Raw genomic sequence first — 288358 nt, 5'->3', positions numbered from 1 at the left:
TACAGAAGGGACCATCAACATAAGACCAACAACTATGGTCACTCTCTAACCAAATTTCCTTTCAGAAAATGATTAACCCTCCTGGTTGAGGGCACTTCAGTCTCACGGGAGGAGATGGGAATTCATGTAATTTTTCTTTCCTGAAAAGGTTGGGGTTTGGGAGAGGAAAGGTGACTTTCTTCACTGCGGCATCACGCAGAGCCAAGATTGTGATGCCAAACTAAACTGGACAATCTGTTTTAATACCTATTAAGGCAACTCGTGTTATTACAGGAAAGAATAAAGATTCACAGTACATTATTATTAACTCCAAAAAGCCCTTAAGCATCCAAATCAAGCTTGTGCCCTGCACAAGCAGCCACAGCCAGGAACAGTATCTCCCTTCTCTTTTGGGGCTTCCCTCTCTCCTGCCTCCTCCAGAACTCACTGCCCCCTGGAGATTCCTCTGAATTGGGTGGTAATCAGAGGAGGATCCAATCCTGCTGAGGTGTGTAACTGGACATAGTCAGGGACCACAGCAGCCACATGCCTGGTTTACCAGGGTCAAGAAAAGTTCTTACCATTTCCCATCAACGGCATATTGGATACAGAGATTCTCACACTTTGTTTTGCCCTTGGTGGTAAATAGAAGGGACTTTTTCCTGAGCACATCCCTCCAGTCAGTTTCCTGCAATACTCAGACAACTACAAAGTCCTGGGGAAGTGGTTTCTGAGCTTGAATTTGATTCTTTGATAAGAGAGATGAAGAGCAGTTTTATTGATAGCTTACAATATAGACTAAACAGTCACTTACTTACAAGTCTCCAAAAGCCCACAGCTATTTCCCCAAGCTATAAATGAGGTCTATGTGAGGAAAACAAAATGATAATCACTTTCTGAGATAAATATCCTGGGAAAAGAGGCAAATTCTCAGAGCTCTCAAATCTGTGGAATTAGCAACACTCCATGTCTTTTTTAAAGTTTCTTCTTTTTGATTATTCCTATTCAACGATTAAACCAAAGTATTTAATAAGGCTTTTTCCCTAGATCATCTGTTATTTTAAAACTAAATGTGAATTCATGCTCTGCAGATTACAAACTGTGCAAACTTGGGCAAGTTAGGTAACCTCTCTGGGCCTCAGTTTTACCAGAAGTAAAGTTATAGTGACAAGTATTTACTTCCAAGAGTTGTTTGGGGGATTAAATAAGTAAATATACATTATGCTCTTGGGAGTCTTAGCACATGCTGCGGGCCTTAGCACACATTTAATAAATATTTGCTGCTATCAATGGTGTTGGGAGTTGCCATATTTAGAAAGACATGTCAGACTGTATTTAGTAGCCCATAAATGGATCAATTCCTTTCGGGGGCCTGGCCACCACACAATTTAAAAATCACAAGAACCCCATTTCTAGAAATGACGCATAGATAATCAAAAATACTTTTCTCTCTCAGGCAGGATTTCCAACTAGAGTCACAAGTTCAAGTAAATACAACTGATGGCTATTTTTTAAAGACCCCCAAAATGTTTAACCTTCTAGCCATTAGAGAAATGCAGATTAAAACTACACCGAGATTTCCCCTCCCTCCAGTCAAAATGGCAACTATCAAGAACACAGGTAACAATGAATGTTGATGAGGATGTGGGGAAAAGGTACATTCCTACACTGCTGGTAGGACTGCAAATTGGTGCAACCATTCTGGAAAGCATTATGGAAATTCCTCAGAAAACTAAGAGTGGAACCACTATTTGACCCAGTTATCCTGTTCCTATGTATGTGTCCAAAGGATTTAAAACCAACATACTACAGTGACACAGCCACATAAATGTTTATAGCAGCTCAGTTCACAATAGCTAAGCTATGGAACCAACCTAGATGTTCATCAACAAATGAATGGATAAAGAAACTGTAGTGTGTGTGTGTGTGTGTGTGTGTGTGTGTGTAATGGAATATTACTCAGCCATAAATAAGAATGACTTTATGACATTTGCCAGTAAATGGAAGGATCTGGATACTATCATGCTAGGTGAAATAGCCAGTCCCAAAAAACCAAAGGTCAAATGTTTTTGCTGATATGAAGCTAAACCACAATAAGTGTGGATGAAGAACAGAAGTTCAGTAGATCAGACAAAAGGGAATCAAGGGAAGGGAGGGAAAATAGAAACAGGAAAGATAACAGAATGAATCTGACATAATTTTCCTACATGCATACATGAAAATACCACAATGAATTCCACTATTGTGTACATCCACAAGAATGGGGTCCTAATTAGAAGAAGATATAATTCATGCTTGTGTAATTTTATCAAAACAGGTATTGCTGTCATGTATAACTAAAAAGAACGAATAAATAAATAAATAAAAACCCAATGCTTTAAAAAAATGACTAAAAGAAAATACATCACATTTTTTAAATTGTGGTTAAAAAAAACATAAATAACATACAATTACTATCTTAACTATTTTATGTGTACAATAGAGTAGTAATTGTATGCACATTTGTTGTAAACCAATCTGGACATTTTTTATCTTGGAAAACTGAAACTCTACCCACTGAACAAGCCCCTGGCAATCACAATTCTCCTTTCCATTTCTAAAAGTTTTACTATTTCAGGGGCTGGGGCTGTAGCTCAGCAGCAGAGCGCTTGCCTAGCATGCATAAGGCACTGGTTTCAACCCTCATCACCACATAAAAATAAACAAATAAAATAAAGGCATTAAAAAAAGCTTTACCATTTTAGATACTCTATAAATGGGATCATGCAGTATTTGTGAGAATGTGAGAATGGCTTATTTTACACAGCACAATGTTCTCAATATTCAACCATGTTGTAGCCTATGACAGTATTTCACTTTTAAAGGTTGAATAATATTCCATTGTATGTATATACCAACATTTTCCTTATCCATTACTCTACCAATGGGTACATGCTTCTGACTCTTGGTTTTTGTGAATAATGTTCCAAAGGACATGGTGTGCAAATATCTCTTCAAAAGTCTGTCTTCACAATTTTGATTATATATAATCAATTATATATAATCAAAAGTAGGATTGCTGAATCTTATTTTTTTTAGGATCTGGACACTATCATGTTTTCCACAGTGACTGCCATCTTTTACATTCCTATCAAAAATGCACAAGTGTTCCACCTTCTCCACTGTTGAGAGCCACAGCCAAAGGGGCCCCAGCAAACTTCCAGCTGCCAGCAAACTTCCAGCTGCTGGCTGATGATTGGCTCACAGCGGCCCCAGCAACATCTAGCTGATTGGCTCCTCGGCCCCAGCAACATCTAGCTGATTGGCTCCTCTGCGGTGATGCTCATTGGGCTGTTTCCCTGCCCTTTCAGACCACGGAGCTGCTCATTGGGGGACTTTTTTGGCTCCGCCCACGTGACCCAGCCAATCGGCCTCAAGAGCAGGAGGATTGTGGGAGGTGGGGAGAAGCTTGTGTGGGAGAGAGAGGCTTGTGGAAAGCCGGTGGTGGCAGTTGAGGCTCTGAGGGTTTTTCCTGAGAGACTATTTTGTTTGTTGTGTGTGGTTCTAAAAATAAAGTTACTTTCTTTTGACAAGTGGCTCCTGATTGTGCCCAGCCAGACTGCGGCACTCCACATCCTCACTAACAGGTGTAAGTAATATCTCATGGTGGTTTTGATTTGCATTTCCCTCATTACTAGTTGAGCATCTTTTCATATCCTTTTTGGCCATTTATATGTCCTCTTGAAGAAATGTCTATTCCACTGTTTGGTCCATGTTTTAATTGGATTATTTGAGTTTTGTTGTTGAATAGTCAGCAGTTCTTTACATATTCTGGATATTAACCTCTTATCAGATGTATGGGATGCAAGTGTTTTCTCCCATTCTGCTGATTACCTTTTCACACTGTTGTTTTCTTTGCTGTGAAGATGGGTTTTAGCTTGATGCTGTCCTATTTGTCTGTTTTGCTTTATTTACATGTGCTTTTTTTCCCCCAAGAAATCATTGCCAAATCTAGTGTCATAATGTTTTCTCCCATATCTTCTAAGAATTTATAATTCCAGGTCTTTTATTTTGGTCTTTGACCATTTTGTTAGTTTTTGTATATGGTATAAGGTTGGGGCCTAATTTGTTCTTTTACCAGGTAAGTTTTTTAAATACCATTCATTGAAGACGATCCTTTCCCTTCTGCACCGTTGTCAAAGCTTATTTGATCATAAATTTGAGGACTGACTTCCAGCTGTCTATTTCATTGACCTACATGTCTGCTTTAATGTCAGCACGAGACTATTTTTATCACTGTAACTTTGTAATATGCTTTAAGATAAAAAAAAAATACGGAGTCTACAGCTTTATTTTTCTTTCTTGAGGTTGTTTTTTGGGAAATAAATCACATTTAATGTTGCTATCTTTGGCTGGTGGGACTACAGGGAACCTATCTGACTTTTGCAGATTATAGATCATATTTAATGATCCAACATTATAAATGAATATAAATTGGTGTAACTGGAGAGGGAGATGAAACATTCTTTATTTCATAAGTGCATAATCTTAATTCAAACCTCTTTCTGCTCGTGGTAAAAAACTTAACTCTGCTAATTTCAGATACCCAGTTAGTGTGATAAAATGATTTTCAGCTAAAAATGATGTTAACAATCCAGTTTTAGTCCCGTACCTAATACCATCTCCAGTCAGCCGGTCCTCCCCACCTTCTCCCCTGGACAACAGGTGATGGAGGTGAGGAGGTGACAGGTGGGAGGGAGAGAAGGGAGATTCTTTATCTGATATAGCTCCCGGGTGGCTGCTGGGGTCCACCCTAGACTGTTTCCTGGAGGCTGAGGCCTCTGTGTGCTCTGTTATCAATAAGGGTCTCACAATACCAAATAAGGCAAGAACCCCCAAAAAACTAGAAGGGAGGCAGAATTTAATGCCTTTAGATTACTTCACTATGCTCCCGCTTGACTCAGCTGGCAACAGATATGTCAGCAAGGCCTGATGCTCAAAGCCAAATCCTGCTGGGCAGCAAGACATCAGACTTCTCCCTATGAAATGAAATCGATAGATTGAGAAGACAGGAATGAAAAATAAAATATAAAAATTTATATATGAAGGTTTTGGCAAACTGAAAGAATTCACTTATAATCCTGATCTCATTGAAAGAAAACCCATTTTTAAGATTCTGATGGATGGTTCTTCTTAGCAAACCCTGGGGAGAAGACAGTCAGTAGGATGAGCTATAGCCACAGCCTGATCCTAGGACCATTGCCCTCATCGTTTCCATCCTCGATAACCCCCTCTGCTAGTCTCAATGGCTTACCTGGTGGCATGACCCAGAACCTCATTCCTAAGGTTTTGGAGTCTTGGGTCACTTGTGCGTCTCAAGCCAAGTTTGTTTCATCTATCCATTTACAACTAAAACGAGTAGAGAAAGTACCAAGAGTCACCAGCAGGATCACCTAGAGACCAATATGTCACTCCCCACCCCATTAAGTAACTGCAGTTTCCCAGCTCCTGATGGGTAGGGTCAATAGATTCTGCCAGAATGATAACTCTTCTTTTTTGCTTGCTGACACAAGACACCCAAAGGACCCTGGTAGGAGCTATAGCTTATAGTCCAGTGGAACTCTTCCTGGATCCCTGGGTGTGAATTTTCAGAATTTTCACCCCGCAGAACTATACGTGTGGCCATGAGAAGTATGAATTCCCCCAAGAGGGTTATTTAGAATGATGGTGAGATTTGCCACCATTCTGTCATTCCCAGAGCAATGCATTCTTCCTCCCAAGCACACAGAAACATAAAGGTCTTTGATTCCAGTGGAGCTGTATCCTAGAGGATGGCACCTCTCCTCCTTACAATTCCCCTGCAAAAGGGAAATTGAACACAAACACAGAGAGGAGACTGCCATGTGAAGATGGAGGCACCATGTGACAGCAGAGGTGGGGACCGAAGCGACGCATGTGCAAGCCCAAGAGCACAATGGATGTCTGGCAACCACTGGAAGCATGTAGAGAGAGGCACAGGTCAGATGCTCCCTCAGGGCCTCCACAAACCAGCAACTTTCCCAGTGCCTTGATTTTGGACTAGAACTGTAAGAGAAAAATTTCTGTTTTTTAAAGACACTCAGTTTCTGGTACTTTATTACAGCAATCCTGATGTGCCATCCTCCTTGATCTATTTTGATGGTCAGAGTAAGTTGTGCCCTTGCACTGCCCACCTTTTTGTCCCTAGGAATGCTGCCTTCTCTTACCCAGCCACAGCTTTGCAGACTAGCAACTCCACTCCACTCTAAACTTGCCATTCACTAGGGTCACTCTGAAAGTTAATCACCACCACCAGGCCTGTACATTTCATTGTCTGGGACTTCGCTACCAGCGTGCCTAGTTCTGCGGCCACATCTCCCTGGCCTCCAGAGGTGAGCCATCGCCAGACTGCTTGGTGACACTGATTCCCCATCCACCAGAGATTTTGTGCAGGCCTAGTAAATCATGTAGCCTTTGAAACGTTCCATGGAGCAGAATCATGGTGAGATTTCTGGCCTTTCATAGTATACCTATGTTGACCGCTCTGAGCCTGTAAGCCCCTCCTTCCACCCACTACCATGGCAATTCTGGCATTGCAACCTCACTTAGTGGAGGCCATCTCTGTTTTCATACTTCTGCCCACCATGCTAGAAGAGAGCTTGCATCATCTTCTGGAGTCTCTAGCAAGCTTTTAAATCCTATATGTTCTTGGGTCAAGCAACGTCAGAATCCAGTCCCAAGTTTCCTGGCACCTACCAGTACAGGATGGTGCATTTTACAACTCATTTGGGATGAAATCCCTCTTCTCCCATCAGGCCCAGCACATGCCTCATTGGATTTATGTTGTGATTTAACTCACTATCGACCCAGTGCATGGAATGGAAGGAGGCAGCAGATCATAGAGGGAGCACAACATGTGTCTCATGAGAGAGAAGCTTCTACGTCACCTCCAATCAATGGGGGTCAGGCTTGTCAGAACAGAGCAGTTAACCCTGAAGACATAAGGAGATCTAGATGTCTCCAGAGGGGACAGGGCACCCAGGGACCCATCTGGAGTGGTATTCAGCAGCTGGGACTAAGGCATTTAACATTTTAACTGCTGGAGTGAGTGTACTAGTGAGTCCTAGAATGGAAAATCCTTGAACATCAACATTTGATGGGAAGAGAAGCCCCTAGGAGGATTTGTTGAAAATGAAAATTTGAATCTCAGACGCCTCTCCAGAGATTCAGATTCAACCGGGACCAGAAATTTCTTTTTAGCATGACTTCAAGGAGAACATGATAGAAGAGGTCCACTGGATGTTCTAAGAAATACTATTACAGCAAAGGGGGAAAAACAGGAAAGGCAGGTGGCAGCAGGCAGAATAGAATGAGTTGGGTTGTGAGACTGTCCTTTCATGAGGACTCAGAAGGCCAAGTGTAGTAACCAGGCATGTTCATGTCTCGTGGGTAAAAAGGTTTTGTGGAACAGTGCCTTGAGAGGATGCACCTAATCAGGGATTATCGTGAGAGAAAAGCTCAAGGTATTCAATCAGCTAGTGTCTAGGTGAGGTAGGAAGGAAGAAGAGCTACTGGGGGTTGAAAGATGGGGAAAAAACTGAGGATTCAAGCAACTAAAAATTTCCATGAAATCAAAGGTCCAGTGTGGGGGAGGGGGAGCATGACTGAGATGACAGTGGTCAGCTTTCTATTTATTTATTTATTTATTTATTTATTTATTTCATACATACATGACAGTAGTGGAATGCATTACACTCATTATTCAGTGGTCAGCTTTCTCATGTTGAGCAAGTGTGGGTCATGGAAGTTCTCAGAGTACTAAATGGGGTGGTTGAACAGGAGCAGAGACAGAGGGAATTCTGGGAGTGGCATCCAGGAATTGCAACACAGGTGTGGTAGGCTGAAAAGTGTCTCTTCCTATCCCTGGAACCTGTGAATGTCACCTTATATGCAAAAAAGGACAATAAAAAAAAAGCCCTTGCATAGTGATTGCCAATAAGAGTTTTGAAATGGAGAGATTTATCCTGGCTTGTAAAGGTGGGCTCCAAATGCTACATATTTTTAAGGAGGCAGAAGACGGAAGGAGAGGCCATGTAACCAGAAAGGCAGTCTGGAGTGATTCTGCCACATACCAAGGGGCGAGGCGGGTGGGGGGGGGGGGCCAGCTAAGGGACTCTGACAGCCACCAGAAGCTAGAAGAGAAAGGCAAAGAACTTTCTCGTAGAGCCCCCAAGGGAGACTGCCCTGCCAAGAACCTGGATTTCAGCCCACTGGTGCTGATTTCCTACTTCTGGGCTTCAGAACTGTAAAATAATAAGTTCTGTTGTTTTAAGCACCAAATCTGTGGAAATCTATTACATTAGCCACGGAAACTGATAGAACTATCATTGGGTGCATCGCATGGAGGTTGAAATGTTCTAGCTTACACTGGGCTGGGCAGAGTCTGATGTTCAGAGGGGCAGAGAGAGCACACACCATTGATGGGAAGCAAATGCCTGCAGGATGGACCTCAGAAGAGGAGAGGCTGTTATACAAAGGCAGAAGGGTCATTGTCCAGAAATGGCCATAGGGAGCAAGATGAGTGCCAACCCTCCTCTGCTGCAGGAATGTGTGGAAAGAGTCTTCTCCCCAAAGACAGCTAGCGATGGAGGGAGATGGATCTAGAAACTTAACTGGATTCTGCAATTGATCTTTTTCAGGGTAGTAGGGATGTGGCTGTGTAGGAATAAGCTTTCCACTGTTCTTTACATAAGATGTTTACTTGATTAAAGTGTCATTTTGGATCTCCATTTTTCTGACTGACTGCTGAATCAGTGGCAGATTTGTGTGCCTTTTCACCTGGAACTACCAGATTTCAGAAGAATAATACCAATATAAAAATATACAAGAATGTGATGCTCATTTGAATAAGCTATGCTCCATGTGTGTATGATACGTCCAAATACACTCTACTGTCATGTACAATAAAAAGACATTTATTTAAAAAATAAAATTTTATTTAAAATACAATGTAACCTTTAAAGATGCATAAAACATACCATCTCACCTACAGACTCAGGCATTGTTGGTAGTACTGCTACAGGTTTTACCCCACCACAAAAAAATTCTGATAAAAAGGAAAATAAATGGTGCAATTGTAATTATACCCTGCACTATCAAGAATATTTTTGACAGAGGACAGTTCCGTTTTAACCAGGCTTTAGTGAAAACCAAACCTTCTATTCAAAAATGTTCACATCTGAATTTTTTTTAAGTTCTCTGTTCGTCCTCCATTGCCCACCCATGACTTGTGTCAGAAATTGTAGCACTTATTTAGATCATGACCCTACTTCTGGCTCTGCACATTCTCACCACCCTCCAAAGGTAGGTGTGCAGGCCAGTAGGCAGCAGGAGTATGTCTACAAGTCATTCTTTTACCAGAATGCCCAAAATAAAGCCCTCTAAACACCAGATGAATGTGTCCCCAATTCAATCCCCTTGTCAGAACCCCCTAATCCCTGTAACCACCTCAATACCACCCAATTCAAGAGGAGGTTCAATGGGGAGGAAGGAAGCAAGAATATAGAGACACAATATCACATCTTTCTGGAAGATTTTCAGAACTACAATCATATGAATATATTGTTCTGTTTTATTTGACTTCACAATAAATCTGCTCAAAACATGCTCAGAAAGGCTATCTTTTGGCCCATGGTCATTTTCAGAAAGCTTAGTTATGCAGATCTGACGTCTGACCTATTATAACAGTCCCCAAAACAATTCTACTTAGTCCAGTCCCATCCCAATAAACTCCATGGGACATCTACCTTCATTATCTGTCCTGACATTTGACAGTGTTGGATATACTGACATGAGTGGGTCTTTGAAGTAGAGCCTACCAATGTTTGTGGTTGTCAAGTCTTGTCACTGTGATGGCGTTGGGAAGGCAATCTGAGTTGCACTTTCCTTCCAAGTTCATTTTGCATCTTTATTTGAAGTTGGTATGTCATAAAAACAGAAATTGTATACTGAGTGAACATCAGCTTTTACAAAAATAGTTAATGTTTGTCAATAGAAATGAAGCGATTGTACTCAATCGTAGAACGCAGCATGTGTGAGCCAGATGTGGTACAAATAATTGGTAGGAACAGATCATAATGACTTCACCAATCATCCAGCTTTTGTCAATTCTGTTCTGTTATCTATCAGATGGGAGCGCCGACACGTGCTGATGACGCGCCTCTCCAGTGCTGGGAAAGCAGGAGAACCCAGAAATGCAGCTCTGCAGGTCTGCGTGAGCCACCCTGGGGGTGAGCTGAGCAACGTCCTCAGCCCATGAGGGCCAGAGACATATTTCCAGTCAGTTACACGCCCATGTCTTCTGCTTCAAAGTAAATTAAAACACTCTGGGTTCTGACAAAGAAAAGTGGCAGAAAAGGTTGGAATAGAAACACCACCTTACAGCAAATTCACCAGCTCCAGGGCCTCATTTACCTGCTCACTGCTCTTAACCTGGGGTCTAGGAAGTGGCAGTCACCCCTGCCCCCCTTTTCTAGTTATGATTTGTCCAGATCCTTGGATCAACCAGAGGCCGAAGGGGGAGACTCCAGAGTGTGAGCATCTGAAGGCCTCATGCCTGGTCAGAACCCTAAGCAGCTGCTTTGAGATAACCCCCATGAGCGAGTGGGCTCCTATCTCTGCTCTTAGGGTAAAAAATGCAGTCAGCCTAGTTAGCATTTGGCGCAGTAATTAATCTCCCAGAGGCTAAAAGACATGGCATTAAATCTGTGTTCAGGTTATAGAGCTACAATCATGTAGAAAAGTTCAATGTCCTTACCTTAACACTTACTCTAAAAGCTGTCCTGATACATCAAAAGATTTAATTAATTTTGGATCTCTTATTAGCTAAAGGGGAAAAATGAAGACAAAACAGAAATATGGTTTTAAAAAAAGTCCCAATTCAACTCAATTCAGCTACATTACCCAAATTATCCACATCCTATGAGAACATTGGAAGAATTCCCTCCATCAGGGGGTGGGCCGTTTAAAATGTTGCTATCAATTGTTCAGATTTAAGAAGGTTAAGTCTATGTTGGGGTTTTGGGAAAGATGCATTAATACCTACTCTTCTTTGTCAGAGGTGGGCATACATATGGAAAGAATGGGGACACATTTGACATGTGATTTCAGGAAAGCAATCTGCATTTACTAGGTGCTTTACTGTTTCCCCACTCCCCATGAAACTCCACCAGGAAGTTGATACATTTAGCCATTTTATGTATAAGAAAACTGTGGCCCAGAGAATTTAAGTAACTTGCCAAAGACCCCAAAGTTGACAAATGACTAAGCCAAAATTCAAACTGGGTGCCTGTGTCTGCTGTGCCTCATTCTACCATGTTACATTCCAGGAACTCCCAGCAGTCCCCAAAGTCCATCTCAATCTAAAGCATTAATTCTTATCTGCTGGGTCCAATTCTTGAACTGCTCTCTCATGAATAAAGCACTTTGCCCCATAAACAGAGGGAAGACTTAAAATTTTAAAATCTTGACAGACTATCTTCCATTTGCCTGAAATACACACATCTAATTATATATATATATATATATATATATATATATATATATATATATATATATATATATATATATATATATATATTGTATGTGTGTGTGTGAAGGAAAGTTTGAGTTGGATCCTATAGAAAGAGTACTTCATGTCTACCTTACACTCCCAAACATTCCCCCAACTCAAGTGATGAAATAAGTTAAGCAATTCCTTTGCCACATCAAGTGGCCCATGGGCTGGAACAATGTCAAATAGACTTTGAAGCCACATGCTGAAATGGTAACCGGGTCCCTTAATAACTGCATGAAGCAGAGCCACCTGCCCTTACCTGTCCCAAGCTATCTCCATCATCCTTAATACCCACTCTAGACTGTGCCTGGGTGAGGAAAAGCTTTCATTTCATTAGAGCCACTACATTTGGGGTCCGTTTATTGTAGAAGTTTAGCTTACACCCAATAATAACAGCCATGGAGAAGTGTTAATTTCATTCCTACATCCTCTTGTAGATTCTCTCCTTTAGAACACTTCAAAGTTTCTAGCAATTTTATCAGAGATTCTTTAAGAACATTATGAGTCTGTAGCTATAGTAGATATGTAAAAGTGGCCACTTTCATAAATAAAAAAATATAAATACCAAAAATATACACATTTACAAAAACACATAAACACTAAAAATATCTTCTTCCTTTTAACAAATTCCTTTCCAGGCGTCTGGGGTTATATTTACCCAAGAGTAACCTAACCTGGAAAAAAAAAATGAGTATTTTTCATTTGGTATTGACCCAATACCTGAGAAAAGAGATGAAAAATATTCCTCTTCTACACCACACAAGCCTACAAACAGTTATTTTTTTCTCCCATTTTTCCTTCTCCACCAAAGAAGTTGAAAAGCTAAGGCAGAGTCCAAATTCCCGAGGTTATGCATAATGAGTTTGGAAACTCTACTTTGACTTGTATTCAGTGATCTTGCCCATGTCCTCCCTTAGCTGTGTACTTCCCTGGGGAGTAACCCAGGATACCTGAAGCTAGTTACAGCACCTAATACCTCCTTGCAGGTAAAAGACACCTTGTGAATATCAGTACCTTGAAAATTGGACTGCTTTGGATTCTAGGATTGACCTGAAAAGTCCATTCTACCTTAGTGCAATGGGTTTCCAAATGTGTTTCCTGATTCAGCAGCATCCGCATTACCATCACCTGAGACTTCAGAGAGGTGCAAATCTCACACCCCTCTCTAGGCCTTCTGAATCAAGTTCCTGAGCTGCGGGGATACTGCATTGCTACAACACATCACAACAGCAGACCTTTGAGATCAGAGAAGCATACTTCATACGAGGTCTTGGTTTTAATCCCATTCCTAATAAAAGGAACCAAGGATTCTGGGGAAAATAGCTGATTCTAGGTCTGTGTTATGGTTTAGATCTTAAGTGTCCCCCAAAAGCTCATTCATGAGATAATGCAAGAAGGCTTAGAGGTGAAATGACTGGGTTATGAGTTATTAACACAATTAGTGAATTAATCCCTGATGGGATTAACTGAGTGGTAATTGAAAGCAGGTGGGTTGTGGCTGGAGGAAGTGATTCATTGAGGACATGGCTTTGGGTTTATATTTTGTATCTGGAGAGTGGACTCCGTCTCTACTTCCTGATCATCATGTGAGCTGCTTCCCTCGGCCACATCTTTTGCCTTGATGTTCTGCCTTACCTCAAGCCCCGAGGAATGTAGCCAGCCTTCTATGGACTGAGACCGTTGAAACCATGAGCCCCCAGATAAATTTTTTTTCTCTCTCTCTCTTACACACACACACACACACGCACGCACGCACGCACACACACACACACACACAATGGAAATATGTCCAAGGGACAGAGTAGCCAACATAAAGAGTTCCCAATGACCAAACCTGAAACAACTTGAGCAAGAAAATAAAGAAGTATCAGATTATAACCCCAAGTATAAAACAATTATCCATGAATTGATACTGGCATAAATAGATGTTTAAATAAATAAGCAAAGAGTAACCACTAATGAAAAACTTCTGGTGCAAAAGAGCTTTAAATAATTGATATTAGTGACAAAGCAGCCCATGCCAGGCAGTGCAACATAGTGTGTAAGGGCTTGAGCTTGATTCACACAAGTTGTGTGACTTTGGCAAATTTACTTCATGTCTCTCAACATTTGTTTTCTCAACTGTTATGTAAATAAAATCATAACTTTAAAGTCTCTAACATAGAGAAAACAGCTAAAAAAATAATAGACATATTGGATGTGTGGGGGGGGCGTGTGTGTGTGTATGTGTGTGCACGCGTGTGTACACTTGGGCTTAGTTTGCTGCTGCGCCACTACTAGAAATAACCACCAGAGGGAGCAATTTTGCCCCTGTTTGATGCTTTGACTCCAGTCACAATTTGGGTCTTCCCCTCCCACCCACATTAAAGAAAAATGAAGGGGAGCCAGGCCCAGTGGTCCGATCCATGAGACTGATTGTGCTGCAGATGGGGCATACAGCATCTCAGCATCCCCTGAGTGAAGTAGACTCCATGAAGGGCAGTTGATCTCCTCTCTGTTCAGCCCAATTCTGGGCTCCCCAGCTTCGCAACTCCTGGGAAAAAAATCCTTTTCACATCATTCAGGACCTCCAACACTTTTCCGTCTGGTTCCAGTCACTCCAGCTCTGCATCTTCAGACCATCCATCCACAGATGTAAGACTTAACTTTGAACCCTTTCTCTGCACTTGCCTGCTATAATTCTGGATTTGTCACTTAGTTTCTGGGACCCTGTCTTAAGATCTTAAGATCTGCAGAAGCATCAGTTTCAAAGGGTCACCAAGAGGACTAAAAACCCACATATATATATATATGCTTTGTAATTGGAAAGCACCGTGAGAATGTAATGCATTCAAGCCAGCTTAGTCAGCCCTTAGTGGGAGATCACAAGTTCAATTCCAGTGGTACCACACCCACCCGATACTTTGCTTGTTCTATGAACTCTCACCTACTTCTTGTTTCCCCAAGAAACCTCGAAAAACATTAAAGGTTCTTCTGCCTGGGTTTAGAACACTTAACCCAAGTTTGAGCGAGGAATGTTTAGAAGCATGCCAAAGCTCCATGTCCTTATATCTGTCCTCTTGTCTGGTGATTCTTCACAATTTCTCAGTGCACTGGGGAAGCTGAATTTTACTTACACTTAGGGAAAGGAAATTCTTGGGTTAGAAAATTGATCTTAGAAGACCTACTAGGAGTTTCCAAAGGATGAAAGGGAAAAGGGCCACTTTGGTTCTGGTTCCAATGTAAATCAGCCTGAAATAGAACTTAGAAGCTTTTGCTTCTAGAACTACCACAACCTTGAAGTGGGAGACAATCAGATTTCACTATGCCTCAGTTTCCTTGCCTGAATGATGAGATAACAAACTGCCCTTCCTACACTCCTCAGGGTTTTCTGGAGGATGATATAAAATAATAACAATAGCAAAACAAATGTTTAGCACTTACTATATGTCAGACACTGTTTTCAAGATTTTAAACCTAAATCCTCGAACAAACCCATTTGGTAGGTACTATTACCCCCAAATATTTAGAGATAGGGAAATGAAACCATGGGGAACCACAGCTTTTCAAAGTGCTTACTCATGGTTACCGTGATTGCATATAAATGTCCAATCCATGGACACTTCTGCCCCATTGCTGTCTCTTATGAAGATGTTGGCTGTCGCTAATCAGATGATAGAGATTGTCAACTGAGATAAGATTTTCTGGATTGCCCCAGAGTGGGACCCTTCGCAACAGCATCTCTAAGTGAAGTGACCTAGGGTCACACTCTCTTTGTGGTTCAAAGTTCAAATGAATTAAGTTATGAGAAGAGAATTCTGTTATGAGAAGATACAGGTAATTTGTAAATCAACAATATCTTTCGAAGTACCGACACCCCTCCTTATCTGAACTAACCTGCTCTGTGCCAGGAATTTTTTTTCAGTTCCTCTCTCGTCAGCTCCCAGCTGCAGATCCTAGAGTCAGCGGCTCTTTCATGTCAGTGTCTCCCTCCATTATTTGCCACAGCTGCATGCAGGATGCTGCAGGACATCAGCACACCAAGTGCTCTCCCTCAGGGGCAAAGGAGCCGGAGCTGGAGGCCCTGTGAGAGCTGGGACCTGGACCGCTTCCCCTCCACCTGTTATGCTGGACCAACATTACCACCCATAGATTCCTAGCCTGGAAGAAGTGTGAAGGTAAACACTTATTTGTGACAGTGGAAATTCTCAGTAATTATCAGGTCTTATTTTGCAGGATTAGCAGCTTTAAGTCCTAAAATATCAAGTACTGGGTTAAACACTGTGCTGAACAGGATTGGGTTGTTTTTATCTGTTTGTTTCTTTGTTTTTGTTTTTGGTACCAGGGATTGAACACAGGGGGTGCTTAACCACTGAGCCACATCCCCATCCCTTTTTCTATTTTTAAAATTTTGTTATTCGTTTTGGTTTTGGTTTGAGACAGGTTTTTGCTAAGTTGTTGAGACTGGTTTTGAACTTGCAATCCTCCTGCCTCAGCCTCCTAAGCCACTGCAATTATAGGCATACACCTCCACCGCACCGGCTTGTTGTTTTTAAGAGTCCTTTGAGATCCATGCTATTAATACTGCCATTTTACATCTAAGGCTTAAAAAGCTCAAGACTTTCTTTCTATAAATAAAGTTTTGTCGGGACACAACTATGCCCATTCAGTTACGTATTATTTATGGCTGCTTTTGTCCTGCATTGGCAAAATTGAGTAGTTGGAACAGAGACCATGTGTAGTTTTCAAAATAAAAAGATTTACTGTGAGACCTTTAGAGGAAAAGTTTGTCAATCCTGGCTTTGGAATCAAACTGCCTGTTTGTCTTGGCTCCACCTCTTACCAATTGAATTGACCTTGAACAAGTTATTTCACTTCTGTGGGCTTTAGCTTCCTCACCTGTAAGTTGGGATAATCATAGAATATACTCTTTAGTATTGTGGTGAGAACTAGCTTAAAATATGGCCCCACACAAGACAGCAACATCCTCATCACATGCAAACTGGTTTAAATGCAAATTCTGCTTCATCCCAAACCTACTGCCAGGCCCAGCAATCTGTGCTTTTTAACCAGCTCCCAGACACTTTTGATGCCTGCTAACGTCTGAGAATCACAAACACTATTTCAAGTAGGTGTCATAATAAGTTTTAGATAAAGGTTCTCAGTTATTATTACTTCAGATTGATACTTAATTTCTATGTGTTTTGTGGATTTGTCTTGAAAATCAGCCATAAAATCTTGAGCTCCTTAGTAAAAATAATAACATTTGACTTTTCTTTCGTATCCACCTAATACCAAGCACACCTTAGATGCTTATTTAACACTATTCAATTGGGTAAACAATTTCTAAAACTGGAGTCTTCGAGGGGAGGAGGAGAGCAGACCTGTGAAACAGGTGTGGCTCCAAACACAAGGATGAGTCTCAAGAGAATCCTTGAGTCACCCGAAGTTACAAGCACATTTTCACCTGTAAGGATTCTGAATTTTTTTTCTGTGTTCATCAGAAAGATTCCCCAGCATGTTAAACACAACTCCTCCAAAGTGCATACACCCATCAGTGAAGGACCTTAAGTGCCATAGTACTAGAATAGGGACCCATGGATGGGTCCTTGCCCCTTTCATGGAGTGGAGCAGAAGCCAGTTCCTAAGATGGCCTCCTCTGTGCTCAGATTTCCCCTTCTAGGCTGCTGCCTGGCTGTCTCTGCCTTCCTCTTCCCTAATTCTCTTCTTCCAGCTGCTAAAGAAAGTGGAGTAGACAAAACTCTGCATCGCATCATGAAGATGGCTGTTTAATTTGAGATGAGTGTTACATTACTCATTGCTCCGAGCCCCCTTTGATCCACCAGCATTCGCTTCTTTTATCCTCATGGAGTGCATACATTAGTGCCCTGAATGCTGTGCAGTCTTGTTGTCTTTTAGATGCTGTCAGAGATTATTTACTGGGGAAAGCAGATGGATATCTTGTTTAATGTCAAAATAATTACTATTTGGTTGGCCTGATAGTTTATTTACACTTTCAGTATTTTTATGTTTACATCAAAAGGACATTGCTAAAATTATATTTTGCCTGTTAAAATAAACAGGATATGACAACCTTTTTTTAAACCTAATTTTTTTCTATTTGATAAACTGGTTCATTAAAATGGTTAGAAGATAATAGAACCAAGTAGAAATGGTCACTGGAAATATACAGCTGTATGCTTTTTATTTGTATAAAAGTTGGAAAGAGGCAAGGAAACAATGCTTTAAACAGAGGGGGCCCAGGGCAGTAGTTAAGAACAAGACTTCAGCCCTAGTTTCAAGTCCCAGCTTTGCTGTTCTCTAGACACATGAATGTTAGTCTGGTTTTCCAACTTCTTTGAGCCTCAGTTTTCCCTTTGGCCAAATAGAGTGATTGTTGTAAGAGTTAAAGGAGTTCATATACTTAAGTGTCTGAGAATAAGTAAAGATTATTATTTAAATAAACCCAAGTTTTAAAGTAATTCAACAATCTTGAAATGGGGAGAGGGAGCAAGTTCTATAATTTTATGAGAAACCTAAAAACCTGAGCATCACCTTTCAAATTCTCTGGCCCTGTGGTCCCCTTGTCTGTTTTCTGAATGAGGATGTTTCTAAATTCCAAAGCCCAATCCTTACTCTGAACAGAGTGCTGTTTATCAGCTGAGCTTTCTTAGGAAAGGAGTAAAAAGGAATGTTTCCTTGGCACTAATGTGCCCAGTATCTGTGTTTTCAGGGACGTCCCCTGAGAGAGTTCACCTGCTCACAAGTCTCTCTAGCTGCAAGCTGTTATTCTTTTTCATTTAGCAACTTTTAATCCAGCTCTCTAGTTAACCACAGAAGCTCAAGGGAGGAAAGCTCTCCTGGCAGGTTACTACCAATGAGCCACTTGGAAAAAGTCAGAGGGGATGCATTCTACAACTCAACCTCCCCTGGGAGTGCTTCTGGTTATTGAGACTTTACTTTCATATGTCCAGTTATTTCATTAATCTTTATGTGACCGCAGCTTTATTATCAAAATAAATATATATTACTAGATATGAACTCATAATTAGGTCAAACCAAATTGTTTCTAGTTACTTTTCTGCAACTTAGCTAGATAGTAAAATAAATGTGTTGGTTTAGCCTGCTTTCTCAAACTCAAGTTCTGCTTTCTCAAACTCAAGTTCTCAAGTTTATGATGGAGATTCATCTTTCTGCTTGATGTTGTTTCTGAGAACATTTCTCTCTGTAACAGAATGGTTGCATTTGTGTGTTAGGTTCCCAGGTTCAGGGTTTGTTTTGTCTGTGGAACCTTTGAATTGCCTTCTTAGCTATGGAGATAGGTAAGGTGACAGAGCCAGAACTGGGGGAGAATGCTGCAAGGCACATTATACTCCCTGGAGGTAGGCCAGAGTGGTGCTGGCTCCTTAACTTCCCCACAGCCCCTGGAAGGAGTCCAGGGAGCCTCAAAAAAATATACATTCTATCCTGTACAGATTAGATGCCATGCACTATTTCTTGGCCCACAAGGCAGGAATTACACATTCCTGCTGTGTTGTAAATTCCTTATATGTTTCTGGCATTTAAAGATCTGGAAATAATAATTTTTTTTATTATTGCATAACCAAAAATTTCAGGAATACCAATATTCAAAAGACTGAGATGGAACCAATGCCAGGCTACAATTTAAGTCAAGCACTGTTGTAAACAACAATTTTATTAGGGTAGAATAGAAGTGTGATAGTGAAGCATAATTCTGTGTGTTGGGACTAGAACCTCAGGAGGCCATTTAGGCCTCTTCTGATATTAAGAACTTTAGAGAATTACATCAATTTAAAAAAAATTTAAGCACAGGATGTGGTAAAATGGAAATACCCTGCCAGTAGGAGTATAATGTAGTCCAAACGTTTTGGAGAGCAATTTGCCAAAATCTAGAAAACAAATACATGGAGGCCTTATGATTTGCATATTCCACTCTAGCAGGTAGACCTCAGGGAAGAATCTCATATAAATACCCAAGAAGACAAGCAGAAAGATGCTCTCTGCAGATTGGTTTTAAAAGCCAAATACTGAGAAACCACCTGAACATTCATCAGTAGGGAGATGGACATAAGCTATGATGTGTTCATACAATATAATCCTATGCAGCAGTTAAAATAAACTGAGCCTCATGTATCAACATGGATAAAGGTTGAAAACAATGCAGAGGGGAAAACACAAGCTGCTGAAGGATATGTGTCCAGTATGATGCCATTTATGTGAAACCAAATACTATATACAGATTCATATATATCCAGTAGGAGCATTAAATACAAAAAGGAAGAATCTACATTAATTTCACAAGAACTGTGTTTGTGAAGAATGGAACTAAATCAGGGAGGAACAAAAAGAGGTTTCAACTGCATCCGTAAGAACTTATAAGACAAATAGATCTAAAGATAATATAGTAACTACTACTAGTGGTTAGCACAGGAATTTCTTTTTTAATTTCCTGGATTTTTTTATGCATATACCCTCTTTTACAGTGTTCACGATGTAGCCAGCAGAGAAGCTGGACTTTCCCTCGAAACATTTCTGTATAGACTCCTTTATGGTCATTGACATTTTTAATTCTCTAATCCTACAGTAGCTTGGATTTCAGGAAAAGCATTTTATTTTCTCATAAGTTCTTTCTTCTTCAAGTCCACTCATCCAGAGAACTGAAAGTCATTTCTTAGTTAAACTAACTCATCTATGTCTGGATAGAATCGCTCCCCTGCCAATAGATCCTATTCCTCTTAGGTATTTCCTATCCTCAAGGGTATCATGACACCTCTCTTTCTAGTTTCATTAGCTAGTTTATGAAGGTACTATTTGTTCTTTCATCCAGACCATTAATAACTCTGTCATGTGTTTCCATATGATTCTCTAGTTTCCTGACTAAGCTTAGGGAGAGACCTCCCTCTCAGCAGAGACATTAAAGTTACCAAAATGGTTCCATAGAATTTCTATTCTCTCCTCCACCTATCTGCTCTGTCAAGCTAAAATGAAAACCTAAAGATTATGTTACATATGGGGTTGGAGGGGGAGCATCAGAGGATTAGATGAACTCTAGATAGAGCAAAGGAGAGGGAGGGGAAGAGAGGGGACATGGGGGTAGTAAAGATGGTGGAATGTGATGGACATCATTACCCTAAGTACATGTATGAATATGTGAATGGTGTAACTCTACTTTGTGTACAAACATAGATATGAAAAATTGTGTTCTATATGTGTAATATGAATCGTAATATATTCTTTCATGTATAACTAATTAGAAAAAAAAATTAAAAGATTATGTTACATAATGAAAACCAATGTATTGCCTTGATTTACATCAACTACACACTTTTATCTTTTTTTGGTAGTCAGTCCAAACTTGAATAAATTTATCTCTACTTTGAAACAGTAGGTAAAGATTAGCTAAGAGGCTGGGTACAGGGGTACACATATATAATCCCAGGTACACAGAAGGCTCAGGCAGGAGAATAGGCAGTGCAAGGGCAGCCTGGGCAACTTAGCAAGACCCTGTCTATCTCAAAAGTATGTTGAGGGTATAGCTCAGTAAGAGAGCACTTGCCTAGTGAAGCCCAGGGCTTAATCCCCAGTACCCACCCTCACCCCCCCAAAAAAAAATAGCTAAGTAGAAAAGCCAATATCCACATTTTCTTCAAGCTAAAAAAAAAAATCTTCAAGGACAATAAAAAAATAGATAAATTGCTACTGGGCTGCTAAATAGAATTTTTTTTTTAAATATTGCTTGAGATGTTTACAAGCCTCTGTCTTCTCCTACTTTCCATCTCCCCAAGTAGAATAAATGGAAATGCATCAGGCTTAGTATCATGCCCATAATCCCAGCTACTCCAGAGACTGAGACAGGAGGATCACAAGTTCAAGATCAGCCTCAGCAACTTAGCAAAAGTCTGTCTCAAATTAAAATATAAAAAGGGACAGGGATGTAACTCAGTGATAGAGCATCCCTGAGTTCAATCCCTAGTACCAATAAACAAAAACAAACAAAGAGAATTAATGGGGGGGGGGGCTGTAACTCAGTGGTAGAGTACTTTCCTCCCACGTGGAAGGCATTGGGTTTGATCCTCAGCACCACATAAAAATAAATAAATAAAGATATTGTATCCATCTACAACTTTAAAATTTTTTTTAAATAATTCATGGGAAAATTATGAAATGCAAGGAAGGGAAATCTTCGGTACAATGAATAACAAAAGATAGGATCAGTTCAGAAGGACCAAGGTCAAATTTTTGAATTAAGAAAAAAAAACAATTTCTGTTATGTGCCTCCATAATTTTATAAGCATGCTCATTCATGATAAATTATTATTATTGTGGAGCAGATGGATGAATCTCAATCATTATACTATAATGGAAGATTAAACATTTTCTTAACTTCTATTCATCAAATTAAGCCTTTATACTCACAACAAAGGACAATGCATCAATGTTATCATTAGGGATTTTTTAAATATAACTTTAGCGTGAAGCATAATAAAACATGATTAATGTACTGACAGAAGTAAATACTAAACAACGCACATTAGTATAGATTAGAATCACTTTTTCAGTCATCCTATTGTGGGGCTTCTCAGTCCATAATAAATGTGTCAAAGAGATATGGCCATAAAAATCATTTGCTCTTTTTTGCTTTGTCTTTCTTTTCAGTTACATCTTCACCTGTAAAATATTACCTACTCCCTAAAACTGTGAGGGCAGTCCTAGAAAAGGGGGAAAGAGAGTACTTGTTCAATCTCCAATAAAGAGACACTTGACTTATTTTAAGATTTGGAAATAGAGAGGGAATTTCAGGATCCACAGCCTCTCCTGTCCACTATTCCCCAAAATGCATGACTGTCCCAAACTGCTTCAGTTCCAAAAACAGATTTAGTCTTTACAGCATCTGTGAAGGCAGTTTCACAACTTCCCTAGAATGCATTTCAACACTTACCATCAATACCAAATACTCATTGTAAGATGGACTTAAAGAACTGACAGGGGCGGGGTGGGGGGGAGACTACAGAGGGGAACAAAGAATTAAAAGAGCACTAGCCTTGGAGTTACTTGGTGCACTTGACCTTGGGATCCAAGGTCAAGCCCCTAATCTTTCACTTTATGGACCAGAGTACATCCTGTTTAGTCTCTCTCTCTCTCTTTTTTTTTTATTCTTTTACTTACAACATTTATTGCCTTCTTTGACCAGACACACATTAAACTTTTTGCATACAACATCTCAGTTTATTCACTAGAAAACTCCTCCCCACTCCATAGGTCTAATCCTTTTTTACACCCGCTGCGTTTGTCCTTGCTAATTTATAAAGAACTGGAATACAGTAAACTATGAAAAATTCAAGAAAAAAAAATAAAAGAGTTAACAGACCTCCTGAATTGTTCAATAAAATATCAATAGTTAACTATTTGAAAACATAATAAAGAGCATCAAATATCAATTACTATGCATCAGCCCAGAGTTTATTTGGGCATGGTGATCCCCAGCTGGGTGTTGTGATTTTTTAAACATAACAAAAATTTTGCCATAACACATTTTCCCATAGACTCAACAAAATTTTAGAGGTGATTTTTTTCAATCAGTAAAGCCAAATGAAGCAAGGAAAAGGCTAAGGAAAATGATGCTCCAATATAAAGTATACCACCCAGCTAGATCAATGGTTCTGTATCTACTGCACCTTACAGAGAAAGCTTGCCCCACACAACAAGTAGCATAACTTCTTAGGAAGTGATGTAAGAAAGGAGCAGGAAGTTGTTTAAATACCTGCAATAAGGGGGTAATTACTCCTACTTCTTAACCCTAATGTAACCTTTCTCTCCATCTTTTTGGTAATTATCCAGAAGTCATGTCAGATCTTGAGGAGCCCTGCGTCATCCTTTCCCACGTTAATTATCGCTGAACAGAACTGTAACTTCAGAAACTATTTTTTAAAAAAAAGCTGAATGCTGATATCAGACCACTCATTTTTCATTTTTCTCTTTCTCATTAACATACGGTACATGCATGTGCATGAACACATTCAGTTTGGATACCAGATGAAAAATTCATGATGTCTCAATCTTCATCCTTGTTTAAATCCCATTGGCTTTTATGTTTATACTTGGAAGAGGAGATGAAAATTTTTGCTCACCAATAAGATGATATTGTGGAAAGAACATAACCAGATTCTGACCTTATAGGGAAGAAAGCAATCCTTGAGGTAGGGCCAAGGAACTGTGGGGATCATACACATGTTGTTTGGTGGGAAAGCTAGCAAGTAAATTTAAAGAAACGTGGTGCCTTGTAAGTTCATTACTAAAAGACGGTTACAGAACAGTTTATACAGTGTGGTCTCATTCTGCAAAAATACATACATATACCTGTAAACATGTTGTTCCTAGGAGCATCTGGACTAAGGTGTGAACGGGGGTAATCACTGTGTTTCCATTTTCTTATTTTTATACATATTTTCCAACTTTCCTCAATGTAAAAACACTAGTTTTGTAATAAAGGTTTTACTAAGGTGGGTTTCTTTTCTTTTTTTTAATGGATTATTCACAGTCTTGCTTCATTGTTCTGTCTTCTATCTTTTTAGCACAGTCTCAGCCACAGGGAAAAGCTAACACTCTCTCTTCAGTTGGGCTGTTAGAAAGAGACTGGTACTGAAGAATATACTGAGGTGGGAGCTGTGATTGCTATGTCTCTTCCCTGCCCTCCCCAAGCCAGAAAGACAGACAGACATGCATTTTATGAAACAAAGCATTTTATGAAAATTCAATCATTTGTAAACTACTTCTCCTACCACAAACACATACACACACACACACACACACACACACAGAATCCATGCGCAGCACATCTGTAACAGAGAACCAAGACTATTTCTAAGTTTTACCCTTTGTCACCTCTAGGATCCAGACAAACATGTTAACTTCTCTCCACCTCAGATTTTTCAACTGTTAAAAATGATTGATAGTACTTAACTGAAAATATGTTTGGGGAATTAAGTGAGAAAATATATGTGAAAACATGGTAGGCATTCATAAAGTGTAGGGCCCCTTAAACCTCAGTGTTCATGCAATTCCATTTGTAGCAGATGCATTTCTGCTATTTTATTTAAGCACTAAGGTGGCATTTGTGGGGAGAATTGTTGCCTATGGCTGCGGACAGTTTGAACCCTGAGTTTCCAGTCCTATTAGAACTGAAGCCTAAATATAATTTCTCACCTACAAGAACCACTGAAGCAGTGAAGAAGAGTCAACACCTTTTATGTAGAAAGTTATCCACTTTCTTATTGCCAGGAAACAGGGAATTGTTTTTCCAATATTCTGACAAGAATAGAGGTAGGGAAAAAAGATGAAAATAAAATGCTCTTATCTCAGTTCACAATTGGAGAGAAAAACACACAAAGGTCTCAGTATTACCCTATAAATATTGTGGTATGCTAAACATGCTATAGGAGATGATTGGAGAATTCATCTGATATCAAGAGTCAACTGCTGTCATCTACTGCCCCAACTCTCCTCTGTGCATTTCCAAAAGTGCCAACAATATCTGTGATAGATTTGCCAAGAACGTGGCTTACATTGAGTAAGTGAGGAAGGACACTGGTTTTGTGGTAACTGAGGGAGGGACACTGATTTTTGTGGATAGTGGCCAAATGAAAGTCTTGAGAGTAGAGATGAGTTTAAAGATTTTATTAGTGAAATACTCTAGCATGCACTGTGTAAATCCCATCTTCAGTAACTCCTAGGAAACTCAGTTTTGCATTATTTTCAAGTGCTTTAATACAAATAGATCCTTTATGATGAATTTAAGGAAGTACCCTGTGCTAACTATGGAGGCTGCCATTCGGGCCAGCCAGTATGTGTGTCACTTGACTATTGGTGAGTTTAAAGGCCTATTCGGTGTCCCAGTCAAACCAACCTGGGCAAATCCCTACTGTTCACTGTGTGATGCACACAGTTTCCTCATAGGACTTTAATCGTTGAATTACACAGCAAGGTAAAATATTCAGTGATGCTACATAAAAAAGCATCAAACTGACCTCACCAACTTCAGCCCTCCCAGCCCTACCACCTTCCTTAAGACTATGACCTCCCGAGTTCTGTTCTTGCCCTTCTCTACTTAGAATAACCGACCCATAATTACCTTCAGAACATACCATTTCTAAAGGGTCCCATGAGCATTTTATGAAACATTCAATCATTTGTAAACTACTTCTCCTACCACATTTTTTTTTTAATTTTGAGAGCAAGAATCACTCACTATTCTACAAAGTACTTTTCGGTTTCAACAAACATATCTCTCTCTTCAAGAAAATTCTAACTGTTAATGTCACTCTTCAGAATCAGATTCAATCCCTGCTGTTACAAGTAGACTGACCTACCATAAGTGCCAGGATCTGATATGGTGGAAACTGCTCTAAGTTTTTCAATCAGGAAGATAATTAATTTAGGAAAGTGGATTCTTTCAAACAATGGAAAGGCTCAGGGGGTGAAAATCAGGGGTCTCCACTAGACTGGGTTACAAGGTCCTAATACAGTCATTGTGGTACAAAGGTGTTCATGCTACCCCCATTGCTATTGCTACAACTTCCTCAGTCTCAGAAGGTAGCATCCCAACTACAGAACATCAGGCATCTGCCAGCTTTGTTCCTCCACTGCAGGGAGAGAGCTAATTCCACACCACTGACCTCCAAAAAATTGCATATAAGTAAATTTAAAAGATAAGAACATGATTTACATGCAGACTCCTAGCTATAAGGCAATCTAAGAAATACAGATTTTAGCTTTCCAACTTCCAAATAAGAGGTTAAAATGGAGGTTGAGAGAGCCAGTCCTTCCACCATGACTAGTGTAAAATGTGCCCTTCATTAAGATTCAGTACAACAAACAGAAACCATTATTAACTCTCAGTAGGTGAGTGATTTAATGTAGGGAATCATATTCTTTCAAACAATGGCATATACAACGTACTTCTTTCCCAAAATATAAAATACTAATAATTATTTTAACATTTAATGATGAGTAGATGGAGGTTTATTGCTCTATTCTATACTTTCACATGTGTTTAAAGCTTCTTCTTCTTTGTGTCTGCTTATTTACCATTTGCTCCCAACCCAAGTCCACTATTCCCCTTTTCCACCCAGTTTTGTGCTTTGGGAAGCTGGCTTCTATAAACTCTTGGGTTCCCTTGCTAGCTGGCTTCAGGTTGAGTTTCACCGATCTGAGGTTCCTGGTGGTGGGGGAGGGAGGATTTCTATATCCTTCATTGTTATCCTAATCTCCATCCCCACTTCTGTAAATAGTCCTTTCATTAAAAAAAAAAAAAAAAATTTGAAGTTGGAGAATATTATGCTAAGTGAAGTAATCCAATCCAAAAAAACTAAAGGCTGAAAGTTTTCTCTGATTAGTGGATGCTGATCTATGATTGGGGCGGGGGGTGTAACCATGGGAGAATGGAGGAACTTTGGATTGGGCAAAGGGGAGGGTGGAGAGGGATTATGAGGATAGAAAATATGGTGGAATAAGATGGACGTCATTACCCTAGGTACATGTATGATTGCACGAATGGTGTGTCTCTATACTGTATACAACCAGAGAATTGAAATGTTGCACTCCATTTGTGTATGATGCATTGAAATGCATTCTGCTGTCATGTACAACTAAGCAGAACAAATAAAAATTTTTTTAAAAAATTTTTTAAAAACATTTGAACCATCCAACCAGAATTCTGTTTCTCACTGGGACCCTCGAGCAGCATTTACGATCCTCTTCTCAGATGCACCTCACCACACCCAGCAACCTTGGCAGCCCACAAGGTCCCTAAGTCCTCCTGCTTTTGACTTTTTCCTCCACTGCTTATTCCCTTACTACCCATTCTGCATGGCTTCCTTTCAGGATCTTGCATTGCATAAAATCATTTGTCAATTAATTAATAGCTTAAATTTTTCCAAGTATGATTTATCAGATTTAAAGAGAGATACATGGTATAATAATGTAGAGATATCAACAATATGAAAAACATTTCAGGTAAAAATTAGGAGCATATTTGAGGAAGATGAACTTGTAGGGCATAGAACCCATGAACAGGAATGTCAAATCATCTAGAGGCCAAGTTTTGAATAAGTGACACAATTTGATTTGTTTTTAGAAAAACAGAACCAGCTCCTGAACAAGACTTTGCCTTGTTCTTGGTTCCATCCCTAGCACCTGGTACAGCACCTACACACAATAGGAATTCTATAAATTTCTAAGTGAAGGAAGAAAACCGGGCTAGAGGCTGCTTCATTCTTTTTCTCATCACACTCCCACTTGTAACTTTGTGAGATATAATGTTTTCACCATCACTCAACACAAACCCACATTTGGCCCTTAAAATTGTGGATGCGATCTTGGGTAAGTCTTAGGATGGCGATCTTAGTGATCTCATTGACAGAGAGGTCAGGGTCAGAGGCTGTTGACTTCTAGACCTGAAAAAATATTTGTAAAAATGCATTCACTACAGTGTTGATTTAGTGAGTGTTCTTGCTTTGTTTGGTTTTATCTTGTTGATTGCTTTGGTAAATTATGTGTTTATTTTTGGCATGAACATGGCATTTTGAGACAGCATATGTTCCTAAGATATTTCTAACTTGTGTTGACATTAAACACTTTATAGGAATTGCCTGAGGCACCCTGCCCAAGCACAAGTTTATCTTTCAGAAAAGTTTACCAAAATGGGCATAAGAGTAGAGCAGGGAAAGACAGCCTGAATTCAAAGCAGTTTCTTAAAGTAGGGCATAAAATGCCTCACTAACAAAATGCTCTTACTGGTATCATGAACCAGAAATAGCAATTATCAAAAATCAAGAGGCAAAGTACATTCCATAACCATAAACATGCTGCTAGCACAAAGCAAAAATCTAAAACTTGAGCCTTACAGAGTAAGTTGCAATCTCTGAAAAGACGGGCCAAATTTGGGAAACTGTAAAGACCCAGATTAGAAGAATATCTCTCTTCTACTATCAATTTTTCAGAAGTAATAAAACTACTCTTTAGCTAGAATAATCCATTCTTGAGTAATAAAAAGATTGATGTGCAAACCAAAACTATTACAGATTGAGCTAAAAAAAAAAAAAAGGTTCTAGCTCTTAAGATACAGGCATAGCAGTACTAAAAGAATAAAGGTCATATCTTCATAACTACTTTCTTTCTGAGCCAAAAATAATTTGTGACTATAGGCTAATCTAATATATTTGGATAGTTGTGGCTTCATCTAAACCTTTCGAGTAGTGCCCATTAAGTTAGACAACAAACATAAATATAACCTCAGCTGAGAAGACTTCTTGCCTTCTTAATTTAAGAATTTATCTCAGAAGTTATTGCTGAATTGTGGCAAAATTAAATTAAGCATAGAAATGTTAAGTCAAAAATCACTCCTTCCTTAGAGGTACAAGGATTTCTTTTGGAGAGGAAGCCATCTTCATTGGGAAAAAATCTATTTGGGGTAAGAGGCAGAAATAATATATTCACTAAATATTCTACAGGTCCTTGCATCTCACAGCCCTTTAAAGTTAACAGAACCATATGGGGCATCTTCTGGCCAATATGCTATGAGAAATAACACCATGTGTCACTTTGAGACAAAAGTATAGAGGAGAACTTGATAAGTGAAAAGGTGGGGTTCCTGTCAATCTGAGTCCCTGAGTGACTCCATGGAGCAGAGCACCTTAATGACCCAGATTGGACATTTACCAAGATTAGGAAGTAAACTTTTGTTGTGATAGCCTCTAAGATTCTGGAGTTGATTTGTTATGGAAGCTTCATCTCACCTGTTCTAATACATATTAGAAGACCAGTCTGAAAAACCCTGGGTATTCATAGAACTGATATGTATGATGAATTTGGTCATTCAGAGAAAGAGAAAGAGTAATAATATAGGCAGAAAATAAAGGGAGACTGTAAATTATATGATAGAATCACTATCCTGTAATCTCCAGATCTTCATTACAAAAATTCACAACATACTTGTTGCCCTTGTGTTATCAGTAAAGCAGCTGATCTTTGCATCAGGACAACGCAGGGATGGAACAGAGACAGTGCACTTGCTTTCAGAAGCAGAATCAATACAACATCAAGGAGTAGCAGAAATCTTGGGCAGACTTATGAGATCCTCAACCTATGAAATAGAGGGTTTGACTTCTTTCTGTGTCCAATTCAGAGTGAAAGAAGCCTAAGCTTTCTTATTTTGTCTGGGCTACTGAAACATTTCTTTTAACCAAGGAAAAGGATTTTTACTTTTTAAAAAATGCACTTTCGGGCTAGGGCTGTGCCTCAGTGGTAGCATATTTGTCTGGCATATGTGAGGCATTGGGTTCGATTCTTAGCACCACATATAAATACATAAATAAAATAAAGGTCTATCAACAACTAAAAAAATTTTTTTAAATGTACTTTCACTTCATTTAATAAAATAAAACAACCATATGATCATAGAATCTCCGGGTTACAAAGAACACAAAGTTTACCTATTTTAACCCTTCCTTCTCCCTCTTTTGTACAATAATTCCACCAGATGGTTTCTGATCTCTGCTTAGATATGCCTATAGCTTTGATATCTAATAGTCTTTCTCCCTATACCTTCTACTCATTGACCCAAGTTCTACCTCTTGAATTATATAAAACAATTGTAGTCCTTCTGCCACAAAATAGGTTGTCAGATACTCGAAGACAGCAACAGTCATGTCCTCCTTCCTCTGGAAGTTACTTTAGGAACAGCACTACCCATATTCTTTTCACATAGACCTGGGGTCTGTCCCCTGTTTGTCTACTAATTACTCTGCCCTTCAGAACTTGGTTATACAGCAGGGAGGGGAAACACGGATCCTGTTAATACCATGTTAATAGCAACCCAAAGCCTAATTAAGCAAGATTTCTTGTCTTCTCATTACCTCCTTATGAATCTCACCTCCAGGGACCCATTAAGTGGGTGAGAACCAAAGTTGCCTTTTGAATAGATCAGGTAAGGACTATCCTCCTGGTATAATGGGAGACTATACCAGACAGATCTGTCTGCCTTAAAATCCTAAACCCAATAAAACATTCATTATCTCATTTTTGGATAACGGAAGTTTGCCTGATGCACCAGCACAATAGCAAATATAAAACAACATTTTTCTGGCTGTAGCCCATAAGTCCATCCATTCTCATTTACTAACAATACTCCAAAGACTCAAAGTCAAAACTGATATCACTCACCCTAAACATTTGAATGGTACCAAAATGAGGACCCATTTCTATTCCATAGTTTTCTGACCTTGTGTTTATGATGAAAACTCCCAATATATTATGTTCCCCATGTGTTACTGAGATTTCAAATAATTATTTCAGATTTTATTTTCAGGCCCTGATTTCTATCAGAAAACTGGGCTGAAGGATCTCTAAGAAACAGACTTCTTGCTGACTCTTCCCCTCCTATCTTTAGACATGTCTTTGAGCCAAATTTAGGGTTCTCCTTCTCCCTCATGAAAATGAATTCTTAAAGATTTTCTTATCCAATGCTTTAGAGATAGCCACAGAACCTGAATGCTAAGGTAAATATGGCTGAGGCTTAAGTTAAGAATCAGGATTGAATATATCTGGTTCTTAAAGGTTTTCAATTTGAAGAAGATGAAATGCAGGAATAAGACTAGGGAAGAAAGAGTTCCTAATAGGTGTGTTTTGGTGACAAAATACATTTCCTATATAGCCCAATGGTAAATGCCAATACATATTTTAAATAGGGCAAGGGAATTTGGAACACATTTGCACACCCCTAATATAAAACTGTTTGTTTGGGGGAAGGGGGGGCTGGGGTTATGGCTCAGCTGTAGAGCGCTTGCCTCACACGTGCAAGGCCCTGGGTTCGATCCTCAGCACCACATATAAATAAATAAAATAAAGTTATAAAATGGCTAACATGTACACACTTAAAAAAAAACTGTTTCATTCTATCTCTTATCTGCTGAGTGACCTTGGGCAAGTTGTTTAACCTTTCTGTGTCTTCATTTCCTCATCCCTAAAGTGGAGACAATATCAATCCTGGACCCATCACTCCCAACATCCTGAGATTTTTGGTAAGAATTACATGAGATAACCTACCCAGCACGTATAGTGTCTGAATCAAAATGAGGAATGAGTGATAAATCTCAAGCCTTCTTTCTCCACCATTCAGCTCCCCTCCTTTCCTGATCCGGGTACTATAGAAAAACGTGGGTAGCTATATAAGCTAGACTCACAACCTCAGAGGCAGCCCACCTGCAAATACCCAGGAGGGGTCATGTGCTTTCCTGCAGATAGACCCAGGATATGAACCTCCGCACGAAGTACAAAGACACAGGGCTCCATGAGGAGTAGCTGCTGTCACAACCCCGGGTCAGTGTTCACAGGTGCTCAGTAGGGAAGAGAGGGCAATCCATGATTTTTTTCCCCACCCAGATAGAAATAAGCATTAATAAAAGAACTTTTCCAAAAGAGCTAAGGAGTTTATGCCTGTGCATGTAGTATATCTGTTTGCCTTTTTTATCCAAAGGAAGCCAGTGTCTTTTACAAAGTAAAAGCAAAATGATAAAAATATCCAACAGAGGAGAGAGATGCAGCAGCAGCACAGCAGGGACTAATGCACAATATGATGTGAAATAAAAAGCTCTTTATCTAAACCTAGATAGAAGCCAAAAAAATAATTATCCAATATGGATAGAGACAGGAAAACATACCTCAGTGCCATCTTTATTACTTACCATTTTTCCCAATGTGTCTCAAAAAAATAAATAAAATAAAAAACAATGTTTTTAAATAAATAGGACTAGAACCCTTCCCCCTACTGTCTTATCCCCAAGCATCTTGCTAGTAACTACAAGGCATTAACTCAGAGGGCAGACTGCCACCTACTGGGCCACCAGTAACATCCCTGGACATTCTTTTGGCCTTTCAGGTCTCTCCTGAAAGTCCTGATTTGGACTGAGGCAGCTTTGTTAGTAACAGTGACAATATATCGTAACCCAAGCTATGACTGTACTGAAACTTACAAAAAAAAAAAAAAAACCATAAATTAATCATATGGCAACAGCTTGCAAAGTTTGCCACAAGACACTTTTGCTTTCAGCATAAGAGATGTTGCAAATTCAAAGGGAAAAAGAAACCTTTCTCTCTGACTTTCTCTATTGTTGTTTTCTAAGGACAAAGTGCTTTAATAGTCGGTAAGTGCTGCTAATTGCTCCCCCGACAGCCCTAATCTAGCCATTTCCTCCCTACCTTTTACTCCATAAATCCTTCAGAAGACTAATATATTGGTTAGCATTTCTCAAAAGTACCCATTGGATTCGATTGGTTTACATGTTACAAATAGTTTATTTACACCACCCATTGGAAAGAGTCTATTTTTAGTAAATCTTCAATTATTGATGTTCAGAACCACTTCAGGCTTATTGTGTCATCATCAAAATCCACCAACAAACTTCCTTTCATTTTCTTCTCTCTCTCTCACTCACTCGCTCACTCACTTTAAGAATGAGTCACTGTACTGAAATCACAATCAGAAAATCTCAGATTCCTACCTTCAACCACTTTTTGTGCTTTGGACCAGTTTTTATGCCTGAGGTTTTTCATTTATGAAACAGGAAAAAAATCCTGCCCTATAGCAGAGCTATAATAACAAGAATGACTGCACTTGCTAGGTGCACACTTCAGCTCCATTATGATGAAGCACTTTCTTTTTTGTGTGTGATAAAGCACTTTCTTATTCTCTGAATTCTCCTACAGTCCTTCCTATGGGGTAGGAATCATTACTGTAAAGAAGAGAGCAGAAATTATTCTGAAGTCAACCATGAAGTTAGTGCAGGAGGCAGAATTCACACTCAGAACTTCCAGTCCGGGTCAGGGCTAATTCTGCTACCTCTTCCTGCTGCTTTTGTACCAGAAAAGGACTAATATAAGTGAATGTACTGAATAAAGACAAAGTGATACACAAATTCACCTTCTTTAGAGAGCAAAGACTGCCTTTGAAATGACAACTGGGAAAAAAACTGGCTCCCTAAAAATATTTAGTATTCTGACATACAGAAATGTATGAGTAGACAATAGGCAGATAGGTACATAGATGAAAAATGATAGACAGCTCTTCTTTTTTTTTTAATGACTCCTCTTTAAGAACATTTCCAGTTAGTCAAAAGAAGCGTTTATTTTGGTTCTCTTTTATTTCAGGCTTTTTTTCTCCTGCATGTTTACAGATTGCTTAATTACTTCATTGGGCTTTGGAACCCATACATTACAGATACATGATTATCCAAGTCATTACCTGCATATTTTCCCATTAAGAATAATTATAGTTCTTACCACCACTGCCCACATACTTATGTCCTGCAGGCCTGGGCACACCGAAGTAATCATCTTTTGAAAATGATCTTGATGGGCAAGTGTTGTGTGCACAATCAGCAAAAGGCAACATGAGGTGGGAAGATTTCCATCTCTTCCATTATTGAGCGACTCAAACAGCACATTCCCATTATTTCGTCATAGGGCCATGCAGGACACTGAGGTCGTTTATGTTCTCCTGAAAAGCGAGTTAGCACTAAGTACAGAGACAAGACCCATGGGATGCTGGATTTTATCTGTCTCTCTGTGAATCACCTTTCCGAGCACATTCACATCACCCGTTTCCTGGCTAAATTTCATTGTCTACAAAATGGGATTTATAAGATGTTTTAAAAACCTCTCCTCATCAAACCAGTGATGAGACACTCTTATCGATGGTCACATAGCTTTCTATACTGATTAATTGCCCAGGTTCTGGAATCCTGGCTCCTCTACTTTTTGAACTCCATAATCTTGAGCATGGTACTTAACCTCTTGGATCCTCAGTCTCCACATTGATAAAGAGGCAAATTGAAATAGTTCACACTCCTTAGGGATTCAGTGAGATCTTACTCATAAGGCATTTGGCCCAGTGTCTGGTACAGGTAAACATCCAACCAACATTAGCTATTATTATTATTATCATTGAGGCTAACCTGAAAGAGTCTGGGGAACGTTCAGCAGGGCTCAGGCAACACATCTAAATTAAAAACATTAATTGTCTGCCAGATAATATTCTAAAGACGTTGTGAAAGGGTCACATGTTATTTTAATCAGTGGATCATGAATGGCTCAATTTCAAAGGTAGAAAGAAGACCAGCAAGCAGATGTTTTAAAAAAATATTAGACTGTACCCAAGAAAAAAAAAGCTATTAAATGACTGGTTAGCGAATGATCTGCAACTGGTTTTTCAAGAATTAACCAACTATTCTTAAGTTTTAAAAGAAATCTTTTGTTTTATGTTCAACATTGATTAAAGGCATTCATTATTGATTTTTTTAGATTTTAGGTAAGCAATAAAATGCCTCCAAAGGTCACTGAAGTTGCCTATTTCTACCTAGAAACAAGGATTAATATTTATTGCAAATCATTCTGCTAGCTCTCACCCAGGGTCTCTGTTATTATACTTCTCAAATAAGATAAACAATATTTTTTACGCATCCTTCTCTACATACTGCTGTTTTCACTTCGCCACATATAATAAACACCTTTCTGTATCATTTATTATTCTTTGTCATCTTCTAAATGGCTGCACAGTATACTCCTGAATTAATGTAATTTACTTAACCAAACCTCTATTGCTGTTTATTTAGATATGCTACAAAATGGTTGTCCTGAATATCCATGTAGCTAGCTAAGTCTTTTGATTAATTTCTAGAAGCAGATTTGCTATATCAATGAGAATGTACTTTTTCCCCCATATAGTTGATTTTTATACTAGTTTGTACATGTGGACATGTCCTCATCTTAACTGGGAATTGGAATCCCCCTGGACTCATGTGTCTCTTTCTTTTGGGATAGTCTATCTTTGAAGCTGGTTCTGCTGGCACTACTCGGTGATGCTTCAAGCAGCAAATGACCAAGGGCTCCGAGCACCGCATCTACCTGGGCCCCAGTAGATTAAACATGTCACATTTATAACCTTCTTGGCTGTGCTTCCCATAGCTGGGGACAGCACAAGCTCAAGGTGTCCTAACCAATCTATGCCCCACTGAATATGATTATCTAAGTGTATGGGCTTCTTGGTGTTCCAGGAAATATTTGGTGTCACTGGTTTGAGTAGACTAGTGTTTAAAACTGTCTGTTTAGAAAATTCAATCACAATTTTTTAAAGGTTTTTTTTAAGATGGATACAGTATCTTTATTTATTTTGTTTATTTTTATGTGATGCTGAAGATCAAACCCAGTGCCTCACATGTGTGAGGCAAGTGCTCTACCACTGAGCTATAACCCCAGCCCCTAAACCACTTTTTTAAAAAGTAATTTGAAATACAAGCTTGTATCTGCTCTATAGCATATCTCTAGGAGGATATGCAAGCAATTGGAACAAGGGTGTGGCTGTCTAGCGAGGTGAAAATAACAGATGTGGGTGAGAGACTTACTTTTAGTTGTATCTTTTGAAAAGTTTTAGTTTATTACATGCACAGTTTTAATTTCTTACCTTATGCAAAATAAAATTTTAAACAAAAGAGATTAAATCTAAAAGGATCAATGCATGCATGTAGATGCTTTCTCATGGCCAACTACTGGATTAGTAAAACAAGCAATAGCAAAGCAGTTGAATGATTTTATCAGTTTCCTCATCTATACAATGGGGTTAATAATAGTACCTACTTCACAGTTAATTGTAGTAAATGAGTAAATACTTAAAAGCCCTTTGAACAGTAATTCGCCTGCAGCACATATTATTGCATATTAGCTATCATTGTTATTATTACTCTTCATTCAATTTGTATAATGTTATCATTATAATAGCAAAGATGTACAGACTTTGAAGATTAAAAGAACATATTTACTGTAAGTGTCTGATTCTATGGTGTTATTTACAAATATACCAATTGTCAGTGGGAAGGAGGAGAAACTAGGAAATTGGGAAATTTCCCAATCTCCCTTCAGTAGCAATCCCAAATTTGAGAATGGCTATGAGCCTTTGCAAGAGTAGGTCCCTCAGATAGTAGAGGATAGGAAAGGTAGCAGAATACAACAGTTACTAATAGGGCATTATGTAAAAATATGGATGTGTAACCGACATGATTCTGCAATCTGTATTTGGGGTAAAATTGGGAGCTCAAAACCCACTTGAATCAAATGTATGAAATATGATATGTCAAGAGCTTTGTAATGTTTTGAACAACCAATAAAATATATATATATATATAAAAATAAAAGAGTAGGTCCCTCAATTTCACATCAATGTGGTCTATGAATAGATTTTTTAAAGGCATTTTATCCCGGGAGATTATTTTTATATTTTTGTGTATATTTGATGTAAATATTTGTTTTTTGGTTTTTTTGAGCATGAGAGGAGGTGGTTAAACAAATAGTAAAATGAAAGTTCCAGAACCTATTTCATTAGATTTCCTATTAAACAACCATAACTTTAAGAAGCATGCATTTTTAAATCAGTATTTGTGAAGGAAACCATTCATAAGATAGAAGGGCATTAAAGATTCCTGAAAACATTCTAATCCTATCTACTGTGAATAATGTGCTCAGTCATTGGAAATGTATTGCCGGCAAAGCAGATGATATGGTGACAGGGACAAGTAGACTCTGCTGTCACACAAGCCTAGATACATTCTTTTGCCCAACACCTTACTGAACAAGATAAACATAGAGCTGTTATGCCTGTTTTGTGGGTGACCCCTGCTTCCCTATTTCAATGTGACTCTTCCCAAGCTGCCAGCATCATCTCAATAGGATCTTCCCTACAGAACTTTAGGTGTAAGCCATTCCAAACTCAGATCCACATATTTAATTAGGTAATTAAATTATATTACATTATGTTAATATAATATTATATTAATATTAAATTACATTGATATTAGTTAATATTAACATTCATGAGGACTCTATCAGGAAGTCTGCAGATTTAACACCATGTCTTTCATAACAATAAATGTTCAACAAACATTTGTTGAATGAGGCTCCAAATTCATCACTGAATATCACACAGTATTTCCCCCATAAACACAGGGCAGTCCCAAATTCTCTGAGTATGCAATACCTTCAGGCATAAGAAGCCTGTGCTGTTTGGTCCAGAGGTCTCCTGCCCCCCTCCACCACCACCACCACTACTTCTTTGACTACTATAGGTGATCCAAACAGAGCAGAGCGTAAGACTTGTGTTTAAATGATGAAGTCTAGTTAGAAAACATTTTCATTGTGTAAATGTAGTTTATATTAAGCTTAGAATTCTAATTCCCAGTACTGCCTCAGAGAGCAAATTAAAAATGTTATTAAATTATTCAAAACCCAAGAAGTTTGAAAAAGTGGATTACAGGATGAACGATCTAATACAAAGTCTAAAACTAAAGTCAGACATCTATACTGCCCTCCTTCAATGACATAGGCAGCTTCTGGTTTGCCTGGACATTATATAAGGAAGAATAATCAAACAGTGTTCAATGTTTCTCCTGAGAATTATATATTTTCTTTGAATAGTAATATGAGTGCATAACATAATTTGTGTGGGGGGGGACATTTAGAATGTTTTATAAAAATTTGATTAAACTGTATTTAAGCCACCAAAATTACAATTTATCAAGATAGCCAATCCAGGCATTTCAAGAGAACTGTGGTAGTAAAACATTAAGATAGCAGCAGATGCAGATTACCTGGTAGAATAATGTGGGTTTTTGCCATTGGTCACAAGCTCTAAGGTTATTATCATTGTTAAATCTCTGATACACAGGGAACAGGATGCATTCCTGGGATGTGATCTATCTTGATAAAATTCAAGTTGATGGTCCTGACTCTTTGGGATTTGTGGACATTTTAATGCTTTATAATTTTAATCAAGGTTATTTTATAAACATTTTAACATATCATCATTATAGACTAAGAAAAGAAATCTATTTATGCCAACAGATAGGAGATAAATCTTCACTATCTTCTTGGTCCACTAGTTTATGTGTGGAACATCCACTTTTCTGAAAAGCTGTTGGAGACATATGCTCTTGTTATTGTCCTACAATGATTTATAACAACTCTGAAACACATAATATATCCAACTTACCCACTAACTGGGATCCTATTCCAATTATCATTAATTAACTCAAAATATGTTACTTTTACACAAAGTATTATTCTGAAATCTCATGAGTTAAATTCTAACTAATATTTATGTTTCTTTAGCCAACATTTATTGAAAATCTATTATGCGTCCAACACTTTGTTCCTAAGTGATATTTTTTGTTTCCCAAATACATCTGAACTTTCTAATATGAAAATTTATTCTCATAAAACTTTGGCAAGAATTTGTGAGAAGAACCTCAGTATCAGAGTATAAAAATATAACATTAGGGATTTTCAGGCTGGCTATGCCAACAATGCATAGTGGGGTACAGAAGTCATCATCTCTCTCGGTGTCTCCGTTTCTTCACCTGAAACAGAGTACAAAGTCATTTTCTTTGACCTGATTCCACTGCTAGGAGAAACATCTAATAAAAATTATCATGAAGTACCATGAATATTGAAAAGTACATGATCATCATGATTAATAATAATGTATAAAGCTCAAATATTGAAATGACTCTCTGGCATCATTCCAAATCAAGAAATATAAGCTCTGGTCTTGCATAGTAATGAGGAGAAACAGTGTGAGCTACTCTTTTTGTGCCAGTTTAAATGAACATAGTGATGAATATCTTTAATTATGGACTGTATTCAGTGTGTGTGTGTGTGTGTGTGTGTGTTAAACTAAATGCATTGCAATCTTCTCAACAATACAACTAGGATTCAAAAAGAACCATTCCCAAACCAGGTAGACATTTATGTCTGCTTCTAACCTTGGAATGCATTTTGATAGAGAATGTAAGCAACTAGCAGCCCTCAGTTAAAGAAAGCTGGCTCTGATTTCATAGATTTCAAAATTCTGTCATCTTCATGTTAGCCGACTGTCTGGCACCTAATGAGAAAAACAAATTGCTTTTACTTTCTACATAAGACATTTGCATTTAGAATTTTTTTTTGCTCGTAAAAGGTTTATAAAGCATCCACTCAAACCATTCTACCTGCATTTTTCACCTAAAAGGGTCTTTATGAAATCTTACAGTAAATTTAATAACCCTCTTCAATAAACATGAGCTTTTATGAGTGTGACATATCTAAATAGACTCAATGGTCTGGGAATAAAATCTGCATCAGTAATATTTTCAGTGCTGTAATATCCCACATTAAAAAAAAAGGCCAAGTACAGAGCAGAAACTGCATAAGGGGAAAAAAAATCCATCTCCAAGTTTAAGAAAGCAACTGGTCAATGAACACCTAGGTGACTCATTAACTTAAATGTGAAATGTCCTGATGTGTACAACATTGAGCTTCATAATATTCAAACATTAGCATCTGTCATTTTCTTCCACTTTCAGCAATTGTGCATTATAGAAATAACTTTAAAAACAGCCTTCAGTAATCATTCACACTGGAGTTTTCAGGAAAGGGACCTTCACAGGAAATATTCCCCCGTTTCAATCACCTCACAGGGGACTTCTGCTTGGGTGAACCTGCTGACATGAGCCCTATTGCTCCGGGTATCTCAGCTTCTTTAACCAGTTAAGCTACCAAATTAGGCATGAGACTGGGACTCTTATTTCTCCGATTGCTGGTATGTATCCATAAGGAAGACAGGAAAATACTAGTGACTTTTTTTATAGCTGCTATATAACAAGAGAATGAAATGTCAAAGCCCTTGAAAGTCCATCTTTCTCAGTCCCATCAAAGCTCATCTAGCCACTGAGACGTGCCACTCGCCTTCGACTTTGCCTTGCCAGCGACAGCAATTGAAAATTCAGCAATGCAGAGTAATCCCATGAGTCAAAACATCCTCACTATGGACTCAGCAGTTCAAGCACATGTACATGTGAGGTAGCTCACTATCCACAATTAGAAATACTCCTGAGAAGTTCTGTGTAAGCTGTTTCCTTAATTAATTCATATTTATAATGTACCAAGAAAGTATGTTTTATAGTGTGATGAACTGTTTTTACATAAATTTTTAAAATTCTTTAAATTTTACCTTTTTGATCAAGATTTACATATCTAAGACTTGCTTGAAATAGAATAGATATGGGTACAGAGATAAATTATACTCGAATAAAACCACATATTGCTGGGCACATATTACTTTTTCCATGGACAATCTCATGCAAAAACCAGCAGAATTGCTTGGTCAATAAGCCCCTCCTGCTTAGTCTCCTCACCCTCATCCCAAGGTCTTCCTCTGTCCTCCCAGTGGCTTGTGAGACTGAGGCAGGAGGATTGCAAGTTCAAAGACAGTCTCAGCAACAGTGAGGGCTAAGCAACTCAATGAGATGCTGTCTCTAAATAAAATACAAAATAGAGCTGAGGATGTGGGTCAGTGGTCAAGTGCCCCAGAGTTCAATCATCCCCAGTAGGAAAAAAAAAAAAAAAAAAAAACAAGTTCTCATTTAAGTCTTTATTTGTACCTGCCTCACCCCTTCATGTTTTTTACCAGAATTTCTGGCAAAACCTAATGAAGGAAAGATGTCCAGTGATCAAAAGAGCTCTGTTTCTTCTGTCTTTGACTTCAAACTCTTCAAATCCTTAGATGATAGAGAATCAAAAAGATTGTAAGAGCTATAGGTAAACCTAAGGCCTCAGGATGAAATGGTTCACCTGCATTTTGGCCTTCTACAACCCATGTCCATATCTTCTTATTGTTTTCAGCCCCACACAACTTGGTACAGCGGAGCACATGGAAACTGCACGTAGACTTCTTCTTCCATTCTAGTTTTTTTCCATGGACAATCTCATGCAAGAACCAGCAGAATTGCCTGGTCAATAATCCCCTCCTGTTTAGCCTCCCATCCTCATCCTCTGTCATCTTGGTGACCTGAGAAAGTCCAAGGTAGGAGAGTCTTCCATACTTTGTAGAATCTTCCATATATTGTAGAACCCTTAGGAAATGGATGGAGTTAGGCACCTCCAGAATGTGTAGGCCTTGCCCTGCAATCTGTCTGGCCTGCCCTTGAACAGCATTGCTGTATACAAGCATTGGTCCAAAGTCTGACAAAGAAAACAGAAGAGATGGGAAAGGACACGCATTAATCAGCAAAAATAGATCATTGTCCCTAAATAACCAAAATTGGCAAGTCAGTACATAAGCTTGGTTTTAAAACTTGTTTGCAGGGCCTTTAGACATGCTTGCTGCCCACAGAATAGTGGAAGAATATCTGTTGGGATCCTTGCCAACCTGACCAGAAGCCTCACCTTAGTGCCAAAGAGCCCCTGATGATCATAAAGAGTTTTCCTGAGGCCTACATAGCTGTGCCCACTGAATGTTCTATTCTCAGGAATCAATGAGGCCTGCTGCTCCAAATTAGTGCATTTTAAAGCGACCAAATAAAATGAATGAGGTGATGATACAGAGAAAAGAAAACATTTAAGGATAATGAGCACAGAGCACAGAGCTTCATTCTATACAGGGAGGAAAAAAGGTCAGTAAATTTAGCACACACATAATAGTCCTTGCAAATCATCTCCTAATTAATCCTCATCCAGCCAAAATGTACTGGTTTAACCTTTTCATTCTGTGCTTCTCACAATATTTACGAACTACAGCCTCTCAACAGGAGTGGGAAGTATACCCATTCCAGAAGCTTCAGGACTAAATATACCCCTAGCTAGATGTGTTCCCTAAGTGTGCATGAGACAGAGTGAGAGAGCCCTTTCTTATACTGGGAACAATTCAAAGCCTGACTATACAATCAGAACCACAATCCAATCATTTCAGGATGTTATCTACATTTTCAGTGCCAGCATTACCTGTACTTGGAGGCCATGGGGTTTTGGGTTAGGTTTGGTTTTAAAATAATAGTAATTGATTTCTTCTAAAACAATGGAGCTGACCTCAATAAAAAACAGGTCTCACTTGGATCCTCCCCAGGAGAGTGTAATTGGTGATTTACTAGAAAACCTTGTCCAAAGGCAATTTAATCTATAAGGAGAGCCCACAGCATGGAGGTGTGGAGAATAAAGAACATTCAAGAAGGCATTAGAGCAGAAACTCCAAAGGAATATTTCCAAATTCATAGTATCTCAAGATAAATATATTGACAACCAATTTAGAGCTTTGAAACTTTGTTTTGGGAACACCACAGGAAAGTGAAACACATCACCTACTGGATATAACTTTTTTAAAAAAATTAGATTAATTTATTAAAAAAAATTTTTTAGTTGTAGATGGACACAATACCTTTAGTTAATTTATTTTTATGTGGTACTAATACCCAGTGCCTCACACAAGGTAGGCAAGCGCTCTACCACTGAACTATAACCCTGGCAAATTTATTTTTTACTATTATATAAGCATACAAAATTATACATATTACTGGGGTATCTTGTGATGTTTTTATTTATATATGTATATATAAATATTTATTATTTCTTAAATATTTATCACTTCTTTACGATGAACAATTTACAATCCTTTTTTTCTAGTTTTTTAAAGAGTATGGTACATGACTGTAAAGTCATACTACCATGCAATAGCATACCAAATTCTAATTGCAATTTAGTATCCATTGCTCAACCTTGACAATAGTCATATTATTGAATACCTGTGATGCTGAACTAGCTCCACCGTGAACAAAAGTATAGAAAATGACACAGTAGGCTAAGCTTTTGCATTACTGCCTTTGTAATTCCAAGTCCATTCCAAACAGCACACAGCTGATCTACCCACAAGGGTCATTTTGTTCACTGTTACATGAAGAGTTAAGAGTTGGGGAAAACCAGAGCTGGGCTGAGAGTGAGAACAGGTTTTGGACAGTAGTCTGACTATAACTGCTCTGGTATCTGCCCAAGTAAATATCATATATAATATTTATTAAGTACTTTCTGTGTTACAGACCTGCTTTTAAATACTTTATACTTATTAATCATTTGGCCTCCAATGACAACCCCTCAGGGAGGTATTATTCCCATACCAGTATTATAGATGAGGAAATTGAGGCACAGAGAGATTACATAAGTTTCCCTAAAGTTGTGGTTAAGAATAGAAGGAGTCTGTAGATTATAAACTTTTCAAAGGCAAAGCTGATATTTTATTCCACTCTGTATTCCAATAACACCAAATCCTGTGGTTCTTGCCTGCATAGCTTGTTAGAAGGGGTGTTTCTTGAAAAAAGTTAGGCTGAATTGAATAGTTGAGGAGACTATCTTAAGCTGAAGAGAGAAAAGGAGACTTGCATAGGGCTCCATGGGCAAGAAGCATGGTTTACTAATCCTGGTCAATACGTAGGGTTTCTGCCTTCATTCAGCAGCATCTTTTCCAGACATACAACACATTGCGGGTGAACACAAGCCTCCACCACCCCTTGATACTACCCTTTCTAATATGGTGAATGCTGATTACAAAGGTTAGGAAGTATGTCTTACTGCTGTGTATTGAAATTTAATTCAACAAATATTTATTAAGCATTTGGACAAGGTGCTATTGTTGATGCCCAATAAGTGTTTAAAATATACAGGAAGAATAATGGACAGCTATCCATCCCAGACACTGATACTTGTCCCAGTGAACCCCTGAACTTGTTCTAACTATTCTTCCACACCCATTTCCCTTAAGAGAAAGCAATGATTACATGTGGCAAATCTTGGCAGTGGAGAAGGCATGTAGTTTAATATAAAGATGGCAAAAACTCTGGGTTAGAAACTTAAAAATGGTCACAATTACCAAAGTATTTATTCCAGGGCCAAAGACAGGCCACTGAATTCTCCCTTTTAGGAAAGCTAATTGCAGAAAAGAAAAAAAAGCAGAAGAAGAAGAAGAAGAAGGAAAGCAAGGTTACTGGATGTCCTTGGAGAACAAATCACAACATCAAAACTGGAATTGGAGAACTAGATTCTGGTTCACAGAGGCTTCAGCCTCCTGTGGTCAGATTCTCAAAAAGTAGAGTCCTGGGGAAAAGAAATAAGCAGGTTGTGCATCTCAGGTTAAAATGACACCCTAGAGGAAACCAGGGGATACTACTGCTCAGATACAAAGAGGAAAACCCACTAATTTGCCTTCAGTATAGGGTCAGGTTGCTGTGGAACACATGAGATTCTGTAAGAACAGGGTCCAGGTATTCTATGCAGAACCAGAAACATGGGAATTCCCAGGACTGAGTGATGTGAAAACTTTAATTTGTTTTGAGGGAAAAAGGCATATGGCTAAGTTCTAGGCCCTAATATTACTGTAGGGAAAAAGGCATATGGCTAAGTCCTAGGCCCTAATATTACTGTACAAAGATAATATTAGGGCCTAGGACTTAGCCATATGCCTTTTTCCCTCAAAACAAATTAAAGTTTTCACAAAGACTAATGATGCTGCCCAACCCTCTGTGAACACCAGGGACTTCTGCCAATGAAGAAAACTCAATGCTTGCATGTAATGAGGGAGGAAGCCCCTTATGTAGCACTCTCTCCAAATATATAAGGTGACAAAGCAAAACAGGAAGGACACCTCTAAAAGGGCCTCAGATTTTAAAAAGTCTTACCCAGTCCCTAGAATAATGAAGTATGAATGAGACTTGGATGCCACAAATAAATACAGGAAATGATATTCATTTTTTGTCTCCAATTTCTGGCACTCAGCTTCGAAAAATCTCCAAAGTGATAAGTTTCTGTATGCTAATGAGATGACTGGAGACTAGGATCCCTGGACAGCTCGAGGCAGGTCACAAGAAAGACCAAGACATGAACCGGGTGTGGTGGTGCTCGCCTGTAATCCCAGTGGCTTGAGAGGTGGAGACAGGACCACAAGTTCAAAGCCAGCTTTAGCAATGGTGAGGCACTAAGCAACTCAGTGAGACCTTGTCTCTAAATAAATACAAAAAATAGGACTGAGGATATGGCCCAGTGGTCAAGTACCCCTGAGTTCAACCCCCCACCTCCCCAAAAAAAGAATAGAAAGAAAGACCAAGACATGAGAAGAGAGTTCAAACTGTCAGCCTACCACCCAACCTCCAGAGAAGGGAGAGAAGCTGAAGATAGATTTCATCACCAATGGCCAATGAGTTAATCAATCATGGCAATGTAATGAAACCTCCATAAAACCCCCAAAATTATAGGATTCAGAGAGCTTCCAGGTTGATGAATATGTGCTAGGAGAATAACTCACCTGGAGAAGGTGTGGAAGCTCTGTGTACTCCATTCCCCAAACCTTATTCTATTGGTCTGTTCCTGAGTAATAGCCTTTATAATAAACCACTAACAGTAAATAAAGTGCTTTCCTTAGTTCTATGAATCATTTTAGCAAATTAGCAAGCTTGAAGGGGAAGTCTTGGCATATTATTCAGCTTTTCATTACTGTGACCAAAATATCTGAAATAAACAATTTAAAAGAAGAAAGATTTAGTTTGACTCATGATTTCAGATGTTTCTGTCTATGGTCAGCCAGCTCCATTGCTGTAGGACCTGAGGTGAGGCATCGCATTATAGCAGAAGGGCATGGAGGAGAAAAGGTTCTTAGCATATGATAGCCAGGAAGTAGAGAGAAGAAGAGAAGAGCCAGGGACATGATATAGTTCCCAACAGCATACCAGAGACCTACTTCCTCCAGCCATGTCCCACTTGCCTGCAGTTTCCACCACCTCCCAGTAGTCCATTCAAATTATTAATCCATTAAATGTATTAATCCACTAATGAGAACCAAGCCCTCATGATGCAGTCATTTCCTAAACGCTCCCACTTCTTAACATTGCTGCACCAGGACCAAGCCTTCAGCAATGAGCTTTTAAGGAGACATTCCAGATCCAAACTAAATCACAGGGGAACCTCTGATTTATAATCAGCTGGTGAGAAATATAGGAAGCTCTGGACTTGCAAGTGGAGTGAGGAACAGTCTTAAGGGTTTGAGTCCTCAAACTTGTGGGGTCTGTGCTAACTCCAGGTAGTTAATGTCAAAAGTATAAGTTTAAGACATCTAATTGGTGTCCACAGAGAATGGGAGAATTGTTTTGTGTTGAAAACCCCCTCATATTTGGTTTCAGAGTGTTCTGAGTAAAAACAGCTCAGGTTCTGTCTTCTTACATATGTCTTAGAAATTTGGCATATTTTGCATATTAGTAAAATAGCAAGAATGGAAATACTTTTTTCATGAGAGAATGCAAAAGATGTGAAAATTTTATTTGATTACCATAAGAATTCCCTTCTGGGAGAGAAGTACCTCTGCTATAAATTCCTTGAGATAAAGTTGCTTGGGGTAGAAGTTGCTGAATTCCCATGCTCCTGTCCCCTCCCTCCACCAACTGTTCTAAGACAGAGGAAATGAATGTTGTGCAAGAAATGAAGAAGAAAAATAAAAGAGAATAAACAATCCAGGCAGTAGCACAGTGGCAAATGGAAGGTAAATATACTGAAGTCACAAAAAAACATTGGGTATAGGAATTAAATGTCAACAAATTGGACTTCAAGTCCAGATTGTCATGACTGTGGAAATGGAGCAGCAGATACAATCATTTGGCAAAAGCCAGAGATAGAAAGAGCTAGAAAGGGACACAAGAGAAGCATTTTCTGAAACTCACAGAAATCTAAGGAGTGGGAAAAGGTAGGTGACCAAGATAAGGACACCTGATGCTCCCACAACCAGGGGGCCTCAGGTATTGTGGGTAACCCAGGCCTTTGTGGATCTTCTTTCTCCCAGGAATGTTGCATGTGTCTCACGGTCCACCATGCCCTAACCTTGGTACTTCCTGTCTTCACACTGTATCTTCTCATTATCCATCTCTTTTCCCCTGCCCAATGTTTGCTAGCTCACAGACCTCTCTTTCCCCAAACATTCTCCCTTTTTACATGAAGTCATTCAGAGAGTCATCCTGATTGCCACCTCTTGTTAGAGAATTTCTTCATAGGTACATGAACAAAGTCACTTTTTTTCTATTCTTGCCAACTGACAAAATCACACACCACACAAATAACCTGATCTGCAATTCAACAAGCCCACGCACATGGGGATGTCTCAGTTTTACAGTTAGCATACATACTGAGCAGAGTAATTTAAAATAAAGAATTGGATGACTACATATTATAATTTGTCATTGTTAAAGAATGAAGGTGATTGGATAAGTAGACAGGACAAATGCATTCGAGGTAATATCGACAGCATGTTGACTAATCAAACACCCAATCATCTTACCTGCCACAACTGAGAATTTGGTTAAACATTTTGATGATGTACAGAATAGCTTGCGGAGGGATTTGTTCCCAGGTAATTGGCAGAAACCGCAGCTCATTAAATTAGCTCTCATCTGACATGCCAAATGATACTCACAGTTGATCCGTTAGATCATCAGCAAGCAATTGTTTATCTCTTCCATGAGCCAGGATGACAAATAAGCAATTTTAGCCAAAAGGGTTAAGGCCAGTGCCAATCATTATTCATACTGCTATTTAACTGATTCTCTGGCAATCAATACCATGCGTTCAAAATGCAATACAGCAGTTTCTTCCACGTTGTGGGACCCTTTATGTGAACATGCTGCCAGGATATAACAAACAAAATACTAAGTAAAAGACAGGTCTCAAATGCAGTATTTATCATCTGATTTTAAGTGAGTGAGGAAATCTGTAGACCTGGAGGCATTTACATTGCAAAACAGAGCAGGTACACGAGAGATCTCCTACCCAGATTATCCGGCTAAACCAGTACAAAATCATGAAAGATGGCAGAAGAGAAATGGTGGAGACTGGTTTAATGCCTACCCCAAGCCTATCAATCTCATCGGGAAATCTGAGATAATGATGGGTACAAGAGCCCCAAATGCCTGCATTTTGCATTTCGTACCCATGCACTGGAAATCAAGGCATAAGGTTATCAAGAAAAAAGGGGGGGGGGGTGGCACTGCAATGTCTTATTAAATTTGCTCATTGACACGTTTTGCCTTTGTACAATAAGAGATGCTATTTCCTTTCCTGACTGACCTTTTCCCATCTTATCCAAGACTCCTGACATTATGGAAAGATTCTAAGCTGTTGAAACAGCATTTCCCTTCATTGTACAAATGACCAAAATATGAATTGTAAGAGGGAAAACTGCTACAGATGAGCAGTTTAAATCTTAGAACCATGGCCCTGAAACTCAGTCATCGCTATGCCACTTAGTGAGACAAGTACAAAGATAAAAGCAGCAAGATGGCTCTGGCTCGGGCCTTGGTTTTTCTTTACTGGAATGTGCAGATTCTCATCTACTTTGTGATTTAGTTGGGTGTTTTGCTTCCTCCTCCTTCCTTGACTGTGGGAATTGTGGTCTCTTGGCTACTTCACTGCTCCTTTGGTATGGAGAATTCAGGCGGCAGAAATTCAAATCAGGAATTTGTAAAATCTTGTCTATGATGATAAAATATTCAGAGGAAAAGAGGATCAAAGTTATTGCTGAACACATGACTTTGGGATCATTTCATTATTCCCATTCCTTGTGTTTTCATTGGCCTTCTAACCAAGATAATCAAAATTTGGCCATAAATCTCCTTGGTAAAGGACCTTTATTGTGATATGTCCCAGTAATCGTTGTGCTAATCCAAAGCCTTGTGGAAAAATAGGTACTTTAGGTCTTTAAAGCAATATATGTAATTAATATAAGCATAATATTTATAATCCCTATTCACAATTAAAATAATATTATGCACAAAGCTTTCTCTGTGGAATTGTATCAGATCCTAAAAAGTGAAGGCTTAAACTAAGTTAGCAGTAACAGGATTACATAAAATTTTAAAAAAAATGGTTACTGTTCATATTTTGATTGGGGAAGGAGTTAAAAGGGTGAGTCATGAAAAAACCAAGAATCATTCCCAAGTTGTTGACCTAAATAACTGGGTAAATGCAGCATTGAGGTGGTTTGAAAGGCACTAGGAAGTAAGTTTAGAACATACCAAGGTCAAGATGATGGTGGGATTTTTAAGTGGAAAATCTACTAAACAATTAAATCTTTAGGCCAATAGTTCAGGAGAGAGTTGGAAGCTCGAGACACAGACTTGGAAGCTGAGAACACATAGTTAATGCTGGGGCCATTAGGACTGAAAAAGATCTTTCCAGAGTGCACACAAAGAACAGGGCAAGCAGCAGAACCTTAGCAGCATCATATTTTAAAAGCCAGCCAAGCAAAAGCAGTCATCCAAGAGGCTGAAAGAGGAAAATAGAGTAGTGTTGGGAAAACCACCAGGTTCATAACCTTTGGATAAGAAATTTCCAGGCCCTTCATCTTCATAAATATGTATTGATATGAAATACAATCTGGCCCCACCTGTCTCATCCCATAAGCAGCTTCCCTCCCTACTCTTCCATCTATAAAAGCCAAAGTGTTTCAAAAAATGGATCATCATAGTTTCATGCTTTCATAAGTCAAATAAGAAAAATAAAATTTAAAAAAAATCCACTGACGTTAGCAAAAAGGGATGTTATTGGAAACTTCAAAGAATTAATTTCCAAGGAATAATGAAAGCAGATGTCAATTGCTGTGGGCTGGGAAGTAAGGAAGAAGGTTATGGAATCTGCCCTTTCTAGAAGTTGACTGTGATAGAACTTGGAAGAAAGCTGGAAGAAATAAGTTGGGGAAAGGAAAGTATGTTTTATTGCTGTTTGTTTTTGTTTTTCAGATCAAAGATTTGAGCATGTTTGTGGTTTGTGGGAAAGAAGCCAGGAAATTTTCTTTAAAAAGTAAATGACAAATAGATAAATGGATTGATGGATGGATCTATGGTTGGATGGGTGAATGGATGGGTGAGTGGGTGGGTAGATGGATGACAAATTGAAAAGGAAACAGTAGAAGGGAAACAAAAGCAAGGGGTTTTAAAGGCAAAGGGCTCCCTCTTCATTAAAGTCTCCAGTTGTACTCACAACTGACAGAACCATAGACCTATAGGAGAGGGGTTCTCTGCGTTGTGCACATTGAAAGAATGGATATGGGGACATAAAAACATTACCTGTGTTTCAGAGGTGCCTATTCAAATGGGAAATCATATACTCATAGTGACATCAATTCAAACAGCTATGCAAATCCCCCAGCAGTGTGGGATGTAGAAGCAGAGATGATGGACGTTGGAAGGTTCACAAAGTATATTTTGTAAAAACACATGGGAAACACAAACATTGAAAATACTAGCAAGAAAGCAGAAGTGAGCTATCAATATGTAACACTGCTATCATTCTTGCACCTGCTGTTTCTACTTTGACCCTGGCAGATCCATGAAATCTAGAAGTTAAGGAAGTTCCCTTCTGTATGCTGAGGCCAAAGATGCTTGCTGCCCCTTATCCAAAGGTGTAGCCCTTGTCTCTGCAGTTCCTTTCTGCATGCCATTAACTATCCTCTGTGTTCCAGTGGTGAGAGAGATCATATGGACCACCCTGGCTTTTTTGACAAGCTAGCAGGCTATGTACTACTGGAAAAAGTCTCCCCCACTGTGCAGAAATCATTGACTAGAACACTTCCTGTGTCACACCATTAAGCATCCCCTTTGGCTGCAGCCACCTGGGTTTTACTGTTGAACCGTTTCGTGCCCACTCTGTGTGGGCTAGTCCTTCAAACAGAAACAGGCTATCTATGAAGCCCTTAACAAATGTCTAGTGGGTTCTCAGCTTTATACTAAAGGTGGGATTAGTGAGGGAACCTACAGAGGTTTATTATTTCCTCTTAGGCATTGCTATAACACAGACTTTACCTTATTCTCTACTCACTCAGAAACCCTTTGAATACAAATCCAGTTTCACAAGTATCTTAATAAGAAAAAGAGAGTACGCTAGATAATGCACACAAAAATTAGTCACTCCAAGCACAGCCCCTATTGTAAGTTGTTAACTGTCATTCTAATTTATACATAGTTTTTTTTTTTTTTTTAGGAGTAGCAATCAGTCATTTACTAAAGCTACAACATGGCATTGGATATTGTGTTTCTCCCTTTTTTTCTTCCACAGTTAGACACTTGGTGGTCCAGCATCCTGGGCATAGTTTAGAAATGTATGTTCTAGAGCTCAAAGAAAAATGGGAAATTAATTAAACTCCCAAAGATAGTGATGACAACATGGAAGGAGACCAGAACTTGGATGGAACTGCCTGACCCAGGAATGGAGGCTGAGGTCCTGGGACGAAATGTGCAACATCCCCTCAGAGCAAGAGCTCCAGGTTGTTCATGGAATGGAAGACCAAGTCCTGGACCCAGAGTCTCCAGGAGACAGCTACAAAATCATTATTCAAGAAAGGTCGAGCTCAGGAAGAGAATAAATGCAAACAGAAGAAACAATTTCCACTCAAAATGGATTTGCAAATGAAAATTTCAAAGCACATAAAAGAAATTCACCCCCTGAAAGGCAGTCAACCACAGACTCAAAGCACAAAGAAATTCACTTGTATTCTGGAAATGGAAACAATAACGTAATCTAAAAAGAACATTTGTGAGATCCTCAGATATGTTTTATTTTAAAACAGCAGGAGGTTACGAATCAAGTACAGGGATGTTTTTCAAAGAGAATTCTGGAAATGAACATAATTCCTGCAATTTTATAAAAACCCTCAGCAGATGGGTACATTTTTAACTCATCAGTCAAAAGGAAAATTGGTGCATTTAAAGATAAAACTATTACAATAATTAAACCTAGCGACACAGGTGCCTGAAGAAAAGTAATAGCAGTAGAAATGTAAAAATAAAAACAAAAAAGTCAGAAACAGAAATGACTAGGCTATGTTGCTGTTTGGTGGTATTCATTAAAATGTAATTCTACCTAATGGAGCCAAAGGTCAACTGTGAAGATGACCATTTGAAATTCTTCTCTTCATGGAGCTCCATTAATACCATTGGAATGCAGGAGAGAAATGAAAAGATGAGAATTACACCTTCAGATCTGTCCATCACTGGCCAACAAAAATAAATGAACTTACAATGAAAATTCCTTATGGAAATCATTCATATCTGCAAAAAGAAATCTTTATTTAAGATCGAGTAAGTTAATCCAAACTCTCCTGATTGTCTGCTTGTTTTGCTTAAGTCTGATTCAATAAATTACAAATAGTTTTATCATAAAATATTTATGATGCATTATATATTTAATAAAGTGATATATTATTCCCTCATAAAATGTTTTAAAGTATGTCAATAAAGTGAATATGAAATGATGAATAATGAGGTGGTAAGAACTTAAAAAAAAAAAAACAGAGCAGCAGTTGAGTTGAAAGTTTAAAATTTTAAGTAAAGATGTAACAGAGAAATTTAAAGTCTATTAACCCAAACTTTTAAAATAATTTTGGGTGACTTTGGAAAGATAATATGACACATGACCTTGAAAAGAAATATTTTTCCAGTTGCATCATTAAAGATGTTCCAAGAGAAGCAGCAGCCCTTGTGCCTACTGCCAACTATCAAGTACATGCCCAGCCAGGGCACTGAGACTTTAGTCTCACATATCGTTCTTTACTACACACATCAGAGCTTCTTACAGCATAGATGATCTCATGTTTTAAATCAGGACATATTGGCACATCCTGTCATGCCCATCAATAATTGGGGATGTTCTCAGGGACAGTAGATATTCCTCATGCTGAAAGGATAAAGGAGAGGGCTGGGGATGTGGCTCAAGCGGTAGCGCGCTTGCCTGGCATGCGTGCGGCCCGGGTTCGATCCTCAGCACCACATACAAAAAAGATGTTGTGTCTGCCGATAAGTAAAAAATAAATATTAAAAATCTCTCTCTCTCTCTCTCTCCCTCTCTCACTCTCTCTTAAAAAAAAAAAAAAAAAAAAAAAAAAGGATAAAGGAGACAACCGGAAAAGGCCCCTGACGGGTCACCCCTTGCGACATCTACTGTGGGGCTGAGCAATCTGAGACAGATGAGCAGTCTAAGAGGAAGAAAAGAGGATGCAAGTCTCAAAGGGCTCTCAGACTCTTTCAGGGGATGTTTTAGGTGGAGGCGCCCATCAGCCTTCAGAAAAACTCCTGGAAGCACCCTCAGTACCCACACAAGGGACTGGCATTTGGATGGCGGATCCAACAGAGAGAGAGCAGAGATGAACAGAAAGATGTAAAATGTGCATGGGCTAAAACAGCAGCCACAAAGCAAAGACACTGAGCACTGGAGTCACAAGGAAATTATTTTATTCTCTTGTTCCTCCTTGCCCCTACAAAGGAGAGATAAGAGCAAGGCAGAGACAGGCTGTGTAGCAGAGCAAACTGTGCTTCACACACATACACACACAAAAAGTTGTAATAACCGAAACAAAGACTATTTTGATAATTAAAAGTGACTGCAAAGGTTGAAATTGGAGGGAGCTTTATTAAAGCATCTCCCTATGCAGAAAATGGGAAGCAAGAGTCCACCATGGCAGAGAGGGCAGTCCAGAGCTCTGTGATAGCAGTCCGAATATCAGTGAGAACACACACTCACTTTCTCTCTCTCTCTCTCTCTCACGCACACACACACACACTCCTTTGGTTAACACGAAATACACTTTTTAAAAATAGTTATTTTTAGTCACCCCTTCTTCTTTAAGAAAACTAATTGTGTCAACTTCCCTGTACTATCTGAAGTAGTTTGTCTACTGTGAAACCTGCAAATTTATTTTCAAAAAACATATACAGAGTATCTTCAACCACAGTGAAGATTGTAGGCAGAAACTGAAAGTGTATACATAAAGAATTAGCTTGTAGAATCTACCCCTAAAACTACCATCCGTTTTCCTATAACCATGTGTTAACATTCCACCCTCCCACTCCTAGGAGCAAAATTGTTAGGGCCAGAAAATTTATCTTAGAATGTTGTCTCGGACACATTCCATTCTAACGAGTGTTATGCTAGTCCATTTTCTTTTATGAACAATACATTAAACAGTTTGATAACCCTCTTTCACACATGTTCCTTAACAGTAGAACATGGATCACAGCGCCCTAGTTCTATTTTTACATTGCATAATACATAATTACATAATATTGCAACTAATATTATTCTTTGTCATTTGTTGCTTCCTTCCAAGGCACTTTGAGCTTTGGTAAATCATAATTGATGTAAATTAATCTCATGATTAATGCATATTTGCATAGAAATTAAATGCATAATTAGAATTTCTCTCCTAAACACAGAGTCACTTTGTAAGCTCTTTTGAAATACATTTTGAAATGCATATTGGCAGCAGAGTAGATTTTTGGATTTTACAAATATAACTGCATCCTTTAATGATAAGAACTGATTTGGAATTGTAAAGATTGAATATATAATTAATAAATGCACTTACTCTATTTAGAAAAAGAAATGTAATTCCTAGAGGGAAGAGGAGATGGAACTGTGAGTAGTAGGAAATCCTGAAAAGAATGAAACTTCCTAATTCAGTGCCTCCCTCTACCATGCTAGCAATGGGGTGCTTGGAGAGTCTGGTTTTAGTTTTAAGCACCCCATTTACAACATGCAAACCTGAGCAAGCCAGATAACCACCCCAAGCTTGGTTTCCTCGTGGATCAAGAAGCCTTCTTCCTAGTTCTGGAAAAATCAGTGGAGTATCTGCAGGCCAGAAAGTGTTATCATACTTGCTATATGGAATTCCTCCGATTTCTTGGCTACCAGACAGTCTCTCAAGATATAAAAACATAAACGTGAACTATAGCCACCATTTATTAATGATGACGCATCAAGTAGTGTGCTAAGTGCTTCACACATGACATGTCATTTATTTCTTATGACAACACTAGTATTAGCCTCATGTCATCACCGAGGAATCCAAAATTCAGAGGGGAAATAACAGCTCCACAATCACACAAGTGGTAATAGACGGAGCTGGGATTGAACTATCTCTAAAGCTGATGTTCTAAACAACCTGGGTAAACTCCCTCCTACTAAAATTGGTAAAGTTTTATTGGCCTCCTTCATTGCAGGCAGATTCCCTCCTCATTACTAAGGACAAACTACCCAGTGCATTCTAAACCCAGAAAGAATACAATCCCTTCAGGGCACAGTCAGGCTCTTTGCTATCCTATCACCCTAGCAATGATCATGGTATGCTGAAGCCAGTTATCCCACTAGCCCAACTCTCAGTCTAGGATGGTGAAATCCCAGGTTCATTGCACACATAAGCCTCCTGTTTATTTAGTAAATATATCTTTTTTGTGCCAAAGTCCTGAAAAAAAAATGTTCTGTTGTGACAATGCTTGTCAGGCAGTTCTTTTGCATCACTAACAGAAGTAAAATTTGGTAGATGAGACAGAATAGCATTTACTGGGTCACGTGCTGACCCTGGAGCATTAGGGTGAGTCACTCTTGCAGCTCTTTAGTCCAAGCAGCCTGCATTTTATGTGTGAAGACATCACAGGTGAGAGTCAATAAAAGGCTCTACCTATGGTAGGTGAGGATATGAACAAGAGGAGAATCCGAGGAACCATTTCTCTGCCTCGTCCTGAGTGACCAGCATGGCAATAAACCCTGCTTGTCGTGCACGCTGGGGTAAATATTCATAGTGGGACCCAGATGCCAAAGTGAAGAAGAAATAGAGTGCTTCCAGCAGTCACATCTGGCTTTTTGGCATGCACTGTACACTGTGGTATTGATTCTCCCTGCATATGCTCCTTCCTCGTTTCACTAGTTACCAGTGAACCAAGTTGTGCCCACTTTGACCACGTACTGCTTAAATTTAGATAGACATGCAGCCACTGTGATGTCTATTTTCAAATCACTGTGAGCTTTTCCAAAGGAATCAATATCAAAAAACTTCCAGATTTAAAGGGAAAAGAAAGGAAAGCTCTATTCTGGACCCCTAACAGCTAAGTATCCTGATCGTGTGCACATGTAATGATTTTGAAATCAAGAGAAAACTGTCCAATCCTAAATTAGGCATTGTCTTCCTGTAAATGAGTACAGTTTCAAAGGGTTAATCCAGTGGCTTGTATAGCTAGGTAGGCCCTTAGAAAATTTAATCTACAGGAGGCTTTGTTCAAACTCTCACCTTTAACAGAAATTTTTTTTTGTGCATCACAAAAGTGAGATGCACTTCACGGGTTTCCCTCTACACACTTTTATGCTATACCTTTCAGCAAAAGCTTTTACAATGATATTAAACATTAACTCTGGATGGGTTAATCCCAAGACACGGCAGCAGCCTTAAGGTTAATAGTCCTTTTAATTAAAGGATAAGTCAGTTATTGAACACAGAAGCTAATCACAAAAGGATTACCACTGAAAATGAACATAGTCTGTGCAATTAGTCTGATAATTAAGACTTAAGTACTGGACAGAGATCAAAGTGCTTGTAATATGCAATAAAGTTCCCAGAGTTGTAAGGATATTCAAAATGTTAGCTTGTGCTTTATTGCACCTTCCATTTATCGTGTACCCATGATAGCAGCAAACACATTTCCCCGATGGATGTCGGCATGGATAGCTGCAACAGCTGTTACTACATAAGCCTGGTGTTTCTCACAATATGATTACTCTGTCAACGACGGCCGTAAAAGGTGGCATCTGCATTCATCAAACAGAGTTATCAATAAATGTAAAACCATACAACAATTAGAGATCTCAAAGGAAGAACAAATTCAACTAGAAAAAAATGTCAACCACACTCTTTAATTACTAAGATTGTTAATCAATAAAATGCCTTCATAACTTTTAATTAAAATTTTATTTGAACTGGATGTTTGGAGAATCTGATTCTTTGTTTTCATTACACTGAACAGTCGCATTACAGAGATCCTGGTGGCATCTGTGAGCAGCTATACCCTGGGGAACACTTTATATCTGTAATTGCATATTTTCACCTACAGAGGGTGTTAAGAATCCTTGTTAAAAATAAAGGAAATAGTTAGGAGACATCTCACAGTAACCATTATTATGGAGCAAATTACTAGGTAGAGCAATCCAGAAGCTGTCAAGAAAGGTTAGCAAAAAGGAATGTGAGGAAATCAACCATTCAGCAATTCATCATGGGCCACAACTAGCTCTAAAATAAACCCAGGGAAAAAAGGTATTGGTTTTATGAAGTCAAGACACTGCCTTTGTTTATAGCAATGAATAAAGATGATGAGGTTACTGATGAAGGATAAAAAGATGAAATGATAAAGGAAAAATCAATCGCTTTAATCACACTGATGCTCAGGCAAGATATAATGAGAATAACTTGTTAGAATTCCCAAGCTCTATGCTGTATACATTATCATTACTTTATCTTTAATTTGTGTTCATAATAGTCCTCATAATTTATGTATCAGCAGCCCCAGAAGTTGACCGGCAAATTCCTCTCGGTCTCCTCAAACCAAATATATGCATCACTGTTACATTTTTAAATGGTCTCTTTTTGATTTCTAGAAAAAAAAGGAAGTAATTTGGAATTTCTTTCTCAACTGAGTTTCCATTAGAATCTCATTTGACTCTCAGTTCCAGCCTATGTGAGCAACCAGGTTGACATCACTGCTGAAATAATGAGCAAGTTCTCTTTTCATATTTTGGAATGCTGAGAGATGCAAAATTCAGTACTCACAGATTCACTCTTGAAGTTTTCCTTTCCTTAATCTCAGCTTGCTTTCCTAGATTCCCATACAAGTAATAATAATTGTGAACCAATCTACCCAGCATCCTAGTAAAAGCCATCTATAGGATTCAGGGCATGCAATCCAAAATATGGTGCCTTAACATTTGAGAAAACCACAGAAGCAGGAAGGTGTCTTTCCCCTGAAGCAGGTCACAAAAAAAAAAAAAAAAATGTTCTCTGACTTCCTGAATTGTATCATGAGATCCTCATTTCACTATGCCAGGAGGAAAGAAATATCTCCATCTAGGAAAACACGGGGACACAAGGAAGCATGTGAACAGTTTATTGCTGTCGAATCACACTTGCTTTGTTCAGTCACACTTCTCCACAACTGTCCACTTTTCATCACTTAGCATTGCCATACACAGGTCTCCCTGTCTCTTTGTTTCTTCATTTCCGAAGGCTCTTGTGTCATGTAAAACTTACATTAAATAAATTTGTATACTTTTCTCTTGTTAATCTGTCTTTCCTTATCTGGGCCTCAGTCATGAACCTGGTGATGGGTATAGAAAAGATATTATTTTTTCTCCCTACCCTGCTATCTCTAATTCATTGCCAATAGCAGGTAGAAAGTAATTTTCATGTTTTTCTCCTCTCAAGAATAGTTGATATGCCATCATCAGAGTGTGGCTTGGAAAATAGGTCAAGAAAGGCAACATGTCACCAACAGGTCTCGAGTTCAACTTTGCTTCAAGTACTTGGGAAACAAAGATACACCCATGAGACTAGCATCATATCTTAGAGGAAGGAAAGGAATATGATAGTAAATTATACTTAAATAATGCTTAACAGATGCCAGGCACTGTTCTAAGTGCTTTATAGATATTGACTCATTTAATCCACATACAAAGCCTATGAAGTAAATCATTATCAACCTAAGAGGTGAGGTGGCTCACCATGTCACACAGCTGGTGGAGCTGAACTGTGAACCCAGGCTGTCTGATTTTAGAGTTTGAGTCCCCAACCTCAGCTCTTTACTGTGCTTTTAAGAAAATAGCACTTCTTGAACAGCTACGTTGGGTCAGCCTTGTGCTAAATGTTTTCTTTCTCTTGCATAATTCTGCAAGTAGGTTTCACAGACAGGGAAACTGAGGCTTAATGAGGCCAATCGAACCTACCCCAAATCACACAGTTAGTAGCACCCAGAGCCAAATCTAGTTCTATCAGACCCTAAAAAACATTGTCAGGGTAAGAAATAAGCTTTGGGTTTTAATTTCACTAACATTTGGTGATGAAGGGGAGGGGGAAGACAAATGAGGCAAGAGGTAAATTTACCTTAAGACATAAAAAATAATCAGGAGAAATTGGGAAGTTTTCCCAAAGAGTTAGGGTAGTTGTTAAATGGAGTTCAAATAATATGGGGTGGGATTTTTAAGTGGAGGACAAGATATTGCAAGAATGAAAACTTTTGTTTGTGGGGAATCAAATCCAGGAAGGCAGAAGTCAGGTAAATGGCATAAGAGTTTGTGTGGAGTTGCTCTCAAGAGCATGAAGATTATATTTTTACCATTCTCTTTCTTGGGGGTGAATATTAGAGACATGATGCGCTGGTGCAACATACCTCTCTCTACTTAAGCAGAAATCAAGTTCAGATAAACACTGATGATGATCACTAAGCCCTAGTGATGGCCTCTGGACCTCTCCTCTCTACTTAGCTACTATCCAAGGTCAGGGGAATCCCAGACTCTCTAAAACCAGTCTCAGTAGGTATTTTCAACCTACCAATGACTGCATCTTCCCATCTTTTCCCTTTAACGTTCAACTATTTCTTGCTTTCTTTCACTCCTCTTATTTTTAGAAATTGTTAGATTTTTTACCCCTCATATAAGCAACAGTTTGGGATGGGCAACAATCCCACCTCATTCATCAAAATGCAGATTTCAGTGCCAAATGTCTTCTTTGATATAAGGAGAGCAACTAAAAACAGAGCAGGGAGGAAGAGCATGAGAAAAAGATTAACATTAAACAGGGACGAGAGGTGGGAGGGAAAGGGAGAGAGAAGGGAAATTGCATGGAAATGGAAGGAGACCCTCATTGTTATACAAAATTACATATAAGAGGATGTGAGGGGAAAGGGGAAAAAAATCAAGGGAGAGAAATGAATTACAGTAGATGGGGTAGAGAGAGAAGATGGGAGGGGAGAGGAGGGGGGATAGTAGAGGATAGGAAAGATAGCAGAATACAATAGTCACTAGTATGGCAATATGTAAAAACGTGGATGTATAACTGATGTGATTCTGCAATCTGTATACGGGGTAAAAATGGGAGTTCACAACCCACTTGAATCAAATGTATGAAATATGATATATCAAGAGCTTTGTAATGTTTTGAACAACCAATAAAATAAAATAAAAAAAGAAAAAAAATGCAGATTTCAGTAAGACCTCTGTTTTCTTCCTCATTACTTAGAGTGGACTGGTGTGTCACAGATAGAAATTAAAACATGGATGGAAATGGTGCATTTTCACAAAAAACGCTTAGTATTGTGTTCATAGCTATAAACGAGGCAGGGGCATGCCCAGCACAAGTAATTTTAACCACTTAATCTCATACATTGCATATAAATGATAGTCATATTTGAACATCAAAGAGATATTTCTAACCTGAAATGATATGTAAAAAGCACTGCATACCCCCACGTGTTATTCAGTTTCTACATTTTGAGATGATTGAAAATGAACACGATTGAAATATGGAAGTCATATTTTTTAAAACTTTCATTTTGCAAAGGTTAATTGACAAGCAGTTTGAGCAGAGGGAATGAGCTGCAAGTAAGTTTCCAATTACCAGAATATAGACTTGGGAGAATACATAGAATATATAAATCTTGAAACACTAACAGAACTTACACTTGCTAGGTTGAGGCAAGAGCAGCATGGCTGTGTAGACATTATGACCACTTTATAAAGCTATGACTATATAAAGATAAATAACAAAAACATTTCAATTTTAATTTCAGAAAAAAAAATCTGCAAAATTTTTTTCACAGGAAGCGTCAATAACTCATAAAGTGAAACTTCTTCCATTAACAAAATAGAAAAATTGCACATGAGTACAGTTGCAGGATTGTAGGAATCTCTATATATTCATATATAGACACAGATATGCAAATGTTCTGCCAAATAGATTAGCAAAATGCAAGTAGTATGGCAATCTGAGGGAGAGTCTATCTTGTTGTAATTTTTAAATTTCTCAATCCATCAGTTAAATGTGGATTCAGGGCACAGACTCATATTTCCTTGTCAAATAAATTATGTCTTACATCAAAGACCACACAGATTCCTACTTAACAAAACAGGAGAATGTCTGAATAGACCATAAATGTGAAATATGCAAGAGAGCAAAATGAGACAGCCAATAAAATAAAAGATTTGTTAGTCAGCTAAAAACTATCTGCAAAATGGTACTACTGACAATCAGAACCAGTGATTAAAGAAATATTCTTTTAAACTGATGCTAATTTTTTTCTATGACAAATGAGCTCTGGTGATAATGCAAAATGGTAACAAATTGCTGTACATAAAAAGTTTTTAATTAGACAACAAAGACTGAAATGGTGCATACTTTTGGGGGGGATTGATTATTGAAACATCATGTACACATAATATAATAGGAGAAAAGAATAAGAAATGTACTGGGTCTTTAAGAAATAAAACAGGTACTGAATTATATAGTTGTAAATCTATGTCAATAGTATTTGTTATATCAACTTGACATTTTCCCCTTTCCTAGTAATTTATAGCAATTAATTCTCATTTATAGGGTGTTTTCTAATCTGTCCCCCTCCCCAAAGATAACATGGAAAGATACAACTGCTCTGTCCAATAGCCACTATTAAAGATGTTGGTTAGTTTAACGATTTGGGTAAATTAAGTTGTTAATATTCTTAGATTAGTATTACTTTAAAATGTAACCAAATATAATAAATTATAAGATTTTAGAAAATCAGTTTCAGTTTTTCTTTAAAACAGTTTCACTCCAGTATTGAGATTCTGAGCTAAGTTTGAAAGTTCCAAAGAGTTTCAGAGGATTCAGCTTTAACAATTAAATGAGATAATGCTGGGAAAGTACTCAGCACAATGTCTAGCACATGGTAAGCACTCAGCAAGCAGGAATTCTATGTTAATTGGGATGAACTCAATAAAAACTCCAGAGAACTTTGAGCCTTGGGCTCTGTCAGGTATGTTGTAGTTTTCTAGGGCTGCCAAACAAGACACCACAGACTGGGTGGCTCAAAAAACAAAAATGTTTTTTCTCACAGTTCTGGAGGCTAGAAGTCTGAGATCAAGGGGCTGGTGGGGTTGGTTTCTCTTCAGGTCTTTCTTCTTGGCCACCTTCTACCAGTGTCCTCATGTGGTCTTTCTGCTGTAAGCACATGTCCCTGGTGTCTCTATGTGCATCCAAACGTCCTCCTCTTATAGAACACCAGTCAGATTGGTTTGGGACTCACCCTCGTGGCCTCTTTTTTTTTTTTTTTATTAACTCAATCTCCTCTTTACAGGCCTTGTCTCCAAATGCACATTCCAAGGCCCTGGGGTTAGGGTTTCACCATGGGGATTTGATAAGGACCCACAATTCAGGCCCTTGCAGTATAAAATCACAATGCAAACACCTCCCCACAGTGTAGGAGGGTGAGGGCCCAAAGAGCACATCTCAACGCGGAGGGTGGGTCAAGGCGGGATGCCAGCATTCCCGCATGCTTTCTTCCTGGGATGGTCCTGCTCACCTCTTTTTCCACACCAGCATCTCTGTATCTTTACATTTTTCTGCACCAGCATCCAGGCCTCTTTGCCCTAGTCAGGTGTTAATTTGCTTGGATTAATACTAGGGGAAAGAGAGTGTTGGGCCTAGGTCTCTGAAGACTACTCTGCATCTCATGGAGAATCTAGTTCTCCAAAAGGGGCTCTGGTTAATCAAGCAGTCGGAGTTTGGGGCAGTGGGCAGGGAGTTTCCCATGGGTACCAAGATGCTCACTCAGGACTCCATACTGAGAAATGGCTTTTATTCCCCAAACACCTCCCCTGTCCCCTTACTTTTGTCAGAGGCTCTGTGCTCCAATGGAGTGAAGGAAAACTAAGTCCTGGGATGAAGAGGGGCTGATTATTCTAAATAACAATGGGGGCAGTGGGGTCACAGTGAGGAAGGAGAAAGGGGCAGGGAGGGCAAGCAATGCTTTATATTTAAAGAGACCTGAAGAGACTGGGAAAACTTGTCTCAGTATAAACAAGGTGTCACTTTATCCTTGTTTCATCTTTAGTCTAACTGGAGTGCTACATTAATGTGCTAACCAGGAGGGAGTCCTCAGGGACCGACAGGGTGGTGGTGTCGAGAAGGACTATAAGATCATTTCGGCAGCCTATGTAATTAACTATAGTGTGAACTTCAAGGAAAGGGAAGAAGCAAACATCTCTTCCCTGTTTCCCTTCCTTCCAAGTTCCAGGAAGGAGAGGGTGTGAATTTGAGCAGCTGTGTAATTTAAGCCCTGGCATAATGCCTAGTACAGGGCTCTGTGCTGGGTTCAATAAATAGATGTTGTCAAGTGACAACACCATTGTAGAGTAACATTTGTTTCTTCAGCCAAATTCACCGTATCTGCATAGTTCCATTGTTCTTTGGGGCTCTCTCCTCCTTAAAATGATGGATTGCCAAGTAATAAAAATGCTTTCACCTTTATCTCCACCTATCTCACCCCCTTTAGTTCTCATTTTATTGCCTGGCTTGGTGTCAGGTGATCCATCCAACTGCCTTTCATTGGCTTCCTAGTACCCAACAGCTCAGAGTCATTCTGGTTTTAAAATATTGGAAGGTTTTTCATTATAATCATTGAGGTTTGTCAATTAGAGGAGATGTAGATTGTGTTTTAATTGTTCAGAAACAGCAGCATCATGACTGGCATTAGCCAAGAAAGCCTCCCATGAGCAAAAGTGACCCAGCTGGGGAAAATTAAGAGGCAGACTCAGCAATAAAATCAGGATGCTAAGAGTTGTGGGACAGCCTAGCAGAGGAGTTATCATCTTCCTCCCCTCACCCTGAGATAAATCTTCAAATGCAGAAACCCAAGATTAAAATGGGTTATTTATTCTTTAAGAATACTTATAAAATTAATGGTTTGGGCAAGTAACATTTTTATCGAAAGAGAACATTTGGTTTATCTTATCTCCATATACATCATCTATTATTGCAAAGGTCTCTGTGAACCAGGTTCCTCTCCATCTACAAGTCAGAACCCAAACACAGCCAGCCACTTAGAGGAAAAGGTACTCAAAGAAAAAGTTAATGTTTTTCTCCTTTGCCTAATCAGAAACTGTTGTGAACATTCTTCAAGATAGAACTAGAGAGATATTATGCACAAAGTTCATTGAAAGACTTTGCAGCTCAGGATCAGATCTAATCAATGAGCTGTGACCTGTGCAAATTCAATTTTCAAAGGGCACCTGTGAAGTTTAGACCTTCTAAATTAGAAATCTGAGTTCATGATTTTGTGGTTTTTCTCCCGCTTTTTATAACAATTACAATTTATGTGTCATTTACTTTTAAAGTTAGTTAACATTGACTTTGTTCTTTTGGCTTTCTGGCAAAGTATACCTGGTGATTGAGTTACTAGCAGACATTTTGAGTAAGGAATAACACAATTACCTTCATTCTTCTTTGTTGAACCACAAAGTTCTAAGTAGAATCTATCTGGGCCTGTCTTCCCTCCTCCACTCCAAAATAATCACTCATCCCTACTAGATAATACAGTGCAAAGAGTCCTAGAACAGGGCTTAAGAGACAGGGGTCCCAGTGCCTGGCTGCTCTTTGGATCTTGCTTCATTGGTAGATGAGCAAGGGCACATCTTGGATTGTAATAGCAATGTCATCCTATAAACAAAATCGTCCACAAAGAAATATAAATTAATCCTATCACCATACCCATTTTCCTCTCCTTCCTTCTACAGATCTACCTCCTTACATTCAAATTCACTGTGAACACTGCCACTTCCCCAGTCAGCATGATAATCATACTACTACTTCATTCTACATTGAAAAAATGAGTGAGGATTTGGAAGCCTTATGTATCAAAATATTCTGAAGCATCTACTTGGAAAGTCTGGGCATGTGCAATGTCTCAGTACATCAAGGATATTTAGCAATATTTAGTAATCCAGTGTACACATTTTTATTTCCTGTACAATGAGGAGGGTTTATGCTTTTATTTAACTAAAGAACAAGGTTACATATAATCTGTTTGGAGAATGAAGCTACATGTAAATAAAATATGGAGTACTAATATTCTTTTTCAAAATAGGTATCTGAATTTGCTTTGACAACATAATTTTTAACCTTTTTCCCTTTACAAATATTTTACTAAGAATTCTGAAAGGTGAGATTCATGTTCCTGACAATTTATCTAAGGACTTTCCAGCATTTCTTACAAAGAAAATCCACAAATACCCACTTTTTGTATGGAAAAAGTTTCATCTTTATGTCCTTGGCCTTTATTTTTCAATGGAATGAAAAGAAATGATTGACTTATTTAATTCTACCAAATCCAAATGATTTCTTAATTTGTAATAAGCTAACTCAAAAACAAACTCAAAGCTTTTATCTACCTGCAAAAACAAGCTGAATGACTACCATTATATGGTCATGGCAATATTTTTCTAATGAAGTGTGTAAGTAGGGTCTGTATGAAGGCCGGTCATCCTTAGAGTTTCAGAGCTGGAAGAGCTGGGAGGAGGTCTCTCCTCCCCTTCTCCTCCCTCAGGGCTCCATCAACAGTACACTCACACCTCTGTCAATGCACGCAGTACCCTGAAGCCCAGAGGTCTTTATTCTCCTACAAGGGGAGCTCCTTCAGGGGTGGAATTATATCTTACTTCTTTTGTTATCTCAGTGTCTAACTTGTCTTTTCAAACATGTTCAATAAATTGCAGGTGAATAACTCATGGCTCAATCCCCTCATGTTACAGCCAATAAAAAAGAAACCAATAGACACACAATGACTTCTGTTAAGTGATGCAGGTGGTTAGAAGCAGGATAGGACAGAGATGCAGATCTTTTGATTTTTCACACTGTGAAATCTCAGCCAACGAGTCGAACTTAGGTACCAAAGTGTCAAAATGGGTTGAATATAGTTTGTGATTCATGATGACTGATTTATACTCCTTTTTATGAAGATGTTGCCCTAAATACTATAAATGTAATGAATTATTACCCTAGTCCATGGAAATGTCTAGTATGGGAGCCCAGTGATTCAGAGCACAGTGGATTCAAATTCTATTTTGAATTCGAATCAAAAATTCACACCAGCTGTGTGGCCTTGATAAGTTCCTTGGTGTAATCCTCAGATTCTCCTCTATAAAGTAGGCATGATGGTAGTTACCTCCTAGGAGTTATAAGGACCAGACTAAATAATACACAGAGAACATAGCTCAGGGCTTGCCACATTGTCACCAGCATGGCAATAATTTAAACTCCTTTGTAGAGATTTGTTGAATGAATGAGGAAAACAGAACCTACTAAAAATATATTTAAAATATGCATGCACATATGTATATCTTTAAACATGTAATTTAATATGCATATGTATGCGTGTACACATACATACACGGAGGGAAATTTTCTGAAAAAAGTATAACAAAAAATTAAAAGAAGTAGAATTTGTTTTAATCTGCATATATTTTGTACAATAAGCATGAGTGATAATTTGCGTAAAATAGGTTTATTTAATTTTAAACATAAATATTGATTCCTATCAATCTGGTTTAAATCTTATTTATTTGGGGTAAATTCTAAAATCACTTTCATGTGTGAGCTCCCAATAATGCCAAACTTACCCAAATTTTCCCCCAATATGTTGTTGGGTTTCTATTTTTAATTAATTAAATTAATTTTTATATTTATTTATTTATTCTATTTCACACCATGTAATAGGCCTAGTTCCTGGCACTTTTATACATATTAATTAAGAAAGAGTACTAATACCCTATTTGGGGAGAAAAATAGTTAACTCAGGGTAAGATATATCCAGAATTTTCTAAAAACATAGTATCACTTTTGTCTTTTAAAACCAGACTAATGAAAACTACAGGGCAACTTCAAAATGCTTAAAACTTTCTTTTTTCACATATATGTAAGAGCCACCAAAATGATGTCACTTAAGTGTATTCTGTTAAGAAATTATTCGTTTTCTAAGTAATATAGGCATGGTTTTATGAGGCATAATTTTACAAGGAGATCATCAAAAAGTATGTAAACTACATCACAGGCTCCTAACTTATTATGTTATTTTCTTTCTAATCACAATTACCAATTGCTGTTACATCAGTGAAATTCAAGTACGTACTTGCAAATGTAATCATAAGTTTAAGAAACCTTTTTCATTATTTCCCCATCATACTCTGCACAAACAGGATTCCCACAATCCAGCAGGCTGACTCCATAGCTGTGGAGGTCACAGAGGGGGCACAGCAGTGGGTAAGACTGGAGCTGGCAGTCAATATGATATACCTCCAGAATCAGTATAATCACCCTGAATAACACGGGAACATCATGGTAATATATGACAGACTATCATTTTTCCTTGCTGTTCCTTACATGGCTATGATGACCATAACTCAACAACAAATTTGTCACAGAACCTTCCAAGAAGGGGGGAAAATATCAGTGGGCTTGCATACATCTGTTCTGGGATTATATGATTTTCTTCTAATATAAATCCAAATATATTCAGAACCATATTTGTTTCATGTATAGAAATGGCTACTCTTAAATATCAATGCTCCAAAGGCAAACCATGCCAAATTTGCCACTTCTGTTCCCTGAATGTTGGGTGATAGGAAGGAGGTCTTAGCATACTAAGGCTGAAACTTCTTAGAAACAAGAAGAATCACTAGTGTCCCTGAGCTCAATGCTACAGGACTATCACTGTGACAAAGTTCAGTGGCCAGAGCCTAAAGTGGAAGAGTAATTATTTTCCAACCTGCCCTAATGTGCATTTAGCACCAGAGGATGAGCTCACGTTTGAATTTTAAACTATAAATATTCTGATTAACAAAGCAACAGTCAGGCTTAGCTGACCTGATTCTCTCTTCTGACATACCTGGGCTGACTTCAGGAAGAACCAAATGTATCCAATAGCTCATGACTGCACTGGTAATTGTTTCCACACCAAGAAAGAAGAGAGTAGAAAATTATTAAACCTTCTCCCAGTAGGAGTAAATTAAAGAATGTTTTACAACTTCATAGAAAAAAAGAAGTCCTTAGAAAAATGTTCCTGTATATCTTTAGAAATCTCCTGTACACCTGCTAGTAGATATCCCAAAGTTTGAAACCCTCTGAGTCTAATCTCTAGAAATATAACAATGACAACAAATAGAAAATAGAAGTTGGAAGGGCATTTAGAATTCACTAGACTCCCACCCATGTATTACTGATGAGGAAAGAAAGATTCAGAAAAGTGTCTCAAGTTAGACAGTGAATTTCTGGCAAAACCAAGTATAGAAACCTATTTGGTTCTCTCTGCAGCTCACTGCACTTTCAGGACCCAGCCTGGAGGCTCCTGTGTTCTTCCTGCTACAACAGGTTACATAACAGTAGAGAATTGGGAGCCATGGAAGATTTTTGAGCAAAGGAATGATGTGATCATCTCTCTAATTCAGGAAGATCAACCTATAAACTGAATTTTAAAAAACAGTATAAGCACAATACCAATGAGTCCAGGGCATGGGAATGGAATTAGGGAGTAGACTAGAAGGGGCAAATAGCGTGGGATATTTCACAGGTGCTACCCTGCAGTCTTCACGAAGGTACAGCTGGGGGTCTCCCCAGTTCTTAGTATAATGCCTCATGTATTAAAGGGATGCAGCCACTACTTATTGAGTAAACAGATTCATTGAATAAGTAGAAAAGACAAGAATTGGTGATGGGTAAAATGAAGGGAAGGCAACAAAGTTCATGGGTTACCTGGCTGAGTGAATGATGTAGAAATTGATGGTTTGAGCACAGGGAGAAAATAGAATGTTGGGGGCATCTAGAGTGGGCCTGGAGAGAGCTTTTGAGAATCACTGATAAAAAGAGACCAGTGAATCCCTAGAACTGAAGACAATTCCACTGAATTACAGAAATGGTAGGGGGGCTGGAGACATCAATGGAGTTCTTCTGTACACCTGTAGCATGTATCTGGATATGTTTTTTAGAATCATAATTCTGCACATCTGATTGACTGATAGAACCACAGAATTGGCATTTGTTAAAAATAAGAGACAAAGCTTAAGACCCAAGCTCAATGTCAGTGTGAAGACCTAAATGTATGCTTATAATAGCTGGAAGAAAATTTCAGCTTTCTATAAATTTGTCCAGATTTTTACAATCAGGAAAATACAAAAACAAAAGAAAACAAACGCTGTGGTTCTCATTGTAGCATCTGCATAAATCTTGAGTTTCATGGAAAATAAATATTTTAATTTTTTAAGTATATACCAGGTTGGATAGGCATCAAAATCTTCCTTTTCAGTTACTGAGCCAGGTAGCAGACCTGACGCAGGAACTGTCCCATCCCCTAGAACTGGCAGCCAAAGCCTGCATCCTTTGTGTGGGAACCCTAGGGAGTATCACCTACTCGTGTCTATTACTAGCCCCAGTAACCTCCTCAGGGGTATCTTGTGACTTTTCTGTTCTTCTCTTTCACCTGAGCAATCAACTATCAGCCAGTCCTTAAAATGAACCTTTTATATTCCATGCTTACTTGTTAAAATCATAGAATCCTACAGCCATAAAAATCAAGATTCGGGCTGGGGTTGTGGCTCAGTGGTAGAGTGTTTGCCTAGTATGTGTGAGGCACTAGGTTTGACTCACAGCACCACATATAAGTAAATGAAGTCTATTGACATCTGAAAAAATATTTTTAAAAAAATATTTTTAAAAAAGCATATATCACTTGGAGAATGAACAATAGGTTACTGAATGATCAATGGGTTATAGAAGACATCAAGGAGGAAATTAAAAAATTCTTAGAGATAAATGAAAACACAGACACAACATATCGGAATCTATGGGACACATTGAAAGCAGCTCTAAGAGGAAAATTCATTGCTTGGAGTTCATTCCTTAAAAAAAGAAAAAACCAACAAATAAATGATCTCATACTTCATCTCAAAATCCTAGAAAAAGAAGAGCAAAACAACAGCAAAAGAAGTAGAAGGCAAGAAATAATTAAAATCAGAGCTGAAATTAATGAAATCGAAACAAAAGAAACAATTGAAAAAATTGACAAAACTAAAAGTTGGTTCTTTGAAAAAATAAACAAAATTGACAGACCCTTAGCGATGCTAGTGAAGAGAAGAAGAGAGAGAACTCAAATTACTAGCATACGGGATGAAAAAGGCAATATCACAACAGACACTTCAGAAATACAGAAGATAATCAAAAACTATTTTGAATCCTTATACTCCAATAAATTAGAAGATAGTGAAGGCATAGATAAATTTCTTAAGTCATATGATCTGCCCAGATTGAGTCAGGAGGATATAGAAAACCTAAACAGACCAATATCAATTGAGGAAATAGAAGAAACCATCAAAAGACTACCAACTAAGAAAAGCCCAGGTCCGGATGGGTATACAGCAGAATTTTACAAAACCTTTAAAGAAGAACTAATACCAATACTTTTCAAGCTACTTCAGGAAATAGAAAAGGAGGGAGAACTTCCAAATTCATTCTATGAGGCCAACATCACCCTGATACCTAAACCAGACAAAGACACTTCAAAGAAAGAAAACTACAGGCCAATATCTCTAATGAACCTAGATGCAAAAATCCTCAATAAAATTCTGGCGAATCGGATACAAAAACATATAAAAAAAATTGTACACCATGATCAAGTAGGATTCATCCCTGGGATGCAAGGCTGGTTCAATATATGGAAATCAATAAATGTTATTCACCACATCAATAGACTTAAAAATAAGAACCATATGATCATCTCGATAGATGCGGAAAAAGCATTCGACAAAGTACAGCATCCCTTTATGTTCAAAACTCTAGAAAAACTAGGGATAACAGGAACATACCTCAATATTGTAAAAGCAATCTATGCTAAGCCTCAGGCTAGCATCATTCTGAATGGAGAAAAACTGAAGGCATTCCCTCTAAAATCTGGAACAAGACAGGGATGCCCTCTCTCTCCACTTCTCTTCAACATAGTTCTCGAAACACTGGCCAGAGCAATTAGACAGACGAAAGAAATTAAAGGCATAAAAATAGGAAAAGAAGAACTTAAATTATCATATTTGCAGATGATATGATTCTATACCTAGCAGACCCAAAAGACTCTACAAAGAAACTATTAGAGCTAATAAATGAATTCAGCAAAGTGGCAGGATATAAAATCAACACGCATAAATCAAAGGCATTCCTGTATATCAGTGACAAATCCTCTGAAATGGAAATGAGGACAACCACTCCATTCATAATATCTTCAAAAAAAATAAAATACTTGGGAATCAACCTAACAAAAGAGGTGAAAGACTTATACAATGAAAATTACAGAACCCTAAAGAGAGAAATAGAAGAAGATCTTAGAAAATGGAAAAATATACCCTGTTCATGGATAGGCAGAACTAACATCATCCAAATGGCGATATTACCAAAAGTTCTCAATAGGTTTAATGCAATGCCAATCAAAATCCCAACGGCATTTCTTGTAGAAATAGAGAAAGCAATCATGAAATTCATATGGAAAAATAAAAGACCCAGAATAGCAAAAACAATGCTAAGCAGGAAGTGTGAATCAGGCGGTATAGCGATACCAGACTTCAAACTATACTACAGAGCAATAGTAACAAAAACAGCATGGTACTGGTACCAAAACAGGCGGGTGGACCAATGGTACAGAATAGAGGACACAGAAACCAATCCACAAAACTACAACTATCTTATATTTGATAAAGGGGCTAAAAGCATGCAATGGAGGAAGGATAGCATCTTCAACAAATGGTGCTGGGAAAACTGGAAATCCATATGCAACAAAATGAAACTGAATCCCTTTCTCTCGCCATGCACAAAAGTGAATTCAAAATGGATCAAGGAGCTTGATATCAAATCAGAGATGCGCCGTCTGATAGAAGAAAAAGTTGGCTACGATCTACAGTCGGTGGGGTCGGGCTCCAAATTCCTCAATAGGACACCCATAGCACAAAAGTTAATAACTAGAATCAACAAATGGGACTTACTCAAACTAAAAAGTTTTTTCTCAGCAAAAGAAACAATAAGAGAGGTAAATAGGGAGCCTACACCCTGGGAACAAATCTTTACTCCTCACACTTCAGATAGAGCCCTAATATCCAGAGTATACAAAGAACTCAAAAAATTAGACAATAAGATAACAAACAACCCAATCAACAAATGGGCCAAGGACCTGAACAGACACTTCTCAGAGGAGGACATACAGTCAATCAACAAGTACATGAAAAAATGCTCAACATCTCTAGCAGTCAGAGAAATGCAAATCAAAACCACCCTAAGATACCATCTCACTCCAGTAAGATTGGCAGCCATTATGAAGTCAAACAACAACAAGTGCTGGCGAGGATGTGGGGAAAAGGGTACACTTGTTCATTGCTGGTGGGACTGCAAATTGGTGCAGCCAATTTGGAAAGCAGTATGGAGATTTCTTGGAAAGCTGGGAATGGAGCCACCATTTGACCCAGCTATTCCCCTTCTTGGTCTATTCCCTAAAGACCTAAAAAGAGCATGCTACAGGGACACTGCTACATCGATGTTCATAGCAGCACAGTTCACAATAGCAAGACTGTGGAACCAACCTAGATGCCCTTCAATAGACGAATGGATAAAAAAAAATGTGGCATTTATACACAATGGAGTATTACTCTGCATTAAAAAATGACAAAATCATAGAATTTACAGGGAAATGGATGGCATTAGAGCAGATTATGCTAAGTGAAGCTAGCCAATCCCTAAAAAACAAATGCCAAATGTATTCTTTCATATAAGGAGAGTAACTAAGATCAGAGTAGGGACGAAGAGCAGGAGAAGAAGATTAACATTTAACAGGGATGAGAGGTGGGAGGGAAAGGGAGAGAGAAGGGAAATTGCATGGTAATGGAAGGAGACCCTCAGGGTTATACAGTGGAGGGGGTAGAGAGAGAGGAGGGGAGGGGAGGGGAGAGGTGGGGAGGGGGGAGGGGGGAGGATGGGAAAGGCAGCGGAGCACAACAGACACTAGTATGGCAATATGTAAATCAATGGATGTGTAACTGATGTGATTCTGCAATCTGTGTATGGGGTGAAGGTGGGAGTTCATAACCCACTTGAATCAAAGTGTGGAATATGATATGTCAAGAAATTTGTAATGTTTTGAACAACCCACAATAAAAAATTAAAAATAAAAAAAAAAATCAAGATTCACGTACTATTGCAATGACATAACCTCAGAGATGAGCTAGTTGAATCTCCTTGAGGGAGCTAGGAAACCAGTCTGAACTTCCCTCCGAGGACAGAAGGCTGAGTGTCTTAGCAAGGGTTGGTGTTCTACCATCTGCAACTGCAAGTGAGGCTGAGTGTGGATCAGGCCTTCCCTCAAAAAGATGTGCATTTGGAAGGATGGCACAGGGTCGTGGGTTTGAGAACCATAGTCTCACTGATTCAAGAGTAAACAGGACACACATAGGAAGTGGATGCTGAGGAAGTGATAGTAAGTGACTAGACAATCTATGAAGAGGTGGAACAGTAGGGTCTCCTGTAGAAACTTGGTCCTGCCAAGAATTGGGGCCACTCCCTGCCCCCAGAGAGCTTTCTCCAGCACTCTGTGGCTTTTAGAATTGACTCTCACCATTGGTGGAAGTAAGAAAGAATTTGGGGGTAAAAGGAAGGCTACCTTAGGATCACTAAGTCTTAACTAACGTGTGATGGAATCATGTGTTTATTTATCAAGAATGGTAATATTAATTTGTTAAAAAAAGTAAATCCATCAACTTGTATTGGACATGTATAAAAGATGGCATCTAGCCAAATTTCAAATCTTTTTTCTATTTGCTAACTGATCTGCCCACCCACCTACATTTCTTTAAGTCATTCATGCATTTACTTGTTCTCAATAAATATGTATGGTCTATGTAATGTGTTACAGTAGTCCTCCATATTACATGGAGTTTCAAATCACTACAATTTCCTAACAGGAATTCAGTTATTTTCAGCATTTGTTCTTTCTTTTTCTAAAATTAATTCTATTTTCATAGTAGAAACTGTTTCCTTTAAACTGAGATTATCTCCTTTTGGGAAAAGGAGAAAAAATTAAAAGTTTCTCTGTCACAGTAACACTGGTATTTCATGTACATTCATCCTCAAAATAAGCAAAGATTTATAATCTGTCCTTTAGGAATATTTGAAAATAATTTGAAAATCACCCTAGCTTATCTTTGCTTCTGACAGAAGTTTGTTTATAATATCTTTATTTGCCCAATACAGTGTGAATTGGATTTCAATATTTAGTGCAAACACTCTTCCCAGGCTTCATCCATGCCAGCTCCTCTCAACACTGAACTAACCAGTGGATGGTGGTGTTACATTAAATTATTCTCAGCTTTATCTTTAATACCATCGTCGGGCACTATTTTCTGCAAAAGGCATTTACTCCTAACTTAAAGGAGAAAAAAAAAAAAAGCTAACTCTAGTTTCCTGTGGGCCAAGTCCCTCGTGAATTCTGAGAAGGAGAAAAAGGTTAATTGTTAACAGTTCCATGCATGTGTCACTTACAACTCACCACTGGATTCCTTCAGTCTAACACCCTTTCAGCAGTAGCATTTAGCACATTGAGACCAGACCAGTTTTTTATTGCTTACTTCAATAAGATACAGGGTGAGTTTAAAGAAGGAGATTTTTAAGATTTATCTTTGTGTTCTGGAATAGAGTTCAATAATTCCTTTAATCCATGTTGTCATCTCCCTTGGCCTTTTGCTTTAGTTTAGTCTTTTAACATCACACCTTATTTTAATAGCAATTATCACAATACAGACACTAAAGCAACCTAACAAGATCTCTAGTATGAGCCTGGTATAAGAAAGGTACTGAAACACTCATATTATTCTTCATCATGATTCCATTTTTCTCAAGCAAACTGTTTTCCATAAACACAATTTGTCTACAGTTCATTTTAAAAAGATCTTTGACAATAAATTAAAGGGCTAATTGAATATATTTTTCTTAAGGGTTAATTGCATTCTTATAATATCCCTTAATACTAGTTGAAGTTGACGTAAACTTGCAAATGTATCATAAAATAATTTAAATTTAGTGAACAGGGTCTGTATAAGTAAAAGAATGCTTTAAATAGAATTCATGGATCCCAAGTTGTTTCTGGGAACTTTAAAACTGTATCTATCAATAGATCAATTGATTTGTCTGCCTATTTCTATATCTAACTGTATGTATGTACATGTGTATGTGTATGTTTTTATAAATTTGCAAGGTATGATGGCATACACCTAAACTCCCAGCAACTTGCAGGCTGAGGCAGGAAGATCACAAATTCTAGGCCAGCCTCAGCTACAAAGCAAGACTCTGTCTCAAAATAAAATTTAAAAGGGGTTGATGATATAATTTAGTGGTAAAATGCCCCTGGGTGGTTCAATCCCCAGTACCACCCACCACCAACTACCCAGTAAGAAAGTTGTCAGTAAGAATTGGCATTGATTTTCAAATTCAAAAACTACTACATAAATTCAATTTCTAGTACATTTGGGCTTGAACATCCTCATAACATTTCCTAAAATTTCACAAAATCTTCCATACCTATGATATTTCTAGATAGCCATCAAAAAGATCTAAGCATTTCAGTTATTGAAAACAATTTTTACCATCCTGGAAGTATATCACAGAATCATCTTCCTTTTCTTCTGAAGCTTGTCCAAAAACTGGGCTTCCCGAGCTTCATCCTGTGTCTGAAGTACTGATCATCTTGAGAATTTGTACTTATTATAATTTTGCAAAGATTTGTTAGAACTCCATTAGTCCATTATTTCTGAAGCTGCCATCCAAAGAATAGTCATGTACTTCAATGTGTTAATAGATGTTTGAAGGAACAATTTCTGTGTTCAGATAGTTGCAACCTCCCTGTTGGAGGTTCACGGTGCATATTAGCATATTAAAGACTGAGAGGATCTGCAGCTTGGAAAACCTACTGGTTTTCATTTTTACTCTCTATATTTATATTTCCTATTGTACAGATGTCATCTTATACAAACATATTGCATACTACTTGCATAATAAATGAAGAAATAGATTTCAGAGGAAGAAGAGGACGAGAATAGAGCAAGGGAAAGATTTGGTCCCAGTACGGAACAAAATTTTAAGAATTAATAGATGTGTCTGAAGGGCTTTTTTAAAAAAGTTTTGTAATGTGAGATGTTTTATACCTCTTCCTGGGCGTACTTAAGAATCAAATTTCTTATCAGGGCAAGAGAAAGAAGAAAGGATAGAAGGAGAGACAGAGGAAAGAAGGAAATGAAGAAGACAGGGAGGGAGGGAGGGAAAAAATGAGGGGAAGGGCTGTTTGTTTTGTCTATCCCTGTGCTTCCAAAACTTAGCTAATTCTGGAACTCTTCATTCAAAGAGTGTCCATGAACACTAGAAGTGTGTTTCACAAGCAGCTCTTAGGAATAGAGAGGGCCTGAATTGTAGCATTTTCCAATTTCCATGGTGTGAGTACTGCCACCATGGCCAACATCCAGCTGCTGATGTGACATCCACTGGCTCACAAGCTTCTAGCTGAGTACTTACTTATGTATCTTTCCCTCCTTTCCAATCCTCTCCTGCCCATTTTAAAGATGAACAAACTAAGGCCCACATAGCTAAGAGAAGTTATGACACTATCCAAATTACACAGATGCCTTTACTGGCATCTAAACTCTGACTTCCAAATTCAACAATGATTCTATACAAATTTAGCTAGCGAAAAACGAAGTACAGTAGTGTAGGGTCCTGTGACAAGGAAAACACCTCAGAAATATGACTCACATATTGACACTTTAAGCTGTTTAGCTCCACTGGCTAGAAATAACATCCTTTGGATAATGTGTATGCATTTCCAATATCTTCAAAGAGTGATAAATTCATGTTCGTTTGTTCATAAATATTTTCAAACTCTTAGTCAAAAAAGGCAGTGTGACAAGAGAGTATTATGAAGTCACTTAAGTCTTGAAATGTTTTGGATCTTGGTTTCAAACTCAAGGTAACTCTCTTAGGTTAAAGGAAGTACCTTGCTTAGAAACAAAGGGAAGTTAATTCTCATTTATTTTACTGTTTTATTGTTCAGACTTTTCCTCCCACACCATAATTCATCTTACATTTTTCACTTGCCTAATCATATTTTCAGATGAGGGTTTGTTGAGATACATATTTTTAAAACAATTATTTTTATATATTGCTACACATTTATATAAATAAACTTGATTCTCTTTATGGGAGGTTATCCTACTTCCTTAGGTTCAAAATGAGAATATAAATTTGTTTGTCATTATCCTGTGAGAGTCATTATCCTTTGTGGCAGAGAAGTCCCTGTGAACATTTCTATGAAAAGATTTGTCATATAAATCCAAGGTACTTCCCCAGCCAGCTTCCACTGATCTCAGATGAGTCCCTTAATCTGTTATAACCTTGATTTTCTTATTCATAAAAAAGAAAAGGATAACAGTAATCTACACTTCAGGGGAGTAGCATGTATCAAATGCAGAGATTTTGAAAAACTGATCATTAAGTTTGTGAGTTTCATCTAACTTTTAGCCATTTTAATCACAAACATTTTGACTCTTTCACCAAAATCTTGATGAGAAAAGGAGCTAGTGTTAAAATTGTTTTCTTTAAACTGTCCATGGGTGGAAACCATTCCAATTCTCCTTGTGTCCCATTAGTAATCACATTTTAGACTCGCTAGAGTTAAGTGTGAATGCCAAGAATTAATAATTTTGTAAATATAATAATGGATTTTGGTTGCCACTGTAATCGCTTCATGAACAGCATCAATAAAAGGACAGTCTTAGGAACAAAGACCTAACAAAATTCAATTAAAAAAGCCTTACAAAATTCACAGATAGAAGATGAAAAGAAAAGAAGCTTAATGAACGCGGAGGGACGAGGGGGAGAATGGAACTCCCTGCTGTCTGCGACACTTTGCTGGGTGCCTGTGGCTGAACCACTGGACTCCTCCAGGTGTGTGGTAACTAGCTCTCCTCTATAGCCCCTCTCTATGTGATGCAATCTGATTTTTCAGAAATTCTAATGAAACAATGCAAACTTCCAGATTTTGAAATTTCTCTCCATCAGTAGCTAGTTTATTTAACAGTGCATTTGCATAATTCAGTAAGACAAATTCCTGATAGTCACAGGAAAATTCCAAGTGAAACAGGTAAACCTAGGTACCAATGAGTCCTCTGAGGATTGAAATCCTGAATGCTTATTCACTGATCTATCAAAGTTTATTCGAGTAAGTTCGTCAAGTAGCTTGAGTGCAACTAATTTATAAGAGAGATTCTAGTGAAAATTCCAAATATGATTTTACATGAAGAAGTAAAAACATAACTAATATTTAGATAGCACTTAACTGTCTACCCAAGGTTTTTCTCCAGTTGTCTCATTTAATCCTACAATAACCCTTCCAAGACACCTTATCTCCATTTTATGGATAAAGAAATTAAGTTTTCAAGAAGTTGCCTTATTTAGGTCAATGGAAGTCTGTCAGGCAAGGCTTTGGAATCCAAATACCAAATTCTGTGCAGTGTACCTCCAACTATGCTCTTAGACATGAACTTGACTTGTTCCTACTATTCAACTAGTTGTTGATATCAGTTTGTCCTCCCAGTCCTGGGCAACTAGCAAAGGTCAAGCAACTATGGTGTCTGTGCACTTTTGCAATAAGGTTTTGACATACAAATTCAGTGGTAATAAGTCCATAAAACAGAAAAAAGACTTCCTTTATAATGAGACATACAAGATGTAAATCCTAACTCCATTGATTACTGGGTTGGACAAGTAAAGACCTAACATTTTAGAATCTCAGTTTCCTCATCCACACATCAGGGACAATGATTATACTACATTCTAATGTTGTTGTGAGGATTAAATGGGGATAAACACACACACATACACACACGCACACACATACATTTAGCATATAAGCAAAAGCACTCAGTAAATGTTAGCTTTACAACAGTATGAGTTGGGTGTGGTGATGCATGTCTGCAGTCCTAGCTAATCCAGAGACTGAGCTGGGAGGATCAGTTGAGCCCAGAAGTTTGAGGCCAGCCTGACCAAAGCAGCAAGACCACATTTTAGAAAACAAAAAAGAAAGAGAGAGAGAGGGAAGGAAAGAAAAGGAAAGAAAGAATGAAGGAGGGAGGGAGGGAAGAAGGAAGGAAGGGAAGAAAGAAGTAAGAAATAAATTGTGTAGTTATATGGTCTCTTATGTGGACTGAGGGAATCAGTCAGACTTAAACTCTGCAAATCCAGCTGAGGTAACAAATTAAATACAAATGAGAACTTCATAGTCCCTACCATCTCAAACAACAAAATCACTACTGGCCAATAGTGCTTAAGTATTGAACAGCATAGAGTATAGATAATATAAAAATAAAATATGAGGAAAATTCAGTACATGAGATTTGAATTTAAACATATGATCTCTAAGACTCCAATCCAAAAATTCTGTTCGATTCCAAACCTGAAATTTGGAATCCGCCGCAGGTATAATGAGTTTACAAAAGGCAATTACTCAGTTTAGTTATCTTGCTCTTTTATCTTAATGTAGACCTAGTCTAAATTAACTATTTTTGTATTCGACTCCAGGCACACACAGAATGTTCACATAAGTCCATCACTCGGACTTAACTGTTCAATCCTGTCTGCAGAAATCTAAAGGCCAAGTCAGGCCACCAACTTAATTATATCCAGGATGCGCACCAGAGGTGAAAAGCCTCCTCGTACTGTTTTTCAATCATCATCTCTCCAACTGAGCTGGACTAGTGACACTAAAACCAGCAATTAAAAGTCTCAAGTTTAGAAATACATTCAGTTTCCCAAGTCCCCAAATGGCAAAGGTTAAGTGAATTATGTGGAGATAATTCGCCCAGGTCCCACGAGAGAGTCCTGCTAACTTCAGATCGCTGGCTGTTTCAGTCTTGTTCTTTTTCTTCTCAACTGATACACTTTAGTAGTGGTGCTGCCAATGTAAACATCAAGAAAACAAGAAATGTTGCAGGTGGGGAAAATAAAAATCCTTCAATATGCTTTCTAGGGGCAAGCCATGGGATTAGCACATTCAGTGTTTCTGTAACACCAAGGGCTTTTTCCTCTAGCTGTTTTCAAGAATAATTGTGAGTAAATTTACACTCACCTCATATTAAAAAATATTTGAGATCTTTACTGTGTTGCTTTGCTACTTAAATTGGACTGCGTCGCCGGGTATCTTACTGTGTGAGACCATAATGGGACCCGCAACTCTCCTCCAGGCTGAATTAGAACCACCCATTACACCTCAAGTTGTGTGGTAACACCTCCACAGTGTTTCCAATTAACTTTGTAAGTTTTTAATCAGTGACAAATGCATCTTTGTAAATTCAATTTACCTTTTATTGCAGCGCCATAAACCGTCTTGCAGCATTCCGGTGCGTTGGGAACATTTTACTTGCTACTGACATAAGACAGCTGTTGGACCTACAACAAAGGCTAAGCTTTATGAGTTACCTGAATTAGGATGTAGGTGAAGTAATTAAACCCCAAAGAGAAAGAGGGGGGAAAGAGATAGCCCTCCACGATGCATGCTCACCCATAGGTAGGCAGGAACTCTTGAAGCAACTCTGAAAATTATAACCCCAGAAAACTCCCTTCTGGTTTAAACTGGCAATATGTTGAAAGACGTAGATAAGTGAAAAGGTCAGGAACATTTTATTAATAAATCCATACGGCTATTTGTTTTTCCTTTTAATCAGATTCAAATGCATCCTGTTAAAAAGCCAGGGGTGATTAGATCATAAATCTGAATGACCTTGAAGATGATGAAGGAAACACAGCTCTGTAAAGCGATCATCATGCTGCCTGCTCCATCATTTACACATCTTTACAGGTGCAAGGAAAAGGTTTAATTTCAAACTGCTTGCAAGAATCACTCAGAATAAAATATTACCGTGTAGGATCTCCAGATAATAAAGTGAGTTAATCACACTCCTTAAAAAATATTTTTAAATTTTTATTCCTACCTTTGCTCCTAAATAAAAACAGCAATAAATAAGAGGAAAGATAAGCATAAGTGTTTGACCTCACTCTACTTACTCTGGGATTCTAGCTGAGATTGTTTGGTTTGCATATTACTAATGACACATTATTAACTCCTTGCCCCTTGTCACAAATTATTAACTAATTATAAACAATATGGTCATGAGATCTGTCTTTTGTTACATATTTAATCAAAAGTCTGCATTTTTATATAGGCAGCAAATTTATGAATGACATTTATGGGTTTTTTTCCTAAAATACTGAGAAATTCTTTTGTCTTATTTTCAGATTTATCACTCAACCATGAGACATTTGACATTCAAAATGTAGAACTGAGTCTTGCTATTATCACATTGAAAATACGGCAAATGTTGTAATTTGTCAAGAGTTTTTAGGCCCTGAAATTAATCTAATTCATTAACTCATTCATTTATTCATCAAGCACAGTAAGCACTTAATATCTGCCAAGCAAAAATATTAAATAAAGCTGTAGCCCCCTCTCCTGAAGATCAAAGATTATATATGCAAGAAAAACATCAGACCTATATTTATTTACGTATTGTTTATTTCAGACCTTTATTTGGACTTTATGTGTATTTAAAAATCAGTCATGACCTAAAACTTTTCATTGAGTCTGTACGTTGTTACCATTTCTAAACAATAGATTTGGCTTTCTTTGACCTTTTCTGAAGGGCATATTCTGAATATTGTTGTAATTCTTCTGGATGTATCATAGATGCTTTTGATAGCTTATGAATTCTTTATAATAAATATACAAACTAGTCAAATGCAGCTTTGATTTCATTACCTTATTTTTCTCTATTCTTCATTACATATATTAAAGAAAATGCTTGACAAGTTACTATATAGCTATTTTAGAATGTAGGAATTAGACACGAAAAGCACTCTTTTAAATTGCTATAACTGATCATCAGTTTCTCACCAATTGCTCTGAGTACTCAGGAAAACGTGACCGGATGAAGGAGAGGAGTTTTGGCCAACAATACTGAGTATATGCTCTCTTCCCAGAGTATGATATTCACCCATGAGAAGAAATGCTCTGATGACAGTCCTATAACTTGGAGGACAATAGGACTTTGAGCCCTGCCAAGGCACAAAAATTAGACAGGGAGACCCCCAAGAGCTAAGCCTCCCCAGCCTCTGTCTCAGCCTAACCCTAACAAAACCAACCCAGGGTCATTCATTCCCAGAGGGACAGAGTGAGGTGTCCTTCCAGAACTCAGACATTCATGCTCATTTCTCAGGATCTCACCTGATGCCCCAATGTGACGCCAGAATGTGCCTAAAAGATGGGGCAAATCAGAGGTTAGAATCAAAAAAGTTTTGGAGCAGTGTTTTAGTAGCGTGACAAGGCTATATAAAGCCACCACTTATTAAGAGCTTGAAAGAGCAGGTATCAAGTTCTTCACAACCTCCCACATGATGAATGAGAAAGCTAAGGCTCAGATTACAAAATTTTGGATCTGAAACTCAAACCTGTGTTGGCTAGCTCCAGACCCACCCCCTAACTACCATACTACCTTGTCTCTCAAATGCCCAAGTATATTATCTCTGAAACCTAAATCCTTATTCTTTAAAAAATAAAATTTAGAATCTATGACTTCTCTCTCTAGTAGCAAAGTCTACACTCCCAGAAACCCATCCTTAAGTGGAAAATTAAATAGTTATTGTTGTATTTCAATGCTGTTTCTTGTTACTTTGTACTGCCAGCCTATTTGGGGTCAACTATTCCCACTATTGAAGTATACACTGGAGCTGAAGATCCCTTTTAGAACAGCAAAGAATCTGCCTTATTTTTTATTGCAAAACATGCCTCTATTTTAGAAAAGCAGGGTAATTTCCCTCCTACTGGATTGTTTCCATTTAAACCATCTTACAGCCAAAGTTACCTTACCATAATCAAGGCTTCTAATCATGTGTCCTGCATAGGAAGGATTTTATAGTGTTGTATGTGACATGCAAATTGCTTTCATTAAAACAAATCTCAAAGAAAGTTTGTTATTTAGCAATGTCAAGCTCTAGCTTTTAAAGTAATTAATTAGGGATCACTGGGAATTATCATTTTGGATCCTGGTCAGGGAACATTTTAAAAATCAATGAACATTGGCGTCTTCACATTCTCCACACCCAAAAGAAAAAGAAAAAAAAGATTAAAAACAAATTCCTCGGGTATTGTCAGGCATTCTCTGTACACTCACATCTGGTATTGTCTGCAACAGCTCAATCAATAGAGAAGAGTAATGTAATAATTGCGGCAACATTTTCTGTAATTCCTCATTGTGGTAGCAGCAGCATTTCAATAATATTCAGAGAGACTATTTATGGTGCTTAAGGTAAGAGGTTTCTGCCATGTGCAGAATAACAAAATTCCGCAGATATTTAACTGGAAGCTGAGAAACTCTTAGTGACAGTAAAGAAACAGGCACTTAGCTCAAACTCGGTTCATCAGATATTCTTATACCAAGCAGTAACCATAGCACACTGAACCACGGGGTATTTGGACAGAAAAATTAGCACTTGACTTGATGACCATTCATTAATAGGGAACCAGTCATATCAAATACAACATTTCCACACAATGGAAGATTATGACATTAAGACAAACCAAAGAACGAAAAAACTCTGCATGATAGGAAAAAAATCTCCAAGTTATTTTGTTGAGTGGACAAGGCAAAATCTAGGATACTCTGTGTAGTAGGCTATCTTTTCTGTATAAAAGGAGGAAAATTAAGAATTTGTAAATACATTTGTATTTACTTCTATATGAAAGAAACTGATCTATTTTTAATCTAAAATAATTGCAACATTGTTATCTGGGTGTATGAATGGTGGGTGGGGACAATGACCTGAATGGCACACATGAATGAGCACAAGATGGAATACTATGTGGTCATAAAGAAGAATAAGGAAGCTCTTTGTGTATAACTGATATAGAAAGATCTCCCACGTGTGTTAATATATTTAAAAGAAAATCTATATGCAGAATAAGGTCATTAATATGCTAACACTTAATAGAAGGAGGAGAAATATCATTTATTTGTGTTTGCTTGCATACAATTAATTATCTCTGAAAAGACACATTAAAAATGAGTTATGCCTGGTGCAGTAGAATACTCCTGTAATCCCAGCCGTTCAGGAGGCAGAGGCAGGAAGATCACAAATTCAAAACCAGCCTCAGCAAAAATAAGGCACTAAGCAATTCAGTGAGACCCTGTCTCTAAATAAAATCCAAAATAAGGCTGGGGATGTGGCTCAGTGGTCGAGTGCCCCTGAGTTCAACTCCTGGAACCATAAATAAATAAATAAATAAGTTGCAATGGTTGGTTCTTTAAGGGGAGCAGCTAGGAGTTGTGGCTTGGAAGTGGGAGGGTGACTTTTCATTAAATAGCTTTGAATTCTTTTTTCTTACCCACTTTAATGTATTATCTTTCTATAAGATAATTTTAAACAGTATTTAATTATAATTTCTTCCTTTTTCCTAAGGCAAAGAATGAATCAATAAATTGATCTCAGAATTAGAAAAAGGAAGAAAGCAAACCCTCTTGAAACTGAACCTGAATGAAACACTTTCACCATATCTAACTTCTCAAACTACTTACTCGTCTACAATCTAACTGCTAGTATTTCTTTTTACTTTTTTCTACACTGGTTTAACTACAGTATATCACCATTGACTCAAACTTAGCTTAGCAAAATTAACAGGATTCATTTCTTCCCAGATATATAAATAAATGTCATGCTGTTTCTCACCCACCCCAACCCCCCACTCTAGGAAGCAAAGACTAAGTGGTTTGGGACTGTGTAATTTAAATTTTACCTGGTTCATTATCACTTTCAAGTAATTTATGCATTTTAAACAGCTGCTTTTCTTCTCCTTATGTGTCAATCATGCAAATGAGCAAAACCTCAAAGAAACTAACCTATAATAAATCAATTTTTAAACCAAGTATTTCACAGGGTTATCTTTTCCTTGTGCAGATCTTAGCAGCTATAAAGCACCTGCACTTCCACATTGTAGTGGAGAGATCATGAGCTTTAGTGAAACACATCTAGGTTTAACCTTGTTTCTGCCACTTACAAGCCACATGTTTTTGAACAAACGTTGAATCCCGTTGAACCTCCATTTGCCTGATCTGTAAGATGGAATTGAGAATGGCCCTTCACAGGGCTGCCATGTTAATTAAATAAGGTATATTGAAGTGCTTATTAGAATGCTAGGGTGACCAATAATACCTGAGACTCTCACTTAGTACCATAAATCCTGTGTTCTGGGAAACCCCTCAGTCCCAGGCAGACCAGAGACAGCTAGTCACCCTCTCTGGTAGAAGGAATATTAAATATAATAAATGTAATGTAATTTACTTTCAAAGGAAAATCTTGAGTGCACAGACTAGGAAAGAGAGCAGTGTCCACAGTAGATGGCTTAATTCATGAGGGGCTTTAGTGAGACGGATACAAAAAAGTCTGTTCTGAAACTTTTAGGCAATAGAATCACTGGATAAGCAGGGAAAGATACACAACTTGATTTGGAAACCAGATGTCCTGAGTTCTAATTCTGGTTCTGTAGCATAACCAGCTGTGTGGCTGCTTCACTGTCATTGGCCTTGGTTTGGACAGACTCTTTCCATAAAATTCTATTTCAGAAATAGGATCCTCCCATGATGTAAGAAATTTCTAAACATCATCAAAAGAAATTGGAAAAGCTCAATGTCCTGGTCTTGTCAGCTACTCTTGTCACCTATGTGAACACAAAGGAAACTATCTACTGTGTGGAAACATTTCTGATAATGTAGGAATAAGATGAACAAGACCTACCTAGACCCAGCAGCCACACAGCCCAGAGTGACAGTTACTTTGTCCACCAGAATCTGAAAAAACTCTTACAATCAGTGAGTTACTATGGGCCTGGAGGTTAGATAAACTTCAGTAGGTAACTGAGTTACAAAGGGCAGATGCAACAGTCTCCGTGGAGGAGAGAGTGCTAGGCATCTAAAAGGCAACTTCAGAGACTACATAGTTTTGGTGAGAGCAGATAATAAATATTCTAGAGAGCTATTTGACTAGGGTCACCAATACCAACCAGATTGCCAACGGGTAAGAAAACCTTGGATAATGAGGAAGAGAAAAAAGAAGGTAAGAACATGAAGGAGAAGCAGAGAAGCAGGGCCCAAGAAAAGTTTCTTAGGAAAAGGGGGGATATTTGGACACGTGTGTACATATACCACAAATCAGCAGCAGGGGGAGAGTAGAAACAGCAAGGTTCCCTTGGGGAAGGAGCCAGAAACTTTTACTTTTCCAGCCTTTCAATAATGGGAAGATAATAAATTTGGAGAAGATTAAAAAAAAAAATTGGAAGAATTTGGGATTGATGATCTCAATCAACAGTTAAGATAACAATCTTCCTTTTTCAGATAATTGGAGCTTCCTTTTCCAGATAATTGAATTATCACCTTCATTTGGTGAATTATCTTTTGGTTTATATACCAAGGACAGTGGTGCTCGACAAATGAGGCAATTAATGCTTTGTTAACTGAAGGTTTATGGAAAATTTCAAACAGAAACTCTGTTTTGTTCCAACTCTGATTTTGAATGTTGTAAAACAAAATGTGTCTGTTTACTCTCCTTTCTTGGCAATTAAAATGTAAAATTGGACATATTTTAAAAACAGGATTTAATAATAGAGTATTTTAATTAAAAAACTATGAAAAATGAAGAAAAGTATGAAGAGAAAAATTTCTCACATAACTCACAACTCAAAACACTAGTATTTGGGGACCAGTATTTTCCTCTAGCTTTTTCTAGGCCATTTTTATGGTTATGGTATTAGGCAAACAGTATATATCACAGTTGGTGATTTATTTTTCAGTTAACCATAAAACACAGGAATTTTTTCATATTACTATAAACTCTTGCAAGAATTTGCTTACATGCATTGTTTTAATATCTGCATTCCATGATGAGGCCCTACCATAAATTATTCGATCACACTTCTATGAGACCATTTGGGTTGTTTTTAATTTTTCAGTATGATGCAAAATGGGACAATGTGCAACTTGTGAAAAAAAAAAGGTTTTTCTAATTTATTTAGGGTAATTTTCTTAACTTTGAATTTTTCCAGAAATGTAATCCTTTTTTAAACAGTGTCATTGGGAATAGTTCGTATCCCATATAATTCATCCACTTAAAGTATAGGATTCACTGGTTCTTAGTATATTTATGGATATGCATGGCCTCACCACAATCAATCTTGGAACATTTTCATTACCCCCAAAAGAAACCCAGTACTCCATAGTTATGATGCCCTTGCCCCTCACCTAGCACTCTTCTCCTACCAGACCTAAGCCACCAATGTCTACTTTCTGTCTGCATAAATTTCCCCATTCTGGGTGTTTCATACGAAGGGAACCATGTAATATGTAGTATTTTATAACTGGTTTCTTTCACTTAGCATAATATTTTCAAGGCTCATCTGTGTTGTGGTATGTATTAGTACTTTGTTGCTTTCTGTATATACCATACAATAGAATATAATTTTATTTATCCATTTGTCAGTTGAAGGATATTTGGATTGTTTCCACACTTTGGAAATTATGAATAATGCTGCTATAAACATCTGTGAGCAAGTTCTTATATGGATATATGTTTTCATTTCTTTGGGGTATATACCTAGAAATTGAATTGCTTTACAATTCTTGCTTTGTTTTATTTCTTTTGATTTTAGCTGTGCTGAGGATGGTACCGAGGGCCTTGTGCATGCTAGGCAAGCACTCTATCACTGATCTTCGTCCCCAGCCTGAGTTTTGACACTTGTAAGCCTCTTAATATGTATCTGCAATATTCTTCTCCGAAGTGTTTTAGATTGAGTTTTAATTCTGATGAAGGATTGTGCTGTTATTAGTGTCCAGTTGGCTCTCAGGGAGGAATGATGTCCCTAAGTAAAAGTCTAACACAAGTGCTATGCAGTAGAAATATAATGTGAGTCAGACATGTAATTTAAAATTTTTCTAGAAGCCACATTTTTTTTTTTAAATATTTATTTATTTATTTTAATTCTCGGCGGACACAACATCTTTGTTTGTATGTGGTGCTGAGGATCGAACCCGGGCCGCACGCATGCCAGGCGAGCGCGCTACCGCTTGAGCCACACCCCCAGCCCTAGAAGCCACATTTTTAAAAAGTAACAGAAAATAGGTGAAATTAATTTTAATGACATATTTTATTTAACTCAATTATCTAAAATATTATCTTTTCAATATGCAATTAATGTAAAATTTCAATGAGATATATTATTTTTATTCACATTCAGTTTCTGAAATCTAATATGTAATTTACACTTAAGCATATCTCAGTCCAGGCTCATTATCTTTCAAGTGCTCATTAGAGACATGTGGCTACTGACTACTATATTGGAGAGAACAAGTTCCAGGAGTTTGAGTACATCTTCTTTGGAAAGTAGCAGGAAGTCATTTCTTAAAACATATCCTCATATATACTTTTTCCATTGCTATCTTCTTCTTTTAATAAAAAATAAAAAAGAAACAAAATTTAGACAACTGAAACTTACTCCCAGGTAGAGAATGGTTAACTAAGTACTTATTGCTTTCACGTACTACTCCATACTTCTACTTAATAAAAAAACTATGTATTATGTTAAGGAAAGAAAGAAGGAAGGAAGGAAGGAAGGAAGGAAGGAAGGAAGGAAGGAAGGAAGGAAGGAAGGAAGGAAGGAAGGAAGGAAGGAAGGAAGGAGTCAGTGTTAAAATCCATCTTTAACCTAAGTTAATTTGGACAGACCCTGGAGTTGTTTGTGCTCTTGGATCTACATGATTGTGCTGAATACTAAACACCAATGCTAACATTCCCAGCATCGGTGAAAATTTTCTTTATTGGGTCTTTAATGATGAAGTAAACAGGAAAGAAAAAAAAGGCAAGAAATAGATTTCACTGTGCTGTGCTGGTGAAAACCATGTTTTCCAATTTATTCCTCACACAACAAAAAGTATTTGATTTGAAATCCTATGTAATCTCAGAACACAATGGCCCTTCTCTGCTGTATGGCAACTTCCTGCCATGCATAATTATTTTCCAAAAGCATATCAGGTCAGAGATGAAGCAGAGAATAGAGGAAAGAGTCCATGGTGACCTTAGGCAGATTTTTTTTTTTTACTAGTGCGAATCAGTTGGATAGTTATTACCACCTGGCGCTGCTAATGAGTCTAGTCGGGAAAACAAAGCTGCCAAACATTCCACAGCAGACTGCACTGCAGTCCAGGACGGGGGAGTCCTTGGGGGTCTGGTAAGCATTGGAAAATACATTTTAAGGTGTTCTGCTGATTACAGAAATCAAACTCCTTTGTTTGAAAGGAAATGTGTTGCTTAGAAAGCATTATCAATTGTTGATTATGTATACTTCTGTAAACTAAATATTTTCCTGTGTTCACAAAATAATTGTAAAGGCTTAAGTATATCTCGTGCATTAAAAACAATGTATTTATAATATTCTTGGAAGTAGACCCTCTCTTCCAAGAAAATATTTCCACTGCTAATTCAAATTGTCTCTAAGCAACCTAAATAGACAATATAGCGTAATCATTTAGAGCAGGAAGTTCTGGATTCAAATTTGAGATCTATCATTCACAAGCCTTGCTACCTAAAGCAAGTTATTTTTCTACAAATAAGATCCCTCTCCTGAAAATAGGAATGATGGGAGTTATTTTAAGAGTTAAATGAGATAATGGGTATATGGGGCTTAGCAGAATACCTATCATTACTGTTTTGTTGTGTTTCTTATTATTATATACACCTCATATATTCTAAGCTTTAGCAGGAAAGAGAATAGCAAATAAAAATTCCAGGGCATAGCAAATCATCAAGCATCAATTATTCCATGACCCAGATGCTATGCTGTATGAGAGGAAAGCATAGCCATCCACAGGTTGTGAGAAGAGGCAGAGGAGGATTAGAGTGGTGGAAAGAAGAAGTGGTAGGAAACATTAAAGGAACTTATTTTCCAAGAAGATGCTTTACTAACACATCCTACATGCTGCTAATTAATTAATTCAGTACTTATGTATTAAGCACCACGTATATGCAAAACATTGTGCTAAGTACTGGGGTTACAAAGACTAGCTAGGTACTTGCCTTCAATAATCTTAAAGTCCAGCAAATTGTTGCCTGTTACCACCTTACCTGCTCACCAGCCTCAGTCTCAACTAAGAGCAGGTATGCTATCTTTTGCACATTTGTATCTCTGTTCTTAGCACAGCGCCTGGCTCCTAAGAGGGACCCAATAAATGTTTGTGGGAGTGAATTTCCTAACATGAAGGAGGGAATCAATCACTGTTGGATTTCCAAGTGTACTACATAAGCTCCTAGAAAGCAAAGAGGCATGCTTTACATTACTTGATGCTGAGAGGGGTACTTTTATGTTAGGTTAGGAGTTACATTAATATTAAATATCTTTGTTGAAATGTGAGCCGCTCTGTAATATTAAAATGCAATTATGCAGTCTTAATTTTCAAGAGGTTTCTTTAGTTACAGGTGTATAATACATACAAACATTTCATAGCACTGTTGTATCTGATTAAGGGAAATAAAGCAATGAAAAATAATGAAATAAGGGAAATAAAGCAATGAAAAATAAGCTATTTTTCTTGATGTTTGGGAAAACTTCTATTTCTCAATGAGATATAAACAAGTTTTTGGTTGAGTCATTAATGCTGAGACACCATAATTTATTTTCCATTCATGTTATTTTAGTTTACCTGTTCTTCTACTAAAACAAATTATAAATTTTAGATAATTGTGCTTAAACCAATTATACAACATGAATGTTTCCAAATTTTCATATGAATGTAATAGAGTCAACAGAGAGCAATTCCTAAGACTATTACAGTATATTTGATAGAATTATGTTTTGAGGAATGTATCCTTTCGGATGTCCTGTGGAGTAAAGTGTGCATTGTTAAATCATTATTGGACTTTGTGAGACTGTGGAAATTTGCAGCTGATATTATGACAGGGTGGGTGGAGGCAGGCTATCTCTGTATCTATATATCTATATTCCTGCTCTATTGAAACTGATTATAATCAGTAGTCTGGAATCAACTGCTAATACACAGCCTAATCCAAGCATGATAACTTTCCATTAATCTGTGATGGGTTTTTATTTCTTATTATGAGCTAAATATGTAAACACAAAAGAATTAGCAAAGCCATTTTGGCACGATTTAATTCTCAGGGCTCCCTCTGCTGGTAGTAAAAGATGACAAATTTACAGAGAGCTCAAGAATGAGGATAATATCGTTATTACCACAATTTCGCCATTTATTTAGAACTAAATTTACTGTTGGACACTTATGCAATAAAACCAAATGTTTTGGTTTATAGATAGCCAGTTTTTCCACTAAAGATTAAGTGATATTTTTGTGGTTGAATTAATTAGTCTTTTCATCACAGAAAATTGAGCTATTTTGTATTTTAAATAAATATTTGCCAGAGTTATGCAGAGTAATTTATAACATTATTTATACAAATGATTACCAACAGCTTACATAAACAGAAGCAGAACACTTAGTAGAGACAGAGCAAAGATTTAGTAGCTACTCAAACTACTTTATCCTCTCCTACATAATTCCTATACAACATAAATATACACCCCACATACCATCCAATAAAAAATTACTGTCTGAGACCTAATTCTCATCTTAATATAATATGTATATTACATTAAAAATTGGAGAAAAATATATCAAAGTGGAAATCCTCTGAGACTGAGTACTTTGTGTACATACAGGGCTCTTTTTCGCTTTGAAAAGTTACTTATCACATTTATAATCTTATTTTATCTTAACAATCCTAGAAATAGAACAGAGACTACCGCCCCCATTTGACAAATACAGAAACAGAGGTCAGGTTAAATGAGTGGCTCAAAGTTGCACTGTAGTGAGTAGAAAAGAGCCTTGGGCTTACCCAACAAGCTCAAATGTCTCTGTTTAATAAAGCTATTCAAGAAAAAGGCATCAAGAGAATTATTGCTGAAAATGTGGCTTAGTAGTAGAGTGCTTGCCTAGCATGTGTTGAGGCCATGAGTTTAATCTCCATGGAAAGAAAGAAAACAAATTATGTAAGTTTTTATTAATCATGGTGTCTTGGATTGTCTCTTCTTATTTATAATTCACAATACTCTATTCAGACCAGCTATTAATGAACTCAAATCTTCTGAGAACTATGGACAATTTTTAACTAAGGATCCTTGCAATTAATGGGAAAAATAAAAGAAGAACTAGCCACATGCGGCTCCAGATAGGAGTTTGAGAGACCTCCAGCTAATCCTCAGCTAAAACTTTGTATCTAAAGGCATTGTTCTGGCTTGAGACTATTTTGATCCAAATGAGATGATTTTAGCATTATCCACTATGTTGCTGCTTAGAAGGTGGGCTATGTATGTTCACAAAACTCATTGAGTTTCAACTCATTCAAGAAGTGCTAAGACTTATATGATTGTATATAACTATAAAATGGGTTCTAATTGGGTCAGCCTTAAAATAAGAACAAATGAATACTCCAGTTTCCAAAAGTCTCCCTGACCTATAAGCAGAGAGCCTTTTGAAACCAAATCACGAACTTGGCTTTTTTTCCATGCATAAGTGAACAACCTTTTAGCAAAATTTAATGACAGAGTTGAAACCAAAAATTCTGGTCTAACTAACAATCCTCAGTGAAATAGGTTTGATGGTTTCAGTTCAGTGCATATCATGAAAGCACTCTGGCACAATTGATAGGATGTTCATGAGGAGGTAATATACAGATCCACAGATTAAATTACTTTTCACCCCAAGAGATATTTATAGGGCCGATCTATCAAGGTTACAGGGAAGTGCAATGACATGACAGTAAGAATGCTCAACCTAAGCTTATATGCTGGAACATAAAGACACCTGCAATTTTATCTTGTTACCTCTTATAATTGACAACTTTTCATTTAAAAATGTTTTAGTTCAGAAATCAATTCTTAAGATTTATACTTGTTTTTCACATTGAATAAAAATTCAAAAATACATCGATTTATTTTAGTACTGAAGAGATACAACCTATATCTTAAAATATATGTGAAATAACTTTTCATAATAAGAAAAAGGTCAATTTATTTTATTATAGAATAGATACCACTTATTTCTTAAAATAAGAGATAAAGACCAGAAATATGAAATCAGTATGTTTTTGCTACCATAATATTCATTCAATCGCAAATATATAAATAAGTGTGTGTTTAATTTTTCTGACCAGAAATTTTAGCAAATGTTTTACCTCTAAAAGCCTTCTATGAGATCAACTCAATTTCAACCACATTTCAATGTTATATAATACAGGTAGATGAATTGTCATGTTCTCTTCCACAAACTCTATTCCAATAACTCTTAATTGGAAAAAATCTGGTCCACTTGACCTTTAGACTTCTCCAAAAAAAAAAATGTATTATTGTCTTGATTTTGTCAACAATTGAGAAAATAGGCTAACTATGCCTTCGAAAGTATTATTTAACTATATCTCATGTATCTGATTACTTCATTCTTTAAAATACAACAACCAAAGAGCCAGAAGAAAACTGAAAAGGCATTTAAGAAATAAAAATAAGTCAGGCCAAAGCTCATCCACTTTATTCATGAGAAAGTTCCATGTTCTCTCATTTATAGTCTATTTACTCTTATTTTTATATACATTCCAACCAGCTCTGTTACCCTGGAAGAAAAGTGTTGCTAGAGGTGGGCATACCACCATTAAGAACAACATTTTATGTATGCCAGATGCAAATCAAATTACCACTTGGGTCTGGAGAAAGGGAGAATTGTAAAATACACACACACACACACACACACACACAAACACACACACAAATCCATCTTTAGTCTGGTCATAATATCAGAAAGTCAGATTAAAATGTGCATTTTTATAATCTCTTGATAAACTGAGGAGCCTGATATTGTTTGTTTACTGCACTAAAAGTTTTAAAACAACAGTTGCCTCAGACCAGGCTGTCACAGAGCCAGAGACAGACCCCTGAGGTTCACATTAGAAGGAGAAGGACAAGTCTCTTCCTCCATGCCTGAGTGCAACCTAGCTTCAGAGGCCCAAGAGGGGATCAGCAGAAAAAGGGAGAAGCCTGGGTTGGGAACAAATGTAACCCGTTTTTACTCATGCACAGAGGTCCACCTGAATAGGGCCTCCATGGCAGGATCACCTGCTCTGCTTATACAGAAACTCCGCAAAGCTGGGTCCCCTACCTCTCCTGGGCACCTTCCAACAGGGGTAGGGAGATGAAGGATGATTTTTTTTTCCTTTCACTGATGTAAAGTCTGATAAGAATAAGAAGTGGAGACTCACTCCGGACATAACCTATTGTCCTCACAAAGCAATAAACCATGGTTTAAACAGAAAGCCATATCAAATATATTCTGCCAACCTACCTTTCAAAACTGAATTGACATCCCACTTTTTTCTCTCCATAAATATAATCTTGACAAAGCTATGGTTCCTGTCAGAATTCCTGTGTTCTTTGGTTCTCTCCAAAAATGTTGAACCCAGCAAAAATGGGGTTATTCTACAAAGACAAAATCATGAAAGAATTTTCTAGTTTTGAATGGATATTTTTGAGAATCTTTACCTGAACATTTAAAAATTTCTAGTGATTACTTAGGAAACCTCAGAGTGATCTTTGGAAATAAGGTTCTCAATCTTTTTAAATATGATGATCCCTCACTGAAAGTTCTTGAACTTTTAGTGTCTGCTGATTAGGAAGATACAAAATTCTGAAAAGCTGCTGCCAAGTTAGCATTTAATTAATCCCAACATCTACATATATTTGGAAAATAACAGTACTTATATGTGGGAGACAAGTTTTTGTAACTTCAGGGATTCCTAGGAACTAAGATCCATTGATTAGAAACCATTTAGAATAACCAAACTGAGAAAATCATAAGTGACTAAAACACCTGACCATTTTGAATGTGAACATGCTTTAATTTGGCGGGAATCTGAAAACAAACCAGCTTAATGTGCCTCCCCTTTTTAGATCAAAGGCATTTTGGATATAAACAGAATAAAAAACTGAAAAATGAATACTTGGCTGGCATGGAGATAAGAGTTTAATATTTTACACAGGAAAGGAGGTCATAAAGAAGTGATACTTGTCTGAATTTTTTTTTCCTTTTTCTCTTCTATTCCGGAAAACAAAAGAAAAGGCAGAAACGTGAGATGATTAAATAGTAGAATCAAGTGGTGACTGAGAGCCCAGTTTTCAGTCAGACAAAGGTAGGTTTGAAAGCCGGTCTCAGCCCTAATTGACTAAGGATCTTGACAAATTTCTTCACATTTTCAAATATGAAGTAGGGGGCTGGTGTTATGGCTCTGTGGTAGAATACTTGCCTAGCACACGTGAGGCACTGGGTTCGATCCCCAGCTACGCACACACACACACACAAAAAAAAAAAAAACTAAACTAAATAATCAAATATGAAGTAGGAACAGTACCTCCTTCAGAAAATGGTAAGACATGTTGAATGAATTCTGCCAACCTACCTTTCAAAACTGAATTGACATCCCACTTTTCTCTCCCTAAATATAATCTTGTCGAAGCTCTGGTTCCTGTCAGAACTCCTGTGTTTCTTTGGTTCTCTCCAAAAATGTTGAACCCAGCAAAAATGCATAATAAGAGCTCAAAAAATGGCAGCCATCATTATTATTTGGGAAATATAAACATAAATGCAGATTCTAGAGAGGCTTTGGTTCAGAAAACTAATATTTTTAATACTCATAGAGAAAGGACAAATTGCAAACAGATCTAAATGTTAGATCTTCAAAATGTGAAGAGATTTCAGGGAGGGAAGGAGAGGGAAATCTCCTGCCTCTGCTCAAGTCAACTCCAGAAGGTGATAAAAAATACAGAATTTTTATCATTCTTTATTTTGTACTTGGACTTGGTTAAGGCCACAAATACTAAATAGTCCCTATACTCCTGGTACTATGGTACAAGTTACAGAAGAATTAAACCAATTCCTACCTAATGTTGGCAAAAAAAAAAAAAGCCTATATATCTAACAATGTCTGAGACAAATGTGGACTATGACAGAGACATACAGAGATATAACTTTTGGATGTCCTTATTGTTGAGTGAAACTTTATAGGTTTCACTTGTGAAAGGAAGCCAGATTTCCACATCTAAGTAGGCATTATACATGATACTGCTAGGTTGAGAGATTGCTTATTGTCAACAAGGATCTTAGAAGGGCTCATGTGCTGATGTTGTACTTTTTCTTTTCTTTATTTTTCTACCTCTCTTTAAGGAATAGTTGAAAAAAACACAAATCACAAATATGTTGTGACTTTAAGATGAAAAACCAAATTTCTACTCATCCTTGTATAATTCTGAATATTGTACATTTCTTTCACCCTGAAAATATGTAGGTATAAAACTCTATTTTTCCATTTTCATTGTTGGGAGGAGTGGGGAGGAAGAATTGTAAATTGGAATTTCCTTTTTCTTGAAACTTATTAAAATACTCAGGAGCCAAACATTTAGCTTCACTTGAAATAAGGATTGTAACACCAAGAAAGTGTCTTTGGCCCTTCAGGGATTCTCTTGAAGTCTGCAGAAAATCATGCTGATAGCACCTGAAGGATCAGGAGGGGATAGTTCAATTACAGATGGGAAAGAAGATCTGCACATAATTCTCACAGTGCTCATTACCTCTGGCTTTCTGCCTTAGCAACTGCCATGTACTACATCAAGCGTGTAAATGTTCTATGCAGAATGCTTTTTTGTCACAGCCTCTGGGCCCTTGGGGCACAGACAGGGCTAAGAGAAAGTTAGCATCAGACATTCGGGACCCAGTTCTCTAACTTTTCAAAGTGTTGAGATTTTAATCATGAAATTTATGAGGAATAAAAATATCTAGCTGTATTACAAAACAATTAGTTAGCTAAAATGTACAATAATCTGTGAGGGATATAAAGACTGTGACCATCTTCCTCTGGGTTTGGTTGGTTGTTTTCCAGAATAAAGTTTCAGAATTCATCCTGAGTCACACAGGTTCTGCTTACATATTCTAATTCCTCTAATCTGTTATGCTCTCCTAAAATAATATATTTATATTATCAAATTCTCATGTTCCTGTTCAATCTCCTGTCATTCACAAACCCATTTGTACATTCCACAGGCACCTATGGAGATTTACTGGGCACCAAGTATACCCAGGTGTGCACTCTCTGCCACTGTATCATTTACAATCTATGGGAGAGATCAATGATAAGTAAATATGCAAGTACAAATTGTAATATATGTTGTGAAGGTAATAAGGGGCATTGAAATTTAAATAGGGCCCCTTTGAGGTGCCATTTAAGCCATAGCCTGCAAGAAGAGTAGTTCTTAGAGCTTTCTGGGAAGAGAAAACAGTTGAAAAGTGCTCACAGATTCCTGAGTATTCATTCCCAGGACCCACAGAAAACCAGTGTGATTGTGGGACAGAGGCAGAGCAGATGAGGTGCAGTGTGGCTGTAAGTGTCTTGGAGAAGGGCTGGGGGCAGATCATGCAAGAACTTACAGAGGCTCATTAATCTGGGTTTTCCAAAGTGCAATGAGAAGACTAAAAGGTTTTAAGTAGGGGAATGAAGAGCTCTCACAACCACTGTGTGCTAAATGGATTGAAGGTCAGCAGCGCTGCAACAGGGAAGATAGATAAAGAGTTATCTGCAATGAGCCATGCCATTGGAATAGTTCTCTTCCTAGTGAGTTCAAGAGAAGCTATAAAAGCAGATGGAAGGTAAACACAAGTAAACACTGTGCTGCTAATAAAACTTTGTGTGGAATTTATAAAGTATAGTGTATCCCACTGCTTCATTTTCCTGAGCATCAGTCTCTGAGAAACTTGCCAACCTTAAAGAGTTATATTGAGGGCTACATGACAGAATGAATCTAGCATAGTGAATGGCACATATATGTAGGTTCTCAATAAATTATATTAATTATATTGTTGTTATTTTCCATAAAGTAGCATCTCCTTAGGCCCCTAGAAATCTCCTTTGTTTCCTTTTTTTGGGGGTCGGGGGTAACCAGGAATTGAACTCAGGGGCACTCTACCACTGAGCCACATCCCCAGCCCTATTTTGTATTTTATAGAGAAGGGGTCTCACTGAGTTGCTTACATCTTGATTTTTGCTGAGGCTGGCTTTGAACTCACAATCCTACTGCCTCTGCCTCCCTAACTGCTGGGATTACAGGCATGTGCCACAGTGCACAACAGAATAGTCAATGTCTTTATTTAGAAACTTGTGGAGACATGAATGGAAATTATCTCTTTGAAATAGGCCTCTATTTTCTTACTTGCATATTCTTTTATATCTTGAAATAGAGGCTGATTTTGCTGTAAAATTAACAACCTACTAAATGTATGAAAACAAAAGCTTAAAAATTCAAAGTATAGGGCTGGGCTCAGTAGTGCATGCCAATATTCCGGGTAACTTGAGAAGCTGAGTTGGGGGAATTTCTTGAACCCATGAGTTCAAGGGCAGCCTGGGCAACATAGGGAAACTCTGTCTCAAAAAAAAATTTTTTTTCAAAATATGTTCAATACCATTCTGCTAGTAGTTTTTCATTTATGGTTAATATGCAGGGCACATTTTATGTTTCCCTTTCTGCATGTGCATATATGCATACACAAAGAAAGAGAAATATATTTCAAATGTTAATTCTTATTGTATTCAAATTGTTTCCAATTTTAATCAATTGCTCACTAAATCTGAGTTATATTTCATGAGTCAATATTTGTCATTTAATAATAGTACATTTTGAATTTTATGTCATGAAATCATAGACAATAATAGAGGCCAAGTTCAATTAACATTTTCATTCACTAATATTTATAATTATTAATTATAAAGGTGTATCCTTGTTAAGAAATGACTAAACTTTACAATAGAAAAATGAACAGTATTCTGACTAATTTTCTACATTTTTTCCCTTAATTCCTATTCAGTTTTTAGCTATATGAACAGATCAGGAGTAGAACTGATCACAAACCCAAGAAAGGGAATGGGGAAGTGGGAAAGAGTAATGTTTAAGGCCAGAAATCCAGTGAGGTGTGTTCCAGGCCCTGGAAGGAAGTGGAGAGCCAAAAAACAAAACACACAAAAAAACGTGTTACAGGAATCACACAACTCAAACTAACGTGGGAAAAACTGGTGCCCATTGCATGTTTCATGTTGGTCTTTAAAAAAGAGATGCTCACTGTCCAGTTTCCATGGCTCAGAGGTTGCCATCAACATGGATAGAGCCTCACGGCTCAAAGGGATTTTCTAGACAAAAGGACCTTCAGGGCTGGGGATGTGGCTCAAGTGGTAATGCGCTTGCCTGGCATGCGCAGGGTGCTGGGTTCGATCCTCAGCACCACATAAAAGATGTTGTGTCCACCGAAAACTGAAAAATAAATATTTTAAAATTCTCTCTCTCTCTTCTCTCTCTCTTAAAAAAAAGGACCTTCATATGAAAGTCATATTTCCACCAGAGATATATGAATAATCTTTGAGAACTTTTAACATCTCTTTAAAAAATAGGGTGCAAGTTTGGGAAGCAAACTGTCTTGTAGAGTTCCATTACTGAAGGTCATCTGATGCTCTATTTGCCTTGACCTGAACTGTGTATCCCAGTCACTAGTGTAGACCTAGCATGTGGGATGCTCTCAATAAACAGCCACTGAGGAAGCAGTGACACATCTTAAATCTAACACCTCTTGAATACTTACAAACACAATAATCTTGCCAACACAGAGAACGAGAAACTTGAAAAACTTAATCTGACTACACCTATGACCACAAGACTATTGATCAGAAAGGAAACAGTTCATAAAAGAAAACATTTTTCCAATATCTTTAAGTTTTTAATACAGTTTATTTTTTGAAGCTGTTTTAAGTTCACAGTACAATTGAGCAGAATTCTCATTCATTGCTGGTGGCAATGCAAAATGGTACAGACGCTTTGATAGACAGTTTGTCTCTTACAAAATTAAACATATTCTTTTCCATAATCCCACAGTTACAACACCCTTTGTTATGTACCCAAATTAGTTGAAAACTTAAGACCACACAAAACTTGTGTACTGATGTTCATAACAACTTTATTAGTAATTGCCAAAACTTGGAAGCAACTAAGATATTCTTGAGCAGGTGAATGGACAATAAACTGTAATATGTCCCAAGAATGGAATAGAATTCATCACTAAAAAGAATGAACTATCTGGCTGGGGATGTGGCTCAAGCGGTAGCGCGTTCGCCTGGCATGCGGGCGGCTGGGGTTTGATCCTCAGCACAACATACAAACAAAGATGTTGTGTCCGCCGAAAGCTAAATAAATAAATAAAAACATTTAAAAAAAAGAATGAACTATCAATCCATGAGAAGACACACAGCAACCTTACTAAGTAAAATAACTCAATCTGAAGAGGCTATACTCTGTATAATTCCAATCATATGACATTCTGGACATAGGAAAAAGGGATTGCCAGAGATTAGGAAAGAGAGAGGGATTTATAAACAAAGCACACAGGATTTTTAGGGCACTGAATCTGCTCTGAATACAAAAACAATGCATACATGTAACTTTGCACCTGTCCAAACTCACAGAATGTATAGCACCAAGAGTGAATCCTGATGTAAACTATAGACTTCAGGTGATGATGAAGTGTTGATGTATGTCCATCAGTTGTAACCAGCATGCCATTCTGGTGGGGATCTTGATATTAGGGAAGACTATGCGTGTGTTGGGGCAGAGGATATATGGGAAATCTCTGTACCTTCTGCTCCATTTTGCTGAGAAAAGCATTTATAAGCAGCTCACTTGCTGTGTCTTATGATATAATAATAGCTAACTTGCTGAGTTCTTACCACGTGTCTAGCGCAGTTATACACCTCGTCACATTCAATCCTGGACACAATCCTATGAAGTAGGTACAATCATTACCATCATCCCCATCTTACTGAAGAGGAAATGAGACTTGGAGAGATTGAGTAACTTGCCAAAGGTCACTGTAATAATGGACAGAACCTAGGACGTCGGCATTATGCCATGCTGTCTCAGACCACCAATACAACTGAAGTCAGTGCTTTGTCACAGGGGCTTTGGAACATATGGTCATGACTAATAACTATGATGGGATAAGAAAGACTGTGGACTGAAATTTTGTTATGAGTTATTTATAAATAAGTTGTAAAGATCACACAGACTGCCACCAAGTGAGAGATCAAGGGAATATCTTTGCATGATTGACTCACTGAGCAACCACTGCCAGTGCATCAGGAAATTGTGTGTGTGTGTCTGTGTGTGTGTGTGTTGAAGTATCGTTTGCCAAGCTTTTCCAATTGAAAAAAGAAAAAACAACGATAAGTCTCCTGGTGGCAAAAATTTAAGTAGTTTATAATGATTTAATGCTCTGATTTTTAAAAAGTGTTCTTCATTATGCCTAAAATAAGATAAAATATGACTTCTTCACTTTTTAGTGATTTATAGATTGTACCCCACACTGTGCCCTCACAGGGCATGTACAAAGGGAAGAATGAAATCATTAATAATGTAAAGGACACCCACATCTGGTTGGTCCTCCCAGGTGAATCAAGCCAAAGCCTGATTTAACAGATGGACACTGCACTGTTTCCTGATGGTAAAATCACCAGATGTTTAGAGATTCCAGAAGTACAAAGGCAGAAGGAAATGCGCTAATGATGGGGTTTCTAGCATAGCTTTGAATTATTGGACTTTTTTAACACTGCATTTTCATACACATTGGGTATATGTGCATGAATTGTGCCATTATTTGAATTTTAATTAAAATAGTCTATTGCTCTAGAATACTTTATCCTAAAAATAAGAAACAAGATAAATGTTCTTATATGCCATCACAAAACCATATGAAGCATAATTCAAAGCTTGACATTTTTAGTTGTTTTATTTCCCATTGATTTTCTTCTGCAGAAGCCCCTGAAGTCACTCGGGCCAGGTCTCCCTGACTTTGTGATGATGATGTGCCAGGTCCTGTCTGGCTCTGTCTCCTTGGTTGTGCAGGGGAGCCTCTGCCTCCTGCTGAAACATTGTGGGGGGATGTCACACACCAGGTTTTCTCCAACTCTTTCCTGGGCTGTATCCATTATTTTTAATATTCTAATCCTAAAGAGAAGTGAGGCCCACTCTCCTTCAAAAATGGAATAACATGGAAGCCATTATGCTGGGGAGCTGGCATTGGGACTGTGGTGCCAGGAGAACCACAAGAAGGAGGTTATTCAATGGTGGGTAGGAGCCTGACAGCTGAAGTTGTAAAGAGAGAAAGACCTAATTTTGAATAGCAAGCCCAGCATTTTTTAACCATGTGAACATACCCTGGGATAACGGACTTCACTCTGTATCTTGGTTCTCCTTTTTCTCCTCTGTACAGTGGGGGTTTAATTGTATATTTCACTGGATTATATTAACAATTAAACAAGTTTAAATTGGGTAGTGGATAGAAACGCAATCTGCACTTGATCTAGAGAAAGTCCTTACATAAGAAGAAACCACAGAGATTGAGAAACCATGCATCATGGCTCCCCATAACACGCTTCCTTTCTGCAAGAAGTCTCCATGTTGATACCTGGGATGTACTAGCTTTAGTTCAGTTGTTCTAAACCTGTCTTGACCACTCCAGTTATCACAGTTAGGGCCCTGGATGTTCCCTGGGTAGAAATCCTTATCTCAGAACTGAGAGCAGGCTAATGGGCCCCCCCCAGCACAGCTATCCCAGCATGCTTCATCTTAGAGATATTGGGCAGGTTGGCCTCCGTGGTCCATCTGTATTCAGAAACAAGTTACAGTTTTGTTTTTTTTTTAAGTGACTTTCTCCAAGAATCTTTCATGTGTGCTTTTAACAGGGTGAGGTTGCCCCAGGCTTGAGCACTGTGCTATCAACTGATGGAAGACAGAGGCACACCCCCAAAAGAGTTAGGCTTGACTTCCCTTCTTTTGGTATTCTCTCTCAAACTGCCTGCTGGGAGACTGTTTAATTAGTGGGCAAACAGTGATTCCCAGAAATTATGGAGTCTTTAGTGTTCACAGGGATATAGTTCCTAAATGTTTTTCCCAGCAGTATATACAACCATTTCCTACTTTTAAATAGTAGGCTAATCTGAATATTAACTACCTGCCAATTTCAACACACCTCTCCTATAAACATTTCCTTCCTGGGCATGGAGGAAGCCCAAATGATGTGGTCCTGTGTAGTTCTTTAACTTTCTTTTTTTATGATTGGTGCAGAGCATCTGATTATTTCCAGGTGTTTCAGATTTTCTCATGGCCTCCTTGTTATTTTCCCCTCTTTGAGTTCCTTTGGCAATGAATGTGACCATGAGGTCCAAAGCTATAAAGGATGTGTTCACTACTTCCCTCTTATGTCTGTCTCTTTATTTAACCACAAGTTCACTGTCTTTATCCATGTTAATTCCCTGAGGTATTCACACAGCATTTGTGTTGACTGCCTTAATTTTGATCTTCTCTAATCATTCCCTGCCAGATGGTAGTTAAAGTTTAATGGCCCTTGTAAAAATAGTTGCCTTTCTTCTTTCATCAGTCATGTGTGTTTACTTAGCTAACTGCTGGATGTTCAGAACGAACACAAAGTGACCACCAACAAAACGAATTCAACAAACACATTGGTTAATACTTTTCATGGTAGCTAAAGATGTTGCCTGCCATTATTCACCCAGTCATTATCCTTACCTTTAATCATCTCTCTGTTTTGCTAGTTCCTTCCTTCCTTCCTTCCTTCCTTCCTTTCTCTCTCTCTCTCTCTCTCTCTCTCTCTCTCTCTCTCTCTTTCTTTCTTTCTTTCATCTCCCTTCTCAGGTGTCTGAGGCCTACCCATCCTCACTATGCAACCATTAAAGTGTGTGGATATGTCCATCTCCAATAGCTAGATAGATGACTTTGGGCATATCTGTAGAGCTTTCCTTGTCACACCCATAAGATGTGGGAAAGCGTCATTCTTCATGATTCAGATAAAGAAGCAAAGAACTCAGTAGGCCACACAAGAGGCTGGGATAGAAACTTGGCACTCTCAGGGAGCAAAATAAAGAAGCAGATCCATATAACAATGTCATCTCTAAATAAATAGTATGCCCTTTGTGTCTTTAGTGCATCCTGCCATCATTCCTGAGCTAGCTTGTACAAAAATAGAAATTAAATAAGGATAGTATATGCCATTTACAGATGATGTAACTGAGATGAGTCACAAAACCTGAACTCTTGCCAGGCCACACGCATATCTCTAGAAGTACCCTGTCACTTAGATTTACATTCAATGTATTAAAATATGTAGGGACTATTTAAAAGAAAAATAAAACTAAACAAAAGATTATCAGCATTTTTAAAACAATGCTTCCTTTCTGCAGGATATTTTCATTCTGGGTGACTTTATATATACATACCTCTTAAAGCCTATAAAGTATAGGGCTCTTAGTCAGGGGTCAGCAAGCTACAGCCTGAAGGCCAAATTCAGCTCCCTGTCTGTTTTTGTAAATAAAGTTTTAATGGAGCATAGTCATGCTCATTCTTTTGCATATTGTTTATGGCTGCTTTCACAATACAGTGGCATTTGTTGAATGGTTACAACAAATACTACAGACCTGCAAAGCCAAAAATATTTACAATCTGGCCCTTTACAGCAAAAGTTTGCCAACCTCTGCTCTAGGCCTCTGAATTATTACATCACATGTTATTTCTACTTAAATAATTAATTTTTTATGATTCAGGAATATTTACTAGGTATTGTTGCTGAATGTTGCTTAAAATGATGTTGATTTTAAACAGCATTTCAAATGCAAAAGGATTCTAAAATCATCTACTATGTCTGCCTCAATTATAGTGACCACCATGGACAGTGAAGAAACTATAAATGCTCAACAACTTTTTGATAATTTGGGAAACAACTTATAGCCAATGCACATTTTAATTTTTTAGTTAAAAATTTTTTATTGTATAATAAACAAGTTATAATTGTATATATTAAAGGGATAAAGCATGATGTTTTGATTTCTGAATACAATGTAGAATAATTAAATCAAGCTAATTAACATATTCATCATTTCAAATATTTATCATCTTTTTTTGTGCTCTGTATTTGACATTACTATTCTATTGCATATATGATTATATAACCAATGTAATTCTACATCATGTACAACCAGAAGAATGAGAAGTTATACTCCATATATGTATAACATGTCAAGATACATTCTACTATCATGTATAACTAATAAAAAAATATATAAAAAAATACCTGGCCAGGGCTGGGATTGTGGCTCAGTGGTAGACTGCTCACCTAGCCTGCATGAGGTGCTGGGTTCGATCCCCATCATCACATAAAAATAAATAAACAAAATAAAGGTATTGTGTCCAACTATAACTAAAAAAAAAAGAAAACTCTTTTCTTAAAAAAATACATGGCCAATGTACAATATGTAAATAGTAGTAATCTACAATGTGGTCGAGAGACATCTTAACTATTAATCAAGGGGGATGTTGATATTTGGCTAGTTTCATAATTGGAGGCAAGAATCATGCTCTATCTGGACTTTAGTTTCTTCTTCTATGAAGTGATGTTATGAATTAAATAATCTTTAGCATCCTCTCCAGCACTAAAATTCTATTGCCTGTATTCTTCCCAGCCAAGGTATAAGTGACCCCCTTTTCTCCCCTTACTCCCCCCAGATTTTTATTTTCTAGGTTCTCATGAATATATAGTTAGTCCCAGTTTTTAAAGAGACCCTGTAGAAATATTTGAACACTGGGCAATTTTTGACCTGAACCTCACCTCAGAGACATGAAGGAGAAATGATATTCTGCAACAAAAAGTATCAAGTAGTCTCCAGCTGGATAGTCTATCTATGACTATAAAAATGGAAGACTTGTGCCCTTGGGGATGTGAAAAAAGTGTACCTGGACACAAAACAAAGAAATCATCAATTTTCTACAGACTATTTATTTATATATCTATTTATGTATGTATTTATTTATTCATCAATCATAGTATTGAGGATCAATCCTAGGACCTTGAATATGCTAACAGGAGCTCTATCACCAAGCTGCATCTCCAGCCCTTTTTATCTTATTTTGAGACAGTGTTTAGCTATGAGGCTCAGCCCGGCCTTGAACTTGTTATTCTCCTGCCTCTGCTTCCCAAATAGCTGGGATTATAGGCCTGCATCACTACACAAAAGATTTCGAAGGGAGACAAATCACAATTAAGAAATGTAATTGATGAGGGCTGGGGTTGTAACTCAGTAAACATGTGTGAGGCCCTACATTTGATCCCCAGTACAGAAAGAAAAAAAAAAGTAACTGATGAGTTAAAAGATCTTTTTATAGTAAAATAAATGCATCCATGTTGTGGACCAGAATGCAAAAATCAGCATAAAACTTAAAAGTAAAATACAACTTTTCAAAGAAATTTTGCTCACAAGAGATTTGGTTTCTATTCCCAGAACCCTCGTCTTACCTCGTGCATGTGAATGAAGGGCTCTTCACTATTCTTGACCACGAGGAAACTTTAAGGGAAAATTGGAGAGGCATTGCCTTACTGAGAAATTAATTCTAAAATTCTAGGGTGAAAAATATCACTTGTACATTTGAGACAATATACCAAAATTAATGCAGAATTATATTGTATTTCTAACAAGCTTTAAGAAGCTATTCTTCCAATGTGTGTAAGTGAACACTCAGTGGCCCAGATTGATGAACTCCCGGGAGTATACATAACTGTCCTCATGTTCAGTAAATTACGGAGTATAGAATTTAAGCACTATATAGCTGCCAAATTATCTCTACACTCCTTTCCAAGGAAGGGCAGCAGTGGCAGGAGGTGAGACATGGGGTAGGAAATAAACCAGGACATTCTGCCACTAACTCACTGACTGATCTTAGCCAGTCCTGACTTTGGGGCGCGGTGGGTTTTTGTTTGTTTTTTGTTTTTATCTGGGAGTGAGAGTTTGGAACTAGAGGCAGGCCCACATGTGTCAAGTGCAAAATTCTTAGTAAATTGCAAGTACTATGAAAATGTTGCCAGTATTGTCTTCTACTCATTTCCCTATATCTGGCAGTTGTAAAAAAAAAAAAAAAATCATACCTTTTCCCTTCCCTAAATAGGAGTAAAAGCTACTATTATTTTATACATACTACTAATCTTTTACTTTAGTGAGCAGAATAATAAACACTGCTCATAGGAAGTAAATCACTGCTAATAAGTAACTAACTTTGAACACAGTAAGTGCAAAATAGAGAAGGAAATGTTTGCATGTCCAAAGGAGCTACTGTAATGAGATTCAGCAACAATGATGCTTAAGAAAAGGGATGTTGCTGGGTGCAGTGGTGCACGCCTGTAATCCCAGTGGCTCAGGAGGCTGAGGCAGGAGGATTGCAAGTTCAAAGCCAGCCTCAGCATCTTAGTGAGGCCCTAATCAACTCAGTGAGATACTGTCTCTAAATAAAATACCAAAAAAGGGATGGGGATATGGCTCAGTGGTTGAGTGCCCCTGGGTTCATTCCCAGTACCAAAAAAAAAAGGATGTCCATTTCTCTCTCAGATGATAGCTGCAGGTAGCATCTGTCCCACAGAAACTGAGACAGTTGGCAGAACTTCCTCTCTTTCACATAGCATATCTGGCTTCCAAGGTCTCTTTGGTTTGTGCCATTCCTATCACCAGAAGAACAGATGCCAGGACCAGGAATCTGTAAAGGTAAGTTACTCACATCATTTCCACCTACCTTCCATTGGCAAAGGTTTAGCCACACACCCACAGGATTAATCCTGCAACAGGGACTGGGAAATGGAACATCTGAACCCAGATAAATATCCTTTATCGTGGAAGAGAAGACTGAATTTGAGTGAGCAGATAAATGTGATCATTGTAATGAAAGGAGGCTGAAGAAACAGGTTAGCTGTTACTCTACATATAAGAGGACATATACATATAACTTTTAAAATATTTCATATTTTATACAAAATATTCAAATATATAAACTCTAATTATAATAAACCAAATTAGTGTTTACTCACTCCAGCTTTAATAAATGTTAGAATTTATATAGACCTCTGATGTACTCTCCTCTCTTAACAGAGAGACCCACTCTCATTAATTTAGTGTGAAGCTTTTGCTTTTGCTTTGTTAAGAATTTGGCTACATTTTTCAATTCAGCAAATAATATAAAGAATAACTTTGTGTTTTCTTCCACTTTATTTAAAGTGGTATTACATCATGTAATGATTAAACTTGCTTTTTTCTTCTGTCCCAAATTTTCCCTCCATAAGAGCAGCTTATGCTTTCTCTCCAAACTGTGTCTTTTAAACTTATTATGTTGATAATATACTGAGTTTAAGTAACATAAACTCAATTCTTTCATTTACAGTGCTTTATGATATTTATTTGTAGGAATACAGTTTTTTCTGATTTTTTATTATCACAAATATTGCTGCAATGAGTATTTGGTACCCAGAAGCAAGAATTTTGCTAGAGTTGCATTGTTCAACAAAGTATCCACTAACTACATGTGGCTGCTTAAATTTAAATTAATTAAAATCAACTTGAGCAATTAGTTGATTTAATTAAATTTTTAATTCCTCAGTTACCCTAGCCACACTACAAGTGTCTAGTAGCTACATGTAGCTAGTAGCTAGCACATTGTTGCCATTGCCATCATCAGAGAAATTTCTAGTGGACGATGCTGCTCTAAAGTATATATGCAACAGGGGAATTGCTAAGTTGTAAGATACACATATCTGCAATTTTAATAGATATTACCAAATTGCTTTCCACATCAGCAAGATTCTTAATACATATAATATATAAACAACAGAAAGCTATTATACATCACTTCAACAAGAAACATAGTGTTTAAATGATGTTATAGCTTACAGAATCTCAGAAAGGGCTTAAGAATCAACTCAGAAGGTGCACCAGCTGATACCATACTGTGGAATTGATCTAATGAGGATAATGCTGCATGGCTTACCAGCACAAATCCTGCAGCTTCTATTTCTGAAGTGGTATATGCTGAATGCTGCTGCTGTTTCTGGGGATATGGTTATTGCTACCTCCAGAAACTGTTCCCAAGTGCCTTCACTGCTGCCACCTGCACTGCAGGTGCTCGGCTTGTTCCTACTTTTTAATATCATCTTCAGATTCAAAGTTTGGAGTTGGTGCATCTGTTTGGCACACCAGGTTAAACACCTGCATCCCATCTTTACAGAAGGCAAGTGTCTTGAAATTTTTTATTGCAGAGAGCTATGCAAATTTTCAGACTTACTACATATTGCCAGTTTGTCTCCAAAGGGGATATGAAATGTTTAATTCCTACCACAGTGAAGGACAGTTCCCGTTTTTCTACAACATGTGTGTCATCAGTCATTTTTAATGTTTGGCAAAATAATAGTTAAACAAAGATATCTCAATGTGATTTTAATTCGAATACTCTTAAATGACATTAAAGCTGAATATCTTTTAATATATTTCATAATCATTAAAGCTTCTTCTAACAATTGCCTATTCCTATCCTTTTGCCCAATTTTTAAATTGGGTTTCTGGCCTTTTTCTTACTGATGTGAAGAACTTTCATATATATATACTTGATATTAACTTTTTTGGTTTAAGACATTGACTGTATCACACTTACCTGGCAGGGGTGAAGGTGTTTTTCCCAGTGGCTTATCCATTGCACTCCAGATGTGCTGATCCCTGCAATTTCCCCAAATGTGGGAAACTTGACCGCATAATTTGTGGTAGTAGGGGACTGCATTCAGCTTTCCCCTGGGGGGAAAAAAGACATTGGATATAGCTAGTATATCAAATGTCCCAAGTGGTATATTGTATTTTCACTTTAAAAAGTCTTATTATGGAAATACTCAAGCATATACAAAATAGAACAAATAATTTAATAAACCCCAATGTACCCATCATTCAGCTCATGTCAATCTTCTTTCATCTACTCTACCATTCTGTATCCCACTATATTATGTTATTTAGAGGAAAATTCTCAGTTACCATATCATTTCCTATGTAGATATTTTATTTTATTTTATTATTTTTTATATGTAACATCAAATATAATCAAGATAGGGAACTTAGAAACTTCTATCCCCAGAGGGAATAGTCTAGCCTCCTACAGTTTCATTGAACCAGCTAAAGATTCTAAGAAGGTAAAACATAGTACATTACAAGGAGTGGGTGGGGGATAAAGACAGTTTGTGCAGACTTCTAGAGTAAACTGATAGGTGTAGTTTATTTTTATGTTTCTGCTATTAAATTTTCAACACCATTTAACTGGTTAATACAATATTTATTTAGGCTATGGGTATATTTTTTTATCCTATGTAGATATTTTAGTATAATTCTCTGACCAAAAGAACTCTTCATAAAACTAGAACTGTAATACCATTACCAACCCAGTAATATGTTTAAAAACACACACACAATAATAATAATAATAATAATGGCTTAGTATCATCAAATTATCTATTCATTGTTCAAATTTCTCCAGTTGCTTTATAAATGCTTTTATAATTTGAGTCAATAATGCATGACCAATTATTATCAATATTCAATAATCAATATTCAATTATCACTAAAATTAGCTGATATATCTCTTAAGTACATTTTAATCTATAGGTCCTCTCATTTTCTCTCCCCTTCTTTTTTAATTTATTTATTTGTTTTGGTTAAATGTTTATTTAGTTGTAGATGAACGCACATCTCTTTATTTATTTTATGTGGTCCTGAGGATTGAACTCAGTACCTCACACATACAAGGCAAGCACTTTACCACCGAATTACAGCCTCAGCCCTCTTTTTTATTTTTTGAAATATTTTCTTTACTGTTAATGAAGCCAAGGTTTTGTCTTGTAGGGTCCCTAAAGTTGAAATTCTGCTATTTGATCTATGTGATATAGAATATCATGTTCCTCTGTTCCCCGTGTTTTCAATGAACTAGCAGTTAAATTGAAATGTTTGGATAGATTCAATGATAAATATCTTGGCAAGATTACTTCATTAATGGAGGAAATTGTAGGATGTGATGTTGGCCAAATTTTATTGTTATATTGTGTGCATGCATTAATATGAACAACAAATCCCATCATGTAAAACTATAATGCACCAATAAAAATGTGGAAAAAACAAATTCCACTGAACTAAAAATAAATAAATAAATATATATAACTTCATCAATGGTGTAGTATAGATCATCAAGAACACTCTGTTTTTAAATGCTAGCAACCATTAATGTTCACTGCCTGGGTCCATTCATTCATTAGGGCTCCAAGATGTTATCAGTTCACCTTCATTTGTCAGCTGGAATACTTCTATTAAAAAATCTTTACTTTGAGGGCTGGGGTTATAGCTCAGTGGTAGAGCACTTGCCTTATACGTATGAGGTATTGGGTTTGATCCTTAGCACTACATTAAATATATATATATATATATATATATATATATATATATATATATATATATATATATTAAAGTTATTGTGTCTATCTACAACTAAGAATATTTTTTTAAAAATCTTTACTTTGGGTGCAGTGGTGCATATCTATAATCCCAGTGGCTCAGGAGGCTAAGGCAGGAGGATCGAGAGTTCAAAGCCAGCCTCAGCAACTTATCAAAACCCTGTCTCAAAATAAAATAGGGGGAGGGAGGGGGAATAGAGGTAGGAATGATAGTAGAATGAATCGGACATTATTACCCCATGTACATGTATGATTACATGACCTATGTAATACTATATTACGAACAACCAGAAAAATGAGACGTTATACTCCATTTATGTATGATGCATCAAAATGTATTCTACTGTCATGTATAACTAATTAGAACAATTTTTTTCAAAGTTAAAAAAAAGAAAATTCAAGTACCTGATAAAAAGAAAAAATAAAATAAAATATTAAAAACAGGTTAGGGATGTGGCTCAGTGGTTTAGCATCCTTGGGTTCAATCCCTGGTACAAAAAAAAAAAAAAAAACTTTTTAAAAATACCTTCCTCAAAGCAATTCAAAACCCACACTGAAATTTCATCTTACACAAGTCAGAATGGCAGTCATCAAGACTAAAACAATAATAAATGCTGAGGAGGATATGGAGAAAAAGGAACACTTTTACATTGTTGGTGGGAATGTAAATTAGTATAACCACTATGAAAATCAGTAAGGATGTTCCTCAAAAGGCTAGGCATGGAACCACCATATGACTCAGCAATACCACTCTTCAATATTTATCCTAAAGAATTGAAGTCATCATACTATAATGATGCATGCATACCCATGTTTATAGCAGCACAATTCACAATAGCCAAACTGTGGAATCAGCCTATGTATTCATCAATGTATGAATGGATAAAGAAAATGTGATATATAAATATAATGGAGTTTTATTCAGCCATAAAGAAAATGAAATTATGTCCTTTGCAGGAAAATGGATGGAACTAGAGACCATTATGTTAAGTGAAATAAGCCAAACTCAGAAGTTCAAGGGTGACATGTTTTCTCTCGTATGCGGAAACTAGAGGGAAAAAAGGGAAAGTGGTAGGCAGGGAGGAATCTCATGAAAATCAAAGAGAGATCAGTAGAGAAGGACAAGGGGGTGGAAGGGAGGAAAGGAGGGGAAGAACTGGGAAGTGATATTAGCCAAATTATATTGTTTTTTTGTATTCATGTACAAATATGTAACAAAAATCCCATAATTATGTACAACTATAATGCACCAATAAAAAAAATGTGGAAAGAAAAAAAAAACATACCTTTCTCTGGTGAGCTATTGGGACCCCGAGGTACATTTCATACTGGAAAGTGAAATAAATGCCGCTTCCCTTTAACAGTTTTCAATATCATAAGTTGGTTCCCCACAATATTACAAAGGGAAACCAATTGTGGGCTTCAAATTCTACTTTTCACTAAACAAACCATGAATATTTGAATAAATGGCCAACTCTGGATCTGAAATAGGAAATATATGGGCTGAGTTTATAATGTCATAACAGGAAGTGAGAAAACTATAAAAATTGTTAGAATTGCATCAACGATGATCAAGAGCTAATTTGAAGGGATTTCTACTGACCAAGAGGGTAATTTGAAGATGCAGAAGAATAATTCAATAATTGATGCATATATTTGAATTCAAGCCAACAAGTAAAAAACTTTTTACATGTCTAATGCTATTTTTTACAGATGCTAACCTTAACATAATCAGATTCATTACTATTGTCCTCTACGTTATTTTATTATATTTTGTTCAAGAAATCCTTCCTAGTCCTGAAGTCATACAAATATTCTCCTTTATTTAAATTGCCTTTCATATTTAAGCCTTACTTCAATTATTTTTGGATATCATGTAATATGTGTCTCAGTATTTAATTGGAGTCCCGAGAAGAGATTAAAAGAGAAGTAGAGAGAATTTTTTGGAGAAATAGTGGCTAGAATTTTTCTGGAATTGAAGTAAAAATTTAAAAAAACTTCAGCTTGGACACATCATATATAAAATGCAAAATAGGAGAGACAAGAACCTTAAAATTAGTAAAAAGAAAATAGAAAATACAAAGGAATGACAAACTGATAGGTTTCTCAATACCAAAGATGAAAGCCAAATGATAATATTTCTCTCAAACACTGAGAAAGAAAACAATCTCAATTTAAATTGTGTACCCTGAAATATTTGTATCCTGAAAAATTGTCTTTCAAGAAAAAAACTGAAGTAATGAGAAGAGGCACTTCCACAGGAATAAAAATTACTCAAAAAGTATTAGCTGATATTTGAAAAGGACTATGAAGAAACAAAATGATAATGATGTCTAGAATTACTGTCTGTTTAAATAATAACAATAGTAATAATAATGTCTAAATTATAAGGATAGAAAATTAAAAAGACAAAACTATAATATTCTATAATTGCATGTTAGAAGGGAAGAGGATATGATACAAGTTAAATAGTTTAAATGACTGTGTTATTCAAAGGGAGATTAAGATAAGATACTGTGTAACTTTAGGCTTTGTTTATATATGTATAATAAAATCTATGATAACCAACAGAAATGGGTGAAACAATGGGCCAAAAGAAATATGCATAAGGATAAACACATAAGTCACAAAGAATAAAACTGAGAGTCCAGAGATTTGTAGTCACTTGATTTGGAAGAAGGAGGGATCAAACCCAACCCAATTTGGGCATGCTATGCAAACGCTCTAACCCTGACTTACCCATCTAGCCCAATTTTTTACTAGAATGCCAAGACAATTCATAGGGAAAGAACAGTCTTTTCAACAAATAGTCTAAGACAACTGGTAATCACATGCCAAAGAATGATTCTTTTCTCATTCTGTACACAAAAATTAACTCTTAAGTGGATCACGGAGCTAAGTGTAGGAACTAAAACAATTAGATCCTTGAAGAAAATGTAGAAATAAATCTTTGTGACCCAGGACTATATGGAAGTAAAAGCATAAACAACTATGGGGGAAAAAACAAATTTAACATCAGAATTTAAAATAATACTTCAAGAGAGAACATCAAGAAAGTGAGCAAAATAACCCACAACATGAGAGGAAATATTTGTAAATCATGACTAAATGGATAAGTTACTAGAATCTAGAATCTATAATTCTTACAACTCAATAATAGTAAAATGATTTTTAAAACTACTCTTTTCTTCTATAAATCTAAAACTGTTCTAAAGAGTATAATCTACTGATTTTAAAATGACCAGTTTAAATATAGGCAAATGATCTGAATAAATACTTTCTAAAAATGACATAAAACTGGCAAATAAACAACTGAAAAGATGTTCAACCAAAATGTGATAGCCCTTTACACTCACTAGGATGGCTAAATACAATCCAAAAACAGACAATGACAAGTGTTTAGGGGGATGAAATGTAAAAGGGTGCAGCCCCACTGGAAAAGAGTGTGACAGTACCTCAAAAAGTAAACGCTGGCAGCAATATGACCCTGCAATTCCACTGTGAGGTGTATCTCCAAGATAAATAAGAACACATCTCTGTAAAAACTTGTATACAGATGTTCACAAAAGCATATACAGAATAGCTAAAAAGTGATATCAATCCAACTGTCCTTCATATTATGACATATTAAGCCATAAAAAAGGAATACAGTACTGATACATGCTACATGATGGATGAATATTGAAACTATTATGCTACAGTGAAAGAAGCCAGTCATGAAAGATCAGATACAATGTTAAGGATAAGCAAATTTATACTGAAACAGAATGTAAATTTGTGGCTGCTGAGAGCTGGGGAGGTGAGGGAGAAGTGAGGACTACTAATTGAGAGTTCTTTGGGGGCCTGTGAAAATATCCTAAAACTGACTGCAGTGATGGTTCCATGATACTGTTCATATACTAAAAACTATTGAATTCTTCCCTTGTAATGAGTGCACTACATGATTAAGTGAATTGTATCCTAATAAAGCTGTTGAAAAATACAGAAAAAAGAAATGTAAATGAAGAATGGTTGAGCCCATGACAATTAGAGCTTTTCCTTAACTTCTGTTTGTCTACATCTGCGACAGATCTTTTTTTTTAATGTATTTTTTAGTTGTAGTTAAACACAATACATTTATTTATTTATTTATTTATTTATTTATTTATTTTTATGTGGTGCTGAGGATCGAACCCAGGGCCTCACACATGCTAGGCAAGTGCTCTACTGCTGAGCCCCAGCCCCAGCCCAGCAGACTTTGTTGGAAACAGTGGACATGCATGGCTACTCAGAGCTTCCAGACTTCTACCCATGTAACCTCACAACTAGAGAGGAATAGGGCTTATCTTTCCTGATACAGATTGAAAAGTCTCTGATTGGCCCTGCTGAAGTATTGTTCCAATTCTTCAAGCCAATTTTTGTGGCCAAAGACACAAAGGATTATGATTGGTCAATTTTGGCAGGTGGGGGAAGGCAGGAAAAGGCTATTACCAGAAGAGAAAATAAAGAACAAAAGGTAAAGAAGGAAGAAAAGGAAAAGGAAAAGGAAGAAGAAATTGTTTACCCCAAGTATAGAACTTACCTATAGTCCCATTCTTAATTTGTTTCTAAGTCACAGTCAAGAATCTTTTTTGTTTGTTTGTGTATTTTATACCTTTATTTTATTTATTTATTTTTATGTAGTGCTAAGGATTTGAACCCAGTGCCTCACACGTGTGAGGCAAGCGCTCCACCATTAAGCCACAACTCCAGCCCCCAAGAAACTTACTCAAAGTTTCCTAACTGAAAACATTTGAACCTGAGCAGTTCATAGGTCAACTTGTAGATTCCCAGCTTCAAATGAGTGTGACCAACTACCTTTTATACAACCTATTATAGCCATTGTGTCCAAATGGAGACTATTCCCGTTGAATATTACAAGATACAAAAAGGTTACACAATTGCATGATTTTCTCTAACTTTATGATGACATTTATATGATTGCTTCTTGGCAATGACCAAGAACACAGTCCCTCAGATAAATTAATTTCCTTTTATACCACCCTTAATCATTCCCTTCAGAGGCTCATGTACTTCAGAATTTACTTGTATTAATTCATCTCAATAAAAAAATCTTTTTTTTTCTTCTTTAGCTTCATATTTTTTGTGCTTCTTAAAGTCAATTTTATCAACGGAACTTCTGAAATTGCCAAAGTACAAGGATGAACGTCAGAATGTCAAGGGTTTTTAAATGAATTCTGACAAGACAGAAAAGGTCAAAGCAGATTTCTTCAACATGTTCAAATGTGGTCCTGATTATAAAGATTTTTATAAGGAGTATTTAGGTTATTCCTTAAAATGACTGCCATATTCTGCTATACTTGATGGATTAAATTTTTGCCTGGAATACTCTTCTCTCCAGGGCTTACCCGTCCTCATACTTCTGCTCTTAGTTTAGATGTCATCTCTTCCAAGTCTTTCCGGCTCCTGCAGGACATATTTCAAATATTCTCTCCATATTCAGTATGTACCTCTATTAAAGCATTTATTACACTGCATTGTAATTACCTGTTATTTTGCACATCTCTGTTCCTTTGCTCTTGGGAGCAAAGTCTGAGCTTAAACTAAAATTCTCCAGAGCTTAGCATAGTAACCACAAAGTTACTGGTATGCAATTTTTTAAATTGGGGAACATGCTTCAAAACAATTGTACTATGCTCCATAAAAGTGTCAAGGGCATGAAAGACAAACTGTTTCAGATTGAAAACTTAAAGAGTTCAAGAAGGCAAGACTCTTATCCTATATAGGATTCTGGACCAGAAAAAGAACATTAATGGAACAATTGGCAAAATTTAAATAAGGTCAGCAGATTATTTCATAATATTATATAAGTGTTAATTTTCTGGTTCTGATCATTGTTCTACAATTTTTGTAAGATATTAACATTTGAGGAACTGGGTGAAGGACATATGATAATTCTTTGATCTTTGTAATCTTTTTTATGAGCCTAAAATTATTTCAGAATGGAAGTGAAATTTCTTTTAAATAGGAAAAAATATGCATATGTTGACTAAGGAATAAAAAGAAGAGAAGGAAGGAAGAAAGGGATACAAAGTAGAAGGAATATAGGAATGAAAGCTAAAAGCTAGCTGGCTTTTGGAAGTACAACTAGGATAACAGGATAGATTTGAGAACTTTTATAACCATAGGTGCCTCAAATGCCATGTTGCCATTCTTTTTTTAGTTATCAATGGACCTTTATTTTATTTATGTATATGTGGTCCTGAGAATCGAGCCCAGTGCCTCACATATGCTAGGCAAGTGCTCTACCACTGAGCCATAACTCCAGCCCCATGAGCCACAACGCCAGCCCCCATGTTGCTATTCTTAATGTTCCAATTAGGAAATGCTGCTCATGACCACAACCTATATCCTTTCTTTTCTGATTATTCCTGTTTTGTTCCATATGCTTTCTAATTGTTCTATTCCACTTAGCAAGTACATACCAAGTGTTTGCTCTGTGCCAAACTCTAGGATGAGCACTGGAGATAGATCAAATGCAGTGAGATATAATCTTTGTGCTGAGGGGAGAATGCAATCTAGAAGAGACTAAAGCAAAAAGAAAACATGTGCAACTGTTTAAACAAGTCCCAAAGAAAGAGGCAACACAGATAAATGTCCAAGGAGGACAGAAGGCTCACAAATTGGGGGATGTATAAGCTGAGTTTTGAAGACTAAATGAGACTGAGCCAGGCAGACAAAAGTTGGGAAGAATACTCCAGGCAGAGTATGCATGGCTAAAATGAGAAGCACCCATAGAAAAATGGACTTTTTTTTTAGTAGCTTTATTGGAAAATAATTCACCGATCATAAAATTCACCCATTTAAAGTACACACATCAGTGGTTTTTAATATATTCACAGAGATGTACAATCATCATCACTGTCTAATTTTAGAACATTTTCATTACCCCTCCCAATGAAATCCCATACCCATTAGCAGTTATCCCCAATCCTCAACCCCAGCCCTAAGCAACCACTAACCTACTTTCTATCTCCACAGATTTATCTCTTCTGGATGTTTTATATTGTAGGAACCCTAAGCTATATGATCTTTTACAACTGCATTCTTTCATTCAGCCTAATATTTTCAAGATTCATCCATGTTATAACATGAATCAGTACTTTGTTCCTTTGTATTGCCAGACAATATTCCATTGTATCATTATTCCACATCTTAATTATCTGTGTATCCACTGATGAACCTTTGGGTTATACCCACATTGTAGATACTATTAATAATAGCATTGTGGAAACACATTTTTCACCTCTCTTGGATATATGCTTAGAATTTCTGGGTCATATGGTAACTCTCTGTTCACTTCTTGAGGAACTGTCAAACTGTGGCTGCACCATTTTACATTTCCACCAGCAATGTATGAGGATTCCAATTTCTCCAAGTCCCCACAAATGTTTGTTATTGTCTATATTTTTTATTATAACCATCATAATGGTAGAAATGGTGTAGTTGCATCCTAGGCTTTAAGTTTCCCATGATATGGGAAACTTAAAGCAATAGAAATTTATTCTCAGTGTTTCTGGGAGCTAAAAGTCTGAAATCAAGGTATCAGCCTGAAGGCTCTGAGTAAAAGCTGTGGTTTCTTTTGGTTTCTTCTGTCATCAAAAATCCTAACCATCTTTGGTTTATACAGGCATGTTTCCAATCTCTAACCCAATCAGCATGTAGTGTTCTCCTTTATGTCTCTGGGCTTATTCTCCAGTCATATTGGGTTATGGTCCACCCTAATCCAGTATCACCTCATCCTGACTTGGTTGTATCTGAAAAGACTCTATTTTTAAATAAGGTCATAATCACAGGTACAGAAATAAAGCCTTCAAAAATATTTATTTAGCACATAATTCAACTCAAGGCAAGAAGTATTATCTCACTGTGGCTTTAATTCACAATTCCCTACTAGCTAACACACATCTTTTCAAATAATTATTGGCTATTTGTATATCTTCTTTGGAGAAATGTCTATTTTTTTTAAAGAGAGAGAATTTTTTAATATTTATTTTTTAGTATTCGGCGGACACAACATCTTTGTTTGTATGTGGTGCTGAGGATCGAACCCGGGCCACAAGCATGCCAGGCAAGTGTGCTACTGCTTGAGCCACATCCCCAGCCCAAGAGAAATGTCTGTTTAAATGTTTTGCCTTTTGGTGGGGGCGCAGGGTACCAAGGATTGAATTCAGGGGCACTTGACCACTGAGCCACATCCCCAGCCCTATTTTGTATTTTTATTTAGAGACAGGGTCTCACTGAGTTGCTTAGTGCCTCACTTTTGCCGAGTTTGGCTTTGAGCTCTCGATCCTCCTGCCTCAGCCTCCGAAGCTGCTGGGATTACAGGCATGCACCACCGCACCCAGCTCCTTTGTCCATTTTTAATTGAGCTATTTATTTATCTTTTTATTCATGAATTGCAAGAATTCTTTATATAGTCTGGTCCTTTATCAGATATATGATTTGCAAATATGATCTGTTCTATGAGTTTATTTTTCACTTTCTGTTAGAGCATCGTGAAACACACATAAAAAAATTCATCCTTTATTTTCTTTTTGAAATGTACAGTGGTACATAGTTGTTATCTATAGTCACCCTACTGTGCAATAGCACACTGTACTTCTTGCTTTTATTATATTGTAACTTAGTTCTTGTCAATCAACCTTTTCCCATTGCTTCCTTCCCCATTATTTTCTAAGCCTCTGACAACCACCATCGTGTTCTCAATTTGTATGAGATCAATTGTTTTAGATTCTACATACAAGTGCGAACATGCAATACTTATCTTTCTGTGTCTCATTTCACTTCACAAAATTGTCTCTACTTCTTTCCATGTTGTTGCAAATGACAGGATTTTACTATTTTTGTGGCTGAATAGTATTCCATTGTGAATATGTACCACATTTTATCTAGTGATCCATCAGTGTACACTTAGATTACTCCCATTCCTTGACTATTGTGAATAGTGGTATTACCTGTGCTTTTGGTATCATACCTAAGAAACCATTGACTAATCCAAGATCACAAAGATTTAGTTCTATGTTTCCTTCTAATAATTGTCTTATCTCTTAAATGTGGATCTTTATTCTATTTTTTTTTTTTGGTTAAATTTTGTGTTTGGTGCGAGGTAGAATCCAAATTCATTCTTATGCATGTGAACATCCAATTTTCCCAGCACCATTTGTTGAAAATACTATTCCTCCATCTCTGAATTGTCTTGCACACTTACAAAAAAATGAATTGACTAAAAATGTAAATATTTTTTAGTTGTAGGTGGACACAATATCTTTATTTTATTTTTATGTGATACTGAGGATCAAATTCAGTACCTCACACTAGGCGAGTACCCTATCTCTAAGCCACAATCCCAGCCCCTAAATATCTGTATTTTTGTAGTATACTGTCTTGATTACTATAACTTTCAAATCAAGAAATGTGAAAACTCCAATTTTTCAAATTATTTTGGCTATTCTGAGTACCTTGAATTTTCATGAATTTTAGAATTCCCTGCAAAAAAAAAAAAAAAAAAAAAGCTCTTATTTTTCTAGGGATTGTATTGAATCTAAAGATCAATTTGAGGAATATTGTCATCTTAACACTACTGTCTTCCCATCTAGGTGCATGAATGACTGTTTATTTAAAACTTAAAAAAAAAATTTTCAACAGTGTTTTTCAATGCACAAATCTGACATCTCTTTTATTAAATTTATTTTGAGTATTTTTCATGTTATTATAAATGAAGTATTTCCTTAATATCAGATTGTTCATTGCTAGTGTATAGAAGTAAAATGATTTATGTATATCAATCTTGTATCCTGCAACTTCCTGAATATGTTTATTAGTTCTGATAGCTTTTTAGTGGATCTCTTAGGATTTTCTGTATATAAGATCATGTCAACTGCAAATTGAGATTCATTTACTTCTTATGTTTCAAACTGAATGTATTTTATTTCTTTGTCTTACCTAATTGCCTTAGCTAGAATCTCCATTACAATTTAAATGCAAATTGGTAAACAAATACATCTTTTTCTTCTTCCTAATCATAGAGGGAAAGCTTTTACCTCTAACTATGGCATGAATTGTGGAGTTTTCATAGATGCCCTTTCAGGTTGAAGTTGTTGAGTCTTTTTGTCATAAAAGGTTGTTGGATTTTGCCAAAATTTTTTCTCTCTCTTAAGAGATTAAGTGATTTTTGTCCTTTATTCTATTCCTACAGCATATCATATTCGTTCATTTTCATACATTGAACCAACCTTGCCATACTGGAATGAATTGCATTTAGTCATAGAGTATAATTATTTTTACATGCTGCTGCACTGAGTTTGCTAGTGTTTTGTTGGGGATTTTTGTCTAAATCTATAAAGGATATTGGCCGGTAGTTATCTTGTGATGTTCTTGTCTGGCTTTGGTATGTGGATAATACAGGGCTCTTAGAATGAGTTGGGAAACATGCCTTCCTCTTCTGTATATCTGATACTTTATCCTAGGCTATTCTTTGGAGGAGTTTTTTTGATCACTTGCTATAGGTCTATTCAGATTTTCTGTTTCTTCTTGAGTTTATATTGATTATATATCTTTCTAGAACTTAGTTTATTTCTTCATTTATAATATAGTTTATTAGCATATGATTATTCATAGTAAATCCTTTTAATTTTTTAAAATCAGTAGTGATGTTCCCTCTTTTTCCTCTGATTTTAGTAAGCTAAAGCATGCCCCTCCCACTCTCCACACCCCCCCCCCATTCTTGGTTATTTTAGCTAAAGATGTGTCAATTTTGTTGATTGTTTCAAAGAAACAACTTTCTGGTATATTGGTTTATTTTTCTATTGTTTTTCCATTCTCTGCAGCATTTTTTCCACTCTAAACTATGTCTTCTACTTGCTTTAGGTTTAACTTTCTCTTCTTTTTCAGTGTCATAAAGTGAAAAGTTAGATTATTGATGTGAAATCTTTCTCTTTTTAAAAAATATGCATTTACAGCTATACATTTCCGACTAAGCACTGTGTTAGCTATATCCCATGCATTTGGGTTTTTATGGTTTCATTTTCATTAGTCTCAAAGTATTTTCAAATTTCCCTTGTAATTTCTTCTTTGACATTAGCTGTTCAGGAGTGTGTGATTTGATTTCCATGTATTTGTGAATTTCCCAAATTTCCTTCTGTTATTGATTTTTCATTTACTTCCATTGGGGTCTGACAACCTATTTTATATGGTTTCAAACCTTTAAAATTTATTGAGGACTTTCAATATCAAAGGTCATGAAGAACTTTTGAAAGGTTTTAAGAAGGGAATGACATACAAATTATAGAAACATCACTCTGAGAGAAGTGCAAAGGGTGGATCCGAAAGTACGACATGGAAGAAGGGAAGCCAGTTAAGGGCCTACTGAAAAATATTCAAACAAGAGATGACAGGTTTTTTTTAACTAAGGTCATGACGTTGGATGAACAATCCAAAAATATATTCAGGAAGGAGTATCACAAATATAAGAATTTATCAGTTATAGTGAGGAAGTCTTGAAGAACTCAGAATTGAGTCACTGGGTACACACTGGGATGACTCGTGGAGATAAGATAAAAAGGCTAAACACTGCTGTGTATGGGGTGGGTGATGATGGTGGGTCATGTTTCAATTGAGTATATGGATTGCAAGCTCAGGAAAGTTGTCTTTGTTAGTAAATTAGCATACATGCCAGAGGAGCTAGTGATATGAATGGGACTCTTCAATGAGAAGTAGAGTGAAAAGAAAATAGGGCTGAGGAGGAAAAAAATGGGAGATAAGGGCATTTAAGGACAGGGCAAAGACAAGGAACCGGAAGGGCACTGAGAAAGGGAAATCATTATAGGAGACACCCACAAACCTGGTGTACAAAAAGCTCATTTCAAGAAGGAAGGAGAGGTCAATGTGTGAATGTCAAAAGGAAGTCAAATTACCCAACTATTTTGAAGATAACACACACGTGACTTTCTTCAAACATTTTTTAATAGCTTTCTGGCAAAGATTTTATTTTGATCAATATTATTCCAGCTGAACACCTCTTTTATTTTTCTTTCCTAATCTGTAATTGACACCTGCCACTTCCACCAATCAGGTTTCTTCTCCACCTGCTTTTGAAAAAATAAGTTCTGGCAAAACTGTTAAGCAAGGTGACCCTATCCCTACCTGCCAACAAGAGAAGGACAGGGCCTAGAACCCAAATGAGACAACTAGTACCTTGCCTCCTGGGATTTGAATCCTGAGCAATGGAACTCAAAGCAATGAGAGCTGACCAGAGCTTCTGCCACATACCAGAGAGCACACCGTTTTCTCTTACTTAGAATCCAGAGCCGCCCCAGTTTTTGTCTAGCAGAGCCAGGGCCAAGACCAGAACGTTGGCAAGTAAGACACTCACCTGAAGTACAAAGCTTGAGAGGGCTCCAAAACTCTCAGTAATCAAGTTAATACTATTTTTTTAAAAAATCAAATTTAATGTAAAAAATCCATGATGAAAAAAATATCAAAACTTTAAGGCTGGGTACAGTGACACATACCTATAATCTCAGTGACTCAGGAGGCTGAAGCAAAAGAATCACAAGTTTCACCAGCCTTAACAACTTAATGATACCCTGTCTCAAAAAAAAAAAAAAAAAAAAAAAATTTAAAGGGACTGGAGATGTAGCTTAGTGATAAATTGCCCTTGGGTTCAATTCTATATAACAAAAAGTATGTGCGTGCCTGTTCGTGTGTGCATGTGCATATCAAAAGTTTAAGGACAAGGTCAACGTTACTGATTTTCCCTTTTGCCTCAAACTCCAATATAGCTTGAAACTGCACTATAAAGTCCTGGTTGTTCACATTTTCTTTTGTTTCCATGAACCAGTTTCTATCCTTCCAGTAAATTCCTCCTTTCTATAAGTGTTTGCTTACAACTCAAACAACTGATGTGGTGGCCCTACATTACAAGTAAAGGTGATTGTCTGGTAGATCACTGGCTGCCATGAATTCCAATTTACAGTTCTAATTGATTGGACTTCTGCTTGCTGTTCTAATGCAAGTTATTTTATCTGAAGGTCTTGAAACCAAAGATAAAAAGCCACCGATTATGGGGGCTGGAATTGTGGCTCAGCGGTAGACTGCCATCAAGCACGTGCAAAGCCCTGGGTTCAATCCTCAGCACCACATAAAAATAAAATAAAGATATTGTGTCTAACTACAACTAAAATAAAATATTTTTTAAAAAGGCACCAATTGGGGATAAATCTTGTGCCAATTGAAAGATTCAGATAAAAATGAGTACACTGTGATTTCATTGATATAAAATTCCAGAAAATACGAAGAGGTATAGTTCGGTGGTAGAATGTTTGCCAAGCACCACGAGGCCCTGGGTTCAAACCCCAGTACCACATTAACATGAGCACGCATACACACACACACACACAGACACACACACACACAGAAAACTTCCAGGGATGATGGATATGTTCACTATCCTGCTTACAGTGATGGATTCAGGTGTATATTTCTGTCAAAACCCATCAAATAACACACTAGATATGTGTAACTTATCATGTCAATTATACCCCAATAAGTTTGTTTTTTGAAAAGCCACCATTAGTTTTTAGACCTTGCAACTGTCTTATCAGATAACTTCTGACTTTTGAAATTTTAAGCTGTATATTTCACTCTTGAGTCATATTTTCTCAAAGAAATAATGTGGTTGATGCGCATTAGCTGAGCCCATAGGCTGTTTCTCCAAATCCTATTCAAAATCTGACCTTGAAAATTTTAAAAAAAGAAAGAAAAATGTTCATGATAAATAATTTTATTTATAAAAATGTTAAACTATAAAAAGTTTTTAAATGTAACTTCAAAAATTGCCCTTGAAAAAATACTTATATGTAGAAGTCAGAAAGATGTCATCAGAGACATCTCTGAAAATTCTGATGGTGGCTTCTAGATAGTTTCAAGGGCTACAGAGACTAATAAGAATCTTAGCTGATACTCCATCATTTCTCTTTTTTTTTGGGGGGGGGAGGTGGTTAACGGAGATTGAACTCGGGGCATTCCGCCGCCAAGCCACATCCCCACCCCTATTTTGTATTTTATTTAGAGACAGGGTCTTACTGAGTTGCTTAGTGCCTCACTTTTGCTGAGGTTGGCTTTGAACTCGTGATCCTCCTGCCTCAGCCTCCCGAGCTACTAGGATTACACGCATGGCCACTGTGCCCAGCTTCTCTATCATTTCTTAATCCACTTTTAAGTATAACTTTTCTCATCCAATCAAGTAGCAATGATTGATAAAAATTATTTTCAATTACCTGGAATTGGGGGTATATAGAGTTTCAGATTTCTAACTCTCCTTTCAATCCCACTTAACTCAATATAAAATCCAACCATAGTTAAGGAAGAGGTCTGGCTCTTCTGGTTTCTCCTTGCCTATCCATTCTCTCAGCTCCAGCTTACTATGTACTGTCCCAGCATAATCAGTATGCTTTCATAAAGGAAAAGAGGGTTTTTTGTAAGTCTAATAAAGCAATAGGTTTCTTTGTAATTAATCAATGGATTTCTTTTGGAGGGGGTATGTTTTACTTTTATTTTATGTCGACAAAAACACCTGTACATGGATGTTTATAGCACCTTTATTTATTATTGCCAAAGTTTAAGAACAACTAATATGACCTTCAGTACATGGAGGATATATAAAGTGTGGTACATCCAGGTATATCCAAACAACCAAACAATGGAATATTATTCATCACTAAAAAAAATAAGATATCAAGCTATGAAGAGATATGGAAGAAACTAAAGTACATATTACTAAGTGAAAGCCATCATATTGTATCATTCCAACTGTATGGCATTGTGGAAAAGGCAAAACCATAAAGACAATACAGGAGAAGCAGGGAAAGGAAATATGAACAAAGCACAGATTTTTAGGATAGTGAAATTACTCTGCATGATACTATAATGATGAATATATTATTATGCATTTGTCCAAACTCATAGAATGTATAATATGAAAAGTATACCATTATGTAAACTTTGAACTTTGGGTGACAATAATGTATCAGTATAGGTACATGGATTGTAACAAATGTGCCACTGTGGTGGGGTTTGATGATGACAGAGAAGGTTATAAATGTGTAGGGACAAAGGAAATGTCTGTGCCTTCCACTGGTTTTCAACCTAAAACTTCTCTAAAATATATATGCATACATGTATGTATATATGTGTCAATGTTATATATATGTGTGTATATTTATATATGTATGTGTGTGTGTGTGTATAAATATAACTTTTTTTTGTACCAGGGATTGAACTAAAGGGCACTTAACCACTAGCCACACACCCAGCCCATTTTTTATTTTTTAATTTTGTGACAGGGTCTTACTATGTTGCTCAGGGCTTCACCAAATTTAAACCAATTTTTTTTTAAAAATCAAACAAATAAATACTTCAGAATACTAGTATTAAAATGGGGGATACAGGGGGAAATTAGCTCAGAAACAGAACAAAAGCCTAAGTAAAAATAAAAAAGCAAAAAACACTAACAACATCTTCAAAGGAACAAATACAACTGACCCAAATCTTGCCGCTTGAAAGCCCTGCAAGCGTATAGTCCTTTAGAATGGCTTCCAGTTCACTGAAGGGAGAGTGCTTCTCTACATGCCAAATTACAATGCAAAGGCAGACTGTAATTGTAAGGGAGAAATATAATCAACCATTTGTTGATTATTTATTTTTTAATCATGTCCTCAAGCATCTACAGATGTAAGGAAGCATGTGGCCTCAGACTGAAGCTGTTTGCAAACAGCAGGATTGCCTGGCCCAAGAAATGGCGCTTGCTGTGTGATGAAAGCCTCCCTTCTAAAACCGTGTTTGGTTAGCACCTATGCCTTGCTGAAATTGGCAGAGCACATCCTCTGTGGGCATACTGCCAGCCTAACAGATGGGCTTGAATGTAACCCTGCCAGAGAATCAGTGTGTGCAATGAGTTCACAACTGTGGTTAGATTCTTTTCCAAGGATGTTGCATCCACTTGGGCTGCCTGGCAAAAATTTATGACTTTCATGTCTTCAAGTGGCATTAATAACTACATAAATAATTATCCATATCAGTGCTTCTCAAAGTGTTGTTCCCTGAACCAGCAGCTCCAGCGTCATCTTGGAAATTGCTAGAAATGCAAATTCTGAGGCCCCACTGCTAAACTACTTGAATCAAAAACTCTGGAGGTGGGGCTCAGCAACATGTGGCTTAACAAGGCTGACAGGTGACTCTAATGATACTAAAGTTTGAAAACCTACCCTAAACCACTGGTTCCCAGACATTAGAATTTCACTAGAAATATTTTAAAATACTGATGCCTATGTCTCAATTCCAGAGATTCTGATTTTGTTGATATAGGATGCATCATTTAAAAATCTTTCCAAGTGAATCTAATGTGCGGCAAAGTTTGAGAAGCACTCTTCTCACTAATGAGAATGCTTAGCACAGGCTTCCAGGAGAACTGTTTAAACCTTCATAAACATAAGCAAGTTTAAGTAAAAGCACCATGAGAACTTTTCTTAAAAGATTCTTTGATTGATGGGTTATTTTAAGGCCTTAGATAAGATGAAATTCATGTCATTTTTTTTGCTCTCATCAAAGCCCTGTGTGCCTTGTGAATCATTTCTTTCAAGCTCACCCTTTCTCATAGCATCCTATTTGTTTGCTTCTGATTTTGGTATATTTGTTGTTGTTTGGTTTTGGTGGTACTGAGGATTGAACCCAGGGCCTTGCATATGCTAAGCAAGCACTCTACCACTGAGCTATATCCCCATCTTAGTGAGACTCAGTAAGTTGCCCAGACTGGCCTTGAACTCAAAATCCTCCTGCCTTAGTCTCCTGAGTAGCTGAAAAAACAGGCATGTGTCTCCACAACTCATGAAGCTCATCTTTCGTCTCATTGAACTGGTATCCCACTCCTCTGTCTCCCAGATATTGACCTTTGCCTTCTTCCCAGCCTGGAGACATTTGATATCAGAAACTTAAATTTTAAGCAATCTAAATTGAGATAATAAAAAGCGGGGGAAAAGTCTCATTTAAGCCATGAATATTTTGTATTCATAAGTATTTGACTAAGAAGGCAAGAGTGGGAAAACTTGAAATATCAACTAATTTGCTGGTCTGTCCCATCCTATTTTCATGTCACAGAACATGTAGAAATAATATCTGTACAACCCAGTGATGTAAACAGGAGAGGTTGTGGACCACCTGGCCACTTTGAGGGCAAAAGATCAAGAACTCATAAACCAATGTTGAGAATATCTGAATTGCTAAAAACTCAAGAAACACAGATGAATTTTTAACATGATTTTATGGAACATGAGACAATAAATATTTGTTTCCTTCAAGTTTTTCATCAACAAATCTATTATAATGACAATTATGGCCCTTCATAATACTATTGACACTACTGAGGTTCAACTTTTTAACACTGATTAGAAATAAAGTGAAATGACTGGACTCACCTTCTGGCAATGGGAGTCACTCAGATTATGTCACTTACCAGCCATGTGGCCTTTGGCAAGTAACTTGGTCATGTTTAACCTCAATTTCCCTGCCTACACAATGGAAAAATAATAGTATATATCCTGTAGGATAAATATGAAAATAAAATGAATGAATGTATAAAAGCACAATGTGAACCATAAACGGTCACTAAAATTCTTGTTAATAGCAATTACATTTAACCATGGCATAGAGTGGACCCATTATTAGCTCGTAGCCTCTCCCTTGTCTCTACCTCCCCTAACCTCCTGACTGATCTACTGAAGAACCGGACATTCAACCATTCTGACAGAGCAGGGCACAGTAAAGTTCAGGGAACTTTCAAGGCACCATTGGCTTCACCAATGAGGCTTTAGGCTGGGTTTAGCACAATGTCTCCAGGCCCTAAGGACCCAGTGGTGTTTAGTGAGGGCAGTACCATAGGATATAAGGTATTGGAAATATTCAGTGCCATTATGTATATTTTACCACAATTTTTTTAAAATCTCTGGAAACAGAGAGCAGTGATATTATTCCCTCAAATTATTCTTTTAGTTAGTTATTTGGGTTGGAAAGAAACAGATATTCACTCATTTCCACAAATATAGCTGTTTATTATAAGACTTACAATGGAAATGGGGGAGTAGCAGGAGTCAGGGGGCCTGGGATTGTGGATCAGTGGCTGAGCGCTTGCCTTGCACCTGTGAGGCACTGGGTTCGATCCTCAGCACCACATAAAATAAAAAGTAAAATAAATGTATTGTGTACATCTACAACTAAAAATATGTATTTTAAAAAAATATATGGAAACAGGGATTGCAGGGCAATCAATGAGCAGGGTCCAAAGTTGGAAGAGAAGCTGGGACTGCACTCATTTACCCTCAGGAGCCAAAGCTGACTCTTCTCTTAAGTGCTCCACCAGAAACAGCTCAGTCTCCTCTATCTCTGCTTCTCTTCACATCTTCTTGGTACGCCTCCCTCTAAGGACTGGAGTCCTCTTCTTCTCTATCTTTTTTCCTTCTCATAGCTTCTGCTTAATTGTTATCTTGCCTTCGTCAGAGCTTGGCTTCCTCATTACCTAGGTTTGCTCTTAGCCACATTCCCAGCCATTTTTTTTTTAAATATTTTATTTAGAGACAAATTTCCCTGAGCTGCTCAGGGCTTCCCTAAATTGCTTAGGCTGGCTTTGAACTTGCAATCCTCCTGCCTCAGCCTCCCAAGCCACAGGCATGTACCATCATGCCTGTCTCTTTATACCTTCTTTCATATCAGTGTCTACTATTCACTTCCTCATATTCTGTTTCCCAAATCAGATTCTCGTGAGTGAGATGATACTTATCCAACTTGTCCCTCTTTGAGTAGAGCCTTTTGAGTCAGAACAAACCAAAAATTGTTCTCTAATCTATATTTTGGTGCTCTTAACTCCAATCAACCATATGAAATGCAGATTTATATGGCAAAAAAACATGTAGCCTCTCCCTTGCCTCTTTAGCAGAGATCCTGTGATAGCCACATCCAATACAATACCATTTTCCATAGCTTCTGTTCTTATGCTCCAGAATAATAACCCTTTTCTAGGCAGAATCACAGCAACTATGTCTGGGCCAGTGTTAATTTTGACATGAGTATATTTCAGAAGAATCTCTACTATCAGATGGAGCTGAAGACAAATAATAACTAACCTAGGGATTTCCCTTGCTCTAGGAACCACCAACATATGCCCATACCAAGAACAATTTAAAATATTTGATTTTATGGTGCATTTCTTACCTGCACTGGTAAATTATGATGTTCCTAATTTGGGCATAGCATAATCCAAAATAATCTTGTGAATAAATATATCATTTTTAATCAGCATTTTTAAACATTTCTTAGTCATTAAATCCTAACAAACAATATATCTAGTACATTTGGACTGTAGCAAATGTACTAATTATTAATGTTTTAAACAGCACATAATAGTTTATTGTGAGGGCAACAAACTAAGATATTCCCCAGATTTGAAGATAGAAGGCAGCGATTCCTTGAGACATCAGATCTGGCTGTCTGAGTCCTACAGAGCAGACTGAACCTGTCAGCTGGCTCAACTCTAGCTCTGTGGGACTTGAAGCTTCTAGGCAGGAGAACAAGCAGAAAAGCTGCATTGTGGGTGCCCCCAAGTGGGTACACTTTGATGTGCATGCTGAGGATTTTCTGGCCAGTGCTTCAGCATTAGTCTGTAAAATGTCTGTAAGTCCTTTTAAAGATGAGAAAAGGCTAATAAGTGTAAATTCTTTCATATATCTTTGTATATCTAGATTATATATATATATATATATATATAAACTAAAGCAATATAATTTCAATTTACCTTTAGTCATTTATTTTCTAGTAAATACCTTATAAAAATTTTCAAGTTATGCTATCGTATAAAAGTGTAGACTATGAAAAGTATGGTCTTTGGTGTCATGCATAACTTGACTTTCAAAGCTTGACTTTCATAGCTTTGACTTTCAAACTGTCTCAGCCCTTGTTACTTGTGTGACTTTGGGCAATCCTCTGAACCTCCCTAAAATAGTTATCTCATTTTAAAAATTAATTTAGGGATGTCTGAAAAAGAATTTACCTCATGGGTTATGTGCTAGATAAGCAACGATTGTAATGTAATAAGGACAGTGTCCAACACATTATAAGTACTCAGTAATTACCACTTATCATATTTTTGTAAATAATATTTTATATATCACATTTCAAAATAAAATATATTCATTAAGATATATAGATATATTAAAGTTCCAGAAGCTCCCCTATATCTTTTCAATAAATTCTTATCCTATTTAAATTAGCCAGAGGCAATTTCTATTATTTATAACTGAGCAAGGTACCATGTATATGATTGTAGCAGTGAAGAAAAAAGATATTGACCTCTATTCTTTAAAAATGTCAATGCCATGAGATATAAAGAAAGGCTAAGGAAATGTTCTAGATTATAATTGACTAAAGAGACACAACTAAACCTAACATGTGATTTTGGATTGGATCCTCTATTAGCAAGGAAATTGTATATAAAAGAATTTAACTAGAATACTTGATAAAATTGCAATAAGGATTATAGTTGAGATAAATTTTATATCAATGTCAAATTTCCTGAATTTGATAAGTGTACCATAGTTGTATAACAAAATCTTCTTGTTCTTAGGAAATATGCACATAAATATTAAGGAGTATGATGCATGCAATCTTTCAAATGGTTAGAAATAATTTTTAAAATATGTATAATAAGATGATAGATGGACCCATAGATGACTATGTATATAAAAAATACTGTGTGTGTGTGTGTGTGTGTGTGTGAGAAAGAGAGAGAGAGAAAGAGAGAGGGGGTGGGGAGGGAGATTAGAGAAGGAGAATATTATAAAGTGCAGTAAACACTAAAAACTGGTGAAGGAAAAGGACAGGCAGGAGTTCCCTGTACTTTTCTTATAAACTTCTATTGTTTAAAACTTAAAGATTTAAAATTTTAAAATCTAAATTTAAAAAAATTTACACAAAATTTCAAAAACATAGTGAAGTAGTCCCTGAAGAAAACATTAGCTAACTATCCAGAACTATGAGTCACAGCACAAAATTATTACAAATTCTTTGTCAAATAAGGTATACTACATTTTAATGTAATGTCTGTCCTCTAAAGAACATTGGCTTTTATTAATATTCTTTTTGAAAATTGAGAATTAAAGCATAAATATTTTTCCATAGTGGAAAACACTCAGTTCATAAGAGATCTGATTTGTAAGATCTGACCTTGGAGAATACCTAGTCTAGGTTTCTGTTAAAGACAGAAAAATCATCCAAATTCCATTAAGAATATATTGCCCACTATTACTCTATGGATAAGTCATTTCTGACTCATTTCCTAAGGATTTAAAATTATATATGACTCATTCTGAAAACTGGTAAATAAGAGAAAGAACCAACAGTTTCTCACACCTTTTCTGTTCTAACTTAAATACAAGGTAATAAAAATTGTAACCAGCTGGGCTCAGTGGTGCATACCTATAATCCCAGCTCAGGAGACTGAGGCAAGAGAATTGAAAGTTCAAAGCCAGCCTGAGCAAAAGCAAGGCACTAAACAACTCAGTGAGACCCTGTCTCTAAATAAAATACAAAATAGGGCTGGGGACATGACTCAGAGGTCAAGTGCCCCCAAATTCAATCCCTGGTAACCACCCCCCCCCAAAAAAATGCTAATCAGGGAAAATTCTTCTTTGTGCAATAATTCCAGATAAAAAGGAAGAAATAATAAGATACTGACATATTCCAATTCTAATGAAATAATGAAGATAGGCAAAAACCATCAATGGCCACTCAAATCACTAAGTGAAAAACTGATAGGGAATTTTACAATTAATAAATTCGACTGAACTTCCTGATCAATTTTAATATCCAAAGAAAAAGAATCAAATATTATATATCCTAAATGGTGCATAGAGGAAATATCCACCACCACCTAAAAGACTATTATGACAAAGTAAAAACTCAAAGCTGATCACACCTATAGATATCACTACTAATGTACAGGAAGTATAGAGTTCAATGAACATGTTCAGTGACATCATAAGGATAAAAATGGCAAAATACAGAATATGGGAAACTACATGATGAAAATCCAATTTCCTCAACTGATAAATTTAAAAGATAAATTTAGTCTGTAGATTCTCTGTAGAGGGAGAATCTACAGACTAAAAGAGACCTAAAGACATAACTGGGGCAGACAATTTACTAGAATGCTTGAAGCCCTAGGTTTGATCCCTGGCACTGTCAAAAAGAAAAAGAAAAGTCATAAAAGTAATTACAACATGTATACTTGTTCAAATTCTTAATTTCAAAAACTTAAAAATATTAAGATACAATCAGGGGTATCTGAACACTAGCTGGATATTTTATCATTATCAAGAAATAGTTAAAACATACATTTAGGTGTGATAATGGTTATATGGTTATGTATTTCAGAGAAGAATCCTTATGGAGATTATAGTTAAACATTTACAATTTAAATATTATTATTTCTGGAATTTGCTTCAAAATAACAAGGGATAGTGGGTAAAGGGAGTGGAAGAGAGGGAGAATAGAACACACAAGATTGACCATGCACTGATAACCACTGAATATAGGTGATAGGTAAACATTTATTACTTTACTTTTGATTGTTTTTAAAGTTCCATTATAAAACTGAAAACATTATTTTAAAATATTTATTTAACTAGGTATTTCCTGAAATTGAAATATTACTAATATGTATTGTTGGAAACTCAAGGTAAAGCTTTTATTATGGTAAACATAAAATTTACTATTTTAACCATTTTTAAGTGTGAATTTCAGTGGCATTAAATACATTCATGTGTCATACAGCCATGACCACTGTACATTTCCAGAACATTTTCATCATCCCAGACAGAAACTTTACCCATTAAACAGTAACTCTCCATCTCCTCTAATTCTCCAGACCCTGATAATCTCTATTTTATTTTCTGTCTCTATGAATTACATCATACAAGCAGAATCATATGCTATTTAACGTTTTGTGTCTGGCTTATTTCACTTACCATAATGTTTTCAAGGTTATTTATATTGTAGCATGTATGAGAATTTCATTCCTTTTTAAGACTGAATAATATTCTACTGTATGTATATACCACATTTTAAAATCTATTCATTTGTTGATAGACATTTAGGTTGTTTCTATTTTTTGGCTATTGTAAATGATGCTATATATGAACATTGGCATGTAAGTATCCATGGAGTCCCTATTTCAATTCTTTTAAGTGGAATTGTTGAATCAGAGAAAATCTATGTCTAATCTTTTAAGGCACCACTATACCATTTTCTTTTCTTTTTTTTTTTTTTTGGTGGGGAGCCATTACCAGAGATTGAACTCAGGGGCACTCAACCACTGAGCCATATTCCCAGCTCTATTTTGTATTTTATTTAGAGACAGAGTCTCACTGAGTTGCTCAATGCCTCCCTTTTTCTGAGGTTGGCTTTGAACTCAGGATCCTCCTGTCTCAGCCTTCAGAGCCACTGGGATTGCCAGCATGCACCACTGCACCTGGCACCATTTTCTTTTCTTTTCTTTTCTTTTCTTTTTAGTTGTAGATAGAAGCAATAACTTTGTTTTTTTAATTTTTATTTTTATTTTTTTGCAATGCTAAGGATCGAACCCAGTGCTCACACATGCCAGGCAAGTGCTCCACTACTGAGTCACAACCCCAACTCCACCATTTTCTTTTTTAAAAAATATTTTTAGTTACAGATGGACACAATACCTTTATTTTATTTATTTATTTTTATGTGTTTCTGAGGATCAAACCCAGTGCCTTACCCATGCGAAGTAAGCACTCTACCACTGAGCCACAACCCCAGCCCCACAACCCCAGCCCACACTATACTACTTTCAAAACTGGCTGCACCATTTTACATTTCCACCATAAATGAACAAGAGTTCCAATTTCTCCAGTATTCATCAACACTATATATATATATATATATATATATATATATATATATATATATGTCATCCCAATGGATGTGAAGTAATATTTCATTGTTTTTTTATTTGCATTTCTCTAATGATAAGTAATGATTGGCATCCTATGTTTATTGGCCACTTATATATCTCTTTTAGAGAAACATCTATATAAGACCATGTACATTTTTAAATTGAGTTGTTTTGTTATTGTTATCATTGTCATTAAATTGTAGGAACTCTTTACATACCTAGATATTAATCCTTTATCCTCCATGCTGTGGATTGTCTTTTCATTCTCTGGATAGTATCCTTTGATGAACAAAAGTTTTAATTTGTTTAATTTTAATTTGTTTCAATTTATCTTCTTTTTGTTGTTGTTGTCAGTACTTTTAGTGTCATATCCAAGAAGTCATCAACAAATTCAATGCTACAAAGATTTATTTCTATGTTTTCTTCTAAGAGTCTTATAGTTTTTGATCCCACATTTAGATCTTTATTCATTTGGAATTAACTTTTTCATATTCTTATAATTTTGCATGTCCAATTTTGCATGTCTAATTTTAGACATCCAATTTTCCTAGCACCATTTGTTAAAAAGAAGGTATAATCTTTTATTTAAGAAAATTAAAACTTTATTCATGGCCAGGTGCTGGGGAACACACTTGTAATTCTAACGGTTAGGGTGGCAGAAGCAGGAGGATCACAAGTTCAAAGCCAGCCTCAGCAATTTAGCAAGGTGCTAAGCAATTCAGTGAGACCCTATCTCTAATAAAATAGGGCTGTGATTGTGGCTCAGTGGTCAAGTGCCCCTGAGTTCAGTTTCTTGTACCCCTCCCCCCAAAAAAAACTCTATTCATATGTTTCCATGTGAAATATACAGAAAGGAACATACTAAATGAATGTAAATAATCATGACTTTTAGAAAAAATAATAATAATGGGTAGTACACAAGAGCTGTGGTTTTGGTTTTTGTTTTTGGACATGTTTTGTTTTGGCTGGAGATTGAATACAGGGCCTATACAGGCTAAATACATATTATATCACTGATCTATATACTCCCAGCCAGAGCTCTGTTTTTTACTCTATGTAATTTCATATTTTTTTAAAATTGTTTCCAAGCATGTACTCATGCATTACTTATGCAATCTTAAAAAGTCTCTTTTGCTTGGCTTTAAAATAAAGTTGGTCAGATGTCAAAGTATGGGCCAACTAAGCTAAGAGTCAATATTTTGGCAGGCTAAAGATCCAAATTAAATAAAAACTCTGAGGCAGGAGAGCTGTAGTGTGGGAAAGAATTAGCAGATCTCGAGGGTAATGTTATTTATACAGATAATCTGCCAATATCAGTAGCAAATAGAAACAGTAAAGAAAACTTGATCTTAATTCTTAACCTTCCCCCTTCTGCCACCCCCTCTGACCCCATTTATTCTCTTTTTACTCATTAGCTGTATTTGGGTAGCATGTTTTACTGATTTTTGTAAAAGGAAACTGAAGAATCAGAGGTCCCTGTGAACTTTACTAGAGCAAAATAGCCAGAGTTACATAAAGTTTCTTTATGCTATGGTTGAATGGGTGGTTGGACAATGGGAAGTGGACCATTTCAGAGTGGCCAGATCTGAGAGTTCCAATAACAAAATAGCCATTGGAGTAGGGAGAGGGGCAGGATAGAAAAAGGAAAGCTCTTAAGTTACATCAATAAGTACACATTTTTTCCTTTTTTTCAATCAAAGGATTACCTTAGGAAAGCAGTCTTGTATTTGAATAAAATAAATGAATAAAATGCTTGTTTAATACATAAATGTCATATTAATCTAAAGGAGAATAGGACAAGACAAGTAAATTAAATAAGAGTAGAATGCTAGGTGTGGTGGCACATGCCTGTAATCCCAGTGGCTCAGGAGGCTGAGGCAGGAGGACTGCCAGTTCAAAGCCAGTCTCAGCAACTTAGTGAAGCCGTGAGCAACTCAGCAAAACCTTGTCTCTAAATAAAATAATTTTTTTTACAAAGGATTGGGGATGTACCTCGTAGTTAAGTGCCCCTGGGTTCAATCCTTGATATGTATAAATAGATAGATGATAGATGATAGGTAGATAGATAGATAGATAGATAGATTAAACCAATACCAGTAAAGTATTGTCCTAAATAGAATGGTTTCAGTAGGAGAAGAAAGAGATGTGTCTAGGCTTTCTCCCCAGGGCCACCTGGATAAGACCCCTTTATGGTCAAGAAGTGTAAATCCAGAAGCCATGAGTTTTACCCTCCAGTAAGCTATGAGTAGAACTGACTCATCATTAAAGTGACACCACTTCATATTTCCAGGCCCTCTTTCTATTACATTTCTGTTCAATACTATATCATTGATGACTCTCCTCTAGATGCCCCCCTTCTGCAGATTTGTCTAACCTAACAGCAACTTGGAACCACAGGAGCCCAACATGGAAATATTTTTCTAACTCTTCTTCTAACAATCAGTGTCATTCAGAAAGTGTTCTTTTACTTTAGTTCAAGAGCATTTTAGCCGCAAGCTTCCAAGTCTAGCTGCCTAGGGATATCCTGACAACTTTTTTTTTTTAATTTTTTATTGTGGGTTGCTCAAAACATTACAAATTTCTTGACATATCATATTCCACACTTTGATTCAAGTGGGTTATGAACTCCCACCTTCACCCCATACACAGATTGCAGAATCACATCAGTTACACATCCATTGATTTACAAATTGCCATACTAGTGTCTGTTGTGCTCCGCTGACTTTCCCATCCTCCCCCCTCCCCCCTCCCCACCTCTCCCCTCCCCTCCCCTCCTCTCTCTCTACCTCCTCCACTGTATAACCCTGAGGGTCTCCTTCCATTACCATGCAATTTCCCTTCTCTCTCCCTTTCCCTCCCACCTCTCATCCCTGTTAAATGTTAATCTTCTTCTCCTGCTCTTCGTCCCTACTCTGATCTTAGTTACTCTCCTTATATCAAAGAATACATTTGGCATTTGTTTTTTAGGGATTGGCTAGCTTCACTTAGCATAATCTGCTCTAATGCCATCCATTTCCCTGTAAATTCCATGATTTTGTCATTTTTTAATGCAGAGTAATACTCCATTGTGTATAAATGCCACATTTTTTTCATCCATTCGTCTATTGAAGGGCATCTAGGTTGGTTCCACAGTCTTGCTATTGTGAACTGTGCTGCTATGAACATCGATGTAGCAGTGTCCCTGTAGCATGCTCTTTTTAGGTCTTTAGGGAATAGACCAAGAAGGGGAATAGCTGGGTCAAATGGTGGCTCCATTCCCAGCTTTCCAAGAAATCTCCATACTGCTTTCCAAATTGGCTGCACCAATCTGCAGTCCCACCAGCAATGTACAAGTGTACCCTTTTCCCCACATCCTCGCCAGCACTTGTTGTTGTTTGACTTCCTAATGGCTGCCAATCTTACTGGAGTGAGATGGTATCTTAGGGTGGTTTTGATTTGCATTTCTCTGACAGCTAGAGATGTTGAGCATTTTTTCATGTACTTGTTGATTGACTGTATGTCCTCCTCTGAGAAGTGTCTGTTCAGGTCCTTGGCCCATTTGTTGATTGGGTTGTTTGTTCTCTTATTGTCTAATTTTTTGAGTTCTTTGTATACTCTGGATATTAGGGCTCTATCTGAAGTGTGAGGAGTAAAGATTTGTTCCCAGAGTGTAGGCTCCCTATTTACCTCTCTTATTGTTTCTTTTGCTGAGAAAAAACTTTTTAGTTTGAGTAAGTCCCATTTGTTGATTTTAGTTATTAAATTTTGTGCTATGGGTGTCCTATTGAGGAATTTGGAGCCCGACCCCACCGACTGTAGATCATAGCCAACTTTTTCTTCTACCAGACGGCGCGTCTCTGATTTGATATCAAGCTCCTTGATCCATTTTGAATTCACTTTTGTGCATGGCGAGAGAAAGGGATTCAGTTTCATTTTGTTGCATATGGATTTCCAGTTTTCCCAGCACCATTTGTTGAAGATGCTATCCTTCCTCCATTGCATGCTTTTAGCCCCTTTATCAAATATAAGGTAGTTGTAGTTTTGTGGATTGGTTTCTGTGTCCTCTATTCTGTACCATTGGTCCACCTGCCTGTTTTGGTACCAGTACCATGCTGTTTTTGTTACTATTGCTCTGTAGTATAGTTTGAAGTCTGGTATCGCTATACCGCCTGATTCACACTTCCTGCTTAGCATTGTTTTTGCTATTCTGGGTCTTTTATTTTTCCATATGAATTTCATGATTGCTTTCTCTATTTCTACAAGAAATGCCGTTGGGATTTTGATTGGCATTGCATTAAACCTATAGAGAACTTTTGGTAATATCGCCATTTTGATGATGTTAGTTCTGCCTATCCATGAACAGGGTATATTTTTCCATCTTCTAAGATCTTCTTCTATTTCTCTCTTTAGGGTTCTGTAATTTTCATTGTATAAGTCTTTCACCTCTTTTGTTAGGTTGATTCCCAAGTATTTTATTTTTTTTGAAGATATTTTGAATGGAGTGGTTGTCCTCACTTCCATTTCAGAGGATTTGTCGCTGATATACAGGAATGCCTTTGATTTATGCGTGTTGATTTTATATCCTGCCACTTTGCTGAATTCATTTATTAGCTCTAATAGTTTCTTTGTAGAGCCTTTTGGGTCTGCTAGGTATAGAATCATATCATCTGCAAATAGTGATAATTTAAGTTCTTCTTTTCCTATTTTTATGCCTTTAATTTCTTTCGTCTGTCTAATTGCTCTGGCCAGTGTTTCGAGAACTATGTTGAACAGAAGTGGAGAGAGAGGGCATCCCTGTCTTGTTCCAGATTTTAGAGGGAATGCCTTCAGTTTTTCTCCATTTCCTGACAACTTTTGTCCAGTTTCTTGGGTACCTTATCTTGTACCTAGCCTCCCAAATTTTGGGTACCCAGAATGGGACTAGTCCTATGATTCAGCCAACTTGCTGATATACCTTACCACACTCCTGAAGATCATGCCATCATTTGTCAGGGCATGGTATTGCTCATTGAATCCCTGACCTTGTGCTAAACTAAGATCCATGATGAATGAGCCATCCCACATGACATGAGACACACCAACTGCCTAAATTTCAAAATCAAGATCATATCCCATTTCCTTGATTTGTACTCCCAGATTAATGATCCATGCCTGGAATCAGACAAGAGTTTGATGACTATATTAGATTCCTGCTGTGGCTGTAAAAATACTAAATAAATAAATTCTGCAAATTTGGTCGTTTAAAACAACACAGATTTATTATCTTGTAGTTCTTGAGTCAGAAGTCTGCAATGGGTCTCAGCAGACTAAAATCAAGGTGTTGAAAACACTGTGCTCTTTCTATTTCGTTGCCTTTCCAGATTCTGGAGGCTGCCTGCAATCCTTGGGGGTAGGCTGCTTTTTTATTTTCAGAGCCAGTAACAGTTTCCAGTGTCTTTCTCAGGAGGCACCATTCTACTATGCTTCTATTGTCACATGCCTATAATCCCAGGAGCTGGGGAGGCTAAAGCAGGAGGATTGCAGGTTTGAAGCCAGCCTCAGTAACTTAGTAACCCTGTTTCTAAATAAAAATAGAAAAAGGGCTTGGGATATGGCTCAGTGGGTGAGTGTCCTGGATTCAGTCCCAGGTATCAAAAAAAAAAAAAAAATTTTGAATCTTAATTCAAAGAGTACATGACAATGTTACTGCCTAAAGTATAGGCAAGTCTATCACCAAGACCTGAAATTCAACATTTATTCATGTTTCCCTTTGGCTTAATTAGCGTAAGTACAACAGAGGGGAGAATATACATGCATCAATTTTATTATTAATTATTAAAACATTTCTAACATTCTTTTTTTATTTTTCAGAAATTGATGCTTACAATAACATATCAAATAATATAGAGATATGTAGAGAAAAGTTAATAGTTTCTTCCTTTTACAATAACATTTCTCAAAAATTCATTGAATGCCTATTTACAGGCCAAGTGTTTTCTAGACTGGTGGATACAAAAATGAACAAAAGAAAATCCCTGTCCTCTTGGACTAACAGTCTAATGCAAGAAATAAACAAATAACAAATTATGCCAGGTAGTACTAAGAGCTATGAAGAAAATTCAACATAGGTGATCCATGAAGGCTTCTCCGAAGACATGATGTTTGAGGAAAAAACTAAATAAACTGAAGGTGTGCAGCAAGCAAATATCTAAGCTGAAGGAACAAAAAGTACCGCTTTCTGAGGTGATGTTCAGTTGGCTTGTTTGAGAAACAGCAAGGAGGCCAGTGTGCAGGAAGCAGAGCAAATAATGAATGTCCTTTTATACCTTCAGTAAAACTCTTTGTGTTTTCCCAGTTTAGTTACACTACCAACTACATACAGTTAAATTAATTTGCTCCATTATTGTTATTTTCTATGGATTTAAAAAGTATTACTTTTGTAAATAAATTGTTTGCATGTTTCCAAATTCAAATCTACAAAGTATATTCAAAGAAGTCTAGCTTCTCTTTTTGTTTCCTCTGACGTATTCTTCCCCTCATAGACAGATAGCTACTTATAAACCTCCTATTTTTTTTTAAGTATAGGAAATAGTTTTGAAATTTTCTCTACTTCTTAGATACAATATATCTCTTCCTCTACTTCTGAGATAAATGATAGTATAGTATACAAATATGAATATTTTTTCTTTCGTCCTGGGGATTGAACCCAGGGGCTCTCCACCACTGAGCCACATCCCCAGTGATGTGTGTGTGTGTGTGTGTGTGTATACATACATATAACGTGTGTGTGTGTGTGTGTGTGTATATATATATATATATATATATATATATATATATATATATATATATATATATATTTTTAGAGACAGGGTCTTGCTAAATTGCTCATGTCTCAGCCTCCCAAGCCACTGGAAATACAGGGTGTGTGCCACCACACGTAGGCAAACAAGGAATATTTGATGAATCTGTGACATCCTTGCACAGGGACTATGCTAGTCTATAACACTACAATTTTGTTATATGTGTTGGTGACACAAGCACTAAGGCTAAAATTTTACATTAAAATTTCATATTGTCCAGATAAGGTGGCACATGCCTGTAATCCCAGCTTTTCAGGAAGCTGAGGCAGAAGGAGCCCAAGTTCAAGGCCAGTCTCAGCAAGTTAGGGAAATCCTATTTCAAGAAAATAAATTTTAAAAAGGACTGGGGATGTAGCTCAGTGGTAAAGTACCCCTGAATTCAATCCTGAGTACCTAAATAAATAAACAAACAAAAATAAAATTTTACATAGATAAGAATTCAGAAGCTGGACATGGCCTTCAATAGGTGCTACGTGAAGAGTCTTACATAGTCAGGAGACAACATGAAGATCCCAAGTACCTTTAGAGAGAGTAATTTACCTTGGGTGGATCAAAGACATTGTTGAAAAACATGAAAGGAAAATTGTAGCCAAACATGCAGGCCTAGGGCCTATATTTGGTTCAATTTATGTTTCATTCCTGCCAATATTCTATTGTATCATGGAATGTATCCACAAAAGACTTTAATATTGTTTTTAATAAATTCTTCAAGCACTTGAGAGTATAAACAAAGAATCCTTCATAGACACAAAAAAAGTCAAGCAGGCTGGTAAAGCACATGCTTAGCCTGTACAAGACCTTAAGTTGGATCTCCAGCATCACACATGATTTTTTTTTTCTTTTTAATGTTCAGGGGTTTTGTATAAACTCATCCCACAAATTTTTAAGTATTTATTGGGTTCTCTATGTTTAAATTTTGAAATACCCATTTAAAAAAAAAAGAAAATTCTAGAGGTCATCCTAATTTGCACCAAGAGACTGAATCTTAGTTCAAAGAGAACAAAATTATTGCAAATAACTTTGAACATATTATTTATTATTGAACAAATATTTGAGTGAATACTATGTTTAACATTTTTTATTAGCTGCCATGGAAGACACAAATATGAATCAGACATCATCCCTGCCTTTGAGAATTTTACCATTAATTTAGGTTATAAATCTACTCTTTTTGCCCTGCTTTGTTATTCTGGAGATGGATCCTGGAGGCATTTCCTGGTAAAATGTTATTTTTAAAAAATAAATACCGGGAGGGGCTGGGGATGTGGCTCAAGTGGTAGCGCGCTCGCCTGGCATTCGTGCGGCCCGGGTTTGATCCTCAGCACCACATACAAAGATGTTGTGCCCGCCGAAAACTAAAAAATAAATATTAAAAAATTCTCTCTCTCTTTAAAAAGAATAATAAATAAATAAATAAACAAATACTGGGAGACCAGAGCAGAAGGAAAGAGTTCTTCTTTCTTCTGGTATTCTGTTTTGTGTGTGCAGCTAGAGGACCAGTTTGTAAGGCATGCCTGGTGGTATTCACTTCAGCAGTCTTCATGATTCAGTCTGGTCCACACTTCCAGCAAGTTTCTTTACCACAGGTGGACCACACACGTTCCTTTGACAGACAAGCCCTCTTCTCTAAATTTCTGTTTCTTGCTTGCTGTTCACTCTCTGTCAGACATAGGTAGTAGGTGTACCTATACTATTACCACTGTATCCCATAGAGCCACTCTATGCCTTTTAGTAGTTAAACACCCCTCTCTCTTTAGCAACTTTTACACTAAATTTTCCCTCTTCAAATTACAAGTATGGTTTCTGTCTTGATGGTCCTAGCAGATACACCATTGAATAAGAAAGAAAAGACAGATGCAAATTAATGTGAATTCTGTGGGAAGAAGGCCACTTCAGCTATAATCACAGTACAAAGAACAAAGAGCTTCAGAGATGTAAATCTATAGAATTACATATTGGCTAGGGTTATATTCAGGTATACATAACAAAAACTAACCTCAGTGGCTTAACTGAATAAAGATTTATTTTTTCATGTAGTGTAAATTCATAAATATTTAGTTAAGAGCTATTGTAGCTATTTTTTTTTTTAAAGTAAGAACTCAGGTTCCTTTAGTTTTGAGATTCCCCATCTTTAATGTATGACTTTTATTGTCATTGTTGCAAGATTGCTGCTTCATCTCCCAATATTGCATCCATATTCCAAGCAGGAAAAAGAAAAGTTAATGGAACAAATAAATGATCCATTTGAATCTGTGTCTTGGGGGTGCTGTCAAAAAACTTCAATTCTCCTATCACTCCCTCCCTCAGCATTCCTAACTGTAAGGGAATCAGAGAAGTTTGTTACTTTTTAACCAGGAATAGGGATCTATCTGTAATTTATCTATTATTTTGTAACAAACTACCCTAAAACTTAATAACTTCAAACAATAACCCTTTTATTGCTCTTGACTCTGTGTCAGGAATTTGGGTAAAGTGCATTGGGGATGGCTCAGTTCTGTTCCCTGGGAAGGCTTGACTAGAGCTAGAGAATCAAGGATGGCCTCATTCACATGTCTTTGGTGCTTCAGTTCTCTCTCATGCAGTCTTCTTTTTTCTGTCCATATGGTGCCTTATCATTCAGCAGGCTAACCTGTGTTTCCTGTGCTGGCTTCACAGAGGAGCCAATGAAAGATATATCTATTAAGGCCCAGTAGGCCCCAAAGTAACAACAGTACACTCTCTAACTCAAAGCAAGAGCGACCCTAGATTTAAGGAGAAGAAAAACAGACTTTACTACCTGATAAGTGGCAATGTCACATTGCAAAAAGGGGTTAAGAATAGAACAGATTATTGGGGCTACATTTGGAAATAATCCATCATACTTCTCTTGATAGCCTCATTTCTTTTTTCCCTGTGACTGTTCCCACAGTCTAAGAAAAAAAAAATGAGAGGATTAGATACTTCTTGCTCATCTTTATGGCCTTACTTAGTCCTCCCAGAAGGTGCCTTTTTCTTCAAGCTTCCTCAGAGCAAACATTCACTCTCAAAATGTGGCACAATGTCACCCCAAATCCATTTCTCTCCTTCCATAATGGAAAACCAAGCACAGTCTGAGTCAACTGTATCTAGAATAGCACTATGGAGGCGTGACCATGGATAGGGCCCTCAACACAACAGGTGAGCTGAGCTTCAGAACTTACGTCTCTCCTTGCCATAGGTATCTAGTCCATAAGTAATCTGTAAGCAGCCCTGTTAGGGATCCAAGCTTCTCTCCTGCCCCTCTTCAAAAAAATTCCTGCTATTATTTTTGTGCTAAAGAGACAGGAATGGTACTTAATCCAACTTAGCACACAAATCTATCTAGAATAATTTATCCCATAGAGAATCTATTGTTGATGTATAGGGCCTTGCTGCTTTTTCTACTGTAGATAATACAGGACAACCCAATACTTCAGGTTAGAATTATATGAGCATCTATACTAATAATCACTTGTTGAACTGCACATGTGAATTATCTCTATTTTATGGGCAAAGACTGAGAATAAAATATTAGCATTCATGTTATTTTCAATAATTTGCGTCTGATGTTGGATCAGTAAAGACTTACTTATTTTTCATGTTTCAGTTCTAAGGGTTTCTCCCCAGTATTGCTGGTAGATGATATTGCATCTTTGTGCTAACTATATTGCTATAGGTTGATTTTCTTGATTCATGTTGTTTCATGCTAGGGCTCTAGACAAAGTTCAGTGTACTTTAGTTTAGCTGTACATCCTGAGTATTTTTTTGTTGTTCTACTTGTTGTTTTCTTTTGCAGTGCTGGGGGTAAAACTCAGGCCCTCACTCGTGGTAGGAAAGTATTTTACCACTGAACTACATTCTCAGAGCCTGGATGTGTAAACTTTCTTGTGGTCTTCCAGATGTCATTTATTAAAACTATGAAATTAAATTTACATAATTCAAAGATCTAATAGCAACACGAGAAATTCAGTAAAAGTCGTTTTTCTGAGATATCTGCATCCATCTGAAGAAAATTATTTGTCCAAAGTTACCAAAAGTAGATGGTAAAATAAGTGGCTTTAGTCTAAACTCTACATGCAATAACAATATAATCCCTGAATCCGTCCCTCTTTCAGCTAGAAGATTAACCATACTTATGGAACCCTTTTCCAGGTTCCTTGAAAGAAATAGCTTCACTAATTTCTTGTCAAGTAGTAAATGAACACCCCGCCCCACTCCCCTTCCCCTTTTCACAGAGAAGAATGATCGGGAAGGAGACCTTCTACTAAAGAGAAGTAGCAACTGGTAAAAGACCAAATCTCACAAAGTGTGAATGTGAAAAAAAAAAAAAAAAAAGCCCCACTATCATCCCGCCAGATCAAAAGTGAAACACCTGTTCGGTCCGCAATTTCAGCGCTAGTCTTCAATATCATTATCTCCCCAGCCCTTCACCGGAAGGCTAGGGTTGTCCTTCCCAGCTGGCTACGAATAAAGTTGTTACAAAGTGACCTTGAGCGTCTTCCTCTGTGCACCCGACACTCCGCCTTCTCCATCCGGGTGCTGTGGCGCGGATAAGAGCCGCCTCGCGCCTGCGCGCCCAGCCCCACTCCTTCGACCTCTGCCGCCGCGGCCGCCGCCACCTCCTGGGAAGGTAAGTGGAGGGCGCGGAAGTCGGGCCTGGCCAGGGTGGAGCAGCGCCCAGTAGGGACCCATTCATTCTGCTGTTGCCTAGCTGGGCACGAGGCCCAAGCTGACGGCGTGCATGGGGGCCCTCGGGGCCTGGGTGGGAAGGACAGGCCCCTGGAGAGCACATGACCTTAAGCCTATTTGCCTCCGCAGAGAGGAAGCGGGAGAGGAGCCCACGTCGCCTGTCACCTAGATCCTCCAACCCCGCCGCCCCAAGGAGTCTAAGATGTTCGCCTGCGCCAAGCTCGCCTGCACCCCCGCTCTGGTGTGTAGCCCAGGCTGGGCCGGGGGACCGAGGGCCAGGACTGCGGGCCAGGAGAGTCCACGGTTATTGAATGGGGCAACCTGCGGGAGGGGCACACCGCCTTCCCAGGAACAGCTGTCCCCGCACCCCTTAAACGGATGCCCTTTTCTTGCCTTCCTCCTAAATCCTGGGACATTTCAGACCTCAGCCTTCCTCCATTAGGGCGGGGAAGAGCAGCCCAGGCCTAGCAGTCAGGCCTCACTTTGTGTAGGTCAAATCCTCCTTGCTCTTCCACCTGTAATGCCCCTCCCCCACCACTTCGCTCTGTCGGGCTGTGGTGGACGCTATGGTTGGAAAACTGGGGGCAAAGGAGGGGGACCCTGAGGCCTAGTTCCCCGCAGCAGCGCTCTCCAGTGCCTGTCTGTAGGTCATACTTGCTGCTGCAGAGGGAGGGACTTTGCCTTACCATGCGTGGGTGGAGAAAGGTGGTGGGGGAACCCATAGTCTTTCTGTCACTGGGATGTTATTTCTATAACCATTTTGGAGGCATTAAGTGAAGTCTAAATCTGGAGGATTTGTCTTAGAGAGTCAAGTCTTGGTTTTGAAAGGGTTTTCTGTGACCTTAGTGTAGTGGACACTCAAGGGCAGAGAAGCCGGACTAGAGTATGCCCTTATGATGAGAGATTCACTGATTATTAAACTGATGTAAAATTGCTTAAATTCTTGTGTAATTTTATAATTAGTTGGCACCCTGGAAATAGTGGGAGTTCATAGTAACTGTTGTGCTATTTTAAATGATAACTTTATATTAGTGACTCTCCTAATACACCTGTTAATCCATGGAAACTTCACAAAGAGTGTGGGGTGTTCCCTGAATTGAGGCACTACAATAATTAAAATATTTGGCGCAGTACTCATTCTTTTAAACTAATTGTTCTTAGAATTTTTTTTTCAGAGAATTATAAACTATGGAGCAAGTCTGCAATTTTATTAGCATGAAACTTTATTAAAATTGCTTCATGTATTGAAAATGATCAAGCAGTCAAGATAAGAGTTAATACAGATAGATATGTATCTAATCCATTTTTAATACATGCTTTTTTAGAACTCATGGTACAAGAAAGGTCATTGAAGTATTGTCTGCATTTCTAATACTTGGAATCTTTTCATTAATAGATCCGAGCTGGATCCAGAATTGCTTACAGACCAATTTCTGTATCAGTGTTATCTCGACCAGAGACTAGACCTGGAAAGGTAAGAGTAGTAGTAATACAAATTAGATAACACTACCAAATAAATCTTAATAGTTTTGACTATAGTGAAGGTGGGCTGTAGGTCTCATTACTATTGGTTTGAGGGCAGTCTTTTTCTACTCTTCTATCCAAAAATATATGTAAACCTCTAGTTTTGAGTTACCAATATAGAAGATTGTAATAGTCACAGTTACTGAGAAACCTATTGTATTAAAAAGCATATTTAGCCCGGCTTGGTGGCACACACTTGAAATTCCAGTGGCTTGGAAGGCTGAGGCAGGAGGATCACAAGTTTGAGGCCAACTTCAGCAATTTAGGAAGACCTTGTCTCAAAAATAAAATATAAAAAGGACTAGGGGTTTAACTCAGAGGTAGGGTTCACCTGAATACACCCCTTTACCTCCCACACAAAGCATATTTATATCTGTTTCTTAATTTTTAACAACTTTATAATGTATAGATGTTATTTTCAGTATTCTACAAGTTTAGAATTATTCTAAGCTCTTATATTTCTGTTGTGCCATACCACTGTTCATACTCAGCTGCAATACAGTGAAGTAGTTATCATTTTGACAGTACAATAATTAAAATAATTGTGACTACTGATTTGACCTTTGCTTTTACTTCCTGTTCTCTAGGGCTCTACAGTTTTTAATGGGGCCCAGAATGGTGAACGTCAGCTAATTCGAAGGGAGTTTCAGACCAGTGTAATCAGCAGAGACATTGATACTGCTGCCAAATTTATTGGTGCAGGTGCTGCAACAGTAGGAGTGGCTGGTTCTGGTGCTGGTATTGGAACAGTCTTTGGCAGCCTTATCATTGGTTATGCCAGGTATCATTTCTATACTTTAATAAGTTAAAAGAAATAGTTGGAAACTTAGAAAGCTAGGGGGATAATAGTAACTCTTTATATTAAGTGCCCACTGTGTATCTAATGTTTTATTTTGTAGCTTTATATGCATTATCTCACTGAACCAGAGGGATAAGAAAAATGTCAGGACTCCTCAAAATGAATGTAAACTGACCTACAGAAGGACTAGGGTTGTGGTTCAGTGGTAGAGCACTTGCCTTGCTTGCCTATGCCATGGGTTTAATCCTTAGCATTGAAAAAAACAAATAATTTTATATGCAGATAGTTACCTACCTTTATGCCTTATGATTAGGATTGGGGCAAAAAGTAGAAAGAAGCAAAAGAGACCTAGGCAAATACTCTTTAGGTAGACTTTCCAGTTTATAAGATCACCACACTAGTAATTTGATTCTTTAACATTTACCAAGTATGTTAAAGTTAATATTTCAAAGTAACAGTCATATGTGTTGTATCTCTTTTAGAAATCCTTCGCTGAAGCAGCAGCTGTTCTCCTATGCTATCCTGGGATTTGCCTTGTCTGAAGCTATGGGTCTCTTTTGTTTGATGGTCGCTTTCTTGATCTTGTTTGCCATGTAACAGAAATTACTGCTTGAAATGTTGGCATTCATAGTAATTATGGATGTAATTCTGTGTATCTTACTGTGACTCCGGAAAAACTGTAGTGTTGGTGTCATGGAAATGTATGTTATTTCCAAAGTCATTTCATTAAAGATGAAAACTTTAATTTTTGCTGTGATTTGTACTTACCTAAATTTAGATCATCACAAAGAAGATGCATTCAGGCAGATGCCATCCAACTTGAAGGAAGCTATAGTAGTAGTCTCAGTGGTTAAAAAAAGAGCCTAATGTAATTATTAATGGGAATTCTTTTATATAGTGTTCTGCATATTATAATTCATGGACCTTTTGTTTATTCATATAAGTAGAAGTATTTTAGTCCTTTGAGTTTCTATGAAATGTGACTAATTAAAACAGGATAGTTAATTTCTTGAAGGTTTTCTTTTTAAAGGTTAACATGAATTGGAATACTTGGAAACAGAATCACTTTTCAAGTTGACTTGGCTGGTATCACACAGCTGGATCTAAAATAAATCAACTTTTTAGGACTTGAAAACAAACCAGAAAGGAATGTGATTTTTATTTTTTAGTAAATCTCACATTAAGTAATTGTATGTCTGTAATGAATCACCATCTGTTATCTAAGAAAGGGAGTCAATCAACTGGCAGCTAGTTTCTTACTTATTAAAAATAAATTATCAAAAAGTGAACTGAATTGGTTATATCTTTAAAAGCCAAAAGCTGCTAAAGCAATGTTTATCGCTGCTATTAGCATGTTAGTAGTGGGAGTCCTGGAAGTGACACTTGGTTTACCATTACCTTGCTTCTAACATTGCATGTCACTCCTTGGTCAGACTTTTAAGGAAGAAAGTGGTGCTATTATAGAAAGAATCTTTCCCCTAGCAAATAAAATGTACCATCATATTATTTATGATTGTCAGGGTTTGTTTGAAGGAAAGCTGCATTATACCCATTTACTTCTCTTTTCCTAATTTGATATCAACTGAGAAAGAATAGTCAGATATAAGAATTTCTGAAGCATGGTGGAAAGACTACCTAAGAAATCACCTAGGGTTCTTGTTTTTTTATTATTTTAAATATTTTTTTTTAGTTGTAGATGGACACATCTTTATTTATTTTTATGTGGTGCTGAGGATCGAACCCCAGGGCCTCACATGTACAAGGAAAGCACTCTCTACCACTGAGCTATAACCCCAGCCCCTAGGGTTCTTGTTTTAAAAGACATCCTAGGTAATTTTTGTGCATATTGTTTGAGAATCACTACCCTTCCATATATTGCTACTTTACAGAAAGGGAAGTGAGGGCTAGGATGAATGACATGCACCTCTAATCCCAGTGATTTAGAAGGAATCTCAAGTTCGACATCAGCCACTGCAATTTTGTGAAACCCTATCAAAATTTTAAAAAATGGAGAGGGGAGGTTGGTGGGGACATGTCAGTGCTAGAGCAACTCGGGTTGAATCCCCAGAACTGCCAAATAAAAAAGGTGAAGAATGCTAGAGCTACTACAACTACACATTTAGTTGAGTAATCATATAGCCTATATCAAATGCAAAATTCTTGAAGCCTAGACTATTTTCTTGAACAGCATTACCCAGTATTTGAACTCAACAATGTAAATAGAATTTTTAATAATTCTATGCCTGGATGTGTAACCAAAAGAATTGAATCTAGGTATTCAAACAAAAATTTCTCAACATTGGGCTTGGTGGCACCTGACTATAATCCCAGCAGCTTGGGAGGCTGAGGCCAGAGGATCAGGAATTTTAAGCCAGCCTCAGCAATTTAGCAAGGCCCTAAGTAGCTCAGAAAGACCCTGTATCTAAAATTTTTTTAAAAGGGCTGAGGATGTGGCTCAATGGTTGAGTGCCCCTGGGTTCAACTGATGATACCAATTAAAAAAAAAAAAAAATTCTACACAATGTTCATAGTACTATTCCTAATAGCCCCAAAGTAGAAACAACCAAATGTCCATCACCTGATGAATAGACATGCGGAATGTGGTATTTCCATATAGTAACAGTATTATACAACCATAAAAAAAAAATGAAGTACTAATAGAGGCTAAACCTAAGTGCAAGAAGCCAGAAACAAAAAAGCCATGGATGTATGACTTCATTTTTATAAAATACCCAGAAGAGACAAATCCATAGAGACAAAGCCTGTTAGTTGTTACTAGGGACTAGGGGGAAGGGAAAATGGGCATAACCACTCAAAGGACATGGGATTTCATTTTGGAGTGACAAAAATGTTAGGGCTAAACAGTGATGATTGCACAACAGTCACTTAGAAGGTTGCTGAAATGTACAATTAAATAAAAGCTAATATGACAAATTTTACGTGTATTTTACTACAATTAAAAAGTATTATGTAACAAAGTACATAGTAAAATCCACACATGTTGAAAATCATAGGGAAATACTTCGATTATCTAGTCCTTTGTTCCATGTTCATTTTAAATTAATCAATCAGTCTTGGTTAATGACCACTCTTGGTATTGGTTTGGTTATTCAGAAACCTTGAAACTGATTCTAGAACAGGTTTCTTGGAAGAGATCCCAAAGCTGAGGGAATCCCCAGTATATAAGTGAATAAATACCTAAGTTGTGGCTAAATGGTCCCAGGTTACTAGGCAGGGGCTGGGGATGAGGAGTAGAAAATAGTGTAACTTAGAAGTATAACTATAGGCTATTTATTTTACCTAGATGGAGAAACCAAATACTGCATTGAAGTTTCAATTATCCTGGCATATATCCTTTAACTTATATTTTATTTTTTCTTGTAACAGATTTCTGACATTGGAAGTATGTAACTGGAATATATCAATTGTGTCAGCAGAAACATTTATTCACTATTTTTATAGCAAATACTGCCTTCCTTAGTTTTTTGACCTTTGCTAATAAATACAAATGGGAAATGGTAAATGAAATGTTACTAACTAACTTGTTTCTGAACAGAGGCTGACAGAGATGTTACTTTCAACACCAACCAAACATGAAATACTTTTCCTTTGTAGTTGGCTTATTTAAAAACTCCAATGGGCAAGAGTACTCTAGGATGATAGGTTACCAATTCAACCATATTTACCCAGATTGTTGTTCCTTGAGGCATTTCAAATTTTCAGGCATGCTTTTTATTTGGTAATGATTGTCCCTTTTCCTTTATGCAGAAATTTGATATTTTTATGTCTTTGGGATTAATTCAAAATATAGATTTCAGCATGAAATCTGTCTTTGAACTAAAGAGAAAATCTTATTTAGCTAGGAACACTATACATGCATGCAAATTCAATAATATTTCAATAAAATGATCACATGAAAAAGTGCTATTTGTCTATAAGATAAACTTTGAGGAACTATATAAAGAGGACAAGCCAAGAGAAGAGAGTATCTTGGCTAGTGAATAGCATAAAGAAAGGTAGATCACGAAGACTAAATGACAGTAGAAAGCTTCTAGTACAGGAAATAGCACTCATCTAGTATAGGGAATGCACAAGTCCTCTTCTACTGACTCCTCCTGGAGATCTAAGCATTGAATTCTATTGACACTACTTTTGCAGTCCTCTTTACAATACTCAATGCCAACATCCTAGATAGGCCCTCTTTACCTCTCACACTGGTATGTGAGGGGGGAAAAAACAGCATTGCTTGGCATAGGAGGGAAGTAATGTGAGATTAAGACTAAAAGGTAGATTGGGGCCAAATTATGTATAGATTGTATTCATGTGACCCTAGGCAGCCATTGAAAGTTTAGAGCTGTGTCAGAAAAGTTAATTAGACCAATCTGAGAGCAATGACCAATGATTACTATAGTAGCTTTGCTGAGAGGTAAAGTGGGCCTAGGCCCATGCTTTGATTTGTAGTATGAATATGTTTAAGGTAACAAGGACAAAACTGATTTGGGGAAATGATGAATTTTGTATTTTTATATAATTTTAAACAAGAGGTAAAATTATACAAGTGGAATCTGCATTTTAACAAGCATTTCAGGAGATTTGTGTACATACTAACTTTGAGAAGCACTATACTGGAATACTGCAATTCCCGGTGCTGGTCTTATCTTTTAAAACTGTTAACTTATTCATTTGGGAGCTTTTTTCCTCTTGCATTGGAATGTTTGGCTAACTTGATGATTCACAAAGTGTGGTCTAATGACTTCTGAGGGGTCTCAAGACTCTTTCCTACATACATAGCTGTGAGTCTAGATTTTTGTTATGTACTTCAAAACTTCATACCACAACAGACATATGCAGAAACAAATACAAGAATGCAGCTGTCTTCTATTAAGCATGACTAGCAACTTACAAAAATGAAAAAAAAAAATGTCATTCTATTTTTGTTCTGCCATGTGCAGTTTTTTAAAAATACTATTTGTTATTTTAGGGCCCAGCATCCCCAAACCGAAATGTTTGAGAACAACTGGTTTAATCTTTCAGTGAGAAAGACAGGTTCTAATACATGTCATTGCACTTAAAACTCTGTAGAGGTCAATTTCATAAACTGAGGGTAAACCTATCTCTCGGTAGCTCACATTCTTTCAACTATAAACAGTTGACCTAATTCCCTGGCAAGAATTTATGTTTTTATTCTGATTGACAAAAATAATGTATCTATTCTGAGATGTTTAGTAACTTAAGATACTTTTTTCTCAAGGGAGCTTAAATAGTGAAGAGGAATTGACAGACCCCAAATCAAGAGGGACTCATAAACCCAAGGGCTTTGAGTTGTTCCTCTTATTAGTATGAGCTAGCATCCTACAATCTGATCTTGACAGAGACTCCTGGGAGGACCCATAGTTATTGGCAGTGGCTACTTTTCAACAACAGTTAACACTTCCCAGCTACGAAGATTCCAGGATCTCTTAGTGTGGGAAGCCATCCTCGCACGTGATTTGAGTTACCTCGCTGGCTGGGTGAGAGGCGCTTAGATGCAACTGTGTCAGAGCCTTCCCTACCCTGTCCCAGGTACAGGGCTTGTCCGTATGGAGGTGTGCCTGGCCACTGACCCGAAGACCAGTCACTGACCCTGACCTTGGAATGCTGCCCCCCTCAATCTTCATTGGATGGGATTTTCCCTTGAATTTTTTGTTCCCCAATAAAAGCTCACTCCCTGGCGTGCTCTCCCTCTCTTGCTAGCCTCTTCTGTAAACCTCACCACCGCATTAGGTGGCTGGAGGCGAGAGCTAGGAGAAGCCGACCCCGGAGCTGGGAATTAAAGGTAATGAGAGTATGTCTCTTTAATTTAAAAATTCACTAGTAAAATTCTATGCTTCGAACCTTCTTTCATGAAGCTCGCCGCTGGTCATGCAGCAGATCTTAAGAGTTGAGCCCCAAGGTTTGCTTCCTCAAACATCTATATAGATTGGCTGGGGTATCTCAACTGTTGGACACTTAGTATTATTCCTTCAAGATTTGTATGTAGGGCTGGGGATGTGGCTCAAGCGGTAGCGCGCTCGCCTGGCATGCGTGCGGCCCGGGTTCGATCCTCAGGACCACATACAAACAAAGACGTTGTGTCTGCCGAGAACTAAAAAAATAAATAAATAAATAAATATTAAAAAAAAAAAAAAAGATTTGTATGTAAAGAAGAGCTCACAGAATTTTTCCACCTCTTTAGAATTACCTAAAATGTCTGCTACTCTGAAGTTGTATAAAAAGAGCAAACTTATATTGCACATTATCACATCCCTGCTCTATTTCCACCATCATACTTCACATTATTTAAATTCTTATTGTTGATATACTCCCCGTAAGAGACTATTTAATTAAGGAACTTTGTCTTATTTAGTTGTAGCCTCAGAGCCAGGAGCAGTGCCTGGAATGCTCATGCTCAATAAACATTGATGCTTTATGAGTAAAGAGATATTCAGTTGACAGTTCATCTCAGAGGTTGTGTCCAACACAAGATAACTGAGTAGTGTGTTAGTCCAAGGAGGGTCTGACCCATATGACCAGAGAGACTCCCTTGGTTTCTGCAATAAGAATTCATGATTTTGTTATAATGGGCCTTACGGTGATAGACTTCTTATGGACAACCATGAAGGTAGACAGTGGAATGCCAGAACACACTATACTAGGAATGGTTCCATCTGCTTTTATTTTAATTTTTTAAATTTTTTTGTGGACACAATATATTTATTTATTTTTATGTGGTGCTGAGGATCAAACCCAGTGCCTCACACATGCAAGGAAAGCGCTTTTAACACTGAGCTACAGCCATCTGCTTTTATTGTCAACTTAAGAATGTGTGGGGAGCAGAATATAATGACAACCTCTCTTTCTGGTGAGTTATATGAGCAGTAAAAGGGGACACTGTTATCAAGGATGAAAACAAGACCCTTAAATTCCATTCTGGTCTTATAAGCTAACTGTTAAGATTTGAAGATAAACACAGTTCTTTATTTTTTTTTCTCCACAATGCCACACACCATTCATTATAAACTATTTTGAGAAACAATGATTTAGGTTGGAGAGTGGATATCCCTGTACTTGAAATGTTCTGAATAAAAAGCCACAGTAAGGCCAGGTGCTGAGAAGTAACTGAAACAGGCCACTTCAGCAATTTCAGCAATGTGCAAGAAAACACATTGGGCTGTTAGGGTAAGAAAAGAAAATCTGTTATGATGTAGAAGCCACCAAAAAATCAACTGAAATGTTTTGGACCACATAGTTCACATCTCATCTCTCCATTATCAAGTGAGGAGTCCAACTCTTTCATATCACATCACATACACTTGTCTTGATCCCACTGGTAAAATCCCAGCCAATCCACTGCATGGGATTACATCTTGAGGATACCATAAAAATGTGGAGATTCTTTCTCTGAACCTGAGACTAGTTTTACAAGGCAGACACAAGAGGCCCTGGAGTATTTTTGTTTTGTTTAGTTGCAGATTAACAGATACTGTGTTTTATAAATTAATGATTTCTCCTCCTATATGTACATTGGCAGGTTTTTAGTAGAATTTTAATGAGCAATAATAGATTAATGGATTGACAGCCCTGTCATACTTACAATTAAGGTTGAAATGCCCCGTTCCATGGTATTTGGAAGGTTCTGAGAGCATTTAGAAGCAACCATGAGCTCTTACGGTATTTAGAAGTGAACATTTTCATGATTGAAATGAGTTTTCTTCAAACAGCCTTCTTTGTATCTAAGGGATACTAGTTTTATCCATAAATCATGAATTTTACTTTTGTTACAAAACTTTTTGTTGTTTATATATACATTTTGCAATTACTAATAGATGTAAGCTCTGACATCTGGAACATCCATGAGAAAAACAATGTCCTGAGGCACTTACAAAAGAGGCTATCAATATACACTCACATAATTATATTTCAGAAAGATCAGTACACTTTTATCAGGACACCAAATAAGAAAAATAGGAAGCATGAACATAGAGGACATGACATAAAATGAAATACATATGTATACACTGAGCATCATTTCATGCCGGGTTCTTAAAGGAAATTCAACAGATCTTCACTAATTCTCCTAAAAATAAACTGGGTGGATGCATTTATGGAACCATTAGACAACCAAAGGAGCCCAGAAGTTTTCTGCATTTGTAAACAGAAGATTTCAGAGAACTTTAGGACTATTGGGGATATTGAAGATGAGGAACTAAGAAAGAAAATTTGAAAAGAAGAATTTTATGAGGATTTGGATTACTGAGCTGTACAGGTTAATGGGATCAGAAATGAGTACATTCATCTAGCTTTTCTCTTTGTAGAAAAACTATAGTAATTTAGCTAGAAGTATGTAGCTAAAGTGAGTCACTTTGCTAACTGCCAGGTTGCTAATTCATACAAATAACATTCTTGCATAGTTTCCATGTTTTTCCCTCAACACCTTTATTTCTTCTCACTTTAAGCATATTTCTCTTTAAAACATAGCTAAAACTGAATTTTCAAAATAGATCAGAGTACTATTCATATTAATAAATGATTCTTCTCCCAAAAGAATTTTTTTTTTTTTTTGGTACCAGATTGAACTCAGGGGCACAAAAAAACTGAACCACATTTCCAGCCCTATTGTGTATTTTATTGAGAGACAGGGTCTCACCTCAGTGATGTGAGTGCCTCACTTTTGCTGAGGCTCGCCTTGAATTTGTGATCCTCTTGCTTCAGCCTCGTGAGCTGCTGGGATCACAGGCATGCCAGCACAAAATAATTTTTTAAAACATGTTTCTTGAGGGCTTGGGATATATCGCAGAAGCAGTGTATTTGCCTTGGATGCATAGGCCATGGGTTCAATCCCCTGACTGCAAAAATATTAACTTTAAAAGTTATGTGCATGGTGGTGCACACCTGTAATCTCAGCAACTTGGAAGACTGAGGCTGGAGGATCGAAAGTTCAAGGCCAGCCTCAGCAACTCAGTGAGACCCTGTCTCAAAATAAAAAATAAAAAAAAAGGGCTGGAGATGTGGCTCAGTGATTGAGCACCTCTGGGTTCAATACCCAGTACCCAAAACAAACACAACAATATCTAGTGCATTGTGTGGATAATTAACTATTTGCAGACTGAAGAAGGAGGAATAAGGAGAAAAAGTTAAAGATAAGCAGTATTGCCAATTGAAAATGAAAATAAATCAAACTGGAAAAACTAGTTCAAAAATTTTAATATATACAAATGGAAAAATACTTTTATTTAAAAACTACTCTAATTGATTCAAAGCTTTTTTGAAATGCCTTAACATTTATAGTTCTTTTTCCTCAGATATTTTGTCAGATGGAGAGAAGCACCATTTGAGTGAATGTTTTCTATACCTAACTATTTGTGATCTGTCAATCACATATTTTTGTTTATCATTTTCACCATACGTAATCCGAGCAGATGATGTTTTGCTGATACAATTAGTGTTATACTACACTAACACTACTGCAATGTTACTGATATTATAGGATGGTGCTTTAATTTTAAGAACTAAACAGTGTTAATAATTTGGCTTCTTTCATATTTCCCGAGTAATTAAAATTGGTTTTAAAAGAAGATTGAATTGGCTCACATACATGTATACAAGCCAGAAACCTATTAAAAGGTCCAATGCCATTAGAATTTCACTTTCATGCCAGATATCATTATTGAACTACAGGTTCATTAACTCTTAAATACTCTTCCCCAAACTCTTCTAACAATTTGTTTCACTTTGATGTGGAAAGACTGAGAGTGCATTTTGTGACTAGGTAATAATAATTCTGTTATAAGCTAGAAATCAACTTTTAACAAATGGAAAAAACAAGGCATTGAAAAAAGCTTGGGTTTTTTTTTTAATCATTATTGCAAATTTTCAGTGTTCCCAATCACATTTTTCAATTTGTGCCTATTTGTTGAACAACCAATATCCCTACAATTAACTCTGAGATCTTTAATTTGTATAGAGAATCATAAAGCAATATTAAGAAATATTTTTCAACAGCATACTTTTTCTGTGCTTTTAGGAGTATACCTGTGTCAAATCGAGTTGTAAAGATGCTCTTTTGTCCTGTAACATTAATCAAATGATCTTTCTGGTCCATTTTTAAAAAAATCATTTTCAAATTTACCAGACATTTCTTAGGCATTGCAACAACCTACTAAGCAGGAGAATAATATGTTGGAAGAGTGCCATTTTTGTGCGATATTCTAATGTGGTGTTCTTTGGTTCTCTTTAAATCATCAATGAGATTACTTAAATTATAAAAGATTGACATGATCATTACTGAAATGGATATATTTTATCTATAACCAAATAAAAGATGATTGACAAAGTAGGACACACCATTATATAAAGTATTGTCTCAGAAATAGGTTGTTGCATTGTTTTAAATTATGGTACCAAGCCTAATCATATGCTAATATCATACACCGCACTTGGTGCTGGGAAAAACTCCTAAGAATCAGGACCAGTTTTAGCTTAGTAAAATTTGAGCAAAACCAATTTAGAACAACAGTTTTTTCTGTTCTACTTAGAACTGATCTTTTTTTCTTCTTTTTTTAGACGTGTCGGTTTCGGTTTTTCTTTTGTTGGGGTGTGGGGATTACTGGCAAAACCGGCCCTCCCAAACCAGTTTAACAGAAGCGTCCCATCTCAAGATTCCGGGTAGCCTGGGGTGGGTTTAGGGGCGCGCCCCCTTACATTTTACCCATATCCCTAGAAAAGGCTGGGAAGTGACAAGAAACGTTAATACCCAAGTCTCAGGGATGGGCTTGGAGGACACTTCGTGCCTTCACTGCAGTCACTTGCAGCCTTTCCAGAGTTCACCTTTCTTTCCCTCACCGCGAACTTCCTCCGGTGCCCTCCACAGCCACCTCCTCCCGCGCCCCGGCACCACGCAGCCTCTGGCTGGCTGCCAATCACAGTGTTCCGCAGCCCCCTGGCTTCAGACTATGCTCCTTCGGCCCTCTGTTCCCTCCCGCTTCAGAGCAGCTTCCCGCCCTTCAGGCTGCTTGTCCATTCAGCAGCGTCCAAGTATTCTTTGGTTCCCGCCCTCTCCATACCCGCCTTCCGGAGGACCCGCCCCCTTCCCTAAGCCTGACGGAATCACCTGACCCGGAGGCACTCCCTCTGAGGAAAGGCAAGAAGGGGCGTGTGCGTGGAGGGGAGGGGCGCGAGAAGAAAGGGGGGATGCCGGGAGTAGGGCGGAGAGACGGGTTGTCAGTCCGTTCTCGCGAGAGAGGACGGAAGCCTGTGGGAGCCCGTGGCCTTTAAAGTGTGGTTCAGCCCTTTCCTCCAGGGGTAGTTTGTAAACACGGCTGCGCTCTGGGCTCCCGGGTGACGGAAAGGATCATGAATAAGTGACCTGGAAAGGTGAGTAGTAATGGGGAGAGGGCCGCAGGACTGGAGACTGTAGGGATACGGAGAAAGAAGGCGCTAACATGGCGACGTCGCTCACCGTAGTCCCCACCCCCCGCTTCTCATCCCCTCGGGCGCTGCTGCAGCGATCCCACCCCTTAGGGCAGTGGTGAAAGTGCCGCTACCTCAGCGGCGCGAGTTGTCTGCTGTAGGAGCCTGAGCGGCGGGACCGGACCGCTAGGTAACTGGCTCTCGATGTTCCGGCCCCTCCCTCTCGCGCGCTTTCCTAACGAAGAGGAAAAAGGAATAACGGCTCCTCTTAAGACCCCTCCCTTCGATTTACCGTCTCCTCCTGTGGTCACTTTAGAGGTCCCTGGGTGCACAACGGATCCGTCCAGTACACAAGGAGATCCCCCTCCTCAATCCTTGGATTGGGCAGGCAAAGGGCCCACTGTGGTCTCCCCACCCAGGATTAAGGCGGTTGAAGGACCCTGTTGGTGATGGCTTGGGAAGATTGGGAGGCGCTGGTGGAAAAAGGTCTGGGTCCCAGATTTCGGGGGAAACTGGTGTCACGGATGGTATGGAGAACCTAGAAGCTGAAGCCCTCGGCCTTTTCTGTCCTTTCTGCCACCCTCACTCTCCCGCCATCCCCCACTTTTTCCAGGTGGGGCGGGGCTGAAGTGTGGGTGCAGATTGACTCTAGTATTTTCTCCTATTTTTTACCTGCAGGAGTGAACTGCCGAGCTTCTGTAGGGAAATTATCTGTGCTTTTTATCAATGCCTTATGGACCAGGACCCAGGGATTGTGTGTACGTGTGTGTGTGTGTGTGTGTGTGTGTATGTATATATGTTTTCCATGCTTGCTCGTTGAACCGAAGCTAGGAAGAGGAGGAGGAGCTGAGTATTTTGTGCCTCTAGGTAGTATAACATTGTCTTTCCTTACTGGCGAGTCTTGAAACTGATGAGGTCAATAGCAAAACTATCATGAATACATTGAAATAAAAGGAAATACTCCTGATGAACCTTAGGCCTTATTGACTAATCCCTAATTATAATGTGAAAGCTAATAATTTCTTAGGGATTATACATTATGGAGACAGTGATAATACATGCGTGTTATGTATACTTGAAATCAGAACACACACTGACTTCTTCTGAGCACACTTTTTGTTGTATTTGAAGACTTTAACCATCAGCGTTGCCATTACCAGTAATGATCATTTTTAAACAAGTTTGTTTTTTTAAAAAATGGTCACCATTCACGTCAAGAATTAAGACAGTTCATGTATCTTTAAGGCTATTGATAATCGTGTAATAGTTTTTGTAAAATAACTCCTAAGACTCTTCCGGATTTACAAGTGATGTGTTATGCTGTCCTCCTAAGACATGTTTCTTCTTGCTTTGAGGATGTTACTGCTGTTGAGTTTTTTAAAATTATTTTTAATATAATATTGTGGTAGTTTAGAACTTAGGTGTTTTGTATTTTAATTATCAGTTAAGGATCTTCAGGAACTTTTGTGTATATTTAAGGTACATAATACCTTCTGTAGATCTGATTGCATTTCCTGTCATTCTTGTTTAAATACCTTATGAAAAAAGTTCATTTTGTATTAAGGGCATTATATTATTCTCTTATTAAATATGTAACCCAGAAATTCCTGTAACTTTTTTTGTTTGGAGTATTTTCTATTTTCGTATTTTTAAACTAAATTAATGGTAGAAAAGGTTATGTCACTCTTTAACAAATAATTGGAAGGGCGCTTTTATTAGTATTCAGAATTTGGAAACTATGTAAGTATTGTTTAAAAAATACATTCTATCCATCAAATACCTTCTACTTATAACTAGCATTTACTCTCAAGAAATCATCTACATTTTTTTACCTGAATTTTTGTATTTTAAATAACAATAGTTTCAATGATTTATGTTGTTTGCTACTAAATTGAATTGCTAGATCAGGTAAACAATTCCACTATAAATGCTATTTCCACTCATTTTTTTCTTCACGCTCTTCCTCCTACTGTGAAATATGTCTATAAGCTGGTATTTCTTTCTCTTTGTTTTTCTTATTAAAATATCCCTTGAAAACAAAGTAGTAAAGTCTTCCTTACTTAAATGCAATTTTGGGGGGCTGGATATGACATTTTGGCAAAGGTAGTAAAGTGATTTAAAAACTTAAGAATTTTTGTTCAACAAAAAGGGATGTAAACAAAATTTCCTCTAAGGAGAACAACACTTAATTGAAAGCCAGTTGTAAGCATTCAAATAATATTTATACAATGATTACAATAGTGTCAGGAATTTAATGAGAACTCAGTATATAGTGTGATAATTATTATTGTTGAATAAAGTGTGAGAATTGTAATTGGCAAAATACCAAATGAACTTTAGTTATTTGGTGTTGCATAATTATCTTCATCTCTTAACATTGGCCTTAAATTTATAAATATTTTTGAAATTTTTTTACTATGTGGAACCTAATCTTTTGTATTCCAATTTATACCTTTGTTCTTCCAATTTTAGCTTTGTTTTTTTTCTTAATTTTACTCCTTACACTAATGTTTCCTTTTGTTTATTGAACATTTATTGGAATACTGTTATTAGAGATCAACTCCAGTTTAACCATACTAACAAATAATTGTTTTCATTATTACTGTTTTCTTCTAATTTGCATATACATACTATATGGTTTTTGCAGAATTTAGAATATCATAAATATTGTTTATTTTACTTTTCTAACCTTTGTAATATTTGATGATTATGTGACAGCCAGATTACTGTTAAAATTTCCTCAATTCTAAGGACCCCAAAGGGAAATAATTGTTTGTACTTTATTCCTCTCAATAACATTAAATTGAACAGCTCTGTTCATGTAGCTTTCTCTTCTTTTGAACTGTTTCCATAGGATACTAATCTCAAATGGGATTACTGCTGAAAGGATATAAATGTTTCTACAGTTGCTAAATTTTTGCTTCTCCCCAAGTAGAGTTGACCAAGTTTACACTGTCATCAGACTATGAATGCAGTAGCTTTGCTATAATTTTGCTGACTTTGGAATTGTGCTTATTAAATAAAATGTGATTGCTTAATTGGGAATTATTAATGGCACTAAGTTATATTATTTAGTAGTTTTGAAATTATTTAGTCAACCATATGTTTTTGTAGTTTGACAAATATTTTTCATTTTTTTTCTGCTTTTTGAACTATAGATTTCAGACAAGATCGGGCATATTCAGGGTATTAAGATTATAGACTTTTAACTATAGGTTCCATAGGGTTTCTGTCTTAACGAATTTGTCATTTTGAATCTTAATAATTCATGATTAATAATTATTGATAATTATTAAGATTCAAAATGACAAATTCATTTTCCTATAGGTAATCCTTCAAATAAAGTCTGTTTGTGTTGTAGCCAAATTGACTAAGGTTTTGTTTCTTTGATATCTTCTTCTGGCACATAGTAAGTATGTAGTCAGGATTTGGGGATAATTTTTTTTTAGGAGCCAGATTGTCATGAGTCTACTACTTAGGAGCTGTATTATGTTGTGGGACAAATTATGTCTTTTTTTGGTGCCTCATTTTCCTTTAAGGAGAATAACACTTAACTGTAAACCTTGTAAGTATTCAGATAATGTTTATAGAATGCTTAAAACTGTGTCAGGAACTTAATGAGAACTCAACATATAATATAATAATTATTGATGAAGTTTATTCAGAAATACTAATGTAGTACAGCCACTTGAAGGATGTTTATGATGTTGCTTGAAAATAATACACCATCCATCTATTTGGTAGTTTTGACAACAAAGTTGGGTTTTCCCTAGGAACTTATTTGTACTGGGATTTACTAATTTAGAATTTTCATAAATCCATTTAAGAGAGTATCATGTATTTTTTGTTCCATGTGTGACCCTTCTCCCAAATCAGACTTTTTCTATATCAAATTTTTAGTATTTTAGCATGCACATGTTTGAGGTGATAAAATTATACTGTAATTTCCATAAAATCCATTTTTTTTTCTTCTAGGCCAATTTCACCATAAACAATCTAGTGAGACCTTTTATTTCTTCCTCATAGGAGATTATGATGAATTAAAATAACAGTCCTGATGGTTGTTCTTTTAAAGTCCTTAGTAATTATTCAAGTAATATAACTACATTATCAATTCTCATCCACAGTGTTGAGAGTTACTGATGTCTTTTGTTGTTTGTAAAGCAGATTTTAATGATTGTTGAAATATAGATTAGGATTAAGGGTTTTTCCTATTAGTAATATCACTTTCACTTACTTGAACTTGGACATACTTTGAGGAAGGGAGAGAGGTGAGCTTATTAGTGTTTTGATGCAAATTATATATAAAGTGTAGTTTATCTTGTTTGTGCTCTCTTTGTAAATGAGAAATTTTAATTGATGTATTATCAGTAGTGGTGATGACTATAAATTGTTGTAGCTCTTAGTGAATTATGAATTTCTATTTTCTTTTTACTTTTTAAAATTTTTTTATTAATTTTTGAGGGGTACCAGGGATTGAACTCGGGCACTTGACCACTGAGCCACTTCTCTAGCCCTATTTTGCATTTTGTTTAGAGACAGGGTCTCATTGAGTTGCTTAGGGCCTTGCTTTGGCTGGCTTTGAGCTTGCAATCCTCCTGCCTCAGCCTCCCAAGCCACTGGGATTACAGGTGTATGCCACTGCACCCAGCTTCTTTCTACTTTTACCAAAAAAGCTAAGTTTTTAGTGAGGGAGGGCAAAACACAACAAAGATATATATTTTATTCATCTACCTTTAGGTAAAAGTATGCTGTGAACATTATGAGACTGATTCCATTACCAAATCTAAAGTGATATAGTAAGACTTGCACTCATACTTTATATTCATAACTCTTAATCTGTAAGTTCTTTGTATTTATATGCTTTTAATGTTATTCTGTTGTAATTTTAAACTGTAAAGCAAGAACTTGCTTACCTTCCATAAAACAGGGATTAGAGATCTGAAAATAATCAACTCACTTTAAAAATGAAGTTAAAAATTGGACTACTGTTATTTTTATTAAAGAAAGTTTTTGAGATATTGGGATATTCACATACTCAAATATAGTCTCAGGAAGTCTGACATGATTTTTGTGTGTCCCATCAGCTTTGAAAAATTTCATCAAAACTTTAGTATACTCTTAAGGATTGTGATATATGTGAAAGAAATCTGTCATGTCTTCTGTGAGTGAAGAAAAAGTGGAAACTGCTTTCCTCATTAAAATGAGCTTTAACTTTTTCTAACATTTGTATTTTTTCTCTCTATTAATGAAATAAACATCAATTTTATGAATAAATCAATGTGTTAAAGATTAGTTTAATTTTCACAGAGGATTTTGATATATAGTTTTAAAAATATTCTTCATTTTTTTAATTGACATATTATGGCTATAATATGTAGTTACTAGTTTCTGGCTTTAAAAATGAAAAGAGAGTAAGATTAGGTATTAGTTAGGCATTAGGAGAATGTACATTTGAAGTTAAAGTAAGCTTGGTGTAGTGGTTTGTGCCTGTGATCCCATTTACCCAGGAGGCAGAGGCAGGGAGGATTGAAAAGCTCAAGGCCAGCCTCCAAATTTAGGGAGACCAGCCAGGTATGGTAGCAAATGCCTAAAATCCCAGTGACTCATGAGACTGAGACAGGAGGATTGCAAATTCAAGACTTGCCTCAGCAACGTGGCAAGATCCTGTCTCAAAATAAAAAGACTGGGGATGTGATTCAGTGGTTAAGTGCCTCTAGATTCAATCCCTGGTACCAAAAACAGAGCAGGAAGGAGGGAGCAGGGGGTACAGTTCAGTTTTAGAGGACCCAATAATGAAAGAAAGAAGAAAGGAAACTAAAATAAAAATATTGCAGAAAAACTTAATATAAACCAATAATTGCATATATTGTTTTCCTTAATTCTGTTTGACAACCTTGAAAGGCATGTTGTTTCTTACTGAAGAGGATCACAGTGTAATTATGCTATTTAGATTGCCCTAGTGTAGGAAGTCCAAGATAATTGAAAGGAAGAGTGAAATGTTTCTAGGTCATGACTATAGGTTTTCAAACTCCTGGGTTTAGATTTGCTATTATGACCATATTGCTGTTCCCAAGGTGAGCTCTGGGATTATTTCTTGCATTTTTTGGCATTCAACCAAGATAAAAGAAGTTGTAGTATAGCTCATTTATATAGTGCTTGCCCAGTATGTGTGAGGCCCTAGCTTCAATCCCCAGCACCACAATAAATAAATACATACATGCATACATACATACATATATACATACAAGCACAGAGCCTCTCTGGTGCTGCTGTCCTTGAAGTTGTGGAGTACAAGTCCATCTTCCTACATTAATTTTCTATTCCTGCCTCACAAATTACCACACACTGAGCATCTTAAAATAATACAAACATATTATAGCTACTGGAGGTCAGAAGCCTTGGTAAGGTCAATTGAGTCATCTGCTTGGGATCTTTTTATTTTTTTCTGATATCTAAAAAAAAAATGTGCATAATAATGGGGTACCATGTGTTATTTTGATATATGCATACACTGTGTAGCATTCAAGTCAGGTTGAGCATTTCTGTCTCCTTGGTCATCTATCTTTTCTTCCTGGTGAAAACATTCAAAATCCTTTCTTGAGATACATAATTATTACCTGTAGTCATTCTACTGTGCAGTATCACACAAAGAGTTTCCTATCACTAACTGTAACTAGTACCCATTGATCAACTTTTCACCCTGCACTACAGGCTTTGGTAACCACCATTTTGTTCCCAACTTCTATGAGATTGGTTTGGAGATTTTGGGGGTTTTGTTTGTTTGTTTGTTTGTTTACACAAAAGCATGATCACATGGTACTTGTAAATTTTTTTTTTTTTTTTTTTTTTAGTTTGTCTTATTTTACTCTCCTAATGATCTGTAATTCCATCCATGTTGTCATGAATGACAGAATTTCATTCTGTGCTTAGGGTCTTACAAAACCAAAATCAATGTGTTGACAGTGCTATGTTCCTTTTTGGAGTCTCTAGGGAAGAATTCGCTTCCAAGTTCATTCAGGTTGTTGACTAAATTCCAATGCTTGCAGTTGTAGGACTGTCATCCCCCTTCCCTTCCTTGTTATCAGCCAAGGCCTGCTCTTTACTTCTAGAAGCTGAAATACTGTTCATGTGCCCTCCTCAAATAGTGGCAGATCAAGTCCTCTCATGCATCTCACTTGTCTGATTTCTTTTTCTGCTTGTATGTCCAACTCCAGATCAACAAAGTTCTGTGCTCTAGACCAGGTCCACCTAGATAACTGAGAATATTCTCTCTATTTTAGAATCTGTAATCTTGTACATCTACAAAGTTCTTTTTGCCATGTAATATAATCTGTTCAGAGGTTCCTGGAATTAGAGCATGGACATCATGGGAGCTATTCTACCTCTACTATACACATATTCTGCAAAGAAATTCCATAAACTATACCTGTACATTTCTAAATTGCTTCCTAAAATTTTTCATCTGAGTTTGGATAGTTGAAAAGTATTCTGGTTGTGCACAGTGGTCCACACTTGCATTCCTGGATACTTGAGAAACAGAGGTAAGAAGATTGCAAGTTCAAGGCTAGCCTGGGCAATTTGTTGAGGATCTGTCCCCCAAAATAACAAAAGGATTGGGGATATAACTCAGAGGTAGCAAATGTGGGGCCCTAGATTCAATCTCAATACTGCAAAAAGAAAACTCTAATGCATTTTATTATTTTTTTCCTCCACATTTTTATTGGTGCGTTATAGTTGTACATAAATATGAGATTTGTTGTTATATGCATACAAAACAACATAATTTGGCCAATATCCCTAGCTTTTCTAGATATAGACACCACTCTTATAATATCAGTTGCCATAATGATTTGATACAATTGTTTTTTTAAAATGTGAATTAATTAACAGTTGGAAATTTTCATTGTTCCTTTTTTCTTATTAAAATGTTATTTTTTCCATTCCTTCAATGTAATTTTATTTGAATCCAATGTATTTTAATGTTTTAAATAAAAATATCTTATTGATCACTTTTATCATACTTTATAACAAATACATATTCAAATTTTCATAATTTCTCATTGATTTCTTTTTTCCATATTTTTATTAGTGAATTATAATTATATAATAGCAAATCATTTTTACATATTTTTATGCACTTAGGCACATGGTGTAACTATATAATTTAATTGTTCTCAAGATATCCCCTTTCCCTCCCCCGGTCCTTTTCCTCTACTCTACTGGTCTTCTTTTAATTTTCATGAGACACCACCACCACCTCTTTCTTTTCTTTTTCCTCTCTAGCTTCCACATGAGAAAATTTATGACCCTTGACTTTCTGAATGGTTTATTTTGTTTAACATAATGCTCTGAGGTTCCATCGATTTTCCTGCAGATAACATAATTTCATTCTTCTTTACGGCTAAATAAAATACCATTTTGTATGTATACCACATTTTCTTTATCCATTCAACTGTTGATAGACACCTAGACTGGTTCCATAATTTGGCTATTATGAATTGTACTGTATATGGGTATGCATGTGTCACTATAGTATGCTAACTTTAATTCTTTAGAATTAATATTGAAGTGTGGTATACTTGGGGCATATGGTGGGTCCATTCCTAGTATTTTTGAGGAACCCCCTACTGATTTCCATAGTGGTTGTACTAATTTATAATCTCACCAACAGTGTTAAAAGTGTTTCTTTTTCCCCACATCTTATTTGGAATTTAATTATTGTTGTACTTTTTTGATGGTTGCCATTCTAACTGAAGTAAAATGAAATCTTAGTGTAGATTTGATTTGCTTTTTCCTAATTGCTAAAGATGTTGAACTTTTTTTTTTTTCCATATATTTGTTGACTGTTTGTATTTCCTCTTTTGAGAAATATGTGTAGTTCATTTACCCTTTTTTTGGTTAACCAGGGATCGAATTCAGGTACTCAACCACTGAGCCACATCCCCAGCCCTATTTTGCATTTTGTTATTTAGAGACAGGGCCTCACTAAGTTGCTTTAGTGCCTCTCTGTTGCTGAGGCTGGCTTTGTACTTGAAATCCTCCTGTCTCAGCCTCCCAAGCCACAGGGATTACAGGCATGTGCTACCACACCCAGCTGCCCATTTATTAATTGGGGTTTTTGATTCTTCATATATTCTGGATATTAATCCTCTGTCAGAGGAGTACCTAGCAAAGATTTTCTCCCATTCTGTAGCTTCTCTCTTTAAATTTTTCCTTTGCTGTGCAGAAGTTTTTAAATTTGATATCATCCTGTTTATTAATCCTTGATATTATTTCCTGTGCTTTGGAGTTCCATTAAGTTGTGAGCCTGCTCCCACATGTTTTAGTGTTGACTCTATGTCTTCTTTAAGGAGTTGCAAAGTTTCTGGTATAATTTTTAGGTCTTTGATCCATTTTGAGGTGACTTTGATGCCGATGAGAGAGAAGAATCTAGATTCATTCTTCTACATATTGATAACCATTTTTCCCAGTACCGTTTGTTAAAAAGGCACTTTTCTCCAACAAGTTTTTGGCACTTTTGTCAAGGATCAGGTGACTGTCTCTGTGGGTTTGTCTGTGTCTTCTGTACCATTGGTCTATGTGTCTGTTTTTATGCCAGTACCATACTGTTTTTGTTACTATAGCTCTGTAGAAAAATTTGAAGTCAGGTGTTGTAATGCCTCCAGCATTGCTTTTTTGTCCTAAAATTGCTTTGGTATGTATTCTGAGTCTTTTAGTCTTCCAGGTGAATTTTAGGACTTGCTTTTTTCTAGTTCTAGAAAGAATATCTTTGGTAATTTGAAGGATAGTGCATTGAATCTGTGTATGACTTTTGGTAATATAGCCATTTTAACTACATTATTTTTGCCGATGTATGAATATGAGAGGGCTTACCATATTCTAGTGTCTTCTTCAATTTCTTTCTTTAGCATTCTTTAGTTTTTCATTGTAGAGTTCTTTTGCCTATTTCTAGGTTTTTCCTCTCTTTTTTTTTAACCCCCTGAGGCTATTGTGAATGGGATTATTTTTCTGCTTTCTTTCTCAGCAGGTTCATTATTGGTGTATAGGAAAACTTGATATTTATATATTGATTTGTATCCTATAATTTCTTCTTTTCTTCATTCTTATGGAACTCCCTCTCAAGGCTGTATTTTTGGATAATATTTCAAGAATGAAAGAAACAGTCATTAAAGATTATTGTTAGTCATCACAGTATTCAGTATATCTGAAATTCAGAACATTTCTAAACACAGGACAAGCACCATTGTTAACTAGTGCTTTGCATTTATCTGAAATGGGAAAAAGCATGAGCCTGAGGCTTAATGGTGCCTTCATCAATAGAGGCTTTAAGACATTCTTATTTTAAATTATCCATTTGTTTTGTTTAATGGAAGTTTTTACAACCCAGGGCAATACATTCCAATAAGATTTGAGGTGGGGGAGCTGGGGCTGTGGTTTAAAGGTATAGTGCTCGCCTAGCAAGTGGGAGGTGCTGGGTTTGATCCTCAGTGCCACATAAAAAAATAAATAAATAAAATAAAAATAATGTGTCCAAGTACAACTAATAAAAAAAAAAGGATTTGAGGTGGATGAGAAGTATTGGTTTTTTGTTTGTTTACTTTACAGTACTGGATATGGAACCATGGGCATTGCACATGGTAGGCAAGTGCTCTAACATAAAACTACCGTCCTAGCCCTCCTTTTGGCTTTTTTGAAATGTATGAGATTGAGGATTCAGGGAAAATAGGCACATCAGTTTTAGGGAAGCAAAGAGAGGTTGAAGATGTGCTTGCCCAGGTACCCTTGGAAAACAATCATGACCCTTTAATAATACATTACTTAGTTTGAACACTGCCTCTTTAAGACTTTTTCACTACTGTCTAGATCCTCTTCTCCCAAAGGACAGATGCCACCCTCCTCTACCACACAGGATTGTACTTGGGTATGTTAGACTCTTCTGATTTCTTGTACAGGATTGATTTCTTTTAACACTAATACATATCTTTTAGGCCTGTTTGCAGGCACAATACTTGTCTCTTACCATGACAATTAGCAGTATTTGAACCTTTTGGTAGAGATTCTACCCTCAGGTTAGTTATATCTAATTGTAAGAAATGCCTGTACCTTAGGTAGGATATTTTGTGGAAAAGGAGAGATTCCTACATCTGTGCCTTTCAAGGTAAGAAAGAAAAAAGTAGTTTTAATCTTCAAATTATCATTTCTATATGATTATACAAATAGGAAAACTTAGAGACTAATTTACCAAATAAACATTTCTCTGAAAGAAAACAATTGGAAAAAAATTTATCTCCCCCTAAAATAGGTAAACATTTATGTTATCCCACAGAGCCATTTGTCCTTTGAATTGCTGTTCCATGTATAGTCCCATTTTACATTTGTATAACTAAATATCCTATTTGTATAACTAAATATCCTATTTAAAGCAGAATTGCCACCTTTGAATTGAGTCTTCCCAGTTTTCCATCCAAGCATAATAGAATGTTTTAGACAATCTGATAAGCTAATAAGCTAAAGTGTAGTAGTCCTTCTTTTTCTTTATTCTCATAGCTTTGTCTTTGTTGTTTTAATTACTTATAGCCCTTCTTCACAACAGTATGCAATAGAAAAATCTCCCAAATTCTTTCTTGGCCTGATAGTGGGACCATAGTCCTGTGATAATGGTAGAAGAAAATACTTCTCCTTTGACCATCATGCTTCCAACTTCATTACCTTTTCTTAATGCAGTTAGGAGCTGAGCTTTCTGCAGAGTGTTTCTCCAGTCTCACCTTGGGCACTCCATTATTTACATAATGGTTCTGTCTAATAATTTTTGTGTTTTGTGAATTTATGTGAATTTAGTCTCCCAAACAATGATTCCGGTTGTTTCTTTGCATGGGGCTTTGTCATCCTGGTCTTCAGATTTTTTCCCTTCTTCCTTTGTCACATGCAAATTGACCTTTTATTGGTAGAATGTTGGTCTTTGTCACTGGCGAGACCTACTTTTAAAAGCTCCCTTTAGTAGACTGCCAACTCATTTCTATGAGGTATCTAACCATCTTACATTGTAGTATGAAATGGGTGTGAGGGCATAAATAACTAATTGTCTATCAGTATTCATTCCCTTCTTTCTGGTTAGTGGTAGATATTGAAATTTCTAATTAATAAGTTTGTGGTGAAATAAATATGTCGGAGACTCTCTGCCAGCTTTGGCTGTGTGACCAAGTTCTGGTCCATGGAATGTGAGCAGAAGTTTCCTATGAGAGTTCTGAAAATTTTCCTTAAAGGGAAGCTGCTGCTCAACTTTTCTTCTCTTGTTTTCTAATCAGTAGAGGTTATGGTTAGAGCTTGAGCAATCATTTTTAAAACAATGAAGGGGAAGCCATGCATTGAAGGCAGAGAAACAAAACAGAACAATGATGGGTTCCTTAGGATTCTGGACTGCCTACATTTCCATTGAATGTATTTCTGAATAATTTAAGCCATTGTTTAAGTTTTCTGTCATTAACAGCAGAATCTAATCCTAACAGAGATATTAAAAAGTCATGCTGGCTGGGTGAGGTGGTGCATGCCTATAATTCTAGTAGTGGCTCAGGAAGCTGAGGCAGGAGAATCATGAGTTCAAAGCCAACTTCAGCAATTTAGCAAGGCCCTAAGCCACTTAGTGAGACCTTATCTCTAAATTAAAAAAGAAAAGAAAAAAGGGCTAGAGATGTGGCTCAGTAGTTGAGCACCCTTGGGTTTAATTCCCTGTAACAAAACAAAACAAAAAGTCAAGCTATTTTTCAAATAAGAAGCACACAAACTGGATCCCTTGGATGTTATGGTGTAGCACTGACGCACACAAAAACTATTAATCTCCACTATGAAGAATTTTGATGCTTAGATTTCATGCCATGTCACCTGTTATCCATGATTCCCTCCCCACCTCAGGTTTATTATGGTAAAAATCATTTTCTCTTTTCATCATGGGTCCATTGTCCTACTTTTATCCTTGGAACTGTTATACCTCTAGTGGGTGATAATGTACCAAAAATTATTGGAGACTACAGGATAAATGTCTTCCTGAATCACTGAGGATTTTGGACGGAGCTTTAATTTTCTATTAAAACATATAGATAGATGGAAAGCAAAATTCAGATGCGTGTTTTCGATATGAAAGAAACATTTGAAGTGTTTATCATTATGGAGAAGTACATGAGGCTATTCTTCAGATCACGCAGGGTAATGAGTTCACGCTTCTCTGCCTCTTCTTTTCCTAGGGATACTAGATGGAAACTTAAGTTGTGCTTATTGGTAAGAGCTGAAGGATTCCTGACTATAGAGTGAATAAAACTCATGGCCTACCAGCTAGAAAGGTAAGAAATCTTAATTAAGCTTTTATTGCAAAAGCATTCTTTTTATTTTTGACTGTCTCCAAATATTATTGAATTTAACTGATGTTTCTATACAATATTACTTAGAACGCTACCATATTGATAATGCTTAGTTTTAAAAAAAAAGATTCTGAGTGTCAGCAAAGTTGGAAATGTCCTTTTGGAGATAGAACATGTATCAGCATATTAAAGTGCATCTAAGACTGATTTTAAAGTGTTAGATTTTGTTTAATTCAGAGGCTCCTAAACTTATTTGACTGGAGACAAGTAGGCCCAACATAAACATCCCAATTCTCCTAGGATTTTATAAGACTAGTAACAGTAGTAAATCTATGAAGTACTTTCTATGTTTCAGAAATATTTGTGGCAAAAAGTTTACATACTCTATATACAAGCAAATTAAACATTAGATTTATTTGCTTTTGTATTGATTTGTTTCAGCCAAGTAAATTACCATTATTATTTCATACTGATCAGAAATATTAATTTGACATTATAAGGTCCTTGAATTATACCATTTTTGAGCATCTATGTGCTAGCCATATGGTATTGATATTAGAGATATGAAATACAGTGGGTTTTGATCTCAAGCCATTTATAGTTTCTAAATACAGCTTTTTTAAATGGAAAGCAATCCCAACAACTCAACTCTGGAGGCCAGGATAGAAGGTTTACAAGTTCAAGGCCAGACTCAGCAACTTAGGGAGACCCTATCTCAAAATTTAAAAAATAAATAAATAAAAAGGGCTGGGGATGTAGCTAAGTGGTAAAGTGCCCCTGAGTATAATCCCTAGTACTCCCCCTCCCCATTAAAATTTAAAAATTCGGGCTGGGGATGTGGCTCAAGCAGTAGCGCGCTCGCCTGGCATGCGTGCGGCCCGGGTTCGATCCTCAGCACCACATACAAACAAAGATGTTGTGCCCGCCGAAAACTAAAAAATAAATATTAAAAAAAAAAAATTCTCTCTCACTATCTCTCTCTGTCTCTCACTCTCTCTTTAAAAAAATAAAATAAAATGGAAGGAAAAATATCAGTTTAATAAAGTGATCTGGCATGCAGAATCTTTCAAAACATGGCAGTCTAATGGTAGACTTTGCAAATATATCAAGATGTGTGAGCAAATTGGCCTGTGCTTTTGTACCTAAACCCAGAGGTCCAAATCAAAAGAAAAAAACATGCATAAATGGAGTTACTCTAATTTTGTCAAAAATTTGGAAAATAATTGAAATGTGGGGCTAAGGCTGTAGCTCAGTGGTTAAGTGCTTGCCTTGCATATGTGAGGCACTGGGTTTAATCCTAGCACCACATAAAAATAAATAAAGATACTGTGTGTTCATTTACACTAAATAAATATTTAAAAAATAATTGAAATGTGTATGTATTTAAAAGGTGAAAAAAATTTAAAGCAAATACAAGGAAGAAAGGGTGGTAACACTTGATAATTTTTTCTTATATACTAATCCTTAAATAGTAAAAGGATTAAATAGTTTTAAGCTACTTAACTAACTTGAATGTTCAAGTTGATGATCTGGTTAGAAGTATTCTTCATAACCTTTAAGTTCCATGAAGGCAAGGTACCATGTCTGAATCATCGTACCCTGGAGTACGATGGGCTGAAAGGCTGCCATCAGTTCATGAAGCTTTGTCCTAAGAGCATTTTTCTTCATAACTGATCTTTCCTTTCCTCTCATTTTGACTAGCACTACTTGAGTTAATACCATCATTCCTTCTTCAATCTCACAGTATCTTCTAGTTTTCTTGGGTAGTGAGCTCTCTCTTATCCATCCTCCACATTTCTATTAGTGATCTTACCAAATTAAAAATTTTCAATTTCTTAACAGCATGGCTAGGGAAACTTTTCTTAATTTGAAGAGGACCAAAAGAAAATATTTTAGGCTTTGTAGGAACCACCTGTGATCTCTGTTGCCTACTCTCTATACCATTGTTTAAAAATGTGAGAAACTTTTTTATTTCAAGAGTTTGGCCTACCCGGGCGTAGTGGTGCATGCCTGTAATCCCAGCAGCTTGGGAGGCCAAGGCAAGAGGATTGAAAGTTCAAAGCCAGCCTCAGCAATGATGAGGCACTAAGCAACTCAGTGAGACCCTGTCTCTAAATAAAATACAAAAAAGGGCTGGGGATGTGGCTTGGTGGTTGAGTGCCCCTGAGTTCAATCCCCAGTACCCTGGCAAAAAAAAGCCAAAAAAAAAAAAAAAAAAAAATCCTCATTCTAAGAATACTAGAAACTTCCAGTAAATCCAAAAATCCAATCGTAGAAATTACTTTCCTTTCTCTTGACTTTATTCTTCTGTATCTTCTCCATTCTTTTTATTAAATGTGTCGCTGTAAATATGACCAAAAATGTCCACTAGTCTCAAATATGATTCTGAATGTCTTGTTCCCACTTCTGTTTGACTATTCCTTTTTACCAATTTCCTAAAGAGGTAGTCTGATTGACTTACCTTGGTCAGGTGTCTCCCCTGATTTATCTGAGACAGCTATGTCAGGATCATGGATAATAGGATTGCCTTTTATTGCACTGTTGGAAAATCAGGCACTCTAGTGGGATCATGCAGGTGTTTAGGAGAGATGACCAAGTCCAGCATACTCATGTTCCCATAGCATCTGTGTTTATATAAAAGAAAGATTAATCATGTACATAAATAAATTATCATTTTCACTTGTTAATCCTCCTTTTTAATCCAATTTTAAGTGCAGAATCCATACCTTTTGTATTTAATATGGTTGCAAAATAAGCAGTCAATGTTTTCCAAATAAATTTCATAAAAATAAATGATTTTTATTAGAAATGTTTGAGAATGCTCTGTATTATATGTAACACTATTATCCATATTTTAGAAATTTGCTTTTAAATTTGAGTGCATTCTAAGAGTTTACAAAATTTTATAGTTCTGTAACCAACTAAGTAGATTGTCAGTTAAATTCACATTTTAAAGTATAGAAATTTCTAGAGTCACCAGAAATTGATCCACCGCTTCTGTTTTTAGAAATTCATTCACCAGCACTGTTTTTTTATGAAATGAATTATTTTCCTTCTTAATCTGTTTTTGATCAAGATGTATGAAAATAAATATTTTCCCTGCTAATTCATCTGAATGGTAGACTTTAAAATGGCATAGGAATATTGATACTACAGCCTGAAGGATTTTTTTATTTGTGCAATAGATTTGGCCCACATTTCATATTTTTAAAAAGGGAACTAATAAGATAAATAATTATCTAGTATCCTCTATAAGTTCATTCAGATTGGTAAATTCTTTTACTATAGTATAATTTCATTTTCTATTTAACCTTGCAATATAGAATATGCTTTTCAATTCCTTGATGTATTTTATAACTTGAAATTATAAGCCAGAAAAAGGAGAGAATTGTTAGAGAATCAGTACAATTTATTATTACTATTTATTAGTATTTTTAGTATTATTATTTATTATTAGTATTTTTCTCATGACTACTGCTAAAAACGTTAGTTATATAATAATGCTTATGTAGTGAATTATTTTAGCACATATTATATATGCATTACTTAAGCTTCTCTTGTTAGTTTTTTTCCTTATTTTTAAAAAAATGTTTATTTATTTATTTTTTGTTGTAGTTACATATAATAATTTTATTTATATGTGGTGCTGAGGATCGGACCTAGGACCTCACACGTGCTAGGCAAGCGCTCTACCACTCAGCCCCAGCCCCAGCCCCTTCCTTATTTTTTTTAAATTCAAGACTAAATTGCCAATGTGATGCCTTATTATTACCAAATTTTATATTTCTCTACAAGACATTCTCCTGCAAAACCACAGTATAACTATGAGAATCAGGAAATCAACACAGGTCTGTTTCTACCCTCTGTATTAGACCTGAATATTGCAGATCACATTGAAATTTTTGCCAGTCTTCTCAGTAATATTTTTTATAGCAAAAAGATTCCATCTAATATCTCATGTTGCAGTTATTTGTTGTATCTTATTGATCTTTTTGATCACAAACAGTTCCTCAGTCTTCCCTTGACATCAATAACTTGAACATTTTCAAAGATTATTTTACAGAATTTACCTCAGTTTGGGGTTCTCTGATATTTCTTCATGATTTGATCCTCAGAATTATTGTAGTAGAAGTGATGACATGTCTTTCTCATTGCATTCCAAAAAGGGCACACAACTTTGCTTTTTATTTCTAACATTGTTAACTTGGATCACTTGATTAAGGTGATGTTTACTAGATTTTTGTACTGTAAATTACTCTTTGTCCTTAGTTATTACATTTTATTTTATAGAAGGGTACTTCGAGATGAAATAAATATTTTATTCCTGTTCAAACTTTTAATTTATTCTTGTGTATCAGTATGGATTTGTGAACTCTATTTATTTAGGGTTTACTTTACTATCATTATTTGTTTTGATCCTTCACTGTCATTATTTGCTTTGATTCTCAAATTGTCCCACATTTGGTCACTTTCAGGGCTAAATCTGCAAGATTTTCGTTTTGTTTTTACTTTCTACCTAAGATATTTAAGGTCTGCCCTGTACTTTTCTCTGCCCATCCCTGAAATCAACGAGTATTTCAAGGAGCCGAGGAACCATTTGGTGGAAAATAGTATTTACACAATAAAATATGGAATGCTATATGTGCTTTTTTTTTCCTTTTAAATATATATATATATATTTTAGTTGCAGATGGACACAGTACTTTTATTTTTAATGTGATGCCAGGGATCGAACCCAGCGCGTCATGCATGCTAGGCAAGCATTCTACCACTGAGCTACAGTCCTGGCCCCAATATATGTGCTTTTTATCCGGGTTCCTGGCCCTCTCAGTGGACATAACTAGATAAATTTTATGAACATATATGCATACATGTATAGACATTAACATCTTTATTTCTGTATCTTTATATTTATTTTGAAAGTCATGAGTTCGTGTCATTTAACACAAAGGTTCACCCCATATTTATAGTTCATTTGATCTATAGTCACCTATAATGTGAATTTACTTTCACTTATCATATCCTTCATGTATTTACTTAATTTGATCAATCCCTGGGTATGTATGTAATGAATTGCCTTTCACCACCAGACTTTTCCCCATCAAGCAGATATTGTACTAGTTGGTCCTGACATTCTATACTAGAATAGTGCCATCCTGTCTCTTATCTCATGTGGATGCCTCTTTAGCCCACTTGGGCATTAACATCTCCTATCAGGCTACATAGGTGCTATGGGAACATGAGTGTGCCCGACTTGGTCATCTTTCCTCATTTATTTTATGAACTTCATTTGGAAAACATTTGGTTGGCTATCTCATATCCATGTTAAAAATAAGAGATGGATTCTGTGCTTAAAATTAGACTAAAAAGGAAGATAAACAAGTGAAAATAATAACAATGATATTAATTCAGTTATACAGACATACATATATAATCTTTATAAAAGATAAAACACAGATGCTGTGGGAACATGAGTGTGCTGGCATTAGTCATCTCTCCTCAGCACACACACACTCACTCACCTCTTAGAGAGCCCACCACCAGTGCAATAGAGAACAATCCTATATCCATGACCCTGACATAGCTGTTTCGGGTAAATTAGGGGAGATACCTGAACAAGTTAAGCCAATTGGACCACCTCTTCGATACAAAATGTACTGATTCTCTAACAAGTCTATTCTTGTTTCTGTGTATAATTTTCATGTTATTAGATATATCAAGAAATTGAGCTGGGCGTGGTGGCACACGCCTGTAATCCCAGTGGCTTGGGAGGCTGAGGCAGGAGGATCACAAATTCAAAGACAGCCTTAGCAATTTATCAAGGCCTTAAGAAAGTCAGTGAGACCCTGTCTCTAAATAAAATATAAAAAAGGGCTGGGGATGTGGCTCAGTGATTAAGCACCCCTGGGTTCAATTTCTGGTACCAAAAAAAAGAAAAAGAAAAGAAATTGAAAAACTACATTCTGTATTATGAAGTTAAAAACAAACAGAATCATACAGCTTGTGGCAAATAAAACAGAAAATAGGAGGAACAAATACATGCTTATATGTAGAATTGTCAGGCTACACTTCCCTCCACACAGAGACCTTTCCTCATTCAACTCAGACTGCAGTATCCCATGTAGGGCTGACCTCCTTCCTTCTAGCCTAACCCTCATTTCCTTTCTCCTCACTAGAGACATCTTTCTCACCCTACCCCACCCAGGTTCTGCACTATGCTGAACCCTAATAGCCTGCCTGAGCTTTGTTATGCAGATACTCTTACACTTAATTTATTCCATTTTCATCTATTTTGACTTTTTTCTTTTTTTTTTTTTTTTGGTCCTCTTACTGGCATTTCATTTTTATATGATTTCCATTTGGTAATGGATCTGATTACTCTGGAAGTTCCAAAGAATCTTTCTGTAATACCAGTTTTCGTATATGATTTATATAAAATTTCTCTGTAGTTGGTAGGTATAAAATAAAGATATCAGAGCTTGGTAGGCACAGTATAAGTTGCTTGTTTTGTTTTGGGTACCAGGGATTGAACTCAGGAGCACTCAACTACTGAGCCACATCCCCAGCCCTATTTTGAATTTTATTTAGAGACAGGGTCTCACTGAGTTGATTAGTGCCTTGCCATTGCTGAGACTGGCTTTGAACTTGCAGTCTCCTGCCTCAGCCTCCTGAGCCAGTGGGGAATATCTTGTGCTACTGTGCTGGGCCTTACCCTGGTTTTTGACCTTGAGTAAGTAATTTCACACTTTTCAACTTCAGTCTTCTCATTTGTAGGGTGAATACTTAGGTCTACACTGGGAACACAGTGAGGTACGTGGTCAGAAGTCCCATGTCATAATAAAAACCCCGTGGGCTGTGAGTATAGCTCAGTGGTAGAGTACTTATTCAGGAGAGAGAATTTTGAGCTAACATTTTATTTTTTAAAAATAGGCAAAAGAAGGCAATTCACAGAGATGTATAAATGACTGTTATGTATATGAAGAAAGTTCACCATATTAGGATGTCAAGATACCCAGCTTTTAAATTTTTTTATTAATTGGACATTTAAAAAAAAAAAAGTACCACTGTTGGTGTAGGTGTTGAGAGACATGAGTTATTTTTATATAGGGAAAGTAGAAATAAATAATGCTTCTTGGAGGACAGTTTAACACAATATAATTTCAAAGCCTTCAAAATATGTCTTCATTTTGACATTGCAGTTTCACTTCTAGAAATTCATCCTTTGGAAATTATTATAGATATTGCACAAAGTTGTTTCCCAAAAGTATTCATTGATAATGGTGTAATATCATATAGCTATATTTAAATATAGCTATTTAAAATGACATCTATGACTGGGATTGTGGCTTAGTGACAGAGTGCTTGCCTAGCATGTGTGAGGCACTGGGTTCAATTCTCAGCACCGCATATCAATAAATAAGATAAAGGTCCATTGACAACTAAAAACTATTTTTAAAAAATGACATCTAATCTTTTTTTTAAAATATATTTTTTAGTTGTTGATGGACACAATATCTTTACTTTTATTTATTTATTTTTATGTGGTGCTGAGGATCGAACCCAGGGCCTCGTGCATGCGAGGCAAGTGCTCTACCACTGAGCTACAACCCCAGCCCAGACATCTAATCTTTAATGACATTATTATTTAATGATGTGGCAGAATGTAGATAATTACAATTTTTTTGTTTTTTTGGTACCTGGGATTGAACCCTGGGTACTTAACCACTGAACCACATCCCCAGCCCTTTTTGGTATTTTATTTAGAGACAGGGTCTCCCCAAGTTGCTAAGTGCTTTACTAAGTTGCTGAGGCTGGCTTTGAACTTGTGATCCTCCTGCCTCAACTTCCCATATAGGTGTATGCCACAGCACCCTGCTAGATAATTGTATTTTAAAGTCAGTTTTCATGCTGTTTTTACATTTCTTAAAGTTATATAAATGTGTATATGCTCAGTGGTAGAGCACTTGCCTAGCACATGTGAGGCACTGGGTTCAATCCTCAGCACCACATAAAAATAAATAAATAAAAATAAAGGTATTAAAAAATACACACTGACAAAACTGGAATATGTACTTCAGAATATTAATAGTAGTTAACTCTGAGTGGTAGTATTCCAGATGATTCTTTTTTTACTTCTGTGTTTTTGTGGGAGCAAATTTAAAGTTCCTTACAGTGTCTTAGTTGACTAAAAGTAATTTAGTTAATATTTTCAGGAGGGAATTTTTTTGGAACTCCAATTAAAACTTTAATTTTAAGGGTTGTTTTAGAATTATGTAAAATTGGTCATTTGTGCAGGATACCAAATAATAGAAATTGCTGGCTGTGTTGTCATAAATAAAATTTAAAGTATAATTTTAACAAGTTTGGGTTCTAATAAAACTTTGTGACAATAAAATATGGAAAATATGAAGAGTGGATACATATTTATAGGTAGAATTATCATAGAAAACCAGAAAGTGAAAACTTGACTTTTATACTGGTCTGTTTCTGCAGCAGAGCACCAAACATATATCTTCAGTTCATAGGAAGTTTATTATGCCTGTATCAAAATGACTAAGTCTATTATCTTATAATATATAGATTTTCTTTCATGTACATATTTTAGAAATTTACTATTCCTGTTTTTCTGCACCACCTCTTTGTCTAATCTTAGGAGCAATTGTTATTGCTCTTGAACTTAGAGCAGTTTTGGTCATGTTTTTCATTTGAAGTTTGAGATACTAGTTCATATGGATGAATACTCATTTTTTCTGAACTAGCATATATGACATACATATTAAGACTTTTTTTGTGGATTCATACCAGAAAATGTTTTCAAAGTACTATACTGCTATTACAAGAACCCTGAAGTAAGTGTAATTTTAAAGTGTTGAAAGTAAAGCTTCATTGGATTTAATTTGGAGAAAGGTTTTGAGGCACTTTATTTATCTACTGCATAGGGGAGACAAGAGAGCAAGTTGCCATTTCAAACCTTGAAGTTGATTCTTAGTTTTTTTGGTACCCGGAAGTGAACCCGGGGGTGCTTAACCACTGAGCCACATCCCCAGCCCTTTTTTTAATATTTTATTTAGAAGCAGGGTCTCACTGAGTTGCTTAAGTTGCTGAGGCTGGCTTTGAACTTGAGATCCTCCTGCTTCAGCCTCCTGAGCTGCTGGGATTATAGGCATGAGCCACTGCACCTGGTGTTTCTTAGTTTTTTTAGGGTATGAAATGAAGAACCTAGCTCATGATGAGATAAGAGGAAGGGAAAAAAGTAGAGTGAATTTCACTTATATAAGAGATACTATTTGTGATTGGTCATTAGCCATTGGTATTAAGTTCATGTAACTATGATAGGTTATTTCATAAATCTTAAAAAAAAAAAGTCAATGGCTTTTTGGGATATTATTGACTTAGTAGTAAACCACACATATTTTAAGTATGCAATTCGATAACTTTTGACTTATATGTATACATCCATCAAACCATCACCACCATCAAGATGATTTATTCATCACAAGCTCCCTTGTGACCTCTTTGTAATCTTCCACTCCTGTTCCTAGGCAACCACTAGTCTGCTCTCTGTCACTATAGTTTGCCTTTTCTAGAATTTGTATAAATGGAATCATACTCTGTGATATTTTTTATATTGTCCTCTTTGACATAGCATAATGATTTTTAGATTAATCTGTGTTGTAATATGTATCAGTAGTTTTCAGGACAGGTTCTGTGTACATTTAAGAATACTTTCATCATTTTGGGCCAAGTTCTTATTTAAATCAAGCATAGCAAGATAATCTGATTTGGGACTTTTAATTTTCAACATTTTACTCTAGCTAATACTTTTTAATCCACAAGGCATTTTAAACATTCCAGGACTAAGACATTTTACTGTAGTGTGTGATTGCTTCATAGTTACCCATGAAGTTAAAGATAATTTCTTTCTTAAATAGACTTAATTCCGATTTCTTGTGGTTTATTATTTATTCTCAAAGGAGGGGGTTATGTTATTTAATTTCTCTTTCTGAATAGTTATTTCTGGGCAATTAGAGCCTGTGTTAAATAGTAGTAATGATGAATCAGAAAACTGAGGTAATATATCACTGTTATCATCTAAGCCATTTTTATTGCATATCATTTGTATTTTAAAAAGTAACAGCAGCTGCTATTTGAATGCTCACTATGAGAAAGTTATTGAGCTTACTTTTTAATACAATATTTTCATTTTACTATCAAAAAACTGTGGTGTAAATATTATTATTCCCATTTACCAAATGTCACAGTGATAGAGTGAAAGTGTAGGCTATGACAACAGTGCACTGTCAGATGTGAACTCTGCTTTTAAAAATATTACCATGCAGGGTGCAGAGGCTTGTGCTTGTAATCCTAGCAACTCAGGAGGCTGAGGCCAGAGGATCACAAGTTCAATGCCAGCCTCGACATAGTAAGACTCTATCTCAAAAAGAAAAGAGAAGAGAGAAAAGAGAAAAGAAAGAAAAGTTTGGAGATGTAAGATATAGCTCAGTGGTAGAGTGCCCCTGCATTCAATCCCCATTACCACAGAAACAAAAATGTCACCATGTTTCTTCCAGTGCTGCTGCTATACAGATGGCATTTTACTTCATTTTTAGAATCTGCAGAACTAAAGTTTTCTTTTCTAACTCACCACGCCTCAACCCTTATAAACATTAAAAGAATCTTGGAATAGTCTGTAACAGATGCTTCTTGTAGCTCATCTCTAATCTCTACTGCAAATACTAGGCACTTATGTCTTAACTAGTAGTAAATCATTGGATTTGAAGCATTTATAATTTTCTGAGAAATGGAAAAGTATGTTTAAATTCTTCATAATATTTGAATTTCCGGTTAGCCAAATTTAGTTTTCTTTCATAAAAATCATCTGATTGTCCTTTCCCAGTTAAAAAGATGAAAGTATTTAATATTATCCATTCCTTTAAAATTTTAGAGCATTTGAGATGAAGTATAGAATTTTCCCTTGTGCAAGAAGTAAATGTATATCTATTCATTTTACAAGTTGTATGTGTTTTGGGGGGTGATTAAGAATTGAACATTTACTCCGTGCTTGCTATAAATAAGATGCTATGCAGACATAAGGATACATAGAATAGCCTTGCAATATTAACAACAAAAATCGAAATAGAATTACCACTGCCATTTTTATCAGGAGTTCATAAGTGCCATGCATTGTGTGAAGCACTTCACCTGTACTATTTTTAATACTTAACAATTTTGTGAAGTAGATAGTATTACCCCTACTTTATAGGTGGGGAAAATGCATCTCAAAGGAGTTTAGAACTTTGACCAAGATTGCCTCTCTTAGAGTGGCACAACTAGTCTTTGAGCCAATATTTTTCTCCTTGTGGTGCTAGGGATGCGTGTAACCGCTAAGCCATATCCTAGCACCCCCTTCCCCCTTTTAATTTTATTTTGAGACAAGGCCTAAATTGCCCAGGCTGACCTTGAACTTGGGATTCTTCTGCCTCACCCTCTCCAGTGGATGGGATTACAGGTGTGTGCCAAGTGCCTGGGTTTAAGCCAGTTTTGATTGGTTTTGCTACAGTATATTATGATTCTTCAAGGCATAGTTGGGGTGGAGTGAAAGAAGCATACAGATTATATAATCTGTTATTTTCCAAAATCTAATATGGGTGCTGTAAGCAGAGGATAAACAATACAAAAAGCTTAGTTGAAGAAAATTTCAGTTTGGATTATAGGGAAGGAATTGCAATGAAAGTATCATTTGAACTGGGCCTTGATTGTCTAATAGCAGAGAAGTCAGGCATTCATCTGGGAGGATATGTTTTAGATATAGTGAAAATGATATGCAAATTGAGTGTCATCTTCAATGGATAGCAGGCAGTATGATACTGTTAAATGGGCCATGGTGTATTAGAAATATCTCTGGCAGGAGGTGAGATTAGAAATAAAAGACAGTTCAGGTTGTATCTCTACGAGTGTAGATAAAACCCTAAAGGGTTGAAGCTCTTAGTTTTGTTAGGTGCATTCAGAGGTAGTTTTTGATTCTTAGTTTAGGTTGTCTGAGTCGGATGCAAGTATAAACTCCATTACTATTCTTGAAGCTTCATGAAGGCAGGAATTATATTTTAATTCATCATTTCATTCGTAGCATCCAGGAGAGTGCCAAGCACAAAGTATACTCATTTTTTGATAGAAGGGGGAATTTGATAGCTCTAGATCATGAGATCGAGAAAAATAAAGAAGTGTGGGAAGAGTTAGAGGTGATAAAAACCAAAGAAATGCGAATTTTTAAAATTTTGCCTAGAACCCTCTTGGGTACCCCAAAGACAGTGATTTTTCATGACAGTGGTTTTTCTGGAATAGAAATATAGGTTTTTAGACACTTGCCAGAGAATGCAATGTGAACAATTAACAATCTTCCTTTCTTTTTTTTTCTTTTTGGTACTGGGGGTTGAACACAGGGGTGCTTTATATTCCTAGCCCTTTTTAATGTTTTGAGAAAGGGTCTCATTAAATTGCTTTGTGCCTCACTAAGTTGCTGAGATTGGTCTTCAATTTGCCATCCTCCTGCCCCAGCCTCCTGAGCCACTGGATTACAGACATGTGCTCCTGGCACAATTTACTTTTTTTTTTTTTTTTAAATCAGAAATCATGCACTTCTCCAACAATATATTGTGTAACAAAGCCTCACTTGCAAACCTTCTGTCTTGAGCATATTTCCATTCTTGCTGAAAAAAGGAGATAAGCCTGGATTTACCAGCTTGAGATTCATTTAGATGAACAAAAAGATACCATTTGTATCTTCAGACTTGAACTGTTTGTTTACAGCTACTTCACCTAGGTATTAGAAAATGGTAGTAAAGGAATGTGAATTTGTATCGACTCTAGAAAATAGGCTTGTATAGGTAAAAAGGAAAGTTATGATAAAAGGGTAGAAAAGATTATATAGAGAGGTATCAAGGGTTAACTCCCTTAGAAACTTTTCTAGAACTATCAGATTGATCCTTGGTCTGCCTTTACATTATCATAGTTGTTTGTTTGTTTTTGTTGGTTTTTGTTTTTTGTTTTTCAGTTGGGTCTCTCTGTGTTGCCTAGGCTGGCCTTATTCCTGGGCTCAAGCGATCCTCCTACCTCAGCCTCCTGAGCGCTGGGACTACAGGCATGTGCCACCGTGCCCATCTTATACTCTCATAGTATTTTAACTTTCCTATATTCTTTTTTTTTATGGCTTTATTTTATTCATTTATGTGTTGCTGCCTCTCACATGCTAGGCAGGTGCTCTACCACTGAGCCACAACCCAGCCCCAACTTTCCTATATTCTTATGAATTAATTGAAATCATACCAATGTATTCCTCTTTCTTCTGCTAGTTTTTTAAGTGCAAGGAAACAACTGTTTGTTGTTTTTCATGGTTGCATTTAGTTATGTTTAGATGTTTCTTGAACTTAATTTACTGAGACATCGTTTTAGATAGCCCAAAGATAAGTTCCTTGCTCTTCCTGAGCTCACATTTGCTGGTAATGACAGAAGCATGACTACTGTATGTTTCCTTTGGATTGTTCTAGTATTCTTTTTCCTTTCCTCACCATTGGATATGAATGGAAAAATGCAACCCTACCAGATTAAGTTTTGCCTGCAGCCAGGGAAGAAGATCCTTTGTCTTAATTCATATCAGGGTGACCTTTACTTCAGGACTGGGAACTGCATCTCTAGTTACACATTTCTGCTCAGGGATTATCCAGTTTTTCTGAGCAAGATTTATAAGCAAAATTATGAAAAATATAATTTTCCTCTATATATCATGGTTTTATTTGGATAATAATATAGTACACTATGTTTACCAGTAGATGGAGTTTCGGTGAATATAAATTAAAGTTTTGGCAGAGTTTTAAAATGACCTTATTTGTTTCAATATGCTGCATTTAAGTTGATATCACATAAGCAAGTTACAAAATTATGGAAAGGGGAGCTGCTTATGTGGATCATTTACACTGTGGGACAAATACATTTTGAAAAAACAGACTTATATTGTTACCACCATTAAGTATATCTTAAGTTAGAAGCTTCTTGAGTAGAAATTTTGAAATGCCAGATCTTTTTTTTTTTTTGTCAGACTTATAAAGTAAGAACTTTTACTATTTTAATGACTGTCCTTCAACCATAGCCCTAAGGGCTGAATTAAATATTTCTTGTTCATTAAACCCCTATGGTAGAGTTGGATATGTTAATGCCTACAGTTAAGGCATTTACATGGTGGTTCATATTTCAGGAGCAGTGCTCTGTCATTTATAAAGTTTGTTAATAGTGATTGGAGTTTTGAATATTCCTAGTGTTACAGAGTATAATTTGAGTGCTTTCACTTTCTGTGTTTCGAGAAGTGTTTCAAAACTATTTTTAATAGTGTGAAATCACTTTTTTTTCAGTATCCTTGCCATGAAAAAGAGAACGTGATAAGTTGTTCAACTTATGAAATTCAAGTTACATGTGAATTCTGCCAGGTATGTGCACAAATTTGGTATTTTTAGTCATTTTTTTAATATCTTAGTTTGTAAATTTTTCATACATTGTTTCTATTAGATAAATATTTCGTTTTGGCAGACGTGGTGCACACCTGTAATCCCAGCAACTTGGGAGGCTGAGATGTAGGATTACTAATTAGAGACTAGAGAAGCACAGCCTCTAGGACAGAGTCCCCTATGTTTCTCCTTGAATAGCAAAGCAATGAAACGTCTTTTTCCTTTTTCTCAAAATCATATCCTCATTATTAGATAGGCATCAGGGACAAAGACTGAGCTTTCTATAACAAATTTGGCACCCCAGATGGGGCCTGAGAGCAGCCCCCACTCCAGCTTTCTTGGGTAGGCCTGGCTCTCCAAGGAACCCACATCCATGCTGAGGATGCAGGGTGGCTGGGAACTTGTTGAGAGCCAAATGCAGGAGATTTAGGAGACTGGTGAGTTTGCCTTGGCTTAAACTAGAGTAGCTATTCCTATGAGTAAAGGGATTCTCCCAGCAGCTGCTGAAGCTCCTTTTGCTTTCAGGAACTCCTGCTTTCTCTCCTTGAAGGGTATAGATTGCTCCATTGTAGTTCACTTTGAGAAAAAGGAAACTGAACTCAGTAAAGTCATGACACCTTTAGCCATCTGGTAAGTTCCTCTGTGTGCACACTGAGACCCTTGATTCCACACATCTGGTTCCTCTTCATGGGAACATCTGGTCACTCTTTGTGGAGACATCTGTGACACCACTGGTAGAGGAATCATGGATTACGTGGGTTTTCAGAACCTACGGATATTTACTCCCTTCTGTTATATTCTAGGTTTTCATCTGTTTGTTGTCCTTGGGTTTGGGAATTCCCTCTGGTTGTCTGTTTTTGTTTTGTTTGTATCATGTGGCCAATACTGCATTGACTTGTATTTAGTCTCTTGAGAAAGATCTTGGCCGGTCAATTTAAAGGTTCCTGTCTGTGGGCCATGGTTTTGGGGCTCTTCTCTGGTTGTCTCTCTCTCTGTTTCTTTTTAGTACAATCTTGCAATTGTTGTTGGTCTGTCAGAGGTAAAGTAAGTTAAAGAAAGGGCCACCTAGATGTAAGCCTATCTAAGATAATGTTTTACTGTAATGAGCTGGCTTTTGAATAAATAACTTTCTGAATTATTATACAATTTTGCAATTGGAGTTGGTCTGTCAAAGGTAAAGTAAGTAGAAACAATTTGTACATGTTTTAAAGGTTTCTATCTGTTAGCCCTGATTTCAGTGATCCTCTCTTTGTCTGTCTGTATTTTTATGTCTGTTACTGGTCCTTTAAGACATGAGCCATGTTGTGTTGATCTTACCTGTAGTCTCTTAAGCAAGAGATCTTTTTTTTTTTTTTTTTCTAAATTTTACATCATGTTTTTATTTTGTTTTTATTTATTTTCTTTTATTTTTTTTAATTTATTTTTTTATTGGTTGTTCAAAACATTACAAAGCTCTTGACATATCATATTTCATACATTAGATTCAAGTGGGTTATGAACTCCCATTTTTACCCCAAATACAGATTGAAAATCACATCGGTTACACATCCACATTTTTTACAAAATGCCATACTAGTAACTGTTATATTCTGCTACCTTTCCTATCCTTTACTATCCCCCCTCCACTCCCCTCCCATCTTCTCTCTCTACCCCATCTACTGTAATTCATTTCTCTCCTTGATTTTTTCCCATTCCCCTCAGATCCTCTTATATGTAATTTTGTATAACAATGAGGGTCTCCTTCCATTTCCATGCAATTTCCTTTTTCTCTCCCTTTCCCTCCCACCTCATGTCTCTGTTTAATGTTAATCTTTTCCTGCTGCTCTTCCTCCCTGCTCTGTTCTTAGTTGCTCTCATTATATCAAAGAAGACATTTGGCATTTGTTTTTTAGGGATTGGCTAGCTTCACTTAGCATAATCTGCTCTAGCGCCATCCATTTCCCTGCAAATTCCATGATTTTGTCATTTTTTAGTGCTGCATAATACTCCATGGTGTATAAATACCACATTGTTTTTTATCCATTCATCTATTGAAGGGCATCTGGGTTGGTTCCACAGTCTAGCTATTGTGAATTGTGCTGCTATGAACATTGATGTGGCAGTATCCCTGTAGTACGCTCTTTTAAGGTCTTCAGGGAATAGTCCGAGACGGGCAATAGCTGGGTCAAATGGTGGTTCCATTCCCAGTTTTCCCAGGAATCTCCATACTGCTTTCCAAATTGGCCGCACCAATTTGCAGTCCCACCAGCAATGTACAAGAGTACCCTTTTCCCCACATCCTCGCCAGTACTTGTTGTTTGACTTCAGAATGGCTGCCAATTTTACTGGAGTGAGATGGTATCTTAGGGTGGTTTTGATTTGCATTTCTCTGACTGCTAGAGATGGTGAGCATTTTTTCATGTACTTGTTGATGGATCATATGTCCTCTGAGAAGTGTCTGTTCAGGTCCTTGGCCCATTTGTTGATTGGGTTATTTGTTATCTTATTGTCTAGTTTTTTGAGTTCTTTGTATACTCTGGATATTAGGGCTCTATCTGAAGTGTGAGGAGTAAAAATTTGTTCCCATGATGTAGGCTCCCTATTTACCTCTCTTATTGTTTCTCTTGCTGAGAAAAAACTTTTTAGTTTAAGTAAGTCCCATTTGTTGATTCTTGTTATTAACTCTTGTGCTATGGGTGTCCTATTAAGGAATTTGGAGCCCGACCCCACAATATGTAGATCGAAGCCAACTTTTTTCTATCAGACGGCGCGTCTCTGATTTGATATCAAGCTCCTTGATCCATTTTGAGTTAACTTTTGTGCATGGCGAGAGGAGGGGATTCAGTTTCATTTTGTTGCATATGGATTTCCAGTTTTCCCAGCACTATTTGTTGAAGATGCTATCCTTCCTCCATTGCATGCTTTTAGCCCCTTTATCAAATATAAGATAGTTGTAACTTTGTGTATTTGTCTCTGTGTCCTCTATTCTGTACCACTGGTCCACACACCTGTTTTGGTACCAGTACTATGCTGTTTTTGTTACTATTGCTCTGTAATATAGTTTGAAATCTGGTATCGCTATACTGCCTGATTCACACTTCCTGTTTAGAGTTGCTTTTGCTATTCTGGGTCTTTTATTTTTCCATATGAACTTCATGATTGCTTTCTCTATTTCTACAAGAAATGCCGTTGGGATTTTGATTGGCATTGCATTAAACCTATAGAGAACTTTTGGTAATATCGCCATTTTGATGATGTTAGTTCTGCCTATCCAAGAACAGGGTATATTTTTCCATCTTCTAAGATCTTCTTCTATTTCTCTCTTTAGGGTTCTGTAGTTTTCATTATATAAATCTTTCACCTCTTTTGTTAGGTTGATTCCCAAGTATTTTATTTTTTTTTTGAGGATATTGTGAATGGAGTGTTTTTCCTCATTTCTTTTTTTTTTTTTTTTAATATTTATTTATTTAGTTTTCGGCGGACACAACATCTTTGTTTTTGTATGTGGTGCTGAGGATCGAACCCGGGCCGCACACATGCCAGGCGAGCGCGCTACCGCTTGAGCCACATCCCCAGCTCCTGTTTTTCCTCATTTCCGTTTCAGAAGTTTTGTCGCTGATATACAGAAATGCCTTTGATTTATGCCTGTTGATTTTATATCCTGCCACTTTGCTGAATTCATTTATTAGTTCTAGTAGTTTTTTTGTAGACCTTTTTGGGTCTTCTAGGTTAGAATCATGTCAACCGCAAATAGTGATAATTTAAGTTCTTCTTTTCCTATTTTTATGCCTTTAATTTCTTTCGTCTGTCTAATTGCTCTGGCCAGTGTTTCGAGAACTATATTGAACAGAAGTGGTGAGAGAGGGCATCCCTGTCTTGTTCCAGATTTTAGAGGGAATGCCTTCAATTTTTCTCCATTCAGAATGATGCTAGCCTGAGGCTTAGCATAGATAGCTTTTACAATGTTGAGGTAAGTTCCTGTTATCCCTAGTTTTTCTAATGTTTTGAACATAAAGGGATGCTGTACTTTGTTGAATGCTTTTTCAGCATCTATCGAGATGATCATATGGTTCTTATCTTTAAGTCTATTGATGTGGTGAATAACATTTATTGATTTCCGTATATTGAAACATCCTTGCATCCCAGGGATGAATCCTACTTGATCATGGTGCACAATTTTTTTGATGTGTTTTTGTATCCGATTCGCCAGAATTTTATTGAGGATTTTTGCATCTAGGTTCATTAGGGATATTGGTCTGCAGTTTTATTTCTTTGAGGTGTCTTTGTCTGGTTTCGGAATCAGGGTGATGTTGGCCTCATAGAATGAATTTGGAAGAGCTCCCTCTTTTTCTATTTCCTGAAATAACTTGAAAAGTATTGGTATTAATTCCTCTTTAAAGGTTTTGTAAAACTCCGCTGTATACCCATCCGGTCCTGGGCTTTTCTTGGTTGGTAGTCTTTTGATTGCTTCTTCTATTTCATCCATTGATATTGGTCTGTTCAAATTGTGTGTATCCTCCTGACTCAATCTGGGCAAATCATATGACTTAAGAAATTTATCGATGTCTTCACTATCTTCTATTTTATTGGAATATAGGTTTTCAAAATAATTTCTAATTGTCTTCTGTATTTCTGTAGCATCTGTTGTGATATTGCCTTTTTCATCCTATATGTTAGTAATTTGAGTTCTCTCTTCTTCTCTTCGTTAGCATGGCTAAGGGTCTGTCGATCTTATTTATTTTTTCGAAGAACCAACTTTTAGTTTTGTCAATTTTTTCAATAGTTTCTTTTGTTTCAATTTTGTTAATTTCCGCTCTGATTTTAATTATTTCTTGCCTTCTGCTACATTTGCTGTTGTTTTGCTCTTCCTTTTCTAGGGCTTTGAGATGAAGTGTGAGCTCATTTATTTGTTGGTTTTTTCTTTTTTTGAGGAATGTCTTCCAGGCGATGAATTTCCCTCTTAAAACTGCTTTCATTGTGTCCCATAGATTCTGATATGTTGTGTCTGTATTTTCATTTATCTCTAAGAATTTTTTGATTTCCTCCTTTATGTCTTCTGTAACCCATTGATCATTCAGTAACATATTGTTCATTTTCCATGTGATGTAGGATTTTTCCTTCCTTCTTTTTTATCATTGATTTCCAGTTTCATTCCATTATGATCAGATAAAATGCATGGTATTATCTCCACCCCTTTATATTTACTGAGGGTTGCCCTATGGCATAATATATGGTCTATTTTTGAGAAGGATCCATGTGCTGCTGAGAAAAAAGTATATCCATTTGATGATGGTTGATTCTATATATGTCAGTTAAGTCTAGGTTATTGATTGTGATATTGAGTTCTATAGTTTCTTTATTCAACTTTTGTTTGGAGGATCTGTCCAATGGTGAGAGAGGTGTGTTGAAGTCACCCATAATTATTGTGTTGTGGTCTATTTGATTCTTGAACTTGAGGAGAATTTGTTTTATGAACTTTGCAGCACCATTATTTGGTGCATAAATATTGATAATTGTTATGTCTTGTTGGTGAATGGTTCCTTTTAACAGTATATAATGTCCTTCCTTGTCCCTTTTGATTAACTTAGTCTTGAAGTCGATTTTATTCGATATGAGGATGGCCACCCCTGCTTGCTTACGAGGACCGTGTGTGTGGTATATTTTTTCCCAACCTTTCACCTTCAGCCTGTGTATGTCTTTTCCAATCAGATGTGTCTCCTGGAGGCAGCATATTGTTGGATTTGTTTTTTTAATCCATGTTACCAGCCTATGTTGCTTTATTAGAGAGTTTAAGCCATTAACGTTTAGAGTTACTATTGATATATAGTTTGTACTTCCAGCCATGTTTGATTATTTATCTTTTTTTTTTTTTAATTTAGTTTGTTTCTCCATGGTTAGCTTTCCCCCTGCCCTCTGTCTTTACTGAGGCACTTCCCACTGATGGTTTTGGTTATTGTTTTTCATTTCTTCCTCATGTAGTATTTTACTCAAGATGCTTTGCAATGCTGGTATTCTGGCTGCAGATTCTTTTAACTTTTGTTTATCATGAAAGATTTTTATTTCATTGTCGTACCTGAAGCTTAATTTTGCTGGATACAGAATTCTTGGTTGGCATCCATTGTCTTTCAGTGTTTGAAATACATTGTTCCAGGATCTTCTCACTTTCAGCGTCTGTGATGAAAAATCCGTTGTTAACCTTATTGGTTTACCCCTGAATGTAATCTGCCTCCTTTCTCTTGTATCTTTTAATATTTTCTCTTTGTTCTGTATATTGGATATCTTCATAACAATGTGTCTTGGCGTTGGTCTACTGTGATTTTGTATGCTCGGTGTCCTGTATGCATCTACAATTTGTATATCCGTTTCATTTTTTATTTCTGGAAAGTTTTCTGTAATTATTTCATTCAGCAGGTTACTCATTCCCTTGGTTTGAACCTCTATACCTTCCTCTATCCCGATGACTCTTAAGTTTGTTTTTTTATGTTATCCCATATCTCTTGGATGTTTTTCTCGTGATTTTTTACCAGCCTTTCTGAGTTGGCTAGACTCTTTTCAAGATGATATATTTTGTCTTCATTATCTGACGTTCTGGCTTGTACTTGCTCCACTCTGTTAGTGATACTCTCATTTGAGTTTTTAATTTGGTTTATAGTTTCCTACATTTCTAGAATTATTGTTTGATTTTTTTTTTATAATCTCTATCTCCTGATAAAGATGCTTAACTTCTTCTTTTATCTGTTTATGTAATTCATTTTCAATGTGTTCTTTCACTGTTTGAATTTGCTGTCTCATATCCTCTTTAAGGTTCCATTCCATCTGTCTAAGGTATTCCTTGAGTTCTTTATATGACCGTTTTTCTGATGCCTCTAGGTCCTCCTGAATATTTAGGCTGTTCTGCATTGTTTGTACTCCTTTTCTTCCTTGCTTTTTCATGCTGCTCATGTTACTTCTTGTTCTGTTTGACTGCTGAGTTACTGTTTACTCCTATAAATTTATTTGATGCTTGGGAGGAAAGGTATTAGAAGGAAGGGACGAAGTCACTAAAGAGAATGAGAGTAAGCAGGTAGAATTCAAGGAAGGGGGAATAAGAAAATTGAAAAGACAAAAGAAAAAAATAAAAAAGAAAAAAAAATTTTTTAAAAAAATTAAAATTTAAATTAAAAAAAATTTAAAAAACAACAACATTAAAATGAAAAAAAAACCAAATTTAAAAAAATAATTAATAAATGCAGTATTAGAGTTTGATTAACTTCTCTTCCAGTAGGTGGAGCTGTGCCCACCGGGCCAAGCTTCTCCTCTCAATACATGGGAACCAATCACTGTGCCGCAGCTCCTCCTCCCAGACTGGGCGGGTCTCCAATCCTGAGTGCCTAGGGCATTCTCTTGTGTCTAGTCACTTCCCCACTTTTCCTCAAGCCAGGCCCCGCTCACCGGTGACGCTCACCACAATACTGGCTACATGCCAGGTCTGCTGCTCCCGGGAGCCCTGTTTTCATGAATGACTGGGCACACTCTCCCTGTTTGCCATTCCCTCAGACCCTAAGTTTGTAGAGCTTGGGGCTGAGAACCCTCAGCGAATTTTGCTAGCCCTCTGGTAGCCACGCCCCCGGTAGCTGGTGCAAGAGACCTCAGTTGTCAGCACTGGTGGGAGCGGTAGCAGGGAGTTCCGCGCCGCGGGTCCCGCACCACTCCTGATTCCCTTGGTCTGGCTATCACGCTCACGGGAGAGCTGGGAGGGGTCCTTAAGGTTTCCCCGCTGTGTGGAGAGGGAAGGCTAGGGTGTTACACACCTGTCGCAGCTGGTTTCAATGAAGTTATCTCCTCCGCCGCATTCTGGTGACATCAGTTCTCTGCCATGGTGGTATCCCATGCAAATGGTGACCGTTCATTCCCTTTTCCGGGTGACCAATGCAACGGGTGGGTCCTGAGTGTCTCTCCCAAGCCCCGTTTCAATCCTGTGGCCACTGCCTATGAAGGCTCAGGTGGCATTAACCTCCGTAGGATCAGAAGGTCCGACCAGTTGTTTCAGCGGATCGTTTAGTGCTGAGTCACAACAGTTTGTCTGTGAGAAGCAGGCGAACGGGAGCTTGAATTCAGCCAATCCGGGCTCGGTGTGTGTTCTGAGAGGCCCCGACTGTTCGCCCCAGATCCACGTCAGCTCAGCATTGCCTAGTGATCCTGAGCAAACAACATTAAGACGATTTACGACTCCCTATGCCCGCGCAGCTGAAGAGGTTAGAGACTTGATCTCTCCGCGCCCGCCGCCATGTTGGATCTTAAGCAAGAGATCTTAACTGAATGGGCTACCTATAGGCATAAGGCTATCTAAGAGAAAAACTGTTTGCTGTAACACAGCCTGGCCTCTGGATGGTTTTTCTGGATTATTATATACAATTTTAAAGTTGGTCTGTCAGCCGTAAAGTGTATGTAACAGATTTTGTATGTACATTTGCATGATAAGGGATCTGAATAGTCTGGAGCTAATTTGAAGGTGCCAAAAGGCAGTTCCCCTGGTGTGCAAGGATAGCAGGACATCAGAAGAAAGGGTTAAAAAGATTTAAATCTTTTAAACCCAGTGCTGGCACTCCCAGCACAGCTTCTCAGCCTGGCCCCAGGCAGCCACAGGTTATCTCACTGTGGGTCAAGGACACTAGCCCTAAACTTGGGGGTGGAGGGAAATCCCAGAAAAACTGCCTGGGCTCTGGAAAAATGCCCAAAGAGAACCTGGCGTCTACCCTGCCTTCCAGCCCCTTTTGTCCCATGGTGGGGTGGAAGCTCCTGAATGTGGCAGTGGGTTTTAGCACTGTTAGTTTATAATCTGGGGACAGGAATAGTCACCCCTTTAAAGATCTGACAGGACAACCCATTTGGCCAAGGGATATCCATCACTGGGGCAAAGCAGTTCTTGTTATAACAGAATCCCATCAAACCCAATGCCTGGGGAGACTGGCAGAATAAATAACTGTACCCAGAAAAGAAAAAGACAGAAACTAAGGCCAGTCTGTGTTTTGTAGGCAGCCTCTGCAAAGGCATCTTCAAGAAAACCTAAAGAAGAGGATGGAAAGAGCCTCCTCCGTTGTATATAAATATGCCTAGTATAAGAAAAAGACCCAAAGGATCCTCTGGGTATAATTGACAGTGGGGAACTCACTTGAAGTTGATGGCATTGTGATAATGATAAGAGAGACAGATCAGGCTCAAAAATAACCTGTGCTCCAACCCCGTGAATGCAACCTGGGGAAAAAAAGATTAAGGCACGGTTTTTGTATATGCTGGATTGTCTAAACCCCTCCTAATGAAATTTGTTGTGTAAATTAAAATCAGATAACATTCATAAGGATTGTTTCAGAATATGAATTTAAAGGGTCCAAACTAGAAAAGATAAGAAAGTTATAGGAAATAAATATTATGGAAGTATATTTTAGTCCAAAAATTAGAAGGTAAAAGAAATACTTCTGGATGAGAAAGTATTTGTCTGGTAAAGTAATAGACTTGTGCTTAAGTCCAAGATGGAAAAGAGGACAAAACTAAGGCTGTAAGCAAGTTGTGAATGTTTAAGTAAGTTGTAGAAGTTTTGTAGAAAGTAAGTCTCAAAAAGTTTGTGCTTGTTATTAAATTGGCTATAATTAGCACAAAGTTATTTGAACTTTAATGTACTAGTATTAAGCAAATCTGAAACATTGGTCTTATCTATCAAGATAATTTCCTCTATCCATTAGGTTTTGTTACTTAGGGAAACTAAGTCTTGCAGGAATTAGGTTTTGTACCTATTTTTTTTTAATTGTTGATAGTCTTATATTTTATTTATGTGGTGCTGAAAATAGAACCCAGTGCCTCACACATGCCAGCCAAGTGGGATGCTGCTGAGCCCCAGCCCCAGCCCTTGTACCTGTTTTAAAGTCTTTTAAATGATTAACTTTGTAACTGGTTAGGTGAAGAACTATTTATAACAATATAATTTACAGTCTAAATATATGTGACTAGATATAAGCATCCATCTGAGAACTATATCTATCGAGCCATGTCAAAGTTTACGAAATGAAAGTTTATCTAGGTTTACTGGCAAAGTAACCAATAAGTGCTCTCTATACATTTTATCTGACAGAGAAGGGCCACACTGTCATTTGAAGATGTGTCTTATATCTGTTTGCTTTGACTTAAATATATTTCTAATTATTAACACTGTTTCCTAAATGTATAAAAGATATAAGGCTATCCTTGATTTTTTTTTTTAACTAGTACTGCTAACCCATGCAGATCTGTGATTATTGTTACTGTTCACTATTGCTTCTAAATTGTATTTTAAAAGTTAAACTTAATTAAATGTAAAGCTTAGGAAGAACACTTAATACTAAGTTGGTGTTCTGTTTATTAAAATTATTTATAACAAAAAGTCTCAGATTTGTACATAAATAACAAATTTGGTTCGTATTTATGTCATTTGATGTTTCATAGCTGGATAAAATAACCTGTTGTCAATAAGTTATATATATATACACACTCTGTTACTCTTCACACTGAAATAAGAATGTAAATATATTTTTGGAAAGTCATAAGGAGAGCCTGATCTGTTTAAAGGCGACATTGTAAAATAGAAGCATTTGCTACTTTTTCCACAAAATTTAAGTTACAAGTTCTCTTAGCCTTTGTTTGATTCATGTTTCAGATGTAATGTTGTATTGTGTTATTTGTCAAGAGCCTGCCTTCCCTGAGATAAGGCTCTGCCTCCCACCTCACTCCATGTTAGAATGGCTCCAAAATGGGCTTGACTTGAGCTCACTTAAAGTTGTGTTCAAAAGATGGATTTTTGTTGTAAAGATTGCTATGTCCTCAAATAGGCGATGTAATACATAACTAAGTAAAGACTTAAGATTATAAAAATATTTTTCTTGGTTCATAGCTGTTACACAAACTGAATATGTTTTTGCTCTGTTAATTTCATTTTGTATTTTCCTTGTAAACTTTAGAACTATTGCCTGTTAGTGTTTTGCAGAGGTACTGCTTCTAATAAAACAACTTAAGTTTGAGATAATAAACCATTATCTATAGGACAGATAGTATACAATGCTGACTTCCAGTACTAACACTAATACCAATTAAATGAAAGGGGCAACTGTAAAATTATAGATATTGAAGTTGTAACTTGTTACTCCTACTTTAAGACTGGTGAAACAGACCTGTTGGGTGTTTAAAACCAAAAACTTGGAGATCAAAGTCAAGGAAGTAAAAGGGCCAAGGAAAAATCAGCCAACATTTTTGTCCTTGCTCTCTAAGGTCAGGCAGGACCCTTAGACAGCAGGACCCTGCTCTGGGCCCTGCAACTTTAGTGAGTCACCCAATCTTCTGATCAGGGAGATGGAGAGTACCCTATAGAACAGGAAGCCAACCAATGTACATACATTCTCCAAGAGGAGGGTTGTTAGAGAGGAATATGTCCCTTATGCTTCCAAGGGAAGCCATGTATGGTCAGCAAGACTCTAATCCATCCTGGCAGGTGGCAATACTGGTAGAGGAAATCTAAAGGAGCCAAGAGGTTTTGCACACATCCCTAATGAGTGGTCTGTGAAAGAATCTCAGCTGACTCTTTTTTTTTAATAAATTTGTCCTTTTAAATTATACATGACAGTACAATATATTTTGACATACATACAAGGAGTATAACTTCCCTTTTTTTGTGGGTGTACATGATATGGAATTACATTGGTCACATATTCATATAAGAGTATAGGAGGGCTGGGGTCGTGGCTCAGCCATAGAGCACTCGCCTGGCATGTGTGAGGTCCTGGGTTCATTCCTCAGTACCACATATAAGTAAATAAAATAAAGGTATTGTGTCCAGCTACAACTAAAAAAAAAAAAATTAAAAAAAATATAGGAAAGTTATTTCTGATTCATTCTACTGTCTTTCCTATCCCCATTTCCCCTCCCTTCCCTTTATTTCCCTTTGCCTAAACCATTGAACTTCTATTCTTTCCCCCATCCATTTATTGTGAGTTAGCATCCACATATCAGAGAGAACATTTGGCTTTTGGTTTTGGGGATTGGATTATTTCACTTAGCATGATAGTCTTCAGTTTCATCCATTTATACACATATGCCATAATTTCATTTTTTTTATAACTGAGTAATATTCCATGTGTATATATACCATATTTTCTTTGTCCATTTGTTGAAGGGCACCTAAGTTGGTTCCATAGCTGAGCTATTGTGAATTCAGCTGCTATAAACATTGATATGGCCAAGTCACTATAGTATGCTGATTTTAAGTCCTTTGGGTATAAACTGAGGAGTGGAATAACTAGGTCAAATGGTGGTTCTATTCATTCCAAGTTTTCTGAGGAATCTCCATACTGCTTTCCAGAGTGGTTGCACCAATTTGCAGTCCCACCAGCAATATATGAACATATCTTTTTCCACCACATCCTCGCCAACATTTATTGTTATTTGTATTCTTAATCATTGCCATTCTGACTGGAGTGGGATGAAATCTCAGTGTGGTTTTAATTTGCATTTCTCTAATTGTTAGAGATGTTGAATATTTTTTCATATATTTGTTGGCTAGTTCTTCTTTTGTGGAGTGTCTGTTCACAGAAGAAAATTATTGATTGGCTTATTTGTTTTTGTTTGTTTGTTTTGGTGTTAAGTTTTTTTGAATTCTTTATGTACTCTTAATGCTCTGTCTGAGGTGCAGATGGCAAAGATTTTCTCCCATTCTTTAGGGTCTCTCTTCACCTTATTGATTGTTTCCTTTTTAGCTGACAGTTAAGAGTTGATAGGAACAAGGTTAATTCTGACCAGCTTAGTCTTAAACACCTGGCAGGAAAGTATAGCAAGCACAGTGCTACATGGACATTTAAAAGGAAAAACAATGTTGTTGTTGTTGTTTAACATAACTTAAGACGTTAACTTAAGGCTAACTTGTGTCAGACCTATGAAAAGTAACTAAACCTGGAGGCCATAAAGGAAGAGTTCTTGTGTAGGAGTGCCTAATAATAATGATCACACAAGACTCTAGAGTCACAGTTTGTCCTGAGTTAATTTGAGCCTGATTTTGTTGCTGAAAGTTCCATCCTTGTCCCCAATGCCAATCCAATAATGAGGATACAGTCTTGAGAAAAAGGGGTGGGGGGAGGCTTATTGCTTTGCTAGCAAAGGAGAAACACAGGGGACTCCTGTCCCAAAGGCTGTGATTCTGCCCATCATGGGGAACAGGGTTTTTTGAAAGAGGTGGTTCAGAGAAAATATGATTAGGGAGGAGGGATCAGGAAGGAGAAAATCAGGGAAGAGAAGGTTAGGGAAAATAAATAAGGAGAAAGTGAAAAGAAGATCAGGGAGGAGGTTGGGGAGAAGAAGATTGGGGGGAAAATGTTAAGTTTTAAAGTGACAAGGGATACAGTCAAAGCATCAAGTGAATCCCTTTTGCAATCTAATCTCATAGACCTACAAATCTTTCGTATCTCCCACATTGATAAACTCTTTTTTAAACTGATATGATTATGAGCTACTGTCTTCATGGTTTTGAGAGATTAGCTTAAATATGAATTGCTTTTTCTGCTAATTGTTTACAAAAAAGGTAATGCTTTGATGTCTTGTTTTTTGTTGTGTTAGCATGCTCCTTGCCTTATGTATGCCTTGTCCAGATACCTGCCACTGTGGACCTGTGGACTACTCTGATGCTGAGTACCCCTAACTGTCCATGCCCTACCTGATAGAGAACAAGGACCTTGGGTTACTTCCCCCAGTTTTGCCCTCTTTCAGCAAGAAGCAACTTGGAGTGATCTTCACCCTTTTTTCTATAGCAATAAAATTTAGAAATTAACAGTGGGGAAATGTATTAGTGGTCCACTTTATACTTTGAATATATATAACCCTTGCTGCTCTACCACTGGCAACTTATTTTGAAAATGGACGTGTTTCTTTCTCTCTCTCCCTGCTCCTCTCTAAACTCAGGGAAAACAGGACTACCTTTCTTCCCCATTTTAGGCAGATTTATCTGTCCTTGAGTACACCATAGGAACAAAGTAGTCCAGACAATGGGGATGGTACCAGAGATCGCATATCTCAGAAATGACTGTCTCCCACATTAACAAGTAAATCACAACTCCAACTGAGAGCATATGGAATGTAGCCTTTGAATTACGGCTTTAAAAAAACAAACCCTGTTCCCCATGATGGGCAGAATCACAGCCTCTAGGACAGGAGTCCCCAGTGTTTCTTTTTCACTAGCAAAGCAATAAAACTTTTTTTTTTTTTTTTTTTTTAATGAGAAGAAGGAAAAAAGATTAGAGACCAACCTCAGCAACTTGGGCCCTAAGCACTTTAGCCAAGTCTCAGTCTCAAAATTAAAAATGAAATGGGCTGGGCATGTAGCTCAGTGGTGAAGCACTCCTGGGTTAAACCCCTAGAACCAAAAAAAAGAAAAAAGAAATACAGGTGCTGTGCTGCAAATTGATTGAAGGAATAATTGAACACTTTAAGTGGAAATTTTAAAGTCAGAAAGTAATCTTTGACTCAAAAATATCTCTCTTTGTAGTTGTTGTGCTTGAATCAGGATCCAAGAATGTATTTTTATTACCTCTTGTAATATATTACTTCTTGTCATAATATTTGTTTAATTTGACATACTCCGTTTTTTACCCCATGACATACATTTGTTGAAGAGACCAGGTAATTTGTCCTCTAGATTTTCCCATGTATTGACTTTGGCTGATAGCTTCTTGGTTTTTCCTGTATTTCCTTGTAGTTGGAGCTATGGAGGCTTGATTAGTTTCAGGTTTGATACCACCTTCAACCCCTTCAAGGATACTTTATCATTGCTTCCTGTTAGGTCATATTAGGAGGTACTTAATGTGTATTTGATCCAATTTTAGTGTTATTGATTTACGATTGATTCATGTCATATGCCTAATCCAACCATTATAAAGTTTCACGTACCTTAATAGTTTTAAAAATCACACATTGATGATAGTTACTCTGATTCATTTCACTGGGGTTAAAGTGATTTTCTAATTATTTCATTCTTTCTGCATTTACTAAAATAAATTTTTTTGTGAGGAAACGTATTTTCATCAACTATTTGGTTATCTGAAATACAAATTTAAGCAAAAATAGAAGAATAAATGCTGATTTTTTCACCCTTTTCTTACCTGTTTCAGACATTGGGTTGCATGATTTGCTTGTCTTTATTGGTATTTTGCTGTATACCAAACTTTCTTTGATTATTCTATTCTCTCTTTGCTTTGAGTTCTGTAAGGTTCATTCATTTTTAGAAAAAAATTCTATTGATTTTTTTCATATTCTCTGTAGTATGTATCCTTCTCAACTCAAAAAGCTTCTCTAAGGTTTCCCGAAGCATACTGTATCCAGATGAATTTACCTACTTAATTTTTGTCTTATTTCTTAGTGTTTGGTTAGATAAACGTGTGTGTGTGTGTCTTTGATTGCATTTTGCTGAAATACAATGAAAATAGAATAAAATATATCACATAGAGTAAAATCCATTAATCAAGTCTTTTCCTTTTTGATTCTGTTAAGGAAACTTTGTGTATTACAAAATTGTTTCCTGGTTTTCTTTCCAGAATCTTTTGCTCTACTTATCACATTTGGATCATTGATCTGCTAGTGACTTTTTTGGTTTGATGTGAAATAGGAGTTAAGGGTCATAGTTTTCCTTATGGGTACTTAGTTGACATAGCATTAAAGGCTCTGAACAGTACTTTAAAGATGAACCTCACATACTTCAGCATTTCCCAAATTTATGTGGAATACAGATCTTTTTTCTATAATGCTTTGGGGAACATTGATCTCTAAAGGATTGATTAGCTGGTGTTGTAAAGGAAATATTACACAATTATTAATTTGAGTCAAATACTGTTATTATTAAAATTTCTAGAACAAATTGAAAACCTGTATAAATCAGGTGACCTTATATATGAGTCCATTTCTGGACTCCATTCTTTTTTATTGCTTTGTGTTTATCATTGGATTGATATCACAGTATCTCATTATAGTTTTATAATGGATCATGTCTGATATTGTAAGTACTTTAGCTTGATTACAGTTCTTCAGGATTGTCTTGCAGTCTTTTGTGTTTCCTTATACATTTTAGGATCAGTTTACACACACACAATAAGCTTGAGATTTTGATTGAGATACTTGATTTCTAATAGATTAACTAGAGTAGAATTGTCATTAACTAACTAACATCGAATCTTCCATCTGTAAATATATTATATTCTCCATTTATTTAGGCCTTTAATTTCTTGTGAAAATATTTTTTTAGTTTGGGTTTTTTTTTATTGTTTTAGATGTATAGGTCATTTTTTCATTAGATTTATTTTTAAGAATTTGTTAGGAATTTGCAGTTATACAACTGTCAGAAGAAGGCAGTATATTAGATGAACAGTATTACCCTGTTGAAGTTGTTTTGTATTGAATTTTTTACTATTTGAAGTTGTAATTATTGATACAGTACTCAGTTTGGTCCTTCAAGATTTTGTGCAGTTGTAAACTTTTTATTACTAAAGGGAACGTATTTTTAGTACTGGGGGAAATAATAAGAGTTGCTATACCATCCCTACTTCATGAGGATTTATATATCCCTACTTTGAGGATTTATAAATCATAATTATTAAATTATGTTGTGTGTTTTAGGGTTGGTTTTACAGGAATTGAGGTTAATAAGCCTTTGGGTAAAGTTTGTATTTATCTGGGTATGAGTTGGGCTGTGTTTATTATTTGTTGTGGCTCTAGGCGTCCAAATCTAAAATATTTTCTGGTATCCTTGCTTTTATTTCCCCTGTTGTCTTTTGGTTTCCTTAGAGACTCCTGCTAAAATAAGGTCTGAGCTTTGTAGATCTTTCAGCTGTGTCCCACTGTTGTTTTTTTGTTTGTTGTGAGGGTTTTTTTGTTTGTTTTGTTTATGGTACCAGGGATTGAACTCAGGGCACTCAACCACTGAGCCATATCTTCATCCCTATTTTGTATTTTATTTAGAGACAGGGTCTCCCTGAGTTGCTTGGCACCTTGCTAAATTGCTGAGGCTGGCTTTGAACTTGCAGTCCTCCTGCCTCAGCCTACCAAGCCACTGGGATTACTGGCATGCCTGGCAGCTGTGTTACACTGTTGTGCAAGAGCTTGTTTGATGGTGGTAGTAAAATATGAGAAGAGTGAAAGCATTCCAAAATCCTTCCATTGATTTGCTCAATTGATCTTATCAATAGTCTTTAGTGAACCTGCACCCATAGGCTGTGACCTTCACAAGTTCTCAGCTTTATCCTCTCCCCGTAGGTGATTTAAAGAGTGCAGGGGCTAGAGTTGAGTATTTCCTGTCCTCAGATCAGTTAAGTTTCCTCTGAGAATGGTGCTTTGTTTAAAAGAACCAAATGCTCTAGGCATATTTCAAAATAGTTGTTTTCCCCTACTCTTGCTACTTTTTTTTTTCCCCTCCAAATCTTTACCCTGATATTCCAATGGGGCTTCAGTAGGTACAATTCAGGAAATTGTGCCACCACCACCACTCAAGACTGGGCTTCAGGAGTTTTACTTCTCAAGCTAGTCTAAGCCCAGTTTTTGGCAATTGGTCCATTATAATTTATGTATTCTTACCAGTACTGGCTCTTGCAGCAGGCTCCTGTCCCTGGTAATCAGTGATTATTCTCTGACTCCACTTTTCAGGGCAGCACTTTACTCTCAATTTTCTGATGGATATAAAAGTTGATGATTTTCTGTTTGTTCAACTTTTTTGTTTTTCAGTTAATTTACATAGCATTTCATTATTATGAGGGCAGAAGTGATGATTTCCAAGCTCTGTATATGTTGAACTAGAAACCAGAAATCTTAATCAGTGTTTCACTAAGTGACATCTTTGCACAAGTGCAGTATCAAATTGTCCATAGGCTATTTAAAAATTATAGTGGATAAAGCAATCAGTAGTTCATTCATACATTTCACAAATTTTATATGAATTGTTAATTATGACCACCTGGAAACCCTTTAAATTTGCAGTGATGGGTTGTGTGCATGCTTAAAACATTAAATAGTAACTACTGAGAACCATCATGAATGTCCTAAAATTAGGACTATTAAACCTTTGACAAAAATTTTGATACATTAGGAAGAAAGAGCTTGAAATTGTGGCAGGGGCTTGGAACTGTAAATCAAGATTAGATTTTGATTCTATATCTACCACTAACAATGAATTGGAAAATTCAGATTTAGAAAGAGATCAGAGTTAGAAATAAAGATTTTTGTTATATTAATACAGACAGCCTTCTACACTCTCTGATTCAACCAACCAGGAACCAAAGTATTTGGAAAAAAAATGGTGTCTGTACATGTACAGAACTTTTCTTGTCATCATTCCCTAAATATTATTTACATAGTACTTACATTGTATTAGGTGTTATGAGTAATCTAAGAAGGATTTAAAGTATACAGGAGGATGTGCTTAGGTTACATACAAATATGCCATTTTATATGAGGGTCTTAGGCACCTGTGTATTTTTTTTTCTGCAAGATGTCTTGAAACCAGTTCCCGTGGACTTACCATCTTAAATTTTCTTTACTGGGAGGAGAGATCTCTTGAGCCTAGGATATCTTTACCCTCTCTGAGAGTATTCCCTAGCACTTTGCAAACATGAAAAGTAAATAATTTTAAGAATGGATTTAACAGCTGGACATGGTGGTACACACCTGTAGTTGCAGCAATTCAGGAGGCCTAGGCAGGAAGATCATAAGTTCAAAGCCAGCCTTAGCAAATTGGCAGGACCTGTCTCAAAATTTTAAAAAAGGGTTAGGGATGTAGTTCAGTGGTTAAGCACACCCCTGGGTTCAATCCCCCAAATGAGGTGTAGGATTTAAGGATATATTTTTAGACAAACTGATGTTTTGGTGAGATATTTATATAGACCCATTTTGCCAATAAATAAATATTCATCGAGAATTTAGGATGGAAGACTTTTTTTTTTCCTTTTTTATGGTGCTGGGTATTGAACCCAGAGCCTCATAGAAACTAGGCAAACATTCTACCCCTGAACTGTATCCCTAACCCTGAAGATAGAAATTCTTCCACTGTTCCACTACTATGCAGTGTGATCCTTAAAAGACTTCATAGTAGTTCCTCATTTTAATTTTTTTTTTGAATGAATGAACTTCGTTCATTTCACCATAAGTACTTTTACACTGTTGAGCAGGAAAGAATCTGATAGCCATTGTTCCTCACCTTTTTTTCTATAGTATAACATTTTCATGTTACAATGTTTTTCTCTACATTCATAAGAAATGGAAAATAGAGTTAAAATGTTGGTAAAAGTGTTTTATTTCACAAATAGAAAAAAGTTAAGTTTAGTAGAAGTCAAATTTTGAGATTTATATTTTAAACTATTCCTTATTTAAAAATATGTACATATTATAGATGTGTGACCATCTTATGTTCTATTATAGGCAATACAAGGACCTGTGGAATATGAGTGATGACAAACCCTTTCTATGCACTGCCCCTGGATGTGGCCAGGTAATAGATATTAGTTACTTTAAATAATTTTGTATGTTTTCGTTTGTTAGAACATTGATGGTAGAGTACATTGTTATTTAAAAAGCCCTGTCTTACAGTGTTTTTAAAGAGTTAAGGTAAAAACACTTTGGGAAAGAATTTCTTCTTTTCATTTTTTTCTTCAGTAACATATCTGAGTTTTAGAAAATACAGTCTAAGGGAGGGTGTGGGGTTGGGGGAGTATTTTGTAATAGAAATGTAAAAATCTAGGATTTTTAAAGTTATAAATCTGACCAACATTTATCAAAAAACATTGGTATACTATCTAATTAGAAATCAAACACGTGTCTTATATAAAAATTGTTTTATGTGTTGAACTCTTATGAAATTAACTGATATTTACCTCTGATATTATCACTAATGTATCCATGTTCTTAAATTAATATCTTTAATATAGAACATGTGTGGAAGCAGTTTCAGAAAATAATAAATATTTCAGATTTTTAGTAGGCCATTAAATCATTAATCTATTATAATTATCCTATTCTTCAAATAAATATAAACACTAAGAAAGAATAAATTTGATGTATACTGAAATTCAGCATACTTAAATATGGATTTTAGGTCATAAGCATTAAAGTACTTCATTAGTTCTCATTTTCTGTAATCACTATTTTAATTGAGATAGAAGTCATGTATGATAAACTGCATAAAACTCACATTGTGGTAAATTTTAACATGTATGGACTCAAGAAAACATCACTACAAACAAGATAGCAAACATACCCTTACTCCAAAAATTTTCCTCATGCCCATTTGTAATTTCTCTCACCCTGTCAACCCCTGATGTACCTGCTGTCACTGTAGATGTATTCATTTTCTAAGTTTTATATAAATGGAATCATACAGTTTGTGTATTTGTCTAACTTCTTTTATGCCACATAACTTAAGATTTCTAGTGAATTTTAATTAGTCTGAATTAGTCTTTTTTTTTTTTTTTTTTTTTTTTTGCTGTAGCTATATCCCACAGACTGGATACTAAGTAATTAAAAAAAAAAAAAAAGTTTATTTAGCTCATGGTTCTAGAGGCCAAAACCAGTGTGAACCTTCCTGATGGGGTAATCTATAAAACCTCTAGACAGTTTTGGGCATCTCAGCAGGACTAAACAAGCTTCCTCTTGCTCTGTCTTATGAAGTTATTAATTATATAATGAGGGACCCAGCTTTATAACCCTGTTAATCCTAATTATCTCCCAAAGGCCCCAATTCCAAATACTATTAACATGACTTTAGGTTTTAAAGTTTCTAACATGTGGATTCCTGGGGACATACCCAAACTATAGCCTCTATGTTATATGATCAATAATTAATTCCTTTGCACTGAGAAATAATATTTCATCTTTCCACAATTCATTCATTTACTTGTTTATGATAGACATTTGACTTATTTCCAGTGTTTAGTTATCACAGATAGAAAGTTTGTGTGAATATTAGTATACAAGTCTTTATCTGAATATGTGCTTTTGTTTCTCTTAGATGATACCCAGAAGTATGATGATGGGATTATGTGATGGGTTTATGTTTGACTTTTTAGAAAGTTACCAAACTGCTTCCCAAAATGGATATCACTTTACATTTACATTGACAATTTATAAGAGATTTAATTATACCCTGTGCTTGTCAACATTTGATGTTGTCAGGTCTTTAAAATTTTAGTCATCTTCATGTGTGTATACTGGTGTCTCATTGTAGTTTTAATTTGCATTTCTTTAATGAAAAAATGAGCACTTTTTCAAAATGTATTTATCAGCCATTTGTATACCTTATTTTTTGTGAGGTATCATTTCAGATCATTTTTTGTTTCTAAAACTTAGGTTGTCTTTTAATTACTGAGTTGTGGCATTTCTTTATATATTTTAGATACCTGTGCTTTGTCAAATATTCTCTTCAAGCCTGTGATTTGCATCTTAGGTTTCCTAATAATTTTTGATGAACAGGTGTTTCTAATTTTAATGAAGTGTGATATATAATTTTTACTCTTTTATGTTTTGTGTACTCTGTAACTTGCCTAAGAAACTTCTGCCTACCCTTAGGTCACAAAGATATTTGTCCTTTCTTTCCTCTAAAAGCTTTTTTTTTTTTTTTTTTTTTTTAAGCTTAGGCTTCTGATTTCATCTTGAACTAATTTTCATATACAGTGCGAAGTATAGATTGAAGTTAATCTATTTTTCCTGATATAGTTTCTCAGACAGTCATCAATTGTTGAAAAGATGTTTCTTTCTCCATTAAATTGCTTTGGTTCCTGTATAGAAAACCAAATGATTATATAAGATGAGGCTGTTTCTGGGCTTTTATATTTTTGTTTCGGTCATCAGTCTCAGCTTTTATGCCAGTTCCACATTTTCTAGCTTTGCAGTTTGTGTTCCAGTCAGATAGGGTAAGTTCTTCAATTAAGTTCTCCCTTTTAAAGATTGTTTTGGTTAGTCTTTTAATTTTTAGTAATTCTGGTGAAGATGTTAGTGGTGTCTTGTGATTTCAATTACCTGGTATCGATATTGAGCGGGATAAAGACAGGAGTTAACACAGTTGATGCTGTTTTAAATAGATTGGTCAGGAAATGTGTTTGAACAAAGAAATGAAGAAAATGTGCATATATTTCTTTTGTATTAGAGCATATAATGGTCAGTGGGAGGTAGGGTTAGAGGTTAATCAGAATGATAGAAAAAAGAAGAAATATCCTGTAGAATTTTGCATACTGTTTGTATGCAAAATATACTACAGAACAGTAAGAAACTATTCCTGAGATAAGAGTGAAATTTAGGGAGATTAGAGGCTAACAGCAATTCAGATGAGAGATGGACTAGGTGGCTTTGACTAAGTAGTAATGGTGGACATAGAAATAGACTAACTTGACATCTGTTTTGGAGTTATATTTGATATGCATTTTCCTATAAAGTTAAGAGAGCTTAAAAAAGTTTAACAAAATACCTGACATAATCAACTTATAAGGAGAAAATATTCATTTTGGCTCACAGTTTTGGAGGTTGCTGTCCATGATTGGTTAGTCCTGTTACTTTGGGCCTGTGACAAGACAGGACATACATCATGGCAGGAGCAAGAAACAGAACCAACCACTTATATCACAAGCAGAGTGCCAAGAAGAAGAGGAAGGGGCTAAAGTCTCTTTCAGGGGCACTCCGCCAGTAACCTACCTCCCATAAGGCCCCAACTCTCAGTATTTCCACCTTTCCCAATAATGCCCACTTGGGAACCAGATCTTTAACAATCAAGATGATCCAGACTACAGCAACAGCTAATGAAATATGTTTCCAGGACTATCTTTGGACATTATCCAGTTTGGTCATGTTCTAGCAGTTGTTCTTGAAAATACAGACTCAGACAAGCGCTTACCTAATTCTTTGTCCTTATTCTCTTCTGCTTAAAATAGTTGGAATGTTTCTGTTATCTTGTGATTGACTCTGTTTTAGTCAGCTTTTTTGTGGCTGTGACTAAAAACCCTGTCAAGAACAATTTTAGAGGAGGAAAAGTTTATTTGGGGGCTTACAGTTTCAAAGTTCTCAGTCCATAGACAGCTGGCTCCATTTCTCAGGGCTCAAGGTGAGGCTGAACATCTTGGTGGAAGAGTGTGGTGGAGGGAAGCAGCTTACATGATGATCAGAAAGCAGAGAGACTCCTTGACAAATACTACAAAATATATACCCCAAAGGCCTGTCCCCAATGACCCACCTTTTTCAGCCTCACCCGTCTTCATTTACCACTGAGTTAATCCCATGAGGGCACTAATTCACTGATTGAATTAAGGCTCTCATGACTTGGTCATTTCTTTAAGCCTTCTTGCATTGTCTTGCACATGAATTTTTGGGGAAAATTCTAAACATAACAGACTTCTTACTAATATACATACCTTTGTTTATAAAAAGCATTGTGTTTAAATTCATTAAAACAGAAGAAACTGATGCCAGATGTTAGAATATATGTGTATATATGCATCATAAGAGTTTTTATTTCCTAAAAGACTTCTAACATTAAATTTATGGCATATGAAAAACATTAACAAGTTGATATTTGACTCTCCACTTCCCTTTTCCATCTCCTGATATCTGATAATTATTGTACTATTCTTACATTGTCAAGGTTTATAAAACTTAAATTTTGTCTTATAACTCTCATATTTATTTAGTTTCTATCTTAAAATGGTATAGAGAATAAGGGTTGAAAACAAAGCATTTGGGCACTCGAGTGTTTAAAACTCAAAATAGAAGGAGAATATAACTAAGACACAATAGCCAGTGAGGAAAGTTGAGTCCTGGAAGTCAAGTAAGAAATGTTTTGAAGTTGTTGTTGTTGCGGGGGGGGGGGGATATAGCCATATAGCATCAAATGAGAATTTAGTATTTATTTGATTTAGAAATTCTTAGGGCTACACCTGTAGCTTAGTGGTAGAACATTTGCCTAATGTGTGCAAAGTCCTAACTTTGATCCCCAGCATTGCAAAAAGGTAAAAAAAAAAAAAGAAAGAAAGAAAAGAAAAGGAAAAAAAAGTGAAGATAATTAGAGACCTTGGTGAGAGTAGCTTCAGTGAAGCAGCAGGAACACCTGTGTTGATCAGAGTAGTTTAGAGAATGGGGGGAAAAAAGAGAATGGAGGGGCTAGTTGTGGCTCAGTGGTAGAGCACTTACCTCTCAAATGTGGGACCCTGGGTTTGATTCTCAGCACCACATAAAAATAAATAAACAAAATAAAGATATTGTGCCCATGTATAACTAAAAAAAAAGAGAGAGAGAGAGAGAGAAGAGAATGGAGACATTGTAAGAGCTCTTTCTTGGAGTGTAACCTAAAGGGGAAAGTATGATATATAGCTGGAGAAGGATGTAGAATTGAAGATGAATTTTGTTTGTTTGTTTTGTATTTTAAAGTAGGAATGTGGGCTAGGGTTGTGGCTCAGTGGTAGAGCGCTTGCCTAGCATGTTCGAGGCCCTGGGTTCAATCCTCAGTACCACATAAAAATAAGTAAATAAAATAAAGGTATTAGGTCCAACTACAACTAAAAATTAAAAAGTAGGAATGTAACAAGCATATTTGTTACTGCAGAGTTAGGGGACCACTGCAGGAATGGGGTCCTTAAGTAGGTAAGAGTAGATATGATCCAGTTATGAAGTGAAGGAACTATTGTTAGATAAACCATGAATAGTTTGCTCATAGTAACTGAGTGAAGAGAAGAGAAGTGTGGAAGATTTGAATATAGAAAAGAAATCATACCTGAACTTAAGACATACAAACATATCCTTCAATATAGTCACCTTAAAAACTACACTTCTGTTTGTTTCATTGAACCAACAAAATAACCTTTCGAGACTTTGAGGCTTTGACACATTTTTGAAATAGCCTAAGGGATGGCAAATTTTTAGCCCTTTATATTACTTAGGATACAAGTTAGCACACAGATGCAACCTAATAATGTATATATTTGTCTCTTATGTAAATAATCCAGAAGTAGGAATTCCAGGGTCAGTAGGCTGCCTCTGTCATCCTCAACAAGTGACTTCCATTTGTATCTCCAAGAAGCTATTCCTGCTCATGCCATCAAGTCCACAATAATAGTAAGGAAAAAGGGAAGCAGAACATACAGTACATCTCCATCATTTTCAAGTCATTAGCTAGAAGTAATAAATTCATAATTTTCAATCATTCCTTTTAACCAGAATTTAATTAGTGGCCACTCATTTGCAAAGGAAGCTAGAAAATGTAGTCTTTGTTGTGGATGACTAAATGCTCACCTGAAATGCAGAACATTTTATTTTTATTGAAGTAAAAGGAGGACTACTTGTTAGGAGACAGCTAGCAGTCCTTGTCATAGTTTTCAGAAATGGTTTTAAATTTGGATACATAGCAAAAAATCAGTGGGATCCTGAGTCTAGTTAGATAAGCTTAAAACAAAGTTACTGAAGTCTTGAGTTAGTTAATAGTAATGTACTAATGTTGGTTTCGTACTTTTGAACAGTATACCTAGTAATGAGAAAACATTAGGGGAACCAAAATTGGTTAAGAAGCATTTAGGAATCTCTTGCTGTCTTTTCTGTGAATTTAACAGTTTTCCAAAATGAAATGTAACTGAGAACAAAGTAACAACAAAAACAGCTCTACCTGTGAAATATATATGTACATAAAATTTACCTATCCAGCCACAGAATAGGGCTTCCAAATATTTATCAGATATTTATCATATGTATTTTTTAATCTGTGCCCAACTTGTTTCAAAAAGGATTGGAGGACTTAAAGGTTTATATAATAGTCATCTTAGTAATAAAAACATTTATAATGATAGCATTTTTTTATTTAGCTAGTCACTGATACTAAGAACTTGACGTGTTCTATGTCATTTAATCCTTGTAACAGCCCTGTGAAGTCAGTATTTTTAGCCTCGTTTTACAGACAAGGACTAAACTTGAGACAAATTGCTGAATTTTTGTGAGTCACAGAATTAGTAAATACTAGTGCTAGGTTTGAATCCAAGCATATTCTTGTGTAACATATATAATGAGTCATCCCTAAATAGCATGCTAAGATACCAAGAGATTCTTACTTGAATACTGTTCCTTATATGTGTATTTTTTCTTGACATTAAAAAAATTATTTCCTTTTAATTATAAAAGTACCACAGAAAATGTCAGCAAGTTTAAAATGACAAAATAATTCAAAGCAAAACACAAGTATTGGAGCACGCCTGTAAAATCCCAGCTACTCAGGAGGCTAAGGCAGAAGGATAAAGGTTTGAGGCCAGCATGGGCAACTCAGTGAGATACTGTCTTAAATAAAATGAAACAAGGGCTAGGGATATAGCTCAGTGGTAGAGTGCTTGCCTAGCATGTAGAAGGCCCTGGGTTCAGTGCCCAGTGCTGCAAAAAAAAAGAAGAAGAAGAAGAAAAATTCAAAGAGAACTTTCATTAGCATTTTGGAGCATTTCCTAAATTCTGCCTCTCATTCAAAACAAAATTAGTTCATGCTTGGTGGCTTACTCATATAATCCCAGTGGCTTAGATCTGGAGGCTGAGTCCAGGAGGATCACAAGTTCAAGTTTAGCATAAGCAATTGGCAAAGCCCTAAGCAACTTAATGAGACTCTGTCTCAAAATTAAAAATAAAAAGGGTTGGGGATGTAGTTCAGTGGTAGGGCACCCCTGGGGTCAATCCCCAGTGTGTGTGTGTGTGTGTGTGTGTGTGTGTGTATAAAAGAGAGAGAGAGAAGGGAAAAAAAAAGATTAGGATCATACATGTGCAGAGCCCTGGGTTCAATCCCTATCACTGCAAAACAAAACAAATAAGTACTTAAAATAATCTCTGTGTTATAATACCATTTTGTATTACTGACCAAAATGTAACCTGGCTACTGTCAACATTCCATTTGTTAAATCTTGCTGAGAATAGAAATAATGTAGTCTCTCTTTAGATTGAAATATTATTTCCAGGAAATTGAAAGTTGTGAATAAGAATTAATTTTACAAGCACCAATTTGGTGTTGATAGTGCAAATCACTTTTCTTATCAGTAAGCAGTAATATTATTACCAGTATTAATTTTAGCTTTAACACACTTAATGGACTTAGTTGAAAATTTCAAATGACTATTTACAATTTAAAATGTATTTTGTTACTAATAGTACCTAAGAGAAAGACTTTAGAAATTGGTACAAAGAGTTCACCTGATGATTCTTGCTGTTAAATCTTTTTTTATTATGCCTAATTAACTGTTAGGTATTCCACAATGAGACTCCTGTTAATTTCAGTTGTATTAAAGCAATGTTCTAAGGAATGCCGTAAGAGACAGAGATAATTTAGTGAAAATTGATTTAATATTGGTACTCTTTTGTTTTATTTGTAATGTATTTGCCTTGGTGATATTCTCATTGAAAATAGCTTCTTTGGTAAAATGTACTTTATAAGCAGTTTTCAAAGTATGTATATATATATAGAGAGAGAGAGAGAGAGAGAGAGAGATTGGCTTTATATTTACTCTAAAGTCTCAGTTAAGGCAGGCTTCTTTTAATCAGTAACTTCTTGCTTTTCAAGTTCTTCAACTAGTGAAAGAGGTAGTAAAATGAGCTATTGGCTTGATAACTAGAAAACTTATTTGTGTCTATTTAATATGTTAAATAGGAATAATAATCAGTATATTGTAGATGTGAGTGAATATATAAATATAGAATGACTGATTTTTTTATAAAGTTAATTCTGGTGAGTAGTAGAGCCTTGTAAACACAGATTTCTCAGCAGAGTTTACATTAGTTGCTTACATTAATTTATTATGGGAAACAACTGATTCACCTTCCTCCCATCTGTCAGGTTATCCTTCCTTTTTAACTTTCTAAGAGAAATGGTTACCTATCAGGAATCTAACAACAACAACAACAACAAAAAACACACACACACTTTTTTTTTCACTGCTTTTCTCATTGTTTATTGAGTAATAGATTTCAAGCTTCTGTTGCTTAACAAAATACTTGTATTTTTGTGAGTTTCTATAGCATTTTGCATTGGGGCTGTGCTTTGAATTGCCTAGAAGAAAAAAATTAACATGAATTCAGTGTTGGTATTGCTAGTAAGATCACTATAATTTTTCTAGAAAACTTATCTTCCCTTTAGTTTTGAAGCAGTTCACATAGATGGTGCACATACACATACACACACACACACACATATTTCAGCATTTAATAGTTACTTTTAAGTATTTGTTGAAAAAAGAATACTGTACCTATGTGTACATGCACACACACACATTTTGACCAGATTGCCTCTTCATGCTGATTTTAATTTTCTTGTTTAAAGTAAATGTTTTAAGATATAGCCAGGGTCAGAGTCACCTTTATCAAGGGCCAAATTGAGTATATTTTGTCCTTCACATTAGAAAGTGTGTGTATATAAATAATACCAGTGTATGATCACTAGTCCCTTTATAAACAACATTTAGGTAAATTCAATCTGTGGATCCCCTGAGAGTTTATAAATGCATCTTTCTTGGATTTCTTCTTTTAATGTTAGTTCATATGATCCTGAGTATTTGTTACAACCACTCCTTTTCACTTAGGATAAAGCTTAGTGCTCTCATATTTGTTTTGTAAAGAAGACAGTGTTATTTGCTTTATAGGTAGTTTCTCTGTCTCTTCCACCCTCCCCTTTCTTTCTCTTTGAAGTGCTGGGGATTAAACTCAGGACCTTGAGCATGGTAGGCACACGCTACCACTGAACTACAATCCCAGTTCCTGAGCTGTATACCTAGCCCCAGTTACTTTTTTTTTTAATAACTGTATTTTATTTGTTTCTTTTGTATGTGGTACTGAGGATCGAACCCAGTGCCTCCTTATACATGCTAAAGCAAGTGCTCTACCACTGAGCCACAACCCCAGCACCCCCAGTTGATATTTGATTTGAATATATGTGGTCAAAACTAAGCAGAGAATACAGATAGAATAAAATTCCTAGAAGAAAAATTTGTAAGTTATTCTTATTAATTTTACCAACTTTACAGTTTTAAAATCTGAAACCTATACTGAAATGAATTCATTCACAAATATTTAATGATTTCCTTTAGTGGAAAAACCACATTGTGACATTCTTTGGAACATAAAATCAATGTTGCTTTAATATACTTTTAGTGTAGAATATAAGACACATACATTTAAAATTGTTATACAAAATATAAAAAGCAATAAAATAATGTTAGTAAACTACAGATATGTTCATTCTCTAGGAGCTTTGTTATTTAGCAGTCTTGTCAAAAGTGCCACCAATACTTATTCCCCAAAAGTTGGGAGGGATTCTTATAATGATAAAGTAAAAGGAAGATAGTTCCTAAGTGGGGAAAAGATTGTCTGAGTGCCCCTAGATGATGCTCAGTAAATGTCTGAATAGTTAATGAATTAATAAGGCAAGGGACAGAAGTATTGTTGTATCTGAACACTTTTATAGTATCATTAAAAATTTTTCTTAAAAACTTACTTTTAGAATAAACCATTTAGTTTGGCTAGAAAGTAGTTCACATAGATTCTGCAAAAATAAATTTTTTTCATATATTATAGTTACTTTTATAAGTGTTTGTTAGAAAATGGACATCTATCCATCTATCATTCTTTTCTTAATGACTATAAATTTTGACCAGATTGCCTTTGATGGAAATAAAGGAAGGTTCTGAGGATCATAAAATAATAGTTAATTTTCCCCTGGTGTGAAGTAATCTAAAGACTAAATGATAAAATATAGCTAAAGCATACTACTAGCATACTACTACATGTTATATTTGGAGGATGATAGTAGGAGCTTGGCCTACTTAAAAAAAACATGAAAATATGTATGCTATTATGATAGGTGCTATAACCAGTGTGTTACACAGAGCATAATGGACATAGATAAAGGTTTTTTTACATCTGTAGGCTGAGGGCTAGTGATGATATAGGTACTCCATGGCATGCTTGAAAAAAAATTAGAATAAAATATATAGTGGGGGAAAATATTTAATTGTTTTACATTGTTTTAGGGTTAGACTAAAGCTACTGTTACTAGTTGCATGAAAGGATATAGTGAATTGAATAGGGGGAGATCCATTTTAGTAATTTGGGAAAACCAAGTTAGTTATATATAAAATTGTAACATCCCTATTTGTAAAGTTATAGACTAAAGAGTGAGTTTAGATCCATTAACTTAACATTTTTAAATTAATGCTCCAAACCAGGAATTGGGCAAAAAAATAATTGCTCTGAAATAACAAGAGGTAGTTATAAATGTTGCTTGATAAGGAGCATCTTCATAAAGAGAATATTTAAACAATGTATGTATTATATTGTACTCATAAATGTCACATTTAATATGCAGGATTTATCCAGGTTGAGTGAAGAGGAAAAATTTGATAGATAGCTTTTAAATAATTTTGCTTCACTTTTAATATAAGCCCCATAGTTCAAAAAATCACTTTAGCTACTGTAAGCTAAACACTTTATTTAGATGAACCGATTTATTATTGTATTGGTTGCTGTTTCTTTACTAGATTATAACAAAGACATTGTTTTTTTATGTGGTAACAGAAATCATGACTTATTTTTTATTTGTTCAGTAGTAATATTTTAAAATAATTTTTCTCATTTAAAAAGTGGTAAGTAAACTTAAGTCTAGATAAATATAGAATTTTCTTTAAAAGTCATTGTGCCATGGAGTATATATTTCTACACTGATATAACAAAAAATTAATAATGATCTGGTTTTAGTATCCAAATGAAATTTATGTAAAGTTTCTTTGCCTTAGATTTTATTTTTAAATGCTCTCAAATTATGTGATTTAGTAATATATTGGTATTGTTCTTCATTGGGTAATGACTTTCTCTGTGATTATTTGAAATATAGTATGCTTGTCTATACTAACAGTAGATCCTTTTATAGTTGACAAACTGCTATGTCACTGTTAATGGTGGTTTTACATGTTGTGGAAATGAATTTCCTTATCATTTTACTTATTTGATCAAATTGAAAATCTTAACTATATTTTAAAACTTTCTGCCACAGCGTTTTACCAACGAGGATCATTTGGCTGTCCATAAACATAAACATGAGATGACACTGAAATTTGGTCCAGCACGTAATGACAGTGTCATTGTGGCTGGTTAGTATATGCTTTTTTAATAGCTTATATACATATTTCACCTGGAATGTGCACAATTTTTGTGTATTCTCTGTAAAAATTATAGTCTGGTGATACTCCAGTTACTTCATTTACAGTAAATGTTGGCAACATGCATTTTACCCATTACATTTTCATGTGTTCTTCTGACCATTCATTTCACTTTTTTTTGTCTAGTTTTCAAATATAAATTTCAATGTTAATTTTATGGAAGTTAATTGAAATTCTGGGAATATTCATACAATCTACAAAGTTTACAGTTAATTGATAATTGAACTAATATGGTATTTAGTCAGTGTTTCTTTTAGCTATCCTAACTCAGTTTAAAAGGCTATATGATAGAGAAAGAGCAATTAGGAGACTTGTCCATTAGGATTTTGTTAATTCTTTTTATTTGTATTAATAAAATATTCTTGATAAAGGAGCCTAAATTCAGTCAGTGCTGTTTTGGGTGTTGATCATACATTCTTAAACAAACAGGTGATTATTTTTCATTACAAATAAGAAGAAAGACCTCATTCATGCATTGGTTTATTGTTATTGCATGCTGTATTAGCTGCCTTTTTGGTATTTAAGTATATACACACACATTCATGTATATGTACCCACATATATTATGTATAATTTTAGTACATTTGCATATTTTCTGATTATGTATTATGATGAGAATAAGTTTTAGCCTGGTGCGGTGGCACATGCCTATAATCCCAGCGACTTGGGAAGCTAAGGCAGGAGGATTGCAAGTTTTAGGCCAGCCTCAGCAACTTAGGGCCACTGAGGGCCTAAACAACAAGTTTTAATATCAAACTTTACAAAAATGTTAGACCTTCTATATATCATAATGACAGATTTGCATTATATTCAATTAACTCGAGATTCTTTTTTTCTCTTGTGAAGCTTAGGCTATACTATTTGCAATTTTGGAATTATACCTGAATACTATTAGTATTTTTAAAATTATTACTGAGTATTGAGATCAAATTGTCATATACAATGCTTTGGGTAGATAATAAGACAATATTGGATGGCTTGTCCTGTACTTTCAGGATCTAAATTTTTGTAATGAAGAAATTGGAGGTAACAAAAAGTTGGTAAGTTTTTGTAAGGAAACTTTCAACTTATCTTCAGTCCTATAAGTAAAAGAGAAGAGCCTTTCTTTGGAATATTATAGATATTAAGAGCTAGAATTAAAAAAATAAAAAGAAAAAAGCAAGAAAAATAACCTGGAAAGTTTACTCCCTACATAAAGGTTTTTGTTTCCCTGAGAGCATTTTCTTTCTGTATAAGTTCTGAATTCATAAAATGTTTTGAAATTGGTTTCTAGAAATTATTTTCCTATCTGATCACATTTCATGGAGTGTAAAAATATAGCACAAACAACACTTGAACATTTTTTTACTGACATGTTGAGATGATTGTTTAACATTACTGTATAAATAAAATGCATGATGTGTGTGGTATATATTTGATCAGTAGCCATATACAAACAATCGTGCCTATCTTGACTTGTCTCAAGTCTGATGGTTCTAATAATCAATAAAAGTGACTTATACTTATGCATTTTTAAGACTTTCCATCCCTTTAATATAAATTAAGAAACTTTTAATAAGCTTAGATAGACAAATCTTTTGGCTGTAAACAAAAGAGTCCAAGTTATATTTGACTTATTAATACAATCATGAGGGACTTGAGCTGATGCATGCATGTATGCAAATCCCTTACTGTAATATGATTTTGGAAGTCTTTTGGGTGTTGGAGTAGGACATAGGTTAAAGATTAATTACAGGTAAAATTATGACATAGTAGAGTCCCTAAAGTAATTCTGATATTACTAATAGTGTCTGAGACAGGTTTAAATTATATCTAATGTGTGTGACAAGTAGGTCATTTTAGTGTTAAAATATATTTATATGTAATATTACTCTGGGTACACCTGGGTGATAAAGATAAAATAGTAATGCCCACTTTGGGAAAACAATAGTTAACAAGTACAAGAATTTTACTTTCACAAAAAATATTTTTGGCTTTTCTCTTAAACCAGGAGTTGACCTTGGTAGTCTAAACATTTACTTAGTTTAGACTAGATTCCTGGTATAACCTATAAAATCGATGCTCTAAAGTATATAAAATGTGAATGAAATTTAAATACACTACCAATTCTAATTAATATGAATAAAGAGCCTTGAAAATAATAAGATTAAATGGGTAAATTTTATAAATTTGCTATTTTTCATTCACCATGGGCCTTAACTGGTATTTATTCTATAAGCAATGCATAAACATGTTCATGTACCTAACATGAGTACTTACTGAAGTACAATGGAAATATTTCAATTTGTAAGAAAGTAATTGTTAGTTGTAAAAATTAAGCTAGAACTTTTTTTTGATACTTGACTCTAACATACTCCTCATACCAGTTTTATAAAATGCATTAAAATAGAAAATGAACTTCAGTTGACAGTAGTGAAGAGGGCTGTCTTTTGTTTTTAGGGCTCTCATTTTAACTTTCTTTTTCTTTCTTGTAGTATTTTGATCCACCTATTAAATATTAAAGATTATATTTTAATGTTTTTAAGACTAAATTATAAACAACTGGAGAAGGGTCAAGTTAAAGCAAATATAGATGCTCTTACTCTACTTTTTCCCAAATTGCATGTATTTAAACAATTATAATTTTAATGTAAATTTTAAAAATTCTAATCACTAGGATAATAGTTTATCTCTAGAGTAGAGTATGTTTTTGCCACTCCACTAAGAGAGGAGTGGACTATGGAATCAAAAGGATTTCTTTCATATTTTTATGGTTCATGAAGTTGGAGAAAATATTTTTAAGTTCAACAAAAACTTAACCAAATTTTGTTTGTTTTAAAGGAAGAGATTTCAAAGAGAGCATTAACAACTGATTGAACCAGTCCTGCTAATTTGTTAATTTACTAGCTATATTTTAGAAAGTCTTAACATGATATTTAAATTTGCATGATTACTTCTTGACATTTATTTCAGATCAGACCCCAACACCAACAAGATTCTTGAAAAACTGTGAAGAAGTGGGTTTGTTTAATGAGTTGGCAAGTCCATTTGAGAATGAATTCAAGAAGGCTTCAGAAGATGACATTAAAAAAGTATGTTGTTAACTGTGAACTTAAAGAATACTTCTGATTGGAAAAGTAATGATCGTATAAATTTCCTGCTTCTTAATTTAGACATACTGATGTAGTTTTTGAACTTATAACATTTTCTTTGTTGTTTGTATTAGATGCCTCTAGATTTGTCCCCTCTTGCAACACCCATCATAAGAAGCAAAATTGAGGAACCATCTGTTGTGGAAACAACTCACCAGGATAGTCCTTTACCTCATCCAGAGTCTACTACCAGTGATGAAAAGGTTAGGAATATATGTAGTAGAAATACAAGTTAAGTGGAAAAAATTGGTGCTCCCAGTAAAGTTTAATTATTTAATCTCTACAAAATGTCAATGTATTAAACTATATAAAATTCATTGTCACCTTATATTTGTGAATATTCAACATTTCAGGGGAAAAAGATTCTACCTTTACAGATAATTATCTTTATTACATTGAAAAATTATGGGATAGAGCAGCAATCATTTTACAGAAATGCATAATTTTAAAACGTGTAAATTTATAAATTTAACTGCATTTTTCTGAGTTTTGCCATTTTATTTTTAGCTAGTTTGATATAATAACAACTTAATTTAAAAGTTTTTACAACTAAAATTTATTTGAACAATGGTTATTTAAGTTTTTAAAAAGTAACTGGTTACTTCTCAGCAGTGGATCTTTGGTATTAGTAACTAAGATGGTGATGATACTATCTTGAATCCCCTGTTAACCTAAGGCCATCTGGGCCGTTATGTGTTGAGTGACATTGATCACTTTTTTCATTTATAAGCACATGAAATGAACATATATTTATTGGGTAGCAAGAGGCAGTGGTCATTTTTAGATACGTTATTCTAAAGCCATAACATTGATGGAAATATAAATAGGAAATATAGTCATATATCATTTAATGACAGAGATTCATTCTGAGAAGTGCATCAATTGGCAATTTCATCATTGTGCAGGCATTAGAGTGTACTTACATAAAACTAGATAGTATAGCATATTAACACACTTGGGCTATATGGTACAACCTATTGCCTCTAAGCTATAAATCTTTACAGTATGTTACTATACTGAATACTGTGTAGGCAGTTGTAACCCAATGGTAAGTATATGTGTGTCTAAACATAGAAAAGGTACAGTTGAAAATAAACTATAAAAGATAAAAAAAAAATAAAAAAAATGGGACAGTTGTTGCTGGGCGTGGTGGCACACGCCTGTAATCCTAGCAGCTCAGGAGGCTGAGGCAGGAGGATTGCAAGTTCAAAGCTAGCCTCAGCAAAAGCGAGGTGCTCAGCAACTCAGTGAGACCCTGTCTCTAAATAAAAATACAAAATAGGGCCAAGGATGTGGTTCAGTTGTTGAGTGTTCCTGAATTCAGTCCGTGGTACCAAAAAAAAAAAAAGAATAAGTTATACTCCATGTATATATAATATGTCAGAATATACTATACTGTCATGTATATCTAAAAAAAATAAAACCTATTTAAAAAATAAAAAATAAATCTTTTAAAAAAGAGGGGACAGTTGTGTAAAGCACTTATTGTGAATGGAGTTTATAGAACTGGAAATTGCTCTGTGTGAGTCAGTGAGTGGTGAGTGAATGAAGGCTTAGAATATTACTATACACTACTGTAGACTTTATAAACACTGTATACTTAGGTTATATTAAATTTATTTTTGAAATTCTTCCTGTAATAGTACTTTAACTTACTGGTTAACTTTTTTACTTTATAAACTTGTTATTTTTTCAACTTTTCAACTTTTTTGTAAGAACAGTTGAAAACAAACCCACTGCATTAGCTGTACCAAAATATTCTTTTTATATCCTTATTCTATAATATTTTTTCTATTTAAAAAATTGTTTTTCTTGTTAACTTTTTTTTTAAGATCTAATACACCAATACACACATTAGCTGAGGCCTTTGTAGGATCAGAATCATCAATGTCACTGTCTTCCACTTCCACATTTTGTCCTTCTGTAAGGTCTTTGGGACAGTAACTCACACATGGAGCCATGTTACCTATGATAGCAATGCCTCCTTCTGGAATCATTTTTGAAGGATCTGCCTTAAGCTCTTCCTGAGGATATGTCACTCTTTTCAGAAATATGTCCAGGGTGGTTTGCTCGGGTAGTTTTCATTATACCATGAATATTCTTCCCAATTAAAGAAATTAATGAAAACCTTTTTGGTGTTGGTGTCCTCGTTTTCAAAATTCTAAAGCAACTTGTTTAGATTTGCAAACACTTCTTTTAAACCCTTCCCTGTGAATTTTTTGGGGGGTTCTTTTTCTTGTAATTTCCTTTTATCTTTTTTTCAGCTATGTGTTTCCTGGGTAATACATTTTTTCAGTTCTATATTATGCAGCCTATTGTTGACATAATGTCATTATGCAGCATATTACTTCAGAAAAAGTAACTTTTTATCCTAGAATAAAAGTTTAGGGTTGTTTTTTGTTTTATTTAAATTTTCTTTTTTTGATGATAAAAGTACATTCTCACCATAAGAACTTAAAGAATAGCAAAGAAGGCAACTAAAATCACCTCTTAGCCCATAATTGGAATAATAATTACTAATATTTTGAGGCTTTTTTCCCTTTATTTATACATACATTTATACATACAAATATGTAAGTGTATAGTTGCATAGAAGGGTAGCTTGCTTTTTTTTTTTTTTTTTCTCTTGCCCAGTACTGCGGATTGAACCCAGGGCACTGCCACTGAGCTAAATCCCCAACCCTTTTTAATTTTTTATTTTGAGACCAGGCCTTGAACTTGTGGTCTCATTATCTCAGCCTCCCATGTAACTGGGATTACCAGCATGTGTTCCTGCACTTGGCCTTACATTGTACTTTATATATGTAGCACTAATGAACATTTTCCTTTGTCATTAGGGATTTCTCAAAATCACAATTTTTAATGGTTGTACTTTGTTTTATAATTATCTTGATTATTTAATTATCCTATTCTTTTAGGACATAAGGTGGCTTCCACGTTATCACATTATTAGACATGTTGTTAAATCCTTAAGATAAATCATTTTTCCTGCAGAGCATTCCAGTCCCTTCACTATTACATGGCTGCTTTATCATCTTTTAAGGGTATTTGCTCTTCCCGAATTCCTTAATGTTAGCTCCTCTTGGGTAAGGGCATAGTTATGTCAAGGTATAAAAAATTATTTCTGATTTATCAACTGAGGTCTCTTGAGATTTTCATATTCATCTCCACTTGATATTTCCTTTTTTATGTCTGATAGGCATCTTAATATATCTAAATCAGAGCCCTTAATTCTTTTTGCCAATTTTCCTCTGCAGTAAATTTTCTCCACTTATCTAGTTGCTCAAGCCAACAATTTAGGGATCATCCCTAATTCCTCCTTCTTTTTCACATTGAAACCAACAACCTTTCTTATTAGACATATTTCCAGAATATATCCTGAGTCTTACTTATCCTTTTCTTTCTGTGTTCATTGTCACCACTTTAAGCCAAGTCATTGTAGTATTTTTTATTATTAATATTTGTGTTCTTTTTTGTGTAGTGCTGGGAATCAAACCCAGAACCTCTAGAATGCACTGTACCACTGAGCTACTTCGCCAAACCTCTTTATTTCTCTCACAGGAGATGGGGTCTCACTGTGTTGCCCAGCTGGCCTCAAACACATGATCCTGCTGCCTCAACCTCCCAAGCTGCTGAACTACAAGTTCATGCTTCCACCACTACGCTTAGCTAACTTCTTACTGAACTTCCTGCATCCATCTCTAATCTATTTTCCATAGTATTTTGGGATTTGTAAAACAATACATTGGGGCTGGTTCTGGGGTGTAACTCAGTGGTAGAGCACTTGCCTAGCATGTGTGAGGCACTGGGTTCAATCCTCAGCATCACATATAAGTAAATGAATAAAATAAAAGTTCATCAACATGAAAAAACATTTAAAAAAATACTTTGGGGCTGTAAATATAGCTCAGTGGTAGAGCATTTGCTTCAGCATGCTGGATGCCCTGGGTTCAATACCCAGCACCAATAGATAGATAGATAGATAGATAGATAGATAGATAGATAGATAGATAAAGCAAGCAAGTAGCTCCACTGCTGAAAAATCCTTCAATACTTTGCCATTGTATTTATGATAATTGACACTCCTTAGCATAAGCCTTCTCTGATCTGAACTTGTCTACTCATTCATCCTCAACCTCTTGCCTCTGTTGTGTTCATCAAGTACTGTAAGCTTTTCCTGCCTTGTGATATTACTTCCTTCTTCCTAGCATGCTTTCCTCCTTACTCTTTCAGTATAGTTCAGATATCATTTTGCAAAACAGCTTACCTTCTCTTATTCTATCTAAAATATCCAACTCTACTTTGTAAACCCTTAGATCTTCCAGTATTTATTATGTTGCATTTATTATTCTGTGACACTTCACACTTGTTACAATCTAAATTGTTTTGTTTGTTTTAGTTTATTATTTCTCTTTCCAGTCTTTGAGAACATGTTACAGGTTCTCAAACTTCTTGAGTAAATGAAGCTCCTTCTTCTATGTACCTTAGTAAGAATTCCACAGTAAGTGACAGTGTATAGACCAATTTAAAGAACATATTGTACCCAGTTTTTATACCAATTAGTTAAGGAGTTGTGAGTAAGACCCTAATCTCTTTGTTTGCTAATCTGTGAAACTGGGGAAAAGAGTACCTTTAAGGCCCTGGCTGAGTCATAAATTATTTTTTCCTTTTAATACAGAAAGGTCTTACTCCAGTAATTATTTATTTATTTTACATTCAAGATAGCAATATTGGCCTTTTGATATTGAGAAATTATGGCTATTAGAGGGGTAGCTACCTATTAGCAAACATTTGTGTTGCTTTAAAATATTTTTGAGCATTTCTCTTAGTGAATTTTGGTTAATGATGACGTAATCTCCCCATACTGGTTTCCTGTCCATACAGTATAATGAGGGAGTATAATTAGGCAATTCCTTCTGGATTCTGTGTTCTGTGATTCCTGAAAATGGATTGTATTTGCATATTTTACTGAAATTCTCATTAAATCATAGCCAAATTGTCTAGCCTAATTTTTTATAGATTGATAGAAACACAGTTATTCTGGGAGAAAAAAAACAAGTTGTTAAAAATTAAATTATTGAGACTGCATAGTGCTTTACAGCTGCCTCTAAATTTTGCTTGTTTTGTGATGCTGGAATTTGAACCTAGGACCTCACGCATGCTAGACAAACACTGTACCACTGAACTACATCCCAATCCCCTAAAATGTACTTTCAATTAATTTTATTATAAATTAATTTGATTTTTGGGTGTTCAAATATTATCTTGTGGATGTTTTTAGAAATATGTTTCATTCTGTTTAATAGGGTACACAAATTGATTTGCATTATAATTGACACCCTTTCTTTATCTCATTATTAAATAGGAAGTACCATTGGCACAAACAGCACAACCCACATCAGCTATTGTTCGTCCAGCATCATTACAGGTTCCCAATGTGCTGCTCACAAGTTCTGACTCCAGTGTAATTATTCAGCAGGCAGTACCTTCACCAACCTCAAGTACTGTAATCACCCAGGCACCATCCTCCAACAGGCCAATTGTGTAAGTGATTTGGCCAGTCATTGACTGTATTATTAGATTTTTCTTAAGACATTTAATTATTCAGATTGTGACCTTAGTTTTGTGTGTGTGTGTGTGTGTGTGTGTGAGAGAGAGAGAGAGAGAGAGATCTGCATATTTTGATTTCAGAAAACTTGATTTCTTTTTTTTACTGTAAATACTATTTATAGATTAGAAAATAAATATCTAAATCTTAGTTAAAAACAAATCATCATAGGATGTGAATTTAAGATGATCTCTTATTTTCATGCTATTTCAAAAAAAAGAAAAACATAAAATTACTACATCATCAGATAACATTTCTTTCGGTTCTTACAAGTAGCTTCCAAGAGCTTTTTGATGAGAATTTTTCCTATTTTATGGAATAGAGATTGTCCCAAATGAATCTATAATCTTTTCCATTTTTTAACATTGTTGAATAGATTGTACATTTAAGATACAATTAAAACTAATTAAATTTTGCAGTTTGCTTTACAGTGATTAGAGAATTTATTTTTAAATAATTTTTAAGATTTTTAAATTAATAGGAATAAGAGTACTGTTGTTTTTTAAAGGGATGATTGTCATGGCTCTTTTTAAATTTCCCTTGTTTTGTTTTTCTTAGCCCTGTACCAGGCCCATTTCCTCTTCTGTTACATCTCCCTAATGGACAAACCATGCCTGTTGCTATTCCTGCATCAATTACAAGTTCTAATGTGCATGTTCCAGCTGCAGTCCCAGTAAGTTGTAAAGTTAGACTAATTCTTGTAGCAAACTGGTTTTTGTAAAGCAGTTAGAAAATATATTTGGAACTGCTTCATTAGCTGAAACTAAACTTAACAAAATACTTATTAGTGATGTAATATTTACTTGTTGATATTTGTAGTAATAAAATATACGATTGTAGGCAAATGTAATTGGATAGAAAAGAGTTTTTCCTTCCCATTCAAATCTTGATTTCCTGCTTTTTTTTTAATACTAAGAACTTCACCCCTTGTTCAGTTCATTTCAATTTGCCTAGATTAGTAGAATTCAGATATTTCTGATTTCTGCAGGTTTTTTTTTGTTTTGTTTTAACTGTGGATTGAACACAGGGCCTCATGCATACCAGGCAAGCATTCTACCAATGAAGCTATATCCTCAGCCCCAGAGTTCTAATTTTTTTTTTTTTTTTTTTTTTTAAATATGTATTTATTTAAGTTCTCGGCAGACACAACATCTTTGTATGTGGTGCTGAGGATCGAACCCGGGCCGCACGCATGCCAGGAGAGCGTGCTACCGCTTGAGCCACATCCCCAGCCCCCAGAGTTCTAATTTTAAAGATACTAATACTAGAACGCTATCAAATAATTCTATGGCATTTCTATTTACTTATAAAGACCTCATAAAGGTTCTGTGAGCCTTTATGGTCCAATTAGTTTTACAGAATTTCTTTGATGGCCCAAGCATGTTAAAATCTAAATGTGCTGAAGTAGTAGTCTCCCAGTTTGTAATGAAAAGATCCAAGAGATTATTTTTGAAGGGCATGTTCAATATATAAATTTTGGAAGACATGGACAAAATAGTCAAATAACTATATATGATATTTAATAGTTTAGTGAGAATTTAAAAACACATTGTGAAATGCTGCAACTTAGAAATAATGCTTTTTTCCTACTCACTTTCTGGGGGTGGGCAGTGGGTGGGGTACCAGGGACTGAACCCAAAGGTACATAACCACTGAACCACATCCACAATTCTTCCTTTTTATTTTTTGAGACAGGGTCTCGCTGAGTTGCTTAGGCCCTGGCTAAATTAGTGGGGCTGACTTTGAACTTGTAGTCCTTCTGTCTCAGCCTCCTGATCTGATGGGATTACAAACATGTGCCATTACACTCTGCCCTACTCTCATGTTTAATAAACAGTTTAATTCATAACTTTCCAAATGTGTCAACATTTCACATTTTAATCCTGAGAACCACTGCTTTAAATATCTAACAAAGTTTTCCAAGCACATCATTTTTATTTTCACCTAAATTATTTATGATATAATAGTTTTTGAATCTGTAGTTTCCTGGAAATCTTATCCAAAGCCTTAGATACTCATTTATATAATAAAAAAGTTTAGTTTTTAAATGATGACTTTTAGTAATGTTAACACTGTATTTCTTTTTAAAATTATTTTTAAAAGCCTACTTATAGTAACAGATACTTTGAATACAGTGTACCCCCAGAAATATTAAGAGATTAATATTATGTTTATACTTTTTTAAATGCTTAATACTTTAATTCTTCCAAGTGATCTAAGTATCCAAAATCAGTATTGACTGGGATAATTTTAAGATAATAAGACTTCTTCAAAACAAAACTTTTGTTCAAAATTTATTATTGGAAAGACTTTTTGTAAAATACTCAAATATAAGTTCTTCCTTTTTGCTGAGGATATTTTTGAGATGGAAAACATTTTTGCCTTGTATTTGAGATTATATGGTTATCCTATTAATTGTATCTGTGATGACAGCAACTTAAAAATGAAAGAAGAGTAGTACTAGTTAAAAAAAAAAATGTGGTAAAAATCTGTTCCAGATTATTTGAGAAGTTGTTAGAAGTAATCATCTTCTTTGTTATTATCCAATATATTGATACATCAAAGAAATCATATTTTAGAAAATTTTCATATACAAATATATATTTTAGAAAAGCAGAGTTCATTGTTGAAATTATTTTTTATGCCTATTGTCACTAGTTTTGACATTCTTTCAAATGCAAAATGAAAGTGACAGATTTGTGAGAAATTTTGCATTAATCACTTCCAATACTATGAGTTTTTAAAAGAAACATTAAAGAAGTCATGAAAATTGAAGATTAGGGAAGCACATGTCTCAGAGAAACTGACAACTTTTGAGGGATATATCTGGATGTAAAGCAGGATTTGGTGTAGACATATAATCAGCTAGAGATAAGTTTTATAATTTTGTGATTTTAATGTTTCAAATTGTAATAGCCATTATACAAATAAAAATACAAACCTCATTTTGAAAATATTCTATAGAAAATATTTTTCAATATCTTTTTTGCATAGCTTGTTCGACCAGTCACCATGGTGCCTAGTGTTCCAGGAATTCCAGGCCCTTCCTCCCCTCAACCAGTACAACAGTCAGAAGCAAAAATGGTGAGCAAAAATTTGTTTATTTTGTACATTTTTTTAAGCTTTGAATTAGTTTTTTCCATTAAAACCTGCTTCAAAGGTACAGTTTAGGTCCCATTTTAAAAAGTCATGAACTATATTACATTGTAGAAGAACCATAAATTTTGGCAAAGGAAAGCTTCTATTAGCGTAGTAATTGGTTAGTGGTACTTTAAAATAAATGGGTGAGTTGGGAATACAGTTCTAGTTCTTATCATTTGTAATTTGTCTGGTTTTGACTTTTTTAAACAAACTCTCCTCCTGGTGGAGACTAGGAGTGTTACAGCTGAGACTATGTGTAATCATCTGAAGGCAGGGCTGAATGAGTGGTTTTAAACAGTATAAAAAAAATTCTGAAATAGTATACAAGCTAGGAAACATTGTACATGATAAATAAAAGTATATCTTTTTCTATTGTGTTTCAGACATAAGAAATTAGTATTGTTTTTACTGGGGAATAAGATTAATCAAATTATGTAATGTGCATGTGCAAGTAAGGCATAATGAATTTCACTATTATGTCTAATTAGAAAGCACCAGAAAGAAAGAGAAATTAGTATTGCTTAAAGGGATAAGATCTATATTTTAATTTTAATCCTAACTTTCCTATCCACTACCCTAAATCAAGCCAGTTTAACTTTTCTGAGGTCCACTTTTCATTGTCTTTAAAATAGAATTAAGACTTGATTTCTGGCGTTACTCAACCCAAATTGCCATAAACTTTTTAACTTTCTTTTAAAAGACATGAGATTTTTTTTTATTTTATAATCAGTGTAATTCTTCATTCTACAGTCTGAGACAATGCAGGACTAATTCTTCTTAACATCAATTAATTAGTGTATTCTTAGAAAATCAATAAATAAGTAGTTATTAGATCCTTTTATTTGCTTCAGTTCTAGGCACTATATTAATGATACAATTGCGTAGACATAAAAAACATTACATGTTGCAAGACTTACAGGTTTTTACAACTATTCTCTATTAGTGCAAATAATCAATCTGATATTTGCACATGATAACCTTTGTTTAAAAGTTAACACATCATTTGAACGAACGACAGTTGGTTGAAAAAATGTAAACATTGACTGGTTATTGTTTGTGGTGAAAGAACAAAAACGTAGCGGGTAAAATTGTTCACATCATAGAATGTTGGGTCAGAGCCTTTGGAAATATTAAGATGAACTTGATACCAGAAGAAATTCACTGGGGATATTTTTTATACTTGCTGTTTAAAATACTATATTAATGAAAAATTCAATTTAAGATTCCATGCCGTGAGAACTCTTCCATGGAAGTCAAAAAGATCCTGTTGTTGTAGACTGCACCAAAAAATAGGCTTACACATTCAGTGGACTTTTTTTCCTACAGATTTATTCAAAAGGAAAACATCCAATTTAAAGAAGTTCTTTTGGCTACAAGTGTAGGCAATAGTTCTAGCATCTATTAAACCTAAGACTAACTAAATAACTTTTTCTCTTAGGTAATTAGGAAACTAAATTAAAAGAGTAAAAGTGTTTTGAACATTTATGTGTGAAAAAAATAACCAAAGCGATAACTTTTATCATTTTATATATAAAAAACAATCATCACTTAAAAATCCCAAAACTAGGCTGGGAGCAGTGGTGCACGCCTGAAATCCCAGCAGTTTGGGAGGTTAAGACAGGAGGATCACAAGGTCAAAGCCAGTCTCAGCAATTTAGAAAATCACTAAGCAACTCTGTGAGACTCTGTCTCTAAATAAAATATAAAAAAGGGCTGGGAATGTGGCTCAGTGGTTAAGTAACCCTGAGTTCAATCCCTGACCCCGCCCCCCACACAAAAAAAAAAACCCACAAAATAATCCAATTTAATTTCTTATTAGAATTTTGGTAATGTAAAATAGCCATATTTTCATGATTGCCTATTTTAATTGGGATAATAAATAAGATTTCCCTATTTTGTATTAAATAAAAAATATGGAAATTATTCTACTTTCTTTTTAAATTTTTTCTTATGAAAAATTTCAAAATATAAAAAGAAAATAGGATAATATAACAAACTTCCATGTATTCATCACCCAACTTAGTAACGTGACACTATCATTCTTATATCTGTACTTCCCATTTAACTGTTTTTATTTCTGTCTCAATTCAAAATTTACATACACTGATTGAGTCAATTATACTTTTATAGTTTTAATAATTAAAGGCGTTCACAGAACCCACACCACATTATGATATAGAACATTGACATCTACCTAGAAAGTTTTTTGTTTCCCTTCCCTGTTAGTTCTCCTTCCAGCTGTTCTGCTGCTATAGTGACTGTAGTCCTAAAATTTCATATAAATGAAATTAATATGTACTCTCTTATATCCAGCTCAGTGAATGTCTCTGAGATTTGTTCATGTTGTTGAGTGTATCACAGTTTGCTTCTTTTTATTGCAGAATAGTATTCCATTGTGTGAATAAACCACAATTTTTTTGTCCATTCTCCTATTAATGGCCACTTGGTTTCCAAGTGGTTAGCTGTTTTGAGTAAAGCTACTATTCGCATTCCTTTTGTTTTTATTTTAATTTAGTTTCATTTTGTTTGGATCAAACCCAGGGCTTCAGCGTGCTAGTCAAGCCCTCTTCTCTACCCTGACCTACACCCCAAGCTCCCACTACTATGCACATTCTCCTACAGTTCTTTGTGAACATAATTTTTATTTTCTTGGAAAATACCTAATAGATAGAAATGCTGAGTCAGGGTAAATGTATAAGAAATTGTTTCTTTTACCAAGAGTTTATATTGCCTCCAGAAGTATATGGGAATTTCCTTTGTCTCCACAGTCTTGCTGACCTTTAGATTTCTGTTTTTAATTATAGACATTCTAGGAGTGTATAGCAGTTTCTGGTTGTTTGCATTTCCTTTTTGACCAAACTTTGTGAAGTCTTTTGCCCATTTTTTAATGGCTTTTCTTTTACTGTAGGAATTCTTTATATATATATTGGATTCAAGATTTTTGTTAGTTCTGTATGTGGGTGTGTAACATGTACATATATGTGTGTGTGTGTGTGTGTGTGTATACGTATGCATGCACACACACACATAGATATATATTTATATTAGGAGGGGGGGTTGCAATTAGAATTATATCTTAGTGAATTTTTGGTTTTTTGTTTTGTTTTTTGGATGCCATTGATAGTGACTTTTGTGCCCCAAACTGATTATTCGGGGACTACTTTTTAAAAACATGTTCACATTTATCAAAGTTACAAGTTTGAAAACTTAAGTTTCTTAAGTTTTCAAAGCAATTTACAAATACAAGTGTGTAATAATTGCTTCTAAAGGGTTTTAAATATAATGCATCTGAAATATGTTAAGCCACATTTGTAAATTTATCTTTGTTATTACCTCAGTTAACAAACTTTCCTAAGTGTTTGATAACTCTTAAACTTGAAGATTTGATGAGGCTTGGTTTTCTTAGATATACCTATAGCATTTAGAAGCTTAGTTAAGATTATCTTACTACTGAAAACTAAAATTTACAGGTCTAAATCAATCTCCAAATTAAACATTTTTAATTAAAATACAAAGATAATCTGTTACTCAGTGTAGCAAATTATTTTAGCACTTTTAGAACTGAATTGATTTCCAAGTTTAAAGTTAAAATGTCAGTGTCATGAATTTATTAGTAAGCTTCAGGAGATAAATTAAAAACAATTCTGTCGACCCATCTGAAGACTGTTGAAGTTAGGTTCATATCAGTTCACAGAGGTTTCTTGATGACCGAATTATTGATCACAGGACTAGATGTTTTCCTGCAACAAAGATAGAACTCCACATTCATTTTCTCCAAGTGGATGGTTCTGTTATGCCAGATTTGTGGGACCCCAATAAATCTCCAGGAGCCAAATCTGATGCAAGCACACAAGAGTCTTTTTTGCAAGCTCGAGGCTCGACTCACAACCGTTCTCGAAGCAGCGGTCCCAGGGAGTGAGTCCCGGTCCTTTGTTCAGTGAGATTTTATAGGTTTGGGGGGGATACTCTATGCGTCACAACATCACACAGCAAATCATTCCATGCCGAGGGAAAGTCAAACAACAACTCTTAACATTGATTAGCACATTCACTGGCGGGAACAAGTCGGGTAGGGGTGATTGGTCAGTACAAGAGGGGGATTCGATTGAACTGATTGGTTTAGGCCAAGAGGGGTGTACGTGCTAAACTACATGGTTTCCCAACATGTTATCAACCACCATAAACTACTTGGGGGTCATTTGGCATTTCAGGTATTTTCCCTGTCTCATGCTGATTGGAGATTGCTAGGGGGGTTGCTATGAGTCCTCACCTAGCCTAACTGAGTCAGGAACACCTGGTGTCACAGACCTCTCCTGTTATTTACAGACAAACAACTCAGCAGGGTGGGTATGTACTTAGGAGTGCTCTGTGGGTTTTTCCAAGGACAAGGGTTATGTCCCCTTCCTTAGGACAGGCCTTGAGGTAGAAGCTGCTGTTATTTATTTATTTTTTAAAAATGGAGTCACATTAGTTTCTCAGTTCTTAGCTCACAACCCCTGAATTCATTTAACATGTTAAATAATTCTGGCTGCAGCCACCAGTAAAACCTATTTCTTTTACTATTTCAGTTGAATTTTGCTTTGTTGGTGTAGTGGTGGTAGTTTTCAACTCTTTGAAAACATGTAAACATCTTTTTAAAATTTTTCTTTTGTGGTACTAGGGATCAAACTCATGTGCATTCTACCACTAAGCTACATCTACAACTCTTGATTTTCTATTTTGAGACAGGATCTCACTAAGTTGCTGAAACTGGCCTTGAACTGGCAATCCTACTACTTCAGCCTTCTGGTAGCTAGGATTACAAGTGGTACACTACCACACCTGGCTAAAAAAAATCATTCTTTTGGGGTTCTACATCTCTCTCAAGAACTGTTTGATCTTTGGTCACAATATGTTAATGGCATGCTACATAGTTTAGTGTAGTAGTGATTCTGCTCATATGACCTATGGTTAAGAAAATAAGAGAAATGGCAAAATTGAAACAGTTAAGAATAAGAATGCAGCACACCACTTAACTTTGTATCCTAAGAAAAACTTAACTTTGTATCCTAAGAAAGCCAAGGATGCTTTTGTAATAACTTGATTTTCAGATGCCCAATGCTTAAGGAAAATTTATGTATGTGTCAGGTTTTGTCGACTACAAATAGGAAAATAAGGTCTTTCTTTTCTGTTGAAGTCTTCAAAGTAAACTTCAAAAGAAAAAAAAAAATTAACAACTTATTAGTCTTTGGAAAAGTAATGTGGTAAAGAAGTGGGCTAAGCGGTCCACAAATACAAGATTATCTAGTACTTTTTAACACTATTGAAAAATTCCCAGGATCTGCTATTTTTACAAAATTATAGCAGATATTATCAAATTTAGATTTAGGAGGTTTTTGGTTTTGGTTTTGTCATTAAACACATAAACAGATATTTGCTGTCTGTTACTCTTAAAATAAGGAAACTTTCTTATGTAATATTTGAAGTAAAATACTGACTCTAGAAATAAGATGTTGATCATCTGGGAGTTTTGTTTAGGAATATTTAGTGAAGTATTTAAGTAGTAGCCTTCAGAATCATTCCTTTAAGACTTGTGACAAACAGAGAAATATCTTTGTACACAGTGGGTAGCCAGTAGGGTTTCTGCGGGGGATTTCTACCAAGAGCTGACATAGGGCATCTTGGCAAATGTTCAGAAACCTACATTAACTTAGATGGGCCCTGCATGGAACCTCATGTTCAGCAGAATTCTTCTGACCTGCCTCTGCATGCCAAGCTAATCAGCAAACACCTAATGAGCCCACACCAAAGAAACAGACCGTCTCCAAACCTACTTCATTTTCATATGTTCTCTAGGGGTGGGGAGACAAGACTTCATGAGGACTGATGATGCTGCAAAGACCACAATAATGATAATTAACTTGCTGAATTTAGAAGATTATGCTGTTAATTAGTTGAAAAATAAAGATAAGTAATAGAGCAGCAGATGGTAGGATAACACCCAGGAGAAGGAGGGTTATTACTCTGATGAGTTTTTGTGGCACATATGAAATATGTATCTGACTTTTTCATAAATTGTTTCTAGAGAATGTTATCTTTTTTTCTCTGAACTATGATAGTTTTTTTTTTTTCTATCAGGTTCTGACAGATTTGATACAGTTGATTTCAAGAGTACAACATAAGCAGAGAACATAGAACTTGAATAACAAATTATTTTTATCAGATCACCTATAAAAATGAATGTATCAGATTGTTCATCACAATGAATGAAGGTATAAATATGCAGATGCACCATTCACCGTTTAATTAATTGGCACAGTCTATATCTCAAAGAAAAAAGCTCTTATTATAGGTGTTGAACTTGACATTGCTAAACATTAACTCAACTTCAAAACACTAATCTACTTCTTAGAAACATAATAATAAAAGACAGGTTTTTTTCAAACAGTATATGTCTTTCCCTTAAAATTATGCCTAGGATTTATTGTACATATTAGAGATTATAGATCACTTAAATCTTATTTAATTTCTTTGAGTGCTCATTCTTTATTTTCTGAACACTCAATCTTTATTTGCCTTTTTTTTTTTTGGTACCAGGGCTTGAACTCAGGGGCACTCGGCCGCCACGTGCCCAGTCCTATTTTGTATTTTATTTAGAGACAGGGTCTAACTGAGTTGCTTAGCACCTCATCATTGCTGAGGCTGGCTTTGAACTCGGGATCCTCCTATCTCGGCCTCCTGAGCTGCTGGGATTACAGGCATGTTCCACCATGCCTAGCTTTTATTTGCTTATTAAATTTCTCTGGTAAGAGAAACTTTGATCTTAGTAATGGACTGAGCATATATCTAATACTTAATTGATAACAAATATACTTAGATTACTTTTTTTTTCCATTTGTAAAATTATTTAGTACACTGCCAACATTTTAAAAATGGGACACATCACATCCTTTACTGAAAGATTTGGATGCCCTGGTCCAGCATTCCAATGTGGCCATATGGGACCTGTGCTCTTCCATGGTTCACAGAGCATCTGTGTATGAGACCAGGAGCAGTTGTCACTGGGTTAGATGGGAGGATATTATCTCCAACCTCCATAAGCCCTCAAACTTCCAAATTCTCCAGAGATAATAATGGTTTCTCTGTCATTCCAACTGGGGTTACAAGGTCTGGAAGAACGAATGACATTCCACCTTTATTGGAGGACAGCACTGTGAGTTTTAAATAATGATGCCTTGCCCTGCCCCAGGGCCAGCGGGCTCAAACATCTCCAGCTGCAGGGCATATTCAGTGACCTGTTTGGCCAGTTCTGGGGAGGGGATGGTGGTGTCTTCTGGCTTCTGCTGGCTGGCAAAACTCTAGTAGTTGTTGGGGCCCAGGACCAACCCTCACTTTCAGCTTAGACCATCATCTTCTTGGGTGTCTTGAAAAAGAGGTTCTGGGTGGCCTCAGTGATAAGGATTTTCTCAGCCTTCTCAATAAATCCTACCATCTTGTCACTGATAGTGTCCAGCAGAATGTTGTTGAAGATGTGTAGCATTCAGCAGGGATGATGCCTTTGACCAGGAATACCTTGTTGTAGCTGCCCTCTACCAGATACAGCTCAAGGGACACAGGGTGCTTGATGTAGACATTGGTCTAAATACCCTTGGAAGGTAGGTGCTAGAATACTTAATATTAGGGCAAAGCTCTATTTTGGCAAAGTGTTTGTTAATAATGTGTTAAGTGAACTGGGGGTGGAGGTGGTCAACAGATAGAATTTCAGGTTTTACCTCTGCTACTAACTTTATGATTTTGAGCAGTAACTTCAATCTTTGAGAAGTTTTTTTATATGGAAGATGATGATTATATTTTGATTTCCATTATCTCAGCTAGCTCCAAAATTCTATTGTAAAATAAATGTCCACTGTATTTATATTTGCTTTCATTAATTCTTTTAAAACCAAGATATTTGACCTTTTTAAAAATACTCCTAACATATATAAAGGTAAATTATAGGTATCCTTATATGAATTATAAAAATTTATATGAATATTTAGTGCCTGCTTTCTTCACTTAACTCATTCTAAGTTTTTAGCACACATATATATACATACACATATATATGTATGCATATATATATATAATGTCCACATATATATATAGTTTTTTAAAAAATCAATTAGCAGTTGAACAGTGTTAATTAACCCTTAAAATCTCTTTCTTATATTTTATACCCACTGGCACACTTTCCAAGTCAGACCCATTGTAATCAATGTAACAGCATGGAGCAAACATTAGTGCTTCCTCACTGGATGAGTGCTGTATACCCTAGGGCAGTCAAGGGAGGATAATGAATGAATACTGATGCTGCTTTTAAGTGCTCTGTAAGGTTGTAACTTGCCCTACTAAAGATTATTCAAGAGAGTGATGTTTATGTACTTCAGACTCCCCTATGTGCAGTTACTGTATTTCATTAATTCTAAGAGTTAAGCTCTTCACTATAAAACTTTAAATGTTCTTCAATTCCATAATGTTTTCTACCTAAGGACTTAAAAATGTTTTACCAACACATAATTTACCAAGCCTCACAGCTCTATTTTGTAGTGTATTTTTGCACATATTATATCCAGAAACAAAAGCTCCAATTTAGCACTATAAATTGGGTACTATTTGTTATATTTTGATCTCTAACATTCTGTTTATTGAAGGTATAAATATGCAGACCAACCATCTCCTCAGACTCTCCTTCTTTGTTCTGTTTATGTGATCTATACTCTTTTCTAACTTTTATCTTTCTTTCACTTCTTTTCAATCAGTTTCCTAAATATTCCTGTTTTTTTCCAGCCAGCTACCAGTTAGGTCACTCATCTGTTTCCATTTTTTTATGTGTCTACTTCAACATTATTCTCAGTCACTAGTGTCCTTATTTCCTTTGTCCTAACGACAAATTGTTTCTGATTTCTTAAAAAAAAAAAAGAAGGCATTTGGGCTGCGATTGTGGCTCAGCGGTAGAGCGCTCACCTAGCACAGGCGAGACCCGGGTTCAATTCTCAGCACCACATAAAAATAAAGGCATTGTGTTGTGTTCATCAACAAAAAATATATTCATATTATCATTCTCTCTCTCTCTCTTTCTCTCCCCCCTCCCTCCCTCCCCCCCTCTCTCTCTCGCTCTCGCGCTCTCTCTCTCTCTCTCTCTTTAAAAAAATGTTAGGGTATAGAGGAAAGAAGGAATTAGGAATTTTGTCTGTATTCTTAAATATAATATATTGCAGTATATGGTATGGGTTTGTTTGTTTTGGTACTAGAGATTGAACCCAGGGTCTCATGCATGCTAGGCAAATGGTCTGTCACAGAACTACATTGCCAGCCTTTTAAAAAATTTTATTTTGAGACAAGATCTTGCTGAATTGCCTAGAATGGCCTCGAACCTAGAATCCTTCTACCTTAACCCTCTGCATCACTGGGATTACAGCCACCACACCTGGCTCAATAACTATTCTTGAAGAAATAAAGAAGCTAACATTTTAGAAATCCTTTTATGAATCAGATAATTATGGATATTATATTTAATTTTTGTTTAACTCCTCCAAGGGAGTTATTCCCAGTTTCACAGATAAGAAAATTAAGACTCAAAAGATTAATTTATTCAAAATTACGGATAGTTTGAATTAAAGTTCTATATGTACATGATCTTCTCATCTGAAAAGACATTATAATACATTGTGTATACAATTAGTGAAGATAGTAGGACTTTACAGATATTGTGATTTTTATAGTTCGTAGAGAAAGTCTGTCAGAAAAGGAGAAAACATGTCTGATCCTGGGTGACATGGCTTAGCAGTTGTATAAGGCTTGTCTTTCTCAATCCTTTATGGTTGTCTTTTGAAAGCCATGCAGTCTCAAGATTATCTTTCTTGTTCTTTCCCTGTGTTTTCTGACAGTACCAAGTATAATATATGTAACATAGTGCTATAGAAAAATTGCACACTTTGAATCTGAAGAGATTTTGTATTCAAAACCAGGATTTGAACTAGTTTAATAGCTTGAGAGAATGATCACCGGATTCCTAATCTATAAAACAGGGATACTATTCATTTAAGAACGTATTAAAAACTATTGATAACTCAGATGAATCTCAAGTGCATTATGCCAAAGGAAAAAAGCCAGATTCAAAAGACTAGACACTATATGTTTCTGTTAAAATGATATTCTGGATAAGATAAAATTCTTGGGGTCAAAAAACAGATTAGTGGTTTCCAGGGGCCAGAGATGCAAGGAAAATATGACAGGATAGGGCATTTTGTGGGTAGAATTATTCAGTATCCTAGTTGTGGAGAAAGTAACACACGTGTATGTGCTTGTTGACACTCAAAGAACTGTATACACTAAAATGAGTAAATTTACTGTCTGTAAAACTTATACCTCAATAAGACTTTTCTGTAAACTACTGACTTTATTTTAAAAATCAAATCCAGAATCTACAAGCATTCAGTAGAGAGAAAATGTCCACTAATGCTTATCTAGGCATAATTATTGCCTGTGGTGAAATTCTACTGATCTTTTCATATATGCTTCAGTTGTTAAGGGATTTGGATCACATATAATAAACAATAAAAAGATATGCATAGATGAAAAATTTTGTAGTTGATAAAATTTTCTAAAATTTTTCTTGGAATAAGTGAAAACAGTTGTAGAAACATTTGAGGGCCTTTTTCAAAAGGTCTTAATTTTTTTTAAAGAGAGAGAGAGAGAGAGAAAGAATGAATTTTTTAATATTTATATTTTAGTTTTCGGCAGACACAACATCTTTGTTTGTATGTGGTGCTGAGGATCGAACCCGGGCCGCGCGCATGTCAGGCGAGTGCGCTACCGCTTGAGCCACATCCCCAGCCCTCAAAAGGTCTTTTCTTCACATGCATTCTTTACTATGTGCTGTGGAAAGGAAGAAAGGAAAAATTGTTAAGAATTTTTTTTTTTTTTTTTTTTTTTAATAGTTAACATCCAAACTGGGCTCAGTGGCACACAGCTGTAATCCCAGCGGCTCTGGAGGCTGAGACAGGAGGATGGAAATTTCAGAGCCAGCCCGGCAATGTCGAGGCACTAAGCAACTCAGTGAAACTTACTTGGGGCTCAAGAACTACATCTCAGTTAAGAGCAGTGTTAGCAATAGTAGTCCCAGGTTTTTCCAGGTTCTTGATGTTCCTTTCATTGCTGAGATACTATGATTATCTTACACTAATTGTTACGTACTTACAAATCATAAAACTACCTTAAAAAACACATCTGCCCAGTTTCACAGAAGAAATCAAGATAATCTCTGCTCTTACTATCTAATTGGCATATGACATGACATATTTCTGATGATAGATAAATTTTATTCAAATTGTATCTTTATGAGGAGGTGTAGCCATAAAATGTAGGGCTTTAATCTAATACTAGACCTATTACATTCTATAAGTCAATTAGGTCCAGTTCATTTTACTGGCAAAAAATAAAATATAGTGGAAGAAAAGGATCTACAGGAAGTAAAGCCAACTGTAAGTTCTAGAAGGAAGTTCAGTCTGGCAGGCAGCATAGTGGCCTAAAAAAATACAGCATCTCTTCATTGTCCAAATACCAAACCTATAAACAGAGATTATTAAAGGGGACCAAATCTGGGTAAGAATAGATTTAGGTTTTAGTATCTTAAGCAGAACCTGGGGGTGGGGAGGAGGTATAAGAATGAGGGAGAAAAGAATGGATAAAAGTGTATATCACAGTTAACTTGTAATGTGTTTTTTAATTGATCAAAGCTAGTTATTTTCAGCTAACTTTTATTTTTTAACTTTTCAGAATTAGACAAAAAGAGAAGCTTTCCAAATGTACAATTGTTTGTCATATTGATATTTATAATACTCAATGAAATATAATAATTGAAACTAATTTCAAAGCCAGATATGTTCCTTAACAAATATTTTCAATTAGCTAATGGGTATGTTATAAACTACATTTGGGGATAAAGCAGGAAACTTCTTTTTTAAATGGTGTTTACATTTCAGAGATTAAAAGCTGCTTTGACCCAACAACATCCTCCAGTTACCAATGGTGATACTGTCAAAGGTCATGGTAGTGGATTGGTTAGGACTCAGTCAGAAGAATCTCGCCCACAATCATTACAACAACCAGCTACATCCACAACAGAAACTCCGGTATGTGTGTTTTTTTTAATCATTCACTACTCTTGTTACCAATAAAAAAACAAATGTAGTGTAACTTACATTGACTCTTTTATATATTTTGAAAAAAATAAATATTTTTTTGTCATGTTGTCATTCCAGAACTATATCAAAAATCTTAAGAAAAGGTAGGTCAGTATGTATGTGTTAATACAAAATTAAATAGATAAAAATAATAGATACATTGTTACTGTTCAAGACATTCTATAAATAACTCTGTGGGCATTTATATATATTGACCTGACACAACACAGAAGACTTGTGTTTTTGTTTTTTGGCACTAGGGACTGAATCAGAGGCATTCTACTTCTGAGACACATCCCTAACCCTTTTCATTTTTTATTTTAAGTTGCCCAGGTTGGCCTTAAACACGCAGTCCTCCTGCCTCAGCCTTCCAAATAGCTGAGATTTCAGGTGTGCACCACTGTGCCCAGTTTTTAAATAAATAGTTTTTAATTCTAGAACAGTGAAACCTAATACAACTTTGGGAAACTTATTTCATTCCTTCTTTCTTGGTGGAGGAATTTTAGGGTTGTGATTCCCTCTTTGGAAAATTTGTCCTATAACTAGAAAAACATCAGAACCTTATGTTGAGGGGAATGAAGAGTTTCTTTTAATTATTGTCACAAAACTATAGACAGACTTGTCTTAAAAACAAACAATAATTATCAATATATTTTCCTTTCTTCGATATAAATAGGTTTGATATTAAACTGTACTCTTGAATATTATTACATAGTCGATATGTTCTGTAAACATTATAGACATTAACAACTTATTTGATATTGTTGAGGAATGCCTTATTCTTTAGAAACGTTTCAGATAGCAAAACTAAGATCTCTAAAGAGTATTTCTACTGGGCACAGTGGTATATGCCTGTAGTCCCAGCTACTTGGGAGGCTAAGTCAGGAGAATTGCAAGTTCAAGCCCAGCAATTTAGTGAGACCCTGTCTCAAAATAAAAAATAAGAAGGACGGTGTCTGTAACCCACTGATAATGCACCCCTGCACTCAATCCCCAGTACAACAAAAACAACAAAAGAATCTTTCTGAATCTCTTTTCAAAATTGTCATTGATTTTCCTTTTCCCTAGAATATCATTGTCCCTAATTACACTGCCTAGCATATTATAGTATTGCAATGGTCTCTAGCCACTGAAGTGTATAGGGCTGTTAACTAATGTTCCACATGTCCAAAGAAGCAGGCATTTTTTTCTTTAGCAATTCTTGTTTCCACATGTTGTTTTTGCTCACTCATTATAAAGCACTAGTTCTTTTTATTTATTCATGTAAGTATTCTTACTATACTTCTAGGTAATGGGAGGTCTTTTAAATATATAAATATTCATACCCATATATGTGTAAGTCATATGACACAAATCAAATGATTCTTGAATTAAAATTTGTAAAACATCACCAAAAGAATAAATATGGCGGTTTATACTAAGGACCCCTTTTCACTTATCTCTAGTTTCTAACTGCCTATCATGATTGATATTTCTATATGTCTACAATAAATTTCTAACCTCCTGCCTTTTGGCGGTATGAGAGCTCCAACCCAGGGGCTCACACATGCTAGGCAAGCACTCTAACACTGAGCTACATCCCCAGCCTTTATAATAAATTTTATATTCTCTACTTGAAGAATATTAGTATTGACCTTAAAAATTTCCAATCAAAGAAATGGGTAAATAGCAAGTTTCAGATTGTCAACTAAACATAGATATTTACTTAGCTATTTTATCTTTATTTTCATATACTATTAGTCTTTCCCTAGATTTATAACTTTATGTTTTATTGTATCAAATAGAAGCCCAGTGAGTACAGGACTTTATCTATTTGTTCACTGATATATCACTAGACTCTAGAATAGTTTCTATAAATATTTTCATGAATCTAATGGTAATAATTTCTGCTATTCTATTACTTTGATTAATCTTTGCTGTGATAAATTAGATCAATTAAAAACAAATCAAAGAAATTCTTTCTATTCAGACAATTGAATAAAAAAATTGTTCTCAATAAAAAAAATGATAGAGGATGAAGAAAAATATTTCAAGGCTGCAGTTCTTGAAACCAGCCATACAAATATTTTTCTAAAAGATTAAGTTGCAATATGTAGGTTTAAAAAAAAAGCAATTTAATTTAGTGCTTGATCTTTATTACAATTAAAATAGTTCAGAAGTGAAATAACCCTCTTATTTATTTATTTTGTGGTACTGAACTATATCCCCAGTCCTAACCCTCTTAATTTTTTACTGCTAGTTGTTTGAACAAAGGAATCAAGTGATAACTTACTATTTTGGGGAGTTTGTAGAATGAGGAATAGTTTGGCAATTTACCTGCAGAACTTATCTTGAACACGTACATACGTAAGATTTTTGCTTATTACATAGACTTGATTTGATTTTATTTGTTCATACCCTTAAAATATATAGGTAAAAAATTATAGGTAAAAGATTGTTGTTAGTCTTGTCTTTTGAGTTATGTACCTATAACAATTAAGTGCTCTTTCTTCTACACAAATTTCTAGTGGTTCATTTCCAATCTCCCATATTCAACTGTTTTGTGGCATGGATTTGGGGGTTCATAAGAGGACTGGAGGTTTCTGTTGTTCTCTAGTCCTATATACTAGACAGTATGACTAGTGATTGAAGATTTATATCCTTGGCTGATCAGAAATCAAGCTGATCCATTAGGAGGAAATGGGATCAATTAAAAAATGAAAATTAGGGTTCTTGTGGGATTCTGCCTGCTAGGAAAATGAGCACTAATAATTATAAGAACCTGACCCTTAGAAAAAGACTGACCCTGAATTTCAAAGCTGACTACCACAAAGTATATACATATCTTAATTCCTTAATTTTAGAAAAACCAATAAAGAAAATTGACAGATTTAATATATAGTATATTTTATTTAAAAAATAGACAAAAAATGGTTTTCTGACTTGAATTTAATTAGAAAGTTAAGTTTTTGAACTAATTAAATAATCAGTAATTTTCAAAGGATAAAATATTACAAGAAAGTCGATTTAATGTACATGTAGAAAATTCAAGATGTACATATGATCATTATTATTATATTTTTGATTTTTTATTTCTAAGCAAATGAAAATATTCTATATACTTTAAAGAAGATATTCACTATGACATTGCTTTAGTAAGAATTTCATTATGGTATGATTCATTTATTTCAAGGGGGCAATTAAAGCATAGGGTGATTTTTATGTTGCTCCAAAATACTAATGTATTCCTCAAGACTTAGAAAATAAAGTTAGTGACTCTCCCCCTTTGACACCCTTTACTGCCTACATCAGTTCACTCACTAAACATAAATATAACAAACTTCCATCTCTGTGCACTGTAGGCTTCTCCAGCTCACACAACTCCACAGACTCAAAATACAAGTGGTCGTCGAAGAAGAGCTGCTAATGAGGATCCTGATGAAAAAAGGAGGAAATTTTTAGAGCGAAACAGAGCAGCAGCTTCAAGATGCCGACAAAAAAGGAAAGTCTGGGTTCAGTCCTTAGAAAAAAAAGCAGAAGACTTGAGTTCATTAAATGGTCAACTGCAGGTATGGTGCATAAATATGTGTTTTGTTTTGCCATTTATCTTTAATAGTTGTGAACATAGCTTTTCCTTGTTTCTTTCTAGTTGGCCATCAGGATATTTTAGGGCATAATATTGGGTGTAGGTAGACTCTATAGTAATATAATCATAGTTTTATAAACGTGTTTGAATGCTGAGATGAAGTGATATAAAATTTTCAGCACTGACAAATTAAGAAACTTAAAATACACTATCTTTGGGCTGGGGATGTGGCTCAAGCGGTAATGCACTCGCCTCGCATGCGCGGGGCACTGGGTTCAATCCTCAGCACCACATTAAAAAAATAAATAAATAAATAAAGATGTTGTGTCCACCAAAAACTGAAAAATAAATATTAAAAATTCTCTCTCTGTCTTTAAAAAAAATACACTATCTTAACTATCTAGCTTAAACTTTATGAAGTTGTAATTCTAAAATTTAAAAATATTACTTAAATTCACTTTCTTTGTTTATCTTTTGATCATATCATAACTAAGTTGCTTCAGCAGTTTGCACTTTTAAATTTTTTAATTCTTTGAATTACAAGTTTTATTTTGTTTTGTTTTAACACTCATGAAAGGTTCCAGATTGACCTTAAATAGTTTCTTTAGGCCCTCGTGAGGTCATAAAGATTTTAAGACTCCTTACTCAGTCATTCTTAACATTGTGAGTATTTTCTAATAAAGTCTTTTTAGCCACCAATTAATGAACATCAACTACAAGTTGATATTAATGAGTTATACTTGTTATTAATATAGGCCAATATAAAGCGAATCTTTCTATATAATCATTATTAATGATAAGAGAGACCCCTACTCCTTTTTAAAATCTATCTGTAAAGATATTACACATATAATTGTCTCTTTAAATGCTTAGGAAAAAATTTCTAACAGCAAACATAGCGTTTAACCAAATTAAATATTATAATTCAAAAATTGTAATATGTGAGGCAGACATCTTTTATAAATCCATGTTGTGCTCTGAGTATGAACATGGTAACTTTAGAACAAATCAATTGTCTTACAAACCTATATTTAACCATTTAATTTTAATAACTTACTGTACCACATAGACTTCCAATATGTGGAAGTATAACAAGTATAAAACTAGAGTTTATTAAGAAATATTATCATTACCATATGATAAATTAATTTTTATTTAAGAACTAGTTTCACTATTTGTTTACATAGTTATTTATTTTATGGCAGTGCTGAGGATCAAACTCAGCATGTCATGCATGCTAGGCAAGCACAATGCCATTGATCTACATCTGTAGCCATACACAATTTTTCAGGAAAAAAAATTCTGAATTTTTTTTTACCTTTTAAATAAAATGAAACAGATTATAAATATTAATTTATGTATATACTACAAAATAGCTATATACTTTACCAAACCTGTTAGAATAATAACTACTGTTTTTTTAAATTTCAAACTTTTATTACATTAATAAAGTGGCTTAAATATATCTTTTGGTTTTGATCATAACAAAACCTTCTGAATGACTTGGCTGTTTTATAGTTGGATAACATAAAACCCATCTCTTCCAGCCTTAGTTGTCTGACCTGTAGAATAGAAATAATAGTACTTGTCCTGTTTCTCTATCATTACATAAATCAAATTGAAATGAATGCAGGTGTTTTCCATTAAAAAAAAGTGATAACTTATCAGTATTTTCCTTTGTAATTTGGTCTATTGTGTCTTGTTTTAAAAATTAAAAGTGTTTGAAAACTATTAAGTGGTATATAAATGTATGGTATCATTTACAAAGATTTTAACTAGGACCAGTTTTCTGCTTTGACCCAAGTTATAGAAGTATTAATAGCTTTGAATGAAATATTGCTTTCCCTAATTATGCAACAGTACTGGTCACCACTTACTAATAGCAACACTTAATTATTTAAGAAAATCTTGTAAGATTCAGTATTCAAAATACATATAATCTTTTTTTCATTTATCTTGTTTTTTCTGCCATATGATAAAAATGTTTATTGTAACAAAAGGTGACTTTTTGTATTTCCTAATTTGGGTAGAAATTTCTCACTTGGAGAAACAAAGGCAAAATTTATCATCTTAGTAGAAGTTAACTGACACCATTTTCAAAGCATCTGACTTTTACATGGATGTCAGATTCAGGAAATTACTAAATTAAGCTCTAAATTGAAAATGATTTCAGTTAATATCTCAAACTACAAATAGAAAAGTAAAATCATCTTTTTAATCATTAAAAATTAAATGATGTTAGCACTATGTTAGTTTTTGAAACGTATTCCAAAATATGAAGAGCTAAAATGATGTGTTATCAGGGATTTACTTTAAAATTTTTCTCAAAAATAAAGATTGAAAAATGAAGTTCAGCTATATGTATTAACCTTGAGAAATATCCATTATATATATTTATGGGCAAAAGGAATCTTGGCTAGAAACAGCCTTCAGGGATAAATGAATTAAACTGTGGTATATGCATACATACAATGGAATAGTATTCAGCCATAAAAGGAATGAAGTGTATGAAAGAACCTTGAAACATGTTGCTTAATGAAGCCAGAACAAAACATTGTACATTATATGCACTCGTTCGTATTCTGGGATATCCAGAATAGATAAATCTATCTAGAGAGAATGCATATTGACGAGGTGAGTGGAAGAGAATTGGGAAAAACCGCTTAATGTGTAAAGGCTTTTTAGTGATGGAAACATTTTATAATTGAGGGTGATGGTTGTACAACATTGTAAACGTACTAAATGCCACTTTAAAATGGTTACTTTTATGTTACTTGAATTTCTCTTCAAATTACTCATATTAAAAGGTATAGCACAATCCTTTTTTCATTAATGAAGGGTTTACATAGATAAATATATAGGTGTAGAAATGGTTTAGGAAATGACTCCGTAAATTCAGGTAAATTTTTAACAGTGATGTGTACCATGATGTAAATAATGGTGATGGAGGAGATTGAGAACCATGGATGATGGGAAGAAAGGCACTTCAGTTATAACTTTTCTATTATTGTTTCAAGTCAATATATGATTTTTACTTTTTGTTGTTTTATAGTTATGTTTTCAAATAAAATTAAAAGTTTTTAAAACTCTTTTGACCAGAGTTTATTTGCAGAGCATGAAATGTTAATCCACTTATAATGGTTTCAGGGAACAAGAATTTCTTTTAGTCTGCTAACAACCAACCCATTAACTGAAGGACAGAATGAATTATGTAGAAAATTTAGTGTCAAAGAAATAATTAAACTCTATGGAAATCATTCATCAATTCTGTACTTCCTTAATAATCCTTTATGTGGCATACAAGTTTAGCTGATCAGTATACTAGGTAATGACCCATGGTTATTTATACAATAAAAAGATTAACAGGTGTTAAGTTGTGATTGTTCATATTTTTACCAAATACATATTTGATTTTAAAGAAAATGATTATGAAGATCATTTCCTCATTCATTGAATCATGTTTTAGCTTTCTAAAATCATCACTAAAAGAGCACTTTAATCAAATGCTATTACAGACATTTATGGTACTGTAGACCAAGAATTGAATACTGTTAGTTATCAGTAATTGTATTTTAAAATAATACCTGTTCTGTTACTTTTATCTTTTATTTGAAATGGTTTTAACCTGAATCCAATTAAAGTGTATTCTAAAATAATCCACAGAGTAGATGGTAGATGTGTAAACATTTCTTTTTTCATTTACTATTAAATCTGTGTCTTAACATCCCCTCAAATTTATTTTGGCTTAAGCAAACTGGTTGTATATGTATTCTCTTCCTTTTTTTTTTCTTCCTAAAATTTCTGTATAGAAGCCTTCATGTTGTATTTGTTACATAACAGCCCCCCTCCCAACCTATATTCTAATCTTTCTTTATAGAAAATTTTCAAAATTAAAATTATAACTTGTACAACCACTTTATCCAAATAGTAATATAGTCAAACCTATGTTCTTAAGAATAAAATAGTTCCTTTAAAACTTATGTATATGAGATTATAGTTCTTAAATGCTTGGATAAATTTGTTGAGTTTTACTATATCATGAATGACTTAGAAATTACTTGACTTTAGCCTATTCTGCCTAATTTATTATATAAACTTTACCTGTATAATCCTCATATTTTCAACTTCTACTTGACTTGGTCTTGACCACTAGCATATGCTTACATTTAGGAGTCCAGCTCAACTAAATCTACTTCTATCAAAGCATGACCCATTCTCATGCTTAACCTACACTTCAATTGTGTTTGCTTTTCAATACATGTCTCAGTCCCACTGCCAGTAACTATGTCCTATTGCTGCTTTCAGACTAGTGCTTATACCAGATTTTAAAGAAATTAATTATTAGGGTACAATAATAACACAAATTATGTCTAATTTATAACCTCTCACCCAAAAGTCACTTTTTAAATTTTTTTAAGTTAATAAAGATAGACATAATACTTTTATTTAATTTATTTATTTTATGTGATACTGAGGATCGAACCCAGTGCTTCACACATGCTAGGCAAGCACTCTACTACTGAGGGCCCCCAGCCCCCAAAAGTCACTTTTGAGCTTTAGGATCATCATTAGGAAAATTTACCATCATTGTAAAACATTTTAAATCAGTATAATGTAACAAATTAGGCTGTGTTTATATTTGAGTATATCTTGAAATTGTTGAGGGTTTTCTTACTCTTTCTGTCATGTGAAAAGTGCAGGAGAAACAATTTGTTGTTTGAAGTTTTGAAGTTTTGAAGTTTTGGTGAATATAACTTACAGCATACTTTTGTGTCTTTGGATATATGTATGCAAACTTTTTATTTTTAATTTCCCCTCCTGTTAGTCTTTCCTGTTATTTGCTCCAGTGAAAATTCAGTGAGCACAAATACAAATTGCAAGAACCAAGTGCCTTACCACTTCCATCCTTAATATTTATTGCCCATTGTTGGCATCTTCACATTTGTTTATTTGTTGATGGACCAGATAATCTAATTAGATCAAGAGCCATACTATCACCAACTGTGTGAAATATAGAAATTGATGTCTCATTTATCAGTTTCAACTCTGCATAATTAAAAAGAAAATTTGAATATTTATTTTATTTGAGTGCATAAGAATATTGTTTTAATTTCTAATCACAGAATTATTTAAGTCAACTGTTTTATTGGTTAATCAATTCAGAACTGCTTTCAGCCATTTTATTACATATAGCATTTTGTTTACAGTATACTATATGATGAGTGTTTCTATGGAATATTTGAGAGACGGTTTGTGGTCTTTAAAATTTTATAATCAAGGTAATGCTTGTCAATTTCATTTTGTAACTGTTGAAAATTAACAGCATATCAGTGTTGGTGACATTGTTGGTATAAATAATTAAATTAGGACTTCAGACCAATTTCTTATTATTTCAGCTATTTTATTTCTCCTTCTTTGGAATTTTTTATTAGCTGAAATTACTGTAGTCCTCACTATATACTGTAGTCCTCACTATAGCTACTCAACCCATGTCAGACCATGCACTGTTCTCTTAGGTTACACAGAGAAATAATCTCTGCCCTCAAGAAATTCCCAATCTGGTAGAGGTGATAAACAAACATACCAAAAATTACAATCCAGAGTGATAAGTACTGTGTAAGATACCTATTAACGTAAATATGCACCTTTATATGGCTGTGGGAAGACAAAAAAGGAAAATTGACTTCTTTTCCTTTGCAAATTTGTATTGTATTGATTCTTAAAGATCAGTGAATAATTACCAAGGTAAAGAAGAAAGGAAAGACTTTCCAGAAAGAGACAATGCATTTTATTCACTTAAGTTTACTATTTTTATAAGGCATGACAGTTAGATAGTGGTTATTTCATATGGCTCAGACTCATGAGAAGGCAGCAAGGATAAGGGAGACTTAAGGACATTACTTGTATTTTGGTATATTTAAAGCTTATAGTATTTTAGAAGAGCAGTGAGAATCAGAAATCAATATGGTCACAGCAGATTATCAAAGATTATATATTTTTTAGCTAAAGATAAATATCCATTTCATATTACAAAAATTAATGAGAAGCTTGTAGAAAACAGTATTAGATCAAACTGACAAGGCAGGGTAAGGTAGGTATTGGATTATTTGTAACATGGTTTCTCATCAGTAGTGCCATTAAGAACGAGCTATAATTAATTGTATTGACACCAGTGGTTGTAATATTCCATGGAAATGAGTTTTCTAAATAACAGCTTATCTTTTCTAAAACAAAACTTTTAAATTTTACCTTTTGTAATTTGATCACTCTTCACCCATTCTTAAATTCAGTATTTTAAATATAATTTGACCTTTATATTAATATTTAGAGTTATTATGACCCTCAATTTTGTTTTGTGCTTTTAGAGGCAGTATTACAGTTCATTGTTGTTGGGATGTGAGGAATTATTTAATTAAACAGACTTGCCTCCAGATTGCTTAACTTTTGTTATGTTGATTTTCATGTTTCTGCATTGGTCACTTAGGGAGGCTTAATGACCCTAATCTACTGAAATATTTTACATTGAGTTTTCTAATTAAGAGACAGAATATAAAAAGACCTACCTGCCTAAACTTTTATTTACTCCTGGTTTGTTATATATTTCTATTTACTTTGGAGTAAAACCCAAATTGGTAAAGTCAATGTTAATTTCAAATAAGTTAGAGATGTTTATAAATTAAGTTCTTTATTTTTTTCCCCCCTGGGGATTAAAGCCAGGGGCAATCTACCACCAAGGCACATCCCCAGCCTTTTTTATTTTATATTTTGAGACAGGGTCTTGCTAAGTTGCAGAGGCTGCCCTCAAATTTAGGATCCTCCTGTATCAGTCTCCCACGTTGCTGTGATTATAAGGCATGCACCACCACACCTGGAGGATTTTTTTTTAATGTTAGCAATTTGTAAAATTCATATTATTTCTAATTCTTGAGTATTGGTAATGATCACTAATTTATACGTTTTTAGTACTTGATGGTAACTCAAAAGGTTGAGTTGAACTCAACTCAATTTGGAACTTTTGCATAAAACTTACAGATTAATGCATTCCATATAAAGACTGAAGTTCTTATTCTGTTGTAAGCTTTAGGACAAATCACGATTGATTTGTGAGATTTAAATTTAGTTTTACAAATTGCCTGGGTAAAAGGCAGCTAAGCCATTTAAATATTACATATACTTTCAGTGGTTCTGGTGCCCAACATAGAACCTTGCAATAAATTTCAGAAATTCATGATTCTTTTGTTATTGTATTTCCCATCTGGAATCTTAATAGTAACTAGAAACTAGTTTAATTGAATTTTCAGGATGAATTTTTCATTTTTAAGTGAACACAATCAGTGAAAATTCCTCCTACCTCTATTCAGATCTTCTGTTTATCAGATAATCAAAAGAACAAATAACATATGTAAATAAAAATATTTTCAATAGGTAACCTAAAATATACAATGAGTCCCAAGGCAAATGGTAATGTAAAAACTTTGAAATATGCTACCTAGTTGTGCTGTTGTCTTATTTAAGTTTTTATACAAGTTACCGTTTTTGTATAAAAGCTAAAATAGCAAAAATGATATATACCGATTAGACATATTTAAGCAGCATAGTTTTTTATTCCTTAATGTTCTGCCAATGATGTCCAGTTTTCAAATCTTAATCCACTCATTTTGAACAGTAAAAAATGTGTTTAGTCTACTGCTGGTAAGGTACATAAGTTGTTTCTTCTCCAGAGCGAAGTTACCCTGCTGAGAAATGAAGTGGCACAGCTGAAACAGCTTCTTCTGGCTCATAAAGATTGCCCTGTAACCGCCATGCAGAAGAAATCTGGCTATCATAGTGAGTAATGTTCCATTACCTACAGCCTTAGGCTACGTCAGTGAAATACTGCCAGAGTTAGCAGAGCTACCATTTAAAAAAGTAGAGAGTACAGTTCTTAAATCTAAGATTAAATATCAATTTCTGCAGGGTTGTTATACAAGCGAGTTGGGGGGTATACTTTTTAGAATCTAGAGTGTTTTGGAGTTTTCTGTTTTTAGCTTTTTCCTAAGCATTACTGCAGATCAGCAATATGTGTTATCTAAAGATTTTAAACATATTGACAAGTACTGATGATATTTTTTTTATCTTCACAGGATTATACTTTTTATCAGCCATCTTCACTTAACATACAATATCCATTTATAGTATTAGATCCTATTATTCTTTCTTAGGTAATGTCAGCATTGTGCAGTGTTTTTGTTGTTGTGAATCTTTATATAGTTAGTTATGAAAAGGCTAGAACAGTGTTTAAATCATCTGATTGTAAGTTCACTCCTAAATGTTTTCCAAAAAATGAGATTTTTCTGTTTTCAGCATTTTAGAGGTTAATTGTGCTTTTTCCTTTCTATAATGTCCTTGTTAGGTAAGATGCACAATGTTGGAACCAGCTGTTACTCTTGAATAAATGGCCAATTTTTGTCCATTGCACAAATTTGAAACAAATAACAGAGTTGGGAATGCATTAGGCAACGTTCATAATATATAACCCACAGCTTTCATTTTTATGATTTAGTGATATTTCTGGATATTTGTAAATGTGAAGATTGTTTCAGCCATATGTATCCACTTCATTTTAATTTGCCAGTGTCAGTAATTCAAAAGAACAAAATGTTTTGTATTGGATACAAACAGTTCCTCAGGTGCTCACGATAAAACTTAATGGCTACCATTTTTACTTGTAGTCATTGTAAGCAGTTTCATCAGAATGGGCAATATTTTTTAATTTAAAAAGATTCAGTAGATTTAGCAATTCTCCATTGCCATATATATTTAGGACACTAATTTTTGTCAGTTTCGATAATATAAATCTGAGTTATTTGATATCTAGTCATTTTGACACAGGCCAGTGAAACACATTGTAAAGTAAATTGGAACCATATAGAAATATGTTTAGGATTTATATTAACAATGATTGCTATAGGGATGAGGCCATTAGGTTCCCATCTAACTTAACATAATTTCCTGTGGAAGCTTCTGAGTTCAGCATTATGCATACATGATTTTCTTAAACAGGAAAGTTCCCTTGAATTTTGGTAGTTTAAATGGAATTATACAAACGATTCTATAAAATTAGAAAGTAACTCTTTTCTCAAATTACATTTAATTCAAATTTATATACAGTTTTTAATCTTTAGTAATTTATTGGATGATTCTAATAGTTTTGACTCTTTTTTCTAAGTAATATAGGCTCAACAAATGTAAAGCAATTATTCATTTTAACAACTGATTTATAAAGATATTTTCAGGTATATAGACATGTGGGTTTATCTATGGCTAAATGACCAAAAAGATTAATACATTTTTGTGAATATTTTTTTAGTAGGTTATGAGAATGCAAGAAATACAAAGATATTTTTATTATTTGGAAATATCTCTACCTTTATTCCTGTCTAGTTGTTTAGGTAATCAAATTATTAGCATTTGAAAGAAATTTTTAAGTGATTTATATTTGCAGATTTCAAACCTTTGAAATAAATCTAATTTCTTCTGAGTAATAGTGAAAGTAGTGATAGAGATTAAGTGAATATATCTTGGAGAAGTTTACAGATTTCACACTAACGTGTAGCACATAGCAATATTAATGGTGGTAATCTGTAAGTCTTTCAAAACACTTATGAAGGAGAACTAAGATTTAGTATAAATTAAGGAATATTGTAAAATCTTGCAGGTAAAGGTGACAATAGTTAGTCATAAGGTCTCAATTTTATTAACACTGTCTTGCCTAGTTTTAACACTGAAAGTCCTATGTTACACCCTAGGAAACCCTTTAGTCAGTCAACTGTTGGTCACCCCAAATGTTAAATAATATAAAATCAGAATGAAAATAATAATAATAATAATACTTATTTACTTATGTGTAGTCATCCAAGTCAGAAAATTCACTAAGCAGTTGTAAATACAATTCTGGGTGGAGGTAAAATCTGTGATAGATATGGTAAGAATTAATGCCTTACAAGAAGATCAGATCACCTAGAGGTTATGGAAAAGATGGGAGGAGGTGAAGGATAGAGGAAAGGAATACATTATCAAAGGACATTTTATATACACACACACACACATATACATATACATATGAGCTCATCACCATAAGTCCCATTATTTTGTACAATTTATATGCACTAATAACTGGACATGATGGCATGGGCCTGTAATCCCAGCCACTGTGGAACCTAAGGCAAGAGGATCTCAAGTTTGAGGCAACTGAGTGAGATCCTGTCTCAAAATAAAAAGTGCTGGGGATGTAGCTCTTTGGGAGAGCCACTGGATTAATTTCATTACTGAAAATATGTATAAACATAGGTAGAGAACTTTTTATAGAATTGAATTGTCTAACATCTGGTTCCATTTAGCTTACAAAGAGCTTAAAGTGACTCTTGAGTATAGCATGATTTCTTGTGCTTTTGATTGTACTGGTAATTGTCTCCCCTCACCTTCTAGAACTGGACATAAGAACAGATATATCACATTGCAAAGGTATTTTCTATGTAAAATTTATAATTACACAATTTATAAGTAACCACTGATTCTTGTCAGCTGCCTGAAGGTTTGCTTTACCTAGAGCAAACCTTTAGTGGAGGTCAGTACTCCTCCATTACAATTTACTATTTCTGAGTCTTTGCCTCCAGTATATGTTTAGATTTCTTTGTACCACTCATCACCTATCAATCCCTTTGTTTTTGAAAGCTGCTATATCCTGAGAACTTAACATTCAGAGAAAGGTCAGCCTTGTTCTGTTGAAGAATAGTGGTGTGCTGGGGATGTGGCTCAAGCGGTAGCGCGCTCGCCTGGCATGCGTGCTGCCCGGGTTCGATCCTCAGCACCACATACAAACAAAGATGTTGTGTCCGCCGAGAACTAAAAAATAAATATTAAAAAATATTCTCTCTCTCTCTCTCCCCCACTCTCTCTTTAAAAAAAAAAAAAGAATAGTGGTGAAATAAACAAAAAGGACTGCTTAGTATTCTCCTGTTAACCTGTCATTGCCAGTGTTTTCTTTGAACATGTAACTATTGTATTAGCTAAATAATAATTATAAATATTTTATAGTGCTCACTATGCTTGATTAGAAAAATATTCTTAATGCTTTATACAATTTTTTAAAAGATTACTAATTTTCATTTCTGTTACTGTATCTTGAGGTAAGTTTGGTCCATGGGTACAGTTTTGCATTTATAACATTAAGAGGAGAAGATAGGATTTTATCTCATTAATATATTTATGAAAACTTGCTGTTCAAAAATGTATGGATTTGAGGAAGATGTGTCAAAATTCTGTAAATTTCACTATACTTCAGAAAATCCTCAAAATGAGGATTTTGAGTTTAAGTTATGCTTATCAGTTATTCTCCCCTTCCATTGTTTATATTACAGATCATGGGGTAATCTTGCTTCCTAATGTCCAGAGTCTTTTTTTTTTTTTTTAACTCCTTAACTTTGAGAATGGGCATCTGGCCATTCTCTACAAAGAAAAAACAAAGGACTGGTTAAAGAAATGTCAGAATAGGGGATTACCTGTGGCAAAGAGAGAAGCATCCAAGGAGCAACAGTGTCATTGGCAGTGTTCTCTGAAGTTGGGAACTTAGGGCACAGGTGTTCTTGTTATCATTGTACCTTATAACTCACAGATATTATAAATAATTTGTGTGGCACACATCAAATTTTTCACTAAATGAAATTGGTGGATTCTTTCTGCTAAAATAAGGAAGATTTAAGAGATTTTTATTCAGGCATAAATATTGGTAGGTTTATTTTCATAAAAATTTAGAATGTCCTTTCCTGAATATCTTTTCAAGCGCATTAGAGTTTTATATGAATTTTTATTTGAATCCCAATTAATTCATGCAAATATAACAGCTGGTGGCATTTAGACTAAATAGTGCTTGTACTCATGTGTATGCCTCATTAGAATCAGGTGTTATAATCATCCGTGGCTGCAAGATGGAAAGTCAGACAGACTATAGTTCTGGAAAATGCTGAGGGAATAATTTGAAAATATAATCAGTATATAAGATTCATTTTGTATATATATGTGGTTATAAATTCTTGTTTATCTTTTAAAAAGAATGACATGTTGTTGAACAGACTGGTTTTGTTAAATGTGCTTCTTGATAAGTATTTGTTTGTGTGTGTGAAAGGCTAGCTCCCAAACTCCTACCTAATTTTCTTTAACACTATTTAGCAAATATTTCTTCAGCTCTATTTTGTGAGGCACTGGGCACCCAGATGTTCCCATATGTATGGTTGTTTCTTCATTTGACCTGTTGCAGGTAAAATTGCCTACTTCATGACTTATAGCCATTTCTTTTCAGTTACTTAATTTGCCATACTGACTTATCTAAATATTCAGTTTTGTAAAATACTTTTTATTCTGTATGTTGACTCAGCCTAATACTTTTACATATACTTTAAGAAGGGAATGATTAATTTTTCTTTGTTTTCTGTTCAGCTGCTGATAAAGATGATAGTTCAGAAGACCTTTCGGTGCCAAGTAGTCCACATACAGAAGCTATACAGCATAGTTCTGTCAGCACATCCAATGGAGTCAGTTCAACCTCAAAGGCAGAAGCTGTAGCCACTTCAGTCCTCACCCAGATGGCAGACCAGAGTATGGAGCCTGCGCTTTCCCAGATTGTCATGGCTCCTTCCTCCCAGTCACAGCCCTCAGGAAGTTGATTAAAAACCTGCAGTACAACAGTTTTAGATACTCATTAGTGACTTCAAAGGGAAATCAAGGAAAGACCAGTTTCCATTTATGCGAAATCTGTGGTTGTAAATTTTTTTTTTTACTTGAAATTAAATTTGGCTCTAAAGTTGGTGTAGCAGCAGTTGATGATAAGACTGAACGACAGTTTTAAGTCTCTGGAAAGACTGATTTTGCTTTTTTATAAATATTGTTAGATTTATTAATTTTTCTGTGCTCAATGTGTAAATTGTATTATAATTCATTGTGGTTTATTTTACTTTTAATTTGGTGGTGTTTTAATAAATGGGGGTGTTACTGAATCTCTCTTCCCACTTCCATTTCTTTTGCCCACCCCTTAACCCTCAACTGTGATGGTAGTCTTGTTATCATTTATACCAAAGTTCTGCATAGTCCCTATTGACTTTGTAATGTGAACAAAGTCATAAAGCACTAGGCAAGAGAAGGGTAGAAATTTGCTTTTAATCTTTTTGCCTTTTATTTTGCACATTTTGCAAAAGGAAGAATATTGGAGAACACTGGTTTGTTTGTTTTTTTTAAGTGAGAGAAAACATGATAAAAGACATACAGTGCTTTTATATGCACACTGTTAAATCAAGTTCATTAATAATGCATTTTCTTTTTTTCAGATTTTAAGTAGACAAAAATTTTGGAATCTTCAGCATTTAAAAAATGACTTTATTTTTAAGTCTGAAATTCAGTGTTTTTAAACTATGTTTTGAGGCTGAAAAGTATGAAATTATATAATATACGATACAGGGTTATCAGATATTTAGTAATTTTTTAAAATTAGCTCTTGTTTTGAGGTGTTTTTTTTTTCAGGTTTCAGGTTACAGACAGAATTTATGCATAATCAAGTATGGTATGGTTGCCAGAAAAGCCTAAAATTACTACTTAGAAAATTTAAGACTGTTTACCCCCATTGTCTTGTACTTTCGAGCTAACTTGTACTTATTCTTGTGAAAGCACTGTCATCTTTTAGTAGCAAATTTTGATAACGTTTCTCGTGGAAAAAAATCAGTATCTATCTTTAGAACAATGTAATTATAATGTGGGAAATGTAAGAGAGAGAGAGTGTGTGTGTGTGTGTGAGTGTATGTATGTGTGTGTGTGTGTGTCTCAATAGTTTATGCCAGCAATCTTTGCTTGAATGTTTAACGATGCCTTCAGTGTGATGCTGGCCAATAGATGATTGCAATTTAAAATGTCATTACTGTGCAGGCTTGGACAACTAACATTCCATGAAGTAGCTGGTTTCTGATGAGATGATTGTAGGTACACTTCTCATTATCCAATCATCTGTGGGATACTGAATTTTCTAATGTGCCATTATCTATTTTTATTCTTCAGTTATGTTCAAAATACAGTACAATATTTTAAATAGACTCAATTATTAAACAATAAAAATTAAAAAGTAGTAAATGTGTGTAAAAAAAACCTTTGTAAAATAGTTATGAGTCCTACCCAGTACCAACTTCTGGCATTCAAGCAGGATTCCATTATGTAAATATCTGTAATGCATTAATAATAATTTGTGTAGTTTGTTCTGCATCCATACTACACTACTTGCTAAAGTCTCTGTGCCATCTTCTGATGAGACTGACATTTTAAAAGCCTATATGGAATATCCTTGATAATTCAAGGGAGTATCCCACCTGCCTAAGTTTCAAACTGGGAAACATGCAAATTATACAAATGACATTTCAGGACTTCTAAGTATGAAGATAATAGGAATTTTATTGTTTGACTTATTTAAAATGAGAGCATTTTGGTTGACAATTCTACTTCAAAATTTTCTTATTTTTAACTGATGTCATAATTTTAAAGTAATCAATTTCTAATCATGATTTTGTCATAGTTTGCTAAGGAGTTGATCTCAAGGCACAAAATATGAATTATACAAGAAGGCTATTTTTTATCGTAGTTTGGATGGGTTAGGAAAAGCCTCAATTTTTCACTTTCTAAAGTCTTTCAGTGCGTTTTTCTTTCATCTTATTTATGCAAGTTAAAGTTTTTGGTAACAATTCTTGCAACTGTAAAATAAAACTACATAGATGTAAGAAGTCATGTAAACGGTTAATGAGCTTACCAAGGTTAGCAAAACTTTTCATTGTAAATCAGTCTGTACTCAGCAAATAAAAATCATTATTAGTTGTATGAACACAAATTCCATTTTGACTTCCAGGATGTCACACTACTTCTGTACCTAGCATTTTGAGTCCTTATATTTGCAATGTTACACAAACTGTACTATTTTCTTTTATGTGCAGTTTGCATGAGTAAACCGTCAAGAGAATAAATTCTATCTTTAAATTATGTTCATAATTTGCTTGTTTTTACCTGTCTTTCACAAAGTAGTATCACCTAATAAGTGTTTTTTTTTCCTTCAGGACGTTTAACTACCTGAGAAGAACTGAGATTCTTTCCACTTTTCTGATAAAATTCATTCATACTTGAAGACCTTTTAACTTCAGAGTGCTCAGGCCTTATTCCTTTTTTATGCATTTACCTTAAGCTCTATTCATATACTATGACCCTTTAAATTATGACCCCAGCCTGGAACACTCCCTGAACTTTAGCCACAGACCCACCTGCTCACCACCTAAAAAAACCTTATAAATGGGGTTAGGGGTATAGCTCAGTTGGTAGAGTGCTTGCCTAGCATGCACAAGGCCCTGAGTTCAATCCCAGCACCACCCCAAAAAAATAAAAAAACATCTTAAATAGACCATATCCAACACTGAAAAAACCTTCCCTCACACTAACCTCAGATATACTCCTCTCACAATCTTTCATGATTCAGTTGATGGCAGTGCAGTTCTTCCAGTTGCTTAAGCCAAAACATTCTTGTCATCCTTGATGCTCCACTCTCCCAGCCCTTATTCAAGGTTTACCTTACCTTCCAAATAATACAGAATGCAACCACTTCTCACCATGTACATTGCCATCACCCTTATCTGTGCCCTCATTTGCTGTAGTTGCCTTATAAATGTCTCTTCATTTCCATTCCTGACCACCACTGCTCATCCCCAGTACAGCAGCCAGAGTGATGCTTTTAAAACCTGTCAGGTTACAGCCCTTCTCTGCTTAGAATTCCAAGTTGTTCCTCAAGTCCTCAGAATGGCCTACAAGGCCCATCCCATTACATGTCTGACGTCATCTCCAACCACATTGTTTTGCTCAGTGAATGTTTTTAGTGCTACAAAGTAGTGGTCTATGCACTTACATACCCCAGCAACCAAAACCAAAAATTGCTGCCTTCCTGAAGCTTACCTTTTACTAAAGAGGGTGTAGGAAGGAGTTGGGAAACATAATAAATAAGTCAATTGTGTATGACAAGGGGTAGGAGCTAAATGAAGAAACAGTCTGTGGAGAACAGTGGAATGACGTTTTAGTCATATCAGATGGAACCAATCAAGATGCAAGCAATTGCATAGCTACTAGTGTACTTAAGAGAGATGTCTGATATTAGGTTTTAACAAGATAAACTGTGCAAGCATACCTCGTTTTATTGCAGTTTACAGATATTGCTTTTTCCCCCCACATCGAAGGTGTGTAGCATCCCTGTTTGAACAAGTCTGATCAATGCCATTTTCCAACAGCATGTACTGAAGGTTTAAACTATCATTACCATTTTTAGCAGTAATGCATTTTTAATTAAGGTATTACATTGTTTTATTATACATAATGATATTGCACACAATAGATTATAGTGTAAACAATTTTTATGTGCACTGGGAAATCAATTTGTGTGACTCACTTTATTGCAGTGGTCTGGAACCAAACCAATACAAGGTTTGCTTGTATTTCTAGGGTTCAAAAAATAAGTGATGCATTAAAAGAGCAAACTTGTATTTATTTGGACTTATTCCAGAGGACAGGAACAATCTTTTGTTTATGGCACGTGCTTACTGTTAAAAAGTAGTTTTACTAATTCTACTTCTATGAAACTACAGAGTTTGATGCCTAGTTGTGAGACTAATTATAGGAAAATTTCATTTACTCCTAGGCCTTCATCTTAGATAAATCTACACATGCTCAAACACATTCACAAAATACCTAGAGAACACAGTTATCAATGCAAGTACTTTTAAAATACAGACATTTAGAACAAATAATTTTAAAATCTGATCATTCTAGATTATCTTGACCACGGAATAGTTAATTTTGAGGCAAAGTTATAGAATTTCATTTGTTTGCAGTTATGAAAATGTCTTTAAATTTTAATAAATACCAATGAACTTTTCCTGTGATTTTCTAATATTTTTTAAAGTACAAATATTTTCAGTTATTAATATGGTAGATAGAGGGTTGGGTGTTCATAAAGGCAAAGCATTAAGATCCTAGAGATCTAGGTAGTATCCTTCTATGTAGAAAACATTCTCAAAATATAAAATAAAGGCCTTTCTAAATAAACAGATAGTTCAACCATTTAAGCAAATTATATATATATTTGCCATAGGAAAAGTTCAGTGAAGTTGTTTCCAGAATGAAAGGACTTTGACATAGCAAAACGCATGTGACATTGTAACCCACAATAAGAGAAACAACATGCATAGATGTATTCTTTGTAGCAATCCAAAGCACCAAATCTGTGATTAATTGTAAAATATAAAACATGGTCACAGCAATCAAGCTAGAAAGGTTCTGTTACTTGATGATGGGCCAGTGGTTTGCATCTCTTTCCTCAAATGTTCATGCTAGTCCTTCCAAAGGATTTCCACTACTATGTCATTGGTATACCCTTGTCATGGTCATGATGCCTTTCCTTGCCTCTGTTTTGCATTAGATTTCACATTTAAGGCATTTCTTGAGATGGAAATTTTTGAACAAAATAATTGCTATGGTTTGTATCACGTATGACCTCAGTTTTTTTTTTGAAAAGTATTTCTGATCCTAATCTCATTTCTAGTTATGTGAAATAAGATTTGGCTTGCTTACTTAATTTTTCAGTGAATTTGCTTTCTGTGAAAGTGCATAAAAGAGAATGTTTCCCCCAAGTGAGCTCCTTTTATTTTTGCTCAATTTTTAAGGAAGCATGTAAATTAAGAAGAAATGCTGTTTTTCAAAGCCTGACACAAAATTTGGCAAAAAATTATTTCATGTCGTTTATTTAGCAGAATTTAAGATAGCATTATCTATATAAGAGTTTCTCATGATGGGAGACAAATACTTTATATGATGTTTATGAGAAATAAGAAAACTTGTCAATGCCATTATTCAAAAATAAACCCTTTGCATTATCCACTAATATCGTATTATCTTTTCTTTGATTTTTTTTATTCAGTGATTTTTTAAAATGTAATTTTAATAATGCAGCTAGTTCCTCAGGCCATTTTTGGGAGGTATGCTTATTAAAATTCATTGTCAGGTTGAAATTAAATAGTACCAATTCAAATAAAATGAGTTATATGATAAAACTATCATAGCATAATTATGTGGGCAATTAAAAAAATATGTTTATTTCCTCCAACGTCTCCATTCTTAGGGAAAATACCTCTTATGTTACCTCCTAATTCATTCAACTCAGCTAATGGTTTCTGAGGTGACTTTCAGCACCATGAAGCAATCTGCTGAATCATAAACAGTCACATCAGTAACATTGCAAGAGGAGCTTTTCAGATCTTCGTGACAGTATTCAATTTAAATAAAACTGGCTGATTCTTTATGGACTAAAGTGTATTTGTGACAAGGTAATATGAGATAGCATTTTGAAAATTAGATATGCTCCCATTGTCATTTTTATTACTAAATGTCCTCTTTATATGAAGAAACTTGTATAAGTGCCTCAAAGGTAGTGAAGTCTTTTAGAAAATTACATTAGTCAATAATTTAAGAATTTGTATAAAATGGATTTGTATGCCTGCTATAAATGTCAAAAAATACATAGGCATGTATAATTAAAAATCATTTATAACTAAAATTTTAGCATCTTTGAAATTTTCTCCCAATGAATTTTTCACCAGAATTCTTCATACATAAAAAATAAATTAACTTATGGGCTGGGGATATAGCTCAGTTGGTAGAGTTCTTGCCTCTCATGCACAAGGCCCTGGGTTCAATCCCCAGCACCACCAAAAAAATTAATTAATTCACTTAGTTTTTGTTTTGTTTTGGTTTTTTGTAGGTCAAAGTATGTAGCAGTATTAGTTTGCTAAATGACAGGCCATGGAAGAGAAGAATTGGGTCCATCAGTACCTGTTCAGTGCTACTTCATGCTAAACTGTTGGAAGCTGTAGAGACTAAAGTAAAAAAGACCAGGTCCCTACCTACAAGTAGAATCTATTTGAGAAGACAACATATTTGTTACAAGTCTGACAGGAAAATTATTACAACCTAACAACTTACGTAAACAGGTTTTATAAGTAAAGTAGGAAGATAAACCATTAAATTTGGGCTTCACCTCAAATTATGGATGAAATTTGGGTAGAAAGAAAACAAACCTAAAGCCAGGCACAGTGGTGCATGCCTGTAATTCCAGCAGCTCAGGAGGCTGAGGCAAGAGGATCTTGAGTTCAAAGCCAGCCTCAGCAACTTAGCGAGGCCCTAAGCAACTCAATGAGACCCTGTCTCTAAATAAAATACAAAAAAAGGGCTAGGGATGTGGCTGAGTGGTTAAGTGCCCCCAGGTTCAATTCCTGGTACCAAAAATAAATAAATAAAATCTAGAGACAAAAATTTGGATATACAAATGTTCTATGTTCACAGGACAATGGGAAGACAGAAGTGTTTTAGGAGTAAGAAATGGATCTCCATAGCTAGAAAGGGCAGGATTATTCAGGGTTTGGAAAAGCTATTTAGATTAGAAAGTATGGGAATCTATGACTTTCATAAAAGAAACACATGAAAAATGTGAAGAAACAACAGCTGGGCATGGTGGTACATGCCTGTAATCCCAGCCACTCAGAAGCCTGAGGCAGGAGGATAGCAAGTTCAAGTTGAGGCCAACCTGGACTACCTACTGAGAACTTGTCAAAATAGAAGGGGCTGTGGATGTGGCTCAGTAGTAGAGCACCCCTGGGTTCAACCCCCAGCATCAGCTGGGGAAAAAAAAATCAAAGCAACAGCATGAAGTTTAGCCCACATGGAAACCAGCTAAAAAGTTATTATAGTAACTCAGGCATGAGTTATAAACCAGGTTGTCTTGGTTTGGACTGCTATAATGGAAATACCATAGAATAGACTGGATGGCTTAAACAGAAGGAATTTGTTTCTCAAAGTTCTGGAAGTTGGGAAGTATTGAGATCATCAGGCTACCAGCATGGTTGAGTTCAGGTCCTCCTTGGTTGGCATATGGCCATCTTCTTGCTGTGTCCTCATATGGAATACAGCAGAGAGAAAGCTCTTCTGTCTCCCTTATAAAGATATTGATCCTTTACAAAGGCTTTACCTTCATGACCTAATCATCACCTCCCAAAGACTCTCTTGTAAATTAGGGTTCAACATAAGGATTTTTAAGGGAAAGGGGAACACAAACATTAAGTCCATAACACGGACTCAGAAAGAAGAGCTGCTGCAGAGAAAAGGAAGTTGGTATAAGGAAGGTTTTACAATAAATACCTATTGAATTTATAGACTACTAAGGGATATGATAGGAAAGCAAAGGAGTTTGAGGGTGGGGTGCCAGCAGTTCAGGGTTGACCCCCAAAAAACAAAAAAACTGTCAGAGCACTTGTCTAGCATGTGTGAAGCCCTGGGTTCTATCTCATCTCCAGTCAAAAAATGTCAAGGAGTGTGAAAATTCAATTGAATTGTCACTTAATGTGGTGATGAGGTCTTTCAGGACCTATAGAAACATTTTCAGTGCAATGATTTTAACTAGTGACAATAAGCTCTACAGGCTTGGGCTTTGTTTCACATCTGTGGGTGGGAGAGAAATCTAGAAATCTTGGGTTTGATGGAACCACTTCCCTACCCTATGTAGTTGGCATGTTAGGTTTCAATGTGCACCAACCACATAATCCGGGAATCCATACTGAAAAATTAGTAATGTTTTGGGGGCCCAAGTGTAAAATCTCTAAAAGTGAACATACTCAGTCTAGATCATGCTCAAGTGACACAGGCACAAAAATTTTATCCCATTAACAATGGCAAATGTTTTTAAAAGGTAAAAAATTCACTACAGAGCTAGGCACAGTGGCACATGCCTATAACCCCAGGAACTCGGGATACTAAGGCAGGAGAACTACAGGTTTGAGGCCAGACTTGGCAACTTAGGCCCTATCTCAAAAAATTAAAAGGACTGGGGCTGTAGCTCAGTGTTAAAGCACTCATGAATTCAATCCCAGCACTGGGGCAAGGTGCAGCAGAGGATGCGGAGTGAGTCCACCATAGACCAGGAGCAGCAAATAACAAATAGGATTAGACTTCCAATAATTTGAGCTAATAAAACAACATCCTGAAGGGAAACTAACTACTATGTTGAAATGATTAATGACTAAATGAAGGGATCAAAACTCTAAGAGAAGAATAAAGTACTATATTAGTCCATTTTATGCTTCTATAACAATACCTGAGTCTGGATAACTTTAAATGAACAGATTTATGTAGCTTACAGTTCTAGAGACCAGGAAATCCAAAATCAAGGGGCAGACATCTGAGGAGGGCCTTGTGTTGCCTCATAATATGGTGAAAGGTATCACATGGTAAGAGAAAGGTAGAGAGAGAACAAGAGGGGGCCAAAGTCATTTTTATAATAAACCTACTCTGTCAATAACAAACACATTCTCATGATGAAGATTTTAGTCCATTTGTGAGGGCTTCACCCTCAAGACCTAATCACCTATCAACACTGTTGTACTAGGGATCAAGTTTCCAACAATGAACTTTGGGGTACACATAAGCAGATATATGGAATAGGGACAGAAAGATTTGAAAAATAATTAGTAAGATTTTTATAAATAAAAAGTATACATATAGAAATGTAAAAGTCAGTGAATATGTTTATTTAGAAACAGATAATAAGACAGTAGCCAACTCACATTAGATCTGAGAGATTGCACAGAATGTAGCAAGAAAGATAAAGGACATACAAAAGAGAAGAGAAGCTCCTGTGTGAGCCTAACAGGAATCCGAGAAGGTATGAATTAAAAGAACAGAGGTTATATTCAAAGATAATGCCTGGACATTTTCTGTAATAGGTGAAAGACATGACTTCTCACATTCATAAAGCAGTTTAAATAAAACTAATTCTTCACTTGGACCCATCACATAAATACTTTAGAACACCAAAGTCAAAGAGGAAATCTTAAAAGCAGAGAAAATATATTGTTCCACCAAGTTTTATTTAAACTGCTTCATGAATGTGAGAATTCATGTCTTTCATCTGTTACAGAAAATTTTCAGTCATTATCTTTTTTTTTCTTTGCAATCATTTGTTAGAGTCTGTAAACAAGTCAGAATGGCTCCTGGCATTTTGCCAGAGAAATGTTAGAGTCTGTAAACAAGTCTGGATGGTGCCTGGCAAAATGCCAGAGGGAGTGGTTTGAGAAGTAACAAAAGCGAGCCATTAAATGTGGAGATTCCTTATTGGTTGACTGATGTATCTAGTTTATGCTAATTAAGATAAGCTGTGTGGAATGTATAAATACCACTCCTGTCCTACAATAAAGGGCTCCTACTCCTGCTGTATCAATCTACACAAGTTGGGTTATTTTGCTGCAGCCGGACTGTAGCAATCATTAGAAAGTCGTTTATTTTTAAATTAGCAATAAAATAATCAAATTTACATTTAAAAACATACAAAAACCCTTCATGTGTTGCATTCCAAACTTCAAGCCCCAGGCCTCAGTCTCAGATGACAGTAAAGGCCTGAGATTACAGCATGTCTTCTAACATCGTAGCCATGGGGAGAAGGGCATCCCTGTGGCTCTGTCTGAGTGCTGGGTAGTGAGAAGTGAGGAGCCTTTGCACAGGAAGCTAACAGGCAGTGCCTGGATCAGGGTGCTTTCTCTGCCTTAGAAAGCATTACTGTCAAAGCTGAAGTACAGCTAGTACCCAAAATCAGGGAGACTGACAGGGATCTAAGAGGCTACCTACAGCTTAGCAGTCACTACACGAAAATTTCCTGGCTGTTGCTTCCTCTGTGACAAGAACTGGGGAAAACAAAGAACCTGTCAAGCTCATTCACCCAGTAGCAGGTAGTCTCGGGTCTCTCCAACTAACTCCATCTAAAACAGGACATCCCATAGGTCATGTGGATTGCTGTGGGATGTTCTCAGGGAAAGCCTAGTGGAGGCAGCAGATAGGGAGAGGTGTCAAACCATTACACCTGTACCTGCTGCACAGAAACCAGAAATCAACTCAGTCCTCAGTCTGAATATCTCATTTGATTCTCCCAGTTCTCTTCTAGAAAACAACTTTGTTGATGACATAAGATGATCATATTTCTACAATGATTCATTTGCAGGTAAACAAAAGCAACTTATCTAATTTTTAGTCTAGCTCAAAAAAGTTTTTTTTTTTTAATTTTTGAGGTCATAGTGTCTTTCTTTTCTAGTTTCCTATTTCCTGAGAAACAGACACATATATGTACATGCATCTCACATACACACTTTTAAAAATACACCTGAACACATGAGTGACTGAACACTCAGCCTCATGAAACCTTTTCAGAGTCTGAGACTCTAGCACCTTGTCCCCAGCCCAATTTTAAATCCCTGGTTAATTTTGGCCTCAGGGCAACAGCTTCACAAAGAGTCACTCCAAAGGTGAAAAGCCAGTTTCCAAAATTCATAGGGAAACAAATATTCCAAATCCTTAGCCTTTGAAAATGGCAACCTCAGATGATTATCATCTTGGTCCCTCTTTGAGTAAACATGAGAACACAACCTAGAGAAAGACCAAATTGGCCCCCAGGTTTATCTTATTAAAAGCTTAATTTGAAGTTGAATTTCAAGCAAGTCAACTTTTTGGACCAAAATGGCATCTGCCAGTCACTCATGTTTTCAGGACCGACAGGACTGGCATCCTGCCATGCAGAAGTCTCCCATCTAAATCCTATTGTTGCCAAATTTAGAAGAATCCATCTGCTTTGTTAAAGATACTCCCCTAGAAAAATACACTGTAATTTCTGGGAGTATACTCCATGAGGTAGAAGATGCAGCACCTTGGGATAGTCTCACATGGGATTTCCAAGGTGCAACGCATAATTTGACACACCACAGGAGGGAAAAATCTGGGTCAGTTCATATGGTCCAGGAGGAAAGGTACTTCAGTTGCTGGGGCAGGAGTTGGTTTTGAGGAGAACTTGGGTTGCATCAGGTAGGTTAGATTCCTCCAGGGCTAGATTGATTGCTGAGTCAGGTCCAAGGATGGTTACAAGGAAACAAAGGAACGGGTTCCCGTGGCTCTCAGGAAGGCCATTCAGACTCCATTCCCATCTGAAGATAAAGGTGGTCCCACCAGGCTGGAGTGAAATCAGGTTATTTCAGTGCAACAGCCCCGCAGGCCACTCATTACAGCCCAACGGAAAGTCCAATAATCAATGCTAAAATGCTCAGCAACACAACTACTATCACAATGATAATTATCAATTTCTTTCGGGCCTGACCCTGATATTTCACAGCTCTTTTAGTTTCGTCCCGTGCCTTCTCCACATGGTCCACTGTGTGCATGACATTCAACTCTATGTTATCTAACATCTCGCCCTGGTTCTCCACCAGCATGGCGATGTCCATAAACATGTCATGAAGTTCTTTAATGCTGCTCTCCAGCCTCACAATGTCCTTATGCCGACCCTTGATCTCACTGAGGGCTTGCTTGGAAATCTGCGAGTGATGATCCCAGAAGTGAAGATGGCAGGGTTGCCACTCTCTAGCATCTCCTCCAGCTCCTCATCGGTTGTCTTTTTGCCAGTAATTTCAAGCTGCCGCTGGATTCGCCCTTTGCTGCGTTCACGAAAGTCCACCTGAGCCTCATTGTAGTTGGTCATCACCTCCACAAACTTCCCAGAGAGGACGGAGTGCTGAGATTTCCGAATCCGAAGGTCTCCTGATGAGCGGACTTCATCTTCTTCAATGTGCCTCTCCAGGCTCTTTAGTTTGTTGAGGACATTGTTGGCCCTTTTCTTGAGCTCGGTTGTGAGCTGCTCCAGGTCATCCTTGGGTTTTGGCTCTGGAATTGGTGCAGACAGAATGATACTGTAGAGTTTCTTTGCTTCCTCCACATGCTCTGAGATCTTGTCCACGTTGAGCCCAGTCTCCTCCATCTCTGTGTTGTCAATAGCCATCTCCACCTCATCGGCATCATCATCCTGTGTCAGCTGCTTCGCCTTCAGCTGCTCCAGCCAGTCCTTCATCCTGGAGCCCAGGGGCCCCGAGGCACATAAGGCGTCCCAGGTGAGCGCGTCCTAGAGGAACCGCCGGAAGTGGTGGCCGGTCCCCGCCGGGGTGAGGGAGCTCCAGGCGGAGGCCTGCCGCGGCCCTCACTGGGAGGAGCGTCCCAGGCCACCGAGGCTCCAACGTGCCGCCTCCTCCTCCGCCCCCGCCGCCAAGCGCTCCAAATCCGGCTCCCCACAGTCATTATCTTTGAATATAACCTCCATTCTTTTAATTCTTATCTTCTGGGCTTCCTGTTAGGCTCACACAGAATCTTCCTTCTATTTTATCTTCCTTGCTACATTCTGTTAAATTTTTATTTTTGCATATATGATATCATAAGGACTACTGGTATCTTGTTTTCTTACAAGGTTTTTTTAATCTAGGTTGAGTATTAGGGTGATGTTGGCTCCATAAAAATCAATTGGGAAATGGTTCCTCTTCTGGAACAGTTTGTGAAATTTTTGAAATAGAAAAAGAGGGAGAACTTCCAAATTCATTCTAGGCGGCCAACATCACCCTGATACTTAAACCAGACAAAGACACTTCAAAGAAAGAAAACTACAGACCAATATCTCTAATGAACCTAGATGCAAAAATCCTCAATAAAATTCTGGCGAATCGGATACAAAAACATATCAAAAAAAATTGTGCACCATGATCAAGTAGGATTCATCCCTGGGATGCAAGGCTGGTTCAATATACGGAAATCAATAAATGTTATTCACCACATCAATAGACTTAAAAATAAGAACCATATGATCATATCCATAGATGCGGAAAAAGCATTCGACAAAGTACAGCATCTCTTAATGTTCAAAACTCTAGAAAAACTAGGGATAACAGGAACATACCTCAATATTGTAAAAGCAATCTATGCTAAGCCTCAGGCTAGCATCATTCTGCATCGAGAAAAATTGAAGGCATTCCCTCTAAAATCTGGAACAAGACAGGGATACCCTCTCTCACCACTTCTGTTCAACATAGTTCTCAAAACACTGGCCAGAGCAATTAGACAGACGAAAGAAATTAAAGGCATAAAAATAGGAAAAGAAGAACTTAAATTATCACTATTCGCAGTTGACATGATTCTATATCTAGCAGACCCAAAAAGGTCTACAAAGAAACTATCAGAGCTAATAAATGAATTCAGCAAAGTGGCAGGATATAAAATCAACACGCATAAATCAAAGGCATTCCTGTATATCAGTGACAAATCCTCTGAAATGGAAATGAGGACAACCACTCCATTCACAATATCTTCAAAAAAAATAAAATACTTGGGAATCAACCTAACAAAAGAGGTGAAAGACTTATACAATGAAAACTACAGAACCCTAAAGAGAGAAATAGAAGAAGATCTTAGAAAATGGAAAAATATACCCTGTTCATGGATAGGCAGAACTAACATCATCCAAATGGCGATATTACCAAAAGTTCTCAATAGGTTTAATGCAATGCCAATCAAAATCCCAACGGCATTTCTTGTAGAAATAGAGAAAGCAATCATGAAATTCATATGGAAAAATAAAAGACCCAGAATAGCAAAAACAATGCTAAGCAGGAAGTGTGAATCAGGCGGTATAGCGATACCAGACTTCAAACTATACTACAGAGCAATAGTAACAAAAACAGCATGGTACTGGTACCAAAACAGGCGGGTGGACCAATGGTACAGAATAGAGGACACAGAAACCAATCCACAAAACTACAACTATCTTATATTTGATAAAGGGGCTAAAAGCATGCAATGGAGGAAGGATAGCATCTTCAACAAATGGTGCTGGGAAAACTGGAAATCCATATGCAACAAAATGAAACTGAATCCCTTTCTCTCACTATGCACAAAAGTTAATTCAAAATGGATCAAGGAGCTTGATATCAAGTCAGAGACACGCCGTCTGATAGAAGAAAAAGTTGGCTACGATCTACATACTGTGGGGTCGGGCTCCAAATTCCTCAATAGGACACCCATAGCACAAAAGTTAATAACTAGAATCAACAAATGGGACTTACTCAAACTAAAAAGTTTTTTCACAGCAAAAGAAACAATAAGAGAGGTAAATAGGGAGCCTACATCCTGGGAACAAATCTTTACTCCTCACACTTCAGATAGAGCCCTAATATCCAGAGTATACAAAGAATTCAAAAAATTAGACAATAAGATAACAAACAACCCAATCAACAAATGGGCCAAGGACCTGAACAGACACTTCTCAGAGGAGGACATACAATCAATCAACAAGTACATGAAAAAATGCTCACCATCTCTAGCAGTCAGAGAAATGCAAATCAAAACCTCCCTAAGATACCATCTCACTCCAGTAAGATTGGCAGCCATTATGAAGTCAAACAACAACAAGTGCTGGCGAGGATGTGGGGAAAAGGGTACACTTGTACATTGCTGGTGGGACTGCAAATTGGTGCAGCCAATTTGGAAAGCAGTATGGAGATTTCTTGGAAAGCTGGGAATGGAGCCACCATTTGACCCAGCTATTTCCCTTCTTGGTCTATTCCCTAAAGACCTAAAAAAAGCATGCTCCAGGGACACTGCTACATCGATGTTCATAGCAGCACAATTCACAATAGCAAGACTGTGGAACCAACCTAGATGCCCTTCAATAGACGAATGGATAAAAAAAAATGTGGCATTTATACACAATGGAGTATTACTCTGCATTAAAAAATGACAAAATCATAGAATTTACAGGGAAATGGATGGCATTAGAGCAGATTATGCTAAGTGAAGCTAGCCAATCCCTAAAAAACAAATGCCAAATGTCTTCTTTGATATAAGGAGAGTAACTAAGAACAGAGTAGGGACGAAGAGCATGAGAAGAAGATTAACATTAAACAGGGATGAGAGGTGGGAGGGAAAGGGAGAGAGAAGGGAAATTGCATGGAAATGGAAGGAGACCCTCAGGGTTATACAAAAGTACATACAAGAGGAAGTGAGGGGAAAGGGAAAAATAATACAAGGGGGAGAAATGAATGACAGTAGAGGGGGTAGAGAGAGAAGAGGGGAGGGGAGGGGAGGGGAGGGGGGATAGTAGAGGATAGGAAAGGCAGCAAAACAGAACAGACACTAGTATGGCAATATGTAAATCAATGGATGTGTAACTGATGTGATTCTGCAATCTGTATATGGGGTAAAAATGGGAGTTCATAACCCACTTGATTCAAAGTGTGAAATATGATATATCAAGAACTATGTAATGTTTTGAACAACCAACAATAAAAAAATTTTTAAAAATAAATAAATAAATAAAATAAAATTTTGTATTATTTCTTCCTTAAATATGAGTTGGAAAGTATTCACAGTTCTGTGTGATCTCAGAAAATGGATTTACTTCTTTCCAGTGGTTATTTCTCCAGTCTTGAGTAAAGTATTATAATAGCTCTAATTTATTTTCTGATATATACAAATCAGTACTCAGCCAAAGAATCAAGGAATCTCTCCTGTAGATCTTTTAAGAAACATAATCTCTAGTGCCGTGTCTATCAACTCTTATATTACATTTCTTCTATAACAAATCACCACAAATATAGTGAATTAAAATAATACAAATTAATTCTCTTAAAGCTCTGGAGGTCATATCCAAAAATATGTCTCATTATGCTAAAATCAAGGTGTTAGCATTCTGCCCACAACCTGTGTGGGAAGGGAGCGTGTAACCCTTAAAGGTGTGGGCCAAGTGCAAAATAAAAGCTTTGAAAGTAATGTTAAAAAATAAAGATGGACTGGGTCTGTAGCTCAGTGGCAGAGTGCTTGCCTAGCATGTGTGAGCACTGGATTCAATCCTCAGCACCACATATAAATAAATAAATAAAAATAAAGGTTCATCTACAACCAAAATACACAAACACACACACACACACACATGAAAAAGACAAAAGACCAGGAATATATTAAAGCAGGGGCCAGACGGGTAGATAGACCTTCCTGATGGATCTGATCCTAACAAAAAGAAAAACCCGCACATGCTTTATTTATAGTGGTACAGACCAAAGGGGATCAGGAAGGAGTTTACTCAGAAAAAATACGATAAGAATGGGGAAAAACAGGTGGTTTGGTGCTTGGCAGTTTATGCTTATCTCCAGCGGCTGTGTTTGAATCTGGGGCTATGAGCTAAGGCAAGGCACCAGCTCCATCTGGGCTTTCTCTAATAGGGGAATTTCTTCCAGGAGTTCCCAGAAAAGCAGCTTCCCTGCCTTAATGTCTCAAACCAAATCCATACTTCATACACAGCTTCCAACATCAGCAAGTCTTTGTTCCTTCTGGAGTGTCTGGGGATGAATTCATTTTCTTGCGTGTTCAGCTTCTATAGGCTTCCTGCATTCCTTGGCTCGTGGCCCCATGCCTTCATCATCAGAGCCAGTGTCTTCAAATCCCTCTTGAAAAGACAAAGACATACATGTTCTATTACCCAGCAGTTTCACTTTGTCTAATTTTCTATACATGTAAATGTGTCACATTTTTAAATAAATTTTTTAAATTCAGCAATTCTAGATAAAAACAATTTTATTAAAACTACACTGAATGTAGCTCATTGCCAGTGTTGCTTAGTGCAATCTTCTTTTTAAAATACCATGACCAGGGGTTAGGAGTGTAGCTCTGCTTGTCTATGTGAGGTGCTGAGTTCAATCCCCTACATTGCCAAAGAGGGGTGGAGGAGTAGAAGCCGTGATGAAATCTCTGTGCGCTACTAATCTCAAATAAGATTTGAGACTATTCATAATTTAAATATCAGTAAGTCTTTCATACCAAGAACAGATGTTGTCAAATAATTCTTGAAATAAATAGGTAGTAATTTTGTATTATACAATGCCATTGCTAACAAGTGTTTCTTATACTCAATAAGCTTCAGAGGCTATATTCTCCATTTGAATGAAATACAAACACTCTTTTGGACAGAGAAAAGATACTGATCCAAAATTACATCATAATCCTGAAGGACAAACTAAAATAGAACCAATTTTAGCATCTTCAAAATATACCAGAACTTCTTTTAAATATTATATTATTCTAAATGGTATATCTCTGAGGAAAATTAGAAGAAAGGCCATAGTTAGCATTTTTTTAAAAAAACAAAAGAGCTTAGGTCAGATATACATAATAGCAAATCCATATATCATATTTCTAATCTTGATGAATAACAAGCAGATTACCATAGCCACTAAGACATTCACTTCCAAGATACTGTATGAGAACCCAGTGACTATTATGCAAGCATTGAAATCATGACTTATGTTCTAAGACAACTATGGAAAAAGATGCACAAAATAAGATGGATAAATATAATTTAAAAGAAAAGTAAAACAAGTACTTCTGCCTTCCCAGGGATTTGATTCAATATTTAGTTTGGGGACATTGGAATTCTCTTTTTGGAAGTTTAGGAAAACTTAAGAAAAATAGCAGATAGAGTTAATGAAGTGCCGCAGTCTGGCTGGGCACAAATGCCGCAGTCTGGCTGGGCACACAATCACGAGCCACCACACAGCTTGTAGATTCAAACAGCAACTCTTTATTCCCGAACTCACACCAGCCGTCTACAATCACATTCTGGGGAAATCCACGTTCTTGCCCAAATCCACGTCCACTGGGCTTCTGTCTCCCAAAAAATACTGTCTGAATCCCGTGAGAACTCAAGGGGAACTCAGGCAGCAGGATACGCCCTATTCCCAGCAGGAATAATCTTAAACCTGGAATGCCCTAAACTGGAACGCCCTAAACCCAATTATCCTAAACCAGGAACACCCTAATCCGCCCTGGTCCTTGAGCAAGGTCACCTACATTCAATGTCACTGCAAAATGTCCTATTTCCACGAGTCCTTCCACTAAGCAACATGGGGTACGCTGGCAAGGAAATTGTCATACCTACTTGGCTAATGGCTCCCAGCATCTCCCCCCTTCTGATTAATTAAACAACAAGCAATGTGGCTTAAGGACCGTGCCTGGTAGGTTGTCCAATTCAACATATGGTTCTTACCCGTCATCGGAAAACTGACCTTTAGGCGTCAGCCTCCTGTCTTAGGTTGATACCACTGCAATTGAATCATACCCGTCACTGACTACGGATCCAGCATACAGCCATACTTGTGAATAGGTCTATGCACCAGTGGGGGGGGTGAGGTTCTTTGCCTCACCTCTGTTGGCCCCCAAATTTGGCCTTGGTGCCAGTGGGGGGGTGAGGTTAATGTGGCTTAAGGACCGTGCCTGGTAGGTTGTCCAATTCAACATATGGTTCTTACCCGTCATCGGAAAACTGACCTTTAGGCGTCAGCCTCCTGTCTTAGGTTGATACCACTGCAATTGGATCATACCCATCACTGACTACCGGTCCAGCATATAGCCATAGGCCCCCAAATTTTAGACCATCACTAGCAGAAGGGAGGAGGATACAGAAATGCCACGACACCAAGCCAATTGACGGCTCCTTGGGAAAAATTGCATCACTGGTGACACCATCAGCAAAGATATGTCAGCACTACCACAATTAACATGGGGTGCGCTGGCAAGGAAATAAAAATTGCATCACTAGTGACACCATCAGCAAAGATATGCCAGCATTACCACAATTCACTGCACCAAACGATAGTTACATAGTCCAGGCAAGTTCTGCAAGCAGTTCAAAGCGGAGGAATCCATCAATATGTCCATTTCCTCCCCAAATCCGTTTCCTCCCAAAGTAAGTTGACTTCTTGATTGAGCATTACTTGTTGAGTTATATTCATTGATGCATCAGTTTATACAGTTTACTGTGATAGCTATCATAGAAGCTGTAGTTTGGTTTTATCTTTGTCTTCACCGGCACTGGGATGAAGATAGGAATTCTGGCAATGATGCTAAAGAGACATTATCCTGAAAAGAATTATTGAATATAATGAAAAGGAAAAGTGAAAGTAAACAAACAAATCTGTTAACCTACTTTAAAAACAATCCTTAACAGCTTTTTACCTAATTTAAATTAAACCATTTAAATCACGTGAATAAAAAAAATAATAATAATTCGGATCCATTTTTTCATGAGCGCTCCTCATATAAGAAATATGGACATACGCACATACAGACATACAACACAAAACACAAGAGTGTACACAAACGTACAACACATAAGAAAATAGTAAAGGCCTTGTAGCTTTACCTAGGTGAAATCTCCATTGCAATGTTTAAAAACTCCACAGTCAAAAAATAAAATTGATCAGAAAAACATTAACCTAGGTTTTTATGAGCTCAAAAAATAAAAATAGAACTTTATGATGTGGAAAAATGCAATAATAAAATAGCTATTGAAAAAAGCATCCTGGTTAATCACTGTCGCAGATGTAAGAATGGCCAAGCTGGAGTTCTGGATATCAGCTGTTATGGATTTGAGTCAAATCATCTTCTTTTCGATCTGTAGAAATTGTTTTAGTTAATCTCTCTGGAATCCAAATCGGCTGCTGTTCTCCCTGTGGAAACACACAAACAGACCCCTGACTCCAGACAATCACTGGGTCAGGACCTTTCCATTGTCCTGTTAGAATATCTTTCCAAAGTACTTTAGGCTTATGTACAGTTTTTGGATACATGTGTCTTTCCGCAGCACTAAGTCCTGATGAATCCAAATTTAAAAAGTTTAGAGTAAAAAGCGTTATTTTAAGTTTATCTTTGGGGGATATATACCCCCTTCCAATTCCCTCTTTTTGCTTTAATAAGTCCGTTTTAATAGTTTGATGAGCTCTTTCAACTATGCCTTGTCCCTGTGGATTGTATGGGATTCCTGTTATATGAGTAATACCAAATGATGAGCAAAATTGTTTAAAAGAGGTAGAGGTATAGCCAGGACCATTATCAGTTTTTAACTGTTTAGGAACGCCCACAGTGGCAAAATTTTGTAAGCAATGAGCTATAACATCTTTAGTTTTTTCTCCGGCATGAAGGGAGCCCATCAAAAATCCAGAAGAAGCATCAACTGTAACGTGTAAATATTTTAATTTTCCAAATTCTGGCAAGTGTGTGACGTCCATCTGCCAAATATGGTTAGGTATCAGTCCTCTAGGATTGACTCCAAGATTAACTTGTGGTAAAACTGTCACACAATTTTGACATTGTTTTATTATATGTCTGGCTTGTTCCTTAGTTATTTTAAAATGCTTTTGTAAAGTATTAGCATTAACATGAAACCTTTTATGAAAATTTGTAGCTTCTTCAAATGTAGAGAAAATATGTATGTCATGTGTAGTTTTATCTGCTAAATCATTGCCTAAACTAAGGGCTCCAGGCAATCCTGTATGTGCCCTAATATGTCCTATGAAGAATGGATCTTTTCTGTCCCAGATTAGACTTTGTAAAGTGGAAAACAAAGAGAAAACAGTAGAAGAAGGGGAAATCCTACCAGCATCTTCAAGAGATACTATAGCATTAACTACATACTGACTATCAGAAAATAAATTAAATACAGAATCTTTAAACATCAAAAAAGCTTGTAAAACTGCATTAAGCTCTACCTTTTGAGCTGATTGTTTGGGTACTAAAAATGTAAAAGTTTGATCTAGGGTAACTACTGCTGCTGTACCATTATTAGACCCATCAGTGAATATATTTGGAGCATTCATGATAGGTGTTTTTCTTGTCATTTTAGGAAAAACTACAGGATGCTTAGACCAAAAAGACAACAAAGGATTAGATGGTAAATGATTATCAAACATAACATTAGATTTACACATGATTATTGCCCAAGTATTTAACTCATTAGCTAACTCATCAATTTGATCCGTAGTATATGGAGTAATAATTTTATTGGGAGAAATTCCAAACACTCCCTTAGCTGCTTTTATTCCTTTGAGTATTAATTGTCCTACAGCCTCAGGATACCTAGTAAGAATAGTGTTAGGAGAATAAGATAAATGTATCCACAATAATGGACCTTCTTGCCAAAATACTCCTGTAGGAATATTTTTTGTTGGTAGTACAATAAATAATAAAGGCAAACTTATATCAATTCTATCCAAATGTATATTTTCCATATATGTTTCAATAATTTTTAATGCCTTTCTTGCTTTAGGAGTTAACATGCGGGGTGAATTTGGATCTGATGGACCTTTTAGAATATCAAATAAAGGTCCCAACTCTCCTGTTGGTATACCTAGATAAGGCCTTATCCAATTTATGTCTCCCAATAACTTTTGAAAGTCGTTAAGTGATTTGAGTTGATCTACTCGTGTTTGAATTTTTGGTGGACGGACCATGGTTGAGGATAATAGAACTCCTAAATAATTAATTGGAAAATTTAATTGTACTTTATCTATTGCTATCTCTAGATTATAATTTTTTAATAAGTTTGTAAGTGTGGCATAACATTCTAGCAATGTGTTTTTATCTTTGTGTGCTAACAATACATCATCCATATAGTGAAATATTTGTAGTTCAGGATTTTGATTTCTAAGTGGCTGGATTGCTTTGTTAACATATATTTGACACATAGTTGGACTGTTAGCCATCCCTTGAGGGAGTACTTTCCATTCATATCTCTGATCAGGACCTTCATGATTTAATGCAGGGATAGTAAATGCAAAACGTGGACTATCCTCAGGATGAATTGGAATTGAAAAAAAACAATCTTTAATATCTATAGCTAAAACATGCCAGGTTTTTGGCAAAGCAGACAATTGAGGAATCCCTGATTGAGCAGGTCCCATAATAACCATCTCATTATTAATGGCTCTTAAATCTTGCAATAATCTCCATTTACCAGATTTCTTTTTGATGACAAAAATGGGAGTATTATGGGGAGATATGGAAGGTTGTATATGTCCTTCCGCTAATTGTTGTTTGACCAGATCATGGGCTACTTGTATCTTTTCTTTAGTCAGGGGCCACTGAGGAACCCACACTGGTCTTTCTGATTTCCAAGTAATTTTGATTGTCTCAGTGGCCCTTTCTGAAAATCCAACCCATGTCTGTCTGTTCCTTGATCTATTTGTATTGATGCTTCTATACCTTGCCCTTGTTTTCCTAATCTTTTTTCTTTCCTAAAGCCTTGTCTAGCCCTAGTAGTGGGCACATTAGGATTGATGTTATTTGTTAATGTCAAACCTAATTGATCTAGGACATCTCGTCCCCATAAATTTATAGGAAGATGATCCAATACATATGGCTGTATAGTTCCTTCACATCCTTCAGGATCCTTCCAATCTAATATCATAGAACTTCTATGGGGATTAGTCGCCACTCCTAGGCCTCGAAGCGTTTGAGTGGCTTGTTGTAATGGCCAATGTTTTGGCCATTCTTGACGAGATATGATGCTAAGGTCAGCTCCTGTGTCCAGTATCCCATTAAACTCATGACCTTGAATATTTAGTTTTAGCATTGGGCGAGAATCTAAATTTAAAGACAACATAGCCCAATCTACACCTGTGGAGCCTAATCCCCTGGAACCTCTTTCTACACTATGACTAGGAAATTTATTATGTAGGCTGGGTATTATTAACAACTGTGCTATTCTATCTCCAGGTGAAATTACTGATATACCTCTTGGAGAACTAGCTATAATTTTTATTTCACCTACATAATCGGGATCAATTACCCCAGGACTTATCATAAGTCCTTTTAATGTAGATGAACTACATCCCAATAATAAGCCTACTGTTCCTTGGGGAAGAGGTCCTTTTACTCCTGTGGGAATGATTTGAACTCCCATCTCTGGAGTTAATACTGCTCTGGCAGAGGCGCAGATGTCCAACCCTGCACTCCCTCGGGTTTGTCTGATGAGGGATTTAATGGACAATGTGTCCTGGGCACTACCCTGATGGTGTTGCTGGGTTCCTCCACTGCCCTGTAGATTTGTGGTTGTGGGCCCCGGGGCATTGGGCCCCCCTGTCCGTTTTTTGGCAATGGAGCCTGATGCCTTTCTCCACGATATCGTGGGTAATTACCTGGTCTTTGTCCGTTTTTTGATATAGGAGTACCCTCTATGGTGGTTTGAGAACGGCATTCATTAGCCCAATGTCTCCCTCTACGGCATCGTGGGCAAATACCCGGTATTCTATTCCTTTGATACCTACTTTTGTTAAACCCTCCTCCTATGGGGCAATTCCTTTTAAAATGTCCTGTTTGTTCACAATCATAGCATGTTTTTGGTCTGGCATCTAAAGCCTGTTGTACTGCAGCTGCCAAGACTTGCCCTTGTTCATTAATATCTCTACATAATTTAATATATGTGTTTAAATCTTCATGTCTCCATGGTCTAATAACCTCTCTGCAGCAACGATTTGCTTGGTCATAAGCCAGTTGTTTTATTAATGGCATTGCTTGTTCTGTATCCCCAAAAATTTTGGCAGCCGTTTGAATTAGCCTATCTACAAAGTCAGCGTAAGGTTCATTAGCTCTCTGTATTACCTTAGATAGCTGACCTTGTAAATCTCCATGTCCTTGTAAAGTCTTCCATGCCCTAACTGCGTCTGCAGCAATTTGTGCATATATAGCAGGATCATATTCAATTTGTTGCCATTGACCCTCATAAGGTCCTTTTCCTAACAACATATCTAGATTTCTTTGAGGGTAACCGGCTGCTGCATTTTGCCTAGCTGTCTCCACGCAAAATTCCTCATTGGCAACCTTCCATAACAAATATTGTCCTCCATTAAGTACAGATTTACAAATGCTAGCCCAATCTGCTGGCTTCATGTCCAAGTTAGTAATGGACTCAACCATGCTTACTGTGAAGGGAGCTTGGGGACCATAGGTTGTTACAGCCTCCTTTAACTGCTTCACTGTTTTAAAATCTAAAGCACGGTGAATTCACTGCCCTCCTGCCTGTTCAAGTACAGGGCATGCTAATCTTTGAGGTCCTGTCTCAGGATCCCATTTATCAACTACGGGGTTTGAGGGCCACTCAGCTGTCTCCATCGGTGGGGCTGTTGGTTGAATTACGCCCTCTTGTGATAAAACGGAGTTAGTAACAGCCTCCTGTTGTGGCCTTTTTCCTAACAACCCCTTTTCCTTTAAATTTTCTTCCTCTGTCTGACTAGCTCGAGAGACCTTCTCTTTTGCTTGATCTAAAATGTCTTTCTCCATGGTCTGAACCTCTAACAATTTACTTAACATCTTTTCGGTTTGTTTTTTACTAATTTCTAATCTACTATAAAGATAACGCAACCCAATAAGATAACACAAAACAAAACCGAAACTGAATGAAACAAAAACGGAATAAAAAATCGTTGTATCAATTTTCTCTTCCTCAGGGCCGACAAACTTCAAACCTTTAGTCAACCATTTTTTCCAGTTTGCCTGAGAAATTTCTAGGGATAGGCAGCTTGAAACAAAAACAAGATAAATCAAAATAAGAATGCACTGTTTTTTTTTGAAATGGTCACCCATTCTTTTGCTCTTCCTCAGGGACGAGCAACTTCACTTACCTCCAAGCTTCAGAAGTTCCCCGCACGGGCCGCCAAATGCCGCAGTCTGGCTGGGCACAAATGCCGCAGTCTGGCTGGGCACACAATCACGAGCCACCACACAGCTTGTAGATTCAAACAGCAACTCTTTATTCCCGAACTCACACCAGCCGTCTACAATCATGTTCTGGGGAAATCCACGTTCTCTGCCCAAATCCACGTCCACTGGGCTTCTGTCTCCCAAAAAATACTGTCTGAATCCCGTGAGAACTCAAGGGGAACTCAGGCAGCAGGATACGCCCTATTCCCAGCAGGAATAATCTTAAACCTGGAACGCCCTAAACGGGAACACCCTAATCCGCCCTGGTCCTTGAGCAAGGTCACCTACATTCAATGTCACTGCAAAATGTCCTATTTCCACGAGTCCTTCCACTAAGCAACATGGGGTACGCTGGCAAGGAAATTGTCATACCTACTTGGCTAATGGCTCCCAGCAATGAAGAATGCAAAGGGGTTGCTGTATGTAATGATCAAAAATATTTGCATACATAGATGAGCCATAAAGCAACAAAGGAGGTGTTATATAAAAAAAAAATAATGTCCATAATAGAGTTGTATTTGAAGGTAGATGCCCTTTGGAATTCCCTTGACCATAAAACCAGACACTGTGGAGCAGGTACTGGGAATTGAATCCAAGGGTACTCTACTGATGCCCTAGCCCTTTTTAGTTTTTACCTGTCCTTGAATTTGTAATCCTCCTGCCTCAGTCTCCTGAGTGGCTAGGACTACAGACATTTAATATGTCTTTTAATATGCCTTACAGTCAGACAAGGAGAGGTGGCAAGGCTACAAACGAGAGGATGCTCCTGAACTCCCATAAGGCTAGAACCAGGAAAGAGTGACCCAATAACATTCCAATCTATGTATAGGCACTTAACCACATGCCTTACCAGAAATATATCTATTCCAGGTGGGAGATGGCCTTGTCTGGAATAATTCATCTTCCTAACCAGCAAATATTGAGCCCCTCTCTTCCCACACCAAACATACTCTTTTGCTCTAAGGAAGAAAGAACAAAGCCCAATGAGTTACTTCATGTGTTAGTCAGTTTTGTTGCTACAACAGAATACCTTATAAAGAAAATAAGTTGACTTGTCTCATGATTGTGGTAGCAGGAAAATCCAAACAGCATAGCACTGATGTCTTCCCCCTGTCTGCATCACAACATGGCACAGAATTTAAAGGGTGAAAGTAGCAGGCAAACAGACCCAGGGGAAGTGCCAGACTTACTTTCTCTCAACCCACTTTTAAGGTAGCCCACAAGTCCCACAAGAATAAGAACTGGCTCCTAAGAGTACCAATCACTCTTAAAAACCCCAGTACCTCTCCAAGGTACTAACTCCAAATCCTACCATATTGAGGACCAAGTCTCAACATGATTTGATAGGGACAAATCACATTCAACCCATGACACTGCATCTAGCTCAGTCTGATGAGGAAGACTAAAGACACCTCTCTATCAATGCTGGACACGACCCATTGTAACCTACTGATACACAAACTAATGGGCATGTTATCTTCCCTTGGACTCCACAGTGTTCCCACTATACCATCACAGATCAAGGTCAGGAAAACTTCTATAGAAACTTCCCTTCTGATAAAGGACTGATGGGGGACACACAGCAATTATTTGTCAGTAGCAGGTATAAAATCTGATGGGTCAGGCATTGTGAGAGTCCTCTTTTCTGGAATTGAGATTTCCATTGATCAGACCTGATTCCACTCATTGGTGAGATTCCTCTTTCTTTGTGGCCTCTGGGTCACCTTTATGGTGGTCTTCCATGTTTCTTACCCTCCTTAGCTACACCTGTGATGGGGATTTTGCCCTTGTGGAGGACCTCAAATCTTCACAGCCTGCTTCCTGCCTATGCAAGTTTGGGGGCCAAGGACTATTGGTTTGTTAAAGGCTTATAGTTTCTTCTGCAATGTACCTTTCTCAAGATCTCAAGGATTTATAACCTATTTGTTTCAAATCAGTTCATAAGCCAGGAGGTACGCCCAACATTCATTCTTAGACATGTCTCTCCAAACATATCAGGTCAGGTTTAGTACATTAAGTCTCACTCCTGGGACTCTTTCTCTCTAATCAATGACAGCTTGAAGTCATCAGACTTAAATGAGAAGATTTAATTCTTTGCTGCAGGGTTTTGTCTTGGTTGGCTTTTGGCATTCAAATCTTAATGTCTACTATAATTTGGATCTGAAATGTCCCTAAAAGGCCCATATGTGAAAGGCCTGGTCCCCAACGTATGTTACTGTTGGGAGATGGTGGAACCTTTAAAAGATGGGCCTAGTAGGGGGCTCTCCAAGGTAGATATTGGGTTCCTAGTCACTTCCTGTCTTTCCCTTTTACATCCTGGCCACTTGGTAAATGGCTCCCTCTGCTGCCATGATATACTGCCTCACCACAAGCCCCAAAGTGACAGGGCCAATTGATCAATTGATCATGGACTGAAACTTCTGAAACCATGAGCCAGATATCCTTCTTCCTTTTTTTTTTTTTCTTATCTTAGGTATTTTGTTACTATGCTGGACAGCTGACTAATCCAATGTCTCTGTTATTCCTCTAGTTTAGTAGCAGTTGGCTTCTCTAACCCTGCTGCTCTAGTCCCCTCAGAATAAGAGAAGCTGCTTCCCTGAGTCTCACACTTCAGAGGGTTCCTTTATCACTCCAGATCTGGTGCTCCGTACTTATATAACATAACCCTGACATTGACACTAGTAACTTATACCATCCAGGCCTCCAGGAAATACTTTTCTACATTGGTTTCACGTGCCATCAAAAGGAAAAGTGACTGCATGAACTTCAACCCATGAAGTTTTGTGGGCTGTGTCACTGCCGATGTCAGAGATGAA

At 36.3% G+C, this 288358-nt stretch overlaps 3 protein-coding genes, 2 non-coding genes and 1 pseudogene across 11 annotated transcripts; 4 read left to right on the top strand and 2 right to left on the bottom strand.

Moving 5' to 3' along the window:
* Positions 1-110164: 110164 nt before the first annotated feature.
* Positions 110165-110309, top strand: LOC124094702 (U1 spliceosomal RNA; annotated as a pseudogene).
* Positions 110310-147371: 37062 nt separating this feature from the next.
* Atp5mc3 (ATP synthase membrane subunit c locus 3) lies at positions 147372-150636 on the top strand. The gene is made up of 5 exons (XM_046447597.2): positions 147372-147509; positions 147698-147809; positions 148965-149042; positions 149680-149873; positions 150374-150636. Exons 2-5 carry the CDS (start codon positions 147771-147773, stop codon positions 150486-150488), a joined length of 426 nt encoding a protein of 141 aa, XP_046303553.1. The 5' UTR covers positions 147372-147509; positions 147698-147770; the 3' UTR covers positions 150489-150636.
* A 10465-nt stretch (positions 150637-161101) lies between these two features.
* On the top strand, positions 161102-263072 carry Atf2 (activating transcription factor 2). Of its 7 annotated transcripts, none has more exons than XM_058580212.1 (14): positions 174560-174655; positions 187725-187811; positions 189076-189150; positions 208591-208660; positions 220205-220301; positions 223323-223441; positions 223576-223704; positions 228867-229045; positions 229668-229782; positions 232104-232193; positions 244253-244402; positions 247795-248001; positions 255740-255845; positions 260493-263072. In XM_058580212.1, exons 3-14 carry the CDS (start codon positions 189119-189121, stop codon positions 260717-260719), a joined length of 1521 nt encoding a protein of 506 aa, XP_058436195.1. In that variant the 5' UTR covers positions 174560-174655; positions 187725-187811; positions 189076-189118; the 3' UTR covers positions 260720-263072. The 7 variants fall into 7 exon arrangements, with proteins under 7 accessions (XP_058436196.1, XP_058436197.1, XP_058436195.1 ...); XM_058580215.1 differs by lacking the exon at positions 260493-263072 and adding an exon at positions 256142-258797; XM_058580213.1 differs by lacking the exons at positions 187725-187811; positions 189076-189150 and adding an exon at positions 161102-161282.
* Positions 182213-182285, bottom strand: Trnaa-cgc (transfer RNA alanine (anticodon CGC)). Its single transcript has one exon. It is a non-coding gene; the product is annotated as a tRNA-Ala (tRNA).
* Positions 263073-266751: 3679 nt separating the features above from the next.
* Trnae-cuc (transfer RNA glutamic acid (anticodon CUC)) lies at positions 266752-266824 on the top strand. Its single transcript has one exon. It is a non-coding gene; the product is annotated as a tRNA-Glu (tRNA).
* A 3653-nt stretch (positions 266825-270477) lies between these two features.
* Positions 270478-273045, bottom strand: LOC124094599 (syntaxin-3-like). Its single transcript, XM_058580361.1, is given in 2 exon segments — positions 270478-272523; positions 272526-273045. Coding segments are annotated over 2 exon segments (840 nt in total). The 3' UTR covers positions 270478-272203.
* Positions 273046-288358: the final 15313 nt, after the last annotated feature.

Source organism: Marmota monax, unplaced genomic scaffold (genome assembly GCF_021218885.2).
Source record: "Marmota monax isolate L192 unplaced genomic scaffold, Marmota_monax_Labrador192_F-V1.1 WCK01_AAM20220418_F8-fsc00007, whole genome shotgun sequence".
NCBI lineage: Eukaryota > Metazoa > Chordata > Mammalia > Rodentia > Sciuridae > Marmota > Marmota monax.
The sequence above is the reverse complement of the archived record's forward strand: the minus strand, read 5'-3'. Positions and strand labels throughout refer to the sequence as shown.

Bases quoted from the DNA above. Each gene is read 5' to 3' on its own strand.
- Atf2 (XM_046447329.2), top strand. From the start codon at position 189,119: ATGAAATTCAAGTTACATGTGAATTCTGCCAG. The intron at 189,151-208,590 runs GTATGTGCACAA...GTTCTATTATAG, and splicing joins TTACATGTGAATTCTGCCAG to GCAATACAAGGACCTGTGGA. The intron at 223,705-228,866 runs GTTAGGAATATA...ATTATTAAATAG, and splicing joins CTACTACCAGTGATGAAAAG to GAAGTACCATTGGCACAAAC.
- Atp5mc3 (XM_046447597.2), top strand. From the start codon at position 147,771: ATGTTCGCCTGCGCCAAGCTCGCCTGCACCCCCGCTCTG. The intron at 149,043-149,679 runs GTAAGAGTAGTA...CCTGTTCTCTAG, and splicing joins CAGAGACTAGACCTGGAAAG to GGCTCTACAGTTTTTAATGG. The intron at 149,874-150,373 runs GTATCATTTCTA...TATCTCTTTTAG, and splicing joins CTTATCATTGGTTATGCCAG to AAATCCTTCGCTGAAGCAGC.